This window comes from Anabrus simplex, chromosome 4, assembly GCF_040414725.1.
Source record: "Anabrus simplex isolate iqAnaSimp1 chromosome 4, ASM4041472v1, whole genome shotgun sequence".
NCBI lineage: Eukaryota > Metazoa > Arthropoda > Insecta > Orthoptera > Tettigoniidae > Anabrus > Anabrus simplex.
Genome location: NC_090268.1, coordinates 254693315 through 254937107, shown reverse-complemented (window position 1 = coordinate 254937107; position 243793 = coordinate 254693315). Strand labels below are relative to the sequence as shown.

Sequence of the window (243793 nt, the reverse complement as noted above, 5' to 3'; positions counted from 1 at the left end):
TTTGGTTCGCCGCAGACAGGGGGAGAGGCATCACATTGACTGCATTCGCACAAAGCATACAGCGCCAACTCAAGGCCTTATGGTGTAGTGTGCTAATGGGTACAACCACAAATCACAGTTGGTAGTTGGTGCGTGTCCAGGGCAATATGACAAGTTTGACCTACGTGAATGACATCCTGCGACCCGTAGCCATACCCATGCTTCACGACACCCCAGATGCCATATTTCAGCAGGACAATGCGCGACCACATATTGCTGCACAAACACGTGCCTTTATGTTGTCACAGAATGTCAGACTGTTGCCCTGGCCCACCTGATCACCAGACTTGTCGCCAATCGAAAATGTGTGGGATATGGTGAAACGACGGGTGTGGCGCTCTGACCCAATGCCAACCACCAAAGATGAACTGTGGAACGAGGTGTGCAGCATGGATGTCTCCACCCCAGGACGCCATTCGCACCTTATATGCGGCGATGCCATCATGCATGGAACAAGTTATTAATGCCCGTGGAGTACCCAGTTCCTACTAGGCAACAGGACACATGCAGAACCTAGGTGACTGAACTGCTAATCGTTTCTGCGGAATATACTAATGAATATGTCCTGTGAATATGAACTTCCTATCTCTAGTCTTTCAAGGTGTTCTGTTTTTTGTGAACATGAGTGTATAACTAAATATAAAAGGCATGCATTTAAATGACGAATTTACGTTGGATTGAAAAGGAATACATTTGTATATGCACTACTGGCTAATTGATATTATGCCACAGATAATGCTGGAAAGAATTATACCTCACCACAGAATGCGTTTAAAATATTTAAAAAAAGAAACGTTTCTCTTAAAGTCTTTTGTCTTTGTTTAACACAAAATTATGGAACAACCTCTGATACAGTGTTTTTAATATACCTTATACCTTATCATAAATAAATTTCAGTGCATGCTTTCATTTGTGCGCAAAGTAATAATTGACATAGTATGACAATTAAATTTCGTGCGTGGAAATGCGGTGAAAATCTACATCTTTACATTAAGACAAATACCGAGAGAAACAATCATGGCTGCAACATTGAACTTCAGGAAATAATTGTTCGTTTATTTTAATGAACGTGTCACTTTTCGGATAGTCTCTTTGAAACGTTACATGTCAACCAGAATTAGTTTACTAATCGATAACTATTTATCTCATTTATCGCTCATATACAGTCTATATATATATATATATATATTAAAATATCAATTTGATACTGTATTTACGATAAACCAATAAAAACGTTGATTGTGTTTTTTTTTTGCAATGAGTGAAGATTGTTAATTATTGTATTTTCTTTCGAGACTAGTATTTCTTTGCTCACTGTTTTGTGTAATAGATTGCACACTGCTTCCGGATATTAACGATCATTTCAGTACTTTATTATCCATATTTCAGACGTATATTTTATCTTTCCTTCAGAATACCAACAGTCAGTTTTGTGAACTTATATTTTCCTTCGTACATTTCAAACAAACACATCACATATTTCATTATTATAAGATTTCAGAAATGACTAAGCATGCAATCACATACGGATCAGATCAATGTACACGATTCTGCTGCTCCTTATAGTGAAAGACACAAGTGATGGACACATTGGAACACAAGATATGTTTCAGAAAATAGCATGCACCAATTTACTCGAAGGTTAAAGGAATTTGAATGGAATAAAACCATAATTCATTTCTAAATATAGTCTCCTTGTTCTGAACACTACTAAACTAGCAAGCTAATAGATTTTATCGGCTCGAGACTGATAAATTTGCCGCTGTAACCTCAGATTTCCAGTGGTCTTCAGCAACACTCAAGAAAATATGAATCAAGAATGGACGTGAAAATATTATATCAGCTTGATTTCAAACTTTATGATGATTTGAAGCAAATAGTTTTTCTCGTAATTCATTCAGAAGAAAAACATGTTTTGAAAATATGTTGTTAAGTGTATCCTAAGACTAAACGACACTTAAAATGATTTTGTGTTGGCACAATATATTGTATTTAGATTGTACGATACCATACTATCAAGTTTATATCGATCTACTCTGGAAAATCAATTGACGAAGTTTCTCACATGTTAAAGCCATGATTCTAAAGTTTTAAAACGAAGAAGAGTGCACACAAAAGTTCAAGGAGAGTAAATGCTGTTCTAGTTATTTACATAAAATGAAGATATCGTAATGAATTCTTCGGCAGTAACAATTGCGATTTATCACTAAGTACATCGCCCCAAAATTGCTGTCAATGTTTACCATTCAAATAAAAAAAATGCTTCAGGTACAGTTTTCTCGTTTCATAGTTATGTAAACCTGCATTTAGAGGCACAAAATAACTAAAATACCAGTTCCAGATTGGAAAAACTAATATTTTCATTACTATGTACACTCGACGCCGGCCCCGTGGTGTAGGGGTAGCGTGCCTACCTTTTACCCGGAGGCCCCGGGTTCGATTTCCGGTCATGTCAGGGATTTTTACCTGGACCTGAGGGCTGGTTCGAGCTCTTCTCAGCTTACGTGATTAGAATTGAGGAGCTATCTGACGGTGAGATAGCGGCCCCGGTGAAGAAAGCCAAGAAATACGGCTGAGAGGATTCGTCAAGCTGACCACAGGACACCTCGTAATCTGCAGGCCTTAGGGCTGAGCAGCGGTCGCTTGGTAGGCCAAGGCCCTTTAATGGCTGTAGTGCCTTGGGGTTTGGTTTTGGTTTTTATGTACACTCGACCACATTGTAAATTACTGGACAAGTAAACCTAACAACGCTGCAGTTCATTACTTGCTGGCAAGGTGGGTAACTAGGGCCATTTTTGTGTATTGCATTCCCTTGATAAATCTTGTTCTACGTACGATCTCTTTCTGAATCACTGACATGAGTAAAATTATATATATTTTTAGAATAGTATTCAGTAAGCAATGAGGTGCGTATCAATGAAATAATAGTGCTTATAAAATAAGTAAACGAGAAAAATGTACCTTGGTAAAACTGTAGTAATAAGTATGCATGTATGTATGTATGTATATTCCAGTGCCCACGGAGAGTGAGTAATAACTGGCCATGATTTAAATGAGGAACTTTTTCACATTTATTTACATTATTTCCAATTGTCATTTACCCTGTTTTAGTACATTAGACATACACTATTCTGAACTAATCCTTTCAGATCTGATTTTTCAATTAGAAACATCTATATAATCAAAGAGTTCACTAAAAATATATTTGTCCAGTCCGTCTGTCCGTTCTACTGGACCGACTTGTTTCATTTATGTTTTATTCTCTCTGGAATTATCTCCCAGTGAATCATCAGGCATTGATAGGTCTCTAAGTTCAGTCAAAGTTGAGTAACCTTAAAATCAAGTCATTAACTGATCACTCCGGTAATTCCAGGTGAAGGCTTACCCTAGCCCGCAATACACTCTGTACTTGGCGGGTTGCAGACAGTTAACGAGCAATATATTTAGTATACTTAAATATATGGGCGAAGCTAAACAATTAAAGATGACGGCGACTATAGGCAAACCTACAATTTCAACCAAACTTGTTACACATATGACTTTAATAGGGAGTAAGACACACCAAGCACCCCTAGCAATGGGGTGAGGAGGGAGTGACATGTAAAAATAATCGAAAATCGACCTATATTAGTCTTGAATCTATAGTTTTCGGGGTCTCTATGATGAGTAGTGACACTCCGGATGACAATTAAATCCAAGTTTAGCCACTATCGGCATAGTGGTGAGAAGCGGTGAAAACGAAAATCTCCAAAATTACTGAGATTTTATATATATACGTGTTTATGATCCAGCATAGCTCTCAACCAAACTTGGTACACATATGACTTACTACCTGAAACAAAATACTGTGGGGTAAGACACCTCTAGTATCCCTACGGTTGGGAGGAAGTGACATGCAAAAATGTCCGTCTCCATGGCTAAATGGTTAACGTGCTGGTCTTTGGTCACAGGGGTCCCGGGTTCGATTCCAGACAGGGTCAGGTATTTTAACCATAATTGGTTAATTCCCCTGGCACGGGGACTGGGTGTATGTGCCGTCTTCATGATCATTTCATCCTCATCACGACGCGCAGGTCGCCTACGGTCGTCAAATCAAAAGACCTGCACCTGACGAGCTGAAGTCCTCGGACACATCCCGGCACTAAAAGCCATACGCCATTTCATTTTCACATGTAAAAATCATCTGAAATGACCAGCATTAGTGCCGAATCCATATTCTTCGGGGTCACTGAGATGATTGCGACACTCTGGATGCTGTTTACGTCCAAGTTCAGCTTCCATCGGCATGGGGGTGGGAAGGAATGAGAATGAAAACGAACAAAATGATTGAGATTAGTAGTGAGTTCACAGTTTTCGGGTTGGCTAGGCTGATTAGTGACAGTGCGCATCATATCTATAACGGGACGTGTAAATACGTAACGTTATCACTTATTTGAAACGATCAGCTACTTCCCAGACAATCTGGGCTGCCACAAAAACAAAGTTCCACGCGAAACAAAATAATGTAAAACTAAAAATTTAAATTAAGCACACTTAAACACGCAACAATAACTCTAAAGCTACAAAATAGTTCGTAAAAACCGAGCCAGTTTGAGTCACGTAACTGTCAGCTTGCATTTGGGAGATAGTGGTTTCGAACCACACTGTCGGCAGCTTTGAAGGTGGTTTTCAGTGGATTTCTATGTTCACACCAGGAAAATGTCCGGCTCCATGACTAAATGGTTAGCGTGCTGGCTTGGCCACAGGGATCTTGGGTTCGATTCCCGGCAGGGTCGGGAGTTTTAATCATAATTGGTTAATTCCGCTGGCACGGGGGCTGGGTGTATGTGTCGTCTTCATCATTATTTCATTCTCATCACGACGCGCAGGTCGTCTAAGGGAGTCAAAACGAAAGACCTGCATCTAGCGAGCCAAACTTGTCCTCGGACACTCTCGGCACTAAAAGCCATACGCCATTTCATTTTCCAGGTAAATGCTGACGCTGTACCTTAATCAAGGCCACGGTCGCTTTTTTTCCCACTCCTAGCCCATTCCTATCCCATGGTCGCCATAAGACATATCTGTGTTTCGGTGCGATAAAAAAAATTGTAAAAATAAAGTTCATAAAATATAAATCAATGTCACAATAAAGGAATATACACAAATTCGCTTTAAACATCATTAACAGGTAATACAAATCCTAGACTGTTGATTGTGAGGAAAGGAACGTAGGTCTACACTTCCTCCATTCCAGACCATTTTCCGTGATGTTCAGACAGACAGACAGACAGACAGACAGACAGACAGACAGACAGACAGACAGACAGACAGACAGACAGACAGACAGACAGACAGACAGACAGACAGACAGACAGACAAACAGACAGACAGACAGACAGACAGACACTGAGATGAACATATTTTCTATTTTTGTTTACCTAATCCGAGACAAAATACGAAGTATGAGGCCAAAATATGGAGTGTCATACAAAATAATAATTTTATTTCTATAGAATGATGATCCTTCACTTGAACACAAGTTTTTAGGTATTTCTGATATTTACATTATTAGGCAATCCTTAATTTGAAAATTCCTTTGAAAATTACTCTGTTATTGCCCGTTCTGTTTAAGAAGGAGCTGAATTACACAGAAGATTTTCTTTTCTTCACATTCATTAGTATTCCATTTGGTACTTCAGTTTTTCCATTGAACTTAGTCTCTGAGAACAATTTATTTATCCCTTCATCTGGTAGATAAGTTAACCTCACTAAAAATATTTGTTACTGCCGAAGATTCTACTCGAGGAGCGATGAAAATGAAGAGCCTACGTGATGTTTCTGTTGGTCCCAAAGTACGGAGAAAGATTAGCGATAGTCTATAAGACAGAGAGAAAAATATATAATATGTATGTGATCATTGACTTTTCTGTTAATAGCAGTCAGTGTACAGAAATATTCTATGTACAAGTATTTATGTATTATATAAATAGCTCAGCTAGCAAAAAGCAGTTAAAAGTTCTCAACAGTGCGAGACAGCAGTGGTGCTTTGCCCTTTGTGAAACAATCACATTGTCAGTTAATGTGATGTTTAGTTTGAATATCTCTATGACTAAAATACTAGAGCTAGCGCCACTAGTGGGCACAAATCCTAGTCAGCTAAAGCAGACACTACTTTCTAGAGTTTCATGTACCTTCAGAAGAAGATATGTCGGAACTCCTTCTTGCTTTTCAATTACGTTGAAAGAAAATATGAAATTCAGGTGACGATAATCTATCTTCCTCTGTTCTATTGATGAACTATTCAATCACTAGCATCTCACATACAAGTACGTAAAGTATGTGTTTCACTCAAAACTTGTGATCGCTGTTGTCAAAGATCATATAAACGAGAGGATATAGATTTTTAGAATATAATTATCGTACTTTACAAAGCCAACCTGCTACAACTAATATTTTGTGTTTAGTAGGAAACTGACTGTCGATTTTATATTTAGATTTATCCTCATTTATAACAAAGTAGATCAAAACACTTTGGAACGGTGTATCACCTAACACATAAGCATAAAGACGTCAATGTTATAACGTACAACAAGACTACATCCAATTTTGAAATTAGAATACTCAATTACAAATTACTACAATCGTTGTCCAATTGATCATGAAATGAACGACACAGTGTAAACGAAGAGGTGAGTTATTAAATCACGTTGATTGTTATGGTACAGTAGCTTTGAAAGACACGACCTGAGACTCGATTTTTGATCAGAGTTTTGAAATTGTGACGGACGTGTTCTTAAAGATGTTGCTTACGTCTCTTCCCTTCTCTCTCTCTCTTGCCTTAGACATCTTCACCAACAAATACGGCATCGTACTCCTTTGGTGATTTTAATGGTGCATACAATCGTATAATCGTGTATGTATGTGATGAGTAGAAATTGGCTCCGTATTATCGTATGATTATCGTCAGAGGCAATTACCTATCTATCCAGCAAGTGGCCTTGCGGTTTGAATCACGTAGCTATCAGCTTGCATCCGGGAGGTAGTGGGTTCGAGCACCAGTGTTGGCAGCCGTGAAGAAGGTATTCTTTGGTTTCCCATTCTCACACCAGGTAAATGTTGGGGCTATACCTTAATTAATGCCATGGTCGCTTTCTTCCGACTCCTAGCCCTTTCCTATCAAATAGTGGCCTTGCGACCTATCTGTGTGGGTGCGACATTAAACCAGTTGTAAAAAATAAATGAAATGAAATTCCTAACTGAACTACAAACGAATTGCTCCTCAGCAACTAGTTGAATGCAGCTTTTAACATCTGTTCGGATATTTCCAATAGGTAATCCGGCTCTTTGGCTGGATGAACGGCCTTGTAACATTCGATTCAGAGAGCCTTAGGTTCGATTCCTGGCCGGGTGGAGATTAATTCATCTTACTCAGGAACTGGGTGCTCGTGTTTATCTCAATAATACACACAACTCAATGCAAGAGAATATCAATCACCACGGAAAGATCGAACGCGGCTGTTTCGGATGACGGCAACAAGTTTTCACGTAGAATACGTGCCGCGTGACAGATATTACCGCAATAATATATCTAGTAAGTATGGGTTTGAAATGTTTTTGTTGAAGTTTTATTACTTAATTCTAAAAAGAAATATTCACACCTTCAGGACAAAGTCCATCAGACCAGGGTGATCCATACGTTACAAATCATTTTCCACCGCTGGAGCAGTGGATGTGCACGGCAGGGTCTCTAGCAGCACGATGCTCGGGCGTTCTCTCCCCATAAGACTGCTGACGCTCGGTATTGGTGATTATTCGACTATTTGGAATTCTTTTATGCCCCTCTATTCTTTCGAATGAATTTTCATGGAGCGAGTGGCTGAGCGCTTTGAGGCACGTAGCTGTCAGCTTGCATTCGGGAGATAGTGGATTCGAACTCTATTGTTGATAGCCCTGAAGATGGCTTTCAGTGGTTTCCTATTTTCACACCAGACAAATGCAGCAGCTGTACCTTAAAGAAGCCCACGGTCGCTTCCTTCCTACACCTAGTCCTTTCCCATACCATCGTCGCCATAAGACCTATCAGTGTCTGTGCGACGTAAAGCAAATTGTAAAAAAAATTATATATATATATGTGTATTTTTTCGATAATTTTCAAGGCACATATTGTCCATATGTCGTGGCATTTTTCGAAAGAAAGACATTTTGTGCAATTCTTTTTTTTTTTTGCTAGTTGTTTTACGTCGCACCGACACAGATAGGTCTTATGGCGACGATGGGACAGGAAAGGGCTAGGAGTGGGAAGGAAGCGGCCGTGGCCTTAATTAAGGTACAGCCCCAGCATTTGCCTGGTGTGAAAATGGGAAACCACGGAAAACCATTTTCAGGGCTGCCGACAGTGGGATTCGAACCTACTATCTCCCGAATACTGGATACTGGCCGCACTTAAGCGACTGTAGCTATCGAGCTCGGTGCAATTCTTCTCACCACATTATTTTGAAATCTCCACTATTTATACTATTAGCAGTGCGGCGCGGCAATTTTAGTATCTCAGTATCGCTAGAACGAATTTGTTACTTTCATTCACTTGCCTCAATCTCATTCGTGGCTTTGACAACATGAAAGTGACCGAGGTATGAGCGATGCTAGTGATGCCATTCCTGATGCAGCCAGTCCCTGTTATGAATGGCGTGTAGATATTGCTCATAGGGTCGGTTGGTGTGGGCATTTCAGTGGGCTTGGCAGATTGATATGCAATAGCAACTTCTGGCCCAGCGAGGAAAGCAACGGGAAACTAGCTCCCTCCTCATTTCTCCAGTACGCCTCTTTAGATGGGCCAACTATGACGGGTTATGGCGGAGCTGTTGAGGTCCAAACCACCCTCCGGGCTGAGCACTCAACATACATACACCGCATCAGCTGATGACATTCTACAGAGGTCACTTTCTTGTTGCTATATCCAATGATCCTTCCAGTGAGGTACTGAACAATGTTCTCGTACGTGTTGTCGAGAAATTATTTCAACTTAATGTTTTCATGTCTTTGTAACTCTCACGGGCCCAAGTACAGTTCGAAACTCAGAAAGGCAATAGTATGTACACACTTCCACACAAGATTGGCATCAGGAAGGGCAACCGACCCTAAAATTATGCCATATCCACATGGGTGAGAGCGTTCGAGACCCCAACAGTGTGTGAGAAAAGGAGAATATATTATAAAATCCTTTATTTAGGAGTCAACGGCCGTAGCCGTGTTGAAACACCGGATCCCGTGAGATCTCCGAAGTTAAGCAACATTGGGCGTGGTCAGGAGTTGGATGGGTTGCCACGCGCTGTTGGTGGGGGGTAAGGACATGGAGGAGCGGAAAGGAACTGGCCACCCTACCGCACGTAAACTCCGGCTCAGGGACACCTCTGCTGAGGTTCGGACCTGCCTTCGGGCAGAATAACCCTTACCTTACCTTACCCTTTATTTAGGAAACTGATCCTCAACGGGTTTACCATAAAACATTGTACGATTTTTATGTTTTATAATATAAATGGTTCCTTAAAAGAAGTACGGACCCACGCGAGCCTCTGTAATCGTGGCTCGGTAGCTTTCCTTGAGGGCAAACCTCTTCCACAACTCGGACATCATCTACCTCTTGCACCCACTAACAATCCGTAAAGGGTGACGGAGATTACATGATATTTCTCCATGACGTAATTGTTGAGGCTTTTTTTGTTAGTACTCGCCTGCCGCATTTTCATTTTTTACAGTTGGCACCGTGCTGTTGCGCTTTGTTTTATACAGACACTGAACATGGCGAACGGCAGCAGTACACGGATTTTGGTGTGCCTCTTAATCTTGGTGTACATAATGTGTAAATATGCAGTGTTTATTCATGTGTAATAAATATTTAAATCACCTTCTGAATGATGTGTTTGTGTCTGCTCGTCTGGGGCAGTCTGGTCCTCCATCTGACTTGTTTTAAAATTGTATTTGTGCGCCTATGGAACTGAACTTTGTTATGTGCGGCCGATATGTTGTTTCGTCGTTCGCAACAGTAATTGTATGTATGTATGTATGTATGTATGTATGTATGTATGTATGTATGTATGTATGTATGTATGTATGTATGTATGTATATGTTGGGTATTCAGCCCGCAGGCTGGTTTGATCCTCTACAGCTCCACCAACATCTGTCATAGATAGACTAGGTGTCACTGAAGAGGCATACTGGGGAAGTGAGGAGTGAGGTAGTTTCCCGTTGCTTTCCTCACTGAGCCAGAAGTTGCTATTGCATATCAGTCTGCCAAGCCCACTGAAATGCATGCACCAACCGACCCTATGAGCGATATTTACACACCATTCATAACAGGGACTGGCTGCATAAGGAATGGCATTACTGGCTTCGCTCATACCTCGGTCACTTTCATATTGTCAAAGCCAAGGATGAGACTGAGACAGATCAATGAAAGTAACAAATTTGTTCTAGCCAATACCAGAAGACAGAGTGCACTGTAAACACTACATCCTGCCAGCAAAGGCAGGAACGTAAATTTCGTCCTTCTCAGAGTGTACATCGTGCGGCTGTTGTTCGCCTGATTCTATGCGCACTAAGCAGAATAATAATAAGAAGAGATAGTTCCAATGTAAATATGACTTGTTCTCCACAGAAGTCATCCTATGATATCCGTCGATATTATCTATTCCTCGCAGAAAGTTATCGTGTAAGTGTTTTCTAGTGTAGATATCAGACGCAAGAACAGGGTCTTCTAGTTTCATGAAAATACATATCAACGAGGTATGGTCACACATGTGTGTTGATACATTGTTTTCTTCTTTCTTTGCTGCTTGTTTAACGCCGCACTCACACATCGACAGATTTCAGCAATGGAGGATGGGAAAGCGCTAAGATTGCGAAGGTGGCGGCCGTAGCCTTAATTATTAAAGTACAATCCCAAAATTTGTCTGGTGTAAAAATAGCAAACCACGTAAAATCATCTTCAAGGCTGCCGGTGGTGGGATTCGAATCCCCCAAAATCTCCTGAATGCAAGCTCACAGCTGCGTGACCCTAACCGCACGGCTAACTAACGGTTGTTGATACTGTAAATCAGGGCCTCTCAAACGCCCACAATCTCACGCGTGCCAACTGAGGCGCAGAATTCGTGTGCACAGTGCATCGGTCCTACTCGGTTCCGCTCGGACCAACTCTTCGTCTCTAGGCGACTCGGCTAAGCTCGGCTCAACTCGGCTCGGATTTGGAACGCTACGGAGCAAGTGAGGAAGAGGGAGATAGGCGGAGCGAGCGAGATAGGCGTCGGGAAAGAGAGAGAGACAGTGCTATTGCTCCAAATCGAGGAGTGGGGTTCTGCACTCTGGTCAACCAAGCGAAGTCGTCTTTTGCACCGTGCACGGTGCAATGCACTGGTGCATGCACTCTGAGAGGCCCTGCTGTAAATTGTCGGAAAACCATATTGTTCTGGAATATAAAATTAGATAACAAGGCTATAATCACTGAAGAATTATCGGATTGGCTTGTAAGTGCAGTTGTTCTGCTAGAATGCGACGGTTCCAATTAATTTCCTGATTTCCAGCGCGAAGGAAAATAGCAGGGCGTAACCGAAGCACTCATGAGTCATATATTTATGAGCCTACGATGTGACGATGCTGGGATAATGAATTTCTGATTACGTACTTGCATTACGGTGTAAGATATCCGGCGATTCAGTGTGAAGAGGCAATGTGCAAGGCAACAGAATTTCTAAGAGTCCTGTATAGAGTTTAAGAGCGGTAAAGTCGGTTTATCTTTGTATGGTCCGGTCTGTACTGACGTACGGTCTACCTGCTTAACATCCCACAATAACAGAGAACAGAACAAGCTGCATAGAGTGCAACGTCGCGCGGAAAAGCTAGTTAATCGTCACTCCCCTTCACATCCAATACGGTTACCTTCCATTGAGAAGATATCCAAACAAACTGACGTTATCTTTCTCCGGAGGATTTCTCTCTGCCTCTATAGATACTCGTCCCTTCTACGGGTTGTCACTTGTTTACCGCTCAGCTGAAAGAGGCCTTTCACCGAGCTCGATAGCTGCAGTCGCTTAAGTGCGGCCAGTATCCTGTATTCGGGAGATAGTAGGTTCGAACCCCACTGTCGGCAGCCCTGAAAATGGTTTTCCGTGGTTTCCCATTTTCACACCAGGCAAATGCTGGGGCTGTACCTTAATTAAGGCCACGGCCGCTTCCTTCCCACTCCCAGCCCTTCCCTGTCCCATCGTCGCCATAAGACCTATCTGTGTCGGCGCGACGTAAAGCAACTAGCAAAAAAAAAAAAAAAAAAAAAAAAAGGCCTTTCCGTCTTTCGCTAATACCTTTGCCTTCCAGAAGGGTTTTTATTGCTCAGCTATGGAACTCGCTGTCAGGGTATGTCAAGGGATGTCAAGAACTTGCCACTTCCAAAATATCACTTTTACATAAAGAAACATGTTATATACAAACTGTTGAAAGTGTCTGTGATTATTTGGGTAAATGAGTGTATAAGAGATTGGCACTATGAAAGGGAGTATGTAAGTACATGAATGGTTGATTAGCTAATTGTCGAATGAATGAGCAGTGAGAAGTTATATATAGCATATTTTACACAGTATTATTTGAGTATTATGTAAACCGTGTATACACTGTAAATCACATCTGATTTTAAATATAGATCTAGGAAACATTTTATATGTACTGTACATGGAGCTCGCCGTTTTTCACTAGACCTCCCATTTTCTACTCATAATTGTGGCAAATAAATAATACTAATACTGATCATTAGTCTATTACAGGGCCTCTCAGGGTGCATGCGCCTGGTGCATGCACTGTGCACGGTGCAAAAGACGACTTCGCTTAGTTGACCAGAGTGCAAACCCCCACTCCTCTCTTTCCTCACGCCTGTCTCGCTCGCTCCCCCTGTCCCCCTCTCCCACACTTGCTCTGTAGCGTTCCAAATCCGAGCTGAGTTGAGCCGAGCTTAGCCGAGCTTAGCCGAGTAGCCTACAGACGAAGCGTTGGTCCGAGCAAAGCCGAGCGGGACCGATGCACAGTGCACGGAGCTCTTGCGCCTCGATTTGCACGCGTGAGATTTGGGCGTTTGAGATGCCCTGGTCTATTACATTATTACTTACTCGCCCACATCTCTTAAAACGCGCACGCATGCACGCACACACTTTCAAGCTAGCAGCTATCAAGTTTGTGGAACCTAGCTCTTTCCAGGTGGCTGTATAGTCAAGGCGGTACAAAGCTTTGCTCGGTTGGTTTCGATTCCTTCTCAGGACGTCACAAAATTTAGAAACCAGACTTACATTTCCCAGTATATATTGAATTTTTTCGCTAACGTACTCTAACCTTCGATACCTTAGAAACTAAAAAGTGCAGTAATGTGTGCTTTTCACGCCAATATACTCGATAACGTGCCACTGTTCGATACAGCCTTCATAGCTGCATGCCATATGGGAATTTGCGTAAGTTTTGTGTTTCTTTGTTCACTGCGGATTAAACATAATATAAAAGATCTAACTAAACATCTCATGGCTATTATTTTACAGAATTCAGTGTAATAATTTCATTGGAATATAGTTATCGTCACCTTAACGAAGCCAGAAGGGGTTCATGACAGTAGAAATACTACTTACAGAATTCTAGGTGTGAGTACGAATTTAGTGAAGAGATTATTGTTCGAATACTTGGACTGTTGTTTTCACCAAACAAGGTTAAGTTAAGTAAGGCACAAGGTAGGTCGCTGACTGTGTCCGGAGAAACATTCGCAGGATTTCAGAGCTATTAGCTCTGACGTGAGAGTTAATATGACGATTAATTATACAGTTTTAGAGAATGTTTCGGAATATTCAACCGAAACGTATGTCTTATGCTATACTATATATACATAAAATAGGCTATACTATCCATTTCTTTGCACCTTCAATAAGCCAGACATCACATACCTTCGACATTAAAGGATTTTTTTTCCCATTTTAAGTCACTGCTTCCTTCATCTTGAAGGTATCGCAGAAATGGAATAATATGGATATTAACTAAGAGAGTCTCTTGTCTACTTGTTCACTCCATTATCTACTCATTCGAACATGGCCAAAATTTCAAAGATAACGAAAAATTCTACCAAAAATCATTCAAAATGGAATCATCCTTATGTCCAGTGACATTATATCTCAGTATTTCTGAATAATATTACTTCAGACACTGTTAATGAAGACGGACCAAGAAAGTCTTAGCACGAAGAAACAGAATCCATTCTGTACTTCTTATTGTACATGAAAAACCTAAGTTATTGCTCTAAAAGGAACGTTTTTACAACGGTTCTCACGATGAGGAGTCGATATTATGAAAACAAATTCATATTGTATGTTGATGGAGGTCACTGGATTATTTTCAAAAGACTATCCTTAACATCTATAAAATAAATAAGCAAAGATGAAGCCCCCTCCCCACTAGTCGATATCTCACGAAAAATTGTGTTATACAAGAACAATTTTCTTAAGCGAACATATATTCTACAGAACAGAAGTAGTCTGTACGGCTTCTGTGCAAAGATTGCGTTAGCTCTGAAATTTTGGCAAGGCTTTCCACAATCCTTTTGTATTTATCTGTTTTACTTGAATTGGTGTTGAATATTGTGCATAAATGATTCTGACTTGTCAGCTCTTCAGTTCTTGGAAGTACATCATAAACTTTCTTGTGGATAAACATACGAAATGATTGAATGAAATGTGAAATAATTATCGTTGAAATACTAAATGACAGGAATAATCTATAGATGAAAAAAACTATCAAATGACTGATAATATCCTCCGAAAATCTTTGAGAAATGTCTGAGCAAGATCTTCCTCGATAAATATGAATACATTTGTCATGTTCTTGTAAAATGAAGTTTTGGTCGCCTTCAAACTAGTGTACATATTTGGACAGTTACCATGGCCTACCTTGCGCCCACTCATAAAGGAAGCCTACTACCAGCCACGAAGTTCTATGTATAGTAGTACTTGCTTCGGAAACTTCCAGGCTTTCCTGCACCAGTGGCAAAAATACCTAGGGAACACACAAGATCGGCTAACGTATCCCAAATGGATGCCGATCTGGACCGCCGCTCTGCGCCCCCTGGTGTTGGTACCGGCGACTGTAGCACCACCACATGTTGTTTCATAGGGGACGGTGGACGAGGCGTCACTTTACTAACCGGTGGCATTCGTCTCCGCGGTCTTCTAGCAGGCTTCTGAAATCCTCAGGCATATTCTGTGTCTGTGGAGAGGCTACGATCTCCCAAAGAGTAGGCCCGATCCTCGAAGTAGGGCTCGTCTTCGTCATCCCCACGACCATCGGGAGTCGCCAAGTAATCAGAGTATGTGCCTCGAGAATGGGCGTAGGCGATGCTCTTCTGATAGCTGAAGAGCTGGCGCTCGAGACTGTAGTTCTCTGCCTGAAGAGCGCCGATCTCACGTCTGAAACAAAAAGAAATTTCAGAAGAAACATAACGCGACAGTTCAGTATTACTGTACAAGGTTATAAATAAGTTACAGGATTGTGAACAACTGCAAAAAGACCTCAACAAAGTTGTGAAATGGACAGTAGACAATTGCATTCTGATTGACAAGGTGAAAAGTCTAGTTGTAAGTTTTACCAAGAGGAAAAGCCCCTTAGTTTTAATTACTTTGTTTATGGAGTGAATGCACCTCATGGTGACCGCTGTATGTACCTAGGTGTTCCTGTAAGGAAAGGTCTTCATTAGAGTAATCTAATTAACGGGGTTGTAAATAAAAATTACAGATCTCCTCATGTGGTTATGAGGGTATTTAGGGGTTGTAGTGTAACTTTCCAAAAACACTTATACTTTCGGGTGTCAAATATAACACCAGAAATAATAATAATAATAATAATAATAATAATAATAATAATAATAATAATAATAATAATAATAATAATAATTTCACAGGTATCTTTTTAAATACCTTGGAGAAATAATTCTTCCTTCGGGATGAGACAGTTTGGCTCATAGAGAAAGGGCTTCAAAACTTCAGACGGCATTTAGACTGACATGGGATCACTACAATACAGTAAACGAGTAATAGTTGGCAGAATGATCAGCGTACTGGCCTTCGGTTCAAAGGGTCCCGAGTTCGATTCCCGGCCGGGTTGGGGATTTTAACCTTCATTGGTTAATTCCAATGGCCCGGGGGCTGGGTGTTTGTGCTGTCCCCAACATCCCTGCAACTCACACACCACACATAACACTATCCTCTACCACAATAACACGCAGTTACCTACGCATGACAGATGCCGCCCACCCTCATCGGAGGGTCTGCCTTACTAGGGCTGCACTCGGCTAGAAATAGCCAAACGAAATTAATTAAAAAACGAGTAATGTCACGTAATGCTAAATTGAAACATTACAAAACAGATATTCTACCGGAAGCTCTATATGCATCAGAAACCTTAACTTTAGGAGGTCATTCAAAAATTGCAGATATTGAAAAACAAGAACGTTCCTTCACTATTGTTATTTCGTTTCGGTGTTTTCCAAATTCGTACGTTTCTCATCGCCAGATGTTTCATTCCAGGCTTGCATCTATGTCATATACCTGTCAATGTCATATGTTACGTACACATGTTATGCAACCTCTTAGACTGATTCTGATGGTTCGGTCAACTTCCGCTTCGAACGCTAGGGCTGTGCCAAGTCAGCCTTTCCCGTGGACAGTCGAGATTTTCTTCTGATGACACAGAGCACAGTTTGCGAAACGTAAAGAATTTCACCTTATTTTCTTGACACGGCATAAACCCAAAAGCCTATACAGTATCATGTCTATAAGAACGTAAAATTCTTAGAAAAATTTTCGGCCCCATACGAGAAAATGGAATTTGGATCAAAAGGTGAACTGCAGACCTATATAATTACACAGATAGTTTCATCAATACTGTAAGGAGGAGACGTTAGAAATTTCTGAGCACATTTTTAGGATGGATAATAATAGACTCACAAATAGTTCATTAATTGTAATATATTCTCAAACCGGGGGAATAAATTGTGTGGAGGAAACAAGAGGGGATCTGAATGAATGGAACATCAAGGAAGACATCATGAAAAAATTGCAAAGTCTTCAAGACCTCAGTAAATAAACACACATTTGTAGTCAAAACTAGCAGCAGGATTGGTAGACAGTAGTGGTGGTAGTGATTATTGTTTTAAGAGGAAGTACAACTAGGCAACCATCCTCTATATAACACTAATCAGAGGGAAAAATGGAAGGGATCCGACACTTCGAAAAATGAAGATATCGGTCAAAGAAAGACAAGGGCCACGAAGGGGGTGAAAATGAAAGACTCCCTAGCCCTCGCAAACCTAATAGCGTCGGGGTCGGAAAAGAACAAGAGTTGACCAAGGTAGGTCGGATAGGATAGATGAAAGTGAGGAGACTGGCACAAGTAAGTGGAAGCAATGCCAGCACTCAGCTGAGGGCCCCGTGGTCGCCAACCCACGCTCCAAGGTTCAGAGCCCCTGGGGCCCCTTTTAGTCGCCTCTTACGACAGGCAGGGGATACCGTGGGTGTTATTCTACCGCCCCCACCCACAGGGGGAGGTAGACAGTGGTCAGAAGAACGGAAGAGGCAGTACAGTGAGTTCATGAAGAAATTTTGGAAGAATAGGAAGGCGAAAGTCATCAAGTCAATGAACAAATTCCAACGCGTTCTATGATTGGGCATAGTGAAATAATAATAATAATAATAATAATAATAATAATAATAATAATAATAATAATAATAATAATAATAATAATAATAATAATAATAATAATAATAATAATAATAATAATAATTGTTACGGACTTTTCGGTGGTTCGCAGAGGTGGGTGGGAGAAGGAAGGAAATGTGAGGGATTAATGGATTGACAAAGCAGAAATTTAAGTTTAAGAAACCCTATTAAAATTTGAGAAATTCATATTTTCTTTCTCTTCAAGAGAATAAATATTTAATACTGTATCACAATACAATAGCATATTTAAAAGTTGAGCGGGACGCTCAGGCAACAATCATTTTTGGCACAAATCCTCGATATATTTCACAAACAAGTACAGAAAAGTGAACTCATCTGCTCTGAATACAATTTACCTTAAGAAGCTCGGAAGGTAGAGATAAATTTAGATATGTAGAGTACAGAGTGTCAGATACATGTAATTTATTCTGAGCTTCGCCCCTATCTTCTATAATAGTGTTTTATATTGTTATTGTGATATTAAATATTTATTCTGTTGAAGAGAAAAATATTTACGATGTTTTAATAGGTTTTCTTTAACTTCAATTTCTGTTTTGCCTATCTATTCATCCCTCACGCTTCCTTCCCTCTGCGAACCACAGAAAAGTCTGTAACAACAATAGTAATAAAATTAATAGTACGAGACAGCGTTAGAAAGAACAAAAACGATGTCATAGTTTCTGTGAACTTCAAAAAAGCGTACGATTCAGTAGACAGAATTTAGCTACTGAACATTTTAGAGGACTTTGGAGTTGACATAAAATCAATCAATATAATTGGCCAACTTCTGACTGAAACAAAGTTCAGAATTTTTTTTTGGGAGAGATCTCAGATGAATTTGAAATTAAAACGGGTGTCAGGCAGAGAGATGGGCTTTCCCCGATTCTTATCGATATCGTCCTGGAAAAGGTAATAAGAATATGGGAAGAAGGACTTAAAGAAAGGGGAATCCATCATGGGATAAGATTAGGTTCAAAGCATAAAGTGGTTGGTGTAAACTGTTTGACCTTTGCTGGTGACAAAGCAATCCTCTCTGGAAGTATAGAGACTGTCTTAGAGCAAATCAGCCTTCTGAAAGAAATAGTAGGACTTCAGATATCTTATGAGAAGACTAAATTCCTGTCAAATATTAGGGATTCACCCACAGCGCTAAAAGCAGAGTACGGGAAAATCAACAAGGTTTATAAATTTAAATACCTACCGGTACGTGAAATAATTCAGGTTAATGGACTCGATAACGAAGCAAACTGGAACGAGCATACCAACTCACTAAAGATACCTACAATAAGATGAATCTCTCAAGGAAAACTAAAATTAAACACTACAACACAGAAATCAAACCAGGCTACATGTTCTCTATGAAAACTGGTGAAATAAAATGAAAGGCTGTTGGACACGATCAGAAAGAGGAGAATTACATTGTTTGGTCACATAATGAGGATGGATAACAGTAGATTGACAAAACAAGTGTTTAACCAAGTTTACAAGAGCTAGAATGGCAACCAGTGGATCCAAGGAGATTGGAATAACAGACGATATAATACAAGACAGAACAACTTTCAGAAGATTGATACAAAATTTCAAGGTTTTCCAGGAGAAGGAAAAGAGGACACAAGAGAGGTGGAAACAGCAAAGTGAAAGGATGAAGAACTATTGGAAGTCAAGAAAAGAAGGATTGATGTGAATGTATAGGGTCCTTAGATGGCCCAAATTTAATAATAATAATAATAATAATAATAATAATAATAATAATAATAATAATAATAATAATAACAATAATAATAATAAACAAAGCATATGCCTTGATAAATGCCCATGCCCCCACTAACATAGACAATAAGAAAAATCCTCAGAAAGTAGAAGACTTTTGGGAACTGCTCGAAGAAACTACTAGCATGATCCCTAAACATCACGTTAAAATCTTATTAGGGGACTTCAATGCACAGGTTGGCAGAGAGAAGAAATACAGATCAATCGTAGGACTTCATCCTGCACATCGGCGGACTAATAAGAATGGAGAACGTCTAATAAGCTTTTGTACATCATTCATGCTGAGACTCATGTCCACGCACTTTGTGAGGCCTTTACATAAAAAGAAAACTTGGAGATCACCTAACCCATTGCTAGGGGAATTCCAGATTGATCATGTTGCTATTTCCGTAAAGAATATGCTTGAGATTCAGAATGTTAAAGTACGGAAGGGAGTTGTCGATTCAGATCACTACCTTACGCAAATCAAGGTTAGATTCCAACCAAACAGATCCAGACCTAAAGGCAGCCGATTTCCAAGAGCGGATCCGGACTGTCTGAGGAAGAACGCTGACGTTTTCGTACGTGACATGCACGATCAAGATCCTACGGTATGGTCCGATATTCGCAACACATTACAGTCATTAGCTATGAAATTCGGACAGCCACCCAGAAAACGTAAACACAGATGGTGGAACACAACCTGTGATGAAGCTATCAATGACAGAATCAAAGCATGGAATCAATGGAATGGACATAGAACAGTCGACAGATGGCAGAATTTCCTTAAGACTCAAAAACTGACCTCAAAAACAATCCGCCGCGAAAAACGTGCATACGAGAAAAACAGACTCGCAGAGATAGAACAAGTTTCAAAAAAAAAAAAAAAAAAAAAACACTCGGAGTTTCTACAAGACATTTCATGAGGACTTATCAGGGTACAAACCACCAACACTACGTTTTCATCGACCTAACGGATCACTAGAGACAAACAGTAAAGAGAACATTAAGGTACTGGCTGACTATTTCCAAAATCTACTGAACTGCGATCCACCAATTGAAAGACTACAGTTTAAAAAACCTCCACCAAACCTAGACTCACAGCCCCCAACAACTCAAGAAATAAAAGAGATAATCAAACCGCTCAAAATTAATAAAGCCCCTGGGAACGATGGCATAACTGCAGAAATGTTGAAAATAGGAGGAGATGACCTCATCAGAAGAATTCATATATTCTTAACAGAAATATGGGGGACCATGATGATTCCGAAGGACTGGAAGAATGCCATTATCCATCCGTTACATAAGAAAGGTGATCGAGCGGACCCCAACAACTACAGAGGCATATCCCCTTTACCAGTTATATACAAGGTTCTATCTAAAGCACTATTTAACAGAGTAGAACAACAAACAGATCATTTGATTGGTGAATACCAAGCAGGCTTCAGAAAAGGTAGATCGTGTTCTGAAGAAATTTGGAGTCTGAAGACGATATTAAGGATACGCCGCAGTACCACCACATTTGTCACCTTTGTAGACTTTAAGAAGGCGTATGACTCTATCGACAGACAAACTGTTGTAGACATCCTAGGAGAGCTCAGTGTAGACAAGAAGACCACAGAATTATTTCGCCAGACTCTCACAGACACGACATCTCAAGTGAAGTCTCTAGGTGAACTATCAGAGCCTTTTGAAGTGCATACAGGAGTTCGACAAGGATATGGCCTCTCCCCAATCCTTTTTAACTTAGTGTTAGACAAAGTCATCAGGGAATGGGGAAAAGAAATCGAAGGTATAAACATTGGTACTCGGAGACAAAGAATTAACGTGAAGTGCCAAGCTTTTGCTGATGATCTAGCTATCTTTACCAAGACTAGTGAAGAAACCAGGTATAGAGAAGTTGCATGAGATAGCATCAAAGACAGGCCTCCAAATATCGTATGAGAAGACTCATATCGTGGCTAATGGACACGAGAATATCCAAAGATCCCCACTACAGGCAAATTATGGAATAATCACACAGGTCCCTTCCTTCAAATATCTAGGAGAAATCATTGTACCATCCGCATTGGACAGGAAAGCTAATTTAGAAAGAGCCACCAAACTCCTGAAAGCATACCGAATAACATGGAGCCACTACAATAAAAGAGTGATGTCACGAAATGCAAAAATTCGGCGTTACAAGACTGTTGTTCTTCCGGAAGCCTTGTATGTCTCAGAAACCACATCTCTAGGAGACCACTCTAAAATTGATGAAATTGAAAAACAAGAAGGAAAAATTCTGAGCAAAATATGTGGCCCCGTTCATATAAATAAATGAAACATGTCATGTATATGGATCAAAAGTAAAACTGTAGATTTGTACAAAGCAATCGACAAGTTCACCGTTACCGTACGCAAGAGACGATTGAAATTCTATGGCCACATCTGTAGAATGGACGACAGTAGATATGCAAAAAGATTGCTTGGCATAATTAATTCAAAGAAAGTCAAAATAAGCTGGTTTGAGGAAATAAAGCAGGACTTAAAAGAAATGAACATCACAGAAGATGTCATCAGGGATCGCAAGGCTTTTGGGAATCTGGTTGCAAAGCACACGTTTACGGAAAAGGCTAAAAGAACCACAGGGAAACAATGGACGGAAGAACGCAAGAAACAGCATAGCGAGTTCATGAAGAGATTTTGGGAAGAGAAGAATAAAGGAAAACCATCATCAAGCTAACAAGTTCCAACGCGCTCTGTAAACGGGCATAACGAAGAAATAATAATAATAATAATAATAATAATAATAATAATAATAATAATAATATAATAGGTACTTATCATTTACGGAAAAGCATAAAGGATTTTATTTCGGGTAGTGTGCATAATAACTGGAAAATTGGTATATTGTTGTATACTGAGCCATACCTAATGACCGATGCAAACGACAGAAAATGGTAGGAGCATGCAATCAAAGCTAACATAAATGACTTTAAATATATGTTCAGTGCTATTCTCTATTATTTAAAAAATACTGCAAATAATAATTTACAAGGTTTCTGGCTTGAATCAGATCAGCCTTAAATACGCTTTTCCATTTTCTTCCCACCTTGAAATGGGTGGATGCTCACTCCAGTAGATCGCTGTCACGTTCTTAAACTCTGGAGGTGTCCTCGGTCCGATCTCTCACGTCCCAGACTAGCGCACATATCACCATTCTCAGCTCTGTGATTGCCGGTGTCAGCTTTCCATGCCTGATAGGCATATTGCAGTAACTACTGAAGTGAAGTGCCGTGGAACCTGGCACGCTTCATGATACTTGTAAAGCTATTACCACACAGCCCAATAAAAGCGCAGTCCCAATGAACTGAGACTAATTTCTTAAGAAGGAAGCCGTACTTTCCAGTAAAATATAACTTAAGAAACGCTATTCAGTCTATCGAACACACAATATAAATATAAATATTTCACTATAAAATGCCTATAAAAATCCACGCTATTAAACAAGGAATAAAAATACACACTATTAAACAAGGAATAAAAATACTAACTATTAAATAAGGAATAAAAAAACACGCTATTAAACAAGGAATAAATATACATATTAAACAAGGAATAAAAATACACACTTTTAAACAAGGAATAAAAATCCACGCTATTAAACAAGGAATAAAAATACACACTGTTAAACAAGGAATAACAATCTACGCTATTAAATAAGGAATAAAAATACACACTATCAAACAAGGAATAAAAATATACACTATCAAACAAGGAATAAAACTACACACTGTTAAACAAGGAATAACAATCCACGCTATTAAACAAGGAATAAAAATACACACTATTAAACAAGGAATAAAAATATACACTATCAAACAAGGAATAAAAGACCACGCTATTAAACAAGGAATTAAAAGACCACGCTATTAAACAAGGAATAAAAATACACACTATTAAACAAGGAATAAAAATACACACTATTAAACTATGTCCCTGTTCTTAAAAGAACATCATCATATTCTATCAAGTGACACTCGATATTTGGAACTATTTATGTGTATTTCTGTCTAAAAACCTAGCAAATTTGTAATGTATGCTGGAGTGGAGACAAAGCCGGAATTCATTAAGTTCATTCCTAGATGGTTAGACATAAATATACATAAATATTTCCAAATATTAAGCGTGACTTGATAGAATCCGATGTTGTTCTTTTACGAATGAAACATGTCATTCTTTGTTTAATAGTTGTATTTGTATTCCTTGTTTAATAGTGCGGTTTGTTTTTACGGGAATGTAACAGCACTGGTAACATGATTGTTTTACAACAATCCATAGCCACTGAAATAATGAAATGTTCTTACGCTTCTTCACAAACTTCACAAATCTGACCAACAGCACGACGCATTGACAACTTGGCCTTAAACAAAATGAGTAATGAGTCCTCTGAATAACACTTCTTAGGCTTACTGTATATATCGAAGCACAATTTTATTTCTTGGTCTTTTCGACATAACTTCAACGTTATTCCGTTCCATATCAAACGTCGTTTTCCTAACTCGATGCTTGGACAAACTCAGACTCACAGTATGACTGCCCACTTCCCGTTGCGTTGTCTTCACCTTTTCCTAACTGGTTTTCATCCAAGTGCACACTTACTTGAGTGTACTTCCCAGGGTTTTACCCAGAGTCACTGTCTCTCTTTGGTACAGAAGTGAGTTGAGTAGAAGTGCCCCAGAAAATGACTATCTGATTCTTACCACGTAATAATTGATATATAAATACGTGAAATATCTTACTTCATTATTACAACCCATAAATGTACATCATTGTACCAGAAATTTAATTATGGCACACTAATGTTATTGCCTCAATATTTTTCTCACATAATGCACTATTACACATTAATAATATGAAATATACATAAACTGCCGTATGTGTAACATGGTACATGTTACAGTAGTAAGGATGTAAAGGAGGGGGTGTATAAACCACTGGTGAGAGAATGGTTCCAGTGTAGCGGATCCTCACCAAGATTTCTTTAGTTGAGAACTGAAAACGATGCAAAGGAAAGGAGTTCGGTGTGATTTCCGACAAACGAGTAGTGTTATCGACGTGTTACAATCTTTGGGCTGGGAAGACTCGGGAGTAAGGAGACGAGTTGATCGACTAAGGGGTATGTTCCTGGCTGTCAGTGGAGAGATAGCGTTTTGAAAGTAATTCAATATCACAATAATGAAGATAAAGTTGTATTTCAAGAGGACAAACTGAGGGAAATATTCCCTTATAGGAAGATGAAGTAGGAATTGAATTAGTTTGCCAAGAGAGGTCTTCAGTCAATTTTCATCTTTTCTGAAATCAGTTTAAAAAAGAATAGGTAAACAATTGATAGGGATTCTGCCATCCAGGCGACAGTCCTGGTTCGTATTAGTGGTACGTACAATGAAATCTGTAGTTTTGGATTGACTTTTAACCAAATTAAGCATAACGTATACTGTGCATGGCAGTCCAACGGTGAACCAGAAAAAATCATCCAAACATTTAAGAAATCAACGAAAAAAGGCGCTTTATACGGGCCGGAGTAAGGAGCTGGCCTTGCTGCAATTTTTGGGATAATACAGGACACTACCAAGGAAGGATGCACTCAACTTCCTGCAGAAACTTCACGACCGTCAACACCCTACTCTGCTTTGTTTGCTACAGACTTCCACCGGGAACTCGACAGTTACCAGGAGAGAATTCCACCCAGGAGAATTTCGAGCTCATCCTGCCTGGATTCCTGGAGTCATCAGCCGCACATTGGCAGCCCAGCTATGTGCAATTCGCAGCGCCGACAGGAGGATCCACCGACATCAGAACCAGCTACGACGACGCTACAATCCAGCACATGATAAAGCTGCAAAATGGAGCTGGCAGAGCATTAGACCAGTTTAAAAGTAAGGGTTCTTTTCAGGAACCTGCAGTGTCCCATCCAGACCATCCCGCAGCCACCACAACAGAGATGGCCAGCTTTCCAGTCCACCATCGCTGATGCAGCCTGCGACGTCGCTGATTTACGCCGTACCGGCGTACTTAGGAGGCGAGTGTGTTGTGATGACTGTTTGAAGGCCGCAGTCGCGTGAAATCCGTCCAAAACACACCAGCCTGGTCCAGCCGACGACAGATCAGCTCGTTTTTAATTTCGTGTGGCTATTTCTAGCCGAGTGCAACCCTTATAAGGCAGACCCTCCGACGAGGGTGGGCGGCATCTGCCATGTGTAGGTAACTGCGTGTTATTGTGGTGCCCTTTCTGACGCCAACCTCTTGTGGAAGGATGTATTCAAATTGTGATAATTGGCTGTGTTATATATAGTGTGTAAATTAAGAGGTATATATTTCTGAGGGGCTGCCTGGCCGAGGCGGTAAAGGCGTACTCGGTTCGCCCGAAAGGACGTGGGTTTGAATCCCCGTCAGGAAGTAGTAAAATTTAAGAAACGAGATTTCCACTTCCGGAAGTGCACATGGCCCTGAGGTTCACTCAGCCTACACAAAAATGAGTACCAGGTTAATTTCTGGGGGCAAAAGCGGCCGGGCGTCGTGCTAACCACGCTACCCCATCAAGTGCCGAGGTTACGGATAGTGGAAGCCTTTACCTTCCAGCCCTACAAGGGCCTTCATGGCCTGTACGGAGATGACTTTGCTTTGCTTTGCTTATATATTTTTGAGTCATATTTCGTCAAAGAAAAATCATTCGTAGAAGGCTACAATTGAAAGTCATTGTCACTGAATGAAATCTCGTAAAGACTAACAGTGTTCCTATACTTCCGAGTCTTCGTGAATTAAAATTGGACGTTCACTTTCCTATTGAGTTTTGACTTAGAAAATATTATCAAGGAGTGGAGTTCGAGAATTAAAGAATGAGACCCAGAATGAATTAAAGATTGATTGTGGTAAAATTGCAAACATTTTTGATTATATAGCCATCGCGGATGGTGTACTTCTGACAGTCAACTCCCGATCACTCGGGCAAAATGAATCGCAGGAATAGATTTGGAAATGAATTTGGGGAACCCATCATGTTCTAAAGTTTAAATATCTGAGAAAAATTCTCAGCCTCAATGGGAATGAGACATTAAAGGAAAGGGCGAGGAGGATGAGATGGCTTTCAGACAATGGCATGGACTTTACAAATTCAGGTCCACCTCACTGAAGTCTCAATTTAAAGCTTTTTTGTACGGTGGTCAAAACGAAGTATTTCTATGCTGCGGAAACATTGTCAAGGGTGATGGATCAAGTCATTGATAAATGAGAAAGAAGGTTCCTTAGAAAAATGTTTGGTTCAAAGAAGTTGCTAAACGAGCTACACACCTTTCACTTGAGAACAAATCACGATTTTTACGAAACAGTCAAGAAAATAAAAATTACTGGGAGGAAAAGGCGACTAGATTTCTATGGATAAATCAAGATGATGAAACCGGAGAACTGGCCTACAAGATACTGACTTTGCAAGAAATGTAAAACATAACCTCAGTAGCTAATGGGAGTACACAAAGATTTATAATATGTGAGTATCGAGGAAGAAGAGATACAGTAAAGATTATTCTTTAGGAAGAATGTCGTAATTCCCGAGCAAACCACTGAAGTCATTCACCCGAATGGATATTTCTCACAATTTGATTTTCCAAATTACCTTCCCCAAACATCTTTTTCCCCAAGTGACAAATTCCAGAAATCTAATAACACAGAAAAATGTTCAAAAAGTTTGGGGTAGGAAGAAACCTACGTAAGTAATACTGTATTGTACATAATAAACACTCATATATGAATGTGCGGACAATTTAATCAACTTTCCATATTTAAATTAGGTGGTATCAATGTATTGTTGAATATTCAAGACAGTTTTGAAAGTTGTAGCCTATGCGTCGAATGTTGTCCACTGTACTGCTGCTTTCTTTGTAGTGGTCATGTTCCAGTTCTAGTCATCTTATCCTTTCTTGCAGTGGCAACACGTTTTTGGATGTCACACGTACGTTCCTCCTTAACATCACTTCTTCAGCCATTCACTCGGTATTGCCCTGTTCTTTGTGCAGTTCCATCAGCACGACATAAACTTTCTCATTCAGCGAAACTCTACTTTTAACATACTGTATATGCACCCCTTTACTCCTCTGACGTCTGAACTAATAATTCGAGCTACCATTTTCCAGATGTGTGGGTGTGTGGCAACAGAATCAGTATTGTTAGATCGGGCCTTCGTATCTTTCGGGCGTCCTACCCTTCGGGAGTTTTGATTTTGGAAATAATCTTCGGGTATTTCGAAATGGGCGATTTGATTAGGAGGATTGTTCGTTCGGGGAAGTTCGGATATTTTATTTAGGGGAATGAGTAGACAATTGCATAAATGGGGGATGTATCCGAAAAACAACTTGCCAAACCATGAACCATCTCGGTGGAAGAGTGAGAAAAGAGGAGACCGAGACTTACGGACTCCTTGCTGGAGTGTAGAGAGAAAGGCGTAAATATGAGGTATAGAAGTTGATGAAGAAATGGATAAAGAAATTACAAAGAATGAAATTGAAATGGCAGTAAGAAAGATGAAGAATGGAAAAACTGCTGGAATAGGTGAAATTTCAGTGGAGATGATAAAGGCAGCTGGAGCTGTAGGCCTGCAGTGGACATATCGGGTTCTCAGGAATGTCTGGGAGAATAAGGAGGTCCCTGAGGATTGGCAAAAAGGAATAATCATCCCAATTTTCAAGAAAGGTGATAAGAAAGTTTTGAAGAACTACAGAGGAATTACTCTAATATCCCATGTTGCTAAGATAATGGAAAGGATACTGGAAAGTAGAATAAGGTTGAGGGTTGAGAATCAGATACAGGAAAATCAGTTTGGTTTCAGAAGTGGAAGGTCAACAATAGAGCCCATTTTCATTATGAGACAACTAATGGAAAAGCATTGGGAGTACGGGAATGATATGGTGATGACATTCATTGATATTGAAAAGGCATATGACAGTGTCCCTAGGACGAAAGTTTGGGACAGTCTGGTGCAAAAAGGAATTGGACAGGGATTAATAAAAATGATCATGGCATTGTATAAGGAATATTGTAGTTGCGTGCAAACACAAGCTGGCAGGACAAGTTGGTTCAAAATAACTAGTGGGCTGAGACAGGGAAGTGTTCTATCACCAATCCTGTTTACAATAGTAATGGATGACATCATGAGAACAGCAAAAGCAGCATATGGAGGAAGAGAAATGAACATGATGTTATTTGCAAATGATATTGTGATTTGGGGAGAAGACGGCAGGAAGGTTCAAGAACAGTTGAATGTGGTGAATGGGAAGATTGAAGAATGTGGATTGAAAATAAGTGTAGAAAAGAGTAAAAGTCTTGTTATGACTAGAGGGGAGAAAGAAGGGAAAAGTCAGATTACACTTGCAGACAAGCCCCTGGAAGTAGTGGAAACGTTTAAATACCTGGGGAGTGAATTAATGGAGAATGCTCGACTGGATGCTGAGATTAGTAAAAGGATTCAAGCTGGAAGTTGTTTCAATCATAGTGTAAGAAACATGTTATGGGACAAAGATGTGCCAATGGAAGCAAAGGATACTATGTACAAGATGTATTACGTACCCATAACAACTTACGGAGCAGAAACTTGGACAATGACAAAGAAGGATGAGAGTCGAATACAGGCAGCCGAAATGAAATTCTTGAGGAGTATGATACAGAAGAGTAGAAGAGATAAAATAAGGAATGAGAAAATCCGTGAAGAAATTGGAGTGGAAAAAATGAATGATAGAATAGAGAAGAGCCGACTAAGATGGTTTGGGCACATAAAGCGAATGAGCGACGAAAGAATGCCAAAAAAGGTGATGGAAATGCAAATCCAAGGAAGGAGAGGCCGTGGACGACCACGATTGAGATGGAAGGATACCATCCAACGCAGCATTATAGAAAGGAACCTGGACTGGGACACAGTGTTGGAGGAGGAGTGGTGGAAAGACCGAAGAAAGTGGAGAGGAACCATATTTGCCCCTACCCGGCTACAGCTGGATAAAGGGAAATGATGATGATGATGATGATGAGGACATACAGATTGTATAAATGTGGCATATAAATGGCTGTAACGACGAATGAATGAATATCATCTATTCACCTCATTTGATAGTTGTGTATCCGGCAGACATCATCATACTTGTGGTACGTGGCCTGGAACAGCAAGTAACACTCTCCCCATTCCACTTGAACGCGGAGCTGGCCCTTGTCTGTGAGGAAAGGACATCCAGCTTCTCGAATCTGAAACATAAGACATTAAAGTCATTATTATACAGAACTATCCACGCATTGTATGGCCGCATTCATATGTTCTTTAGATGCGCTAGTGGTTTAGTATCGCATTAACTACATGCACGTATTTCGTGACGGAAGAAAGTTAAGGACCATGCCGTCAATAAAATACAGCACTGGCATTTGTTTGGTGTGAAAATGGGAACCATGGAAAACCATTTTGATGGCTATTGACGGTAGAGTACGAAACCACTTTCACCTGAATACAAGGTCATTACTACAGGAGGTATAACTCATAGCCAACACGCTCGGTGAGATCAAGGAGTTACTCACTGTGAATAGTTTGTAAGGTAATTCAAATTTGATTTAACGACCTTCGTGGATATATGGAGGCTTATTCGGCTAGAGGACTATGTAATACTAAAATTAATCAATCATCATCAATTAAAATGAAAATATTACTGTTGGGCACATCTTTTGTATGACTAATGTCTTAAAATCAAAAGCAACACAGGTGGGGTGGTTCCAAGAATGTTTTACTATTTGCTCCACGTCGCACCAACAGAGATAGGTCTTATGGCGACGATGAGACAGGAAAGGGCTAGGAGTGGGAAGGAAGCGGCCGTGGCCTTAATTAAGCTACACACCGAGCTCGATAGCTGCAGTCGCGTAAGTGCGGCCAGTATTCAGTATTCGGGAGATAGTAGGTTCGAACCCCACTGTCGGCAGCCCTGAAAATGGTTTTCCGTGGTTTCCCATTTTCCCACCAGGAAAATGCTGGGGCTGTACCTTAATTAAGGCCACGGCCGCTTCCTTCCCACTCCTAGCCCTTTCCTGTCCCATCGTCGCCGTAAGACCTATCTGTGTCGGTGCGACGTAAAACAACTAGCAAAAAAAATAATTAAGCTACAGCCCCAGCATTTGCCTGGTGTGAAAATGGGAAACCACGGGAAACTATACTCAGGGTTGCCGACAGTGGGGGTTCGAACCCACTATCTCCAGAATGTAAGCCCATAGCTACGCGCCGCGAACCGCACGGCTAACTCGCTCAGTCTCAAGAATGTGAGCAAGACTTGAGACAGATCGATTTCCCTGAAAACAAAATTAGCGGCAGGGCTGAATAGACTAATGGTAACAAGCTATCAGTGTTTTAAAGTGGAACCAGAGTCCAGAAGACGGAGGGCATAAGACGTTCTAGGGATGACTGAAGAAACAAATGCAGATGTCAATTTAATTGTAATTTTTTACAAAATCTATTCAAAAGTGTGTGCTACTACTTCACTACACGCAAGCAGCCGTGCGACGAGCTCTTCCTCCGATTTAATTGGAGTCTCATACACTCTCTCACTCCGTTCCAAACGAACAAAAACGTCCTGCGTGCTGTCAGAGTACATACATTGCATTCTGACGTCATGGCATGTTTAATATAACATGCAATATTGCCAGTTTTGAAGAATTAATTTAAATCCTTCCTTTACGTGCCAGTAAATCTACCGACACGAGTTCCAAAAAGTGCCCAAAAAACTGTGTTTGTTCGGTATCAAACTCTAAAAATTGCTCAGAGGGTTGAGACGCTGGCCTTCTGAATACAGCTTGGCAGGTTCGATCCTGGCTCAGTCCGATGGTATTTGAAGGTGCTCAAATATGTCAGCCTCGTGTCGGTAGATTTACTGACACGTAAAGGAACTCTTGCGGGGCAAAATTCCGGTACCTAGGCGTCTCCGGGAACCGTAGAAGTAGTTAGTGGGATGGCAAGCAAATAACAATTTTATTATTATTATTATTATTATTATTATTATTATTATTATCGATAAAACACAGAACAATCTTTTCATGGTGTTAAAACTCACCCTTCAAGCTATAACATTTCGCAGCTCCATATTCATCGTGACCCTTACTTTCATGGTCCCCTTTTCCTTCTTTTCAATCATTTTCTTCAATCTGGCATCCTTACGCATTTTTCGGGCATCAATTTCAGCTTGTAATGCTTGCTGTCTGCCCAGGGTGAGTAATTTTGTCTTCATATTTGAACTATTGAATCTAGCCGCTCCATTACCATAACCCTACTGGATGCCCCATCATAGAAACAGACGACAGCATCCGTAAATACTGTTTTTAGAGCCTGATAGCCAATAAACACAGTTTCTTGATGGACGTTTCAGGAACTCTTGTTAGGATTTTGTGTCTTACCGTGTACGCACTTATAAAGAAACATATGGTCAGGCAATTCATGGTAAATTGGTTTAATAGCCTGGAGAACCTCATGGGGAATATATATATATACTACCATTTGTTTTACTTCTCCCTCACACAAACAGGTCTTATGGTGATGACAGGATAGAAAATGGCTAAGACTGGAAAAGAAGCGAACGTTGCCTTAATCAAGGCGTGAAAATGGGAAAGAGCAGAAAATCATCTTCAGGGACGCCAACAGTTGGGCTCGAACACCTATCTCCCAATTCCAACTTGATAGCTACGGGACCCAAACCGCGTAACAAACTCGCACGGTATATAAATATAGGATAGCGAAAAAAAGTGTTACTAAAGTATTTATACACCGTGTATATATTTAAACGAAATATCTGTCCGGTATTTCGAGTGACCATGAAAGTTCAGAAGGAAAATACTTTTATTGATTTGGTTTGCTTATTTATGAAGTCACCACCCTAATATGTAGGCTTAACACGAGTGCAGTCAATAGCAAGTAATGCTGCTGATTTTTATTCCTTTTACAATTTGCTGTACGTCGCATCGACTCAGATATGTCTTATGATGGCTATGGGATAGGGAAAGGCTACGGGCGTGAAGGAAGCGACCGTGGCCTTAATTAAGTCATAGCTCCAGCATTTAGATGTTGTGAAACGGAGAAACCACGGAAATCCAACTTCAGGGCTGCCGACTGTGGGGTTCGAACCCACTGTATTTCGAATGCAAGTTGACAGTTACGTGACCCAAACCACACAGCCACTCGTTCAATAAAAGGTTTAACTATATTCTTAATAGCACTTCTTGTTTCCAGTTTCCCCGGTCCAAATAAATTCAATTTCAAAAAATGATACACAATCTAAAGTTATTAGAATTCGCATGTTCATCTCCCACCTGGAAAACAATTCTATGAGTATGAGTAAACACTTCATTAATAAACTTAGCCATTTATTTAATCTCGTACTCATAAGAGCAATAAATCGGTAGATGCTCATACTTGAGACAGCTATCACCCCTACTCAAAATAGAGTGAACATATAGTTGCTCACCAATCTGAGAAGGTGGACTTTTATCAAATACGCTACAGAGAACAGGTGATACTTTGCGAGATATCGTAAGACATTGATTGCCAGCGCACCTAGCGGGACGGCCTTGTAACTGAATGTAGTAGTACACTATACACTACGAATTATGCCGAAAATGCCTGGTTCCCAGTCGTCTGTAATTAAACAGTGGTTACAGGAGTTTCCCCATTTCACATTGGATGGTAAAATTATATTCCGTGACGTTTGCAGCAAAGAGATGAGTTAAACTTGCTTTATATTTCCCTTTCAATTTAGCGTCCGACTCCATGGCAACATTTAGCGTGCTGACCTTTGGTTACAGGGGTCCCGAGTTTGATTCCAGGCAGAGTAGGGAATTTTAATCCCTAATTGGTTAATTACAATGGCACGGGGACTGGGTGTATGCGTCGTCTTCATCATCATTTCATCCTCATCACGACGCAAAGGTCGACTACGGGCGTCAAATTAAAAGACCTGCATATGGCGAGCCGAACTTGTCTTCGGACACTCCCGGCACTAAAAGCCATACGCCATTTCATTTCATCATTTAGCAAAATAAACATGGTATTTTATTGATGCCTATTCAAATACGCAAAATTGAAGCTACCTAAAAATATTTTAGAACCTATTTGAGAGCCTATCTTAGGCATCTAAAATAATATTTAAGCACCTAAAAGTCCGAGGTCTAGTAATCACTATCGCATGTTTTTGTAGTGATTGGAAGTGTAGTGTGTTGTCTGAATATGAAGAGGAACGTGTTGGAACAAACACAAACCTCCAGTCCCCGAGCCAGAAGAATTAATTAGACAAGATTAAAATCCCCAATCCGACCAGGAATCGAATCCGGGACCTTCTTAACGCTGACCATTCAGCCAAAGATTCGGACAAAACGAAATCATTACTGAGTTTCGTATTTCTATCAGTAATAACATTCAATTTTCGTAATAGAATAAAGCAAAAATAATTATTTAGTTTCATTATTGCTATCAATTTGAACATGCAACTTTTTGTGGTTTCAAACTTACCGCCGGATGTTTAAGGTCAGGCCGCCATGTGCGCCACTGTCAACATGTCTCACAGTTTAGTATGGGAGAATACGGAAGTGTGCAGTATTGTCTATGTTGTATTTGCTTTTATCCATACCACAAATGAGAATCGTTCCTCAGGCTGTTAAAAATGTGAGTTTATACTACACCACCTTCATAATATGAGTATATTCAGGTAGTGAGTACATTCTCGACAACTGAATTTTTATGAAGTGGAGTACATGCTCAGAAAAGTTGATTATACACTAAATATTCAAATTTATTTATACCAGTTCTAATTTTTGATCCATCTGCACGAAAATGAAGCGATGTTAATATTTTCGTACACTTTCGTGCTATTTACTCATCACCATTACATGAGTACAATGTAGAGCACATACAGCTGGAGGGAAATTATACTTTTCCGTCTACTCTTGATTTGTAACGTCAACATTTTGAAGAAATTTAATCCACACTCCTGCAGCTTTAGCGACGATGAAGTCTATAATGTTAAAAAGACTTCTAGACACGATTTTTTGGTAGATGGCAAGTCCCGTTTACTATATTGAAATCCAGGTTTACCTACTGGTCTTTATTTTTATTTAATTCTTAGTGACACACCCACTTAAAAATTTCTCTCCTTTACTGCTTATTGAAGAGAGAAGAAAATATTCAATGAAAGAACGAAAAGCCTTCAAGTACATTCTGGAACTTTTGAAAATCACACTACAAAGATTTATTAATAAACAAAATCGTCCTAGATGTATCCATCTCTTAAGGAATACGGTTACAATAATCTTTATATCAAAATAAAAGGAGAAATGTATAAAATTAAATTGAATGAGAGTGCGCTTGTATTTCTTTCCCTAATTCCTCATTGAAATTAAATTTGATTTATTTGACCTTAACATTCATGATTTACTTGGATAAGCGAACCTCTATTATTGACGCTTACATTGAGGTTAGTTTGTTGTAGTTGTGTTTGGTGATTTTAATATGTAACTAGTCGGGCGGGCAGCAGTGATGTGCCTAAATAAAGAGCAAATAGGGTAGGCATATTTGCTTTTAGTGACTACCTTGTGATTCTGAGTTATACCTTCCACTCCTGTCTTCATGGGCAATTTAGCTTTATTCGTATCATACAGTACTGTATTATACCTAACGACGAGTTGCAAGGAAGGGAGTAATAATGTCAAGGAACCTTCAGTTTTACGAGCCTTCTGATCAACAGAGAGAGCTTAAATTTGATGTATTGTTCAGAGTCGTTGACGAAACATGTGATCCTAATAGCTTTGAAAGGTTCATTATCAATACTGAGAAATAATTTATATAGTCATAAATATATAGTATACTTTGTCCTTATGGGCGATCCATGTTTAAGTTTGCAATAATAATAATAATAATAATAATAATAATAATAATAATAATAATAATAATAATAATAATGGTATTACGTCGCACTACGTACTATTACGGACGGAGCGAGTTTGATGCGCAGGAGAGTCATGTCGCTGTAAGCTTGCGTTTGAAATATATTGGATTCGAACCCCACCATCAGCAGCCCTAGAAAGGGATTTTTGTTTTCCATTTTGCACCAGAAAATGCTAAGGTGCCGGAGTTTTATCCCGCAGGAGGTATTTTATGTTCCAGTAAATCTACCTACTTCAGGATGGCATGTTTTAGCACCTTCAAGTACTACCGGACTCAGCCGTCGAACCCACAAACATGGGCTCAGAAGATCTGCGCTCCACCGTCTGATCTACTGAGTCCGGCTTTTTGTACCAAGAAATGAAAAATGAAATGAAATGTCGTATGGCTTTTAGTGCCGGGATATCCCAGGACGGGTTCGGCTCGCCAGGTGCAGGTCTTTCTATTTGACTCCTGTAGGCGACCTGCGCGTCGTGATGAGGATGAAACCAAGAAATGAGGAATAGAGACTGATCCATTTCTTCACTGTGTTATACCTAACGACGAGTTTCAAGGAAGGGAGTAATAAGTCAAGGAGCCTTCAGTTTTACGAGCCTCCTAATCAACAGAGAGCTTAAATTTGATTAATGCATTAATGTAAGGTCCTTCAAACAAACCATTAGCTTACAATACGCACTGTTTGATATAGGCATATTTCTTCAAAATGTAAGTTGGGAACGAACGAGTTTATCGTGATGTAACGTGCAGTCTATACTATAGCACTGGGTAGAATTCATTTGTTCTTCACACGACACCTGTCATGTCGGGATACGTTAGAGCGGTGACAAACATCGGGCGTGCTGTTACACACCAGTGCCCTAGGCCACGAACGCGATATAAACTGTCACTACTCCATTACTTGTCGCACCATGTCTTGAGGGATTAACCGAGCGCGTGAACAGCCTATGCTGTATCAACAATATGTCTACATAAACATTCATTTCAGGCGGTAACCAGCCCAACCACGGGTGTTCACCCTTTCAAGGGTTTTGGATTATATAATTCCCATAAATTTCTCTCGATATTGACTTAATGGGGTACGTATTTCCCACTTCAGACTTTTCCTTTTATCTGATGTGGGTACTTATCTATATATTAAAAACATTATGAAAATTAAAGTCAGTCAGTCCGGCCATTCTATCTGGTCGATTTCCTTCTTTTTTAAAACTGAAAGGTATTCATGCACAGATTTGTCATCAGGTACTATAAATCACTTAACTTCCGCCTTCCTCAAATTATTTGATTTTTCAATTTTTTGTCTCTTTGAAACAATCATATCTTTGGTTCTAATTGAGGAACGGAGTTCGTTTTGGCCTAAGAACACTCAGCGGATCAAACTCTTTCATTTCAGCTCTTAACTATTAAAATTGGCCGATTCTGAGGAAAGTTACGAGTGCACATTGTGATAGTACATATATCACATCCCCGAATTATATGTAGAAGGTAGAAATATTATTGTCAGTATTCGATTTATTATTATTATTATTATTATTATCGGTATTTCATTTGTATGTTTTGTCATTTATATTTATAAGCTGGAAGATATCCACATATGTAGGTATCAGTAATTTGTTTTGCATGAGTGGGAAAACATTGCTTTAATAACTCTGGTAATTTGAATGAGTCATATGGCTGCCCCAGTGTTTGTTGTGATGTACTTGTGTTGGGAAATTCATGAGTCATGTATATATCCCAGCCTGATGAGATGAGCTTGTTGTTGTATTAGGAAAGTTTGGTGAATCATGGAATATACCCCAGAGTTTGTTTATCTCTTGGGAGCTAGGTCTTGACAAGAGGTTCACTCATGATTGGCTGACAAGCACCAATCCAGACGTATCAACTGAGAGGAGGGGGATGTTGATGTCTATAAAGGTTGTTGATACGGCGGCAACCAAAACATTGTAAAACATTGTAAGGGTGATTGTAAAGGTGATTGTAAAGGAACGAGAAGGAAGATAACTACAACTACAAGCAGTAACACTGTATGAAGGAACGACAACTGACACACTGTAGGGGAAGGAAGTAGTGCTGATAAACGGTAATGGAGTGACACGGCAGCAATGGACTGGATTTCAAACGTTCGTGGAGCGTAGTCTTGTTATGTTCGTGGAAAGTGGCTGATTGTGGAGAGTGCTTGCGCATTAAGTATTGTAGCACTTGTGGCGGCCTAGCATTATATGTTGGTGAAAGCTATCTCAGACTTTCCGTAAATTTATGTTGAGGATCGACAGACGTGTGTATATCTCTTTACAACAAGTGTTAAAATATGTGAACACAGTAGTACAAGGTACAGTATCTGTGTGATGTGATAACTGCCGATTATGAGAATCGGTAAGTCGAATTGATATAGAGACAGTGAAGGGTATTTATCTTCATACATGTACATTGTTCATCGGACCATCTACAAATGGTAGCTTAGTTCTCGCTTTCGTTTTCCCACGATTTTCAATATTGTTGTTGTTGTAAATATGGAGTCTTCTAGCAATATTTTGTGTGTGTATTATATGTATAATGTTGTATGTTGATGAGGTGCTCATGCACGGAATTTGTTCAGAATATAGTTAGCTATTTTAGAATCAGTGTTATTGATGAACCTAGGTGCAGTTCCTACCTAATTAGTCGTTTTCAGGAGGTTAGGTAAGGCCTGCAGCAGATGTACCAGTACGCAGCATTATGTACACGCCCTGGGATATACAGTTTATCATGCTCTTATCTAAATTCGAGGGATCCATTCTGGTGAACTCTGGCGCCCATACTACGGACATTTTGGTTAATTATGCTTATTAATTTTATTAAGTTTTGAGTAATTTTTAAAATATATTTTTATTTATTTATTATTATTATTATTATTACAACATTCAATTTGACATCTCATTTCTTCAACATTTTTCTCATTGAAGCAATCATATCGTTCGTTCTAATTGAGATATGCAGTTCGTTTTGGTCTAAAACACTCAGCGGATCAAGCACTTTCTTTTGAGGTAATAAATACTTAAATTGGTAGATTGTGAGAAAAGTTATGAGTACATTTGAATCCAATCACGAAGATCTTTGAAGGACTTTTTAACAGTTCGTTGTGTAGTGTTGTTCCAAGGAACGTTTAATTCAATTTCTTTGTGTGATGTATTTTCAGGTGTTTTGTTGACATAATATTACATTCTATTACCACAGCAGATCATGTGCTTTACTTCATTAACTCGAAACCTTGCAAATACATCCGTGAGGATAGTAACGAATAACACCATACTTTGTACATTGCGGGCGGAGCCAGCGGGAAACTGCTAGTTAATCTGAATATAAAATACAGGAACGATATAATATGAAGTCTGAGATTGGTTTGCATAATTGCAGAGGTGCCAACCTTTGAAATGGGTTATCAGTAATCAGCCCCTTCTCTTAAAAAAAATTTCGAGTCAAATTCAAAGCATGCTCCTCCCTTCTCGATAATGACGCCCCTCTTTGGCTTTCCCGACAGCAATCGATTCTAAAGTACGTATATCATGTAACACAATATAATTTAGTGACAAAACATTTTTTAGTTTGTGTTGCATATATCTGCTGCTTTTCAGCGTAACTTTTTTTTAGGCATCCTTTCCCTGCGATTACATTATCTTCTTCTGAACCATAAGCGATTCCAGTGTAGATGTTCATAACGTAGGTCTGAATTCTGTCTTATTTTTCCTATCAACACTGAAAACTCTTTCTGAGGGGGAATTACCGTCAGGTAAACTAAATACTTCTGTAAAATACAACATTACGTAAGGTTTTATAATGGAGAAGAGCAGAGGAAAGCTCCTTCATTCATAATGAATTCCTAGCGCGTATGGGTAACGAAACGAAGTGATGATCCGAATAAGTATAATTTCCACTTCACAAGCATTAAAACGAGAAGGGTTGTGGTGTAATGCTCGAAATCTATCTTTATTTATTTATTTTTCCGTTATGATGTCGCTTTTGCGTAATATGCCCTCCCCTGCGAACCATGTGGCCTTGCCGCGGTGGGGATGCTTGCGTGTCCCAATGAAGCAGATAGCCAAGCTGCAGGTGCAACCATATCGGATGGGTATCTGTTGAGATACCAGACTAACGAATGGTTCATAGAAAGGGGGGTAGCAGCATTTCGGAAGTTGCAAGGGGGGCAGTCTAGATGATTGACTGATATGGCCTTGTAATAATACTCAACATGGTTTAGCTGTGTTGATACTGCTACACGGCTGAAAGCAACGGGAAACTACAGCAGTAACTAACTCACTAGGACATGCAGCTCTCTCTGTATGAATGATTTACTGATGATGGCTTTCTCCCGGGTAAAATATTCCGGAGGTAAACTAGTCCCCCATTCGGATCTCTGGGTGGGGACTGCACGAGAGGGGGCGATCATCAGGAAGATGGATACTGACATTCTGCGAGTCAGAGCGTGGAATGTTTGAAGTGTGAATCGTTGTGGTAGCCTAGAGAATCTGAAAAGGGAGATGGATAGACTGAAGTTAAATGTAGTTGGTATAAGTGAAGTACTTTGGCAGGAAGAACAGGATTTTTGGTGAGGCGACTATAGAATTATCAACACAAAATCAAACAGGGGAAATGCAGGAGTTGGTTTAATAATGAATAAGAAAACAGGGCAGCGGGTAAGCTACTACGACCAGCATAGTGAAAGAATTATTTTCGTCAAGATAGGCACCAAACCAATGCCCACCATAATAATGCAGGTCTATGTGCTTACTAGTTCAGCGGATGATGAGGAAATCGAAAGAATATATGAAGAGATAAAAGATTTAATACAATATGTAAAAGGTGACGAGAATCTAATTGTGATGGGAGAGTGGAATGCAGTGGTAGGCCAAGGAAGAGAAGGCAATACAGCAGTGGCGGTTTCTGGTATAGCGCAATGGAGCAATGCACCTCCAGTTTATATCAAATTGTACTCAGCTACTTAATTTTCACGATTCCCTTGTCATTCTCAAAGCTCGTGCTAAGCCCATCTGTCCGTAATATACTCGTACTGGCTCTTAATTCATGTGAGCTGCGCATAGTCTGTGGCTGGAGACTCGTCTGGAATGAACCCCCATACAAGGCTGCATCTCCGTCCGTACTTAGGCGAAGGGACCAGTGAGGTGCGGGGGGAAGTCTGTCAGCATTAAAGCAAGACCTGGATATCGCAGAAAAGAATATCCGTGGTGTAGGCATGCGCAGTATGCCACTCTCTCTCAAGTCTGTCGCAAGTCGTGTTGTTGGGGTAAGAAAACTGTAATAGTATGTGCCTGCCATCTGTTGCCCTTACAGGAATTTAACCAGGCAGCAGAGAATAGTGCACATAATTAGCGCTAGTGTTGAACAGCATCATTACTACCAAAAGTCATATTAAATTGCCAAATTCCAATTGATACCTTGTCCCAAATATATCAATACTTACTAAACATCTATTCATTTGCCTTCTTTGGAATAATTACTTTTTCGGAGAGAAACATAGCTTAAAAATCATTGAGGCAAAGAGTAGCGGGAAGGTAATACCAATGAAAACGCTAATTGACCAGCTCACACTAGTTCTTAAAATTAAGTTACCAACATTTTGAAAAGTGCAAACATTCATTCCTATAGTTTCCTCGTGTTTTTCAAGTGTGAAACTAGTGTTTGTAAACGTTTGTACTTAGCAATTATCATAATTCGTAACATTATTGTACGCTGTGCAAGCGTGTGAGTGTTTTTTTGCACCGTTGTGCCGTTCTGAAACTTAATTTTTAGGATATAAAGAAGTTACAATCTTTTGTCCGTGTGCGTGTGTGTGTTTTTGTGCGTTGTAATTACGTCCACAATCTTTGTGCCCCGGAAAGGTAAGGAGCTACATAATGAGTTTGAACAGTGTCCAGATACTTAAGAAGACAAACTTTTCTTGTCTCTCTCTTGAGCGAAAACTTGAGATTAAGAATGCCGGGCGCCCAATGCCTGATCTTGTTATAACGAAGCAGACTAAAAGTAAAAGTAAAGAAATCGTGCGTAAATTCAGAATGGATATATACAAAAGAACCGAGTGGATCTGTGGGTGCGAAGTTACTAACAGGTTGTTTTGTTTTCCGTGTTTATGCTTCGTGAGTGATGAAAGCGAAGGGACTTGGACCAAAGTCGGAGTAGTAGATTTAGGACATTTGTCCCAAAAAATAAAGAAACACGAAAGTTCTAAATCTCATATGCTTGCCCAGTTAGAATTCGATCTTCTGGGAAAACACGATATCCGGCAGCAACTTGATTGTGCTTACAGGCAGTCTGTCGAAAGACACAACGATCAAGTACGGAAAAATCGTTATGTGCTGTCAAAAATTATCGACTGTGTAAAGTTCTGTGGCGCGTTTGAGTTGGCATTGCGCGGGCATGACGAAACAAGTGAATCCTCGAATCCTGGCATATTCCGAGGCCTCGTTAATTTTAGTTCTGAAATTGACGTTGCATTAAAGGACCATCTGTCCAAAGCTACTGTTTTCAAAGGCACCTCGAAAGACATTCAGAATGAACTGCTTTCGTGCATGTTTGAAATCTGTCGCGAGAAAATAAAGAAAGAAATCACAACTGCGCCCTTCATTTCGGTAATCGCAGACGAGACCACCGATATATCAACTACAGCACAATTAGTTATTGTACTGCGCTACGTTCTTCCCAACGGTAAGCCAGTTGAAAGATTTTGGGGTTTCCTCTCACCCGCTAGTCATGATGCTAAGACAATAGCAGAGTGTTTAAAATCTTCTTTGAGCGATGTTGTTGATAGCCCAGATAAGTTAGTTTCACAAAGTTACGATGGGGCGAATGTAATGAGTGGTCGCCATTCAGGAGTGCAAGCTCTCATCAGGGAAGATTTTAAGCATGCACATTATGTTCACTGTTACGCCCATTCTTTGAACTTAGTCATGGCACAAGCGACAAGCCAGAATACGGATGTCCGTATATTTTTTGCAGATTTAAGTGAAATCCCCAGCTTCTTTAATAACTCCCCGCAGCGATCAGGTGTATTGACCGAAATAGTTGGTAGAAGAGTACCTCATGCTTCAAACACAAGGTGGAATTTTAAATCAAGGACCGTTGAAGTAGTTTACGAGAACAGAGATGCCCTCATCGAATGCCTTGATCAACTGGAAACTACCTCTCGACAGCCTAACACCATATCGCAAGCAAGAGGTTTGCGTTTAAAATTGGAGCACCCGTTATTTCAGTTCTGGTTGGCTGTTTTCCATCAGATAATGCCTCATGTGGACATTTTATACAGTCAGCTACAAAAGCGAAATTCAGATCCGTTGGAAGTCAAAGGCGCACTTTCAGGTTTCGAGGCTGCTATAAAAATGGTTCGGGAAAATAAAATTGACCACATCGCTGACGAACATGATATACTGCCCCCGCCAGTGAAGGTATCACGAGGGCCGCTGCGTACCTCGAAACGAGTTGCGGCAAAAGAAGTTTGTGACACAGTCATTCTTCAAGCAAAGGAACGGTTTCAATTCACAAACCACCTTCTTGCAGCAAACTTGTTTCAAGCTGAAAATTTCGGCAGCTTTGAGAAGCAGTTTCCCCACTCACTTCTGTACAAAGCGTGTGAGGCCTACCCATTTCTCGACAAACCGAAACTGAGAACCGAACTTGAAATATTATACATGAGAAATGATTTTCGAACTGTTTCTGGGGCTACGACTTTGTTGCAGTTTCTTTTAGAAAATAAGTTGCAGAGTGTCTTTGGTGAAAGCATAAAACTTTTAAATATAGTTATTACTATTCCCATGACGACATCTGAAGCAGAAAGGTGCTTCTCAACCCTGAAAAGAATAAAGACTTTCTTGCGCAGCACAATGACCGAGGATAGACTTAATGCTCTTGCTATGCTGTCAATTGAAAAGGACTTGGTTCGAGACTCTGTGGACTTCAACGAAGCAGTTATAGATAAATTTGCATCCCTCAAGGAGCGCAAGATGGATTTTTTGTATAAGCTGTCTACATAGGGTAAGTCGATTGTGAAACATTTCTAATTTTGCATGTGGTAAATATCGGCATGTATTGTCTGCTTCTCTCGTATTCGATCACATTTTCAAAACTTCTATCATCTTATTTTGGGAGGTTACGGCCCACGACGGGAGAGGTGGAGGGGGGGGGGTGCAATTTTTTTTCTTCTGTTGAACCCCCAGTGACGAAAGTCACGCGCCGCCACTGCAATACAGTAAGAGAATTCGGATTGGCACAAAGGAACGAAAGAGGAAGTCGGCTGGTTGAATTCTGCACTGATCATAATTTAGTCCTTGCCAGTACTTGGTTTAAACACCACAAACGACGGCTGTATACGTGGACGAGACCTGGAGACCTGGAAGGTATCAAATAGACTTCATTATGATTAGGCAGAGATTCAGAAACCAGGTGTTGGATTGCAAAACTTTCCCAGAAGTAGACGTGGACTCTGACCACAACTTGTTGGTCATGAAATGCCATCTGAAGTTAAAGAAATTGAAGGAAGGAAGGAATGCAAGGAGATGGGACCTAGACAAGTAGAAAGAAAGGAGTGTGAGGGATTATTTCAAGGAACATGTTGCACAAGGACTAAATGAAAAGGCTGAAGGAAACACAATAGAGGAAGAAAGGATAATAATGAAAAAATGAAGTCAGTAGGGCTGCTGAAGAGAGGTTGGGGAGGAAGAAAAGATCAAGTAAGAATCGGTGGATAACTTAGGAGATACCAGACCTGATTGATGAACGACAAAAATACAAGAATTCTGGAAATGAAGAGAGCAGAAAAGAATACAGGCGATTAAAGAATGAAGTGGATAGAAAGTGCAAGGTAGCTGAGGAAGAACGGCTGAAGGAGAACTGCAAGGATGTCGAAGGTTGTATGGTCCTAGGAAAGGTAGTTTCTGCATACAGGAAAATCAAGGAAATCTTTGGAGAAAGGAAATCTAGGTGTATGAATATTAAGAGATCAGATGGAAAGCCACTTCTAGAGAAAGAAGACAAAGCATAAAGATGGCAGGAACATATCCAACAGTTGTATCAAGGTGAAGATGTAGATAACTTGGTTCTGGAACAAGAGGAGGCTGTTGATGCTGATGAAATGGGAGACCCAGTTTTGAGGTCAGAGTTTGATAGAGCTGTGAGAGACCTAAATAGGAACAAGGCACCTGGAATCGATGACATTCCCTCTGAATTACTGACTGCCTTAAGATAAACCAGCATGGCAAGGTTATTCCATTTAGTGTGTAAGATGTATGAGACAGGATAAGTGCCATCCGATTTTTGGCAGAATGTTGTTATACCTATTCCCAAGAAATCCGGAGCTGACATGTGTGAAAACTACCGCACCATTAGTTTAGTATCTCATGCCTGCAAAATTTTAACACGTATTATTTACAGAAGAATAGAAAGACAAACTGAAGCTGAGTTGGGAGAAGATCAATTTGGCTTCAGAAGAAATGTAGGAACACGTGAAGCAATCCTGACCTTACGTCTGATCTTAGAGGATCGAATCAAGAAGGACAAGCCCACGTACATGGCATTCGTAGATCTAGAAAAGGCATTCGATAATGTTGATTGGACCAGGCTATTTACGATTCTGAAGGTGATTGGGATCAAATACCGAGAACGAAGAATTATCTACAATCTGTATAAAAATCAGTCTGCAGTTATAAGAATCGAGGGCTTTGGAAAAGAAGCAGCAATCCAGAAAGGAGTGAGGCAAGGCTGCAGTTTGTACCCCGTCCTTTTCAATGTTTACATGGAACAGGCAGTAAAGGAAATCAAACAGGACATTGGAAAGGGAATCACAATCGAAGGAGAGGAAATCAAATCCTTGAGATTTGCCGATGATATTATTTTATCTGAGACTGCAGAAAATCTCGAGAAGTTGCTGAATGGTATGGACGAAGTCTAGTGTAAGGAGTACATATGAAAACAAATAAGTCCAAAACAAAAGTAATGGAGTGCAGTCGAACGAAGGCTGGCGATGCAGGAAATGTTAGATTCGGAAATGAAGTATTAAATGAAGTAGATTAATATTGTTACTTGTTAGTAAAATTACTAACGATGGCAGAAGTAAGAAGGACATAAAATGCAGACTAGCACAAGCAAGGAAGAGCTTTCTTAGATAAGAAATGTGCTCACTTCAAACACTGATATATGAATTAGAAAGATGTTTCTGAAGACTTTTTATCCGGAGCGTGGCATTGTATGGAAGTGAGACATGGACGATAACTCAGACAGAAAGAGGATAGAAGCTTTTGAAATATGGTGTTACAGAAGAATGCTGAAGGTGAGATGGATAGATCGAATCCGGATCATTTTTGACCGCGAGATCTTTGGCGCCACTTCCTTCGGTGTCTTCCTCTGAAGCATTATTTATGAAGTCTATGATCCTAAGATCAGACATTGGCATACCATTCCGAAATTTAGAAGCCAAAATAATGTCTCATATGAACAAAAAGTACCAAACACACATGCAAAATGAAATTATAAAACTTATCAAAACTTTTCGGTCAAAACCAACTTTGTAACATGCATGTAGGATCTTAAACGGAACCGTGCAGTGTTTAAATTGTGTCACCGATATAATTACTGGTTACTGAGCATAATCACTCCGGCTGTGAGTTGGCCTTAAATTGCAGGAAAGGTATAGAGAACAGCGAGGGTGAGAAAGTAATTTGGAGGGAGTTCGAGGGGTGTAGAGTTTTACCGGTCTCCTCAAAGACCCCACAACACCGTTTGAGGGTGTAGATTCTTTAGATTCTTGTAGTCTAAATTAATAATTAGTCTTAATATTTTACTTTCTTACTTATTATATAATGCATGTTTTAATTCTGCTGGATTTGGTATCTGTATTTTTTAAAGTTTAATGTTTAATTTAATATTTTAATATTAACAACATGTAGTTAGTGAGTTCATAAACCTGTATTTGAATTATATGAATTATGTCAATAAATTGAATCTAATTCTCTCTCTGTCTTCTGCTGCCACTCATCTTCGCTAGATGGCATTGCCGTTGCAATTGAATAGAAACTGACCCACCAACGACGGGTCCAACAGCAATTTATTTTTGTTGAAGTTAGTTTACATGAGAAGCCTTCTAGGATTAAATAAATCCTTTCTTCAACCCGAATATACCAGGCATAAAATAAGTACCGGTATGCGAAATATTTCGGGTTCTGAAACACTCCCAGCACAACTTACCTCCTTGACAGTGACGTCTGTCTCCATGATGATACCCTCATCTGACACTTCTTGCGTATAGTAGTGGCTGAATGGGGCACCAGGTAGCGCCACTGGTTCCACGTGGCCAGACTTGCCATGGTAGCGAAGCAGGTATGCCGTCCAGCACACGTACCTGCAACAGAATGGTAGAATCTTAGACAACAATATCTGGACGAACAGTTCGTACTTCAGATAGAATAATAGATAGAATGAGAGCATGGTATTCTATGTTTCTCGCTTTCAGACGCGGCGTGATCTCTATGTAACGTCAATGGCTCAGTGAACCCCTTCGAAAGAGATAACTCTTATCAAAACGAATATAATAATATAGTGAGCTGACTCGTGCTAGTTCACATGTTCCGATGCTGCAGAGTGCTAGTTTCGTCAGCAGGCGATTGCTGAATGTAAACACGTGGCCGTCATATGGCATAAGGTTATCTATATATTTTAAAAAAATGCGAATATCAGCTTTGTCCAGTCCATCAGGCCGGTCTACTGGACCGATTTCCTTAATTTTTGTTTTAATCTCCCCGGAATTATCTGCCGTTGAATTATGAGGCATTCATAGGTCTCTAAATTCAGTCAACTTTGAGTAATCCTAAAATCAAGTCACTAAATGACCACTCCAGTAATAGCAGGCAATGGCTTACCCTAGCCGTCAAGACATTCTGTACTTAGTGGGTTACATACAGTTAAGGAGCAATGTGTTTATGTAAGGATATCAGCGAAGCTTTTTGTTTTTGTTATTTACTTTACGTCGCACCGACACAGATAGGTTTTACGACGACGATGAGGCAGGAAGGGGCTAGGAGTGGGAAGGAAGTGACCGTGGCCTTAATTAAGGTACAGCCCCAGCATTTTCCCGGTGTGAAAATGGGAAACCACGGAAAACCATCTTCAGGGCTGCCGACAATGGGGTTCGAACTCACTCTCTCCCGAATACTGGATACTGGCCGCACTTAAGCGACTGCAGCTATCGAGCTCGGTAATCGGCGAAGCTAAACGATTAAAAATGATATAGGCAAACCTGCAGTTTCAACCAACCTTGGTACACCTATGACTTAATACTATCTGGAGAGAAATATCGTGGGGAATAAGACACACCTAGCACTCCTTGTAGTGGAGTAGGGAGGGAGTGACATGTAAAAATAACAGAAAACGCCCTGTATTAATGTTGAATCCATAATTTTCGGGTGATACTCTGGATGACATTTAAGTTCAAGTTCAGCCATAGGCGATGAGTAGGGGTGAAAAAGATAATATCCAAAATGATGGAGAAGCCCCAGTTTTTGGGTTCGATTGGCTGATTGGCGACTCAGTGAAAGTTAGAATGATGCATATCATATCTATAGAGCGACGCGTAAATACATAAATATATACAATTATCACTTACTTGTTTTTATTTATTTGAAGGGATCAGTTACTTCCGAGACAATACGGGTTGCAACAAGGACAGAGCTATACGAACAAAATAATATAAACCTAAAACTTTTAATTAAACATGCAACAATAACTCTAAAAGTACAAAATAGTTCGTAATTATATCAAACAACGTCACAATAAAGAAATCTACAGAAATTCGTTTGACACGTTATTAAGAGGTAATACAAATCCTAAGAGTAGACACTAGAAAATTACCCGGGCAGCTCATGGAGCAATTGAATATCAAGACACGTTATCTCACCTATTTATAATGAATGTTGCGGGGCACCACGGGTCCTTTAGTATGAATTAGTTATTACCGAGCGAGTTGGCCGTGGGGTTAGGGGCGCGCAGCTGTGAGCTTGCATTCGGGAGATAAGGCTAATTTTGCGTGTTTATCTCGTATGAAGATAATAATAATAATAATAATAATAATAATAATAATAATAATAATAATAATAATAATAATGTCCGCCTCTATGGTGTAGTGGTTAGTGTGATTAGCTGCCACTCCGGAAGGCCCGGATTCGATTCCCGGCTCTACCTCGAAATTTGAAAAGTGGGAAAAGAGGTGGGTTAGATTTCCTCCTCAGCCATCCTGGAAGTGGTTTTCCGTGGTTTCCCACTTCTCCTCAAGGCAAATGCAGGGATGGTACCTAACTTAAGGCCACGGCCACTTCCTTCCCTCTTCCTTGTCTATCCCTTCCAATCTTCCCATCCCCCCGCAAGGCCCCTGTTCAGCATAGCAGGTGAGGCCGCCTAGGCGAGGTACTGGTCATCCTCCTCAGTTGTATCCCCGACTCAATGTCTCACGCTCCAGGACACTGCCCTTGAGGCGGTTGAGGTGGGATCCCTCGCTGAGTCCGAGGGAAAAGCCAACCCTGGAGGGTAAACTGATTAAGAAATAATAATAATAATAATAATAATAATAATAATAATAATAATAATAATAATAAGGAACGTAAAATCATCAGAAAAATTCTCGGCCCAAAACTGACTGACGAAGGATATAGACTGCAATCTCGTACAAAAACCGAGGAGCTCTCAAACCTTGCGGCCGACATCAGAAAAAGACGCCTGAAATTTTACGGACACATCAAACGCCTTCCAGAAAACAGACTGACAAGAATCTTACTTGAGGCAACAGAAAACATCAAAACAAATAGGTGGACAACGGAAATCCGCCAAGACCTGGAAAAATCAGGAATCAAAGTGGCCGACATCGCTAACCGAACCTGCTACAGAACGAAAATCAACAAGTGGGAAGTAGAGTCAGAGAGAAACCACAAGAAGAAGACAGGAGCTAAGTGGACAGAAGAACGAAGAACCACGATGAGAGAAAAACTGAAGGCTGCCTGGCAAAGAAGGAAATGCACAACTTCTAAGTGAGCTTTGCGTGATCAGTTTTCTGGTCTTTTTCGCATCTAATAATAATAATAATAATAATAATAATAATAATAATAATAATAATAATAATAATAATAATAATAATAATAATAATATATGTCTACCCCTTAGTTGTTTCCTGATACGGGGTTGGGGAAGAAGTGAGATGAAATTATATGGCATGTCTCACGGTCGGTTGCCCTTCTTGACGCCAACCTCAGTTGCAGAGCTAATGAAGATGGAATGAATTATGGTGAATGAAACTGGGTAAGGAGGTGGGAGGAATCGGCTGTGACCTATGGATAGGAACTCTCTCGGGATTTGCCTGGAAGTGAAATGGGAAACCACAGGAAACAATTTTCAGGATAACCGACGGTGGGGCTCAAACCCACTCGTCTTCCGAATATGCAGAGCTTGGTTCTACAGCTGTCGCGCGATAACACGTGGAGCCACTCTGTTCAATAATAATAATAATAATAATAATAATAATAATAATAATAATAATAATAATAATAATAATAATAATAATAATAATAATAATTGTACCGGTTGGTACACCTCTATGCCGCCCTTTTGAATTTTCCGCTTTATAAGTGCTCCCTTACAGCAGAAACTCTGAACTTTAAAAACTGAATTATCTCAACAGGTTCTCAGAAGATGTCACGGGGTTAATTTCGAACTGCTTTTGTTTACTAATTATTAAGAAGTGTGGACATTCTCTCACAGATGTCTCTACCAAAAACTATGATCATGCACCCTGGTGCGAAGTGAAGGAACTTTTCTTGAAGATATTTTATACTCATGAGTTTTCCTATAACTAAATTTCGTTCTTTCATTTGTGGGTTGGCAATATTACGATTTTGTTTCCGCCAGTTTTGAACTTAGCCAATCAGTAATTTCTGCAATTAATTTCCGACCTATCATGTCTTTCTTCTTCGATGTTGATGTGTAACTCTAAGCTACCCAATAAAGTTGAGCGGGTGTGTCTTAATTATTCATGAAAGGTCTCGAACTTTCCCCGAGGGCTTAAAAACTGCTGATTTTCACGGCTCGTGGCCACTTCAACAACATCTAGCTTAGTGTATGGAAGTATAGCAGGGGGCGGGTAGCTCCTCTTCCTTCAGGCAGCAGCTCTTCAACAAAGGTAATGGCCGTTTAACATCTTTATTTCTTGCTAGCTCAGCAGTTTAACCCTCGGGGAAGGTCCGAAACCTTTTCAATGTAACCTACCTGTCTAAAAATGTAACTTAGTGCCGGCTTATGTAAAATTTTCTTATTACTTTAACTGTAAATCGGGGATAGAGAGTGCTTTGCCCTCTCGAGCTCCCCTTCATTTTTGATTTGAGGTGACTACGTTTTCATAACCGATTTTCTACTCTTAATGTATTAAAATATTTTATACGAGCCAGGTGAAAGAACTTATAAGTTTCATATTCCTAGGTTTTCCATAACTGATTTATGTTCATTTATTTTTGGAATGGCAACACTTCCTTTTCTTTCCGCCAGTTTTTAATCTAGCCAATCACGAATTTTTGGTAATTAATTTCCAACCAATCCCGCATTTCTTGTTCACTTTGAATCTGCCAATAAAAATTAAGAGGATGTGTCCTGATTAGTCTTGGATGATCTCGAACCTTCCCTGAGGGTTTATAAACTGCTGCTTTTTATGTTTCCTTGTCAATTGATCATCATCTTGATAAGTGTGTGTATTAAGGCAGGAGGCGGGGCCGCCTCTTTCTTCGGTCAGCAGAACATCTATAAGGTAATGGCCACATACCTTCATTCTTTCTTGCTACCTCCGCAGCTTTATTCGAAGGGAAGGTCCGAATCTTTAATTATGTACTTTTCTAAAATGTAATTTTTCTTTTTGCTAATGTAATAACTTCGTAAAATCTTTAACTGTAAATCGGGGATAGACAGTGAGTTACCCTCTCGAGCTCCCCTTCATCTTGGTTTGTGGTGACTACGTTTTGTAACGGTGTTCTCCTGTGATGTGTTAAGGTAATTTCCATGCGAGCCACCTCAGTAGTTTGGGATTAGCCCCTGCTTCATAGGCCGGGAGCCCTATAGGTTTTAATATTTCATTATCTCGGAGCGCAGTTTTCGCCTCCATTCAGTTTGTGTTCGGGCCGTTTATTTAACCTGTTCTTCTTCGCGAAGGCCCTGTAGGGTGGGTACTAGATACCCCTGTATAAAATTATTTTAAATTTCTAAGTGGTGCCTTGATAGGCCAGAGATTGTAAGTTTTGATGTTGCCTTGAGTAGGATGGTAGAAACTGAGAGCCTGTAAGCACTTTTCAAAGTTTTGTAATGGTAACGAGTGCCTCTGGAAGGCTAGATATTGTATTTTGTGAGCAAGTGCTTTTGAATTAGGGGATTTCTGCCCTTGTCTAAAGGATTCCTCATCTTTAATTAATGTTTTGTAAAATGGATCCGGTATCTTTGGAATTGTGAAACTAGGGGCTTGAAGCCCAGAATCTGTAAAAATCACTAATTTTGGATTTTCCTAGTCTTGTTTCAAGATTGTCATTGTACCTGATGTTTCATTGTTATGAAAAATTGAAAACTTTTGAAGTTCTATAAGAAATATAACCTTTTACAATTTTAATTCAATTCTTGGTATCATAGTTAGACCCATTCAAGCCCGCACCTTCTTTCACCATCTCTGCGTTCCACACAAACTCCGGAATAATAATAATAATAATAATAATAATAATAATAATAATGGTAGTAGTAGTAGTAGTAGTAGTAGTAGTAGTAGTAGTAGTAGTAGTAGTAGTAGTAGAATTCGACCAACCTATCAGGTCGTGTTACGCACATATATTACGAGTTGAAAAGATGTACAGAACAAAAATGGCCAACCGGATACCAGTAGCATCCGAACACGCAATAACCCAATTTCATGCCGGTTGCTCTGCCATTGGTCTAGGTCATATTTTTCCTGTTGGAAAGGAACTACGCTGCAGGTCTGGCACTACTGCCATCACACTGTAGAGTACGTGCAAGTCACCCGTTGTGGGACAAGCCAATGAATACTGCATTTTCACGACCGTATTGTATTCGGGAGGTTGTGGGTTCGGATCCCACTGGTGACCGGTTGGCCAATTTTGTTCTGTACTTAACATCTCACCAACTCGTACTATATGTACGTAACACGATCTGATAGGTTGAAAGTCGATTTCGATTACAACGCGGTCGTGAAAGTTCAATATTCAATAATGATGATCGTTATTCTCTCTGAGCTATCAGGCTAAACGCATGGAAACAGATTTTCATTTCTTCAAACCCACTTACCAATCCAGACTAATCTCTTGGCAGGCCAAATGCCAACATTATCCAGCATCCTTACATGCTGCTTGGCCATCGCTTGCCACGGTGAGATAGAGAGGATGCGAATAAAAGTGAGGAAATTGCTACGAAATATCCTCTACCCACGTAAACAGTCTGAAGGCGAATATTGCATGAGTTCTAATGCGGAGCTGTACTCTAAATCTGGAAAGTTCTCACTTCTTATGAGAAAGTGCCGTGTTATGTAGAATTTCTTCTCTTGACTTGGAAATACACCAATCCATGGGAGACCGCAGTGAAGGAGGATCTGACAGCTGTCTCTGAGACACTCGTTCAAGAGAAAAGTAAGTTCAAGGGCTAAAGGATTTTCCGGAAAATGTAAGAAGGCGACCTGGTGTACAGTGGTCCGAAGAGTGAAGAACTGCATTCTCCATCAAGATGGAGTACTGCAAATGCAGAAGTGTTAACAAGGTCCTAAGAGGCTGAAACGAAAATAAATAAATAAATAAATAAATAAATAAATAAATAAATAAATAAATAAATAAATAAATAAATAAATAAATAAATAAATAAATAAATCATCATTATAGACCGTTATGCCTTTCAGCGTTCAGTCTTCAATCCTCTGTAAATTTACTAAATGTCGCCACAATCCTCTTTTTGCAACTATAGCGATGTGGCCTCATTTAGTTCTATACCTCTTATCTTTAAATCGCTAGAAACTGAGTCTAACCACCGTCGTCTTGGTCTCCCTCTACTTCTCTTACCCTCCATAACGGAGTCCATTATTCTCTTAGGTAACCTATCCTCCTCCATTCGCCTCACATGACCCCACCACCGAAGACGGTTTATGCGTACAGCCTCATTCATCGAGTTCATTCCTAACTTAGCCTTTATCTCCTAATTTCCGAGTGCCCTCCTACCATTGTTCCCACCTGTTTGTACCAGCAATCATTCTTGCTACTTTCATATCTGTTACTTCTAAATAAGAAATCTTGAGTCCACCTAGCTTTCGCTCCCGTAAAGCGAAGTTAGTCTGAAAACAGACCGATGTAAATATAGTTTCTTCCGGGAGCTGACTTCCTTCTTAGAGAATACTGTTGATCGCAACTGCGAGCTCTCTGCATTAGCTTTACTGCACCTTGATTCAGTCTCACTTACTATATTACCATCCTGGGAGAACACACATCCTAAACACTTGGCATTATCTACCTGTTCCAGCTCTGTATCACCAATCTGACACTCAATTCTGCTGAATTTCTTACCTACTGACATCAATTTAGTCTTCGAAAGGCTAATTTTCATATCATAGTCATTGCACCTATTTTCAAGTTGCAAAACATTAGACTGCAGGCTTTCGGCACAATCTACCATTAGGACCAAGCCGTCAGCATAAGCCAGGCTGCTTATAACCTTTTTCACCTGAATGTATCCCTCCCTGCCATTTTATACCTTTCAGCAGATCATCCGTGTAAACTACGAACAGCAAAGGTGAAAGTTACAGCATTGTCTAACCCCTGTAAGTACCCTGAACGAAGAACTCATTCTCCCATCAATTCTCACTGCAGCCCAATTGTCAACATAAATGCCTTGGATTGATTTTAATAATCTACCCTTGATCCCGTAGCCCCCCAATATGGTGAACATCTTTTCCCTCGGTACCCTGTCATATGCTTTCTCTAGATCTACGAAATATAAACACAACTGTCTATTCCTCTCGTAGCATTTTTCAATTACCTGGCGCATACTGAAAATCTGATCCTGACAGCTCCACACTGGTTTTCATCCAACTTCCTCTCAACCACTGATCGCACCCTCCCTTTCAAGATGCCATTGAATACCTTGCTTGGTATACTAATCAATGAGATACCTCGATAGTTGTTGCAATCCTTCCTGTTCCCTTGCTTATAGATAGGTGCAATTACTGCTTTTGTCCAATCTGAAGGTACCTTACCAACACTCCATGCTAATCTCATTATTCTCTGCCTTCCGACTACACTTCACCATTTCAGGTCTAATTTAATCTATTCCTGCTGCTTTATGACAATGGAGTTTATTTACCATCCTTTCCACTTTCTAAAGCGTAATTTCACCAACATCATTTTCCTCCTCGCCACGAGCTCCGTTGTACACGACACCACCATGAAGATTTCCTGTTAGGTTGAGATTTTCAAAATATTCCCTCCACCTGTCCAGTGATTCTCTGGGATCTATTATCAGTTCACCTGAATTAAACATTCATTTTCTTTTTCCCTCCCTTCCTAATGTTTTTTGTTACTGTCCAGAAATATTTCCCTGCTGCTTGACCTAGCATTTCCAGGTTAGTACCAAAATCTTTCCATGACTTCTTTTCGGATTCAACAACTATTTGTTTCGCTCTGTTTCTTTCATCTCTGCACAATTCCCTGTCTGCATCAACCTTGTTTGGAGCCATTTCTGATAAGCCTTCTTTTTACGATTACAAGCTGCTCTCACTTCATCATTCCACCAAGATGTTCGCTTTTTTCCATCTTTACACACAGTTGTTCCTAGGCATTCCCTTGCTGTTGCTACTACAGTATCCATGTATGCCACCCATTCTCTTTCTGTATCCTGAACCTGCTTACTGTCCACTGTTCGGAACTTCTCAGTAATTATACCCATGTATGTCTGTCTAATTTCCTCGTTGTGGAGATTTTCTACCCTGATTCGTTCGCAGACAGATTTCACTTTTTCTAACCTAGGCCTAGAGATAGATGAGATAGTGGTGTGTTTCATCGAAAAATCTCCGAAAAACCAGTACATTCCTAACAGATTTCTTGAATTCGAAGTCGGTTAAGATATAGCCTATTATGGATCTAGTACGCCTAGCCTCCCATGTGTAGCGGTGAATAGCCTCATGCTTGAAGAATGTATTCGTAACTGCTAAACCCATACTAGCACAGATCCAGCAAACGCTTCCCATTCCCATTAGCTTTCATATTATCTTCCCCATATTTACCAATCACTCTTTCGTACCCTTCAGTTCTATTTCCAACTCTCGCATTGAAATCGCCCATTAGCACTATCCTATCCTTGCTGTTGACCCTGACTACGATGTCACTCAATGCTTCATAAAACTTGTCAACTTCATCCTCATCTGAACCCTCACATGGTGAATACATTGAAACAATTCTCGTCCTCATTCCTCCAACTGACAAATCTACCCTCAACATTCGCTCTTTTACGTGCCTAACAGAAATTATGTTTCGTACAATGATATTCCTGATAAACAGCCATTCCCCATATTCTGCCCTTCCCTTTCTAACACCCGTCATGTAATCCTATCTCTTCCTAGTTATCTCCCCTTACCCGAATATCACTTACTCCTAGCACATCCAGAAACATCCTCTTTGCTGACTCAGCCAGTTGTACTTTCCTTCTTTCATAAGCCCCATTAATATTGAAAGCTCCGCACCGAATTCCATTTCGTTCGCCAAATTGTTTCCAAGGAGTCCCTCACCTGTCAAATGAGAGTAGGGCTCCTTTACTCCATAGGTCCGAGTCTTGCCTAAAATGTTTTGAGCTGGCCAAGTTCATGAAGCAGGGCGCTACCCTACTTACACATAGTCCAAGTGAGAATCTCTCCTCCAACGGGTTGGGGACCATCGGTGGATTGTATAGCCCTTGCCGCCTGAGAACAAGGAGGGCCATGACTCAGAATATGTCCAAGATGCCCACTCCCATTCCGTAGCAACTGGTATCCCGACTCCCAGGACCACTTACTAGACCACTAGCCGTTGCCCATGGTTCACGAACTAGGACGTGGCTACAGTAACCCACACAATAAATAAATAAATAAATAAATAAATAAATAAATAAATAAATAAATAAATAAATAAATAAATAAATAAATAAATAAATAAATAAATAAATAAATAAATAAATAAATAAATAAATAAATAAATAAATAAATAAATAAATAAATAAATAAATAAATAAATAAATAAATAAATAAATAAATCAATAAATAAATCAATAAATCAATCAATCAATCAATCAATCAATCAATCAATCAATCAATCAATCAATCAATCAATCAATCAATCAATCAATCAATCAATCAATCAATCAATCAATCAATCAATCAATCCGTCCGTCCGTCCATCCATATAAATTGTGTCCATTGTTTTATAGTAATCTCTGAAACTAAATGTAAAAAGTATTGTAACAATCATGACAGTAAGGAACTAAAGTAAAAACTTCTCTTGAATATGTCGAAGGGTCTTTCCTGGATTTTCAGGGCGGTTTTTATTCCATGCGGAGTAATTTACTGCTACTTGAGGAGCAGTCCCAGTGTAATCTCCATCGGACCTGTTGATGTACTTTCTCGGTTAGATTATTATCGTGAATTGTAGGGGAAGTGGGTATGGTTTAGTACGGGATGGGGTATCTAAAGAAGAATTTAATGTAATGGTCAGTAGTGAGATTGTACGAACCAGAATTTAAGGCAAGAGAAATACATAAGCGACTTATTAGCCAATTTATATGAAATACAGGTTCACCTAAAATCCACTCTTGTTGTCAAATCTAGTATCATCATGGTGAACTTTTAAGGAATACGCGTTATCATAATATCCGCTCGTTAATTGCGACAACGCTGAAAGACCATGATTTCCAGGTATTTGAAGAGGTTCATGGTTTAGCGGACAACGGAAGCCACGGAAGGATCGACGTAATTGCCTTCAAAAATAAGAAGAGAGGTTACATAATCGATCCCACTCTCCGCTTTTAAAGCCATAATTCGCAGCCGTCAGATGTCAACCTCCAGAAGAGGAATATATTCACCTACAAATAATTCCTTCCTACAGGGAGAAATGCCAGCTAGAGGAAATCGACGTAGTGGGTCTGATGATATGAGCGAGGGGAACAATTCCCGTTTCTTCTGCCAATTTTTGGAAACAGATATCTCTGCCAGTGACAACGTTAGGGGAAATAGCCATCATAGCCTTATAAGGGGTTCATTAATAATTCTAAGAAATCATTGTTACAATTACAGTAGGTTACCATCTAAATTTCTCAAGTATATCTATTTCTCCTCTCAAAATGAATATAAAATTATACTTTGTCACAAGCCAGTCTCTGCATGAGAGGAAGTATTCCATAAAATGAATACCAGAGAAAGTGTTTGTCAGTTTATGTCAAATTTCAACATAACGCACATCGTTTCTGGAAATGTAGACATATTTACATTTATTCCATCTCAGTACATACTTGAGGCTTGTAGGTTCTATTTTTGTGTTTCAGGGAGACACCTTGGCTGAATAGTCAGCGGTTTTTTATAAGTTGTTTTATGTCGGACCGGCACAAACAGGTCTTATGGCGACGATGGGACAGGAAAAGGCTAGGAGTTGGAAGGAAGCGGACGTGGCCTTAATTAAGGTATAGCCTGTTGTGAAAACAGGAAACCATAGAAATCATCTTCAGGGCTGCCGACAGTGAGATTCGAACCCACTATCTCCCACATACTTGATGCTGGCCGTAGTTACGCGACTGCAGCCATCGAGCTCGGTCAGGAACAATATTACACATGTATTACAAATAAATAAAAGTACGGCGTGATTATACTATACAATTAAAAATCGTTTAGCATTTTACTACACACTAAGAAACTAATAGACACAAAATAGTCTGCACGACTGACGAATGCACGCGGCAAGCGGGTGAATCATACCTCAAGTGTCCATGACCTATACTGCTAATAATAAGAGTTGGTGTCTGACATTTCTTATAGGGAGGTCCGTTTACTGCCTGCCTAGGCGGGATAAAGGGAGTGGCTGTGTGGTTGCCATGGAAACGAAGGTGGGGCGACTGCGGTTGCCATGGAGATAACACTTCAGGGCAGCTCGTCTTGCTGGGAGTTGCCAAACCTGTCACTGTCACTGATAAGAACCTGATTGTATAAGAGTGATCGCAAATGGGACGACACCGCCTGGCCAGGTAGTCTACAACAGATCACAGCGGCCAGAATGAAGGAGGGAACAAGTGAGCCGGAAGCGAGGGGTAAGAGTATGTAGAAAGGAATGCTGGAATATGGCAACATCGTGAAATGGCACGTGCAGTGCTCCTCCCTCCAACCTTACCTGTCAGACGCCAACTCTTATTATTAGCAGTATAGGCAAGAAATTATAACCCTGCTACCCTTCCTCACAGCACATGCAAAGTGTCCACTACTTGCTGTGACGCTAAATCGGTTAGCTGCGACGAACGATATTTTGTGCGTATTTCCGCTAATAATTTTGTTAAAATTTAAAGAAAATACAGAACATAATTAGCTGATAAGACAACAAGGCTTGTACAATTTTCTTTTAGTAATGCATATACTTCCTAGTTTCAGCCAACTAAAATTGAATAAAAATAATGTTTTCTCTACAAAATGGGGGAGCAAGTGCCCCCCGTTGCAACCCCCCTAATCGCCCCTACTGGTATTAACTATTTCTCTGTATCACCAGGTGGAAGTCCGACTCATTGGCTGAACGGTCAGCGTACTGGCCTTCGGTTCAGAGGGTCCCGGGTTCGATTCCCGGCCGCGTCGAGGATTTTACCCTTAATTGGTTAATTCCTACGGCACGGGGGCTGGGTGTATGTGTTGTCTTCATCATCATTTCATCCTCATCACGACGCGCAGGTCGCCTACGGGAGTCAATAGAAAGACCTGCACCTGGCGAGCCGAACCCGTCCTGGGATATCCCGGCACTAAAAGCCATACGACATTACATTACCAGGTGGAAGAGTCTCATTTGGTGTCAGTTGCCATTGTATTCTTGTATCTTGCACGCCACTTATCAGTTCGACCTGGTTGAGAGTGTTTTTGCTAGTGCACCTGACGTCGTAAGACAACTTTTCCTTGATTTTAGTTGTGACCGTGCCATAACAGAAACGGATCCATAATAGACTATATAATAACCAACTTTGAATTCAGGAAGTCTGTAGGAATGTGCGGGTATTCAAGGGATCTTTTGATGATAAATACTACTATCCGATCTGTAGAGAGTGTTTTTTTTCTAGTTGTTTTACGTTGTACCGACACAGATAGGTCTTACGGCTACGATGGGACAGGAAAGGGCTAGGAGTGGGAAGGAAGCGGCCGTGGCCTTAATTAAGGTACAGCCCCAACATTTGCCTGGTGTGAAAATGGGAAACCACGGAAAACCATTTTCAGGGGTTCGAACCTACTATCTCCCGAATACTGGATACTGGCCGCATTTAAGCGACTGCAGCTATCGAGCTCGGTGTATTGAGTGTATTCCTAGGCCTAGGATAGAGAATGAAATCTGTCTGCAGACGAATAAGAGGGCAGGTTTTAGATACCAACGTCTTCTACATCTGCTTTTCACCGCGATTTCTCCTCGGATGTCAGAATGTTATTAGGTATCCTACCATGAGTATAATGGCATAGATCAAACTAAAACTCACCGAGCTCGATAGCTGCAGTCGCTTAAGTGCGGCTAGTGTCCAGTATTCGGGAGATAGTGGGTTCGAATCCCACTGTCGGCAGCCCTGAAGAGGGTTTTCAGTGGTTTCCCCATTTTCACACCAGGCAAATGCTGGGACTGTACCTTAATTAAGGCCACGGCCGCTTCCTTCCAAGTCCTAGCCCTTTCCTGTCCCATCGTCGCCATAAGACATATCTGTGTCGGTGCGACGTAAAGCCAATAGCAAACTAAAACTTGTTCGCGAACAACATGGTCAGCTTCATCCCATCATCCCAATTCCTATTTTGCAGTCAGAGAAGGAAGGCTGTCCGACAGGTTTTGAATAGTCTACATATATATACAAGTGAAACTATGTGGGTGTGTATGTTTGTCTCATATTAACTCAAAAGCTACTAGACCGATTTCACTAAAAATTTCACAATTTGTTCTTATTACTTCTGAGACTGTTTAGGAAGTGGTTGGGACGAAATCCGACGGGTAGCTTTTTTATGATGAGTAATTTTATATAATTAATTGAACTGCAAATCTGCACCAAGATTGGATCGATTTTATGGACAGGTTGTCGTTAGGCGAGAGCAACTTACGCTATATCATAATAGTCCGGTAAGAAATGCTGTAGATAGGAGGGTGGGATCACGCTGCCATATGTTATATAAAGTACCTTTCTTGATAGGAGGCCATGCAACTACAGCAGGCAACTCATTGCCTGTTGTTTGGAAATACCAATCCTACATGGCGTGATCAAGATGTACTTTCATGTTGTAGAAAAGTTAGGAAAGGATCATAATTTTTACGGGGATAAGGAGAAAACAGAAAAGCAGGTTATAAGGAACAGCAGTAACAAAATTTATTTTAACAGTATTAACAATATAAAATAAACAATCCAATTAAAGGAAGCAAAAAATTTACAATTGTTAATTTTCGCTGAAAATTTCACAATTTGTTCTTATTACTTCTGAGACGGTTTAGGAAGTGGTTCAAAAGAAATCCGATGGGTAGTTTTTCTTAATGAGTAATTTTGTATACGGTAATTAATTTAACTGCAAAGCCACACCAAGACTGGATCGATTTGATGGACAGGTTATCGCTATGCGACAGCAACTTACAGTATATCATGATAGTCCGGTAAGAAATGGTGTGTATAGGAGGATGCGATCATGCCTCCATGTTTTATAAAGTACCTTTCTGCTAGGAGTTTCATGACCGTGGCTGTATATAGAAGGATGAGATCACGCCGTCATGTTTTATGAAGTACCTTTCTTGACAGGAGGCCATACAACTACAGCAGGCAACTCATTGTCTGTTATTTGGAAATACCAATCCAACATGCCGTGATCGAGATGTACTTTCATGTAACTAGGCAACTCATTGTCTGTTATTGTAAACAGCATTAATAAATGTGCCCTGCTTAGTAGGTTATGAGGTGTATGAACTTTTCTAGTAAATATCGGCATACATTTTCATCACAATTGTATTTGCTCTTTCCTTCGTCATTAGAATATTTTTCTTTCAACGATAGAATTAGAATTCATCCATCATTCTATTTTACAGGATCTCTTGTTTAGGTCTAAGTGAGTGTCTGGGGATCTAGTACGCGCACCTTTTCTTGAGCCCTGGTTTCCATTCGTTACTATGGAGATTCGGGCTCAAGAAAAGGTGCGCGTACTATACACGGAAAGGCACGATCGGGTAAATCATTTGCCGAGAGATATATTTCTTCATGTTGGGCTAATGTGATCTAATGCAGTAACGATTAAGCCGTAAGTCCCGTGTCTTCAACGCAATAGTTTGGTTTAATATCTATGGTATTGATAATGTGCTCGATGGGTTAGGTTCCAATTAGCGTAGTTTCTCTATGAATTCAAGAGCGTTTAATGAGTGATTTATACAGTAGAACATAGTATATTCATTATTTTGTGCTTGTGCTATGCGAAGCAGTATTCTGTTAGAGTGCCGCTTTCGATTCATTTGCTAATTTCCTGCCATCCCCCCTCCTCATAGGAATACGATACGTAATATTGTGAAAAAAACACGCAGGAGACGTGCTGTTTTGACAGATAAAAGGCTTGATGAAATAGGAGCTCTCTTAGAAACAACTTCAACAAAATCCATGTCGCATCTCGCCGTACAAGCTAATGTACAGAGTACAGAGTAACAAAACGGTTAATGGCCAAGCCTTATTAACCCACCGCTGCCCAATATTTAAGAGAACCAGATAGTTTCGCTAGGGTTCGGTACTGTAACTTGTTTTGTAAATGAAGTTTTAGGGTGTCCGCTGTTTGTAATGTAATTTATTTAGCCATATTTTGATATATTTATCCGTTTTGGACTAGCTCAAGATCGTATGAGTAGATTTTAGTTTCGTGTTTGTTTGTTTGTTTGTCTGTTTGTCCCACCATCACGGATAAACGGCTGAATGGATCTCGAACAAACTTCATATTTAGAGTCTACTCATCCAGGAGCAGGTTTTGATATGCATATCATTTATAAATCACTGAATGGACTGGAATGGATAGGAAGATTAGACGAGTTTTCTGTTTAATTTTCCTTTACACTATTGATTATATATCGACCAAACTTCATATTTACAGTCTACTCATCCAGAAGCAGGTTTCTATATGCATAATTAAAAATCACTAAGCAGACTGGGGTTTAGAGGAAGACCAGGAGAGTTTTTCTTCAATTTTCTCTTACACTATTGATTATATCTCGACCAAACTTCATATTTATAGCATAGGGGCCTACTCATCCAGAAACAGGGTTCTATATGCATATCACTTAAAACTCGCTCAATAGAATCGAGATTTATAGGAAGACCAGAAGTTTTTTCAATTTTGTCATACACTATTCATCTGTAGACTGTATGTGAAACGCTTCATTTTAAATATTTTTCATTTTATAATTTTGCTTACTCTTCAAATGACGGAGAAAATTATTATTTTCGACGGGTTTCATGCTCTGCAGCCAGTGACGGACACCCTTTCAGACATTAGGTATTTGAAGGGTCCATAACAGAAGAAAGTCAGAGGATGCATAAAATTTCGCTCGGCTTGAAAATTAACCCCCACCTAATGTAACTGAACACCGAAGAAACATGAGGTAGAACTTTTCCCTTTCGTGTTTGTCTCTCTATTCCTGAAAGTGGAAAACTGCAGAACTTATTTCAACCAAACTATGTACTTGGAATCGAATCACTCAGGATTGTGTTATCAGGTGCATATGATGTCATGATAATCACATGGAGTTGATATTTATAGGAAGATTATTCACAAATATTGTTAAAATCAATCAATCAATCAATCAATCAATCAATCAATCAATCAATCAATCAATCAATCAATCAATCAATCAATCAATCAATCAATCAATCAATCAATCAATCAATCAATCAATCAATCAATCAATCAATCAATCAATCAATCAATCAATCAATCAATCAATCAATCAATCAATCAATCAATCAATCAATCAATCAATCAATCAATCAATCAATCAATCAATCAATCAATCAATCAATCAATCAATCAATCAATCAATCAATCAATCAATCAATCAATCAATCAATCAATCAATCAATCAATCAATCAATCAATCAATCAATCAATCAATCAATCAATCAATCAATCAATCAATCAATCAATCAATCAATCAATCAATCAATCAATCAATCAATCAATCAATCAATCAATCAATCAATCAATCAATCAATCAATCAATCAATCAATCAATCAATCAATCAATCAATCAATCAATCAATCAATCAATCAATCAATCAATCAATCAATCAATCAATCAATCAATCAATCAATCAATCAATCAATCAATCAATCAATCAATCAATCAATCAATCAATCAATCAATCAATCAATCAATCAATCAATCAATCAATCAATCAATCAATCAATCAATCAATCAATCAATCAATCAATCAATCAATCAATCAATCAATCAATCAATCAATCAATCAATCAATCAATCAATCAATCAATCAATCAATCAGTCAGTCAGTCAGTCAGTCAGTCAGTCAGAAGACTGTATATAAGAAACGTTTAAGAATATGTTATTTCTGTTCCTTTATGCCATTCACTTATTTATCGTACGACGGATAATAACGCAGATGATTATGAAATATTGGATGTTTAGTCCAAGTCTCGTCGGATATGACATGCATGTCACTTCAAGGTGGGTAATGGGGAAAACTACAGAGCCATTTTACTCTTTTCGATAGGGCAGATATTAAGGAAGGCATCATCAACATTAGAGCGCCACGCCAGCTGTCAGGAATACAATATGCAACCTGAGAACCATGGAGAATTTCACACAACTTCGGACCAGGAACTGTACCACACAATAAATTCGGAGATCGTCCTCATTCTCTTTCTCGACTTTGTTCAGCTTCATCATATTTCACTCTAGTGCCACACGCTTTCGTGGGAAAATATAATTTTAACACGTCGCATTAAACTCGTGAATAGAGTCATGTTACTTCTCGTGAATTCCTGAAGGAAACATATAATCCTCTGCAAATTCCCGTGCAAAGAACGGGTACAAATGCTAGCAACTCTATAAATACACATGTAATGAAAACGACATTTACCACCACTACTCGTTGTTTCTTCAGCAGTGACTACGTTTATCAGAGAAGAATTAAGCTGAGCATATTACCTTGAATCAGAGATGCACAAAATATGGTTCTGAGAAGTAGAGCGTATGTTGAAGCTATTGCCTGCCGCTCCAAGCTCACGTCTCCACTCGCTCGTACCTGTCTACTGCCGCTTCACTCACATACTCGTCGTTCTTCTGTTTATTTACTACGGCAACCCTCGCACACGCCAAACAGTGTTTTCTCTCATGAATCTTACAAATCTTTCTGTTACAGGGTTTAAAGCTTCAGTTCGTGTAATGTGCTGGAAATTATTAAATATCAGTGAAAAGTGAAAACGAAGAAATGATTTCGAATATAAACGCAAGATTCCTTAGTCCTATGATTTCGTCCATTGGGACATCGGTATTGAACATACGGTTTTCATGGTGTTTTTGATTTCTTTCGCAGTAACCGTGTGCTATTTAGCATTGAGATGTTGGATAATAAAAGACAACTAACACTGCACGCAATTATATTTGCCAAATTTATCTTCTTTTCTTTTTAAATTGAATATTAAAATGAATCTAAAATTGAGTATGCAATATTGTGTAAATAAACATTAGCATATAAATGTCGTAGGTTTTGAATTATTTTTGTACACAAGCAGCACACATCTCCATTACAAACACTGTGCACTACCACGGTACTACTTGAACTTCAATGGCCTTGACAACGCTCAGCCAATAAGCCAGCTTTGAAAATAAGGCTGCTCCGTACGGTGCTCAGTACCTCACGGTTGCATCGAGCATACAGTGAGAGCTCCTATTAACTGCATCACTACTGCACATGAAGCAGATACACGGAGAGTACTGTTAGTTGCTGGGATCTTTGAACGTGTGGAAAGGAAAACAAGGGGTGCTACGGTGACAGCGTGGTACTGTTCAAAGGAAAAGTACTCATATAGCCCGACTGTCCACAAACAACACACCGTACGACTGACTACACTACACCACTAGTTCTTCCGAATTGCACGTTGTCTTGACAAAACAAATAGACTGCCCCACTATCCCCGCGCGAGATGGTATTTTCCACCGTCATTAATGGGATGGTATTTGTAAAGCCTGAGAGCAATACAATATGATTCCAGATCCGAAGTTGTAGTATACCTCATTGTGACCTACATTTAGGATCCACAGCAAAATGGTTAGCATACTGGCCTTTGGATCAAGGACTGCCAGATTCGATTTGTGGCCTGGTTGCGGTTTTTAACCTTCATTAGTTAGGTAATTCAGATCGCTTAGGGATTGTGAGTGTGTGTGTACGCCGTCTTCAGCATTAGAATTTATTATAGGTAGAGTCACATCCGCATTGACGCGTACGTCGCTTATATGCGTCCTGCGAGTACATCGAAGGTTGCCGCACAGTGCCGTCACGGGTTGACATGTGTCCCATTTGCGTTTAATGCTGCTTGCTTGCGCGGGAATGCCGCTAGAGAGAGTACATGTGCTTTTCTTGTCGCTATATGCAAGACACCGAACACGGCCTTAGTAGAGGTGTGAGCAGCGTAAGCCTCAGAGCTAAGTTGTGTGAACACGCAGCAAGACCGTATGGCACATTCAACAAGCCGTTGACCAGCTGGATGAGTTTGAGAGAGGCTGCACCATCGGACTAAGAGGCAGGTTGAATATTTCGGCGTATTGCTCGTCCCTTGAACCGCTCTGACTACACTGCATCGGTGTTGGACGCACTGGAAATGTGAAGGTAAACAAACACGTCGAGAAGGTTCGGATCGACCCAGGTGGAACATCAGCATGGAGGATCGTTTGATCATATGAAAGGCATCTACGGGCGTCGCGCGTGCACCATCCGGAGACTTGCCACGGCAAAGGAAAACTTACGGCGTGGTGGTATGTCTAGGAAATCATGCGACCGTCTGTGCTTCGCTTACTGGTGCAGTCCCGACAACCCCATTTTATAGCAAGATAATACCCGGCCTCATACAGCACGGACATCTCTGGCCTGCCTTCGTAATGTCAAAATGCTTTCTTGGCCGGAAAATTTTCCAGACCTCTCACCCATCGAGAACGTTTGGGACAGATTGGACGGCATCTTCGGCCAGCAGCAATTACAGTAGATTTGACGGGTCAGTTCCAGCAGTTGTGGCATGATCCTCCTCAGCAGAATATCCGATGTCGGTATGCCTCCTTCCCCGACCGTATCACCACCTGTCTCTGTGTTACGGGTGGTCCTGCACCGTGCTAAGTGCATCCTGTGTTTCTTACCCTGCAATTAATGCTTGGTGCAGTACAATATTTTGATGTTTTATTTATACTACTATATCCTTGTCTGTTCTCACTTACGTGCCTCTGCAGTGGCTCCTTCACGGTACGCAGTTACTTTTTTATGTTCGTAAATAAGTGCATGTGGGGCTTACTTGAAACTTACTTGGGCTAGCTAATGGGATGCCTTTAATCTGAGATATTACAACTGTGTATAGGTACGCACATTAATTTACCTTTCAAATTTTAGAATACTCACGTCCCCTACATATTATATGATATCCGTTATCCAATATCAGGTACAAAATTGAGGTCGCCATTCTTGTTCTTGTTTGTGCAATACTGAACGTGAAATGTCAGCGATTATATTATATAGGGCTTCCGTTTGTTGCAGCAGCTTGAGGCGAGACTTCAGTAAGCAGTGTATATGACAGGGCAATATGAGAAAGTTGTAGCTAACAGCAGTTAATGAACAGATAAGACATTTCCGCAACATAGAGTGCTGCGACTCTTGTAATGATATTACGAGTTCAGCAGCGCTAATGTTTGTTGCAAACTCACTCAAGAAGTTCACTCGTGACATGGAAACATAAATAGTTTTTGTTCACATTTTAAATGATGAGATTAAACATTAAGGGAAATATTGAGTCATATCTATCTTTAAAGCGGAATAACTAACGATGAAGATACATGCAGTTAATAGATCCATCTAGTGAAAATGAAGGTAGAATGTTTCTCAGCAGTGATTATTCATGCCACTGAAAATATGATATTTTAGGTTTAGGATCTGCGTAGCCAAGATAGTAAAGTGATGGCTTCAGCTGATATGAGATGCGGTCGATTCTCTCTCACGACACCTAGGGATTTAAAAAAACATGACTGCCAACTCTAGCACATGGGTTGACTCATTTAATGATAGTAATTACTACCAGGTTAATTCTTGGGGATGTAGATGACATGTTGCAGAATGAGTCACGTTATCCCTGTTAATGATGAGGTTATAGATAGTAGCAGTTTTTACCCGTCCAATTTTTGGTAGAAGTAATGTAAAAGTATATTTTTGTTCGACCATCCTGTAATACGCTAATTATATGTGACCTAACTGTTTCATAATGCCACAAATAATTGCATACATTATGAAACTGCCATTCATTAAAGTCCTGTTGTTATTAAAACCATCTATTTCCAAGTAACTAGAGATGGGCACTATCGACTGATAACTATCGAACTAGTCGATAGTTTAAACTATCGTAACAGTCGACTACTTTAAAAAACAAGTCGACTGAATTCAGTCGCATTCCCGCCACGCATCTCTCCACGTTTCACTGTCCAGTCAGCACAAAACAAGTCGACTGAATTCAGTCGCACTCAAGTCACAGCGACATGGAAGCGAATGGAACTATCGGTTTATGGTCACTTTTGATATGTAATATATAATTATGTTAACTTCATATGTACCTACGATATATGGCAATTTTCTCTTGTCGTTTATATGTTCTTTATTTCGTTGCATATTTGTTTATGTTAATTACGTTAAGGCCTATTCATACATAATTATTATTATACAATCTTCCTGCAACAGCTGCAGGTTGCCCAAAGACAAAGAGTACCTTCACAACAATAATGGATGTGGATACAATAGATAATGTGTTCGTATGATGTTAAATGTAGGCAGTCGAGTGAGGCATGTCAAACATTTATTTGAGGTCCGCAAGCATGGTTCTTGAAGATCATGATGGACTTCTTGAGTGTGGTAATGGCGATGTTATAGATAAAATCTCTATTTAGCCCAAAGGTATTGCAGAAGTTGACAAAAAATGCAGGTATTGTTCCTCGAGCACCTAACATCAAGCCGATTACAGAAATGGATGAGAGCTTATATTTTTGCTTGTAGAAGTCCGCCGTTTCTTCATAAATTCTTCTTTTTTCTGCATCGACTTCTTCCGGCTGGTTTTCGTTGGTCTCAAATCTAATTGTTGGATCAATGATGAAACCTTCAGAACAGGATGGCTTAAAAGCAATAATGTCAATGCGTCGGTTGCTTCCTCTGTTGGAGAGACCGTGTACTTCTTCATAGACATTATAACCTTGTCCTCTAAGAGCGTTAGCTATCATTGATCTGACTACATTATGGCGTGAGGTGCGCAGTAATTCACCATGTGGACAGGCTCCCAGGACGTGTGAAAGAGTTTCGAACTCTCTGTGGCAACGCCGACAGAGGCTGTTGCCCTGGGATCTGCCAGGTACAGTACGCACAGCAGAGACATTGGCGTTCATTTTTATTGCATCACGCCATTCACTGCAAGACAATCCTTTATGATCACGAATCCATGTATTCGCTGGAGTATACTGTTTAAATAGGACTACACCTTTGCCTTTATGCTCTTTTTTGCTCCAGTTGTCAAAGGCTCTTCTTCTCAGTTCGAGTCGGACTTTCTTTGTATCTACAAAGCCATGTCTTTTGTCTCGAATAGATTCTGTTTCTGCTACATTTAATACGGCAAGGCTTGTGCTGATTTCTTGACATAAGTTTCTCGTTGAATGTAGAAAATTACTATTGGAAGATTTCAAAATTTTGCATGCATTAATATGTTGCAGATATATTTCCCATGATACACAAAATAAACCCAGACCTTTAAATTTCATTTCAGCGTATATCATATCATTCGGGACATCCATGGGAAGTTGCAAAATTTCCTTTAATGCCCCTCTAACCATAATATCGGCGTCATTTGTAAATTTGACTGGAATCTTTTGTGGTGGTACTGTCTGAAATTTATATACCAAACTGGGACAGATTGAAGTGTTTATGATTACAAATTTTTGATCGGAATGCAAAAGGGGTGAAGAAATGAGGAGCTCTAGGGTGTTTTTGAGCTTATTTAGGACCTCGACGGACTGGAAGGTAATTTCATTGGAAAAATTTACACCCAAATATTTGATAGATTCTCCTTTCTTCAGACATGGTATCTGTTTTTCATCTGCCGTGAATAGTTTTTCTTCTGACAGGTGACCATGTTTGATGCATATTCCTTTACATTTTCCAGTATTGATGCTAAGTCCAATTTCTTGTAGTTGATGTATGGCCGCATGAGCAAGTACTAAAGCTGACTCAGAATCTTTTCCAACAATAACTACATCATCAGCAAAACTTAACACTGTTAGAGCTTCATGATCTGGACTCAACTGAAAGCCATATTGGGTAGATATCGACGTTTCGCTAAGGTCATCCAGAATATGATTGATGGCGAGATTGAACAGGATTGGCGACAGAGGAGAACCTTGCATAACTCCCCTGCTTATCAAGAGAGGTCTTGTTTTGCTTCCCTGCGTCTGAATTTGTGTGACATTTCCTGATTGCAGATTCATGATTAAATTCGTAAGTTTGGATGGAATTGGTAACGACTTTAGTGTCTCATTTAAATGGGCATGACCAACGTTGTCAAAGGCTTTCTGGATATCTAAGAATATAGCAGTCAGATTAGCTTGTTTATTTTTGGCTTCACGGAGAAGAGAGTCGAGTATCGCAGTGTTGACATGCGTTCCAGAGGAGTTGGTAAATCCTCGTTGATTGGGGTTTAAGACAACATGTTCACGAAGACGCCTGTCAAGGACCCGCTCAATTATTCTCCTTATTACTGAACAGATTGTGATAGGTCTCCAGTTCTTAATATTGAGTGAATCTCCACCTTTATGAATTAGAACAGTCCTGGCCTTTTTGAAGATAGAAGGTACAACCCCAGTTTTCAACATACGTGTGGCAATGTGAGATATTATGTCGATTGCAATACTTTCTTTGATAACTCTGACGAGGACGTGGTCTGGGCCGGGTGATGTGTCTACGGCTATATGATTAATAGCAAATCTGATTTCATCTGGGCTTATAGTGTCATTAAATAAAATGTCAATTTGTTCCCTATCAATATCACTTGTATGAGATGGGTATTCGGGTCGAATCATGTCATTAGGTTGCCCGAGAATTTCAGAGAAATAATGAAATATTTCATCCGAAGGAATTTTACAGTTTTCAGCATTGGAATTTAAAACAGATCTAATAGCCTTTCTGCGCTGATTGTAAAAGTGGTACTGGGTAAGCTGATATTTGTATTTTTCGCGGCGTTTTATTCGGTCCCGTTTTGTTGCCCGTTCAGGGTTGGTTGTCTGTTTATATTTCCTTTGGTTGTCTGTGATTTGTTTATTTTTCCTATACTGGTAGTATTTCCGTGACGGATGTTTGGGGCCAGGAAGTAGATCAATCGCAGAGGCCAAGAACTCACACCAAATGTTAATCTCATTGTCAAATTGCTCGTCTGTCAAATTGTTTAAAAATCTACTTCGCCACTGCATCATTTTCTGCTTAAATTCATGCGGTAGTGTGTTGACATCTTTAGTTTCCGTGTTAGCATTAGGGTCACTTTCTTGAACGATTGTTTGGACATTTTGAGAGGGATCAGCCCTCTGTCGATTTCTAGAAACTAAAATTTGACGGTGAATATCAGGATGAGCTCTGCTGATGTGTATAGCTATGGTATAACTATAATAATAATAATAATAATAATAATAATAATAATAATAATAATAATAATAATAATAATAATAATAATAATAATAATAATAATAATAATAATAATAATAATCTAAATAACTATAATAATAATCTAGAAAATACGGTAGTATTGTGTTTGGCTGTTCTCATCTACAGTATATCTTGATCGTGTACTACAGCAACGCGTTTTACATATTATTATTGTTAACATTGTTCGGGAATAGAGCCTCATTGGCGTCTTTCTACGTTTCACTGTCCATTTAGCACCAAGAAAGGCCATTCGTATGATGTTGGTTCGTATTAAGGGCATCTCTCTATCTATTAGCCCCGTGTACGAACGAGTGCGTAAATCGGATTTTAATGCGTGTCTATACAAGTGATTTCTAATTACTGGTAAACTGCGTTAAAATGAGGCGAATTCGTAAAAGTACGACTCTCCACTTTTGATACGGAGAGTTTCGACAGGAAACATTCGAATTTTTTTCATGGACTGACTAGTTGCTTTATATGAATACTTTCATTCGACTGAAATCATTCGACTGTTCAGTCTTCTCGACAGGAAGTAATGAATACTTTTGTTCGACTGAAAACATTCGACTATTTAGTCGATAGTTCGAAGGGACTACGCCCGACTAGTCGATAGCGGTTTTCAGTCGATAGTGCCCATCTCTACAAGTAACCATAATCAAAATCGATTAATATCGTACGCGGAACAATCCTGAATTGACAAACAAGACACCGGAATACACATTAATCCAACTTCAGACATTCCATTCCCGAGATAATTTCACAAACTGCATGTGGCGAAACCACGTCATTCCTCCGCCACAGGAACCTAGAGGGCAGAAGCTGAACCTCGCCACACCAGGCAACGCCGGTGAAAGCGTGTAGACTGCCCGTCTTCTTTATGATTTCCAGGGCAGCATAGTTATAACAAGATGGCTGACACTTAGGATATAGCAACGACATGAAAGATATAGACTGCTATCTGCCGACCATCTTTGAATCACTTTGAACTTTTGGCAGCCATGACACTTGTAGGCAAAACAAACAAGTGTCATGGCAGAGTGACGGTACTTGTATAGACGTATACGTTAAATTCGTTATTCTTTGTGTTTCATGCAATAAAACCGGCCTTAGTTATTTTAAAAATCTTTTTAAAATACATATATTAAATGTACAGTAGAAGTTGTGTGATGACAGTGTTTAACGAATGTGAATAATTCATTTGTGGTTATGTGACAATAGACTGTTGGTTGTAAGGTAGCTCCAGATTCCTGTAATTAACAATATTTAATGAAATAATGTTGAATGCTCAAAGTAAGTAGGGGGTTACGGTACACAAGCCAACCATCGCCAGTTCACTCGTAAGTGCCGTGAAATGCTATTAGATATGTTCATTAGGGAACAGTTTGCTAGGATATAAAAATGTAAACTAACAAAACCTCAAACTAATACAATAGGATGAAATATCTGATCATCTTGTAGGTACTGAACGCAAATATACAAAATTAATACACCATAAACCATATTATAAACACAACTTCTGTTAAAAATATCACTTCATAATTGACATAATTCTGTACTCTGTTGTACTACCTATAACCTCTAAGTACAGATAGAAGAGTTTATGCTCATTATAAAAAACCTAACTAAAATAATTGTACAAATATACACCATATTTTACACTGTGGTCTCTATATATACATAAGCAGGCCTATTCAAAAGTAGATTATAAATGCCATCTCCATAATACTTCAGAAACAATTTGCTATGATACCTTGTCGGCTGTAGCCTATATAAACATGTAAACAAGCAAACAAACTACTTCTAGTATAGTACAATGAAATGTTTAATCCTCTTGTAGATTTTGAACACAAATATACAAAAGTAATATACCTTAAACAATATTATAAGCACAATTTATGTTGAAAATATCACTTTATAACTGACATAATGATATACTGTTTTGTAAGTGCCTACCTACTGCAGAACTTCCAAGTACAGTTGAGACAGTTGCTGATCATAATAAAAAAATTAAAACTAAAATAATTGTACAAATATACACCATATTTTATACTTTGGTATCTACATACACACACAAATAGGCCTATATAAATGTAAGGGGTTGAACTTAACATCAGATTATTAACGGCTAGTTCAGTTAAGTACAAATCAGATAATTAAAACTAATACAATATCTCAAATGAATCATCATTTCGATTTCCCCCTGTGGTTGGGGGTCGCAGATTTAGAATACATGGTATCCCCTGCCTGTCATAAGAGCCCACTAAAGGGGGCAACCAAGGGATGATATTAAACCCATGTGATTACTTGTGATTAGTACCATTATGTGCAGAACACCATGGGTCGACGTTACTTGCGACTAGTACCACCTTGCGAGGTCTACATTACAAAGAAGCAGTACCATTATCCAAGAAACACTACAGGTCTGGGCGTTGTTTCTGATAAGTGTCATCGCGTGCATTCCACCAGTCGGTCCCACTGTGTTCAGCATGGGACTGTGTTACCTATAAGTAGTATCACGTTATAAGGAACAGCATGGGTCTGCGTTGCCCATTATGTGAGGAACACGATGGATTTGTGTTGCCTGTGGGCATTACCATAATGTGATACACCATGGATCTAAATTGTCTATGATTAGTATCACTATATGAGCAATACCATGGTTCTGCATTGCTTGTGAGTAGAATCCTTATGTGCAAAACACCATAGGTTTGTGTTACCTGTGAGTGGAACCATTATGTGTGACATACTATGAGTCTACATTCCTTGTGATTAGTACCCACCAATATAATAATATGAAATTTAGTGCCCATGATAGTACCATGAGCCTACGTTACCTGTGATTAGTACCACTATAGGAGGAACAACATAGTCCTGCTTTACCATTGATTAGTTTCCTTAGATGTGAAGGGAAGTCAAACTTTGGTATCCTTTAGGTATTTTCTGTCATTAGCATACCTGAGAAACATAAATAGATTTGAATTATTATTGTTTATATGCTGTATTTTACTAATCTTTGATGCCAGTTAGAGCAGTAATGAAAGAAAAATGTCATGGCACTTCTGTTCTATCCCTGTTGGAATCTCAGTTTACTGGTTTCTCTGATCATAACTGAAGTGGCCACTGTGGTGGCTCAGTTGCTAAAATGCCTGCTTAGGTTACAGCTGCTGTCAAACCTAGTTACCAGGTTCAGGATTTTATCAGAGATTTTCCCCTGCCCCTTTTTGATAAGTGTCTGGTAAGTAATAGGTAAACTGTTTCACCATTAAGGCATTCACCTCATTATCACTGACTTTAATCCTGTGAAAGACCTAGCAGTTACAACAGGAGCTTAAAGTTAAATTCATTAATTCATAAATGAAGAGTTTAACTTCTAGATTTAATTTCTCTATTTTACATGTTAGGCTCCACATATTGGAGGAGCTAAGCATCTTTCCCCTAATAAGAGTTTATATTGCTGTAGGCTAATAATAATTTTTACCTGAAATCTGAAGGTATAAAGTGATCTGAATATAATCTGCTTGCATTGGTTGGCTCCCAATGGTCTCTCCTTACTGCAATCAACCATTTCTTTAACAAAGGTGTATTGTTCAAAGGAAACCTTGAAGGAAAAAATGTGTCATGATTAGAATGGGCTATGGGATATGGAATTGTGTTTAGGCCTATACTGAAATAATTCGCAAATACCTAATTGTTCATATATACTTGTGAAATGTAACGTTAATCCCTTTCTGATGGCTATTGGTGCAGTTAAATGCTGCGCACGACGTGGGCATCTTGAAAAATAAAAACTCGTATTTTTACAACATACTACTGTTCAACTTCTTCCAACCAAACGGCCGCCAGATTTTGTGGGCTTATTTCATTAAAAGTCTTTTAATTATTAATCTCAACAGAGTCTTCAAAACGTCTGGATTCGCTATTTTTAAATAGGACTTGATTTTTGCAACAAAAATAACCACATCTACTCATGAACTGATAATACGACTGAGGCTAAAGTGACACGCGGCTTGGCCAGTCTCAAAGTGTCAAGTTCTCTTGCCTACAACTGTCATGGCGGCCGTAGTTCACTGAGCTTCAGACAGGGGCGCTGTAACGAGTATGTTTAGCCAAGGTCTGTCTAGGGAGGTCTGGTCACGCTACCACAATCCTTTGCGGTGACGGCCATATTGGGTCTTAAATATCGTTATGTGGGCGTGCCCGATGTAATGATGTGAGTTATTACTTGTATTTTGAAGGAAAATGGGATACTGTGCCGCACCAAATTGTCAAAATAAGACAACTGACGGAATTAGAGTGTTTCGCTTCCCGAGCGATAAGCAAAGGAGAGCACAGTGGGTACAAAACTGTAGGCGTGACAAATGGCCATCTACAGATAATTCCGTCTTGTGCGCAGTTAGTATTATTCCTGAATAATAATATGTTTATATGAACGATGTTTCATATTTATAGGTCTTCTTATGTATTTTCTTCTAGCATAATTTTGAAGAATCGCAATTTGAACTAAAGAGGGCAGATGGACGGAGACTACTCAAGTGGAATTCCATCCCAACAATTTTCAACGTCCCTAATCCACCCAAGTCTTTGACATATGATAGGAAATCTCTCTAAAGGAAGGGAATTGTCTTTCAAAACAAGCAAGAAAAGTAACAGGAAATGTGTAATAGTAGTATTGATGTTAATGAAAATTTCCGTTTCATGAGTCCGGCTCCATGGCTAAATGGTTACCGTGCTGGCCTTTAGTCATAGGGGTCCCGGGTTCGATTTCCGGCAAGGTCGGGAGTTTTTGCTTTACGTCGCACCGACACAGATATGTCTTACGGCGACGATGGGATAGGGAAGGCCTAGGAATTGGAAGGAAGCGGCCGTGGCCTTAATTAAGGTACAGCCCCGGCATTTGCCTGGTGTGAAAATGGGAAACCGCGGAAAACCATCTTCAGGGTTGCCGACAGTGGGGCTCGAACCCACTATCTCCCGATTACTGAATACTGGTCGCACTTAAGCGACTGCAGCTATCGAGCTCGGTGGTCTGGAATTTTAGCCGTAATTGGTTAATTTCGCTGGCCTATCTCTTCAAACCAACAATTTGTGTCCAGCTTGCCATCATTACAACAATAATTGTTAGTAGCAGACTTATACGGTACTGTAGTTATTATTTACAGCTATATTTCATTAATCTTAAATGCCCTATAGAATACATTTTATGGCTGGACAAATACTTAAAGATCACAACACTCGCTCTAACGAAGTACTGTAATTTAACGTACAGTAGCCTAACATAATATCCTAATGTAATCCCTAAAATAGCCTAACCTAGGTTAACTCAACTGAATGACTGAATTTCTATTTTTAAAGGAATCGTGTCTACCAATGGCTGTTATTTTCTTAACCATTATTATTATTATTATTATTATTATTATTATTATTATTATATGCATGAATGTTAGGACTCAGTTAAGAGCCCCGTGGTCGCCAACCTACGCTCCCTAGTTAGGAGCTCCTGACGCCCCTTTCAGTCACTTCTTATGACAGGCAGGGGATACCGTGGGTGTTGTTCTGTTGCCCCCACCCACAGGGAGAAATCAATTTGCGTTGTGACTACGAGGCCCTTAGGTGAGTCTTTATATTGTTTTCACTTACTTGTGTTAGGCTCTCACCTATTCTAGCCCATCCGACCTCCCCTGGTCAACACTTGTTCTTTTCCGACCGCGACGGCATTAGCGCATTCGAGGCCTAGGAAGTTTTTCATTTCCAGCCACTTTGTGGCCTTCATCTTTCTTTTGCCGATAACTTCATTTTTCGAAGTGTTGGACCCCTTCCATTTGTTTTCTTCTGATTAGTGTTTATAGAGGATGGTTGCCCAGTTGTACTTCCTCTTAAAACAATAATCACCACCAACACTTGGTACTATATTGCTGCATGGGTTATCAAACTAGTTAAGAGTAGCTAAGAACATCACTCTTGTTGCACATGTGCAGACTATTTTTGCCTTTGAACCCAAAGAAATACCACATGAATGGATAACAACAGTTACCATACACAATTTAATGACTCAACTCAAGAGGCATTCAGTGTTTGTCAACTTACTGGGGTAACCTTTTAGAAACCCAGTATCGGTAATTACTTTCTTAATAAAGAAAACTTTGAAGGTAGTTTATTACAATTGTCTTTTAGTACTTTAAATACAGTACTTCAAGTTCAGTATTTCATGTATCGGTAATCATAATATGACACAGGTACTGTACAGATTTCTATGTTTCTGTCAATAAGATTACGTATTTGACAGATGATATTAATAAGAAACACAGTGAGACAAAGGTGTAAGGAAGTAAAAGAGCAGGACATGAGCTTTTCTGTTGATTCTTGTTTCTCAAAAAAAAAAAAATTAAAAAAAAAATCAGGCTCTGTTAATTATCTTCCTATTCAAATAGCTGTGAATGTATTAATATCATTTAAGTGTTATACAGTTATATATACATGAACAGTAGATGACTAATTAAATTCTTTATGAAAAATAGTTGGTATTTGGTTTTTATTTCAATGTACAGCACCGAAATCCTCTAAATTCGAATGCACTTGCCTTTAGTTACGCTCGCGTAAAGACCCAATATGGCGGCTCCATAAGCAGCATTCGTGACTTGACCTCCCTAGACAGACCTTGTGTTTAGCAGTCTATATATCTTTAATGTCGTTGGGATATAGTAAACAAATACATCGAGTGCCTGACTACGTAATGTTATCTATGGACGGTATATTGTAGGAAAAACAATGTAAAGTTCCGGCAGAATAAAATGCAGTTCTCTTTAATGTTGTGTTTACTGTAGATGGCAAGTCAGTAAGTGTAATTATCCCCACATTTGGTGACCGCGATGTGATTTGAACACGCAACCTGTATTTAAAACAAAGTAACTTCTGTTTCTTAATTTTAATATTATGATAAAATGAGTTCATTTCCAGTATTCGGTGTGTCTTGACCGTTGTCTACACTGTCTTGACCTTAAGGTTTAAGTTCCATGCAGGCCATGAGCTGAATGCCTATCATCTTTCGCAATAGTTGAGAACTGACGGGTGTGGGTCTGTATACAGTATTTCATTATGGTTGATCATAATCATAATTTCTGATAAAACAATTAAAGACGTTTCATGAATGGGTTCACCCCATCATTGGACGCTGTTTTCAGCATTATAATTTATTATAGGTAGAGCCAGATGTGCCAAACTCAACGTAACAAAATAACATTAACTGTCTCAAAACCGTTTTAACAAGAAGTGCATTTCGAAGAACGCAAAAATATGCCATTACAGGACTGTTGTCAGACCCTTGTTCTTATATGCTGCGGAGACCGTACTGATGAACAGGAAGGGCACCATGGATAACCTGAAAGAAGTCGTGGGTCAAGAGAGCTCCCGGATGGAATCCACCGACCGTAAACGAACTCTGAACTGTACCAACAGTTGGAAACGGCTATCACATGCGACATAGGCGGCTGAAGTTTTACAGGCACCTTCTGAGAATGAACAATGGCAGGCTTACGAAGATCTTCTGTCATCAAAAGTTACAAGACTGGAGGCATGTGGCTCAATGAAGTAAAGAAGAAACAAAGAACTCAGCTTCCGCTGGTATTTCCGATACTGATGTCCAAGACCACTCCGATCTATTTTTCTCAACTTTTTTTTTTTACCTCACTAGGAATAATAACGGGGATATTCGTGATCATTACATTTCTCACGAACTTGAAAATTTTTCCGGAATTATTGGTTCATCTGACATCTGATGTATATAACAAATGTTATAGTAAACAACATTCCAACGAACTTGCAAATACCCACGGAAAAGTTTTTTGCAATATAAAAATGCAGGAGTAGACCAGGTATAGGATCGCTCTCTCAGACCAATGCACATCAAGACTTGTGCAATAGGTAAACTGCAATGCCGGAACGTACGGCCCAGCAACACGCATTCGAACGTTGGTTGCAGTTGGTTGGTAGTGTGATGCGATGTATTGTGTGTAAGTGAAGATTTCGAACACCCTGTCCCCAAGGTAAGAATTAACCAAACGCGGTTAAAATTCTCATCCCATGCAAAAATTGAACCCCGGACCCTCTGATCCAACTGCCACTGCATTGGCCATTCAGCTAAAGAGTCGGATTTATTCTTCTTATTATTATTGACGGACCTTCCACTTAACGGTATCCCCTGCCTGTCGTAAGAGGCGACTAAAAGGGGACCCAGGGGCTCTGAACTTTTGAGCGTGGATTGGCGACCACGGGGCCCTGAGCTGAGTCCTGACATTGCTTCCACTTACTTGTGCCAGGCTCCTCACTTTCATCTATCCTATCTGACCTCTCTGGGTCAACTCTTGTTCTTTTCCGACCCCGACGCTATTAGGTTTGCGAGGGCTAGGGAGTCTTTCATTTTCACGCCCTTCGTGGGCCTTGTCTTTCTTTGACCGATATCTTCATTTTTCGAAGTGTCGGATCCCTTCCATTTTTCCCTCTGATTAGCGTTATATAGAGGATGGTTGCCTAGTTGTACTTCCTCTTAAAACAATAATCACCACCAGCACCACCTTCCACTTAACCCGCTTATTTCTAAGGAGAATAGAGCCACCTAGGTTTATTTTGCTTTTAGCTTGGTGTTTAAGGTCGGATACCCTTCGTGAAGCTACGTTCTTTTGAGATCAAAATCTAAACCCAGGATCGACCGAGATTTTTTTTTTTTTTTTTTTTTTTTGCTAGTTGCTTTACGTCGCACTGACACAGATAGGTCTTATGGCGACGACGGGACAGGGCAGGGCTAGGAGTGGTAAGGAAGCGGCCGTGGCCTTACTTAAGGTACAGCCCCAGCATTTGCCTGGTATGAAAATGGGAAACCACGGAAAACCATTTTCAGGGCTGCCGACAGTGGGATTCGAACCTACTATCTCTCGAATACTGGATACTGGCCGCACTTAAGCGACTGCAGCTATCGAGCTCGGTCGACCGAGATCAGAACATCAGCCTTCCAGATAAGAAGTCGCTGGGCTAATCACACCCCAGTTACTCAGCTCGATTATTATTATTATTATTATTATTATTATTATTACTACATCACTAGTTGTGAACTGTGTATGTATATGAACCGGCCCCGCGGTGTAGGGGTAGCGTGCCTGTTTCTTACCCGGAGGCTCCGGGTTCGATTCCCGGCCAGGTCATGGATTTTTACCTGCATCTGAGGGCTGGTTCGAGGTCCACTCAGCCTACGTGATTACAAATGAGGAGCTGTCTGATGGTCAGATGGCGGCCGAGAGGGTCCATCATGCTGACCACACCATACCTCGAAATCTGCAGGCCTTCGGGCTGAGCAGTGGTCTCTTGGTAAGCCATAGCCCTTCGGGGCTGTTGCGCCATGGGGTTTTGTTTTGGTTTTGGTAAGTATATGATGGAGAGTGGTGGTGGAGATTATTGTTTTAAGAGGAAGTACAACTAGGCAACCATCCTCTATATAACACTAATCAGAGGGAAAAATGGAAGGGATCCGACACTTCGAAAAATGAAGATATCGGTCAAAGAAAGACAAGGGCCACGAAGGGTGTGAAAAAGAAAGACTCCCTAGCCCTCGCAAACCTAATAGCTTCGGGGTCGGAAAAGAACAAGAGTTGACCAAGGGAGGCCGGATAGGATAGATGAAAGTGAGGAGCCTGGTGCAAGTAAGTGGAAGCAATGCCAGGACTCAGCTGAGGGCCCCGTGGTCGCCAACACACGCTCCACAGTTCAGAGCCCCTGGGGCCCCTTTTAGTCGCCTCTTACGACAGGCAGGGGATACCGTGGGTGTTATTCTACTGCCCCCACCCACAGGGGTTGTAAGTATATGAATGTTACGACACTCTTTGGTAATACCACCGAACGAGATGGCTCCGTAATGAAATTGCATGTGAAACAAAAGAAACAAAAATAAACTGTAAAACAAGAAGAATTGATGAACTTGCGAAACTAACAGAAGATTTGATATTTATGAATAGAACTTTATGAAGAATGAATTGGCTCTAGCAGAAACATTCCCATTGACATAAATGTGTAAACGTTCTAGCTCTCAAAATGAAGTTCCTATGGATGATGTCAATAGGAGCCAGTTCACTCATAGTAGCTTAAAAAATCAATTATTCCCTCTTTATGTTTGGCATTCTGCACTGTATTCATAATGAAGTTTCTTTGGAGAAGCGTACTCCTATATTCTTTCAGCCCTGGGACGCGAGCTACGGTAATACACTTTCATAAAAGGAATAATAAACTTCAAGAATACCTCCCAATTGCATTATCATTTCCATTTGCTACGAACAACACCAATATATTCAGCACTGGAGAGGTTCATAAAATTCACAGAGTTCTGAGGGTATTGTGTGAACTATTTTTTTCGTTTAGTTACTTAACGGTAGCCGTCAATTTTCTCGGGGCAGTCAGCGAGTAACATTAAACATGTTTATTTCTCTTTGGCTTCTACTGTAGGCTGTATGAGGTACATAATGTCTGTCTGTTAGGTCATCAGCCCATAGGCTGGTTGGATCCTCAAATAGCACCACCAAAGGTTATGCGGTTATAAGGAAACCTCAAAAACCAATGGAAGCACCAACATGAGGCGTACTAGGCAAGATGAGGAGTGAGGTAGTTTGCCATTGCTTTCCTCACTGGGTCAGAAAGTACTATTGCAGCACAGCTGACCCTATGAGCAGCACCTTTCATAACACTCAGATGCACTATAGTCATGCTTCGAATGTCATTAATCAACACTACCCATACCCCAGCAACTTCCATATTGTCACAGCCATGGATGTTGACTGGGACTTTGGTGGAAGCTACACTTTACTCTGGCCTGTGCCAAGAGATGGATGCAGAAGTACTGTATCCATCAAGAAATGACAGTAGGCAAGAGGTACATAATATAAGTGCTTAAAACAGTGACGACTATCTATATATATAAAATAAGAGTTTTGTCTGTACATTGCTCAGAATTTGAAAATAATGGTATTTCTGTATCGGTCATGTCCATAGTAACAAGAAAATGCACTTTTTACTTTTCCGTAATTTCTGTCTGTCTGTCTGTCTATCTGTCTGTCTGTCTGTCTGTCTGTCTGTCTGTCTGTCTGTATGTATGTACACGCATCACGAGAAAACGGTTGAAGAGAATTTAATGAAAATCGGTATGTGAAGTCGGGGGATGAGCCTCTACAATCTAGGCTATAAATCATTTTACTCACGCTGAGTGAAATGGTAGTTTAGGGGAAGGCCTAAAATTGAATTCTCAACTATTTATGTTATTAGTGGTCGTATTTTAAAGAAAATGGGTATACAAAGTTGGGGAATAAATTGCTACAATCTAGGCTGTCAATAATTGTATTCACGTTGAGAAAAATGGTAGTTTAGGGGAAGGCCTAAAATTTAATTCTCAAATATTGTTGTTATTAGTAGTCCTATCTTCATGAAAATCGGTATGCAAAGTCAGGAAATAAGTCGCTATAGTCTAGACTGTAAATTATTTTATTCACGCTGAGTGAAATGGTAATTTAGGGGAAGGCCTAAAATGCAATTCTCAAATATTTCTTATTAGAGGTGTAGTCGATGAATGCTACATAACTAAGGTTATATAGTATTAAATTTCCTATTATTCATGTCTCATACATTGTTACCTACTGGCTATGATCACAAATATATTCATGAATTTGGATTTTTGTTACTAAGGCCATATCAGCGCCGAGTTACAAGAAAATGGGTAAACAGTATTATTTTAATGAAAATCGGTATGTCAAGTCGGAGAATAAGAAACTACAGTTTACGGCATAAAATATTTTACAAATCACAGAGTCGAAAGAAAACTAAATGTGAAGGCCTACAATATAGAAAGCTCATAACATTGATCAACAATAACATTACATTGACCATTGTTTGTCGTGATGTGCTTTGTGTCTTCTGTTGCCCCTCATCTCCGGTAGATAGGATTACTGCTGCGTACAGAGTTTTATTTATTTGATTTACGTCGCACCGACATAGATAGGTTTTATGGCGACGATGGGATAGGAAAGGGCTAGGGGTGTCTTAGGCCTTAATTAAGGTACAGGTCCAGCATTTGACTGGTGTGAAAGTGGGAAACCACGGAATACTATCTTCAGCGCTGGCGACAATGGGGTTCGAATCCACTATCTCTCGGATGCAAGCTCACAGCTGCGCACCGCTAACCACACGGTCAACTCGCCCAGTCGTACAGAGTGTAACAGCCTGCCTGAATATTGATGGGAAGTAGCTGGGGAGTTAGATAACTTTCTTCTTTAGCATGCCATTCCCCTGGTTTATAAATTTTCTGATACTACTGGTATGTAACACACTGGATCACCATAGCATTCGGGCTATTCAATCCCTACTCTGAGGCACTGATTGGAATGAACAGTGTGCATATTTAGCGGAATAATGGCAGATGAATGTTCATGGCAATCTGCGGCCTGGTCATCTCAGCTCTGGAACTTTGGACTATTAGATTGGCACCGCAATCTAACCGCAACACTGTTCGTTAAAAGTGATAAAACGTGCGGTTTTCCATTTGACCGAGTATTTTATATGATAGCATTGCTTTTAATCGCTACATTCATACTTACGTTTTTGTAATGACCCATGTTGATTTCAGTTAGGAAAAGCACAAAGTCAGTCTTTCTGAGAATCCCGTAGCGAAGCACGGGTACATCAGCTAGTACACTAATAAAATCACGCCGTGCACACACTCAAGTGTTGCCACGCGTCCTGCCGTTCTGCTGCGTGAAAACCACGCAGAAATCCAGCGTGACAAAACGCAAGTGTAGCCACCCACTTCGCAGGGCGTCCAGCTGCGCGAAAAAAAAAAACAACACGCAATAACGCAGCATAAAATAACGCAATTGTGGCCGTAGACTTATGCGACTGTGAAGAGGAAGACTCAATAACCTATAATTGGGATACAAATCATATCGCAACCCGGAGTGTCACTCCATGCGGGGATGACAAACTATCATCCAGCATTCTCAGGTTTTCATTGGCTCATAGCTCTCACAGGCGCGGGTTGAGTCAAATAATATTTCCACCTAGTCTACTGGAGTTGTAATTGACGCGGCACAAGGCAACGAACATCAAAGCCACACCGCATGGTGCACAGTAATACCTTCACGGCGCTTTACATTTTTACAGGCCAGAATATATCACGCTACGAAGACACGGGTGCTGGGTGAACAGATCTTGAGCGCAGTGACCACAGCCATATTGATCGCGAGTCTTAGTTACCATGGCAACAGGCGCTCTATCATTGTGAACACATTCATTCTCATCTTCTCACTCAAGAATAACAATACCTGCAGGTCAGCTGTTGTTGGCTTGGCTTCACTTAGCTGGCTAACCGGGACTTCAGCAAAATCCAGAGAAGAACGCAGATACAGCAGTAAAACAGTTCATTCTACTCAGTGAGTGTCGGAGGAAAACAGAAAGACAACTATCACTATAAGGGAAGATCACTGCAAAGAATATGGGTTTTATAATGTGAAATAAAACATCAGTAAAAGTTGAGAATGCAAAATATTATATTTGTGAATAGTGTGAAATACTGTATATGGATATCGTAATAAATAATTGAGGCCATCTGCGCAAAAGTGAGGAAACCCTCATTTCAGCTGAATTGAGGAAAGAGAGTATTTCTGGTGGTCACCCTCCATTACTTGAAAAATGAAAGCAATGATATTAAATAATAAGGTATCATGGAGGGGGGAGGTAGCTGAGAGGAGGGGGGGGGGGGGTTAGAATCCATCCATTGAAATTTTACAAGAAGAAAATAAACAGAAACTAACAGTAAACTAAATAAACATTCAGAGACATAATTGTAGAACCAACAGATCTGCTGAATGCATTTTCTAAGAAGCCTCGCAAGTTGGATGTTAGATCGTAAACTGAACATACCATTCGCTGTAGAACTGTTCTCCGTGATCATACTGTTCTTGTTCTGTATCTTAATGTGAGATTTTGTAGTGTACTGCAATCTGAATATCAACATAATTCACTTGTATCAGTGTCCTTACAAGGGGCTGCCTGGCCGAGGCGGTAAAGGCGTGCTCGGTTCGCCTAGAAGGACGTGGGTTCGAATCCCCGTCAGGAGGTCGTAAAATTTAAGAAACGAGATTTCCACTTCCGGAGGTGTATATGGCCCTGAGGTTCACTCACCCTACACCAAAAATGAGTACCAGGTTAATTCCTGGGGGCAAAGGCGGCCGGGTGTAAAGCTAACCACTCTACCATCACGTGCCGAGGTTAACAATGGTGGAAGCCTTTACCTTCCACTCCTCCAAGGGTCTTCATGGCCCGTACGGAGGTGACTTTGCTTTGCAGTGTCCTTACATGCCCACACAACACAAGCACCTTTATTGTGTTGTATCCTGTCTATGCTACTGTAAGATTGATTTACTGCATTATTCATGTCTTCTGTCACTTAAATTCGATAACCAAAAATGAAAAGTTCTTGAAAATACGAATATCATTTCCATTCATGCAATGTGTAAAAACACGTGCCTTATTTTGAGCTGTCCTAAGGCTCATACGTGTAACGCGTAAGACGTATGCTGCAAGCTCTTACTGCCCAAATACCGAAGTATCCTAAATAATAGTTATCTATACTCATCTTTTAAGTTACGTAAACTCTTTCTTGATATACAATATTCACCGATTTGCTTTTCAGATTTCAAGAGAGTTAGTCTAGTTTGATAAGTTTCAGCTCTATTCTGTAACTTTTTTAATGCACATTTCGATTGTAGCTTCCAGCTACACCAGTAAAACACGATTTTCTTCAATCACTTCTTCACAAACACCCTTAACCCTGAACGGTGGATCACTCGGCTCGTGGGTCGATGAAGAACGCAGACCATATCGTACTGGTGCTCGTATACGAGCTGTAAGAGCGCCCTACCACAAAGCGGATGGGCTCTTTCTGGTGGCGATGCTCAGCGTGGAAACAAAGATTCCCATAAAAAGAACGAAAAAATATGCATGGGTTGACGAAAATCTACGTATATGTAGTTTAAAATTTGAACAACAAATGGTGTCGGGAGGTAATTTGCGACCAAAGAGAAGGTTGACCCGATTTTTGCGCGCATAGCTTCAATTGAAGTGAACAAAGTTTTTAGAAAATTATGCACCAGATGTGGCTTCCTTGCAATATATTATAATGCATGATTCATATGTATAAAGGGTGTCTCAAACCTTTTGGGTCAAATTAAATAGGTGATAGTGGATGCTCAACCGATTATGTTGATATAGGGAATCAATGGTCGAAAATGCATATTATTATTGTGTTATGGACATACACAGCATACACCTCATTACAACAACGTAGTTCATAGTAATTGTTCAAAGTCACGACCGCCAGTCTTAGTGCATGCATGGCTACGGTACCACACGCTCTCAAAGATCCCTGGTGTCTGTTGTACCAGGGGACAGACAGCTTGAACCCTAGCAAGCAGGACTTCATTACTTTCTACGGGGGTTTCACACACCGACGACTTGACGTAACCCCAGAGGAAAAAGTCCAGAGGTGTGAGATCCGGCGATCGCGCTGGCCACGGGACAGGATACATGACACACGTGCTGTGAGCTGTTTGGTGGTCAGAGATGTACGCTTTTTATCACCCGCTGCCTGTTCCAGTGTACAACCGACACCCGGGTTCTTTGCGAGAGTGCGGGAGAACTACTTGAGCCATTGCAATACATGCATTGAGACTGGCAGTCATCACTTTGAACATTTTTTCCCAGTAGCTATACGTCGCACCTACACAGATAGGTCTTATGGCGACGATGGGATAGGAAAGACCTAGGAGTTGGAAGGAATCGGCCGTGGCCTTAATTAAGGTACAGCCCCAGCATTTGCCTGGTGTGAAAATGGGAAACCGCGGAAAGCCATCTTCAGGGCTGCCATCAGTGGGATTCGAACCCACTCTCTTCCGGATGCAAGCTCACAGCCGCGCGCCCCTAACCGCACGGCCAACTCAATTACTATGAGCTACGTTGTTGTTGTGTGGTGTACACTGTGTATGTCCATAACACAATGAATAAGCATTTTCGGCCATTGGTTCCCTATCTCAATATAATCGGTTGTGGACCCACTATCGCCTCTTTAAATTTGACCCAAAAGGTTTGAGACACCCTGTATATTTACAGAGTAATAATTAAACATAGATTGAGATACCATTTACTCTTGTATGGGTCTGCCTAGCTTGTTCTATATATTGTAGAGACTCTTGAACAGGTAACTAATAATAACAAAAAATTCTTGTCACCATTGCTAGCCTGGTGCAACTCCTGTAATGTAGATTCTCCGATAAGGGTGGAAAGTGTCTGCTATGTATAGGAAACTGCGTGCTTTTGTGGTGGAGGATAGTGTTGAGTGTGGTGTGTGAGTTGCAGGAATGCCGGGGACGGGTCAAACACCCAGTTCCCGAACAAAGGGAATTTGCCTTTTAAGATTAAAATCCGACAACACGGCCGGGAATTGAACACGGAGCACATAGGACCGAAGGCCAACACACTGACTACCCAGTTATGGAGTTGGACAACAGGTAATTTATTTATGTTCAGGTTTCTAAATTTTAATATTATACCATGTGACTTAAAGACAAGAATGACTGTTCAGATAACTTTCACATTCTACCAGTGACATTGTGTCTGAATCATGCCGCAAGATTTGGAAATGTTAACATTTCTATTAACTATTTTCGTTCAGAACACAATTGATTCTCAACGTTCTGCTCCTTGGGTAGTTGCTTTAGGTTAACAGGGTTCCGAGTTCGATTCCTGGCTGGGCCGGGGATTTTAAACACGTTTGATTAATTTCTCTAGCTTGGTAACTGGGTCTTTGTGTTCGTCTTAATACACATTTCTACACTAAACACCACAGAAGCACGCAATATCTCAAAAAGAAAAACCTCCATATAGGGTTGGCGTTAGGTAGGGCATCCGGTCGTAAAACAGGGCTTAATCCACATTACTACCGAACTCAGATAGTCGGTAAAAGGTCAGGAAAGAAGATTACAATTGATACTTAATATGGCTGTTGTCTGGCACTGGGAAACTTTAATTATTTTTCTAATATCTCCTATAGGAAAAAATGTTAAATGTTCAAATACTTTCTGCTTTTAATTATATTTTTTAAATGAATGAAGTAAGGTACTATCATTATTTGTACTTTTATGTTCATTGTATTTTCACATTGTACTTTTTAGTATATTTTGGTTCGTATTAATATGCCAAGGAGGTACGAAATCGGAATAAAGATTATGCACCTTTATATCACAAAATAAGTAAGTTCAACGTAAGTCAACTTAAATTTTGCCCCAGCTGTGTGGCTCAGACGGTCGTGGCGCTGGCCTTCTGACCCCTTCTCCCCAACTTGGCAGGTTCGATCCTGGCTCAGTCTGGTGGTATTTGAAAGTTGTTGTCGGTAGATTTAATGGCACTAAAATAATTCCTGGAGGACTAAATTTCGACACTTTGGCGTCTCCAAAAACCGTAGTTAGTTACACGTAAAAACCAATAACATTATTATTAGCTTGAATGTTATTTTTTTTTACATTATGTTACATTTTACTAAAATTCTCAATTAAAACTCGTAAATATTTGTAGGATTTTCATGTCCGGCTCCATGGTTAAATGGTTAGCGTGCTGGCCTTTGAACACAGGGGTCCCGGGTTCGATTCCCGGCAGGGTCGGGAATTTTCACCATCATTGGTTAATTTCTCTGGCACGTGGGCTGGGTGTATATGTTGTCTTCATCATCATTTCATCCTCATCACGACGCGCAGGTCGCCTACGGACGTCAAATCAAAAGACCTGCACCTAGCGAGACGAACCGGTCCTGGGATCTCCCGGCACTAAAAGCCATACGCCATTTCATTTCATCAGCTAACCGTGTAGCAAGATGCACGGATTAGGATATACATATTATGGATAACAGCTCTGAAAGACCCATTTTGCTGCGCCGAGTGTGACACGTGACAGACAATGCAGTTTCAATATTATGGCTACTTATTGTTGAGTAAGAGGAAATATGGATTTTTACGTCATACTAGCTGTTAAACCCATCATTCTTCTCCGTTTAGAAATATGGTTTGTGTGTTCTTGTACAACAGATCTCAGAGTGTTCGTTGAAGTATATGATACAAGTGGGATGCTCCCTTGAAATTCTGTAGGGTGTCTTCTGATACAGAGCTTCATTATTTTCAGGTAGGAGAGTTTATCGATAATCGACTCAATATTCAACATAAGTTATTCTCAAGAGCACTGCGTCATATGCCGACAGGCGCTTGTTTGCAATAGGAAATTGTGTAAATTTGGAAAATAATGATACCAAGCACATACCTGTAAGATTTAAAATAAATTTAAATTTTTTAATTAAATTAAATTTAAAGCGTTACACGAAGCATTACCGATTTTGGCCTATCTTTCCGCATACACAAGTTTAATGTACAACAAAGCAAAGCAAAGTCATCTCCGTATAGGCCATGAAGGCCTTTGGAGGGATGGAAGGTTAAGGCTTCCACTATCCGTAACCTCGGTACTTGATGGGGTAGAGTGGTTAGCTCTACGCCCGGCTGCCTTTGCCCCCAGGAATTAACCTGGTATTCATTTTTGGTGTTGGCTGAGTGAACCTCAGGGCCATGTGTACCTCCGGAAGGGGAAATCTCGTTTCTTAAATTTTACGACTTCCTGACGGGGATTGGAACCTACGTCCTTCCGGGCGAACCGAGCACACTTTTACCGCCTCGGCCAGGCAGCCCCCTTTATTGTACAACAACTACTACTAATTACGTTTTAAAATGCTTAACTACAAATAAAACCCAAGTCGAAAAATGTATTCTAATTTCTTCCTGATTTTTGAGTAGCTTTGGGGCTTTCAACGCTGCTGAAGTTGCCTTTTTTAGAAATATAAGTTCAATTAGGGAAGACCAAGGCAATCTCTCGTGTAGGAAACTTGTATACAAGCCGATGTACTTTCACTAGCTCTTGGCAGAATGCAGACCATCATTATATCGGCTATCGGCTTCATATTAATAAACTGTAGGCACCCTAGTAGATGAGACGTGTTCGAGCGGCGGCCATACAGTTGGACCTCTCTTAATTAATAATGAAAAGTCGCACAATGTACGTACATAAAACTAATTTGTTTTGCTATTTGCTTTACGTCGCACCGACACAGATAGGTCTTATGGCGACGAACATAAAACTAAAGTACACAGATGAACTAAATACACTGGTCTTTCGGCACACAATTCAACCTGGTGAAAATAAATGAAAATCCTCAGCCTGTTTCCGGCCATTCGACTGGGTCAGGAATGGAATGAATGAAGACCCCATCTAGCGGCCAGGATAGGAATTGTGCCGGCTGCCGAATCCTGTCGCACTCCTCTGGGGCAATGATTAATGGCTGACAGATGAAATGAAATGATATTGAAGAGTGTCTCTGGAATAAAAGATGACAGGGAAAACCGGAGTACCAGGAGAAAAACCTGTCCCGTTTCAGCTGTGTCCAGAACAAATCTCACATAGAGTGAACGGGATTTGAACCACGGAACCCAGCGGTGTGAGGCCGGCGTGCTACCGCCTGAGACACAATTTTGCGCGATACCGTTGGCAAATTTTCCCGCACAGTTCGCAAGCACAATTTGCATCTGGTTCGTGGAAGTTCTATCTGTGGCACAGCTTGTAATGAAACCCGTGGACCACAAAGCGGGTTATAGTATGCCGCTGTTCTAAGACAGAGTTAATCCATTCTGACATCATAATTTTTTTTTTTTTGCTACGGGCTTTACGTCGCACCGACTCAGATAGGTCTTATGGCGACGATGGGATAGGAAAGGACTAGGAATGGGAAGGAAGCCGCCGTGGCCTTAATTAAGGTACAGCCCCAGCATTCGCCTGGTGTGAAAATGGGAAACCACGGAAAACCATCTTCAGGGCTGCCGACAGTGGGATTCGAACCCACGATCTCCCGGAAGCAAGCTCACAGCCGCGCGCCTCTACGCGCACGGCCAACTCGCCCTGTCATCATAATGTGTTAGTTTGATAGAAATCCATCCACATATTCACTTTATTTTCCTTTAATTCCTGAAGAAAAGCTTGGCAATGTGTCGTGGAGGGTATTCCAAATCGCATTTCCTCTATGTAGAACCACTGCCGTGTGAGCTCGTAGGTTAATCTCAAAGGGGCGTTTTTTGCCAGAGAACTTATTTGAGGTACTTGGCCTTCACTATTTTTAGTATAACTAGGTTATCCTTCGACAGGTGCTCCCAGGTGATGTCTAAGGCGTTATGTCATGATGGGAGAAACCTATTTGTGAAATAGGGCTATTGTTGTCTCTATACATAGTTGGCGAAAGACCTTCATGTCGTTCATTGCCACTACTGCTGTAGCTGCTCTATCTTGGTGAAAAACTCTTCCGTTTGTCTGAAAAGTCACGCCTAGGTACTTGTAGAAATTAACCCTGTCAAGTTCAATACTCTTGTACTAAAACACCTATCTTTAGAATGTGACAATTTCATAGAGATTGCCGAACCTGGTGATAGATATAAGTAGTCTTTTGTTTATTTTGTTGTGAACATCTTGTTGTCTTTTTGGAGCGAAACGAAGAGATTAATTTGAAGTATGAACTTATAAGTTAATTAGTGTCAATCTCATCTTTCCTGCGACATAATCATATGTCACTGCTATTTTTACATAACGATGGTATCTGGTCTGGGAGTGAACTATTACATATTTTGCAGGCAATTCCGCAAATAATATATTTTCAGCTCCATATTTTTTAACAATACAGACTCATGTGACAGAACTCTCTGACAATGTTTGTGGAAACTGTCATGAAATTCTATCAAGCAGTTTAGACGTGATGCCGTTTCGAAAGACACTAGACAGACGTCATTTTATTCTTATACTAGCTGCTACCCACGGCTTCGCTTGCGAGAATTTCGTAAGTAGATAAAAATTAATTGTTCCTCGGTACTGCACTAAGACATTATCTAAAAATCCCTAAAGTATAAAAACTCGCCGAAAAATTGCATTTCATTTACGCCAGAACCTCTTTGTAAACCACGTTTGTGACAATGCCTTTTGGCGCTAAGATGATCAAGCTATTGGCAGAGCTAAATCTGTAACATGCGACATGGAACTCTACATGTGTGAAACAGTAAACAGAAAGGGGTTTCTTTACTTCTAAAGGAGATAACAAATACCAGTTTTAACGCCTGTAACATATTAAGTTTATGAGATATACTGTAGATATACTAATTTTAAAAACTGCCTCACTGCTTGGCTGAGAGTTCATCGTTGAGGCCTTCGGTTCACAGAGTTCCGGTTTCGATTCCGGGCTGGGTCGGATATTTTAATCGCGTGTGATTAATTCTTCTGGCTCGAGGACAGGTTGTTTGTGTTTGTCCCAACACTCTCCTCTTCATATTCACGCAACACACCACATTATCAAACACAACAGGAATAAGCAATAGTAATTACATCCCTACACATAGGGTTGGCGTCAGGAAGTGCATCCAGTCGTAAAACAGCGTCAAATCCACATGTGCGACACAGTTTGCACCCACAGGTGTGGAAAACCGGTAGAAGAGGAGAAGATACTCATTTTAAAATATCACCCGCTTTAAAAAAATGTCACCCCCTTAAGTGGATTTTCCAGGAAAAGTGCGTTCGTTCATTTATTTTTAAAAGAGATTCGAAGTACGGCCTACCAATTTTAACGTCTGTAACATCCGTTTTTGAGATATATGTATCCTCATACAAATAATTCAACTTCTTCCTCACTTCTTTTGAACCCTCCCCCCTTACGTGGATTTTCTGAAAACAAAAAATTGTGTTCTTTTATTTTAAGGGGTATTCCAAAATACCAAATTTTATGTCTGTAACATGATAGGTTTTCGTGATATATTGTAGATAATCTCGCTGCTGTAAGCGTACTGGAGCTGATGTTGCCATGGTTACGGCAGCTCATTTCTTTATCCGATTAATAGAGCAGGGGTAGTGTGGTGCCAATATCTCAATAAAGGTTGGTTTTAGGGCCTTAAAACATGGTTTTCAGGCCCATAGGGCTTACCGAGTTTTGTTTTTTGCGTCAAGGGGCTTAAAATGAGCTTTGTCTCGTCTTTGTACGACAAATTCGATATTTCGCCTACATTAGCCTAGTATTTTTATATCTCCCCACGTCGCCACCCCCCTCGAATTGTTTTGAAAATAAAATATAGCGTATAGCACTCAGGGATAATGGATATTTCTATCAGTGAAATAATTTTTAGAATCGGTCCAGAAGTAGGTTCGAATCCCACTATCGGCAGCCCTGAAAATGGTTTTCCGTGGTTTCCCATTTTCACACCAGGCAAATGTTGGGGCTGTACCTTAATTAAGGCCACGGCCGCTTCCTTCCTACTCCTAAGCCTTTCCTCTCCCATCGTCGCCATAAGACCTATCTGTGTCGGTGCGACGTAAAGCCCCTAAAAAAAAAAAAAATCGGTCCAGTAGTTCCTAAGATTACCCATTACATACAAACAAACTTTACCTCTTTATATATTAGTGTAGATTAGTATACTGTAGATATAGATAAAGAGATTATTGTGCATCATTATTCTCAAATATATACATTTATTATATTACAACTACGGGAGCTGCAAGCAGGGTGCACGTGTTCGACCAGTCTGAATTTCAGCTGTTAACAAGGTGAGACAGTTATCATTGTAATACCGTATTTTCGAATGTAAAGGTTCTGGTTTCACCTTAATGGTCATGTGAACAGTCATAACTCTCACTATTGGTGTGCGGAAAATACTAATGGTGTTTATGAAGTCCCTCATTATGGTAGTAAGATTAGTGTTTGGTGTGCTGTTAATGCCTAGTTTTTTCGAGACAACAGTAAATGCAGAGAGGTACCAAGATGACCTTTTGACGCCCTTCTTCCATCAGTTAAAGAAAGAAGAAAAATCGCATGGTTGGTTTCAACAAGATTCAGCCCCTGCTCATACAGCGAAAGATTCACTTCTTACAATCTCGGAAGATTTTGGAGACACAGTACTGGTCTATTTCCTCCTCGTTCTCCAGATCTAACAATGTGTGACTTTTACTTGTGGGGTAATCTGAAAGAAAAATGTATCGAACAAATTCTCACACATTAGAAGAACTGAAATAAAACATTACGAATGAAATCGGAAACATTACAGTGGCAGAACTCAATCGCGTCAGCCACAATGCCTGTATAACCCAGGAAGGACACTTCCAGCATCTTTTATAAGGTAAGATTTCATATAAGATTGTATACGCGCTTAAAGCAGGGCGGCTGCGAGCGACCTAAGTTCGGCTGAGGCAGCTGCCATAGCGCAGAGTACAAACACCGTGCGTTCGGTCTGGATTTATAGGAGAGAGATTGTATTTGTGAGTTTGAAGGCCATAATTCAACCTACACTTCACACCTGTCGAACTGACCGATCAAATTCCAATCGCAGAAGCTAAGCAATAGGATTGATAACCTTGTCAAGGTGATCACGTGACATGCAAAATCTGCAGGCTTTCTAGCTGATCATTAGATGTCTTGGCAGGTCAAGAACCTTAATGGTCTGTATAAACCATAGGATTTTTTGTCCATATAGTTCAGTATTTAATACTAGTCATCTTAGATTTGGTTATTAGGCTGCGTACACTACACACATGTACCCTATACGTTGTCAGCTATATTTTTTTAATGCTAGACGACAATCATTATTAGAAACTTAAGTAATAGATGGTATTAGTGATCATGAAGCTGTTTTTGTGGTAGTTAAAAATAAATGCGATAGAAAGGAAGGTCTTAAAAGTAGGACTGTTAGGCAGTACCATATGGCTGATAAAGCAGGTATGAGGCAGTTTCTAAAAAGTAACTATGATCGGTGGAAAACGGTAAGTAAAAATGTAAACAGACTCTGGGATGGGTTTAAAGAAATTGTTGAGGAATGCGAAAACAGGTTTGTACCTTTAAGGGTGGTAAGGAATGGTAAAGACCCACCTTATTATAATAGAGAAATAAAGAGACTAAGAAGGAGGTGCAGACTGGAAAGAAATAGAGTTATAAATGGCTGTGGAAGTAAGGAGAAATTGAAGGAACTTACTAGAAAATTGAATCTAGCAAAGAAGGCAGCTAAGGATAACATGATGGCAAGCATAATTGGCAGTCATACAAGTTTTAGTGAAAAATGGAAGGGTATGTATAGGTATTTTAAGGCAGAAACAGGTTCCAAGAAGGACGTTCCAGGAATAATTAATGAACAAGGGAAGTGTGTATGTGAGGTTTTTAAAAAGGCAGAAGTATTCAGTCAGCAGTATGTAAAGATTGTTGGTTACAAGGATAATGTCGAGATAGAGGAAGAGACTAAGGCCAAAGAAGTAATAAAATTTACATATGATAACAATGACATTTACAATAAGATACAAAAGTTGAAAACTAGAAAAGCGGCTGGAATTGATCAGATTTCTGGGGATATACTAAAGACAATGGGTTGGAATGTAGTACCATATCTGAAGTACTTATTTGATTATTGTTTGGTCGAAGGAGCTATACCAGATGAATGGAGAGTTGCTATAGTAGCCCCTGTGTATAAAGGAAAGGGTGATAGACATAAAGCTGAAAATTACAGGCCAGTAAGTTTGACATGCATTGTATGTAAGCTTTGGGAAGGCATTCTTTCTGATTATATTAGACATGTTTGTGAAATTAATAACTGGTTCGATAGAAGGCAATTCGGTTTTAGGAAAGGTTATTCCACTGAAGCTCAACTTGTAGGATTCCAGCAAGATATAGCAGATATCTTGCATTCTGGAGGTCAAATGGACTGTATCGCGATTGACATGTCTAAAGCATTTGATAGGGTGGATCATGGGAGACTACTGGAAAAAATGAGTGCAATTGGACTAGACAAATAGTGACTGAATGGGTTGCTATATTTCTAGAAAATAGATCTCAGAGAGTTAGAGTAGGTGAAGCTTTGTCTGACCCTGTAATAGTTGAGAGGGGAGTTCCTCAGGGCAGTGTTATCGGACCTTTATGTTTTCTTATATATATAAATGATATGAGTAAAGGAGTGGAATTGGAGGTAAGGCTTTTTGCGGATGATGTTATTCTGTATAGAGTGATAAATAAGTTACAAGATTGTGAGCAACTGCAACGTGACCTCGAAAATATTGTGAGATGGACAGCAGGCAATGGTATGTTGATAAACGGGGCTAAAAGTCAGGTTGTGAGTTTCACAAATAGGAAAAGTCCTCTCAGTTTTAATTACTGCGTTGATGGGGTGAAAGTTCCTTTTGTGGATCATTGTAAGTATCTAGGTGTTAATATAAGGAAAGATCTTCACTGGGGTAATCACATAAATGGGATTGTAAATAAAGGGTACTGCTCTCTACACATGGTTATGAGGGTGTTTAGGGGTTGTAGTAAGGATGTAAAGGAGAGTGCATATAAGTCTCTGGTAAGACCCCAACTAGAGTATGGTTCCAGTGTATGGGACCCTCACCAGGATTACCTGATTCAAGAAGTGGAAAAAATCCAAAGAAAAGCAGCTCGATTTGTTCTGGGTGATTTTCGACAAAAGAGTATCGTTACAAAAATGTTGCAATGTTTGGGTTGGGAAGAATTGAGAGAAAGAAGAAGAGCTGCTCGACTAAGTGGTATGTTCCGAGCTGTCAGCGGAGAGATGGCGTGGAATGACATTAGTAGACGAATAGGTTTGAATGGCGTTTATAAAAGTAGGAAAGATCACGATATGAAGATAAAGTTGGAATTCAAGAAGACAAACTGGGGCAAATATTCATTTATAGGAAGGGGAGTTAGGGATTGGAATAACTTACCAAGGGAGATGTTCAATAAATTTCCAATTTCTTTGAAATCATTTCGGAAAAGGCTAGGAAAGCAACAGATAGGGAATCTGCCACCTGGGCGACTGCCCTGAATGCAGATCAGTATTGATTGATTGATCCTAAAACATAATTAGAGAGAATGAAACTGCAATACCTTAATCTTCTTCCTCGCAGATTTTCTTTCTTGTTCGCTGTTTGGAAACATGGTTTACAAGTCCTTGGGTAGGCTTGACAACAGATCTCAGATTGTTCGTTGAAGTGTGTGTTACAAATGAGAGCTCTCTTGAAATTCTTTACGGTATCTTCAGATACAGAGCTTCATTATTTTCAGCTAGGAGAGTACATTGATGATCTGCTCAATATTCAACATATCACAAGTTATTGTAAAGAGCGTTGCCTCATGCATACGATTCTTTTCATTTCATTTCGTCGTAGATATTTACGATCGCACCACACGTTGATCGTAAATCAACTTTTCATCCCACTATACGTATATGTGGCGTGAATGGCTTTCTCCCAACGCAGTAAAACTGAGAAATAGCAGAAACCTTCGCCAAATTCCATCTTAAGAGTTTATAATCCATTTCATGCAGTAAAACTCGAATATTTTAAAGTAAGTTGCTTGGAAATGTGACTGATCGCCCGTCTTTTAAACTCGGAAGAATAATGGCTTCTAAATATCACATCAGTCGATAAAAGGCAACTATCATTTTCTGACACAGCAATACTAGATGCGAATAGAGGCTTTCGGTGAAATGAAGAATACATCTTCTATAGAAAATCGACATAAATAGGCAATACATACACTTTTATGAACCATTTAGTTTTGCCACTCATATTATGTTCAATGTGAAATTTTAATGGTAAATAAACCAGGCAATTTTATCGAGTTCTTGTTGAGTTTACGTAGAAATTTATTCGTCGGACAGCGGGATTTAGAGGTCAGACTGTTTCATGAGGATAGAAGTAAGCTGTACTTTGGAGAAAAGAAGTGTGGTGAAGAGTGAGAATGATATGCCTTGTTAACTTTGGCAGTAATATCTGTTTAAAACAAAATGGGAAGCCTTCCTTCAGAAAATTAACTCTTGCCAGAAGCTAAAGAATATTAACAATATTTATGTTAGCAATGAAAGGATTTATGAACACCAGTTACAAAAATATCTGCAGAAGCTCTTCTTCCATAATAACAGGGACATAGGTACAGAAAATGGTGATATCAATGTCCGTAAAGTTAAGAAATAACTCTGTGAACATGTGTTTGAGATTCGTACTCACTGTCTCAAAAAGGCAAAGGAGTTTTCCTATACAAGGAATGTTCCGTAGCCAAATGGTTCGTAAATTAACGTCCAGCCATGCCATAGGTATGTCATCGTAACCGGTATAAAACCTTCAATTATTGTGTTTAAAATGTTTTAATTATAGTTTATTAAATGCTAAATTATCTTTTATTAAATGTTAAACATGACTAATACATGGTTTCCCTGTAAATATGTATTATAAAATGTGTATAACCTCAAATAAATATTGTGTATAAGTTAGCCTCAAAATCTATATAGTCGAAAGCGGTAGAAAACTCTAAAATGTTCGTATATTAGCTTATTGTACTGTAATTTTGTATATATGAAGGGTTCTGGAAACTTACTGTAAGGTTTATTATCCAGATACATATGAGACATTAGGAATGTTGCAGAGAGTTCCATGTGTATTGATAAACTGCAACGAAAGTTCGAGTACTCCATTCGACAAGCTGGTCGATCGATGTTTCGAGTGTGTTCCATTAGAGTGTTGTAAGAACCCTTCCAGAAATCGATAAGTCTAGATGGTTGATCGAACAGTATATATATCGAGCTGTCAGTCAGTGAGACAGTCAGGAGGTTGGACTCGGAGTCAGTGCTGGACTCGGAGTCAGGTTGGACTCGAAGGGAAGTGATGGACTGCGAGTAACTGTCGGGGTCCGCGGTGGAGTCGGTGAGTTCAAGAGAGAGTATGTTATAGTGCGCGAGTCATTGTTGTTGATATCTGTACTTGTCAGAATCGACTTCAGAGATTCCGCTACTAAGTGTTGTAGTGTCACTTGCTAGTGTGTATAACTGTGTGTTGTGAATTACAGTGACAATAAAGTAATTTATATAAGGAAGAGAACGTGTTCTCGTGTGATATTTATTTCCGTCAAATAAAATCGCATTTGAGAACGATGGCATTAACAAGTGGTAAACGGAAAGAAGCAGTCAGTATGTCAAGGAATATGAGCACCGTACGAGCCGCTTCGGGAAGATCTCAAGATAGTGCCGATTGCAGACACTTTCTCACTGAGAAAGAAACTCTTGATTACGTCATAAGAGTTCGTTCGCACGGCGAAACACTGAGCAACGCCAGACATCATCGAGAGCGATCGCTAATTGCAGAAGCCCTATCCCATGTATGAAGAGGTCCACGGTATCTCGGAAAACGGCAGCACTAGGAGAATATATTGAACCCATGAACTTGGTGCCCTAAGAACATTATGCATAAATTAACAATTAAATTAAAAGTTGGATTCTTGATAGCATGGATTTGACACGTGACGAGGGGGTGATTACCTTCGGTCCCACGCTCTGGGGTACGTGACGTCAGCCACACGTGTCGACGGCGGAAGAATCTCAAGTCATTTTTGTGAACTATTTCAAAGCGCGTGTACATGGCGTGACCCAAGCCAAGTCAAAAAATATTAGTGCCTATCAAAGGGGGTCAATCATCTCACAAATCGTCCGACTCGTTGGCTGAACGGTCAGCGTACTGGCCTTCGGTTCAGAGGGTCCCGGGTTCGATTCCCGGCCGGGTCGGGGATTTTAACCTTAATTGGTTAATTCCAATGGCACGGGGGCTGGGTGTATGTGCTGTCTTCATCATCATTTCATCCTCATCACGACGCGCAGGTCACCTACGGGTGTCAAATAGAAAGACCTGCACCTGGCGAGCCGAACCCGTCCTGGGATTTCCCGGCACTAAAAGCCATACGACATTTCATTTCATCTCACAAATCGAACCCGTATAAATTTTAAATGTCCATAAACACCACCGCCAGAAATGTAGCAAGCATGTAGTCACTTTCAAAACTCTTGAAATTACAGTTTAGTTAAGTCAGAAAATTTATAGAAATTTTCTTGGCGGCAAAGGGAGATATCCGAAGAGAGGGGGTAACTGCTAAAAATATGAAGGGACGCCATGACGAAGTCTCCTTCTCCGGCATTTGTGATACAAAGTGGACGAAAAATTGTTGAGCTGCTCTGCGAAATCAAACAACAAAAGTAGACTGAGTTCAACGGCAGATTTTAGCCATTGTGGATAGGTCTTGACTCCATGAGGAGATAGTTTTCTTGAGTGAAATAATTGTACCAGATAGGACGGTCAAAGTACTGAATAAATTCTAATGTGATTAAGTAATTCGTGTGCGGAAATAATTATAGTCCATCGTGTGCGCTCAGCAAACAAGTGAAGGGTATTTTCTTCTTTTTATGCTTTATTCCAGGAAACCTGAAGAAATATAATAATGATATGGAAAGCCATGAATGTAAAAATGGCTAAATAAAATGCCAGGGTCGCAGGTGAGCCCTATGACGAACAATGGTGTGACTACATAAGGTAATGTGACTTTCCATCTTACTACCTTTTATATCTTGTTTCATGATCTCTAAAAGTGTATTTGAATGGGGACATACGACGCAGTGGTCACCCCTACTAAGTTTTGTAAATGTGAGAATACGACTAAAAGAGTCATTTGTTTTATTTTCCACTTGGATAAATTTTTGAAGTCTTGCGAGTGCCGTATAATGTTGTAAAAAGTTATTGAATAGGGTTTCGAAGTGATATCACGTCCAATGTAGATCGTCATCCGTGCGAGTGTACTGCCTATATTTTGTGATGTCAAATTAAGATGTTCATTCGACGTAAATTGTTCCTGTCTGCAATTTGACGTTAATAATGTAGGAATCCATGGTTACTCATTTTCAATCGAGTGGAAGCGCGTTGTCGGGTGAGAATCTAGGGTGATGAATTTGCTCACGGAGAGAAACGTTTTCTAGGCCCATTTTAAACTGTGTCCGACTGACAATAAAAAGATCTAGTAGAATGTTTCAATCATTTTTTTGTAAAAATCAAGTTATTAAATACGATATCATTTATGCGAAGTTATTCATGATTAATGCATTGTGCGATATTAGACGTCGAGATTTCTAGTAAGGATTTTATTCCAGTTCTTTGTCGATGATAATTGTGGAGATGGGAAACAGAGGTTAGTTTTGTTGATATGAGATTTGTGAATCAGGTTGGACCTGTCATTGAAGCCGGGACACGGAAGCCCGAGGAATGTTTTATATGAGTTGAGATGAGATGTGCCAATCAGGTTAGAGTCCTGTCATTGAAGCCGGGACACGATAGCCCGAGGTATATTTTATAATGTTGGGAATGGAAAGAAATCCATAGAAATCCATAGCAGTATTAATTTGCGACGCGTATAATTAGTGTGGGCATATTGAAGTATAATCTGTGCATTTTGGTGGTTAGAATATCGTATTTGTTTAATTATGTCGGCAGAGTTTAAAAGAGAGCATTTTGAGAAGCCAGTCAACTGGAACAAACCAGGTGTTCCATGTTACTGCCAAGCGAACTTGGGGACGAGAGGCCTCAGCTGTAAGGGTTACACCATATGATAATGGGACAGGCGTGGAATTGATGATTGTATTCTCGGCCGGGAGAACGTTAAAATGCTGGATTTAGTTGAAATTCATAGCCGGTAATAATCTGAGTATTGTGAAATACTGTAAAATTTGTTTAATTGGGGACGTAATGAACATTTGAAATCACGAACTTTGAGTATAAGGAACAGAGTGACCAAATGCAGGGTTGTCCAAAATATAGAGCGATGGTTGTGATGATTGGTTTGTCTGTGAGGGGTGTGCAAAATTCATAAATGGTATGACGAGATATGACATCGTAATTATATGGCGAGTTGTTTGGTTTGTACGTAGATTATTAGGATATCCAAGTGTTAATAACGGTTAGGACTAGATTAGATTTTAAAGTGTGAGATCATGAGACAAGATATATAACTGGACATGAATTATGTAACAATTCTTTTCCAGCCAGATAAATATCACAAGATTGAATTCACATCACAGCTGCGTAGGAATTTGTGAAGAAACCAGAGTCCGCGGAGATAAAATTTACTGTTCTTTAACATTTCGTTAAATCATTTAAATTTATTTAATTATTAAATTCAGTGAAACCGCATTTTGAAATAACTTTAATCAAGCGAACAACTTGGAGACGCATTTTGGAAATTTTAGTTTGTTTTCTGGGGAATATTTAAATGTAAAGCAACGATTAAGGGGACATATCCGAAGGAAATGGATTTTACTGCCACAAAGTTTGTGAGCATTGCTATTGTTGTAATTATTGAACTTTGATTGATTGAGCAGTGAATGTGCTGGGGATAGTAAAGTGGAAACTTTGGTCATCAACCGATGTAACTTAATTGTGTTTAGCCTTCAACCTAGAAACTTGGATGGTCAGGGGGTCATCAACCTCAGTGACTTAGATTAGGGCCATATGCCATTGTAGCATCATTTCCTTGCGGTCATCATCCACAATGATTTTAAAGTAACTTAGAAGAGTAGATGTCGGTCCATGACATAGACGCAGGTCACATCGATTCAATTAAGGGTCCATGCCGTAGAACCACTGTGTGGCACACACCGATTGGACGGCCTTAATTATACCCAGAGTCCAGAGTTCGTGTTACGAGGGCTGGACCATAACGAATCACTATGATGGTACATGTGGTCTCACATGGAAGCCGAATTTAAGGATTTCCAGACTTTCCTTTCTTAAATGATTAATAATTGAGACAATGGTTTCTAGTAAGAATGCCCATGAGGCAGTTACGTTAAAGTCTCACACCAGTGTTCTGACCTTTATGTAAAATGATTGTGGTGTCCAATGGACACAATTGACTTCTATGATACCGTTGACATATCAGATTGCTTCAGAATTTTCCTGAATAAATAGGAATCTTTTAAACAGACCTTTCATTCCAGTAGATAGATTAGAATTACTGAACCCTACCTTTACCTCAGCAAGTGACGAAGAACCCGATACGATCCAAGAGACAGATCTCATGAACTTTGCTGATAGGTAAGAAAGGTAGGTATCCCTCATTATGGACCAAAGGGTTCAATATATGAGAGCCTTCCGAGACAACACCGTGGAATGGATAAATCAATCCTACAGTAAGAATCGCGACTCAAGCAGAACAATCAACTTAAGTCCACAATAATACAACTTCCCACTACAATAAAAATTACCAGCTGTAAAATATATCGGTAATTGGCATCATGGTAGGGTCCAGACTAGAAAAAGCATCACCCATAATATTAGCCAGTTCCACCGACAGTTTGAGCTAAATAAGAGTCTAATAAAGAACATTGTAATCAGCATCCTGAAACATCCTCGGGGACCACTTGAATGGATTGGGAAAACTGTTCATGTTTACAAATAATTCAGTTATCGTATAACCATTTATATGTACAGGGTAGTCGGAAACAACGTGAATGGGGTAAATGAGTGTCAGAGCGCTGGTCTTACTAATACGTAATTTGAACGAAATATGTCTATCTCGCACCGTTGTTATTTTATCAGCTGCTGAAGTTAGCCAGTCAGATCCCTTCGTGGGCGATTTCAGAGGTGCTTTGCGAGACGGTGTTGCTAAATCTTCACGTGGCTTATGACCGATTTGAGAGTGCCAATAGAAGAAATAAATTTCTCCAGGGGAGAGACTTGAACAAGAACAAGGGCTAATCTTGGATAATCCTGATGAGTCAATAAAAGATATGAGAGATACGATGAAGAACAGAGAAGGACAGAAAGAGAAAGTGACACCTAGCAAAGGAGGGGGGAGGGGGTGCCTTGAGGATAGGAAGAAGTATGAGTTTAAAAGATCTGTGGGGCAAGAAAGACAATACAGATGAGGGTGTAGTAACGAGAAGCAGGAAGTTAAATAAAGAGAGTCGGTGGGTGATGATGATATCGATAAGTGAAGATGTATTGTTATTATGGCAAGAGATTAATTGTAATGAGGTATTATGTCTGAATGATAAGAGAGCTAGTATTGACGTGGTTGGCTGTTGACAGATGTGAGTGGATCATGGTAAGAGAGTAATTGTAATGAGGTATTATGTCTGAATGATAAGAGAGCTGGTATTGACGTGGTTGGCTGTTGACAGATGTGAGTGGATCATGGTAAGAGAGGAATTATAATGAGGTATTATGTCGAACTGGTACCAGAGGTAGTGTTGATGTGGTTGGCTGTTGATGAATTGTTATATGTAAGAGGTAGAGCTGGTGGTGTAGTGGAGACAAGAATGATTGATTTATAGAGGTGGTATGATATTAACTGAAGGAGAAAGAAGTGGTGGATGATTGAATGGTAAGAGAGATAATGATGTCTAGTTGATTATTATGGATGGTGGAAAAGGTTTAGTCGGTGGAGTAGTGGAGATGTTTGATTGATAAGAGAGGTGTGAGTGGATCATGACAAGAGAGTAATTGTAATGAGGTATTATGTATGATTGATAAGAGAGGTAGTGTTGATATGGTTGGCTGTTGATGTTATGCTATAAGACGTAAAGTTGGTGGAGTAGTGGAGATAGGAGTCACTGATTTATAGATCTGGTAGAGTAATAATTGCAGGAGTAAGAAGTGGTGGTGTAATGTAATTTGGAGGTCGGTTTAGAGTGGGCGTATCCGTAAGGGGTTGATCTGGTGACATGTGTGAGTGTGTATTGTTGGCCGTGCGGAGGTGCTTATTATATGGTGAGGGGATCATGGCATGAGAGTAATGGTAATGATGTATTATGTTTGATTGATAAGAGAGGTAGTGTTGATGTGTATATTGTTGGCCGTGTGGTGGTGCTTATTATATGGTGAGAGGTTCATGGCAAGAGAGTAATGGTAATGAGGTATTGTTTGATTGATAAGAGAGGTAGTGTTGATGTGGATGGCTGTTGATGTATTGTTATGTGTAAGATGTAGAGTTGGTGGTTTAGTGGAGATAACAATGATGGCTTTATAGATATGATTGAAGGAGAACGAAGTGGTGGATGATTGACTAGTAAGAGAGGTAGTGATGTCTAGTTGGTAATTATGGGTGGTGGAAGAGGATGAGTTGATGGAGTAGTGGAGGTGTCTGGTAGTGAGGTACTATGTCTGACTGATAAGAGAGGTAGTGTTGATATGGTTGGCTGTTGATGTTTTATTATGCTGTAAGAGGTACAGTTGGTGGAGTAGTGGAGATAAGAGTGATCAATGAGTTGGTGTATCCGTAAGGGGTTGATTTGGTGATGTGTGAGAGTGTGTATAGTTGGCTGTGCGGAAGTGCTTATTATATGGTGAGGGGATCATGGCAAAGAGAGTAACTGTAACGAGGTATTTTGATTGATAAGAGAGGTAGTGTTGACGGGTTGGCTGTTGATGTATTGTTATATGTAAGAGGTAGAATTGGTGGTTTAGTGGAGATAAGAAAAATGGATTTATAGATATGATACGATAATAATTGAAGGAGAAAGAAGTGGTGGAAGGATTACTATATGTGAGAGGATATTGTTTTGAAGGGGTTGAGTGAAAGCTTGGTGAGGTATGTCTGAATGGTAAGAGAGATAGTGATGATCTGGTTGGTGACTGAAGTATTGTTAGATTTAAGAGGTAAGTTTGGGGACGTAGTGGAGATAAGGGTGATGATTTGAGACGACATTGTTTAGGAGGTGAAGCTAGGTAACGCTGTCTGGCAACAAAGGAGGTAGATCATGTGATAATTGCAAAGTGTGAAGTTTTAGTGGCACACTAGCATGGCAAGTGTTGTTACGTGGTGGCTGGCTCAGCTAATTGACTAGGTCAGGAGTTAGGTGGAATGTGCCTGGTCTGCGAGCTGAGCTAGGTGGGAGGTTGTAGCTTTGTAGTCTACCAGTGCCGTACTGCCGATGTTGCATTTTATTTTATTTATAGTTTATGTTTATGCCTTAATACCAGGGCTAACGGCTCTCCGGAAGTGAGTTGACCGTGGGCCATTTGTTTCCAAATACTATATTGTTTTGTTTAATGGAATTATTATTTTGTCATTGCCCTTAAGCGGGTGAGTTTATATATTCTGTATTTGCTTAGTCTATTATTATTATGGATTTGAACTCTGTATTGAGCGAAGGCCTGTAAGGTTCAATAAATCTTCTTCTACTACTACTACTACTACTACTACTACTACTACTACTACCTAAACATTAGTCGTAAACGACTGCAAATATGGTACATGCATGATGGGCCACCGCTCCATTTTGTCTTAGGTTCAGGTGACACCTAATATGGATCTTCCATGAACGATGGATTGGTCGTAGAGGACCAAGGCCTGCCCGTTTGCCTGACCTTTACCCTTAGATTGTGGGCTTTGGAGGCGTGTTAAGACCATGGTGTATGCGGTCCCCATAAATTATGTAGATACACTTCGAGAACGGGAGTTCCATGCCTGTTATGCAATCCAGCAACAGTCAGGTGTGTTCCAACGAATGCGTTATTCCATGCAACGTAGGGTAGGATCATTGATGGTGGTGGTAGTGGATCGTAACTCCGGAGATGTTGGGTTTGCGACCTATGTTTATAGGACGTTTTTTTCTTTTGTTGCACGCTGCCTCCTTTGTAAATATTGGAATATCTTTCAAAGACATTCTGTATACAGATTACCAGCACGTCGGATCGTGAAAGTTCAGAACGAACACTCAAGTTACGAAACAGCACCGGTAACTTCCAGCTGACTGTTGAGCGTGAGGCCCGTTTCAGATGTTTCAAGGTGACCCTCAAGGCTTGCAGTAGCCGAGGGAAGGAGGTACTATTTAAGGTGAGGCATATAGTCTCTAAATTACAAAATGGCGGTAAAGAACGTGTGAAAGTGCTGCTCTGGAAAATTGGTGATTTCTGCAGGTAAGAGGGCCAATACCTTGGCTTTCCCGTTCGCCTGACCTTTACCCTTTAGATTGTGGGCTTTGAAGGCGTGTTTGTACGTAATTACTGATGCCAAGGCTCCATGCGGTTATAAATCTTATGTATAACTGGGGGTGAGTGGAGAATGAAGTAAATAACTACTCAACCTATGCGCAGTTAGGCTGAGGTATGGTAGAATCCCATCAGTGAGGTTAGGCAAAGCCTGCAGCTTGTCGCACACTTCGACAGGGAACTGTGCAACGTAAGCGCAAAAGAAAACTGAAACTGTAGTCGTTATGTTTTTGTGTATAGGGACGTTCAGCTTTATTTGTACGCTATTCAACGTACAAGAGTAACGACGCCAAACGCGCCTAAAATCCAACTCCCTTAGAACTGGAATGTATTTACAGTAAATAATGCTAAATGTACTGACACTCCCTGATGTGAGATCAAGATAAACTGATTGCGATGTCTAAATCCCAACATGCGCTACCCAGCCTTCGACTCCAGGTAAAATTTACAGTGGTAATTATTGTTAATATCCATAAGTGATAGATTTATCAGTGGCTACTCTGCTAATGTGGGCTAATATTCGTCACCGGCAGTTACGATACGGTTAGTAGGCCTACCTACCTAAAGGCAAGGTGTCCGAGAAAAGCTGCAAAGACGTCAGATAATTCCAAAATTAATTAAAAAGGGCATTAATAAGTCAGAGAAAACACTTTGCTGCGGTAGATATGAAGTCAAGTCAAACGGAAGACAACAAAGGGAGACCAATTGCAGACCACACACTTAGACCAAAACACCACACCCGTGAAAATTTGTTACGGTACTAATAAGAACGAAGGATCTCGCCCAGGAATAGGAAAGCTTTCACGCCTAAAAGGATAACTTGTAACATATACCAAAGGCCTATGAGAAGACAACAAGGATAACAAGATAATCTCATAAAATACCGAAAACACGAACAAGACAACATGTTGCCGAAAACACGGCCCGCAACTAAAACACAAGAAGAGTACCAATAAATACCGATCTCGGAAAACTCTGGAGAAGAGGACGCCGTAGACAACATACAAGACCCAGGAAATGATTTAAAGGTATGTTTGCTGAAATACTATTAGAATTAAGAAATCTGAGAAAACAAAGTGAAGACTTCCAACAAGAAACAAGAGGAGAAATTTTACGTATAAAGAACGAAATCGGAAAAAATGAGATGAATACTATGAAAAATCAAACAATGCCTTAGAACAGAAAGTCACCAATGCAAACAACAAAATACAAGAAAATATAAACACACTAACCGAAATAATGAATACGATATCCTAGAAGAATGAGAGGAACAGAGGGCAGAAAGAGTAACGAGAAACAACATAATGATAAAAAGCAAATACTTATCTTATGAAGAAGACATAAAGGACGAACTGAAGGACAAAGTCAATAAAATACTACACAGTGTAGAAGCAGGAGTGACAGCAACACAACCTACGCCGGCAAGGACAAAAACAATAGAGGGATAGTGAATGTCAGTTTTGAACACTTCTCTGACAAATCAAAAATTGTCAGAAACAAACACAGACTAAGAGGACAAGATATCTACATAGAGATGACCTCACCAGAAATGAGAGAGCATCACTCAGATAGAAAGCTAAGGAAGAAATGGACAAGGGTAACAATGATGTAAGAGTGGGTTACCAGAATATAATGCTGAACGGCCAATGGATACACTGGAATGACATGAATAAAAATACGGGGGAAAGGAAAATGGCAAACTTCAGAGCACAAACCATCAACACGCAACCAGGACGAATTAATACTAGGTACATTGAACGTTAGAACCCTAAGAACGGAAGACAATGAACTGGTACTCCATAATGCACTCAAAAACATAAAATTCGATATACTAGGCCTCAGCGAACTCAGATAATACGGCGAAGATATAATGGAAAAAGAAAATGGTGACATTTTAGCTACACAGGGGAAACAATAGGACAAAAAGGCGTAGGATTCATAATTAAAAGCCATTTAAAACCGAATATACATGAATTAAGATGAATCTCAGAGAGAAGCATGGCATTAAACCTAAAAATAAAAAAATATCATAATCACAATAATCCAGATATATACACCCACAGAGGCAAGCACAGAAGAAGTGATCGAAGACTTCTACACGCTCCTAGAAGACATACTAACCGACTATAAAGCACACACAACATTTTTAATTGGTGACTTCAACAGCAAACTAGGGAAGAAGGAATATGAAGAGGAAGAACTCATGGGACTATATGAATATCGGACAAGAAATGAAAGGGGAGACAGACTCATACAGTTTGCACTAGGACAAAGATAAAAAATTGTAAACACTTTCTACAAGAAAAACCCGGAAAGTAAATGGACGTGGATTGCTCCGAATGGAAAAATCAAAAATTAAATAGACGAAGTTACATCCTAGCCGATAGCCTGGAAGTAGCAAAAGACATCCAAGTAAACAATGCTCTAAAATTAGATACAGACCACAGAATGGTCCGACTGAAAATGAGAATAAAGAAGGAAAAGAGGCACTATTTCAACAAGACGACCACAAACCTCGAAAGTACAGATCGAACAGAATACACAAAAGCACTACAATACAGCCTCCAACAGCTCAATCAACAAACAGATCTGAAGACACCACATTGTTATATAATAAGCTCGTAAACTGCATATCCCTCTCAGTCATGCAATCCTCGACACCGGGAAAGAGTAGAAGAAATAGAATAAAACTAAAGGACAGCACTAAAGGACTGATCGAAGAAAGAGAAAGTTTGAAACCACAAGCCAAAGAAAACGAACGCAAACACAAAATCAATAAAGAAGATTCGGAAGGAATTAACTCAGGACAAACATTGGATACTGGGAGTGAAAGAGAGCAATGGTAAAAGACAAGCCACGAGAGAACAGACAATGACACAAGCGACAGAATTCTACAGGAAATCATATACAAGTAACTCCGAAACTGGCACACAGTATCACAAGATGCCAAAAGAGGACATTTAGGAAGAAATAGCACCCATTCTGCCCAGTGAAGTAAGAGCAGCCATAAGGGAAGCAAAGAATGCAAAATATCCAAGTGAAGATGAAATTTACAATTAATTTATAAAATGGGGTGAAGAAGACATAACCCCATTCATCACTACGCTACGCTATTTAGCAAGATACTCGAATCAGAAGACATATCAGGGGAGTGGAAACAAAGCATCATCATACTTCTGCACAAAAAAGGAGCCAAAGACAATATAAATAACTGCAAACCGATCAACCTAATTGTAAATCTTTACAAACTTTTCGTGAAGATCTTAACCAAGAGAATGACGAAGACACTAGACGAGTAACAACAGTGACAAAGTAGTATTTAGTACAAATTAAGTACTTCAGACCATCTCAGCAACGGATCGAAAAAACACAAGAATTTAATCTATATAGCATTTGTGGACTACAAGAAAGCATTCGAATCCGTGGAACAGGAATACGTTTTAGAAGCACTGAGCAAACAAGGTATCCAGAACAAATACATCAGACTCCTGAATAAACTTTACGACGGCAGCGAGGCCAGAATACAAACAGAAAGAGAAGGAAAGAACATCAAGACAGAGGAGTTAAGCAAGGTGAACCTCTCTCACCAAAATTATTCACGTGCTTGCTTGAGAATCAGTTCAGAAAACTAGAGTGGGAAAACAAACATGGCATCAAAATAAATGGAGCAAGACTAACGCACTTACGGTTTGCAGGCGACATCGTATTGATGGCAGAGTCGACAACAGAGCTAGAACAAGTGATAATAGAATTAGACAACACCAGCAAAGAAGCGGGCCTGACAATGAACCCAAGAAAAGCAAAGTTGATGGCCAATGCATTGGAAACCTCAATTAGCGTAAATGTAGAAACACTGGAATACGTAGAGGAATATATATATACCTTGGCTAGAATATATCATTCTCAAATAGTTCAGAGAAACAGGTCAAACGGCAAATAGAACAAGCATAGAAGAGTTTCTGGTCTCTAAAGTTCATACTGACTGACAAGACTCAGAAACTCACCCTTAAGGCTGAAGTCCTAGAAAAATATGTGATACCGGTCCTACTATATGGATGCCAAACCTGGGCACTAACACTAAAACAAAGGCAAATGATACAGATATGCCAGCGTAAAATGGAAAGAAAAATACTCCAAGTCTCATTGAGAGACAGAATACGGAAAGAAGATATACGAAGGAGAGCTGGAATGAAAGACGCTCTGACGACAGCCGATCAGCTAAAATGGAAATGGGTAGGAGACATAGCGAGACTGGACCAAAATCTATGGACTCACAAAATAATATTGTGGGATCCCAAAGAAGGAAGATGGAACGTGGGAACGCAAAGAACTAGATGGGCAGGTTGTTTGCGAGATGGGGAGGAAAACAGTGGACAAGAACAGCAAAGATAAGAGTGGAAAGACTTAGGAAAAATTGTGTGTAGAGATCACTAACCTTACGGGATACACATTTGATTCAAGCCCTGTGATAAGCTAGGTCGATTAAGATACATATTATAGAAATTGTGCAAGACAGAAATATACAACATTACGCTTCCGCAAAGAGGGAAACATGAAAGTCACCTTTCTGACCACTCCGGGATAAAACAGCAAAAGTGCCAAGTATACAAAAAGAAATATTTATGAAGTGGTGAACATAAAAATATCATCCTCGCGTACACTGCGGTATGAAGCATCGCAGGTGTAAAGTATGTTGAAGTACGTTCTCAGGACAGGGGCGGGAGAAATATACAACATACAGTAGTAGGCCTCCACGAAGAGGAAACCGTGATTGTCATCTTTTGATCACTCGGGAAAGTACCAAGACTTGTCTAATAGACATTAAGACATTTGCATGAAGTAGTGATCTGCTAAGTCATCATGGAACACATAGTGGAAGTAGGACATGTACATGTAAAGTATGTCATGGAGAATTTCCAACGGAGGGCAAGCTCAAGAACTTAAAACAGACGTCTACAACATTTGGAGGAGAAGCTAGCGCAAGGGTACGCTTTCTCCAAGAAGGAATATCAACCCTCCCTGGGAAGAAACTGTACATTTGTCAGTAATGTAACAGTGCGTTTTCGCGAATTCCTGATCTTGAAAAACAAAATTGCATCCACTCGGAGGTAGAGACTACACACGTGTACAACATGCAGTAATACGTTTCCACGAAACAAACCAAACAAACCGTGATAACCAGTATAATAATGCTCTTCGGGACCTGCTCATCTGATGAGTTAAACTGAGCATTGCAGGAGGACATAGCCCTTAGGGGATTCACAAGGCTATTTATTTATTCATTTATGTATAGTGGCCACCTTTTTTAGTTTTAGCTGCCTGGAGAGATTGATGACTTCAAATCGAGTAGGGGTACAACGTCAGAAACGTCAGAAATCCGTACATAAGCTACATAAAACAGCTCGGTTCAACCTGGAAAAACAATTCAATGGTAATTAAATGTACCGTGGAAGCTTCACATTTAAGACAGGCACTTAAGTCTGACACCATTAGCCGGATACAAGCGTTTGAAATGCAGATATATGATTGCTTCGAATATCCTTGGTTGACAATCTAATCCAATACGTGGACTTTCAAGAAGAGCGTAATGCTGGAAAAATATTTCATCTCGGTCACTTATTGAGATGCCAGTTGTTGAAAATCGTACTCTAGGGTCGAGTGAATGGTCGCCGTGCATCTGGGCGGAGGAGAATATCATGGCTGTACATCTTCAAGAACCGGACAGGAATTCGATCAGCAGACCGGCTGTTCTTGGAACGGCTATAAACAGATGTGAACATGTCGAATTGGTAGCCAACATCAGGGAGACCTGATACGGTACATAAAAGGAGAAAAGAAGGAGAAGAAGAAATCTTACCTCAGGTGGTTTCGCGGGACGTTGTGGATGTCTTTGTAGACCATATGAAGGCGGACCGTTTCTGAGTGGCAGTCACTCTTGATGGTCCAAGCCTGCTTGTCACGGTCGTAACACTGCGCCACCACAGAAGCTGGTACCACGACGGGAGCGGGCGTGGTGGCTATAGGGAGGTGTCCAGGAGGTGGCGTGTTCTGGGTCCCACCGCCCACACTGGAGGTGAGTGCAACCTCGCTCAGGGTGTTGGCCACCATCATCTCGAGATGTACTCGCACAATACTCTGGAAAACAGCGTTTAACAACGAAGTCAAAAGTTGCCAAAATTATCAATGCATGACAAGTGGAAACTTGATTATTTTAAGGATTCCTTATTTGTATAGTTCAGATAGAACAATGCATGCCAGCTAATAATGTATTTTGTTCTACTGTATTACTAACAGATACCTGATGCTTGATGTTAATAAAAAATATGAAGTAATTACCCTTCAACTCAAATAACTCACAAACTGTTCAAGAAGATTTCGCAAATTTGCTTTTTACGTTTAATAATATAGAATAATGTAGAACTTGCAGAGCTTCCTCAAAGTGTCAACAACTGCAGAGGTAATGGTAGTAACGTTGTTTATTGTATTTAACTGAACTGTTTCCTACACCTATCATTAGAGCCATATACATTGTAAATTCAAGGGTGTGGCTATTTTCAAAATCCGACAAGTAGTTCTGGAGAAAATGGAATACCGAACGAATTGGCCATGTGGTTAGTGGCGCGCAGATGTGAACTTGCATTCGGGAGATAGTGGGTTCGAGCCTCACTGTCGGCAGCCCTGAAGATGGTTTTCCGTGGTTGCCCATTTTCACACCAGGAAAATGCTGGGGATGTACCTTAATTAAGGCCACGGCCACTTCCTTCTCACCCCTAGCCCTGTCCTATCCCACCGTCGCCATAAGACCAATCTGTGTCGGTGCGACTTGAAGCTAATTGTAAAAGAAAAGAAAGTGGAATATTTTCAAACACGCTTCATTTGCTAGCGATGTTCTGTAAGAAGCAGGTAAAGGAAACACGGACGTGCGACGGACTCTAAAGGACAACATTATTATTAACAGGCTCAAGATTCATACTATCCCGTGCCTTGGTCGCCTGGTTAGTGATTTATTCGAATAGGGCGACCCACGTTTGACGAATGGAGTATGTTTGATGATGTTCCGTTTTAGCGAGAACTGTTTGTGGGAGTTTGATAATAAATACACCTCTGAATTTATAATGTCCATTACTGTAAGGTGTATAAAAGAGTGTGGTTCTATTAAAGAAACCAACGTTAGTATCGTTATCTTGGCAAGTATTGACACTGTGGGAAAGTACTTTACTACTTTGGTAACACTACTAAACGTGAAAATTGATTTCCGATAACTTTAACGGTTCACGAGTTGCTTTAGATGAATGTCTTAGTTGACTAAGCCTATATATACGGAGCGTAAGGGAAAGTCATACCGAAAATGTGAGGGGGGTGTAAAGGAAGTCTATTTGCTATGATCAGGTACCGGTACTGCTGGTGACGTCTTATTATTGTCCAGAAGGACAAAACTCAATGTTTTCTGTTTTACTTTACGCCACACGCCTGGCGGCGGTTTGAAAACACATACCTTGTGTGTACTCACTGCACACGGGTGACCGTCAGACAACTATATCACTTGTGTCTGTGTCTATGACACACAGCAAGTGATGGCAAACATCAAGTTACATAACCAGTTCGTATGCTTGTTGTGATTCATTCTACTCCTTTGACCTTCGTCCAGGCGTGTTGTTTTTGTCACAACAGGTTGCTTGCCCTTGCGAGTGGAGTGACTCACAGCATACAGACGCAAGATGCGGGGCGTGTTCTTACCTATAATACTTAAAATTATTGTGTTATCCAACGTACCAGCACAGTACATACAGTAAGTCGGAAAAATAGAAATGGTTTTCAGATATGCCTTGCAAATAACATTCTATGCTATTTTGTATAATTGCGGTACAACATTCCCTTTCACCCTATATATGTATATCCTGGTCATGGCCCTTATACTACGTTACATGTGTTTTCATCAGTCACTGCCATTTTTTATTTTTAGGGTATTTTCTTCAATTGTATATAATTATATTGTCACTTTCAGCAATTCTTTGTATTAATTTCTTATTTTAAAATCAGTTTTCTTTGTTCTGCTTAATCTTGTATTAATTTTCATGCATACACAGTATGTACCATCTGAACTTTGAACAAATGCGAGTACTCAAACATCAGAAGTTATAATACCGAGTTCGGAGCTTTTCAGTGAACAAGAAGGTGTTGACAAACGATCGAAGGTCTTTAACATTCGAGAACCTATAGTGATTACCGTCATCTTCTATACTGTGTAATGAAGTAAATATTGAAATCTATACGTATTCACATTGTCTTTGATGTGTTCTCATCTGAAAACAAGACATACAGCGCCAATTCAAGGCCTTATGGTGTGGGGTGCTATTGGGTACAACCACAAATCACAGTAGGTGCGTGTCCAGGGCACTGTGACCAGTTTGATTTACTTGAATGACATCCTGCGACCCGTAGCCACACCCTTTTTGCACGACACCCCAGACATCATATTTCAGCAGGACAATGCGCGACCACATGTTGCTGCACGAACACGCGCCTTCTTGTTGTCACAGGATGTCAGACTGTTGCCATGGCCCGCCCGATCACCGGACTTGTCGCCAATCGAAAATGTGTCGGATATGGTGAAACGACGGGTGCGGAGCTGTGACCCATTGCCAACCACCAAAGATGAACTGAGGAATCAAGTGAATGCAACATGGATGGCTGTACGCCAGGACGCCATTCACACCTCATACGCGTCGATGCCATCACGCATGGAACAAGTTATCAGTGCCCATGGAGAGCCCAGTGCCTACTAGACGACATGACAAATGCTGAACCTAGGCGACTCAAATGCTAATCGTTTCTGCAGAACATACTAATGAACATGTCCTGTGAATATGAACTTCCTATTTCTAGTTTTTCAGGGTGTTCCTTTTTTGTATTAACATGAGTGTAGTTACTTGAGAAATTTTGCGGAATCGAGCTATCATGCGTTGTCCATCTTGGGACTTCTTTCCATGTACTGGCTTCTTTCATTATGGGATTTGAATTCTAGTTTTTGCAGCAATTTCATGGAGTATTTGAAGGAAGTGAATTTATTCCTGCCTACGCTTTGAAAAATGTTAGGTAATCTGTGAAGGCCATTTTAATATTATCATCGTAATTATTTCATTGATATTTATACATGTATTTACTTCACGATGAACCAAATTTAATATGGGCAACGTACATATTTACCATTTTAGGGCTGATGACCTAGATGTTAGGCCCCTTTAAACAACAATCATCATCATCATCATCATGTTCATCGTCATCATCATCACTTACCATTTTGAGTACAATACCTTCCTCAAGTTTTGAGTCACGTTTTGCTCATTTTAAGTCATTTGTGAGGAATTTTTAATAATAGCTTAGGCCTTTTGAAACGTAAAATCCGAGCCTTGCTTTTTACTAATACTGTGGATCAAATTCAGGTCAATATGTGTCAGAGTTTCGAAATGAGAAGTCAGGGTCTTGTGGTTCAAATTCTGTAAAATAAAATCCCTGAAATTATTTAAGAACTTTTCTATCTATGAATTTATTACGATCTAGAAACAATAATTTATAGAAAGAGAATAGTGAACGAAAACTGAGTGGACCACATCAACAGCAAGGGCCAATTGTTTAGCTCACCTTGTAGACAAGATCATTGAAGCGTACTCGAGGATGCCAGCCGTAGCCCTTCCCGTCCGAGTCCGAGACGTCATCCACGATCCCTGAATCGAGGCGTCGTTCACCGTCTCCCAGCACTACATTGTAGCGCACGCGACACTGGTGGTCGAACCCAGTTAGCCTGTTCAGATAGACGGACACTCTGGACTCTGCACTCCCTCCTGTGACATAAGGACAAACCACTGATAATAAATTCACTATCACTTCGTCATCTCACTAACAAGGGAACTGTTTGGGTTGTACAAGAAAGTTCGCAGTGAAAGTCGGTAGGATGATCAATTAAGACATCATAAATTTAATGGTAATATGCATTTTAGGCCTACATACTTAAGAAATACAGCCGAACCTCAATATCTCGAACCTCCATTACTAGAATTTTCATTATCTCGAAATAATTTAAATTTCCTCGCCGTCTGTTATATTCTCCCCGAGTATTTTTATCTATTACTCGAAATTCGATTACACGAATATCTCCATTTTTCGAAGGAAACATTTCCTCCATAGAAGCTGAAAATATTCTCAAACTCAATTTTGTAAATTACAGTAACTGTGCAATACAGCATTTAAGGTTAGTGGGTTATTTTACCTTCACGTACTATAGTACCTTTTTCCATCAGATTTCGGTATGTTTACATAACGGCTTATCTGTCCACCCGTGGTGCGTTGACCATAGGCGTTGTAGCCACATGAACCCTCTCCTAGCTCGTCAAAAGACCAGGCGTTAAGTCCAGACCATCTACAATAGTATCAGATATCAGACCTTAACCCAAAATCAACATGGCCGACGCATCGGTTGAATGTAAACAAGCCTGTGATACATAAACATAACCTTCTCATTATCGTATTGAACTGCTAAGTTGTCAACAATAACGAACAGAATACTTCACTTTCCATAATAGACCAGTTCTATCTAGAAATAGCCTAGATAAGCAATATGTGGAAAATTCAAAATATATTTTCTATGAACTAGTATGGTCCAGGAAATAGGTAATATAGGCTTGCATTCTAAAATAACAGTCCTGGGGGAATATCTGAAGCGTTTCAAAGTGTGACAGTTTAAATTCAATTCAATTCAATTCAATTCAATTCAATTCAATTCAATTCAATTCAATCCAATTCAATTCAATTCAATTCAATTCAATTCAATTCAATTCAATTCAATTCAAATCAAATCAAATCAAATCAAATCAAATCAATCATCTGAATTTAGGGCTGTCGTCTAAGTGGCAGATTACATATCAATTGCTTACCTAGTCTTTTCTTAAATGATTTCAAAGAAGTTGGAAATTTATCGAATTGGTGTAGGGGGCACCCTTGGTAAATTATTCCAGACCGTAATTCTCTTCCTATAAATCAATAATTGTTTTAGAAATACATCTATTTGAATGACCTCGTTCAAGAAATGTATTAGAAACATAACCTGGTCACGAATTTCAATTCTCTCGTAACAATGATTCTGATAATCATGCACCAAACTTCTATACTACATCTGTTTCACTTCATATAATGAATAGGAGAATCGATTTGAAGTTCTCTGGTGGCATATGCATTTTCGTATGAAGCACTTTAACACACAAGTCGTTGGCAACGTAAATACGTACTGTAAGTGACAGTATATCAGTTGATACCTTGCCCTCTAATTAAAAAAAGAGAATATAATCTTCATTCACAGATACCACCTTTTATCACCTCAATTTTAAAAGCCTCAAGAGGTATAGTAACTGAGAAATGTGTTAGGATAGGCACCAACAGAGAGTTTTGGCCATATCCGGAAAAATTAGAGGAATTAAGCATACGCAGTTAAAACCTCTGATCTGGCTGGGAATCGAATTCGGAGCTCTCTGATCCGGAGGTCACTCTGCCATCCGTTCGGCCAAGGAACTGGACTTTACGAGCAAATGGCTATGACCTTTAAATTTACGGTATGTTAATTAATCATTGACCAAGTTTCACTTAAATCTGTCTGGCCCAACCCAAACTGTTCCCTTGTAAGCGTACGATTACGATGATCATTCCTTTAATTAAAACATAGTACTAGAAAACAGGAAGGTACATAAACGTTCTTAAGTTTAACTTGAAGAATTGTGAGAACAACAGAGGTAACTGGCAGACTATAGGGTCTAAACACAGTGTGTCGTTGACTTGTCTACAAAGATCTATAACATTTGGAATAGCAGCTGCCTAGACATTATTCTTGCAGGCGAAATTATTGGGAAAGAACACATGAATGTAATCTTGATGAAGACTGTAACAAAATGGTAGTCATAATGTATACACTTATAAATGCTAGTAAAAGTCAAATATGTCAATAATATTACACTTATTATCGTGCACGTAATGATGACCATGGATTACAAGTGCCTATGTAACTGTACAAACATCTAAGTGCGTAAATGAGAGGTAAACAAACTAGTGAAGGTTTCAGAGGTGCGCTAGTAATGATAATAAATAAATAAATAAATAAATAAATAAATAAAATAAATAAATAAATAAATAAATAAATAAATAAATAAATAAACTATTATAAAATCGCCTTTATGTATCCAATTATTGAATATTAACCGGATACTTGTTTGTTATAAATAACTAACAGGACAAATAATGATCTACGTCGGGTTCAGATGATCACAGCATCACGGGAAAATGTATTGGTGAACTGTCATGACATGTCTTATTTAAGTTTCGGATAAAAGCAAGTAGTATCTTAGCTATATGTTATTAAAATATGAGCAGGGAGGAAGAGGGGGAGGGGGTTCGGGGACGGGATGCATATGTTGCGCTTCAAAGGGGGCCTCAAACATTATCTCTCTTATGGTTGGTTTTACAGGTAAGTTGCTCATGACAAAACATACTTGGAATGTTATTTTAAAATATTTTATTCTGTACGTTTTTCCGATACAGTGAAAAATAAGGGAAATATATGTGACGGCTGTGTGATGCTTACGTGAGAGAACCGATAATTAACTTTATGGACAGTTGCTATGTAGATCATCCAAGCAAAGTTTTAAAGACTGTCTGTTCTTTTTGAATACGTTATTAACCTAGCACTTAGTTTTTATTCCGAAATTTTGCGATCCATGTAAGGGCAGAGAGGAAAGTCTGAACACAAAGAGAATCAGAGGATTCCGTCAGATACTGATTAAATAGAAATCGTCAATTTTCGTAATTGCTGACTAGATTTACACTCTAACAAGGGGAGGGTCTGACATGTGCCTCTCCGACTTTGATACATTTTTGCAGGGATGTTCTATATTAACTTGTTGGGCGTTTTGCTAGACACTCCATAGTAGTTGATAAATCGAAGTCTAAGTTGTTGACGGAAAATCCATTTTCAGTGCTATACATCGAAAGATCGTCTAAAGAAACATGTTTTATTTATAAAATTCGTGATCAAAACTGACGGTTTAATGACTGCGGTTTGTCACGTGCCCTGCAAGGGAACAAAGGAGAAGGCATTGGATTATTGCTTCACTTGTCACTACCTTCAACCTCATGTAATACAGGTATAGTGTACGATACTTCTGATATATCAATGTTCATGAAACATGGGTTATATTATTTCGATAAAATTATCTTATGAGTGATTTTACAAGAGGTATATCGCAAATAGATTGAACATTACATGAAGATTTGTTAATCACACCTCGCGATACTTTACTTCGAAAAAAAGAAGGCAAAGAAAACTATTCTGATTATCAGAATATTATCAAATTCACCGAAAAAAAATATTGAATGAAAACAAAAAATCCACACCCAACACTCGAACACTGACCAGCGGTTTGAGAGTCTGACCCTGACCTCGATTTGCTACAGCATTAAAACACAAAAACGTTAATAACTCTTAATATTATTAACTCTGGATCCATATAACATAAATAAAACATGTTTTTAGACGATCTTTCGATGTATAGCATTGAAAATACGATTTTCCGTCATCAACATTGACCCTGATTTTTTCCAAAAACTAGAGATTGTTTAGAAAAATTCCGACACACGTATCTCTTTATTTTCAATATAGAACGTTCCTGGAAATTTTTATCAAACCCTCCTCTTCGAATTATCATAGCAATGCGACTTGAAATAATAGGACTGTAATTTTAGGTTGGCAGGAAGTTAGGCAAGTGTCATATTATGTCAATTTTTGGACTTTTATTTTCTCAAACTATATAAAACGCTCACATCCATACCCTGACTTCGGATTTGGAGATGGGTGCTATCCAACTTACCTAGTAAGAGATATGCAACCTAGAAATATGAAGACGTAAACCAATATATCTAAAAGTCCCATTTCTGTGTAAAATGCTCAATAATAGATCGACAAAAATGTAATCATGCACATGCAAAGTGACCGTCTCGTCAACGACGGGTACAAAGATAATAAATAAATAAATAAATAAATAAACAAACAAATAAATAAATAAATAAATAAATAAATAAATAAATAAATAAATAAATAAATAAATAAATAAATAAATAAATAAATAAATAAATAAATAAAAAATAAAATTAAATATTTTTGGTGTTTATCGGAGATGTTTGGATAATTTTACAGGGGATTGTCTATCCTAAGTTGTGCAGGTACTCTTGGTTCACCTGAAACGTCGATTTGATTCTTCGTCAGGAAACAGACAAATTTAGAAAGAGGACTTCCACTTCTGGAGATGTCCATGACACTGGGATTAGTGTCGTGACTATCAGCCTTTACATTCCACGGGTCTCCATGGCCTGTAATTGAGTCAGAAATTCTGCAAAACATTCCTATTTCTTCATAATTCACTTTAGGATGGCGATTGTTGGTTTAAGGGTAGCTTTACTATAATAAAAAAAATATCACAGTCCGGAACATATAAAAAATATTTTCAAGAAAAACAACGTGAAAAACGTGTGTAAAGAAATTGATTGGTATCCTATTTCCTACAGATAATTCAAATCTCCAAATATAAAAACAAAATAACCTTTAACTCAGTTTTCAATAATTTCAATTAATAATAATAATAATAATAATAATAATAATAATAATAATAATAATAATAATAATAATAATAATAATAATAATAATAATAATAATAATAATGCAATATAACATTAAGCATATTGCCAGGAGTCACTCACGTTTCGTGGGCTGGAGTGAAGAGCTGTAAACATTTATCCTTTATTGTAGAGTTCGATCGAATTCAAACTGAAATGCAGGGGCGAAGCCAAGAAAGGGAGGAGGTAGTTAGGGGTTAGAATCTCCCCTCCTCAAGGAAGTTTTACCGTACAAAATAAAATAAACAGAAGCTGACAATGAACAAGAGAATGTCGACTTAGTGGGCTGGCTCTTTTGAACATTTACAGATAAATAGTCATAAAAACCAACAGATCTCTTGAGTCTATTTTCTAAGAAGCCTCGGTTGATTTTAGGATGTAATCTGAACATATCATTCGCTGTACAACTGGTGATCCTGAACATATTGTTCTTGTTCCGTATTTTAATGTAAGATTTTGTAATGTACCGGTACTGCAATCTGAATATCAACATAATTAATTCACTTGTGTCTGTCTGTAAGGTCATCAGCCCAGAGGCTAGTTGGATCCTCAAATAGCACCACCATAGGCTAAGCAGTTACAGGGAAACCGCAAAAACCAATGGCAGAGCCCAAATGAGGCGTACTAGGCAAGACGAGTAGTGAGGTAGTTTGCCATTGCTTTCCTCACCGGACCAGAAGGTGCTACTACTGCACGACTGATCCTATGAGCAACACCTTTCATAATACTCAGACACTATTTGTGCTCCGAATGTCATTACTCAGCACCACCCATACCCCAGCAGCTTCCATATTGTCACAGCCATGGATGAGACTGGGACTTTGGTGAAAGCTACACTTTACTCTGGCCTGTGCCAAGAGACGGATACAAAAAATACTGCTTCCATCAAGAAATGGCAACAGGCATAAATTCACTTGTATCAGTGTCAATATGATGACACACATTATATTCTACCATCATTTTGTAACTCTAAATCCCCATCGGTAGATCCTGGCTACGCTATTGTTGAAATAACACCCGGTTCGCACGCAATGAGCCAGTCAGTTTTAAGATTTTATGGTATGACCGTTTGCACACCGGATATTGAGTTGTTATTTAGTTCTGAATGAAATGAGGAATTTTTGTTTGAAACTCAAAGACATGGTTCTCAGTGCTACTCGAAAATCACCACGAGGAGGCGACCGTGTTTCGTTTCGCAAGGGAAATTTTATCTTCGGCAGGCCCCGTTGTCTGCTATCAAGGGCATTTTATTTTTGGCAGGCCCCCGCGCCTACTGCCGGAGAAAATAATGAGTCTGCGGGTACTTGTATCTTAAGAAGAACGGGGTTGAGCGCTATTCACTTCATTTATAGTAGTTGTTGGAAATCGACGTTGGATGTTCTTCAAGAAGGCTAAAATTACGAGGTTAGTTGATATGCTAACTTACGAACGGGCCACATAAAACTGCTCATGTGAAAAGCAGTCTTCTCGTACATTCATGGTAAGGTAAGGGTTATTCTGCCCGAAGGCAGGTCCGAACCTCCGCAGAGGTGTTCCTGAGTCGGAGTTTACGTGGGGTAGTGTGGCCAGTTCATTTCCGCTCCTCCAACAGCGCGTGGCAACCCATCCAACTCCTGACCACGCCCAATGTTGCTTAACTTCGTAGATCTCACGGGATCCGGTGTTTCAACACGGCTACGGCCGTTGGTCGAACATTCATACCAGCCATTTTCAGTGGCTGTCCCAGAGATTTGTTTATTGACACTGCACAGCAACCGGTAACTGGTGACATTTAAATTCAAAAGGATAGTCAGATGGAATAATTGAAATTGTTGGCATAAACCCCATCTCACTCACTGCGGTCCCTGTTAAAATATTGTGGCCTCAATGACGTTAGGTTGCATAGACTTCACCTGAAGCTATGCTCCGTTGCAAGACCCTCCGAGGCTCAGGCGGCAGTGCGTCGGCCTCTCATCTCTGGGTTCCGTGGTTCAAATTCCGGTCACTCCATGTGAGATTTGTGCTGGACAAAGCGGAGGCGGAATAGGTTTTCCCCGGGCACTCCGGGTTTCCGTGCCATATTTCATTCCAGCAACACCCTCCAATATAATTTAATTTAATCTGTTATTCTTTAATCAGTCCGCCTCTGTGCTGTAGTGGTTAGCGTGATTAGCTGCCATCCCCGGAAGTCCGGGTTCGATTCCCGGCTCTGCCACGAAATTTGAAAAGTGGTACGAGGGCTGGAACGGGGTCCACTCAGCCTCGGGAGGTCAACTGAGTAGAGGTGGGTTCGATTCCCACCTCAGCCATCCTCGAAGTGGTTTTCCGTGGTTTCCCACTTCTCCTCCAGGCGAATGCCGGGATGGTACCTAACTTAAGGCCACGGCCGCTTCCTTCCCTCTTCCTTGCCTATCCCATCCGATCTTCCCATCCCTCCACAAGGCCCCTGTTCAGCATAGCAGGTGAGGCCGCCTGGGCGAGGTACCGGTCATTCTCCCCAGTTGTATCCCCGACCAAGAGTCTGAAGCTCCAGGACACTGCCCTTGAGGCAGTAGAGGTGGGATCCCTCGCTGAGTCCGAGGGAAAAACCGAACCTGGAGGGTCAAATTCCTATCCTCGCCGCTGGACGGGGGCTTCATTCATTCAGTTCCTGACCCGGTCGAATGACTGAAATGCAGGGGAATAGCCAGGAGGGGGGCGGTTATTGGGGTTAGAATTCCCCCTCATGGGAATTTTACAATAGAAAGTACAAAGAAGCTGACAATGAACAAGTAAATGTCTACTTAGTGGGTTGGCTCTTTTGAACATTCACATGTAAATAGTCGTAAAACCAACAGATCTCTTGAGTCTATTTTCTAATAAGCCTCTATTGATTTTAGGATGTAATCTGATCATATCAATCACTGTACAACTGGTGATCCTGGTCATATTGAACTTGTTCCGTATTGTAAGGTAACGTAATGGAAACAGGCTATGGATTTTCATTTATTCTCCGTTAGAAAGCTTTGATGGAGTTTGTTCTGAGAATCATCACAGGAGCACCGGCTTTCAGCGTGAGCTAATGGGGCGGTATTTCTGGAGGGTTGAACATATTGAGAAACTCGACAGAATAGTTTACCGGATCATTGCTATTAAGGACCGAGTCAATTGATTTTCACTTAACCTCAAAACCGTAATTCTTTGCAACTGAAGACCATTAAGTTCTGAAACAGACGCATTTGTGGGTGTCAGTAGAGCTGTTTCACAAAGCCAAAAGGATGATATTTAGTCAATGTGTTGAAACACGAGATAGATGCGATCTGTAAGACTATCCACAGTGTCTACCAAAGTGCGGAGTCCAGCCGGAATGTCCGTCACGTTGTTTCGATCATTCAATCTGCTCTGAACAATATCAAGCATCATCTTTGCGAATTCAACTGCCATACGATATCACTTAAGGTGGATTCTCATATTAGTTGTCAATGAAAAAATGTTTCAGTATATGGCCAAAAAGAAGAATGCTTTAGATATGATATCAGAGCTATATCAAGCCTTTATTTCTAACATCCACTGTGTCTTTCTTTGAGATCAAAATAGTCCCCATCGGAATAAAGTGGGAAAAGTTAAGAACAAGAGATCTACTCTGTATAGGGAAAGGCAAGCCCGCTTCCTGAAGGCTGCCCTCCGAATATCTCAGTTCGCCCACTCACGAATAGCTTAAGAACTCGCGGAAATACCATTTTTTTAATGGAGGGCATGAGATATAAGTTCATTGTGGCCTACACAGATAACTGGAGGAAATTGCTTGAAGAGAGGGAGAAGAAAAGGAAGTCAATGACGCACAGATCTTGGACTGGTACTAACCAAGTGCTTTGCCACTTGTGAACTCATTGGCGGTACACGGCTACCATCACAAGCTGTTCAAATTGAAATTTTACCAGGATTCATAAACCTTGTCATCAAACTTGTGACCGTTACGATCTATTGAGATGCGGGAAACGTGTTAAGTCAATCATAAACTTGTACTAATTGATGGATCCCCGACTACTGCTTAATTGTATACATGGCAGGTTATGCGCAATTTGTGCGCATTTCTTCCAAATAAGAAGATCACCAATGTCGAGAGTGTCTTAACGTTTCGGCGGCCGAGCGTCGCTGCTGGAGTGTCAACCGAACACATCTACTATCCCGGTAGTGGAAAATGATTTGGAACTCATTATCTTGAAGATGTGTATGTTGTCTCAGAACTCCTTGGCTGCTGAATGGTCAGCGTTGAGGCCTTTGGTTCAGAGGGTCCCGCGTTCGATTACCGGCCGGGCCGGGGACTTGAATCACGTATGATGACTTATTCTGGCGTTGGGGACTCTCCTCTTCATATTCAGACAACACACCACACCACCAACCACCACCAGCCACCACCAACCACCAAAGAAACACGCAATAGTGAATATATCCCTTCACACAGGAAGGGTATTCGGCCAAAAAACAAAGCCAAATCCACATGTGCGACCACAGAAGTGGTTGAAGAAGAAGCAGCAGAAGAGGAGTAACTAGGTACTTTATTTCGAAAATACTTATGACGTATTCTACGTCATAACTTGCCGTCGTGATCCCGAAACTCCTCCCTTCGAATTTTGCATTCAGGCAGGATTTTCGTCTTTTCTTGGAAGCAATCCATTGAATATGATCAAAAAAAGATGTGTTTTTTGTCGCAATGTCCGAGCTATGCATTCGAATATTAAGTATCACTAAACCCCAAGATACGTTCGGGACGTGGTAAAAGGGCTTACAAGAAAGAGGAAAAGCGAAAGAAAATGTTGCTCTTCTTGAACCAGTTATCCTATGAAGTGCGTTAATATCCACTAGCGGCTGTGCGATTGAGTTGTTACAGAGCTAAATTGTTGAAGTGAAAGTGACTGTTGCAGTAACTACAACTAAGTTTGCTGCTTACAACGTGATGTCTCTGTCATTCTGACAGCTACGCACAAGTGTGAAAGGGACCTTGGCATAAGAATGGAATTAATTATCTAAGTAAGTTACTTATGTAACTTCTAACGTGACTGACCTATTTATTGGCTCCAGGAGAACAACTACGAATTTACTTTCTTTCTTTCTTTCTTTCTTTCTTTCTTTCTTTCTTTCTTAATCCGTTTTCCCTCTAAGGTTAGTTTTTCCCTGGGACTAAGTGACGGGTCTCACCTCTACCGCCTCAAGGGCAGTGTCCTGGAGTGTGAGACTTTGGGTTGGGATATACCTGGGAAGAAGGACCAGTACGTCGCCCGGGTAGCCTCACCTGCTATGCTGAACAGGGGCCTTGTGGGGGATGGGAATGTTGGAAGGAGTAGACAAGGAAGAGGGAAGAAAGCGGCCGTGGCCTTACGCTAGGTACCATCCCGGCATTTGCCTGGAGGAGAAGTGGAAAACCACGGAAAACCACTTCGAGGATGGATGAGGAGGGAATCAAACCCCCTCTATTCAGTTGACATCCCGAGGCTGAGTGAACTCCGTTCCACTTCTCGTAACACTTTTCAAATTTCGTGGCAGAGCCGGAAATAGAACCTGAGCCTCCGAGGTGGCAGCTAATTACACTAACCACTACACCACAGAGGAGGACATTTATTTTGTTAACTGGAGAATAAAAGAAGAAAAAGAAGAAAATTGTTTCAGGACAATATTGTGACCTAACCAAACCATACCACTACAGCCCTGATGATAGGTATTGTGCTATCAAGTGACCGCTGCTCAGCAGATTACGAGGTGACGCGTGATCAGTGCGAAGAATCCACTCGGCCGTTATTCTTCGCTTTCAAGACCGGCGCCGTTAACTCACCGTCCGATAGCTCTTGTATTGTCCTCACGTGGGCTGAGTGGACCTCGAACCAGCCCTCAGAGCCATGCTAGGATCCGGGGCTTCCCTTTAAGAGCTAGGCTCACTACATTTACACTGCAAGGTCGGCAATATTGTAACCACAATTATAAAATATTCCGCAGCTATACTATTATTTGCATGGATTGCATGACAATCGTTACATTTTCTTATTAGTACTATTCCGAACTCTGGAATTATTTCGTAAAGCAAGTCTGTTCAGTCACTTCGGTAAACACACTTCGGGATAGATAAATGTATATTTAAATAAAATACTGTCACACTATCATATTCCGTGTCTATCACTTAAGTAATGTGCCGATATTCAACTTTCTAGATCAAGTAATCACTCAGAAAATCAATTCGTTTAAAATAGTAATAATAAATATACATATCAATTGTAGCCTCCTCTGCGAACCATGTGACCTTGCCGCGGTGGGGAGGCTTGCGTGTCCCAATGATGCAGATAGCCGAGCCGCAGGTGCAACCATATCGGATGGGTATCTGTTGAGAGACCAGACTAACGAATGGTTCATCGAAAGGGGGGTAGCAGCCTTTCGGTAGTTGCAAGGGCGGCAGTCTAGATGATTGACTGATACGGCCTTGTAATAATACTCAACATGGATTAGCTGTGTTGATACTGCTACACGGCTGAAAGCAACGGGAAACTACAGCCGTAACTACCTCCCGAGGACATGCAGCTCTCTCTGTATGAATGATGTACTGATGATGGCTTCCTCCCGGGTAAAATTTTCCGGAGGTAAACTAGTCCCCCATTCGGATATCCGGGTGGGGACTACACGAGAGGGGGCGATCATCAGGAAGAAGGATACTGACATTCTGCGAGTCGGAGCGTGGAATGTTAGAAGTTTGAATCGTTGTGGTAGGTTAGAGAATCTGAAAAGGAGATGGATAGACTAAACTTAGATGTAGTTGGTATAAGTGAAGTACGTTGGCAGGAAGAACAGGATTTTTGGTCAGGCGACTACCGAATTATCAACACGAAATCAAACAGGGGAAATGCAGGAGTTGGTTTAATAATGAATAAGAAAATAGGGCAGCGGATAAGCTACTACGACCAGCATAGTGAAAGAATTATTGTTGTCAAGATAGACACCAATGCCCACCACAATAGTGCAGGTCTATATGCCTACTAGTTCAGCGGATGATGAAGAAATCGAAAGAATATATGAGGAGATAGAAGATTTAATTCAATATGTAAAAGGTGACGAGAATCTAATTGTGATGGGAGACTGGAATGCAGTGGTAGGCCAAGGAAGAAGGTAGTACAGTAGGAGAATTCGGATTGGGACAAAGGAACGAAAGAGAAAGTCGGCTGGTTGAATTCTGCACTGATCATAATTTAGTCCTTGCCAATACTTGGTTCAAACACCACAAACGACAGTTGTATACGTGGACGAGACCTGGAGACACTGGAAGGTATCAAATAGACTTCATTATGATTTGGCAGAGATTCAGAAACCAGGTGTTGGATTGTAAAACTTTCCCAGGAGCAGACGTGGACTCCGACCACAACTTGCTGGTCATGAAATGCCATCTGAAGTTGAAGAAATTGAAGAAAGGAAAGAATGCAAAAAGATGGGATCTAGACAAGTTGAAAGAAAAGAGTGTGAGAGATTGTTTCAAGGAACATGTTGCACAAGGACTAAATGAAAAGGCTGAAGGAAACACTATAGAGGAAGAGTGGAGAGTCATGAAAAATGAAGTCCGTAGGGCGGCTGAAGAAATGTTAGGAAGGAAGAAAAGATCAACTAAGAATCAGTGGATAACTCAGGAGATACTAGACCTGATTGATGAACGACGAAAATACAAGAATGCTAGATATGAAGAGGGCAGAAAAGAATACAGGCGATTAAAGAATCAAGTGGATAGAAAGTGCAAGGTAGCTAAGGAAGAATGGCTGAAGGAGAAGTGCAAGGATGTCGAAGACTGTATGGTCTTGGGAAAGGTAGATGCTGCATACAGGAAAATCAAGGAAACCTTTGGAGACAGGAAATCTAGGTGCATGAATATTAAGAGCTCAGATGGAAAGCCACTTCTAGGGAAAGAAGACAAAGCAGAAAGATGGCAGGAGCATATCCAACAGTTGTATCAAGGTAACGATGTAGATAATTTGGTTCTGGAACATGAAGAGGCTGTTGATGCTGATGAAATGGGAGACCCAGTTTTGAGGTCAGAGTTTGACAGAGCTGTGAGTGACCTAAATAGGAACAAGGCACCTGGAATTGATGATATTCCCTCTGAACTACTGACTGCCTTAGGAGAAACCAGCATGGTAAGGTTATTTCATTTAGTGTGCAGGATGTATGAGACAGGAGAAGTCCCATCCGATTTTCGGAAGAATGTTGTTATACCTATTCCCAAGAAAACCGGTGCTGACAGGTGTGAAAACTACCGCACCATTAGTTTAGTATCTCATGCCTGCAAAATTTTAACACGTATTATTTACAGAAGAATGGAAAAACAAGTTGAAGCTGAGTTGGGAGAAGATCAATTTGGCTTCAGGAGAAATGTAGGAACACGTGAAGCAATCCTGACTTTACGTCTGATCTTAGAGGATCGAATCAAGAAGGACAAGCCCACGTACATGGCATTCGTAGATCTAGAAAAGGCATTCGATAATGTTGATTGGAAAAAGCTATTTATGATTCTGAGGATGATAGGGATCAGATACCGAGAACGAAGAATTATATACAACCTGTATAAAAATCAGTCTGCAGTGATAAGAATCGAGGGCTTTGAAAAAGAAGCAGCAATCCAGAAAGGAGTGAGGCAAGGCTGCAGTTTGTCCCCTCTCCTTTTCAATGTTTACATAGAACAGGCAGTAAAGGAAATCAAAGAGAAATTTGGAAAGGGAATCACAATCCAAGGAGAGGAAATCAAAACCTTGAGATTTGCCGATGATATTGTTATTTTATCTGAGACTGCAGAAGATCTCGAGAAGTTGCTGAATGGTATGGATGAAGTCTTGGGTAAGGAGTACAAGATGAAAATAAATAAGTCCAAAACAAAAGTAATGGAGTGCAGTCGAACGAAGGCAGGTGATGTAGGAAATATTAGATTAGGAAACGAAGTCTTAAAGGAAGTAGATGAATATTGTTACTTGGGTAGTAAAGTAACTAACGATGGCAGAAGTAAGGAGGACATAAAATGCAGACTAGCACAAGCAAGGAAGAGCTTTCTTAAGAAAAGAAATTTGCTCACTTCAAACATTGATATCGGAATTAGAAAGATGTTTTTGAAGACTTTCGTGTGGAGCGTGGCATTGTATGGAAGTGAAACATGGACGATAACTAGCTCAGAAAGAAAGAGAATAGAAGCTTTTGAAATATGGTGTTACAGAAGAATGCTGAAGGTGAGATGGATAGATCGAATCACGAATGAAGAGATACTGAATCGAATTGGTGAGAGGAGATCGATTTGGCTAAATTTGACGAGAAGAAGAGATAGAATGATAGGACACATCTTAAGACACCCAGGACTTGTTCAGTTGGTTTTTGAAGGAAGTGTAGGTGGTAAGAACGGTAGGGGTAGACCAAGGTATGAATATGACAAACAGATTAGAGCAGATGTAGGATGCAATAGTTACGTAGAAATGAAAAGGTTAGCACAGGATAGGGTGGCATGGAGGGCTGCATCAAACCAGTCTATGGACTGATGACTCAAACACACATCAATTGTAGGCTACTACCTGTCAAATACAAGTTGACCGTGCGTTTTACTCCTGACAAAAGCAATCACAACCACCACCGCCGCCCATAAACTTGTTACCCTGGCAACAAACGATACTCCATGTCGACGATTCTCGTCATAAACAGAGATGGCAACCCAAATCTAAATTCGTGAATATCTACATGATAGCTCGTGCGATAAAACATACGAGACATAAAAGATAGGAAATTGCATTTTATACACAATTTATTATGTACAGTTTGGCATTTTTACTTTTAGCGCGTGACCTCCAGAGAGGCCTGATGCAGTTCTTTGGAATTGACGCCATATAGATGACCTTTGCGTCTGTGACGACTGGGTCCTACCTAAGATAAATTATTATAAACTTAATAAAGGCAAAAAATTCAGCCCCCGAGCCATGGGAATTAAGCAGTGAAAATTAAAATCCACGGCACGCCCGGGAATCGAACCTTGGACTCCTTGAACCTAAAGCCAGCATGCTAGCTATTTTTTCTATGAAGCAAGACGTTTGTCAATACAATTAGTATTAACGAAGCTAATTGACAATTCTTGGTTTGAGCCTTGCTTTGAGTCTGCCCCTCCCAACATTGCTGCGCCCATTGCAAACTAATCAAACATACTGTATAGTCGAGTGCACAACCTGGCTAGACTTAAATCGATGTCGTCGTCCTTTAACTGCTCCCTCCTGACGGTGGCTTGATTCCAGCCTTCAGCGGTGGCGGCCCTCACGGCCTCGACGTCCACGGTGCCCGCCTTCCTCTCCACCTTCTGGCAGTGTGCACAGTAGTCGGGGTACGGCCTTCTAGACAAATCGTTGGCGTTGCAGTGTCTCCCTCCTTTACAGTGTTCGGTTGTAAAGTCGTTCTCTTGAAGGCATTGTATCCAACAAGCTGTCTGCCCTTCTAGGTTACGGAAACTCAGGAGTATTGTCAGGGCAGAGTGGTCGGTGCGCATATGGAATGGCTGCCCATACAGATATTTTTGGATGTGCTCCAAGGTCTTCATGATGGCCAACAGCTCCCGACGTGTCACGCAGTAATTGCGCTCGGCTTTTGACAGTGTTTCTCTGTAGAAGGCCATCACCTTCTTCTGTCCGTCCTGCACCTGCGACAACACCCCCACCAATTCCTATGTTGCTGGCGTCGGTGTCTACGATGAACTTCAGCCCAGGTTTGGGGTATCCAAGGATGGGGGCCATACAGCCGATTTCTCTATGAAAAATAGTACATGGTTACCACTGTGATGTGATATCGTATGGTCTCCGGAGAAGTTATGCTTGGAGCAGCCCTTTCTAGACCTTCGTGTTTGGGTGTTTGATGATGATAATGAGAAATGAGAAAGAAAGGAGACGTTAACTCAGAGCGGTCGGCAGTAGCCTCAACAAACACTGTTACTCCCAGAAACAAATGTGATACATCTCTGGACTATGATAACACGCTTCGCCAACGTCACAAGTCGTTGTGAAGCCTTCATTGCGTAGGGCTCTTCAGATATGGGAAGGATAGATTCCGATTTATCGAGCGGTATGGCTGCCCGGTTTGATTGGTATAGCTGTAAGTTTGTATTCAAAAGATGGTAGATTCGATTAACATCATCGGCAGTTCTGAAGAGAGTTTTCTGTGGTTTCCCATTTTCAAATCAGAAAAAATCTGGTAATGAACTTTAAATAAGAGCAGGACTGCTATATTCCCAGTTCTATCCACTTCTCAGCGTCACCAAAACGGTGCCTGTGTTTACGTGACGTCAAAGAGCTAGGAAATAAAGGTTCCTTTTTCGGAAATACTTCAGAACCGCAGCACGCAGTATGCTGTTTGCCACTGACACTGAAGCAACTTGCAGGATCTCTGCTGTGGTGCAGCGAATGTCGTCAAGCAGTGTGGAAGTAGCGTCATAGTGTTTTTTCAGGTAAGTTACCTTTTCTGTGGCGTGCGCCGAAGAGCATTCTGAAGCATGATAATACGCATTCCCACGTGACCATCGTACGGCACGCTAAATTAAATATTGGCACTGGTCTGGTTCATGAAGTGGCTGGACTTATCGCGATAAGGATATACTAGCCATTTAAAGTTAAAAACTTCATCACTGATCCGTATTGAACTAATAGTTACAATGCTAAAATGAGAAAAATGTTCCACCTTTTCAATACAATAACACTGTTGCACGAATCAATGTAGCAACATATTTAATTTATTAAGGGACCGGTTTCGACATCTGTCCATGTCATCATCAGCCTACACAAAAATGGCAAGAAGTCAACACAATTGTAACATCAGCAAGAGTGCTCAAGAACCTCTACAAGAACTTCTATTTTTAATTCAAGAAAAGTGTCATAAGTGTTACAATTGTGTTGACTTCTTGCCATTTGTGTGTAGGCTGATGATGACATGGACAGTTGTCGAAGCCGGTCCCTTAATAAATTAAATGTGTTGCTACATTGATTCGTGCAACAGTGTTATTGTACTGAAAAGGTGGAACATTTTTCTCTTTTTTTTACTAGCCATTTCCAGAGATCTGCCAATTACCTCCACATTTAGAGTATGAACATTCGAAGGCAAGGAATGATGCCTGTAGTTTTACATGACTGTTGATATCTTGACCATAGCCACGGAACCTGCAATTTTTTGGGCAATCCGAACCACAGCGAGGTGACAATTTATTTCACCAATCCCACACGCATTGGCTAGAATTAGGACCGCAGCCGCCTGAGAAATAAGTCAATGATGATGTTTCATGCCTATCACGCTTCTGTGGAACGATGGATACTATTCATATCCCATATGACCTCAAGCCTCTTCGGTGGCCGTCTGCATAGGCCATCGGGACGGGAATTTCATTTCTGAGTCTTGAGTTATGTGATTTGTTCTCACTCTAAATGCTTGTGGTATATCTTATGGATGTCAGTACGTGGACTCTTTTTTGAAGGATCTCTCGGCGGTTGTTTTGGTCTTCCTGTCATCACTATCTTAGAATTTACATACAATTGAATTTGAAAGCCTCACACACGTTTCTATGGACAGCTACACCATTTGTCACTTGCTGATAATTTTCAATGTGTTTCCCGTTTTATTAATAAGACAACAATTATACTCCAGAACTGGTTTAACAATAGATAATGTACCAGTTTCTCCGCACCGGCAGAGATCGAGTTTCGATTACAAGCTAATGCAAGCTTTTAGAAACGGACCTACACTTCCTAGGCGGTTCCTATTCACATAAGTAGTAGTATAGCAAAACGGAGGGATTTACTCCATCGGCAGTTTCCCTTAGGCATTAATGTTCTGGTCGAGGAATAACGTACCGGTGTCATCCCCTCCATCGAAGAGGAAAAAAACACGTGGAGCTTTAACCTCTACATTCCCCTTTTACTTGACCTTATCTTATTTCGAAGCAGTGCTCTAGTGGAAAATAGTGTTTATTTTAACCCTCTACTGCATGAATTATTTTTCGTGTTCGCTTGGTGAAGAAAATTTCAACGCTCAGTATTAGATGTACCAGCAATTCTTAACTGGGGCTAATAGCTTAACACTCATATGTGACGTGAATTGCCATTGTTGAATATATGTACGATTTTTCACGATTTTACGCTAAGCTTTTAACATTCAAAGACCGAACATTACTACCTACTGGCCATGGGTACGTACTGCAAGGCGCAAGTACAACTTGCAGAACCGTAGGTCGGTAATGTCTTTGAGGTTGAGCCAGAGGTACTCCAGAAGCCTGTGGTAATGTGATGGGGAGGGTCCACGTTAAATAAACGGTGGTTGGCTCGCGTGGATGTTGACGGGGTGGAAGGAGTACCTTTGGTTGTAGGACTAGGCATCACTGGGATATGTGTTTAATTGATTGTACAGTTGAAGGTGTGCCGTAAAACTACCTCTGTCTACAATATTCATCCATTTATACAGGTGAAAAGTTATTTGTTGCCTAAAGGCAACAGTATGCAGTAGAGGATTAATAGCTGAGGATGATTTTTTTTATTTATTTGCCCTCACCATTGTAATGTCACAGTTAGAGGAAGACAATGGAGTTAGTCGAAAATGTTAATGAAATCATCACCTCCAAGTCCAGTTTTCGAACGAAATGAAAGAAAGAAAAAATTTCTACTTAGAAAAGGATTTAAGCATTATCATAGTTTCTAATTTGAACTGTCACAAATATAGCATCAAATAATTAATGCTGTATCATATGAAAACTATATAGAAAGAACTTACCCATGTCCTTGGTCCCATGCGGGTACACCGCCAGGTTCCAGTCGAAGCCTCCAAAGGTGAAGTAGGACGACTCGAACTTGTGTGCCCCACTCTTGCCAGCGGATGACGATGCCGCAGCAGGCGCGGCCGGTGCATGGTGGTTAGCATGGTGGCCATGATGATGGTGTCTATGGTGATGATGTAACGCCCCGAATATACTTTGTGGGACACGGAATTCTGTGTCGTACATTGTCCTCACATTTCCCATAGTGAGCTCCAGCTGGAATTCTCCATTGGTGTCGGTGAAGTTCCGTGCGTACAAATCACTGACGGGAATGTAGTTGCGGTTACCTTGCGCTGGAGAGTCGTACGTAAATTTGACCTGCTTTCCAGAGAACGCCTCATTCACGCTGAAGTGTTCTCTGTTGAGTAACGTGAACGTAAAATCTACGTACACTCTCATACCCTCGGAAGGGTTGCGCCACACGAGATACACACCCAGGACTTTGTCGGTCCTCGAGAAGGTTATGGCCCATCTCTGATAGCCACATGCAAACTCTTTAGAAGTTACGTCTCTTTCTAGGTCCCGCGTCACGGATTTGGTTACCACGAACGTAAACACGTGAGTGTTGGCTCGGTCGTGGAGTTTGGCGAAGCGATATAATAGGGACATGACGACCGCTCAGTGTCACAGCATCTGCAACAGAAATGGAATAAAATAAGTGTCCTCTGAAACAACAATGACATTCGAAGACATTATACATACAACACGAGGGCAATTGGCGAGATCATTGGAGAAAACATGCAATCCGTTATCTTGGCAACTGTACGTTACAATAGTCAATTTTTTTGAAAAAAATTGCAACAGTGCTGTCAGGTTCTAAATCTAGTCCTACCAAAAATTGGATGGAATTACAGAAATAATTTATTTTAATGTAGAGCATTATCAATGCTGTCACTACGTGTTTGAATTGCGTTGATTTAACCTATATTATCATTCGGCTAACGAAGACCGCTTTAGGATTTGATGTTAATTGGCTAGAATGATTACAAAGACTCGAATATAAGGAACGATCAAAAGGTTTCCGTTCGACGGCTGTACAGTCATGAATCGGGATGCCAATAAGGCAAAATCGGCGTGTGCATTGAGGCACTCAACCCGATGCACCAGGTTGAAGATCCCCGTTTGGTGAAACACTGTGTCCTGCTGCGTGAAGAAGTCCGTAACCGCCTGCTGCACATCCGACAGGAAGCGTCGACCTTTCAAGGGGACCGAAGGCGTGATAATCGCACGTGAGTGTGCGAGTGCTCGACTGTCTCCCACTTGAGGTGTTGTTGTCTATAATGGATAAGGCTGGCCTCCCACATCGACCGACGTCCTGTGTCGGAGCTCGGCCCGCACGAAACTTGATGCAACATTCCACAACGGTGGTATTCAACAGACATGCTGCCCCATACACAGTCTTCATTCTCCAATGGATGTACACCGGTCTTGTCCTTCGGCACCCAAGAACAGAGTAACAGCACGTTGGTCCTGTTTGGACGCAGTTGGTAATAATGTTACCATAGTTCACGCTGCCGCATTTAACGCACGCACTTCGGCACTACACGACTGCCACACTAATCACTTTGCCTACATGTCCGTTCTTATATACCGGCATAGGAGTCGTGCTACGTTGCATGTCCGCTGCAGCAACGAATTCAAACAGAAAATTTTTGATCACGCCTTATATTAATTTATTGAGACCAGTATGTGCATCCTTCTTTTCACAGATCAAATTAATGACAGCAATGGTTTTGAAAATCTGTATTTGAAACAGTTTACTGACAAATGGCCCTACCGGTGTATTACCAGTTTAATCCATCGTCAACTATGAGACCTTGAAAATTTGAGTTTATAATAATAATTTATTTAACGCGCACAATGTGCAAAGAATTACTATATAAAACATTAGTCTTCGTTGCAAAATTTCACCAGTGATTCTGATCGCTGTTTACAATTTAAAACATGGTACCTAGTACAGTGTGCACCACATCTTAAACATACACAGTTCAAACCTGGTTCATGATAACGCTTTATATTACACAGTTTATAATGGAACCCATGAACGGAGAACCTTGTCAGCAAGTGTCGCAATTCATATCCACCTTGAACCCACTCGCGATTTAGCATGGCATCGGTAGAGTAGAAATCTTCCCAGATGTCAGCCTTCTTCGATCGTAGGTCTCGAAGCAGATGCATATAGGGTGTTGTTGCTGGAAGTAACAACTGTAACCTTAGCTCTTCCACATAAAATCCCTCTCTGGATAGCTCATACACGAGCCGGGAAGGAGAATATTTGGAGAGGCACAGAGCCCGTTTCAAGTAGATTGCCTTTAACTCGATTTTATCTAACTGTTTCTTACTCAAATGTTCCCAAATGTTTTCCAAGCCATATGTTGCTATAGAGCTGATTTTTAGATGAAAGAGTTTTATGGTCGTTTCTAAAGACAAGTTTCTCAGGTGCTTAATGTCAGATATTGCTTTCATAGATGCATTTAGACGGTCTATGAGATGGAGGGTGAAAACATTACCTTGGGTTTGAAAAATTACACCCAAGTATTTAAAATGCTTTATGGACTTAAGTTCTTGGTCTTCATAATAGAAGATTCCATGAGGTCCCCCTCTTCTAAACGTCATGGACACTGTTTTTTCTACATTCAGTTTGAGCTCATTTTTCTTTATCCAGCCTACTATTTGGTTGAATGATTCCTGGAGTTCCTTCACTGACGTTGATGTTAAGACCATATCATCAGCGTACATTAATAGTTTGACGCTTTCCTGGTTTACCAAATCTACTATGTCTGCTGTCGCAATGATGAATAATAATGGACTTAACGGGTCTCCCTGTAATACCCCGATATTTGAGTTTATAATAAAACGTCTTCTAAAAAGAAGTAAATACTAAACCTCTCAGTGGGGATAAAAGGGAGACATTAAAAGAAACGGTGAAGAGGATAGAGATTGCTTTCAGTTTTAGCTCCAGACTATTTCCATTCAAGGCAAATTAAAGCATTATTGTATGGTAGTTAGAACAGAGTGAAAGAGTAGGAAAAACTGCTATGGAAATATCAACAAGAGAACCCCGAGAGGCTGGCTCACAAAATACTGACCAACAGAGAGCACATTCTCTGTGGCTAAGAAGGGTTCACAAAAACTTAAGGGTAGTCGGGGGACGGGAGAAACAGAGACAGAGAGAGAGAGAGAGAGAGAGAGAGAGCAAAGATCACTCTTCAGGAAGAATATTGCGGAAATGTGGGATCGAGAAATATGTCAGTGGAAGAGCAAGAAAGCAGTAGTCACAGACCACGGGACCTTCAATCAATCAATCAATCAATCAATCAATCAATCAATCAATCAATCAATCAATCAATCAATCAATCAATCAATCAATCAATCAATCAATCAATCAATCAATCAATCAATCAATCAATCAATCAATCAATCAATCAATCAATCAATCAATCAATCAATCAATCAATCAATCAATCAATCAATCAATCAATCAATCAATCAATCAATCAATCAATCAAAACTGATCTGCATTTAGGACTGTCGCCCAGACAGCAGACTCCATATGAGTTGTTTACCTAGTATATTCTTAAATTGGAAATTATTCCAAGCCCTAATTCCCCTTCCTATATACGAACAGTAGCCTCGATTTGTCCTCTTGAATTTCAACTTTATCTTCATATTACGATCTTTCCTACTTTTAAAACTTCCACTCAAGTTTATTCGTCTACTAATGTTATTCCACGCCATCTTTCCGCTGACAGCTTGAAATATACCACTTGGTCTAGCAGCTCATCTCCTTACTCCAATGTCTTCTCAGCCCAAATTTTGCAACATTCGTAACACTACTCTATTGTCGGCGAGAGTATAAATAAAGAGTCATAAGTCTAGGGATAGAAATACAGATAGACAGTGTGAACGTGGCCCATAGAAAGCCATAACGATGAATGAATGAAAAGGTTAATGAACTGTAGGACTGAGTAACGAGGATAATTGGCTACTAACATCTTTGTGGCCGTCTGAAGAAATTAATACAATCCAGTTATTTATCTGACCGTAGATGTTTTCCAGCACAGTTCCTGTACCAGGTCATGGTAGCCTTGATCATACGTAACACGCAAAATGCTTTCCAACACAGTCAAAATAACTGTACTAATGTATTCGACCGTATACTATATTCTGGCTTTCCAACTAACTCTTGGCATCGATCGCTGATGATCGGAAGTAGTTCACGGTTTAAAGCATTTTCTGAGTCGTACATTTCTGTGACATGGGCAGAAAAACTGAATTACTGCCCCCTAGCGGTTGCTAGCTTCTTCCGTGCAATGTGCAGTGCCTTCAACTATTCTCTCCGCAGCGTGCAATCGGTACATACGGCTCACAATAGCATGTCAAAGCGGTCGCATGCCACCTGGCTTAAAGCGAAGAGCCTCGCGGGTTAAGTATAAGCTAGATCAAATACAGTTCTAGTTTCTCGAAATTCTGTTATCAAATTGCGTACCATATCTCGATGTGCCAAACGGGGATTTGGAAATTTGTTCCGAAACTTTTCTTCAACATTTTAATTGTATTTGCCCCATTCTCGAAAAACGTATGCCAATAAGAACTACGCTCTTCAATAGTCAACATGTCCCCACAAGACGACAAACAATACTGATTTAGAAATACACTGGAGATCCATTCCAGATCCTAGCAGGTACCACGGGGGACTGACGGCAGAGAATAAGCGTGCGGGAAGAAGACAAAGTTGTCAAGCTGGCCGCAGGGACCTTAAAAATAAAAATCATGCAGTGCTTTACGGTAACAATAGTTGAAGGCACTGTATTTTACTAAGTTAGGCTATTGAGGTTATATTAAGGAAAGTAATAGTGACTTATACTATCTTCGTCCATTGAAACTAAAGGATACTTTTTTTGCAATATAAAATGAATTAATATATTGTGTTACTCCAGTTCCATTGCGTAAGAAGGCATTTGTCCATGCCAGTTCACAAAGTGATACGAGAAAGCATTCCAACGGAGCATAAACATCTATCAAACCCACAAGCGATACCAAGTCAGCGCATGTAGTTAGAGTGATACTTGAACGCGTTCATATACCGACAATGAACTGCGCGGTGACTTTTTTCTTTTTAGAATTGCGTTTATGTCGCACCGACACAGATAGGTCTTACGGCAAAGATGGGATGAGAAAGGGCTAGGAGTGAGAAGCAAGCGGCCGTGGACTTCTGCGTGTTGGACATTACTTCTTGTGGGCTTTGTGACAGAGGACGTTATGTGAGCCTTACATCAGATGGCCATGGATTTATGCAATGGAATACGAATATGGTATCCATAGAAATGAAATGAGCTGGTTTTAGGAGTTATGTGGTGGAATCAAAATTATCATGTGTAAAATAACTTTTTGGCTTCAGTGGAAATCATGAGTATATAAATGCTTTTAAAATCTTAAGACCTTGTAAATTTTAAATATAGCATGTCTTAAAGTGCCCTGCACGACTTGAAACAGAATATATTTTTGAAAATCTGAAAGTTAGATAACTCTGAAACGGTGTATACAATTTCCTCAAGTTTCAAAATAGTCAGATAACTCTTAAACGTTATGTACATTCGTAAAAAAGCAAAATGGCGACGAAAGTCAAGATTACGCCTGCAGGCCGCCAGGCCGATAAAAAGAAGATACCAAAAACGGCCCTCACAGTATTTAGAGAAAGCGCCGTCAAATATTCCCGCCTTAACCGCTGCAAAGCAGCTCTGGAGGATTTTGATTACATTCTCGAGGTAAGATATCATGTTTACCTTAATACGAAATGAAGCGATCAAGCTTCTGAGCCAAAATGTAAAAATCAAAATCAATTCCGAAAATTCTCGATCTTTATCTCTTTACATAGAATGTTCTTTTTACAAGGGAGCTATCGTTACGGTAATATAGAAACAGACAATACAATTTCGCTAAGGGGATGAGAAGACAATAAAATAGCGATGTACCAAAATTTAGCTGTAATTTAGGTGCCGAAATCTTGATTCAAAGTCCGTGCGACCACGCAGCTACTGGACAGCCCTTGCACCTTGCTGGCTGGCGAGGTGCATAGAGGAGTAGAGTTTGCAGTTGTGCTGGAGAGGAAGGGAGAACGAACTGGCTGGCTTCCGCGTGCCAAAGGAACGAAGGTGAAACATAAATGAGGTGCACGATAAAAACATACACTTTTTGGAACCATGCACAACGAATATGTGCTTAGTTCTTCACGGATTTCCTTACTTGTTTGAATGCAATATTTCGCAGGCATTTCGAACTTGGGAAGTCTCTCCGTTGTACAATTGGTTGCGAACCACGATTATTTAATCATGCCCTTGAACCGTGGAGAAGAAACTTTAAAATGAATGAAAAACATCAAACTGAAAGCCTTCACAAGCCGGCAAAATGTCTGTTAAACGGCGAAACGAAGCCTTCAATTGCCAGAAGAAAAACTTACCCAAGGGCCATATTTTCTCTGTAATGCCGGGATTAATCTGAATAACTTATATAGATACTGTTGCCCGGAGGAATGTCTTCAAGACAGCTTTTGTGACTATAGCTAGTCGAGGAATCTAACAATAGCGAATGGGAGGGAGACTTCTTTAAACCAATAGTTTAATTCCTTTTTTGCTCATTTTCTCTGATTGCGTGTCTGTTACAATTGTATTTTAGGCATGAAACACTTCTTTGCAAACTCTTGGACCGGAAGTTTGAGTTGCCTCCTGTAGTACAATGAATAGTTTCGGGAAAAGAGTACTGGCCCTACTAACTGTAGGCATAATTATGTGCGAATAGGTGAGCACAATAACTGATTGAGCAATTGTTTCTGTATGTCTATCACCAACAAAACATAGAGTTCTTTCTTCTTTCATTTGGCGACGAAAGTGATCTGTATTGTAGCATATTTGAAGAAGGGGTGCAGTCTAAAAATCGCTCTGTAGCTGTTCCCACAAATTTCTTCTTTCCTTTTTCCTTGCAGATACTTACAGGATACACATTTCATGATTTTTCTACTCTTGATCCTGTACTTTTTTCTTGAAGCGGCTCAACCAACCAGTAGATGCGCTAAAATTACTTTGTCCCATTGAAATTTCTCTTGAAAGTTCCAAGGCCAACAGTCGCAGATCTTCATCGGAAATATTCCACTTCAACCTTCTTGATTCTGCAAAACGAGAAAATATTTTTATACAACAGTTTTCTGTGTTCAACGGGGCTTACTGACGTAGATTCTAGTTGGTGCCTCCCAATGCCGTACCCAGGAGGGAGGTTAGGAGTGTTCCAACCCTCTCCGAAATAAAAATGAACTTGACAAATTTAAACAACATATTCGGGTTTTGAAATAGCCTACAATAAGTTAGAAACATTATAAAAACAAGCATTTGCAAAAACCTATAAAATCGGTGTCATCTTTAAATGGTTCTCTATGAATATAGTAAACAAATTTACTGAAAATATAAATCTGAGCGAGTTGGTCGTCTGCCCACCAGATTGCTATGAATTTACATTTTTACTTCACCCGTTGAGTTGTAAAAGGTACTGCTCTGAAACTCAAACTTTTCTTTCTGTAAAATCTGTATGAAAGTAAAAGAATTATTTGTTACTATAGCTTTTGTTTTCGGAGGCCCCGCCTTCCCCCCTCCCCCAAATCCTCACCCCTTCCACAAACAAATCATGGGTACGGTCTTGGTTATTCCACATGTACAGTTGTCGTAGTGACGTCATCATACGACAATTTTGGCGGAAGTCGCTCTTACCCCATTCCCCACCCTTATTTAGCCATAAATGTTCAGTTTTCCTCTTGTACGCACGAACTACAGCATGTTTCACTTCCTTCTGTGGACTGGAAGCATAGCGTGAACTGGTGGATTTGTCAGTTGACTGCTGTGTCACTTCACTGGATTGCTGGGAATCATCTCGGGGCTCAAACTTGGATACGTAACATCTCTCGTACCTGGCAATGGTATGCTACATTCTCTTTCACCGGACGAGTTGGCCGTGTGGTTAGGGGCGTTCAGCTGTGCGTTTGCATCCAGGAGAGTGGGTTCGAACCCCAAGGTCGGCAGCCCTGAAGATGGTTTTAGTGGTTTCCCATTTTCACACCAGATAAATGCTGGGGCTGTACCTCAGTTAAGGCCACGGCCGCTTCCTTCCCCTTTCTAGTCCTTTCCTAATCCACCGTCGCCATAAGACTTATCTGTGTCGGTGCGACGTAAAACAAATTGTAATTAAAAGAAAATCTGTCAGGTAACGCAGATGAGATGTTGCTGCTTTCACTATCACTTTCGCTACCACTAATTCTCTCCAGACACGACTCCGAGACAATGCTGGCACCCATGGGATAATTTTCAATTAGTTCCTTCCCTTTCCTCAGAAGTTATTTCACGGGAAGAAGAGATGCATTTAAAAAAATGGAAATAATGTAATTAATACTCTAGAACATAGCCGGATTCATGCCCTCTCTTACCGGGCGAGCTGGCCGTGCGGGTAGAGGCGCGCAGTTGTGAGCTTGCATCCGGGAGATAGTGGGTTCGAATCCCACTGTCGGCAGCGCTGAAGATGGTTTTCCGTGGTTTCCCATTTTCACACCAGGCAAATGCTGGGGCTGTACCTTTATTAAGGCCACGGCCGCTTCCTTCAAACTCCTAGGCCTTTTCTATCCCATCGTCACCATAAGACCTCTCTGTGCCGGTGAGACGTAAAGACGCTAGCAAAAAAACAAAAACAACCTCTCTTAAAAGAAACATTTGTTAACTGTCTAGCACAGAAAGCTCAAGGTAACGCGCTTGCTTCAGCTGGTCACCAGGGTTAACGCGTGCAATCTTATTCTATATTTTCGTATCGATTTCAGGATCTAAAAGCTTGAAATGTCTGCTAAAGTTTTGCAGATTGTGTTCTTATGTTCCCCTCATTCTCTCTGCGAAATTTCATTTTTGATTTCGATATGACCGAATCGATATTTCCCTTATTAGTTCTCGTATGTAAATTCTAATCTCAGAATGCTCTTGAACCTTCTTTGTCTGTTATATAACGTGAATAATTACTTCGTTATGTTCTCATGTTTCCCTCATTCTCTCTACGAAATTTCATTGTCGATTTCGATATGGCCGAATCGATATTTCCCTTATTAGTTCTCGTATGTAAATTCTAATCTCAGAATGCTCTTGAACCTTCTTTGTCTGTTATATAACGTGAATAATTACTTCGTTGTGTTCTTATGTTCCTCTCATTCTCTCTGCGAAATTTCATTGTCGATTTCGATATGACCGAATCGATATTTCCCTTATTAGTTCTCGTATGTAAATTCTAATCTCAAAATGCTCTTGAACCTTCTTTGTCTGTTATAGAACGTGAGTAATTACTTCGTTGTGTTCTTATGTTCCCCTCATTCTCTCTGCGAAATTTCATTGTCGATTTCGATATGACCGAATCGATATTTCCCTTATTAGTTCTCGTATGCAAATTCTAATCTCAGAATGCTCTTGAACCTTCTTTGTCTGTTATATAACGTGAATAATTACTTCGTTAACTAAACTATAAATCCTATGTGGATTACTTTTTCAGCGTTAATTAGTAAACTACCACATTTGATACCGTGGAGGATTATCGTGGTGCTTACAACATCACACCAGGAAAATGCTGGGGTTGTATCGTAATTAAGGCCGCAGCCGCTTCCTTCCCCTTCTATCCCATCATCGCCATGTACCTATCTGTATCGGTGCAACGTAAAGCAACTTGTAAAAAAAGTACCTTTGAGGTTCCACTTTTTCTTCAAGACTGATACCTCAGAAATACCCTTGAATTCCAACTTCATCTTCATATTGTGATCTTTCCTACTTTTAAGGACACCATCAAACTTATTCGTCTACTGATGTCCTCCGACGCCATCTCTCCACTGACAGCTCGGAACATACCACTTAGTCGAGCAGCTCGTCTCCTTTTTCCCAAGTGTTTCCAGCCCAAACTTTGCAACATTTTTGTAACACTACTCTTTTGTCGGAAATCGCTCAGAACAAATCGAGCTGCTTTTCTTTGGATTTTTTCCAGTTCCTGAATCAAGTAATTCTGGTAAGGGTCCCATACATTGGAACCATACTCTAGTTGGGGTCTCACCAGAGACAAATACGCTCTCTCCTTTACATCCTTACTACAACCCCTAAATACTCTCATAACCATGTGCAGAGATCTGTACGCTTTATTTACAATCATATTTACGTGATTACCCCAATGAAGATTTTTCCTTACCGTATATTAATACCTAGGTATTTACAATGATCCTCGAAGGGAACTTTCACCCATCAACGCAGTAATTAAAACTGAGATAACTTTTCCTATTTGTGAAACTCACAATCTGACTTTTATCCCCGTTCATTATCGTACCATTGTCTACTGTCCATCTCACAACATTATCGAGGTCATTCTGCAGTTGCTCACAATCTTCTAACTTCTTGTAATGTGCAGAAAGCTGTACTTTCCTATTGTAAACAAATAAAATAACCACTACAGCTTTAACAACGGTACGAAGGCATGCTAGCAGGGTGAGCTGAAGCTGTGCGTCTTACCTTTGAACTTGGTCAGTTGTCTTCTCAGATGAACATGTCACCGGGCGAGTTGGCCGTGCAGTCAAGGGCGCACGGCCGTGAGCTTGCATCCGGGAGACAGTAGGTTCGAATCTCGCTGTCGGCAGCCCTGAAAATGCTTTTCCGTGGTTTCCCATTTTCACGCCAGGAAAATGCTGGGGCTGTACCTTAATTAAGGCCACGGCCGCATCGTTCCAATTCCTAGGTCTTTCCTATCCCATCCATCGTCGCCATAAGACCTATCTGTGTCGGTGCGACATAAAGCCACTAGCAAAAAAAAAAAAAAAAAAAAAAAAAAAATATATATATAAAATGAACATGTCACTAACAGTCTGCCTGCTCGTTGTTGGGAGATTTGTTGACTGTTTTTGGAGGCGATATCTCAAAAATTCGAAATACTTCCCGTAAGAATTATTTTCATGATCACATTTACTCCCCTAGGGGGTAGATCGTTTTTGTGAAGTGTCCCAGGTTTTCATAATAATCATACAACCATTATTACAGGTGTTTAAATGATAAAAAAATAAGTAAAACCAAGAAAAGCTGTCTATAGACGTATGCTTCCGGTTAAAATTTTTTCCAAATTACTTCATTACTCAGAACTTTTAATGGTCAATGTCAATCGTTCCTTTTGTCAACTTGCTCTGCATTTTTTGCTACATGCCCGTCATTTGAGCACCTTTATAGCCTGCAGCCTAGTGTTTAAGTGAGAAACGTACACCTAAACATACAGCACATTTCATTGAAATATCCCCAGATGTTCCCGAGTATGTTGGAACAAACACGCGTACAAATATCGCTTTCGCTAAGAATTTGTGTATGCATTCACTGTTGTTACCAATATAACTGCCCAGATGGAGGTATGTCCAGCAGGTATCACTGATTGATACTGCTCTGTTTACATTATCCTTCCACCGTGTAGGAAATATTACGCCACAATACCTCATCCAGCCAGATGATGACCATTAAAGATTTCTTTAATGGAATATTACACTGAATTTATCTTCTCTTGTAGGAGTTCCCTGAAGATCTTCGGGCTGTGAAGGAGCGATGCAAAGCAAACTTACGTTGCTATCACCTCAAGGCAGCCGAGGCAGACGCCGGGCATGCTCTGCAGATCGACCCTGATGATATCACTGCCCTGTACTTGAAGGGGAGGACATACTTCCTGAGGAATGAGTTTGAAAAGGCGCTGGTATCATACCATCGCGGTGCGCGCCGAAGACGTAAACCACCCTACTTTCAAGAAGGAATATGTGCGGTATGTTTCTCAGATACCTAATTTTGTTTATGTGTTTTGTTTTAGCCTAAATTTCTAATCGTAGTGATATTTCGTGCCAATAATTTCTCTGAATATTCTTTTCACATTGTTCAAAACAGGAAAAGAAAATTAGTATTTTAAAGATAAAATGTTGTTTGCTGGGAAGGAATATAAGACAATTGGATGCCAAGTAATACAAAACTGAAACAGAGGGACAATTGAAGACATGGATGGAAGAAGGGCTCAAGTCAGGTTGTGGCGTTATTCGGTAAATTGCATGTATGCGTTCCATGGAGGCTGTTCTAGATTCTACCTAAATGGCTTCTCAGTAGTGTCAATAGATGGCGTGTAATGTGCTATATTGAGTTGTGCCGTTCTTCCAAATATTGCTCGTGCCCGACTTAAAATACACTCCAATGCTGACTTTCGGCGAGCCAGCAATCATCACTCATCAGAAGCGAAACGGCTGACGCAGGAGTAATGTCGGGAGAAGAAACATCTGATATTTCAGCAGATGACAGTGAATATACACCAAGTGAAACCTCAGATGATTCGGATACTAAATCCTTACTATCTGAATGTTCTGTCGTTCTCATCCCAGTGTCATTTGCAACACCACAAACAAAAGGACTTAAGTTTTCTATTCCAAACTATGTCATATTATGTCACTCTCCTGAAGGAACTGTATGAGGAAGCCAGACTTATAATATTACGTTTCATGACAAGTTTCAGTTATTGAAGGATATAAGGTCTGTAGATCCTTTGCGTAGCTTCACAGTCCCTCGTGTAGGTATTGAATCCGGGAAATTAAAATATGTTAAGGATTTAGTAAGCTTTCTATGCGCAGGTGCACGTGCATGGTTTGAAAATATTTTTCGCGGAGCTGAATCTGTGGGAGTAGGAGATTCTCGATATAGTGACTCCTCTAATAATATGTTGTGACCTGTCAAATGTTCTAATCTGTAAAACTTGTCTACATGCTTCCAACAATGTAAATAACATTAATTTTCAATGAAAATGTTTCTAGAAAATGGAATAAGGGTATACCTCCAAAATACATAATTGACAACAAACCACAAAATTTATAAGTATTGTTGATGCACATATTATGAAATAATCAAGTAGTTAAGTATAATATTCCAAAATTCTGTATTTATGAGAAAAGTGTTTGATGTTGTACTTCTTTAAACTCATTTATCTCAAAATAATGTTTTTTGAGTTACGCCCTTCTTCCATCCATGTCTTCAATTTCAAATACTTATGATATACATACTCGTAAAACATTCGGATAGTACGTGAAATCGAAACAATGCGTAGTAACACTACAGGCGTTTCCTTCAATCATACTTTATTAAAATGAAGTGAGCTCGCAGACGAAACACTCTTCACATCGCTGTGTTTAGAGCCCACCCAACTTTCCTGCACAGGAGTGTAACTGGCGATATCCTGTTCATAAGTTGGAAATAAAGGACGCGGCACGGACGGGTGCGTTTATCCATATTAACATTTACTGAACAGGAAGGGAAGGAATTAAGCCAGAAATGAAAACATAAAGATGTTTTGGCTCCATTGAACGACGAAATTTAGGATCTTCTTCCTCGCTTTTTCATCGATGTATCTTCATTGTTGACGTCCTGGTTGTTGAGCTGCTGCTGCAGAGGTGTCCTGTCAATCGCTCCCAGCTTAAAATGTGTGACAGTCGCTCCCAATCCATTAGTCCAGGCCACCTGTTCACCAAGGACAATCGCCCACAGAAGGGGCTATTCTTAATTAAGGGTGTTCCTGAGGGTTTTCCACACCACTTTTCTTTACTACTTAAATCCAGCAGTCTTCGGCAGGCCAGATACGTGCGGGGTAAGTGTTACACTAACTCTGCGATTCCATCAGATGTTTTCAGGTAAAGTTAGATTAGGTTAGGTTAGGTTAGGTTAGCGCTTCCTGTGAGTGTTCGTTGAAACTTCCATATCAAGCACCATTAAATGCACTAAATAATTATGACCATGAGACTATGGCACTTGGAGCGAAAATGAAAGGAATTACAATTTTTGGAGCGAAAGGGGTAGTCCTGTACATTTCCCGTGGTTATTCCAGCGGTCATTGTCTCAGGGGAGGAAGCCGGGCAGTGGAAGCTGGGAGCGATTGTCACCGATGTCGAATGACATACACGGTGTCTCAAACCTTTCGGGTCAAATTGAAACAGGTGATAGTGGGTCAACAACCGATTATATTGAAATAGGGAAACAATGGTCGAAAATGCATATTTATTGTGTTATGGACATACATATCGTACACCGCATACCAACAACTTAGCTCATAATAATTGTTCAAAGTGACGACCGCCAGTCTGAATGCATGCTTGGCAACGGCGCATGAAGTTCTGCCGCACTCTCTCAAAGATCCCTAGCGTCTGTTGTACCAGGATACAGGCAGTTTGGACTCTAGCAAGCAGGTATTCCTGCGTTTCTACGGGGGTTTCATATACCGACGACTTGACGTAATCCCAGAGTAAAAAGTACAGAGGTGTGGGATCCGGCGATCGCGCTGGCCATGGAACACCTCCCCTTCCAATCCAACGATGAGGGTACGCGTTATTTAGGTGCTCACGAACATTAACATCGAAGTGGGCTGGTGCACCGTCGTGTTGAAACCAAATCCTTTCGCGGACAACAAGGGGTACAGTCCCCGGAAACTATGGCAGTACATCTCGCAGGAACACAAGGTAACGTGGAGCAGTCAAACGGGGAGGCATAAAATAAGGTCATATTAGGTGATTTTGGACAAGCCCGCCCATACGTTGTCACCGACATGGGTGGCGTGGAGATTGTCCTCACTCCAGACAAGGCTGTTCGGCTGTTGAAAACACCATCACAGATTAATGAGGCCTCATCCCTGAACAATACAAACTGTACAAAGTTTTGCACTACAGCATTGCGGTGGATAATCCATTGACAGAAGTGAACGCGGGTCTCAATATCCGTTAGTCCCAGTGCTTGCACACGTTCTTTATGATAGGGGTGTAATACCTGTTCCATCAGGCAAGTTGACGGGTGTTTATTGCTGGGTGGTCGGTCACACAATCCAACACCATCTCCTCAAGTCGGACATGTCTTTGGTGGGAACCTTGGCCGGCTGTCTGTGGCGTGAGCGACTCCTCTCTCGTAAGTTGATATCCACGGAGAAAAACTTCTTCCAATTAGGATGACGTCTGTTGGGAAAGCTTTCTCTGTACATTCGTGCTGCTTTGTGGGCACTGCATCCTTCCGCACCGTACATTAAATGCATGTCTGCCAACTCTCGTGACAAGTAACGTTCCATCTTTGACTACGCTTCATGCACTGTACACAGTAACGCACCTCACCACGGGCACATCACACGATGTCTGATGCAAATGACACCTGAAACCAGGGATAGTGGTGTGCGTGAGGCACAGATTAATGCGCCGGTCCGATGCAGTCTGTCGTCGCATGACATACAATCATGGGAACAAGTTAAACGTTAAGAAATATTGTCATTTGTAGTTGACGCATTGTCCATAGGCCGCTAGAAATATAACTATTTTTCTATATTTCGGTATTTCGCGAAACATGCATATGAATACGTACCAGAAATAACTATAATACTTTGGAAATATTTGTTTCAACAAGCTTATCATCCAATAAGTTCGATATATAGATACATAAAAAGTATTCGTACAGGTGGTATATCTTCACATCAAAGTCCTTGATGGCATCCCTTACAATGCAGGTGAGCAGTAAAGGTCACGTCTTTTACCAAGTCAGTTGTGCTTCCGTTGCTATAAATAACAAGTGATACAGTCAATCAGTAAGATGGGCCGCAAAATGGAAGAAACAATAGAAGAAGAGAGAATAATTATAATCCGGGCTCATAATTCCTGTAAATCGCTCTCGGAAATATCGAAACTCGTGAAGGGACCAAGATCTACAATTCAGGGAATTATTGACAGGTATGGCGAGAGAAAATCTTTCAAAAATGCACGTAGATGTGGACATCCATGCAAACTAGACGATCGAACTAAAAGACTAATCATCAGGAAAGTTAAGACAAATCTTACAATTAGAATCAGGGCTGCAAAACTGAGGTCTGTACTAGGAAATCATTTAAAACTTAATATATGTGCTTCCACAATTCAAAAGATTTTATATACGAATGAGTATCATTGTAGGAATGCCAGGCGAAAACCTTTAATTACCCCAGCAAATAAGAAAAAACTACAACATGCTACATACTATAAACATGCTCCTCTAGAATTCTGGTATCGAGTTATATTTACGGATGAAAGAAAAATTCACTATTTTTCAAGAACATGGCAAAACATGTGGAGGAAAAAGAACACAGAACTCGAAGAAAAATATCTGCTTCCTTCAGTGAAGCATGGTGGAGATTATTTGATGGTTCGGGGGTGCATGAGCTCAGTTGGAGTAGGTTCCTTAGAATTCATAGATGGAAAGATGGACCGTAAATACCGTATTGAAATTTAGACGAAACATCTAGCATCTAGTGCCGAAAAAATGGGGCTCCTGGGTAAATATGTATTCATGCAGGATAGTGATCTAAAGCATACGTCGCTTGATACACGATTGTAGATTTTATACAATACACCCAAATATATGGTAACCTTCCCCCCACCCCCCATCCCCTGATCTGAATCCGATTGAAGATGTGTGGGCTTATCTTAAAGAGAGACTGAACACGAGAAAATTTCATCAAAGCCAGCTTTGAAAATGGCTCTTTTGAAAGAATGAGGTAAAATTGAGCCCACCTTCACCCCAAATCTGGTTCATTCAATGCCTATGCGGCTTGAGACCATTGTAAAATCGAAAGAATTGCCAACAAAATACTAAATGTGCCCTAAAATCAGTGGGAAATTAAAGTAAAACCGGACTGTACGAATACTTTTTATGAGTTTTATGGTTTTTCATTTATTTATATATTAATAACAGAGACGTCTGTCAGTTTTATGTTTTATGATGTATACTTCGTATATCTTTACATAGTGTACAGAAAGCAAACCTACTTATATTATACAACGCACATGACAATAAGTGTACTAAATTAAGTTTTTTGTTTCAATATTAAGTGTACGAATACTTTTTACTATGACTGTACGTGCTATGAGCCAAGTTGTGTACAGCACGTCTGTTTGGTGGTCAGGGGTGTACGCTGTTTATCACCCGCTGCTTGTTCCAGTGTACAATAGACACTCGGGATCTTTGAGAGAGTGCAGTAGAAATGCTTGGGCCGTTGCAATTCATGCATTGAGACTGGCGGTCGTCACTTTGAACAATTACTATGAGCTACGTTGTTGTTATGCTGTGAACACTGTGTATGTCCATAACACAATACATATGCATTTCCAACCATTGGTTCCCTATCTCAACATAATCGGTTGTGGAACCAATGTTACCTGTTTCTATTTGACCCAAAAAGTTTGAGATACTGTATAGTCGCTGCAGATACTCCAGGTTGGCGGAACGCAGTTACACCTCGTTGTTGACAGCTGGTTGTGATTCAATGTCAGTGCAGCTTGTCGTTGCTTAATCTGCTCTCAGGCCTTCCTCTCTTTGATACCTCGGGTAGATGCAAGTCTTCTCGAACCATGCTATTCGCTTACGCTGAACCTTCTCAATGTGTAACGGGCTACTGACCACGGGCGGTTTTTGGGCGGAGGCACGGGAGACCGGGCCTCCTTTCCTTGTACACAGTTCAAACAAATTAGGGAAACATGTATTTGAACGTATGTCATACTCCACAAAACAATACCTCAAACCCAGATATATTACCAATTAAACCTTTATTCATTACCGTTGAATTATACAACAGGACATCGATGGATGAGCGTTCATTTTCAGAACACAAACGGAAATGTCCAAATAGAGGCGAAACAAAGTGATAACAGTCCTCCAGGGTGGGTTTTTATCACAATTTGAGTGCTTTAGTATGATATATGTCCTCCACGAGCATTTATCACAGCTTGGCACCTACGTGGCATGTTCCCTATAAGTCGACGGAGGTCACGTTGCGGTATCAGGTCCCATTCTTCAATGTGAGGCCGGTTCGAGGTCTTGGAGTGTGTGTGGTGGAACAGGACGCCCACGAAACTTCCGTCAGGCCTATCCCACACATGCTCGATGGAATGAAGGTCGGGACTCAGTGCTTGCCAATCCATCTCTTGAATGTCTGGTTCTCGCGAGACAGCTCTGGTGATGCGTGCTATATGAGCCCTGACACCGTCGTGCATAATTACGAATTCAGGGCCGACACCGTATGCAGCAACCAATACATGCTGTAGCAGTATCTGGTCGATGTACCCCACAGCGGTAAGATTACCACGGATGACGATATGATCCCTATAGTCATCAATACGGATGCCACCCCACACCATCACAAAACCTTGTCCGAATCGGTCGCCTTCCTGGACAACATTTGGCATGTGCTGCTCCTTACGGCGTCTCCCTACACGTTGACGTCCATCACGCTGTGTCAGGGGAAATCTGGACTCGTCTGTGAACAACGCAGGTCTCCATTGGCGAAGTTGCCAGTTGACGTGGGTACGAGCAAACAGAAAGCGAGCTGCGCGATGTTGCTGCGTTAAACGGGGCACTCGAACACTACGTCTGGGTCATAAGGACACTTCTCTTAACCTGTTCCTTACAGTCTGGCCAGACAACTGACTCCAGTGCCCCGCCTGAGGTCTTGTTGCAGTCCTCTGCCAGTTGCTGAACGACGCCGCAACGCACAGATGGCGGGGTTGTCATGCGTCCACGACCTTGTCCAACCCTCCTTGTGAACTGGCCTGTCTCATTGTAGCGATTCCACAAGCGTTGAATAACTGATGGAGAGACATTGAGATCCACAGCAACACGACGAAAATTCCATCCTTCCTGGATCAAAGTGACGGCCCTTGCGACTTGAACCTCGTTAAGATGTCTCGTGGGGTGTGCTGGTTTACGTACAGCGTGCTCAAATGACCACAGTAGTCTGTGTACCTCACAACGTCACACAGACGCACCGCTATTCACTTTGTTTTGACCTGACAGTTTAATGCATGGCTACGCCTACAGATGGAGTATAACTTCGATTTGACATGGCCTGAGTACCAAATTAACGTTCACATACCAGACGTTACGAAACATGTTCCCCTAATTTTTTTGAACTGTGTATTTCAGAAGCATTCATCTTTTCTTTTGAACCAACTGAGGACCTAATTTTTTCTTATGAGAAGTTCACGGCCAAATTTCATAACATTTTTTTTGGATTTCTCCCGCGTAGCCAACAATAAAGTAATATTTTTATACGTACAATGCGAGATGTACGGCAATTATTCGTACAGTAATGATTATTTGATGTAATTTAACGTGGTGTGTAGGCTGGTACATACGCCGATTGACGATGTAACGCATGTAAACGTAAGAGCAATATTGACGGTGTCAACATGCGATCAGGCATGGCCAGGCTGTTCGAGACGATGCGCGTGATGTCATCGTTGCCGTGGTAACCAGTAAACCTCCTATGCTAGCAGTCAGATTCGGAAGAAGCCACTCTAATTTTGGCCTCACAGATCGTGTGATGCACGTGTTCCCAGAGCTACTTGTATGGTTCCTTTAAAGCGTAAACGCGGAAGTTTGTGTGGTAAACAGTGGTTTTATTATTAGCATGCACTTAAACTAATACGTGTGTGTATTTAATTTTATTATTTCTGGCCTTTCCATATCAAGAATCCATTAGCCGCCACCGCTACTGATGCGCCGATTTTGAATATGATCACTCTTCAGAACTGCATTCTCAGCAAATTCATCTCCGTGGCATCTCAGGAAATTAGGATGAGATTTAGATTATATTGCTGCCAGGCTGAGTAGCTCAGACAGGAGAGCTCAAGTTTGTGGGTTATATCCCGGTTCATACACGTGGTATTTGGAGGTGGTCAGATACGCTAGCCTCCTGATGGGAGATTTATTGGTACGTAAAAGCAATCCCGTGCGACAAATTTCCGACACCTTGGACTTCTCGAAAGGCGTAAATGTATTTGTAGTTCCCATGGACGTAAATCCAACAACATCGTGATTTCATTACATTTCGAACTGATAGGGATAAAGGAGTTCTCACTAAAATACAAAATGAAGTTTGTGAAAATATAAAGAAAATCCTTTCCGTCGCAGTGTGGCAAGGGCTCGTTAGTTGGACTGCCACACTTTACCTAAACATTAACGGCTAGTGCGACCTTAAGACGCCACTGCAAGCCTCCTTTTTAGGACAATGCAGTGACGGTGCAGTAGGTGAGATTTGTGTAACTGTACTTGTTAAAATGTCTGTCTTTGAAATTTATATACAAAACTAGCTAAAGCCAGCCACGCTTTGCCGTGGCTCAGTCTGATATGAAATGAATGGATAAGTAAATAAATGTATTCTAGCGAACATAGATTCACCGAAGAAACACATCATTTCATTACCCTGTCTTGCGTTGCTGTGGCTATGCCGTGGAATGAAAGGAAATAAATAAATAAAATGTGTTTTTCGCAGAAGATAATTTTTATTGTAAAGGTAGTGGATTGTCCAATTTTTGTTAGTCAGTTTTTTGCATAAACATAAAGATCAGACGTTTTACCGACTCTGGAGCATGCGACATAGAGAAGCAATCGCTTTCTAAATTCAAACGGCACACTTACAAAGATTGCCCTTGCACTTTGTTGATAGCCATAGCGAACGCAAGGCATATTGGAAATTAAACTCGTCTGAACTCAAACGCCATGTCAATCGGAAGGAGTGGTATTCTTGGAAGTAGTACGTCTTTATCTTTATGAGGTCCAATCAGAATTGTTGCTTCAATTATACTACTAAACTACTAAACGTGTGCCTTGGCGTAACTTTGGCTGATTGACGTTTCGGAGTATTATAATTGGCACTCCAATTTTTAAATCCAGAATGTGTGACGGTAACATCGCGAGAATTAAGAAATTCCGTTGGAAAATTCACTACTTCATTTTGCTTCATCACGGAGTCAATGGATTTGTACGTCACTGTTTCACCTGTAATTTTGTTTAGAATATAATGATATTCGTATCGTGTACGTCGATATTTTTAGCCGCTAGAATAGCTTTCCGCTCAACCATGCTTGTTTTCGATAATTTGTTTCGATGTTTTTGGAAAACCTTGTCTACTATTTCTTCATTTGATTTTACGACGTAGAAATTAGACGGGAAGGTGATTTTCCTGTTTCTGGGTTTGTAGGTACAGTACCGTTACTGACCTCGAGTAATTGTTTTGAAAATATGAGCTGTTGGATCGGTTTGAAGCTGAACTCTCATATTTGTTGTTAAATGCATTTTGCCTCTACTGTGTTCCAAAAAGTTGAATATTTCATGCCGGCATGCAATTCATCAGCTGGTGTTGAGCGAGATATAACTGGAAGCGTTTGCCTGCAGTCACCGGATAGTAACACCAATGCTCCACCAAATGAAACCTGATTATTTCGCAAGTCTTTCCGTGTATGATCTGATACTTCCAATGACTTCTTGTGAGCCATTGTACATTCAGCCCATACAATGATTTTGCACGCCTGAAGAACCTTTCCTGTTTCTGATGTCTCTGAAATGTTACAGGCTGGATTTTCTGAGAATTGCATGTTTAGTGACAGTTTACGAACCGAATGAGCTGTTCTCCCTCCTTCCACCAAAGTGGCATAAATGTATGAAGAAGCAAGAGCTAACGCAATATGGCCGTTTGAACGGAACCGATCAAGGAAATTAAGAAAGTTTTTTCAGTTCCATCTGAAGCGTCCAAAAAGTACAATCCACCGTATTGGTTGGCCACAGCATGTATGATGTTATCAAATGGTATCTTTTGTTCTGGAAGGAGTTTCGGTGTATTTTCTTGGACGAACAGCTGTAAGTCATTTCTGTAGTATGATTGTGTTCTGAGCAGTTCTCTGTCGAATGTTGCATTGATGGACCAATTTGGTGCTGTCATTCTCAAGTGTAGCAACAACTTGCCGCACATTGCAAGGCAAACGATCCTCAGTGAAGATTAGCGCTTCATTGTATATTTCTTCTGTGAAATCCAAGCCATAATTTTGCGTTTCTTGACACATCCCGTGCAGAATATCTTCGGCCATATAGTCTGTATTTCTCCCACAATTGTACTGGTTGTGACGGGGTGCTCTACTTCTTATTATTCTTATTGTCGATTCAGCTCATAAAACTCGTACTATGGCTGTCAAAAACACAGATGAGAGACGAATTTTATAGTTTTGCGAGCACAGGACACATTTATTAATGTTTTTTCACATTTATTCGCATTTAAAATAACGCGCAATAAGTTTTCTAGTTACATGAAAGTACGGTACATCTCGATCATGGCGTGTTGGATTCCGATTTCTAAATAATGAGTTGCCTAATTACACGAACCTCCTAGCAAGAAAGGTCATTCATAAAACATGGCGGCGGCTTCCCACCCTCCTGCATACAGCCACGGTCGTGAACCTCCTCGCAAGAAATATACCTCATAAAACATGGAGACGTGTTCACATCCTCCAATGCACAGTAATTCTTACGGGACTATAATAATAATAATAATAATAATAATAATAATAATAATAATAATAATAATAATAATAATAATACAGAATAAGTCTTTGTCGCCTAACGACAGTCTGTCCATCAAGGTTGATCCGATCCTGGTGCGGCTTTGTAATTAAATGAATTCCATAACATTATTTATTATAAAAATCTCCCTACCGATTTCCTTCAAACTACTCCCTAAACATGCGCGCATTTAAATGCAACGTTGAGTAAAATTTCAAGTCAATCGACCGACTACTTTTAGAGTTTTGTGATCACAAACATACGCAGACAGGACTTTTATATATAGAGATGTCCGACTCGTTGGCTGAACGGTCAGCGTACTGGTCTTTGGTTTAGAGGGTCCCGGGTTCGATTCCCGGCCGGGTCGGGGATTTTAACCTTCATTGGTTAATTCCAATGGCCCGGGGGCTGGGTGTTTGTGCTGTCCCCAACATCCCTGCAACTCACACACCACACACAACACTATCCTCCACCACAATAACTCGCAGTTCCATACACATGGCAGATGCCGTCCACCCTCATCGGAGGGTCTGCCTTACAAGGGCTGCTCTCGGCTAGAAATAGCCACACGAAGTTATTATTATTATTATATATAGAGATTAAGCTATTTGAAAGTTCGCTGGTAATTTCACTATTGGAGAGGCCTAAAGAATCTGAATACTTTAATATTCGAAATCGGTAAAAGTAAATTATGGCTTCCTTCTGGGAAAACATTTGATATAACATGAAGATGAAGAAGGAAGAATAGCGTTAAAAGAGAGAACGGAGAATATTTATAAATCGCAGACATCTTTGTATCTACGCGTAGATATCACGCTGCAGACTTCGGATGCCTACCTATACAAGGCACATCAAGAATAAGATGGCAGCGACGAACAACATCCCAGCGCTAAGTAGACTCTCAGTTGACATAGTAGTGAAATTGTTCCTTGATAAAATCTAATCGATAATCGTGGATCTGGTATAAGAGTGCCCCATCAAAAGGGATCTACAAGATATCGAAAATGTGAAAAGTAGTCTACATGAAAAAACTGCTATGGCTCTCTCAATTTTACTCCATCAAGACTGTGTGACGGGCTCAAAGAGAACTTTTGTTCTCAGAAAAACTAGTTCTGCCATCTACAACTGCATTTAACCAGCTACAAATAGAACTGCATGGACAGAAGAGGGAAATATTGGTTACCTCCTACGCCACAAACGCCGTGAGAACTACGGAGTTGTGCGACTCCTTGACTGAATGGTCAAAGTAGTGGCCTTTGGTTTGGAGGGGTTCGATTCCCGGCCGGGTCGGGTATATTAACTTCGTCCGATTCATTTCTCTGGTTCGGAGCTGGATGTTTGTGTTCGTCTTAAAAAGTATTTCAATTAATCAAGTCAATCCATAATTAATAATAATAAAAATACAAATATGTAGGTGGCTGCATGGTGGGTAAGACAGAAAGATTTAAAAAAAGAACAAAAACCTACGTAAGCTAGGAACTACGACATCTATAAGTTAGCAGCTCGTGGTTTTCAACGAAGTCACGTCCTATGACAGATACCAAGTAGTGAAATGTGCCAAGACGCAGATTTCATAAACGAAATTGTGTTTATCAACATACCCACTAAGAAACTAATTATATTTTACGTCCATTGGTTACAATAAAAATTCCATTATAAATAATTAACTTACTATGGAAGTGCATGAAAGTGCTACACATTACTTCGACTGTGACCGATTCCACTGTACAAGTGGATGTTATATCAATGAAAAAAAAATGAAATGGCGTATGGCTTTTAGTGTTGGGAGTGTCCGAGGACATGTTCGGCTCGCCAGGTGCAGGTCTTTTGATTTGACACCTGTAGGCGACCTACGCGTCGTGATGAAGATGAAATGATGATGAAGACAACACATACACTCAGCCCTGGTGCCAGCGAAATTAACCAGTGATGGTTAAAATTCCCGACCGTACCGGAAATCGAACCCGAGACCCCTGTGACCAATGGCCAGAACGCTAACCATTTAGCCATGGAGCCGGACATATCAATGAAAAGAGTGTATATAATAGCGTTAATGGATATAGCAATATACCTATATCTCCAAAACGTCCTTTAAGCAATTAATCTGGATGGAATTGGAAAACATCGCCTGTATTCTACCAGAAAGGTATCGTTGGCATTTACCTCTTGTTAGAATGTTATGTCATTAGTTGGGAGTTTGAAAAGAAGTGGACGAGTTCACTGAAAAAAGTACCATTGAAAACTTATTTTGGCATTTTTCTTTTAGAAAATTAAGTCTAATTGAGACTGGGAAATGGATAAGAAGCGACCATGTTCTACAGGACATGTACCATGGCAGTATTAACTTGAATTTATCCACGGACACAGAGTGGATGGCAGAATTTTCAGAATAACTTGCGTTTTTCAATCGCGTATCACTTTTAATTAAGAAGATCGGATAAGTATACTCATGAGAAATAAAAAATGAAATTAGCATTAAAGGAAACGAAAGGGGAATTAAGCAAATAAGGAATAAAGTAATATATTCACTGACATACATTAAAATATACACTACTTTTTAACACTACGAAAAGCATGGGTTGGTTGTAACTTAAAGAACCAACCATTAGAAACTGCTAAACTGCTAAAAGCAGACTGTACAATATCTTCAGCGATTACAACTTAGACAACAAAATATAAAGCCACACTGAAACGTATGATATTAGATTTACCTGTGGGCGTGAGGATGTTCACTTGTGGGGCGAAAGATACAAATCTTCCTCGAACCCCACTTAAGTTAAATATGCATTTGTATCCATTTAATTGCCCGCCCGATCACTTAAAAGCCAGAACGGGCAGTTTCACTTCGGCTATGCAATACCGGAAGTATGATCAAGCAACCTGTTTGGAAGAAGGTTGTGCATTCAAAAGAAGTGAATACGGGTCGTTAAAGGAGGATCGTTTCTTCTTTTTATGAGCGAACAACTCAGCGGACTTAAAATGTTCATGCTGGGATCTGAGAGAGGTGGAGCGGTCGGCTGGAGATGTAGAGAACCACACTGGTATTGAAGAGAACGATGAGGTATCCATTAGTATGAAAAGAAGAAAGTAAAGAAGTACTAGCGAATTGTTTGTGTAGCACGAGCCATGTAGCTCTTCGGGAGATAGTCGGTTCGTGAAGATGGCTTTCCGAAATTTTAAATTTTCACACCAGGCTGTACCTTAATTAAGGTCGCGACTTTTCTTTATCCCAGTCCAAGCCATAGACAACTTAACTGAGTTAGTGTGACGTTAAAAATGTAATAGGCTCCCTGACTGAATGGTCAGCGTAGTGGTTCATGAGGCCCAGGGTTCGATTCTCGACTAGGATGGGGACTTCAACTGCGTATGGTTAATTTCTCTTCTCGAGTATTGGGTGTTTGTATTATTCTTAATAAATATATTCATCTCCCACAACACACGACACTACAAACCACCACAGAAACATACAATAGGTGATTACATTCCTTCACATATGACTGACTCAGGAATGGCATCCGGTTGTAAATCTGAGTCAAATCCACACGAAGCGTCGACCCGAAGAAATTGAGAAGAAGGCTAGGAAGAAGACTAAGCGCTGAATTATAAGATGTGCGCTGATGATTTTTGTGCTACCTGTACTCTTGCTATGTAAAGAGGCGCTTACTCCGAGAAAAAGTAAAAGATTATTCAGTGCTCGGTGACGTATTAATAAACATGAGAAAGCTGAGACAAAGTCATTTTGGAGTACATCCGTATACTTATAATTTCATAATGTGTTGTAAATCTGGACTTAACCTAGCCATATACGTGCAGGAAATCCTCAAGGAAAAAGCCTCCGGGATTTCCTTGGGTATTTCCTCAACCGAACGCTCGCCCACAAAAGGAAATCCTCAAGGGAAAGGCCTCGGGGATTTTCTCAAGGTTCAACTCCAGATCAGCACAACAGTTCTGTTGACTTGTGGTGGTTGGTTGTTCACGTGGTGTTACAAATAGTTTTCATAATGGTAATTTTTTGAACTCACTTCCCACAAGCAAGGTTCATTCTGGTATATTTGTATAAATTCTGTTAAAAGTTCTCGAGACATGACGATATAGGACACTCCCGACAATCACTTCACTTCACAAATCCTCAAGGCTTACTGCCGTCTACAAAAACACGCAGCAAGATACTGGGAATATCCGGCCTGCTTGGCCTCAAGGCGGAAAAGAACTGCATTTTGTTCGGGATTTTTAGATCTCTCGCACCCAACGCGGCCTCAAGGACGCCGCCACACACGTAGGGAAATTCCTAAAGGATTGGACTGTTCAGGCCGAACCTTGAGGAAATCCCGCTCGTGTATGGCCGCCTTTAGTAACATAGTAGTACAATTGAAAATAAAGCCAATGTATTAATGCAAATAGTAGTAAAATCTTTACACACTTTGCATCAGGATCAAATTACGGTGAATCAATATATTCTACATGCCATATCACTTCACTATTTTCTAATCAGCTACATTGAACAGGTTCTCTAACAAAATGCAATACATATCATTCCTCCGGGAATTCAGCTATACGAAGAGAAGAGTCTACATTTAATTTGTTTCTCTAAAATGTTCGAGGGGTCTTCTATAAAGGTTGAAACAACTAGGAACAATCTGTAATGCCCAGACTAATTATTCACCGAGCTCGATAGCTGCAGTCGCTTAAGTGTGGCCAGTATCCAGTATTCGGGAGACAGTAGGTTCGAACTCCACTGTCGGCAGCCCTGAAGCTGGTTTTCCGTGGTTTCCCATTTTCACACCAGGCAAATGCTGGGGCTGTACCTTAATTAAGGCCACGGCCGCTTCCTTCCCACTCCCAGCCCTTCCCTGTCCCATCGTCGCCATAAGACCTATCTGTGTCGCTGCGACTTAAAGCAACTAAAAAAAAAAGACTAATTACTCTGTGGCACAGAAATGGTTTACGCAAAATCTACGCCCAACAGTACAGGTCAAAAGTTTAGGATCAGATAAAGCAGGGCCTCTCAAACGTCCAAAATCTCACGCGTGCAAACAGCGGCGCAGAGTTCCTGTGCATAGTGTATCGGTCCCGCTCGGCTCGGCTCGGACCAACGTTTCGTCTCTCGGCTACTCGGCTAAGCTCGGCTCAACTCGGCTCAACTCTGCTCGAATTTGCAGCGCTACGGAGCAAGTGAGAAAGAGGGAGACAGGGGGACCGAGCGAGAGAGGCGTGGGGAAAGAGAGAGACAGCGCTATTGCTCCAAATCCAGGAGTGGGGGTCTGCACTCTGGTCAAACAAGTGAATTCGTCTTTTGCACCGTGCACAGTGCATGCACCAGGCGCATGCATCCTGAGAGGCCCTGACATAAAGGAATTATGAAATGGCATCTAGGACCGAAAATTGTGTCCTTAGAACTCTGTGTGATATTTTGAATGCCTACATCTAATAGGATATATGTCGCCCGATTTCCCTGAGTTGGAAAGTCACAAAATAAATCGAAAATTTTGGAAATATAATGTACAGTATACTGTAATTGGTTGCAAGTATTACCACCAAGATGTTTTTGGAGACTTAGCAATAGGTGGGGTCCATTTTAGTACATACATAAAAATTCCGAAAAAGTGCAGCACCGTTTTCTTGCATGTTTATTTTTTTCAAATCGGCGCCAAGATGGTCGATATTTACTTGTCCTTGTGTTAGGTCTCATTGCGAGCTATCGGTGCCAGAAATGTGTTCTTGGATGATATCTATAGAGTGAAAGCGAAACTATCAGGGCAGGTAAGTCTGAGGCCGATAGCTCGCCCTGAGACCTTGGGCCATACACGAAAAGAACAAGGAAAAATCCACCATCTTGGCATTGTTCTGAAAAAATAAACACGCAAAAAATACGGTGCCGCATTTTTTCTGAATTTTTATATTTACATTAAAATGTCCCCCCCCCCCCCCACCTATTGCTAAGTGTGATGTGACCTTCCAGCAGTTAAAAATGCATAACATCTACAATATTGAGCCTAACTCAACGAAATTTGGCGACATATATCCCATGAGATGTAAGAGCTCAGAATGATTTTTTACAGAAATCTAGAGCACAACTTTAGGTTCTAGATGAATTTTCATGATTCCTTTAGGTGGTCCTAAACTTCTGACCGATACTGTACGAGCTCAGCGCACACTGTAATTTTTATTTATAATTTTTCAGTTGTTTAAACATTCTCACTTTTGATGTGACCAAAATGGTGGATCCCGCGATTCCCCTAATTATCATGCGCTCCTTTCTCTCAGTCCGAGACAATGTTTTTACGTAATTTCTATCCTACATTTTACCAAAAGGCGCTTTCATGTTGTCAAACTACTGGGAGAAGTTCAAAGATTTCCTTCCGAAGACTTGAGACAGAAGGAGCTCCGAAACAAACTACTTCTAAGATGTTATTTTTAACTCAATGCATACGTTCACAGAATCAGACGGGGGAAAGTCGCAGGTTTTCTTTGAAAGTCTTATTTATACGGACCTTATGAAGACACTGTAATTGGTATGTATTTTGTATGATGACAACTTAAGAAAAAAAGGAAAAGTATAAACGGTTGTTTAATGACTTTACAGGCGAACGAGGTAATAGAGGACTGTGTGGGGAGGAATGTTGGGCCAGTGATGATGGATGCCCCGGCGTACGTCAGGGAGATGGAGAAGCAGTCAAGTAAAAAGTTCCGCCGAGAGAAGCCACCGGAACCAACGTTGCAGGAACGACAGCGGCGCAAGAAATACGACTATTTTCTAGCGGAGAAATACTTGGGTCGGATGCATTTAGACAAACGCTTTATTGAGTTTATGCAGAAGCACCCGGATCTGACTTCTCCCAACAAGGCGGGATCCTTACAACTGAAAACGCTCGTGGAAGGTGCTCTGGACGTGCTTCATGGCCAACAGGTGAGTCCCCATTGTTGTACGGAGATCCTTCCTCGTAACCACATGTGTCGCTAGTGGGAATGAGGAGAAAACGAGTTATGTCTTTCGTTTAGCATTAGGCAAATTCCTTGAACATACTACTACAATTACTGTCACTCGTAAGGCATTTGTGAGTGAATTTCTCATCTCATAGATATAATACATGATTTCTTAACGGAGTTACCTTCTTATTGTTGCAGAGAGCTTTATATAGACGGCGACCACTGTACCACGACAGATACCGAGAAGCTACCTTCTCCCAGGGTCTAAAACGTAGGAAGAGGATGGAGCGGGAGAAGAAGCTGCAGCAGATAAAATGTATTGCTAACGGTTTATTGGAGCGCATGCGCAATGCTCGAATTGAGAGGAATATGAAAGAATTCGTCTCGGCTATGGCCCGCGCCAAGGTATTCCTCGACTCGCAGACTATCACCCAATTACCTAAGAAAGACCTTTACTTGGAGGCCGTCTACAACATTTCAGCGCTTGCTTATTTGGATCTCAAGATTCCGAATCCTGAAGACGGCGAGCGCCAGAATAAAGCAGAGATCATGGTGTACTTCGGCATGAGTCCTAGTGATATAGCGTCCCATGAAGAGTTCGTTGGAGTTACCAAGCCACCTTTTATCGATTACAGGTAGGAGATTCATATTGTCCCTTTTCCTTTGTTGCGTATAGAAACATTTGTTCTCAGCTACCCCGAACTATCCTAGCTTCCTTGGAGTCAGAGTGGCTGGCTATCAGAACTATCAAAAATCTGAGGGCAATTAAGAAGACAACCGTGGCGGTCGTCCTTTTGGCCTTTACGGAGAGAGGCCACAGTTTTATGCATGCTTGCATTTGCTGTACTTTTGCCATCTAGAAATAAGAACGCACCTGCTAGAGATATTTGTTCTCAGCTTCGCCGAACAATCTTGGCGTCCTGAGAATTGGTCTGGCCTAACTCTCAACAAGCTGAGAGCAATTAAAAAGACAACTGCCGTGTGGTGGTCCTCTGACAGAGGTCATAGTTTTGTGTGCGCTGAGGATGTCATGAATGATCTACGCACTCTTACCTCCCAAAGAGGGAATTCACCGTGGCCCAAATCCTAATAGAGTACGCGGATATCTCTGGCCTCATAATGAACCTCGGTTCTGCAGGAGACACTCGAATTCATACTAGCTGATGACTAGAATACAGCTGATTTCGCCGTTCGCTTTATGTGCTAGAGGGCTCGTAAATTGCGAGTGTTCTGTTTCTCAGGGAATTCACGTTCCCTTTTGATTCGTTTGGGTTCTTTTCGGCTTAATAAAATAGTGCTTTAAGACGCAAACTTTCACGACCACTAAATGGCATTACTGTATAATATTTAATTATGGAGATATTAGGTCGTGTAATGCTTATAATATGCTGACGCGTTTCGAACCTACGCCCAGGATCGTATTCAGAGCAATAACAAATATTTTATTGGCAATTGCCACTCCATAGCAACCAGACTCAAGACAGAGAGACCCTGTTAGAAATGTAGTTCATTCCAGGGACTCCAGAGTCAAGGAGGAAGATGTTGACAAATTAACTATGGAGGGTAGCCATGATCTATTCAGTATATAGTTATCACATCTGTTGAAATTATTCGGGTATTTACCAAGTTATATCGCCTCACGAATGATTCTGGGTATAACATGTTTCTTTTTATAAATGACGGAAATTGCATCAAAAATGATTTGATGATCATTATTACGGCAGACTTCTCTGGCTGGCAAGGACGTAAGTGCCTGCGATGTTCCTTAACGCTCGTTGCTACCTTCTTGCTTCGCCAACATAAACCGATCCACAGGAGCAAGGAATCATATAGGCCTATATTTCATAAACACGGAGTTCCCCTTAAACGTATTGTCAGTAGTATAGGTTCCCCTACATACAACCTGGCCAGATACCTTGGGGAACTTTTCAAGCCATACATGAGTAATGGGGCATCCATCAGAAATTCGTCGCATTTTATTGGCATTTTATCCAATCAGCATGTCTCCCCTGGTGATATTCCAGTCAGTTTTGATGATCTTGTCTCTACTGGATAAAACCTTTCCTGGTGACATGTTAATTTGTTTCACATTGTCCTGACCGCCACATATTTCCAGTTTTTATGGTACAATATATGAATAAATGGATGGTGTTGCAATGGGATCGGCACTGGCACCAGTCATCGCTAATTTCTCTATGCAATATATTGAAGAGCGTTGTCTTCAGTCTTCAGATATGTCGATGACACATTTGTTATCTGGTCCCATGGTGAACACGAATTATCCACATTTTTGGATTACTTGAACATCATTCATCCAAATATTGAAATTTACAATGGAGACTAAACGTGGAAGATATTTGCCGTTCTTGGATGTTTTGGTTTCTAGGAAATCAGGTGGAACTTTACGTCATTCGGTTTACCGTAAACTCATCCATACCAATACATACCTCCGTCGGTCCTCTCATGACCATCCTTGCCAAAAGCGTGCTGTGCTTAACACCCTTATTAGCCGTGCAAGGGAGGTTTGTGAGGAGAATAAATTAAATGGTGAACTTGAGTTCCTAACCAGAATAATACCTGACCAATGGCTACTCAAGGAAACAGATCGACGAAGTGCTACATCCTAAGCCAAAAGTAAGATTATCACGTGATTCTCGTCCTTTGAGTCTTGCCTTTTCGCCATACGTACAATGTGTTACGAATGGGATTGGTAATTTTGTCAGAAGGTGCAATATTAAGACCATTTTAAGCCTATATCATCATAGGCATATTAAGCGATAGATATAAATTGATTATACCGCTTGGTCCGAATGTTCGAATAGGGCGCTCAACTGTTTGGCTAGGGTGTATCATGCCACCCTGTGCGTGTCAAATATGGGTCTTCATGGTGAGGGGTGAGAATAAGTTTTCCCCCTCGTCACTTATTGTTTCCTTTTGGCTGGGTGTTTCTTTTTTAAAGTATGAGATGTTCTGTTCCCGCAAGAAATATCTCCGCCCCCATCTAAATCGCACAGAACCTACAACGTGACTTACTTTTATAATTTCCGTCAAGGAGCAGATAGATGATGATGCATTTTTCTTATCTGGGACAGTGTAATGAGCCGTAGGTAGGGATTGCCGGCATAACTCAAGTCAGAAGTGCAGTGCTTCGACACTAGTCCGGTGTCGGGTTCCGGGTTTGACACACGAGGCCTTGTCGGGACAAATGACTTCATGGAGCGTGTAGGGTATTATTTATCTTTCTTCACAGGATGACACTCCATCATACAGTGTATTATTATTTTTGTTGTGTGTGTCAGGGTCATATTTATAAATGTTTGTAGGCTCAAACTGGAGTCACCATTCTTCACCGTTGTTCGTCCACTGTTGTATATATTAATTATAAGTTCATCCTAAGAGACCGTATACCTCGAAATCGTGTGTTTAATTATGATTAAGTGTTCATTTGTTATCGAACACATTATAGCGACTACAGATTTCATGGCAATGTAATAACGTACCTTCGTAAAGAGAGAGAGAGAGAGAGAGAGAGAGAGAGAGAGAGAGTATTCGATGTTGTGAGTGACGAAAGTGTGATAAATATCGGAAAAGCCAACTATTTGATAAGGTGTCAGGGAGTGATTTATTATGATGATATTCTTGTGTTTAATTAAGGTATTATTATAATTAATAAGTAAATATTATGATCAAGCAATGAATTTGTGTTTATCCGTAACGGATTATTCTTAGCCGATATAAACGAGAAGCTATAAACATTTATGTGATATAATAAAGGTATAATAAATCGATGAGATTCGAACTTGGATCTGCAGGCGTTATAATTATACGGAATCATAAACTGAAAGGTCAGAAGTCATCCGTAAGAGATTATAACCATACCACGTGGAATGCAAAGATAACGAATCTCAGACAAGGTAGTGCGCATAGACGTTTGTGTAGGGTCAAATTGAAGTGTCTTAAATTGTTTCCAACCAATTAGAAACCCATCCTTATCTTTTTGTTAGATTACTGTATTTCTCTCACTATAGTGTTCTAGTTTCAATATATTTTACATTCTACGTTATTTTCGTTGGAGAGTACTACGACCCATATGCTCTTGGGCGAAGCTCTTGCTCGGAATGAAAGTAGGGGGGATGGGACCTCGATACCGGCGTTTGATTCTCCGAGGTTCTTTCATCCATGAGATATTCATCCATGATATATTCATGAGGCATGATTTTTATACTCGGTACTCTGTCGATGCCCGGGACAGGCACAATACATACATACATACATACATACATACATACATACATACATACATACATACATACATACATACATACATACATACATACATACATACATACATTCATTCCAGTACTACATGGTTCAATAAGTAATTCACGTAAAAATCATTGGTGGTTTATTTATTTGCCACAGATAATATACCACAGTATTCTCCAATGCATCAGCAACAAGTACAGTTTATTCCACATAGTCTTCGTTCGAATCTATGACTTTCGTTCACCGAGGTTTCAGAGCCTGTATACTGCTGCGATACCATTTAGCTGGTTACCTCCTCAGCCACGTCCGGACTTCGCCTATGACCTCCTCATAGGTGTCATATCGCCTTCCTCAGAGTGCATCTTTAAGGAGACTAAAAAATAAAAATAAGAAGATGCAAGGTCTGGGGGAGGGGGGGGGGAGGGGAGGATGATGATGAACAGTCCACCCGAGTTTTGGAATTACTTCACAGGTGCGCAGGCTTGTGTGTAGTCTTGCGTTGTCATATTGAAGGAGGATGCTGTTGGCATCTTTATTAGGGACGAACACGCAGAAATAATCTCTTCAGTTTTTCATACTTCTGAGGTTATTGTGTGACCAGCAGATATGTATCAAACACAATCACTCCTTGAGACTCCTTGACAAAGTCCTTAAACTTGCCAGCTCTCCTGACTTGAAATGCTTTGTTAAACGAGAAATCGTGTGACGCCAGTCCATGCACGGTCATTAGGTCTCAGGCTGAAAATGATGGGTCCATGTTTCATCCCCTCTAACAATACTGGATAACAAATCATCATTATGTAGTCTCGTGATGTTCAAGAAACTCTACACAAATCATCTTCTTTGATTCCATATTGTCGTCAGTTAGGAACCTAGGGACCCACTTGGAACATGCCTATGAACAGCCTGAGCAGTGGATAATTGGTCTGCAACTTCCCACAAAGATGTAAAGTTCAGTGGACATTTCCTTGGTTGTTGTACATGCAAGCACAGAAATGGTGTCCCGACGTAAACAATCAACACTGCCCCACTCCAGTACTGAAAACAAGGGGAGAGAGTGAAGGGGCAGTGTTGACGGCCAACCCAGTACAAAACAAGGGGGAAGGGAGTGAAGGGGTAGTGTCGAAGGCCAACCCAGTACAAAACAAGGGGGAAGGGAGTGAAGGGGTAGTGTCGAAGGCACAATGACTCACCTTCTCGCTTAACGCATTGCTGCATGGACTGCATGTAGACAGCCCGCTACAAGACATGGTTGTGATCAAAATGGATACAGTGGCGGATGTATTGAAGTACAGCATTAGGTTACGGACTCATCCGGCCCCGCGGTGTAGGGGGCAACGCGTCCGGCCGCCCCGGGTTCGATTCCCGGCCGGGTCAGGGCGTTTTAATTGTAAATGATTAATATCCCTGGCCTGGGGACTGCGTGCTTGTGTCGTCCTTAACGTTCCTCACATTCAACACTCAACACTTCCGCAATTCCAATTACATGCAGGTTCTTATATTGTGCAAGTAGGGGCAAAAGAACTCTATATGTCGACGCCCCGAACAAATAGCATTTTAACGTAAAACATTAAAAAAGTAACCTACTCTGATAATTACAGTATTAAGAGGTAAAGGAGGTTTTCAACCGAAAAGTATTTTATACTAGTTAGGAAGATTTTGTAGCTGCGTAATATCGGGTAGTAATTTGAAAATATATTTTATTGGTTCGTAACTTTGTTCTGGACTTTACTGAAGTTATATCATCATAATTTATCACCTCGGATATAGAATTACGATAAATTCTATAAACAGAAAATTAATATGCTAAAATAAGGTATTGATGTATAACTGTAAGCATTTCTTTATAAAAATAACTAAAGATACATTTTACTTCTTGAGCAATAAGGAAATACATCTGAAAATTATTTAATATAATTCAAATTCAATTTGCATAAAATAGAAAGTCCTGTCTTTACAACAAAAATGCTATTATAGCAACATCTCAACATAACTAATTATTATAAAACTAACACACTTTTACAGAAATATCTTATCAAAAATATGAACGTATCGCATCTTCCTCGAAAATATATAAATAAAATGTACGGTAAAATAATAAACATAATACACTGTCTATACATACATCATTTCAAGAAAAGAAAAAATGGAAATTAACTCAGAACTAATTGTGAAATGGGTATTAAATAACTAAAGAGTTGTCATATACTGACTTTACAACAATTGTAAGTGACGGGTCCCTCCTCCCTCCCAGAATTAATAATCAGTCCAAGCCCCATTCCTGTTTATCACTTGCTCTAGCCGCTTGGGAATGGAATCTATCAGATGTTGGAAAAAATCTGGTTCATTTCGTAGATTCGCCCAAACTCGATGGCAGTGCATTAACAGAGCCGCTCTTGTCCTCTCCTGACCTGGAACCCACATGTTTACCATTCGTGCCCAAACGTGTTCTATTATATTTAAGTCAGCCGACTTGGGAGGCCAGTCAAGCACGTGAACGTCAGAATGACGTTTGAAGAAAGCTTCGGTTACATGTGCAGTGTGAACAGACCATTTATCTTGCACAAACCTGATAACAGGAACTTCTTCAATGGGGTAAATAGCTCGAAAACTAGGAAGAACGGCACCCTCTAATATGTCCACATATTCACACGCAGTCATATGTGGAGTGATCTCTATCAACTCTCCTGGACCAGCACCACTTATCCACCCCATTACGCCACACGTGACGCGACCCGACTGATTAGTTACCTGGACAAAGGGCTCTTCATAACGCTTTCCAACTGGACGCCAGCACTTCAGCTGTTTACCTGAATCGGAGCAAAATACCTTTTCATCCAACCAAATTGTAATTTCCCATTCCTGTCGTGGAGTAACACTTTCTTGTAGTGCAAAGCCTACGCGAAGTTCTCTGTGGATAGGAAGAAGTCGCCCCTTTTTCGCAGCTCGGCGATTGTAAATACCTGCCGCGTGGAGTCGGCGACTCACGGTAGTCCGGCTTACTGGTAATTCCAATGCGGCAATCGCATTATCGATAGTTGCAAACGGAGAATTGTCCATAGTTTGAATGATTCCAGCATCCTGTTCCGGAGTAGTTCTTCTAGGAGCCTTGTTATGTGTCCTATGATCTATCAATCCTTCTTCACCTCGTTCTTGCCATATTTCTATCCATCTCCAAACTGTCTTAAGACTGCATGGTATTGCTTGTGCTATTGCTTGGGGGCCCATGTGAGCCTCCCACATGCCAATAATACGGCCTCGATTCACCTGTGATAGAATAGGAGCCATCTTATTACAATGTTACAGTATAACGCCGGAATACACAGGGAGTGAACAGCACTACCTGTTCACTCCCTTCCCCTCCTTTTCAGTACTGGAGAGTGGCCTTCAACACTACCCCCTTACTCTCTCCCTCTTTTTCAGTACTGGAGTGGGGCAGTGTTGATTGTTTATGTCGGGACACCATTAATGTGCGTGCATATACGCATATCGCCCCGAATAAGCCCATCTGCGCATTGAACATTCGCCGGTTTTATGGGGTCGTCCTGAAAGTTGAGAACTTGATAGTCTCGTTTTACCTCGTTCTGACACTGATACTCTGCTTAACCAACAACTATCTGTACTTCTTTCCACTTCCTGATATCCATAGGTATTTTAAGCGCCTGTGAATATATTCAACGGTCGTCTGCTTCAGAACAAGAAATTCAGTTACAACTATTTTTTTTTTACGAACTTTATGTGCAGTATACATTTTACAACAAAACTAACCTCATTCGATTATATGACTTCGTGGTATTGCCATAAAAGGTTTGTAGTTGCTGTGTATAAAATTTGGACCTTCTACAACATCAGTTTCACACACACACACACACACACACACACACACACACACACACACACACACACACACACACACACACACACACACACACACACACACACACACACACACACACACACACACACACACACACACACACACACACACACACACACACACACACACACACACACACACACACACACACACACACACACACACACACACACACACACACACACACACACACACACACACACACACACACACACACACACACACACACACACACACACACACACACACACACACACACACACACACACACAAGGAAATAACTTAAATTATTGAACTGCCTTTTGTGTCTGTAACGGACTTCAACATTCATATAATTTGTTAAAATTCTTTATAGTGCATACATACATACTGCACCCATAATGCGAACACATACCTGACGGAAATTTAAAAGTTATGTTTTCTTCTTATTCCAAAAATGACCAACATATAAATAATGACTAACAAATAAAAGCCAAATTCTACAATTCATCACTGAAGTTCAGACAAAACTCATTTAATTTATATTGATTGTTAGAAGTTACTTAAACTATATCACAGCAATCAGTTTTTAATTAATATTTTTTATTTTCTTCATGTACAAGCTACCATAATTAGGTATTTCTACACTTAAAATAATTCGCTTTTAATAAACTACGTGGTTCAGAATATATTGCGTATTGTATACTTAAAATAAGAAAGTTCTCATATAGGTTAATGCTACCTTTATTCACCATTCTCATTTGATTCTGTTCTCTTTCTCTACCGGTACACTAGCCTAGTATCCGATTTTCGCCTATGCTATTATCTTCGAACACTAAATTTGACTTCTAAATTGCAATGTTTTCAAGTCTGGTATCCTTCCACACACTAATTGTGATTTTGCGATGTTACTTTTTTTCAGAGGAGTTGTCAAGTTTGTGGAGGAACGTTTACGTAGTGCCGAGTCATCCCTTGAGAAGGCATGGCTGTACCATGAGGCTGCAGTCGCTAATTGTGAGATGGGCAAGATAGACGCCAGTCGAATTGCTGCTAAGCGTTGTCTGACAGAGGGGAAGGCACTCTCCAACTATGCGTGGTGTGTCAATGCTTGTTTATTACTCACCAAAATTGAGATGATGCAGCGCAACAAGATAGATGCTAAAATGGAGATCCAGGAAGCCATAGCTTACTGTGAGAAATTGAAGAACGAACATGTCATGAGCTATTTACAAATGGTAAGTATCCTTCATGAAGGTATAATGGATGCCATACTCTGCAGAGTACAGTAGCTTCGGCTAACAGTGGCCACGGCTTTATCGTGGCTTTACAACTCTGCATTCGAGACACGATGGGCTGGTCCTACCGTCGGCGGCCCTCAGAATGTTTTTCCGTGGTTTACCATTGTAAGATGAATGCTGGGATAGTTCCTTTTATAGGCAACAGCTACTCGCCTCTCAGCTTCTCTGCATTTAAAATCACCGCAACACATCTCCTGACCGGAGAGAGGGCGTTACCCTTTAGGAGGCCCGCCGTATCCCATCAGAGCACGGACTGAAAATATTTTATTAGTAATTGTTGTCTCTGATAGAGCTGAACTGTATTTATTTCTTGGTTGTCTTTGTTGAAAGTTAGTGAACATTCCGAAAGCAGAAACAGCATCCAAAGTTTTGAGCAGTAATACTCGTATAACTTTCGATTTACTGTAGTTATTTGTTACATATATCCGCATTGAGGAACCCATTCCCATATTTCATACAGTATTTAAACCATGTTTTTATTCAGTCCTTACCCCGAAGGATTGTTGAATCCTTAACAGTTCCGTGATATGCTGTCATAGCGAGCCTAGGCAGCTCTGAAGGTGTATACAAGGGTACGAAGATTATTTGTTAACAATTTGCTTTACGTCGCACCGATTCAGATAGGTCTTACGACTTGATAGGATAGGAAAGGCCTATGAGTAGGAAGGAAGCGGCCGTGGCCTTAATTGAGGTACAGCCCCTGTATTTGCTTGTAGTGAAAATGGAAAACCACGGAAAAACATTTTGAGGGCCGCCGACAGTGGAGTTCAAACCCACTATCTCCCGGATGCAAGGTCACAGCTGCGCGACCCTAACCGCACGACCAATTCGCCTGGTACGGAGTTGTAAGACAATTTCCCGTTACTTTCCTTTCGAGTCAGGTTTTGTTATTACATGCTTGCCAAGCCCATTGATTGCATATACAGTACCAACCGACCGTATCAGCGACCCCTTCACACCATTCATCACAGAAACTGGCTGCGTAAGGCTTCATAATTTACATTTGGTTCTTTGCCATTCGGTTTCACGTCGCACCGGTTCAGACAGGTCTCATGACGTTGACGGGATAGCAGAGGGATTATAGGATTAGGGAGGAAGAGACCGTGACCTTAAATAAGGTACAACTCAGCACTTGTCTGGTTTGAAAATGGGAATCCACAAATAACCATCTTCGGGACTGCTGACAGTGGAGTTATAACCGATCATCTGCCAATGTAAGCTAACAGCTAAGAGTAGCCAATTCGTACGTAATTTACACTAATTCTAATTTACATTTGTACTCAATTCCCCACAATTCACACATTTCTATTAGGAATTATTATTATTATTATTATTATTATTATTATTATTATTATTATTATTATTATTATTATTATTGTACCGGGCGGTACACCTCTACACCGTTTATTTAAAAGTTGCGCCAGTTGAAACTCCTCTTCTGGAGGAAGGTTGAACTTTATCTATTCTATTAATTCTCTACTTTCTCAGAAGATGTCACCACGTGGAAAATTTTGAGTTTTTGAACTGTGTCACTTTTGATGTGTTTTTGTTTCGCTTGAAGTAAGAAGTGTGAACTTTCTCTTCTAGAGGACACTACTGAAGAATTACAATAGTGCAACCTAGTGCGAAATCAAAGAACTATTTTGTTGGAGAAATTTTTATTTCAAGAGTTTGTTCTTTGTTAAATTTCTTTCTGTCATGGTTTAAGTTGGCTGTGTACCCCTCTTTTTCCCCTTATTTTGGATCTAGCCAATCCCGAATTTCTTTAATTAATTTTCCACCAATAATGTGTTTCTTCTTCCTCTATGTAGGGGTTTCTTTTCCCTAGCCAATAAAAACTTTGAGGGAGGGTGTTTTATTTCCCCTAACGCCTAGAATCTTCCGCGAGAGGATATAAACTGCTGATTTTGGGGTCTCCGCGCCACTTCTGTTCCATCTTTCAGTGTATTAAGTACAGAGCAGGAGGCGGGAAGCGCCTCTTTCTTCTTCAGCCGATCAACACCAGGTAATGGCCTATTAATAACTTCTTTTCTTGCTAGGTCGGCAGTTTAACACTCGCGGCGGGTTCGAAACATTTCCATCATATAACCTTTTCCTAAAATGTAATTACTCTTTTCATCTTTTTCTTGTAAAGCTACATATTGGGATAGAGAGTGCTAACCCTCTCGAGCTCCCACTCACATTTGTTTTGAGGTGAACTTATTTTCTCAAACTATTCTTCGTTTATGTAATGTAAAGTGTTCTTCTCTAAGTCACCTCTGTAGTATGGGATTAGCCCTTGCATTAGCGGCCCAGAGCCAGATTAGGTTTTAAAAACAAAGTGTATTAGGAGTGCAAGATTGCCTCCTCTCAAATTGTTATTTTAGAGGTCATGTAATCAACCTTCTTTTCATGTAACAGACCTCTGTAGGTTGGGTATTTTACCCCTGTGAATACGTCCTTAGAGGACAGCTTGAAGGTAGAGTGTGGTGTGGCCTTTGAGAGGCTTAAATTTTAAGAGCGGATCGCTCTTTTGGAAATGGAGGGTCATATGCCTCGTGGAGGCTTTTTTGTGTAATTCGGAGCCAGGGGCTCCTAGGGATGAACGGGGTTTTCTGCCCCTCTGTTAAAACTTGTGTTTGTGGTAAAACTGAGCTGATCGCAGAAGTCAGGGCGTGAAGCCCAAAACCTGTAAATATTGTATCTCCCCTTGTTTTGCTACATTGTACCTGCCATGTCTGTTATTGCTTTGTTTTTGAAAAGAAAATATAACCTAGTTAAATTTTAAATTACTTTTACATTAACTTTGATTCCGTAGTTTGAAACCCATTCACGCCCGCACCTTCTTACGCCTATACCTACCGCTAAAACACGGTAACAAGTGGTAGCAGAGCGTGGTTGAATGGGTCTCAATTTAGCCCCTTTTGACGGCTAAATATTGCTTTGATTCGAACTCTAACAATTGTCTCAGTTGCTGGAATTTTTTGAGTTTTTCAAAATTGTTCTGTCATCATGCCCGGCCCTCGCGATGTTCTCCTTCTTAACTATTTGCGCAAGGAGGAGTTGATATATGAATTGACTATTAGAAATGTGCAATCTGGAGGCACGGTTGCAATAGACACTAACAAGCTTAGAGAGTCCCTTGATTTACCCATTTCCATCCCCAATTTGGGAGAGAAAGAAATTGATGATTCTCTTTCCACGATCGTCGAAAATATTACTGGGCTAGCATCTGTAGTTAGTTTATTTGATGAAAACGATCCGTCTCCTAATCAAATTAAGCGTGTGCAAGGCAGGCTGTATCACTTTGCAAATAGAGTTAATGATCTGTTGTCTCTAAAGGTGAATGACGTTCAGAGGAAGGACGCTAATACACTCCTTGAAACTATTTCTGAATTGTCTAATAAGGTCACTCAATTGCTAACCGGCGAAGTTCCTCCCAAAACTGATCAACCCGCCACAGTGAATGTAGGTAGTGATGAAGTGCCTCCTCAGGGAGAAGTCAATAGGATAACCGTGGCTGCTCAAACTATCTCTGCCCCATCGAACAACGAATCTGAACACCGTGCATCGTTGAGTAACATCCGTTCGGAGTTGACTTCCTTACCCTTGAAACCTTTGCCTACTATGTCGCCCGGGTTCAGCAGCTTGCCTCATCCGTTGGCAATGTTGCTCAGAGGTATATCCAAGTTTTCCGTTAATACCACCAGTGATGTAATTTCATTTTTAAGATTTCTAGTGGAATTTCAGGATCATGCTCTGGTTTTTTCTCTTTCGCCATGTCAAATTTTGCAAATTATCTATCCGTATGCTATTGGTATTCTTTCTGATAAAATCGTAAGAGCCATTGCCGAGCAATCATCTATTGAGGATTTCCATGCCCATTTGCTAGCTAACTTCATCCCGGCTAGGGCCAGGTCCTCCCTGATTCAGAAGTACTATTACCGTGTACAGCGCTTGGATGAAAACTTGGCTGATTTCATACAAGATATCAAATTCTACACTAGGGTGTTTGCTCTGCACTTTCCTGAAGATCAGATTGTGCAGGCTATTGTAGAGGGAATTTCACCTCCCTATAGGTCATATTTGTGTTTCGCGGCGTGCCCGCAAACTTTCTCGGAACTTGAAGCATTGGCCGTTTCAGCGGAAGGAGTTAGATACGCCGATTCTTTGCGTGTCGCGAAAGAACCCCCGCCTTCCTTTAGTAACACTCGGCCTCCACCTCGCCGACCAGTCAATCCTCGTAAATGTTATGCTTGCGGGTCGCCTGACCATCTACGCGACAAATGTCCACTGATCAAGTCAAGTGGGACAAGGAATGGAGCCGGGTCATCACAAGGCTGTTTTAAGTGCGGGGCCTTCTCACATATCGCCAAGAATTGCCCAAACTCAAATAGCACCCCCTCCTGCTCAACTTCTGGTGCAAATTCCACCTATGCCAATAATAAAAAGTGACTAGCGGCTTCGGCTGAGTCGACTAATTCTGCTTTCCAAGGCTCAGCCCCGGGCAAAAAGGTCGAGAATTCAGGGAATGAGCAATCTTCAAATTCTTTTTTTGAATGCCCCAGAGAGTGTCTTAGGATTGCGGCGGATACCCCCGCACCTGTTCCTTTTCTTAAGATTGAGTTAAATAACGAGCCTATAACAGCTCTATTAGATTCAGGCAGTGTTTGTTCCATTATTTCGGCTGTATGGTACTCGAAATTGAAATCTGTTTGTAAACTACCTGTCTATGACTCTTCTCGTATTCAATATGTTTCGGCTAATTCATCTCCATTAGAAATTCTTGGTTCCGTACTGGTCAAAATTCGTATTTTTAAATTTACCTGGAAAATCAAATTGTTTGTGGCCAAGCGTTTGTCTTGCCCCATCATATTGGGAGCGGACTTCATTTCTCACACTGGTCTTGTGCTCGATCTCCAGAGTAGGTCGTGCACATTCAAATTTGCCTCTAATTGTAAAATACCACTATTAAAGTGTAATTCTGTGTCGTGTTCTTCTATTTCGCCTACCCAGGATGAGATGTTGTTAGACCTTAGACATCTACCTGAGGAGCAGGCTGATAGTATTCGCAAACTGTGTCAGTCGTTTCCCGAGGTGTTCTCTGATTCTCTTGGTGTTACTGACCTTATTGAATACAAAATTGAGGTCACGGATTCAATTCCTGTTCGCTTTCCACCTTATAGGCTGTCTCCTCCTAAAATGAAGGCTCTGAAGGAAATCATCGATCAGATGTTGAAGGATGGTATTATTAGGCCCTCTAAATCGGCGTATTCATCGCCTATTTTTCTAGTCCCGAAACCCCAAGGAGGCTTCAGGCCTGTCATTGATTACAGGGCTCTCAATCGGAAGGTGGTGTTGCAATCTGTGCCCCTTCCCGACCTTCATTCTTGCTTTTCATGGTTTCGTAAGGCCAAGTTCTTCACTATCTTGGACTTGAATCAGGCCTATAATCAAATTCCCCTTGCCGAAGAGTCTAAACACCTTACAGCGTTTGCCACGGACTGGAATTTATATGAATACAACCGCGTGCCTTTCGGGCTCCCCACGGGAGCAGCTGTACTCACTAGGCTACTAGATAGGGTCTTCTCCGACATCAAATTTGAGTACTTATATCACTACTTGGATGATGTCGTCGTATTTTCAGAGACTTTTGAAGAGCATCTAGATCATCTGCGAGAAGTTCTCGATCGCCTTCGTAAGGCGGGGTTAACTGTTAAGTTGTCCAAGGTTGCCTTCGCTAAGCCCTCTATGTCTTTCCTTGGGCATATTGTGTCACCTGATGGTGTAGCTGTCGATCATTCTAGAACACAGGCCATCCGTGATTTTAAACCTCCCAAGGACATTAAAGGTATCGCCAGATTCATTGGTATGGTGAATTTCTTCAGAAAGTTCATTCCTAACTTTGCTAATAGAGCGGCGCCCTTAAACCTTCTTCGTAGGAAAGGCATCAAATTCGAGTGGGGACCTTCTCAACAAGCCGCTTTTGAAGACCTTAAATTAGCTCTTTGTAATGCCCCTGTTCTTGCTATGCCTGATTTCTCGAAGAAATTCATCGTCCAAACCGACGCGTCGTCGTCAGCGGTAGCTGCAGTCCTTCTTCAAGAGACTGAACTAGGGAGGCGCCCCATCGCCTATGCATCTAGGACTTTGTCGGCTCAAGAAGCCAAGTATTCCATCTATGAGCTCGAAGGTTTGGCAGTTTTATTTGCCTTAGAAAAGTTCCGTCTCTATCTGGAACATGTCAAATTCGACCTGGAGACAGATAACCAAGCCTTAAGCTGGGTCTTAGGTAGGCCGCGTCGTACTGGTCGTATAGCCCGTTGGGCTATCCGTATTTCTGCCTTCCAATTCGATGTCAGGCATATCAGAGGTACTGAAAATGTGGTTGCTGATGGACTCAGCCGTATGTTTTCAAACGACGTTGAGAACCATGAACCGGTCGACCGTTCATCACCTCCCGAGTCCACACTATTTGATGTTAATGCCATTTTAACTGATACCCCCATGCTCTTTAGGGATATCGAGAAATACCAACGTGAAGATCCGACGCTGGCTCCGATAATGGAAACCCTTTCTTCTGGGGAGCATGTCGTCCCTTATGTTCTGAGGAATGGTGTTTTATGTTGCCCTTCGAGGCATGACAAGATGATGAAAGTTGTCGTTCCAGCTGTTCTCGTGCCTATGATCTTCAAATACTATCATGAGACCCCATTGGGGGGGCATCTTGGAATCTTTAAAACCCGTGAAAAGATTCGTGAAAGGTTCATCTGGAAAGGTATGGACGGTGAAATTCGTGAACTTGTAAAAGCCTGTAAATCTTGTTTGCTTAGTAAACCAACCATGTCCACTAAGGTGGGCCTTTTGTCTTCTCATCAAGCATCGCGCCCCATGGAACGCCTGTATATTGATTATGTAGGACCCTTCCCCCAGTCGAAGGGAAATGCCAACAAATTTATCCTTGTATGTGTAGATGGTTTTACTAGATTTTCCTGGTTATTTCCGACTAAGCTGGCTACCGCTCAGTCCACCATTACCTGCTTAAATTCTATTTTTGCTTCTTTTGGTCCGTGTCAATATATTGTATCTGATAATGCTAAGGCTTTTACATCTAATTTATTTCGTAAATTCTGTTTTGACTTATCAATATCTCATGTAACTACTTCTGCTTATTACCCGCAACCATCTCTGGCTGAACGAGTTAACCGTAATCTCAGGTCCGCTCTCATTGCTTATCATCATGAAGATCCTTCCAGGTGGGACACGTCCCTGCATTGGTTAGCTTTTGCTTTGAATTCGGCGGTTCATGAATCTCACAAGTTTACTCCAGCTTCTTTGATGTTCAAGTTTGTTCCCAACTCGCCGCTCTCTAACCTCTGGTCTCTGAGTGACATTCTGCCCGAGACAATAGATCCGGACAACATCAAAGATCTTTGGAAGAAGGCTAAAGCCAATCTTAAAGTGTCTCATGAAAAGGTTAGGGAAAGGTATGATCGTGGACGGAGACCCACCCCTTTGAAGGTAGGTGACCAGGTTATGGTCAAAAATTTTGTTCCCGCGGGCAAGCTTGCCCCCAGATTTCATGGGCCTTGTATCATTCTCGATTTTCTTACGCCGGTTACCTTATTGCTAAGTAATCCAGCCACCGAGAGGATATTTAGAGTTCACCTGTCCCAGGTGAAACCGGTGTAATTTCTGTGTTAACTTGCTTCATATTATTTTGAAAGGATATGAAGGTTATATTTTTTTTGAGTTTCACTTTTAAGGCATTCTGCCCCTTCTATAGGATTTTGTTGCTTATGTAAGCATGTTTGTGAAACCTGCCCCGACCCATTAAACTGCCATCCTGTCTTTGCCACGGCCATTACCACGCTCCCGTCTCCTGCTCCACTCTACACAGTGGCTTAATGAATACCATGAATATCTGCACGCCGCTGGCCCCTCACTCTCTCTACAAGCCTGTACCCTCAAAGAAAATGATTGTCCGACACAATTCTGCCGCCTAGCTTTAATGTTTCAGCGCCCCCGCAGCCGCGCAGCGCCGTGCAGCGACTGGGGAGGGGGATGGGCCCCCTCCTCTCCAGCGAGGACGACATGTGCACGGCGAGCCGGAGCTCACCTCCCGGCCAAGGCTGATGTGCGGCGCACGACCTGCTACATGCCCGCAGCCTGTATCTGTTCACCGCGGGCGCGGCGTACTTCAACACCTCTGCTCCCCTCATAGTGCGGGCGAGCGGTATCTCAGGGTACTTGAGGGGTCCGAGCGGCCTCCGTTGGACGCAAGCTGCAACGGCCGGTCCGGCCATTCGACTCAATCTACATCAACTACATGGACAGTCACCATAAGCAATAACTACAATTGGGAATTCAACTACAATATTTGGTGGACATTGCAAAATTTTTCTTCACCTTTAAGTATTAAAAGTTTATCTTCAGAAATTCAAATTCTACAAACATAAAGACTTTCATTCACCTGCAACAACAACATTCTGAAACTGAATTAAGAAATCTTGTAAATGCTTCTGCTATCTATCTTCGTATCAACATCATTACTTGGACTTTGTTTCAAACTGATTTCATGTGTCACCCCTGGAGGAACTTTTGGGGGGGGGAGGTCTGTACCGGGCGGTACACCTCTACACCGTTTATTTAAAAGTTGCGCCAGTTGAAACTCCTCTTCTGGAGGAAGGTTGAACTTTATCTATTCTATTAATTCTCTACTTTCTCAGAAGATGTCACCACGTGGAAAATTTTGAGTTTTTGAACTGTGTCACTTTTGATGTGTTTTTGTTTCGCTTGAAGTAAGAAGTGTGAACTTTCTCTTCTAGAGGACACTACTGAAGAATTACAATAGTGCAACCTAGTGCGAAATCAAAGAACTATTTTGTTGGAGAAATTTTTATTTCAAGAGTTTGTTCTTTGTTAAATTTCTTTCTGTCATGGTTTAAGTTGGCTGTGTACCCCTCTTTTTCCCCTTATTTTGGATCTAGCCAATCCCGAATTTCTTTAATTAATTTTCCACCAATAATGTGTTTCTTCTTCCTCTATGTAGGGGTTTCTTTTCCCTAGCCAATAAAAACTTTGAGGGAGGGTGTTTTATTTCCCCTAACGCCTAGAATCTTCCGCGAGAGGATATAAACTGCTGATTTTGGGGTCTCCGCGCCACTTCTGTTCCATCTTTCAGTGTATTAAGTACAGAGCAGGAGGCGGGAAGCGCCTCTTTCTTCTTCAGCCGATCAACACCAGGTAATGGCCTATTAATAACTTCTTTTCTTGCTAGGTCGGCAGTTTAACACTCGCGGCGGGTTCGAAACATTTCCATCATGTAACCTTTTCCTAAAATGTAATTACTCTTTTCATCTTTTTCTTGTAAAGCTACATATTGGGATAGAGAGTGCTAACCCTCTCGAGCTCCCACTCACATTTGTTTTGAGGTGAACTTATTTTCTCAAACTATTCTTCGTTTATGTAATGTAAAGTGTTCTTCTCTAAGTCACCTCTGTAGTATGGGATTAGCCCTTGCATTAGCGGCCCAGAGCCAGATTAGGTTTTAAAAACAAAGTGTATTAGGAGTGCAAGATTGCCTCCTCTCAAATTGTTATTTTAGAGGTCATGTAATCAACCTTCTTTTCATGTAACAGACCTCTGTAGGTTGGGTATTTTACCCCTGTGAATACGTCCTTAGAGGACAGTTTGAAGGTAGAGTGTGGTGTGGCCTTTGAGAGGCTTAAATTTTAAGAGCGGATCGCTCTTTTGGAAATGGAGGGTCATATGCCTCGTGGAGGCTTTTTTGTGTAATTCGGAGCCAGGGGCTCCTAGGGATGAACGGGGTTTTCTGCCCCTCTGTTAAAACTTGTGTTTGTGGTAAAACTGAGCTGATCGCAGAAGTCAGGGCGTGAAGCCCAAAACCTGTAAATATTGTATCTCCCCTTGTTTTGCTACATTGTACCTGCCATGTCTGTTATTGCTTTGTTTTTGAAAAGAAAATATAACCTAGTTAAATTTTAAATTACTTTTACATTAACTTTGATTCCGTAGTTTGAAACCCATTCACGCCCGCACCTTCTTACGCCTATACCTACCGCTAAAACACGGTAACAATTATTATTATTATTATTATTTCCTGGGGCCATTGAGGACTTGATACATTTGACACTGAAATTTATTTTCATTTGAACGCATCATTCCCTCATTCTTTTTAAGTGGGCTTAATTGCGTCCCTCTGTCCAAGGGACACCGTGTCTTCTTTTCGGTTGTTCGTCTCCGTTTAGCTCGTTCGTCACTATCTTTTTTTTTGGGAGCGATCTTTGTGAAAGGCATCTTCGCGTTCGATTTCTAGCATTTTGAGGTCTTCTTTGGTGTGTCTAAACCAAGGCATCGTGGTTTTGGGTTTTGTATTTACAAGTGTAAGATTATTTTAGTCATCCTGTCCATTCGTTTGAGTAAAATAGCGCCCATCTTTTGCGGATTGTGTCTGTAATTTCCTTGCTACAGACTTCCTTGTTGAATTTTTTTGTCATACTTGTAATTCGATCCCATGATTCCTGTAATGATTCTGAGCTCCATTTTTAAATCCAGTTCTTCCAAGAGTCCTTTATTACCATTTAGAGATAGGGTTTCGCCTGCATACATAACTATCCGTTTTCCGCCTGTGGGTGGGTGAGTGGGGGTAGAATAACACCCACAGTATCCCCTGCCTGTCGTAAGAGGCGACTAGAAGGGGCCCCAGAGGCTCTTAACCTGGTAGCGTTCGTTGGCGACCATGGTCCCTTAGCTGAGTCCTGGCATTGCTTCTAATTACTTGTGCCAGGCTCCTCACTTTCATCTATCCTATCCGACCTCACTTGGTCAACTCTTGTTCTTTTCCGATCCTGACGGTATTAGAACACTCGAGGCCTAGGGCGTTTTTCATTTTCACGCCCTTCGAGGCCCTTGTCTTCTTCGGCCGATGCCTTTATTTTCCGAAGTGCCGGATCCCTTCCATTTTTCTCTCTGATTAGTGTTATATACAGGATGGTTGCCTCGTTGTACTTCTTCTTACTGCGCCCTGGTGCGGGTGTGATAAGCGTCATGCAATTGTAATTATGATGAATTATTGAGGAATATATATTTCATTTTCAGAATAAATAGTATCTTACTGTACATACAGTAAGAACAGGCCAGGCCGAGATGGCAGGTTTCACCATACCACAGACTGTTGTCTCCATAGAGATTAACAAACACAATGAGTGACAGGATTAGATTTCTCAGAAATTGTGACAACGAGGAAAGAGAGAGGATAACTTGTTGCCAAAGTTTTCACAGCCCCGGGCAGTCTTGGTAGTAGCAACAGCGCAGAGAGCCGAGTGCAAATTTCTGAGAAATGACGTAGGGGTATCTCCATGTAACTAGCGGGAGTTGAACGCGGGGTTGGCACTGGAAGAAAAAAATATGAGCCTTCCCGGTCACGTGGTTAAGGTGGACCAATGGAAAAAAACACTTGACCAAAGCAAGGCGACAACTTCGTATTGTAAGAAGTACTAGCGAGGCTAACTCCGTGGATTAAACTGATAGAAGGAAGTGAAGTATCGATTCAGAATAAAGTGGAATTTAGGAGCCTTACTATACCATAAAACTTATAAAATGTTAATAATTGCGGGAGATTGCATGGTGTAATTCTGAGAATTCATGGACGCTATTCGTTGATTGGCTGAAGGCAAAGGAAGCCACAAAAGAGCACGAAACCCCGAGCCGGGATACGGCAGCTAAATTCGCGAATATATCCATTACCAGCGAACGATAATAGTTGAGAATTGGTATAGAGCATTTGAGAACATAATTACATCATTGGATCATATATTAAAGCCACGGGCCAAACCGCAAATTGTCGTATGAAGATATCGGGACTACGCGTCCTAAGATGAACTCCGTTGAACTCGGAAGAGAGGGGATACAAGTATAAATATGAGGTCGTAGACAAGGACTGGCAAGTACTTCTGACAAAGTGTTCGGGCGGATAGCACGCCCGGGGTGCGTGACAACTGCTGATATTTTGTTCGAGCCGTGATTACGCCAGGGGTGCGAGTGTGTACGTACTCGTGGAGTAGGGTTCGAAGTATTATACTGTTATATAGTACAGTGATTCATGACGTGATGTAGCTCATATTACAGTTTTGAGCAGTATACTAGTCTGAAGTGTTTCAAATAGACAGGACTCAGTAAAGCATAACTTACGAAGTGTGAGATTCTACCAACAGATTAGGAAGTGCGTTACATGAGAACGGTCACGAGTGTTTATGTCACCTAGTAAACAGTCGATTCTAAACTGATACCTGGTCAGCTACACGAACGTGAGACGGGAAATTCAAGTGCGCGCACGGGTCGTAGTAAAGGGAATCCCGAGTTATCCCATGTTCCTAGAGTCCGGGAAAGGAATGAAGAATGTATATCTGCATTAAGTGGGCTAGATACAAGGCCGAGAGTGTAAATTTTGTGAATAGAATTTAGGGTGGAAATTATTCCAAAGTGCAACAGTTAATTTATTTGTTTTTATTCAAAATGTGTAAAGTTGAAAAGGGTCAAGGATTAATTCTTCAAGCTGGCATGAATACCAGTGGAATGCATTGCTAAAAAACGGAGGGGCTATGGCTTCTCGTCCGATTTTAGCAGACTACAATGGCAGAGTTGAGTAACCTTTTAACATATTTGTAGATTGCTATCGTTAGGGGGAGGAAATCATATTAATTTATCATGGTAACTTGATTGTGAAACGAGCCGTTATGGCTCGTATAAATTCAAAGATAGATAGACAAAGGGACAAATTAATATGTAGATTAGATCGAGCACTCATCATAATTTTGATTATTAAATAGAGTATAGTAGGGTTGAGTTGTTCATTCAAGTGCTTGAGTTGTTTGATATGATATGGAGCACGTTTCACGTAAAGATAATGTTAATATTCATTTAGAAGTGCTTCCAAAGTGTTTTGCCGTTATCGGAACTTTTATAGATATTAAGGCATGTTGTTAAGATAATCCAGAGGTATGATTGCCAAGTGATTTAAATTGTTGTGGGACAGAATGAAGTCCATTGATTTGTGTGTAAATATCGCGAAGTTCGCCAGTGGACAAAATAATAATAATCTGTACAAGTGTCGAAGTATTACATTAAAATTTGGTAACGTGTAAAGGCGTGTTTAATAATAATCTTTGAGAATAAAAGGCACGGGCCTAGTTGGATAAAATGATTGCAAATTAAAGTAATTTAAATGTGGAGATCACATGTGCCATGAATAATTATAATTTGTGCAGTGAATCCGGTTTTAACACTAATTGTTGATTTAACGTTTTTGGACTCCATAATAATCATAAATAAATTTGGTAGAAACGAGATAGGCACTTTTATAATATGGTCACGCTATGTTTGAGATCCAGAGGGATTTGGAGTTTTGTGGGACAGATATCCGGTCCGGAATGAAAGTGAATTGTACTGATGTTGATGAAGAAATAGATGGATCTTAAGGCCCACATAGAGGTTGTATTTATATACCGGTGTATTGAGTGGCAGAATAGAGTCCACACACCGAGGGTTAATTAGTGAAAATGTTTGAAGAGTTCCAATGGATAAATGGACTTCAAAATGGAAAAGGAAGGAATAATTTAACACTTGCAGAGATTGGAGGTATTTGCCCAACTGCGAGGTGTTATGGGATTTGAGAATTGTCTTAGGAGCATATGGTCTCCATGAATTGACGACAGTACAAAAATAAGGTGGCGGGTTCGAACACTATTATGTCCCGACCGATGTGAATTCGGATCTTGGTGATTTCTGTTTGGGAGAGAACGTATGTGACTAAATTATAAAGATGGGGAATAAAAATATTCTCGAAAGAATAATAATACTATTATTATTATTATTATTAATAATAATAATAATAATAATAATAATAATAATAATAATAATAATAATAATATTCCAAGTAAATCATATCTGGATTGATTAGTGCCAAAATAAATCGGAATTGTAAAAGGGGTTATGCGTTAAACATATTAAGAGTGGACTACCGTGTAACAGGCAAAATTAAATTTTTAAAAATTAATAATAATAATAAATATTAAAAAACTACTTTTTTTGAAGAAGAATTTACTTTTTTTATAATTTGGACATAATAATGATGTTGGGAGTTGAAATGAAAAATCTGAGATTTTTAACTAATAATAATAATAATAATAATAATAATAATAATAATAATAATAATGTGAATATTTGAAGAAGCAGAAGAAGAATAATCAAAGAGCTACTTTTATTTATTTCAGATGAAAATAAAAATCGCGAAAAGTTGAAATATTATTCCGAGGATGATTACGGGTTACGATAATCATGATCTCCACTAATAATAATAATAATAATAATAATAATAATAATAATAATAATAATAATAATAATAATAATAATAATATGTAATAAAATATGTTTTTATTTTATTTATTTTTCTTATTATTCGGATGATGATGATGGATGATACTAGGGAAGTCAGCTGGCGAATTAACGTAATAATGTCAATTGGTTGTAAATAATAAGTTAAGTTAATATGTTTACAATACATCTGGACCATTAGGTTAGAGTCCCTTTGTCGTATTCCTTCAACTAACGATTAGCATATCTTGGTTAGGAACCCGGGGAGAGTTTGTAGTTTCCCGGGTTGGTCTCAACTAAATCAAAGTGGAGGCGATAACATGGTCCATGTGATCGCGCCTACTTAGCCAACAGGTATTTGGTCCATGATCAAATATGGTCATGGTGTTAACGAAGGTAAATCTGATACCTTCAGATATCAACGGTTCCACCACCCAAATGGAAGGGTGGTCAAAAGTGATAAATATTATGTAATCATTTTTCAGGAATAATTTGTCAAATTACCGGCAAATCAAGGGTCAACAGATTTTGATTGTGTGTAAAATTTCACTTGTTTACTTAAATAAAATGCCCCTTTATCATTTGCAAGGAAACAGTTCCAGGTTCTTGTTCTTGTAGAATAGTAAACCCTTGGTGACCGTTTAAATATCCGTCCCCATTCCTAGGACGGAGCCTTCATACTGTAATTTCCCTTTGATCTGAATATATATATAATTTGTGTGTTTTATGATGAGCTTTAAAGTTAAAGATTAGAGTGTCCCCTTCAACCCTGTAGTACTGATTGGATGGCGCCCTTGCATTTAGTTTGAGATCTTATATCTCAAAATATTTTTTTATTGTTTATGAGTTGCGATAGATTCGGACCGTAACACTCCCTGAGATAAATGCTTGTTGGGACTCAGGCTTTGAGCGGGTACATTACAACAATAATCACCACCACCTGCAGACCCGTTTCATAGTGATGTATCAGTGTTTTGGAACCGGCATTTTTGTCATAGATCGTGCGTGACGTTTGACAGACTATTTCAAGTTCGCGTATTCGTTACCTCAATGCTTCTTTATCCAGTCCATTTTTCATGATAATCTCCCCCAGGTCCCGTTGTAATAATCGTGGTCGCCACGACATTTACATAATTTGATTGCCCACCCGAATTAATTGTATATATGTATCATGTATTATATATAATTTTATTCATTATTAACGTCCATCATCATAATTTATGTAATTGTACGTAAGAATGAGAAATAATTTTTAATTGTAATATATTAGAATATTCCTTGGTAATGTCAAGACAGGTCTTGCGCTAACAGGCTACTTGGTGTCTCGCAATAGTCCAGGAAGGTTAATTTTGGATGGTTCTTGGAAACGTACGCAACAGCAAGAGGAAGATACATAATTTTGTTGTTGGGACGCTAAATTACCCCATATCAAGTGCTCCTACCAGGAGGGCTTTTTCTGTCAAGGACAGACACTTCATCTATATATCGACAGGGTGATGACGTATATCGGCTCTCATTGGAACGAGATATCATGTGACAAGGGAGGAAGTGGGAATATGAAGAGGATTTATATAGATCTACACGGCGTGGTGAAGATCATTCTGCATTCTGATTCTGATTCTGCATTCTGCATCTAGCTTTCTTGAGTCTCCATTCTCAGATAGTCCACGGGCTTTTAGAGAGTTACTCTGCTATCTAAGTGCATCGCTTACGATGTGCTTATACTCAACATTTCTTATCGGCTCAGATTATTTAGAAAGACAAGTTCATATAATATAGAAGGACTGGATGTTTCCGTTCTCTCTATTCAATTAATTCCGATGTGGAATTTCACATTGTAAGGCTGATACTATGTTTTTGGTACTCAGCAAAATAGGGAGTGATAGATTCAGGGTGGAATCCATTCCATGAAACAGATGACGAGGATGATGCTGTTGGAAGAGGGACGACAATGATCAACCACGGAAGCAGACGACGAAAAGCTCAACCTACGGTGAGCATTAGTAATCCCTGTTATCGCAAGTCTGCGAGTGTAGTATTGAATTGTAATCTCAGTCAGTAATTTTTAATTTTGGTAAAAACTCGTTTTTACGTAATTTCATCTTTTTTTGGAATGAAACTTTTTTACATCGTTAAATAATTGACCTTTTAGTAGGTTCCCTATGTTTTTCCACATGGTATTTAATGGTCAGTATTCTTATACCTCACGACCGGGATAGTCTCATTAAATTAAGTTTAGTACTTTTTAGATCTAAATTCGGTTTCAAATTACATTTAATTTCGAAGCCTGGCGTCCAGCGTGCAATTGTTTTTAATTATCTATATAGGGTGTTTGATCCGTTACACCGTACTTAAACTTTTCTACTCGGCTGATATCCTCGTACTTCGTTTGGAGTTTTGGTGCGGCGTCTTTGGTCAGATTTTTTCAAATTATATCTGCAGGCCAACTTGTTCTGCGATTTCCTTTAACTGTTCGATTTGATTCCTAGCGATATCGTTTGACAGAATGGCAATGTCACCAGCAAAAACTAGACAGTCTACCATAAACCCCTTGGAATTGGTTTCCATTCTCAGTGGGCTATAGTCGGTTTCCATTAATCTCGTTTCCAGGTCTTGATAATCTTCTCAAGAACGCAATTGAAAAACGTCACCTTGTCTGACTCCTGTTTTGACCTCAGAGGATTCCGAGATACACCCTTGGAACTTTACTGAGACATATCAAAAAGTGACAACATTGCTCTAGCCAATATCAGACGACATAGTGCACTGTAAACACTAAGTCTCGCCAGCAAAGGCGAACCATGTGACTTTGCCGGGTTCTCCGCGGAGGCATTGCGCCGTCACGAGAGGTTTAACCCCTCCGTGCACATAGTTTTATTAAATCCAGATACAAGGAAAGTACAAACTGGTGAGAATGCAGAACAGCTCCGCGGCCCGAGATGTCTGGGTATAGAACAAGATTATTACAGTGAACGAATGAGAAGTCGTGGAGGAAGTGGTGGGGTCCCACGAAGACCGCGGCTGTCTCTGCCACATTGATCCTTGCTGGCTGCTCGAAGGCTCGGAGTATGAAAGTGACTGAGATATGAATGGTGTGAAAATGTTGCTCACAGGGTCGGCTGGTACATGGATTTCAGTAGACTTGAAAGACTGATATGTAATAGCAATTCCTGGCTCAGTGAAGAAAGCAACAGGGAACTACCTCACTCTTCATTTACCTAGTATGGCCCTTCAGTGATGCCAAGACCATGTATGGCAGCCAATGGTGGAGCTGTTGAGGATCCAACCGGGCTTCGGGATGAGGACTGAATATACACAAAGGGAGAGTCATGACTCAAATTCGCAGACCTCTACGTCTAACGTAAGAATGATATCATGATGCAGAGGAACGGTCTTTCAGCAGTAGATCAGCAACTTATACTGAACAAATCACCTTTCGCTTGAAAAGTGATCTTGTTTGGTGCAGACTTTTGACATTGCCTGGCTGTAATTCCTCTCTCTCACAGAGCAGCTGTTATCTATTCAAGTTCAAAATATTCTTCTCTAATTAACTTCAGTGAATGGCTTCTAAAACTCGGCAACGGAGAACTTATCAAATGCCATTTTCGAGATTAAACAAAACCAGATTTCATAATACGATGTAAGATATTCACTTGGTTCTTCTTTTCATCCAAGTGAGAGTTAAATTTTTCCAAAGCAGCAATTTTGTGCCCAAAAAGCGAACACGTTAACGTCATCACCAACAGGTTCTAAATAATTTAATAGCTGACGAATAACGTACTCTAGCAATGACTGCGTGGAGTGCGATTATGTTAATGAAGTTAATAAAGCTGATTTGAACAGTGGAACGAGATTAACTGTAGTGACGCTCATGCAGAAATTCTGACGGGCTCAGCTTTGGGAAGGAAATGTTTTACTTCAAGCTTATATTTTGCACCTGTTAATCCCGATACACAATTCGTTCTTAAATAGAGTCAATTTCCGCTAAATTTAGCCTTCTCCATGGTAAAATAATAAAGACTATAGTCCCATTGTTGGGTGACATTATTGTAATCTGCTCAAATGCCTCACACTAGAGCGTTAATTGTAACTTACGCGCTCCATCATTAAGCATTAATTTAAACACTAATAAATGATGTTCATAATATTAATTTTCGTACCATACCCGAATGGAATTGCTACTTCCAATAAATACATTTAAGTTTATTGAATAGATAGACAATAATAATAATAATAATACTAATAATAATAATAATAATAATAAATGTTAACGGGGTTTGGTGGATCTCAGAGAGGTGAAAGAAGGTGCTGGGGTGAATGGGTCTATCTACAATATCGAAATTAATTTAAAACTTGAACTGAAGGTTGTATTTCTTCAAAACAACAAACTTAACAAATTTTCACTAGGTGACAATACCAGTGATATCTCAGGTACAATGCCAAACAAGGGTGGAACACTCCAGAATAGGGAATTTAACAATTTTGGGCTTCAAGCCCTCGATTTACAATTTCTGGGCTACGAGCTCAAGTTTACGAAATTTACAAATGAGGAATAATTTAGGCAAGGGCAGAAATCCCCAAATTCAAGAGTACTTGCTCCCAAAATTACAATATGTAGCCTTTCAGAGGCACCCTTCACTATTACAAACCGTGGAAAAGAGCTTACATGCTCTCGATTTCTTACAGCCTACTCAAGGCAACATCACATCACAATCTTACACACTCTGGCCTCATAAGGCACGAATTACAAATGGAAATAGTTCTACACAGGGTATCTAGTACCCAACCTAATGGGCCTTTGCGGAAAAAGAACAGGTTAAATAAATGGCCTGAACACAACCTGCATGGAGGCGTACAATGCGCTCCCAGATAATGAAATATTTAAAACCTACAGGGCTCTCGGCCGATGAAACTGGGGCTAGTCCCAAACTACTGAGGTGGCTCGCATGGAAATAAGTTTAATATAATTTACATTAAAACGGTTACATAGTTGGAAATTCGGACCTTCCCCTCGGATAAGTATGCGGAAACAGCAAGAAAGATTGAATTTACATGGCCATTACACACACTCAGAAAGACGACGATCAATAGGCAAGGAAACTCGAAAAGCCGCAACTTATATACCCTCAGGGAAGGTTCGAGAGGATTCTGGGTTAATCCGTACACACCCTCTCATTTTTATTGGTTGAACCCAAAAGTTACACTCAAAACCGAACAAGAAGCCTGTGATAGACTGAAAATTAATTACAGAAAATTTTCATTGGGCAGATTCAAAACTGGCGGAATGAGGCAGAAGTGTTGCAAACCTATAATTACATTAAAAAACAAATGAAAGTTGAGAAAACCTATAAACACAAAATTTCTTTCAATAACACTTGCTTTACCTTGCACCAGAGTGCATGACTATTGACGTCCGAAACGGGGGAGGAGCTTACGGTCAGCTGTTTCCAATATGGCGGCGAGATAGTGACGGGAAGTACACATGACAGTGATCGGGTGTGCGTCTGTAGGATTTATTAAGTGTTCAAAATGTCTTGGGTGTCGAATGCGCGACTGTTGAGAGTTGTCGGAGATTTCACGCGTCCGTTAGTGGAAGGGGAAGAAATATTCAAGCGTAATTACTCGATATGTGTAGGTAAAAAGTTTGAAAGAGAAGATGAAACTGGTGTTGTAGCGTTGTCTTTACAATCATCCCACATCGATTCAAAACCGCACAAAGTTAATGTTGTCTTGAACAAGGAGGTGAAAATGTGAAGTGCAACTGTATATATAAAGCGGGTTTGTCAGAGAAATGTTACCGTTGACACGCTGATTCACCTTAACAGTTAAGCTACTGTAATTTTCCACTATTAGAGGTTATGGAGTAATTTCTTGTTGATTTGGTCCATGCCAAAGCCTTAGCCACGTGACGGGGGAGTTACCTGTTTTGTAAACTGTAATCTTGGGGAAGAAAGAAAATAATAATTCTACTAAGTAAATGTTGTAAAGCAAATAAATCCTAGGCTTTATACAGGCTTGTGTTGGAACAGCCCACATTAACTTAATGTTCTTCCATTTTTACCATCAGCACAAAATTTAGAACTTAGAACCGACAATAATAAGTATAAAAATTATAACTACCTACAGAATATGCAGACCAAAGTTGGAAAATTATAATTTAAGAGTACTATAACCTCTACAGTCACAGCTGTTTGGGGTTGAAGAATACTTGGTTTGTCCAATTCTACCAAATAATTAGGTTATGGCTTCTAATTTAAGATGACCGGGCGAGTTGGCCGTGCGGTTAGGATCGTAGGAAGCTGTGAGCTCGCATCCGGGAGATAGTGGGTTCGAACCCAACTGTCGGCAGCCCTGAAGGTGGTTTTCCGTGGTTTCCCATTTTCACACCAGGCAAATGCTGGGGCTGTACCTTAATTAAGGCCACGGCCGTTTCCTTCCCATTCCTAGACCTTTCCTTTCCCATCGTCGCCATAAGACCTATCTGTGTCGGTGTGACGTAAAACAAATAGCAAAAAAAAGTTAATTTATGATGGAAAAATACTACATATTTTCTTTCATTGTTAGAAGTATTTTATAGGCAATTTAAATGCAGCGCTTAATTACTACCAGTTAAAGATATTACTCACATGTAGATAGTTAATTTACTGTCTGCTGTTACACATATGAAGAAGTTTACAAAGAGCGTATTACATTCTATGTGCGGCACAGAAGTATTAGGCTACAAGTTTATCAGTATTTTTGATGTAGCTAAATCTTTGTGAATACAAATTAGAGACAATAAGTATCAATGAGTACAATAAACAGTACCGATACCTACGCTGTGGAAAGAAGTCGTCTTCACAAGAATGCAGACTGCACACTGTCATATATCGCGTAACGCGTTTTCCAATTGACAGCGCGGAAACCCATCTTTCTCTCTGAACTTTTTGTACAGGAAAGTAGTGAACAGATTTCGCATCCGTTTTATACGATTTGCAACCGTATACAGAGCAGTACCTCCTCAAATTTGACAATTTTCTTTCTGTTTCCATCACGACGTCAATGTTTCGCCATGTAAATAAATCTCACCAGTCACTATGTTGCAGCTTCAAAATTCTACCGCGTGGCTGCGCCATCCAACTTTTCTGACGTCAATAATTTTTTGGTAGTGACATCTGTGGAAAAACGTCCAAATTTCTTGATGTAAACAAACACACAGCAAATAAGACCAGCCAGTTTAGGCAACTTCAGAATGGCACAATTACTTAATGCTTCGGTAGTGACATCTTCTGATTAAAGTCTCACCTTTATGTACCGGTAGTAGCAATTTCACATTTTGGTCGATAGAGGAGTTCATTAAGTTGAGGTATACCTCCCGGTACAATAATAATAATAATAATAATAATAATAATAATAATAATAATAATAATAATAATAATAATAATAATAATAATAATAATAATAATAATAATAATAATAATTTATATTTTGCCGAAAATGCATCCAATTGGGCATCGGAGGTTACCATAGGATCCCTCAAATAAATAAATAAATAAATAAATAAATAAATAAATAAATAAATAAATAAATAAATAAATAAATAAATAAATAAATAAATAAATAAATAAATAAATAAATAATAATAATAATAATACATGGCAGAGCATAAAATATTCTACTCAGGTCGTGTTCGTACAGCTGCAAAACTGATACTCTGCTGATTGTGCCTTACTTACTACCCACAGAAAACGTTAAAAGCATGCTTACAAGGCTACCGTGAATAAACTTAAATAAACTGCTTGAATCTAATATATCTGTATATTGAAAAAAAGAAACAAGATCTAAAATTTTACATATTAATATTTGCAGTTTTTTGTAAGAATCAGAGTAACCCTAATCCAACACATTGTTCTTCATTTTATTGTCACCTTTAGAATAGATTATTATTCACTCACACAGATTTCTGCTTTTGTACCTGGGTTTGAAGCCTCATGTTCTGGAACTCCTGAGTCGTCCTCAGTTTGACCTTCCTGAGACGATGTGTCTCCAAACTCGCGCCCTGTTATGGCGAGTATATCTTTCCATCCTCTCTCGTGCAAAATAAACCTAGTTACCGCCGACATAAAAGTGCCATCCAACTTGATGCACTTGGTAATATTTATTTCCACATAGCCCGATAGACTGACGATAGTTTGCGTGCGATATTGAGGCAGCGGACAGTCTATCCCTCACTTTACAACATTGGTACAAAAATATAATCACTCAAAATTCATAAATGTAGAATTGGCAGCACAACACACTGACACCAGTCATGGTACGTGCGGACTGAGAGTCACGATAGAATAAGTATCCACCGAACAAAATGAGTAACGTCATGAGTCCTCTGAATCATAATCGTAAGCCCCTCAATCCTCTGAATCTCCAGACTAACAGTTCCTGCGTATTTATGCCCACGTTATTAACCTTTTCTACGCCAATCAAAACGAAATATGTTCTGTACCACCACTCCATCATTTCATAATCAGGTGCTTGGCCAAACCCAGCCTGCCCAATTTTCCATTCCGTATTCGTCACATGCACTTGACATATTTTACATGGATATTCGTGTCCACGGATTTACCCAAGCTTAAACAAGTAAGCTGTGTTGAAATGTCCAAGAAAAGGCTGTCCGATTCTTACCACTAATATATATATATATATATTATATACTATTAACATATAAATACTCGAAATACCTAACTTAATTATTATAAACCAGATATGTACATTACAATATTATATATTAATTTTGGCATATTAAAAACACGATTGCCCCCATATTTACTTACATAATAAGCTGTTACGCATTAACATAGAGAACGACCTAGACAACCGTGCGTATGACAGGGTACCTATTACACTGTCAAAATTAATAAGTCACCAGGATAAACTTTGAAGTTTGGATAAATCTCTCCACTCCGGTATTTTGGACAGCTGTATGTAGCTTTCTTAAGAGTTCGCAGATCCACAGACGTCCAAGTACAACTCCATTCTAAAACTATATTCAATATGATTTGTAAGAAAACAATATAATTCTTCTTTTGATTCAATTCAAATACAGCATAAAACCTGGAGAGAGTAACTTTTATTCAAAACCTCAAACTCCCCATGGCACTACAATCCTTGAAGGGCCTTGGCCTACCAAGCGACTGCTGCTCATCCCGAAGGCCTGCAGATTACGAGGTGTCGTGTGGTCAGCACAACGAATCCTTTCGGCCGTTATTCTTGGCTTTCTAGACCGGGGCCGCTATCTCACCGTCAGATAGCTCCTCAATTCTAATCACGTAGGCTGAGTGCACCTCGAACCAGCCCTCAGGTCCAGATAAAAATCCCTGACCTGGCCGGGAATCGAACCTGGGGCCTCCGGGTAAGAGGCAGGCACGCTACCCCTACACCACGAGGCTGGATTTTATTCATAAGGTACCGGTATAATGAAATTTCGACTGTCGAAGATAGGCTTACATACTAGTATTATATAAATTACTGTGTCGAAGTTTCACAATGTAGGGATGTTGTCAGTTGCCTCAACAAGGGCCTTAAGATATTTCTAAGTGAGAGGTATTTGAAAGGGTAACACGTGCAGGTAAAGGCGGCTGTGAAATAGGTTTTTCCAAATGTTCGAATTACGTGCAGAAAACACTGTTACTTTAATACTAAGCACTAAGTGCCGGTCTTTAGATATTTCATTCCTATGAGAGATGATAGCTTTTAAACTAACCACTTGTATATTGAAATGTCCAGAAATATTTTTCTAAACACACTTCTGTGACCTCTTCTTACTTAGGAATTTAAACATCTGTTTTTTAAGCTTTATTCTCTTGAAATGTCTGAACTAGATTTCCGTTTCTTTTAAACAGTTGAAGAATGTTGGTAGTTCATGAACAGCAGTTTTCTCTAGAGTCAATATGTCACCAGTTGCTTCCTCGGTAGATTCAAATTTAAAACTATGGATTGCAGTTGACGAATCCTTTATAGCACATAGTGAAGTAATGATTTGTCAAGCATGCAACAAATATACCTCATGTTCCATGAAATTACAGCTTGAAAAACATTACGAAGTGCTATGCATAGAAGAAACCCACAATTAGATCTACAGAAGAAACAAACACTTTTAACACAGATGCAGCCTTCACCTTCAAGTAACCCCTTTTTACAAAGACTTACGCAGGGTGATGATTGCAGTCAATATCCCATGGTATAAACTTGAAGTGCCTTTATGGAAACATACTACACTCAACATGTTCCTTACTATTCAACACTACGCAAGAATTGTCTTCAAGTCCCCTATGATAAAGCACTGTACAACATAAGAAATGCTTCCATATGAGTTGCTGCTGATGAAATAACTGATGCTAAGGGTAGATTTGTTTCAATCTCGCGGTGGGGAACTAGAACCTGATAGTGCCTCAAAGCCGTGTTTGATCTGCTGTTAAAAGCTGGACTACACAAATAACACAACTATTGCGAGATTTGAGAATGATGGATTGAAAGCTCTGCGACCGACTGCGATGCAAGAGAAAAGAAGGTACATATTAGTGATGTATTATGATGCTGCAGCATATTTATGCTTAAAGGTGCAACTGCTCCTAATATTATCAATTTTATATGCTTGGCTCATGGAGTGCAACGCGTTGCTTAAGATATAGAGCTAAGTTTTCAGTAGTGAACAGATTAATTTCAGAAACAAAAAATGTTTTTCTTAACACCCCAGAACGAGTGCTATCCTATAAACAGCAATTGCCAGAGATACCGCTGAGCATCTAGATGTTATAAAGACTGCTGTGGATACTTTTGATCCTGAAAGTGATGTTATCTATTTGTAAATCATAAACGGCCTTCAGTGACTCCAAAGCGGTCTCGTTAGTTGCCTACATCAGCGGCAACTTCAACTGGCTTCCAGAAAGCATCAAACATTTGGAAACATCAGGACTGCCACTGTAAAATTATATTAATCCCACAGAGGATGCTATTGAAAAAATAACTGCTCTGCATGGGGAAACTGATGCAAGTGTATTGAGCAAATTTCAATCAGTGTTGAGGAGAAATCCTAGTTATTGTTATTCAATATTTCACAATGTATGCCGAATTCTAAACAGAGATGATGTTGATCCAACCGAGGTCATCCTGCCAACAAAAATTCTTCTTCTAAAATTTGCCCCAGTTTCATTAAGTGATGTTGAAAGATCTTCTTTTGCATATAAGAACATTTTGACTGACAAGCATCTTTCAATGACCTCAGAGAACATTAAAAAATACAGACATATTTACTGACCTAAAAAATAATATATGTGTGTATATGTATGTATAATTTGTGTGTTGTAACTGACAGAATGGTAAGTTTACATGCATTAAATATGTGATATCGCATATTTTACCAATTCTACGTATTTTGCTACATATTTTCGTGATTTTTTTACGTATTTATGTGCGTTTCTTGCTACTTAATACTATAAAAATACTGGGTGATTTGGCCGTGCGGTTAGAGGCGCGCGGCTGTGAGCTAGCATCCGTGAGATAGTGGGTTCGAATCCCACTGTCAGCAGCCCTGAAGATGGTTTTCCATTGTTTCCCATTTTCACACGAGGAAAATGCTGGGGCTGTACCTTAATTAAGGCCACGACCGCTTCCTTCCAACTCCTAGGTTTTTCCTATCTCATCGTCGCCATAAGACCTATCTGTGTCGGTGCGACGTAAAGCCACTAGCAAAAATATACTATATAAATGTGATGCTTGTTGTTTAAAGGGGCCTAACATAGAGGTCATCGGCCCAATACTGCATAAAAATCCCAGCTCTAATTATTATTAATCGAATGGGTTTCACCTAGGATTCAGAAATGCATCTCCAAATTCAGCGAGGCAGTTTCGGTTTAAGATGTATTAGCTGTGGCATTAACATTCTTGATTTTATAAGTTTAAAGTATCACTTGTTGAATGTGGTTACGGTAACTTTGCGTTACGAGTACAAACAACAGCTCGCTGGTATGTACGCGCCTTTACATCATTTTGGTTTCTCTTGAGCCGGCTGTCCGCTAGCGAACTGAATAGCGAAGCGGCAATTTTTGACTGTGTGTAAAAGGAACCTGTTTCCACCCAGGTCTACCTTGCCCAAGTAGAAACCTAGAAAATATTACTTGCTCGCATTTATAGTGCATTTTGCTAACAGCAAAGAATGTGCTGTAAGACTGGGACAGGTTAGCTACATGTACACGAGGTGTAAATCGGTTTAGAAAAGCACTTTTGGGATCTATACTGCAATGGAAAATTGACCATTGTGGATAGTTACAAAGACTATTACATGAATTGGCTCGCTCTGTGAATCACTGGTGAAGTGTCGGCCTTCGGGTCTCAAGATCACGGGTTCAGGCAATCGAATTTTTGAACAGTGGAAGAAAATTCCATTCTGCACTCCATGTTGTACGATGCCGGCGTGTAAAAGTTCTCTGGTGACTCATTTGGTGCTCACCCGACAAAAAGACTTACCGTTACCTCTAAATTGCCCAACAAATAACCACTTCTCTGCCACCAGGTAGAATAGAACGGAACGTAGAAATTGACACGCGATCAGCCTAAATGGGCCAATTGAAATGATTGCGCACTAAAGCCATAGATTCTTATTATTCTTCCTCGCCATATCCCAGTTACTTGGAGTCAGCACTATAATGTGGATCAAGCCTAGTTTCACGGTTAGATGCCTTCCAGTGCCAACCGTATATAGAGGGATGTATGCACTATTGAGTGTTTCTTTGATGGTTGATTGATATAGTGTGCGTAATTGCAGATGTGTGTTAAAACATTCACAAACACCCCAATTCCGTGCTAGAGTAATTAACCAGATGTGGTTGAAGCTCACTGCTTGGTCGAGAATTAAACCCACTGCTCTCTGAATCGAAGACCATTCAGCCAAGGAGCCGGACAAGCCATAATATTTTATTTAATTCTTCTTCTTCTTCTCGTCACTTGGGCCTTCCGTTTTCTCCTCTTCCAATATTCCTTCATTTTCTGGCTGTGAGCCAGCTTTATTTCCTCCGTCCACATAGGTCTGTTGGTTCCCGTGTTCTTCCTACTCGTAAGTGATGTTGGAAAAATTTCCCGCTGGATGGCTTCCCAAAACTGTGGGAAGTCATGTATGGACTCATGCGGGATTCCCAATTGTTCCAGATCCGACTTGATCAAAGAGATCCAGTTGTTCCCAGATGCTTTCCCTCTATCTGCCAGAGCGAAGATCCTGTTGGTAAGTCTGTAAGTGCCCATAGAAGACCAGGTGCCATTTTCTTCTACAAGTAACGATAAGCTTATCGTTGTGCCGAATTCTGTAGGTGCCTCCCTCTTCTCTTATGGGTACCAGTATTCTCAACAGGATCTTCCTTTCTTTGAGTTTCTTGATAGGACCTCTCCTGGTCATCACGAGACACTCAGAGGCGTAGAGAACAGATGGTTTTACTACCGCATTGTTGTGCCTGAGTAGGAGGTTCTTGGAGAGGTACTTTGATGAATAGATGCTTCTGCAAGAGTGATAATCACTCTCAGATTTGGTGCACCTGGTGTGTACGGCTAGGTTCTCATTCTGGTTTGTAGAGATCCACTCTCCTAGGTACTTGAGCGCCAGCACATTTCTGATGGTGTTGTCTTCTAGTGGTATTGTGAAAGGGGCTTCCTTGATGTCGGTCATGAATATTTAATATTATTATTTCATATCGTGTTTCTAATTCATGAGTAGTAACTGAGGCCATGCATTATCATCTTTTATGTGTTATATGTTTACAGTGCTTGGAAATCATAGACGAAGTGAATTTCGACGACATGCGTTTGTCTGGCATGGAAGGTCGTGAGAAGACCATCATCACCCTCATATCATCTGCTAATGTTCGTAATGAGGTGGCGATGCTATTCCAGCGCATGAGTATTATGCCTGCTGAACGTCGCATGTCTCTGGTGCCTGGTATTAGACCAGTAAACGTAAAGCCTACTTCAAAATTTCCAGTCGGTCAGTGGCCTTCGGCTGTCGTTCCTGCCACCAAACGTTTCTCCTTCCGGTAAGTGTTCTATTATTATTATTATTATTATTATTATTATTATTATTATTATTATTATTATTATTATTATTATTATTATTATTATTATTATTAAAATTAACTGGCTGAGTCAGCAAAGAGGTTGTGTGTGGATGCTCAGCGATTAAATAATATTTGGGCAAGCGGAGATTAACGAGGACAACACGACAATTATAAGCTGTTCTTAACAGTTATTAGAACGGGAATGGCAGTGTGTGGGGGTGGGACTGTTCATCAGCAACACTATAGGACACACTATAGAAGAAATGCTAGATCATAGGAAACATAACAATGCTCCTACAAAAACTGCTTCGGAGCAGAATGCTGGAAACGTACAAACTATGAAGAATCATCCATTTGCGACTATAGGTAATGCGATTGCCACATTGGAACGGCCATTAAGCCGTACTACCGCGAGTTGCCGACACCATGCTGCAGGTATTCACAATCGCCAAGCTGGGAAAAAAGGATGACATTTTCATATCAAAGGAGATCTTTGTGAAGGCTTTGCACTACAAAAAAGTGTTAATCCACCAAAGGAGTGAGAAATTCTAATCTGGCTGGAGGAAAAGGTATTCCGCTCCGACCCAAGTAAACAACTGAAGTGCTGGCGCCCAGTTGGTAAGCGTTACGAATAACTCTTTGTTTAGGTAACTAATCAATCGGGTCGCGTCACATGTGGATTGTTTGTGTGGATTTGTGGAGCTGGTCCAAGAGAATTGATAGAGGTCACTCCTCACATGACTGCTTGGGAATATGTGGACATTTTAGGTGTTTTTCTCTGTAGTGTTCTATCCCATGGAAGAAGTTCCTGTTATGAGGTTTGTGCAAGATAACAGCTGTGTTCACACTGCACATGTAACCAAAACTTTCTTCGAGCAGCATTCTGACGTTCACGTGCTTGACCGGCCTCCCAAGTCGGCTGACTTAAACATAATAAAGCATGTTTGGGCAAGAATGGTAAAAATGTGGGTTCCAGGTCACAAGAGGACAAGAGCATTGTCATCAAGTTTGAGCGAATATGAGGCATGAACTAGACTTTTTCCAACATTTCACATATTTCATCCCCAAGCGGTTAGAGCACATGATTAACAGGTTTGGGACATGGACTGATTATTAATGTTCCGGATGGGGGTGGGGGTGGGGGTGGGGAGGGACTCGTCAATTACGCTTGTTGTAAAGTCAGTATTGCAGACAAGCGTTCACTTATTTAACACCCATTTCACAATTAGTTTCGTGTTAATTTCAATTTTTCTTTTGTTAAAGCATTCTGATTCTATGTAACTATGGACAGTACATTATGTTTATTATTTTTACGGTAAGTTTATTTTATTTATATATTTTCAAGAAGGATATAATGGAAAACACGAACTTATTGTACGATATTTCTGGAAAAATTTGTTTAATTGTATAGTAATTATTTCTATTGAGATTTTGCCATGATAGCATTTTTGTTGTGTATTTTGGGATAAAATAACAATACATTTCAGATTTATTTCCTTATTATTCAAGTAGTAACATGCACTTTCAGTTATTTTTATAAAGGAATAATTAAACAGTTATCGTAATTTATAGATGAATATCTTATTTTAGCATATTAAATTTCTATTTGTAGGATTTATTGCAATCTATATCCGAGTTGGTATATTATAAAGACATAGTGACAGAACCAAGTTACGAGCTCTAGGCCGAAGAATTGCAGCCCTAAGTCCACAACCACCGAGCATTGTTGACTTCCAAAGGGGCGCTTTCCCACCAATGTGATGTGTTACCGCAAGCCATGCTGGACGGCCTAATCCACAGTATGGGGAACCATTGCGCATCCTGTATTACCACGCAAGGAGTTCATACGCCGTTTTGACGTTCTATATGCCACCGGCGGAGGGACACCACACACGGTCAGTGTCACCCCCGTCCATGTTCGGTTTTCCTGTCTACATTGTATCATGGACATTGTGCCACGGGTCATATTGTTGCCAGGGCACATTTCAGTGCACACATTATCGGCGTGCCCCTTGCTCTTCCGTGGATCTGCCGCACGCTTGGAGAAGTCTCAATCTGTTCACTTTGTAAATTCCAAACAGTTGTTTTGCTTTCGACAGGTCGTATAGAGTAAGAAGTTGTTGAACGGCTAAAAGCCACTTGTGGAACAAGTACAAAGAGTAACAGACTCCGTAGCATCCCATGCATGTTCAGTCGGATTTAAGTCGTGGGAGGGAGCTGGCCACTCCATACGCGTTATATCCTAATGTTTCAGGTACTCGTCCAGCAGGTCTCACCTGTATTGGCCGTAATTTTCATCCATCAGGCGGTACCCAGTCCATATGCATCACGAAAAAGTCGCACATACTGTTGCAGGATGTCACCCTTATAGACACCTGGCTCCTTGGCTAAATGGTCAGCGTGCTGGCCTTTAATCACAGGGTACCGGGTTCGATTCGCGGCAGGGTCGGTAATTTTAACCACCAGTGGTTAATTTCGCTGGCACGGGGGCTGGGTGTATGTGTCGTCTTCATAATTTAATCCTCATCACGACGCGTAGGTCGCCTACGGGAGTCAAATCAAAAGACCTGCACCTGGCAAGCATGTCCTTGGACACTCCTGGCACTAAAAGCCATACGCCATTTCATTTCATCCTTATAGACAGCACCCATCACAGTGCTCCTAGGAAACGCCTGCAATGGCGTACGTGCTCTTAATGTAATGCCTCCCTAGATCAGAACACTGGCGCCACCATATCGGTCCCTTTCCACCATACTGACAAGATTGTAAGGTGTTCCAGGCGTGTGCTAGTTAAACAGACGGCGAGAAGCACTCTACATGCTAAACCGCAACTCATCCGTGAACAGGACACTACCACACTGTTCCTGGATCCAATCACGGTGGGCAAGACACCACATTTGACGAGTCATACGGTACCTTTTTGTGAGGAAATGCATCTGGCGGGTCAGCGAACATATAGAGCTACCTCTTGAAGCCCAGTACTTCTTTGACATTGAAGACATCAGGATTTACGTTCAGCAGATATTTCAGTGTGCATGATGTGGGACGTAAACTGCATTGATATAGGCTGAACCTCTTCCTCTACTCTGCAGTCACATACGGTTGACTCGACCAAGTTCCACTTCTTTATATTGTTCCTGGATCTTGTCACATCTCTCTGATCCTTTTCAGAACCTTCCGAATGTGCTAGTTCTCTTCATGTCCAGCGGCCAGGGTCTAATATGTTTCCATCCAGTGATTTTTAACTCTTTCCCTGCACACGGTTCACCTGGATTTCTGGTTGGTGTAGTCTGTTGCTCACATGCTCTCTCTAGTTGTTAATCTGGGACGGAGAGGTTAATGCCCATGTAGTGGTAGATATTTGATCTCTCTCTCTCTCTCTCTCCCCTTTCTGCAGCTGTTTCACGTCTGATGATGGGCTAAACATGTTTAATGCGAACTTGTTGTGAAAATACATGTCGGTCGCCTCCTAGTCTCAGTTTCTAGATACTGATCCCTACATTTCCTGAGGAAGAGGACCTCGATACACAGTATGACGGGGGTATGTGACCTAGAGGATGCTGCGAGGTCTCTAGACTGTGCAGGTGCTGTGCTGGTCGGACGTTCGGGCACTTAAAGGCAAGATAACGATCCTGACGCTGGGTTGCAATACGTGGTTGACCTTGTTAGTATTGCCATTTAATGTTTTCTCCCTCCTGGAATCTTCTCCACGAAGTCTACGGGCGACATTCAACTCCCGGCTCAGCTCGCGCTGACTATGGTTGGCCTATAATCTACCTATGATCCTGCCACGTGTAATGTAATCGAAATATGTTCGCTATGCCATTCTGCTTTCCTTCGACTCGAATAATGTATGGCAATGACACACAACACACGGTCAGAACAGCTGTACACAAGTGCGTGCCATGTATGTCACGCGTGTCCGCTTGCTTAGCCACAGTTTAGTCCGCAAATTATCGCCATGACGCAATATTTTCTCCTTGATCTCGAAGATCCCTTAGCTTACGGACATGGGTGTAGTTTGAAAATATACAGATCAATACACACTGGCCAATTTTGATTATTGCGGCAAATGTTTGGCACGATATGTATTGACCACGGTCGACTTGAGGCGTCAATCTGCCAGCTCCAGTTCAGCACAGATCTAAGTGGTCGTGTATTGGCTATGCGTGTTCTCGACCATTGCCTACGAGATACACACTGCACGGAGCTTTAATATCAAAGTATTGATTTTCAAAACACAGGAAATGAACTCAATTTATTATAATTTTAATATTAACATGAACAGAAGTGATTTTATTTTAAATACATGTTGTTGATTGTGTAGTTCGCGAAATTTATCTGAGGAATGTTTGAATTTTGGTTAATGTTTACTTGTCTTGTTCATCAATTCAGGATTGTTCCGCGTACAATAGTAATCGATATCTGATAGGATTATTTGGAAGTCGATGGCTGCAATATCAACAGTAATATGATGAAAAGTATAGTCAATAGGATGTAATTAGTTCGCCTCCGTGGTATAGTGGTTAGTGTGATTAGCTGTAACCCCCGGAGGTCCAGGTTCGATTCCCGGCTCTGCCACGTAATTTGAAAGGTGGTACGAGGGCTGGAACGGGGTCCACTCAGTCTCGGGAGGTCAACTAAGTAGAGGTGGGTTCGATTCCCACTTCAGCCATCCTGGAAGTGGTTTTCTGTGGTTTCTCACTTCTCCTCCAGGCAAATGCCGGGATGGTACCTAACTTACGGCCACGGCCGCTTCCTTCCCTTTTCCTTGCCTATCCCTTCCAATCTTCCCACGCCTCCCGCAGGGCCCCTGTTCAGCCTAGCAGGTGAGGCAGCCTGGGCGAGGTACTGGTCATCCTCCCCAGTTGTATCCCGGACCCAGTGTCTGAGGCTCCAGGACACTGCCCTTGAGACGGTGAAGATGGGATCCCTCGCTGAGTCCGAGGGAAAAACTGACCCTGGGGAGTAAATAGATAAAGAAGAACCATGAAATTAGCGTACTTTAGTATGGACGAAATGAACGTTCGTAATCATTCTCATTTTGAAGTGCTTAGTGTTGTACTCTTCGAGGGAAAGTTGTAAAACTCGTACATTCAAATTATAGAACATATTATCATTGGGGATTGAATGTCAGGTCGGGAATACAGAACTGGAACAGACGGATCATTTCCAATATTTAGGATTCGCGTTCTGCCTGAGTGGCAGTACATTAACCGACATTGAATCAAGGTTCAGCAAAGCTAATGCAGTGGGCTCGCAGTTGCGATCAGTGGTATTCTTAAGAAAGAAGTCAGTTTGCAGACTAAACTGTCTTTACATCGGTCTGTTTCCGGATCGACTATCGCAGCACGGGAGTGAAAGCTGGGTGGATACAGGATATCTTATTTATAAGTTATAAGTGACAGGCATGAAACTAGGGAGAATGATAGCTGATATAAACGGACAGGAATGAGGAGATAAAGTCTAAGTTTGGAATGAATTCGTGCGAGATAAATGGGAAGGGCAGATTATACAGAGTGATCGGAAAGAACGCGAATCAGGTATGTGAGCGTTAAAGGGTTGGTCGTGCTGATAAATAACTTGAAAATAAATAACTTCATATCTCGCGCTGCTGTCATTTTATCAGCTGCTGATGTTAGCCAATCAGATTGCATCGTGGGTGAGGCGTTGTACCAAAATCTGCACGTGATTTAAGACCGGCTTGGGAGCACCAAGCTAAGGAGGCTTACGTTGCAATGTGAGTACACATCCACTGTACACATGCCACATGGCTGCTTAACGACCATTTCTGTAAATGATCGATCGCCTAACAGCTACAGATGTCGAGAAATCAGAATCAAAGACGAACACACCGTGGTTTTGAGCCGGTTTCACCGTAGCGTTCATGCTATGGACGATCCTATCAGCTCGGAGGTCCGTGTTCAAACCCCTCTCCTGAAGATTTTTTCCTTCGATTGGTATTCTCAAGCCGGTACAAGCCACGTTCAGATTTAGCAACATCACCTCGCAAAGCCCATTTGAATTCGCCCGCGAAGCCATCTGATTGGCTAATTTCAGGAGCGTATCAAATGATAACGGCGCGGGATATCGGATAATTTGTTTTCAAATAATTTATCATTATGACCAACCCTCTAACGTTCATACACCCAGTTCACGTTGTTCCCGGACACTCTGTATAGGAGAATAATGGATCTGACACGCAAGGTAAGATAAGCTGAGAGAGACCAAGATAGACTTAGTTCTTAATTATTTAATGATTAGAGGTGTGGAACTAAAGTCGCCATGCAGGTAATTACGAATGAGGGATTGTGAAAGCGCTTTGTTAAATTACAGAGACTTACAAATTGTGTCTATAATGAAAATTAATGCATGTTATTAATAATAATTAATTTTGTTTTTCCACAGTCGTGACTGAGCTGGCTGACAAGGATCCGGGTATACCTTTCGAATACACAATGTTGGTCGTACATGTGGTAAGTCAACGACTTCAGTTGTGTTTTGAAACTAAGAGTATATTAATTATTTTCATTGATTTTCCAGAATAAACTAAATTGGCTCTCTTGGATGTTACCACTTAAGTCATTTCCTTCGGATCGATGTACTTCGATATAGAGTAGCGTTCGATTATATGCGACATATTTTTGGGACGTTGTGTTGCAAAAGTACAGAACAAAGATAATCTTAGGATGAGTTGCTATGAAGAAACTTGCGAGAATCTGGAAGAACTGAACAATAACAAATAACTCAGAGATCCACCTTGTTGAATATATATAGTTTTCTCCGTCTTTCTATATGGTTGTGAAACGTAGATCCTGAAGGTCAGAGACAAACGACGCATCGATGAGTTCGAAACAAGGTTCTGGTATAGAATTATGCATGTACAGTGGACTGGAAAGGGGACCAGTGTTGCCATCATTAAGCAGCGTCTTGTCTCCAGACTTGTTTCTTCTCCTGTCAATGAGAAAATCCTCCAGATTTCTGAGCACATCATAAAAAAAAGATGGAGAAAATCTTGAAATATGCATTATGGACGTGAAGATCGCAGACAGAAGATCACGGGTGAGGTCAGTGGGCAGATGGGCCATCCAAGTTAGAGGGAAATGTAACAGAGAACGCATAGCTGGCCTTAAAAGTTCTGAAAACATAACTGATTGGACTGATTTGTTAATAAGTTTAAATGTATGCCATTATCTCTAACTTTACGAAGAATTATGGAAATGCAATGATACATAATATTTATGGCGATTTGAATTTAGGTTGCTTCAAAACACAGCAAAATTGTCAATGTAAAGGCATGCAAATTTATACAGATGATCCAATAGAAGCACAATGCTACATAAATATGTGTACTATCACTCAATAAACAATCACTGAAAATTTCATTACTTTAGTACTTCGGGTTTCAGAGAAAAGTATACCTCTGTGGTAGAAATTCTGAAGTTGAGAAAGCAACACTTGGAAGTTGGTAATGGTCTGTTACTCATAATAGTAATAATTTTACTGGCTTTACATCCCAGTAACTACTTTCTTAGGTTTTCGGAGAAGCCGAGGTGCCAGAATTGAGTTCAATTTCGTGCTAGTAAATTTACCGACACGAGGCTGACTATTTGAGCACCTTCAAATGCCACCGGACTGAGCCAGGATCGAACCTGCCAAGTTGGGTTCAGAAGGCCAGTGCCTCAACCGTCTGATTCACTCAGTCCGGCTTCTGTTACATCTGGGATACTTTACCTCTCAAAATCTACCACAATGGTATAATCTTTTTCTGCTCGCCTTCTGGACCTTTTCTACGTTTTACCTGTTTTTTCAGACGAGTTTTTGATACATCAGTCTTTTCAATCATTTGCGGGTCAATTTTTTGGAGGGAGTGTGTGTGAAAACGCTAGGATCATTTTTTTTTGCTAGTTGCTTTACGTCGCACCGACACAGATAGGTCTTATGGCGACGATGGGACAGGAAATGGCTAGGAGTGGGAAGGAAGCGGCCGTGGCCTTAATTAAGGTACAGCCCCAGCATTTGCCTGGTGTGAAAATGGGAAACCACGGAAAACCATTTTCAGGGCTGCCGATAGTGGGGTTCGAACCTACTATCTTCCGAATACTGGATACTGGCCGCAAATAAGCGACTGCAGCTATCGAGCTCGGTAGGATCAATTCCAGCCCTCTTCATGACTTAGTTCTACCCCTTTTCCCTTCAATAAACAGCATCACACCATATGACAAGCGTGTTATCCACCGATATATCAAGAAAATCCCCCCGTCTCAGTGCTCCAAAGATTGCAGCTAAACTACAGAACATCGGTGTCACAGTTTCTGCGAGCACGTTGCATCGGGTTTGTAATCGTGAAGGGTAACAGTCGGAAGAAGTTCTGGGTGAATGAAATGAACAGGAAAAATCACTGGAATTCCATATGAAATTTGCTTGTAATTTTGAAGAAAGGTGATATGGACTGATGGAAGTATATTCAACGTGTTTGGTTCAGATGGAAAACTGAAGATACGGAACAAACGCTGAACTAGGGCCTCAGAACATCTTTCCAACTGTTAAACATGGAGCTAGCTTTGTATGCGTGTGGGGCTACATGAATGCACTCGGGAAGCTGCACATTACATGGATCACAGAATGTACCTGAACATCCTTAAACAAGAACTACCAGCCAGTGTGAAAAAAAACAGGGATGAGTAATAACTGGATCTTTATGCAAGATGAAAAATGAAATGTCGTATGGCTTTTAGTGCCGGGAGAGGATGGTTGCCTAGTTGTATTTCCTCTTAAAACAATAATCACCATTTTAGTGCCGGGATATCCCAGGATGGGTTCAGCTCGCCAAGTGCAGGTCTTTCTATTTAACTCCCGTAGGCGACCTGCGCGTCATGATGAGGATTACATGATGATGAAGACAATACATACACCCAGCCTCCGTGCCGTAGGAATTAACCAATTAAGGTTAAAATCCCCGACCCGGCCGGGAATCGAACCCGGGACCCTCTGAACCGAAGGCCAGTACGCTGACCGTTCAGCCAACGAGTCGGACTTTATGCAAGATGATAACCCCAAACATATCGTTCATAACTGTGGTTGTTGTATAACACTCACAAACACCTCCATACTCCACCGTAACCCGCTGTTATTAATCCCATTGAGCGCATATCGAGCCTTTTGAAATAGAATTAAGAAAGGGAGATATTAAAAGCAAAGCTGATCTCAAACATGCTTTGTTAGCTGAAAGGGAACTAATACCTCCAACAGTAACCGCACATAACGTGAACTCCACGCACGCGGAGTAAAAGCCGTAATAAAAGCTAAAGGATATCCAACAAAGTACTGTAATGAAATGACAGTGACTGGAGCATTCAGTGTCCGAATACGTTTGACGCGGGAGGAAGGAACATTTAGTCATTTACCTATTGTCTCTAATGTTGTTATTTATGTTTTTCTTACTTTTGTCAGTGCTTCATAAAGGTATAAGTGACCGATATTTTGTGTGATTGTGTATTGAAACATATGTAAATAATAATTTCTTGTGGCTATTTCTAGCCGAGTGCAGCCCTTAAGGCAGACCGTCCGATGAGGGTGGGCGGCATCTGCCATATGTAGGTGACTGCGTGTTATTGTGGTGGAGGATAGTGTGGTGTGTGAGTTGCAAGGATGTTGGGGACAACACAAATACCCAGCCCCAGGCCAGTTGGAATTAACCAATGAAGGTTAAAATCCCCGACCCGGCCAGGAATCGAACCTGCGACCCTCTGAACCGAAGACCAGTTCGCTAACCATTCAGCCAACGAGTCGGGGGAAACATATGTATAATGTCACTCTAAGAGTAAACGACCTAAGAAGCTTGAGATATCCGAATATTTTCGTCCTCTCTGTAGGCCTATATGTATTTGTATGTATGTCCAGTCCGTCATCGATGCCGCTGGTGGGATCCTCAACAGCTCTGCCATCAGCTGTCATAGATGGCCTAGGCATCAATGAAGAGGCGTACTAGGGAAATGAGGAGTGAGGTAGTTTCCAGTTGCTTTCCTCACCGAGCCGGAGTTGCTATTACATATCAGTCTACCAAGCCCACTGAAATGCATACCCTATGAGCTACATTTTCACACCATTCACAGCAGGAACTGGCTGCATAAGGATTGGCATGACTAACATCGCTCATACCTCAGTCACTTGCATATTGTCAAAGCCAAGAATCCGACAGAGACAGATCTATGAAAGAAACAAAATTGCTCTAGCCTATACCAGAAGACATAGTGCACTGTAAACACTAGGTCCTGCCAGCAAAGGCATAATATGTATTTAGCGTGGGCTTATTGCTTTTAGTGCTGGGAGTGTCAGAGGAGACGTTCGTCTCGCCGGGTGTACATGTTTCCATTCGACACCTATGGGCGACTTGCGCATTTTGGTGGGAGTTGACAATGATAAGGTAGTGAGAGGGTGAAACCTGGTGTCGGCAGATTGCCTACTCCTGTCGGATAATACCAAAGGGTTTGCTCAAGGTTTAACGTCTACATCCGATGGACGAATTATCATCAACATCGCCATCTTCCCTCACTCCACATGAACACCGCGATGCTTGTAATTGAATGCAGACTTTGGGCACGCAATCTAATTATCAGAAATTGCATACCACCACCTCTCCTATCCTGCCGGCCAACATTCCGATGGAGAACATTTTTTCCACCAATGGGACTGGAACCGGCTAACCTCGGTGTCAGAGGGTCCCAGGTTCTATTCCCGGCCGGGTCGGGGATTTTAACCTTAATTGGTTAATTCCAATGGCACGGGGGTTGGGTGTATGTATTGTCTTCATCATCATTTCATCCTCATCATGACGCGCAGGTCGCCTACGGGTGTCAAATAGAAAGACCTGCACCTGGCGAGCCGAACCCGTCCTGGGATATCCCGGCACTAAAAGCCATACGATATTTCATTTCATTTTACTTCAAAACTTAACGCTCATGGCGACCGGACAGGCAATTTTGGTAGTAAGAAATGTCGTACTGAAGGTGTTTGTGACACACCAACTAGTGATGCATCCCCAGTCCACAAAGCGATCTCCAGGATGTGCAAATGGAAGGGAATACTACCAGCACACAGAATATTACGCCATACGTATGAATACCGGTACGTATTTTGTTGAGACCGGACCCTCGTCTTACAGAAAAAGTATGTACCAAGTCATGGTCTCTACAAGGTTGAGAATCACGGCGTTTAACATCCTGCAAACCAACGACTTGGTGTTGTCCCATTTCAACTCTGCATACTGGGAACAAATCGACAGCGAGTAACCAACTATGCTATTGAGATTGCAGGATGATCACTTATGGAAAGTACTTTGTATTATGAAGGTGAAAGGGATTGTTTTAAATGTCAAAACGATAGTATTTCAGCATCTCTGAACGTTAAGGGAGAGTTAAGGTAGATAACTTACTCCATAAGTTGTCTTCATCATCACTTCATCTTCATCACAATGCGTAAGTCGCCTACGGGAGTCAAATCGAAAGACCTGCAGTTGGCGAGCCGAACATGTCCTCGGACACTCCCGGCACTAAAAGCCATACGCCATTTCATTTCATTTCATCTCCATACTGAGCCAGGATCGAACCCTCCAACTTAGAAAAGAACCGTAATAGGCAGAGAAAGTAAAATACACTCCATAGGCACTGGCTATCTAATACTATTGGGGTAAAGGAACAAAATAGATCCCGAAGAAGTGAACCTCTCGAAAGTGAGGAAAAAGCAATGCCAGACTCAATAGGTACTCCGTGAGCACTATTTGGCCCAGCTGGCTCAGGCAATGAGTGAACCTCTTGCTGGGGAGGGGTTATTTCGGGCGTACTTCATCTCCATTCATGAACTCATTCCTCACGAGGAATGGTTAAGCAGTCACTGCGTTTCTTCTTCAGGAAACAGAGACGTTTTGAACGTGATATAGTGTGTTTGGTAAGAAGAGAGACTCTTTCTGCAAATGTTTAAGGCAGTTTAGGGGTAGAATTTGCAGACAAATGACCTTCAAAACAGTTTTGCAGCTAATGGATGTGTACCAAATGACTACACGTGACTTGAGTCTGGGGCGTTTCTTTCAAAACTATGTTGTCCATGACCTAGCAGAACTCGAGCCAACGTTTACTAAATTTCGGAACTACGTGTTTCCGTTCCCTTCCCCTCAACCGTAACGTGGCAGTCGTTTAGAGCAGAAATATTCATTTTTCTCGCCAAACGCACTATAATGTAACTGGTTTACGTCCATTAAGTACTTTTAAGATATTTGGAGGTGCTGGTGAGCCTAAATTGTGTCCTGCAGGATTCATTTACGTGAGGTGAATCTATCGACACGAGGGGGACGTACTTGAGCATCTTCAGACTTTTCCTTACAAGTTGCTTTAGGTCGCAGGGGCTGCCTGGCCGAGGCGGTAAAGGCGTGCTCGGTTCTCCCGGAATGACATGGGTTCGAATCCTCGTCAGGAAGTCGTAAAATTTAAGAAGTGAGATTTCCACTTCCGGAGGTGCATATGGCCCTGAGGTTCACTCAGCCTACACCAAAAACGAGTACCAGGTTAATTCCTGGGGGCAAAGGCGGTCGGGCGTAGAGCTAACCACTCTACCCCCATCAAATGCCGAGGTTGCGGATAGTAGAAGCCTTTACCTTCCACCCCTCCAAGGGCCTTCATGGCCTGTACGGAGAATGCTTTGCTTTTAGGTCGCACCGACACAAACAGGTCTCATGGCGACGATGGGACAAGGCAGGGCTAGGAGTAGGAAGGAAGCGGCTGTGGCCTTAATTAAGGTACAACCTCAGGCTTTGCCTGGTGTGAAAATGAAAAACCATCTTCAGGAACCATCTTCGAACCCACTATATCCTGGATATTGAATACTGGCCGCGCATAAGCGGCTGCAGCTATCGAGCTTGCTCATCTCCATACTGTCCGGCTCCATGACTAGCGTGCTGGTCTTTGGTCACAGGGGTCCCGGGTTCGATTCCCGGCAGGGTCGGGAATTTTAACTATCATTGGTTAATTTCGCTGGCACGGGGGCTGGTGCATGTGTTGTCTTCATCATCACTTCATCTTCATCATGACGCGCAGGTCTCCTACGGGAGTCAAATCGAAAGACCTGCACCTGGCGAGCCGAACATGTCCTGGACACTCCCGGCACTAAAAGCCATATGCCATTTCATTTCATTTCATCTCCATACTGAGCCAGGATCGAACCTTCCAACTTAGGCTCTGAAGACCAGCGTTCTACGCTCTGAGCCAATGAGCCCGACATTTTGCACATATTGTTATTGTTGTTAATTGAAATCTTGCATTAAACAATGATTCCGTTTCTTTTTTCAGCTTTCTACAGTCCACCGTAACGTAGTAACTACCGAGATTGGTTGGTTGCTTCTATTACAAGTCTGGCAAGGAGTTAAGTAAACAACTTCTCAGGCAGCATCGAATATCTCACCAAACCTTCATATCCTGGCATAGGAGATCGCAATTTTTTTGAAATTTAAAAACCGAAGAGGAATAGATTTGTCTGAAATAGGCTAATCTACTTCCTAATAACATAATCACATAATTGAAATGAAAGTTAAGCATTGGTAAAAGTCGTACTGGAATAGCGAGTGGAAAGTGAACTTAGATTGGTTGTTCAGTCTGAAAGAATTCTACAAAATAGTAATAAGTAAGTGTCTAAAAGTCACCAAGTGTAACGCGTTATTTGTATATGTCTAATGTGTGTAAACGTTCTGTGTTGTACCGTCTCTCGATAAAATAAATTGTAGTGTCACCTCACGCTACTTCTTCTGCACTATCTCTTTTTTATCTTCATGTAGGGCTATATAATTAATTTATATGGTCTTGTTGACAAAGTCACTAGAAAATAACTACATGTCTTGACACCATTTCAATGTCTCCCCTCTCCATAAATTGTTATTGTGAATTCTAAAACATCCTAACTTGAGTAGACTAAATCTTTCCGGAAGGATTTCTTTTACATCAAGCACACACAGATAGGGCTTACGACGACGTTGAGATAAGACAGGTTAAGAACTGGGAAGGAAGCGACCAAGGCCTTAATTGAGGTATAGCCCCAGAATTTGCCTGGTGTGAAAAAGTGAAGTCAAGGTAAACCATCTTCAGGGCTTGACGACTGTGGGATTTGAACCCACCATCTCCCGAACGTCTCCATGTCTCAAAACATGTAGAAAAGTCGCTAAGTTTATAGGAGAGTTGAAGGTAAACATTACAAAACAGTTTGTAGGAATAATGTGAAATGTATTTATGCAATGAAGGACGGTAGTAACTTCTCAGCATATCTATAGAAACGTATCATTTTGCTAAAAAGTACTATAAATATATACTTAAAATATATGAAAAGTAAAGTGCACACACAAAAATCCTACTTGTTGATGTGTATTTCAAACAGTGTACAGTAGTTTCATTCCAAATGTTCATTACCTGTGATATCTGTGTTTTCTTTCAAGTTCTTTAGAAAGGAACCAGTGTCAGCTGCCAAGAGAACACTGTTTATTTTTAAAACAGCTTTTCAAGTGAGGTTGAAATATTTCCTATGCGTGAAAACTTGAGTCCTTTGTGTAGTTAGTCCTATTTGCCATTTAGAAAAATATGATTCTGAATATGACCTGCAGAGGTCTCTTTTCTATTCATCTATCGTCGCCATAAGACCTATCTGTGTCAGTGCGACGTAAAGCAAAATAGCAAATTTTTTAAAAATCTAATACCAAAAATGCATCTGATACGTAAAAAAGAGCAATGATCCTCGCTTTTAAGGGAACCGATCCTTTTAGAGCAAAAACTATTATATATAATCGATTCTGGAATAAGTTACCTCCTTTAACTGCTTGGAGTGTTTGCTTTCTTATTTACAGACATAAGGATTCTAAAGAAAAATTACACAAATTTGAGAAACTCGTACGATATGAAAAGGACAGTGCTGAAAAAGGTGATATCGGATACCTTATTAATATTTTATAAACATATTTTTAATATTGTTTACAAGTTGCTTTACGTTGCACCGACACAGGCAGGTCTTATGGCGACGATGGGGCACGGAAGGGATAGAAGTGCGAAGGGAGCAGATGTGGCCTTAATTAAGGTGGTGTTCGAACACACTATCTCTTGAATCCTGGATAACGGCCGCACTGAAGCGACTGCAGCTACCGAGCTCGGTGTGTAAACATAATTATGGTAGCCCCAATTAGCTACAATTTGTTAGGGAAGGAAGCCATACATTCCAGCGTCGACTCAGTTAACGTACCTTTAAAGCTTTTCCGTCTGTCGCAAAACCCTCCCAGTCCTATCCCATAAGACCTACCTGTGACCGTGCGACGAAAATAAAATTTTACAAATAGTAAAAGAGAAAGGTCTGTCGAGAACACTAATTAAAACACATACACAGTAAAACGTGTTTTAAACGGCCCCTTTTTTAAGCGTAAACTTGCCTTTAACGGAAAATTAAATAATTATATATTTAATCTATAACACTGTCGTCGAACAGCTATCGTACGTTACTATTCATGTACTTCGACTTATTATTGAAGACGTGTGAATTTCTTTAGTGTTGTCTGTCTGTTAGGTCATCAGCCCAGAGGCTGGTTGGATCCTCAAATAGCACCACCAAAGGTTATGCGGTTATAAGGAAACCCCAAAAACCAATGGCAGCACCAAAATGAGGCATACTAGGCAAGATGAGGAGTGAGGTAGTTTGCCATTGCTTTCCTAACTGGGTCAGAAAGTACTATTGCAGCACGACTGACCCTATGAGCAGCACCTTTCATAACACTCAGATGCACTAGTCGTGCTCTGAATGTCATTACTCAGCACTACCCATACCCCAGCAACTTCCATATTGTCACAGTCATGGATGAGACTGGGACTTCGGTGGAAGCTACACTTTACTCTGGCCTGTGTCAAGAGATAGATGCAAAAGTACTGTATCCATCAAGAAATGACAGCAGGCAGATCTTTAGTGTTAAGATATAATATTTCAACACAATACCTCAAACTCATACTGACAATATACTGCAATTCCACCATACCTATAGCGTGGTACATTTATTATATGTCAAAACATGCCGCCAAGTCCCCGACCCCGTTTGATTTTTTTTTTTGGTCACAGGTATTGTATGCTTTAAATGAAGGCTGCGAGTTTCGAGGTGCAATCACCATTACAACTGGGCGATTTCATAGATCCCTATTCTAAGAAATCCAATCTACTTAACAATTTTTGTTGAAATATTTCTTACTAGCAAATGTACCCGTGCTTCGCTACGGTATTCTACACTGTATACGGATTTCTCCGTAAATTACTGTAAGGGTAGTGAATAAGAATACATTAAATTGCATCTGCAAACGGACTTCATCTCAGACGCCTCGTTCAGTGTTCTACATGGTTTGTCGTATGATATTTTCTCGTATCTCCTGTATTTATGGGTTAGATTCAGTTAATTATTGAATGAGGTGAAGTTTGGTACAGTTTTCACATTCTACTTAATTTTTTTATACTCATGAGACGCTGGAATAATAAAATTTGGGGAATATATGGCCACTGGTCATGTCAACGTGCGTGCTCAATGTCATGATTGCATCTTTCTTATAAGTGTGCAAAACGATAACATATACGTGCAACAAGTACAACATTAACTTGAACTCGAGAAATGCAGTTCTATTTAACGTATAACGGATAGAGATACGACAAAAAGTCAAAGGCCCAAAGTTGTAGATCTCTCCAAATTCAAGGGCAATATTGTGCTTTCTTTTGTGATAGAACTTACCGTTTATCCAACAATAATTACGAAACGAAGGTCTGCACCGTCGTTAAAATTGCATCCATATTCCGATATTTTCCGGGGTCAAAAGTTATACATGTGCATACCTTAGAGTATTTCCTCAAAGAAAAGAGTGTCCGGGTTTCGGAATTAGCACTCGCATACATACGGAGTAATTAAGGAAGAAAATAATACAGTTAAGAAATTTGAAATTAATAGAAAATAGGATTATAACTGAGGACAGCCGGATGAGGACAAATATGTAAATACCAAGTGAATATATTGGAAAATAAAATGCCCCCCCAATAAATTATGCTGGTGTGAGTTATGGATATAAGAAAGCGGTAACAGAGGAGAAATTTAGGCGGAGGGATTCTTATGTAAACAGATAAGAAGATTACTAATGGTGTTATTACTTAAACTTTTCGAGGTCGGTTATAACCTCCAACGATATTCCGCCAATACCCCGTAGAATGACCGATTGACGTCTCTCTTGCTTTCTACCCAAGGAACAACCACAAATTTACAGGAATAATGACGAAAATGGCAATACGTTACTTCCCTGCTGGCAAGAAGTCAGAGACGTTGCCATGGTAACCTGTAGGTTCGTTGTCGGTCTGTCGGTCACTCAATAAAGCGCATGATACCCTCAGAAAATAGTAATTTTCTCCGTCATTTGAAAAGTAAGGTAAATTATGAACATAACAAAAGTTGTTTATAATGAGGAGGTGTTTCACATACAATCCACGGAGTTTACAGAAAATCAATAGTATAAGAGAGAATAGAGGAAAACCGTTCTGGTTTTTCTATAAACTCGCCGTCTATTCAAAGATTTTAAAATGATTTGCATGTCAAAACCTTTCCCGGGGTGGGTATCCACTAAATATGATATTTGGTCGAGATCTATCCAGCCGTTTCGACGTGATTATGGAACAGACAAACAGACAAACGGACAGACACGAAAAATAAAAACAACCGATTCGGTCTTGAGTTGACCTAAAACGGATAAACATCTGAAAACTGGCAAAACGAAATTACAGACAGCGGATCCCCTACAACTTTATTTATATAGATTTTGTAAAGGCCACGTGACTCTTTCCTCTGATCAGTTTTTGTCTCTGAAGTATACAACTACGGGAGGAAAGGAAATGGGATAACACGAAAATGTAGTTAATGGAACTGTTGTTGCAGCAAGGGCTGTGTCCTCCCTCACTGAAATCCTTTACATTAAAATATTTCTTACGACAGAAAACGCGTCGATGCTTTCGAAATGTGGTGCTGGCGTAGAATGTTATATGTTGCTTGGACCGCAAGAAAAACAATGCGTCAGGAGCTGGAGATTTTGCCTTTTTTTCTCGTATCAGTGAAAGAATAGTTCAGTTCTTTGGACGACCTGATACAAAAGTTGATCATGTAAATTAAGATCGAGGGCAGTAGACAAAGGGGAAGAACTGCAACCGGATGGATGGGACAAGTTAGTGAAGATCATCACAGGTGTCTTTTCTATGTGCCCTCTGGATAACGTAGGATCTTGCGAGATGGCGGCACTACAGCAGAGACAAACAAAGACAAAACCAATGGGGTCACGACGCTCAGAAATGTGTGAATCGATTAGTCATGATGATTTATTTTATGGCAATAACCAGTAACTGAGAAACCATACACGTTTCAACAACTTTCTTCAGCAGTAGAAATGTTTTTGTCATTGATTGGTATGAGTTTGAATATTTCATGCTCCATCGAAGAGCAGGGAGACCCGTAAATAAGTCAAGAATTGAACCACGGAGAACTGAACAGACTCATAAATGTCGTAAACGTATCTGCGTAAATTTATTCCCACAATAATCACTAAACTGAACATATTTAGGCATTTAATCCTGTTTTGAGCAGTGCAAAGAGACATTAAAAGGGTTATACTAGGCACCGAAAGTACAGGGTGACAACAAAGTTCGTTCACAATAGAAGAGCCATGGAGGTAGAGAGGTAATAATTGACACACACGATTGGCATGACACGGGGTTTTGTTGACACTACAATAAAGTAGATAAAGTTTCACTAGCAGTGCCTTTTCTGATAACATCATCATGCCACCATTACAGGTGCATCTGACTCCTCCTCTCACGACAGCTCCTTTTTTACCGTACATTGATCCTATGCGGCATTACTGACGTGTTGCTGTCCAGCGCCATCTGTTGGCCATTTTGTGTACTGTATTTTGGTGTCAATAAAACCCCATGTTATGTCAATCATGTGTGTCAACCATTACCTCTCTGCCTCCGATATTCCGTGAAGTATTGCCTCGTCAATTGTTATCAGATTTTCAGGACACTCTTTACGTAGGCCTACTATCAAACAATAAACTATGAATTAATTCCTCTTCAGCTTTTCCCACACTCTGGTAGAGTCGTGAGCGTGAACTTGGCCCTGTTTTACGACTGGGTGTCCTCCTTGACGTCATCCCTATGTAGAGGGAAGATTTCAGGCTGTGTATCTGTGGTATTAAGGGTGCTCTGCGTGTGTATAAAGGGAAGTGCGTTGAGACAAACACGAACAGCCAAGTCAGAAAAGTTAACCAGAAACAGTTAAAATCCCCGACCCAGTCGAGAATAGGGGGGCCTTTTGAACCAAAGGCTTCAGCGATAACCATTCAGCTTAGGAGACATACTTTATATTAACTACTTAAAACCATAATTTGAGCCATCTCCAGAACATTGTTAAATATGGTTACTTTAGTTGGAATTGCCATTTTTTAAATAAATCTCAATTCTGGGAAAGCAATTAAACAGCACTAGAACTACTGAAACAACCTACAAACTACGTTACAGTTGATTACTGTGCAATATTCAAGTGCAATTTTCTAGTATAAATTTAATTAATTAATGTTATTTGTTTTACGTCCCACTAACTACTCTTTTAAGGTTTTCGGAGACGCCGATGTGCCGGACTTTAGTCCCGCAGGAGTTCTTTTACGTGCCAGTAAATCTACCGACACGAGGCTGACGTATTTAAGCACCTTCAAATACCACCGGACTGAGCCAGGATCGAACTTGCCAAGTTGGGGCCAGGAGGCCAGCGCCTTAACTGTCTGAGCCACTCAGCCCGGCTAGTATAAATTTATACCTCGTTTCGGTGAGATTAGAAATCGAGGAAATGTCCTCCCAGCCTCACACGATATGATCGGGCTGTACTCTTCGATGACCAACGAAATAATTCGAAGAAAAAATGCGCTTAAATAGGCATACGAGTATATCGCAAGATATGTTCTATCGATTAAAATAGGCATTATTGGCACGAATAAATGCTTGTTATTCGTTGTGACGCATACAGTATCTCACACTATTGTATGTATTCCATTTCAGTTTCGTGTCAGTTATTTAAGCAATAGACTATATTTTTTACGACGGTAGGTTGATCAAACATGCTTGAGACTTTGAAACTGGTGTGATATACGTACTTCAACGCTCGTTAATGAGGCAAGCGGTGGTGGTGGTTCTTACTGCTATTGTTTTACGAGGAAGTGCAAATGGTAAACCATGCTCTCTTAACACTAATAAGAAGGAAAAACGGAAGAGCTCACATTGATAGAAGATTGAGGATATCGACAAAAGAAAGAGAGGCACCACGAAGGACATGAAAATCAAAGACCCCTAGGATTCACAAACTTATTACTGCCAGAGTCAGAAGAGGTCAAGTGTTGAACAAGCGAGTTCAGATAAAGAGGATGAAAGTGAGGAGACTGACAGAAGTGGAAGCGACGCCAGACTCAACTGAGAGTTTAGTGGTCGCCAACCCACGCTCTCAAGTTGAGAAGCTCTGGGGCTCCCTTCTATGATTTTCAATTTGCTCTACATTGCACTGACACATATAGATCTAACAGCGCCGATGGGATAGGAAAGGGATAGGAGTGAGAAGGAAGGGACCGTGACCGTTACTGAACAACATACAGACGTTTACAGAATAACAATTGTTACAATCGTAATGCCTAGTGTGAAAACGGGGAAACCACAGAAAACCACCTTAACGGCTGCCAACAGTGGGGTTCAAACCCACTATCTGCCGAATACAAGCGGAGATGTATTCCATCTTCCTACCCATATGGGATCAACGCGGCAATAATAACAGTTAATAGTAGTGTTTATTCGCTGGCTTTTATAGTCGCTTCTCTTATTATTATCATCACGATAGGTGTAAAAGAGGTGCACTATAGAGAGACCTTTGTTCCACTAGAGGCGAAGTTCCAATCCGCAGAGTCCTCCTTCTTCACGACAATGCAAGGCCTCACGCCTCAGCCTACTGCTGATGTTACAACGAAAGTCAAATTAGAAAAAGTGCACTGGACAGTTCTGAATCACCCCTTTATATTGCGACTTGTTTTTATCTGACTACGGCTTGTTTGTACACGTGAAAAAATGCTTTCGTGGAAGGACATTTTCCAGTGACTTTAAAAGTTGACTATGGACACGTCCAACGTTTAATTTTATGAAGAATGAATCAAGAAACACTACCAGTGCGATGGGAAAGAAATGTCTGCACATCAGTGGAAGCTATGCAAAAAAATAGTTGTGTTAAAAAAGTCTCATTCATATTTAATTAACCCCTTGTATTTTCTCTAACAACTGTTTTTACATTTTTTACTTACTTGGAAATCAGCCTTTGTCCGAAATGCACAAATTATGGTATTAAAAATGATTTTAAAATCTTTCAAACACGATTGAAATTTATAAATAATGTCAGATCCTATCTCCATTAAAACAGATAGTATCTCATGAACTGAGTGAGTGGTCGCAAGTTTTGGGTCACGTAACAGTCAGCATGCAGTCGGGAAAGAGTGGGGTTCGAACTCCACTGTCGGCAGCCCTCAAGATGGTTTTCCGTGGATACCCCACTTTCACGCCATGCGAATGCTGGGACTGTACCTTACATAAGACCAAGGTCGCTTCCCCCCACTCGTATCCCTTTCCTAACCCATCATTACCATAAGACCTATCTGTGTCGGTGCGTTGTAAAGCAAATATACTGTACTAGCAAGATAACCGTGCTTCGCTACGGTATTATACTGAAATGTATAATTGAATGCTTATTTTTATATATAATCCGCCGAAATTCGCGATCAGATTTGTTTTCTGAGAGAATCAGCCATAATTCGCGATCTGACTCGTTTTCTATTAGATTACGGCAAGTTTCCTCCCATTTTTCAATCTTTCTTTCCAGCAATCGATTTTTACTTCCCTGGCTAGGTCCAGGTATTCCACCCGGTCAGTTGTGTCCCTAAATCTTTGCCATCTTTTCCTATAAGCATTTTTAATATGGATCAAATCCTTGAGGAGATCCGGCGTGGTGTCGTCTTGGATGCGTTGGCGGTAGTGAACCCGCGGCCAGACTGCATTCGTAGTCATTACCCGTCCAGAACCCGTTTCCAGCGCGGTCCGCACATTTGACGACGTTCCAGAACATTATTATTATTATTATTATTATTATTATTATTATTATTATTATTAATTTTATTATTATATTTATTATTATTATTATTATTATTATTATTATTATTATTATTATTATTATTATTATTATTATTATTATTATTATTATTATTATTATAGATGTTCTGGACCCCGCAGCAAGATGCAAGACCGTTACTTGGCGATAAAATTACATCTCTGCCATTGTCATTGTTGACAATGTGACCAGTACCATTGTCGCGCGTAGACAAGTGCCCGGGATTTCTGACGATACGAATGACATACTTCCGTGCATTATTGACCTTATTATAGAGGTGAACAATTTGACGGTCAATCTCATTCCATTAGTTTATTTCAAATGTGTTATTTTTTTTATGCCAGGAGAATCTGCTGTAATCTAAGAACGTTCTCCGAGGGAAAAAAATGGCTGTTGAAAACGAACCCAGGAAAGATTAAAAATGTTCGGTTTATGATCAGAATAAGTACATCGAAAATCTACAGCCTCTTTCCAGTCATTGGACAGGGTTAGGAATGGAATGAATAAAGCCCCCATCTAGCGGCGACAATAGGAATGGTGCCGGCTGCCGAAGCCTGTCGCAGTACTCTGGGGCAATGATTAATGAATGACAAATGAAATGAAATTATATTGGACAGTGTTGCTGGAATGATTGATGACAGGGAAAACCGGAGTATCCGGAGAAAAACCTGTCCCGCCTCCGTTTTGTCCAGCACGAATGTCACATGGAGTGACCGGGATTTGAACCACGGAACCCAGCTGTTAGACGCCGGCGCGCTGCCGCCTGAGCAACGGAGGCTCCTTATAAGTACATTATGAACAGTAAAATCAATTGGTCTCACCTCCTTTTACACCCCACCGCCGTTAAGTTCTTTTACCCCCCCCCCCGCCCCTGTTTAAAGGAGATTCTAAACACAAATGTTCATGTCTATTACCCTCAGTTTTGAGATATATGTATCCCCATAAAAATAATTCACTTTTTTCCTTTCACACTCCCAACACCCGCCCTAAGTGAATTTTCCGGCAAAAAATACTTGTTTCTTTAATAGTAATGGATCTTCTAAATTCCAATTATCACGACTCTAACTTCTTCAGTCTTTGATTTATGTGTCCTCATGAAAGGAATTCAACTCCTTTTCACTCCCGCCCCCCCAAGATTAACCCCCGTCCCCAAACGCGTTTTTCTTTGTTTTTAAAGGGGATCTAAATACCAATTTTCACGTCTGTAACAACTTTAGTTTTTATTAGATGTAAGTATTCTCATAAAATTAAGTCAATTAATTATTCAATTCTTTCACCTTCCCCCCCCCCCCTTCAATGGATTTTCCGAGAATACGTGTTTCTTTACTTTTAAAGCAGATTCCAAATATCAAACTTCAAGTCTGTAACATCTTCATTTTTGAGATATCAGTAGCCTAATTAAAAAAATTCAACACCATTTTCAGTCACTCTCCCCCCTCCTTCCAAGTGGTATTTCCGAAAACTAAAAATACAGGTTTCTTTATTTTTAATAGAGATAAAAAATACCATTTTTCACTTCTGTAACATGTTAAGTTTTTTGAGATAAACTGTAAAAATTCTCATATTAAAATTTCACACACTTTTTAGTTCCCCTTAAGTAGAGTTTCCAAAAACAAATCACCTATGTTTCTTTACATCTACAGGAGATTCCAAATACCACTTTTTACATCTGTAACATTTTACGTTGCTCAGATATTCTGTAGATATAGTCTTTCAAAAAATTCACCGCAAATTGTCACTCCTGTTTAACCGTCATTAATTGGATTTTCCTAAAACAAAAAAACACGTGTTTCTTTATTTTTAAAGGAGATCCCATATACAAATTTCCAGTTCTGTAATATCTTCAGTTTCTGAGATATAAGTATCCTCATTAAAGGAATTCAACCCATTTTCACCCATTTTTACCCCTCTTATTGGGATTTTCCGAAAAAAAACCGTTACCTTATTTTTAAAGGAGATTTTAAATACCAATTTTTACATCTGTATACTTTTAAAGTTTTAAGATATAGATACACTCATTTAAAAATTCATCCCCCTTTTCACCACCCATTATTTGGATTTTCCGAAAACGAGAAAATACCTGTTTCTTTATTTTTAAGGTAGATCCCAAATACCAATTTTCAGGTCTGTAATATCTTCAGGTTCTGAGATATAAGTATCCTCATTAAAGGCATTCAACCCCTTTTTCACTCCTCCTAGTGGGATTTTACGAAAACAAAAAATACGTATTCCTTTATTTTTAAAGGAGATTCTAAATACCAATTTTTACATCTGTAAACTTTTAAAGGTTTTAGATATAGATACACTCATTTTAAAAATTCACCCCCCTTTTAACCCCCCATTATTTGGATTTTCCGAAAACGAAAAATACCTGTTTATTTATTTTTAAGGTAGATCCCAAATACCAATTTTCAGGTCTGTAGTATCTTCAGGTTCTGAAATATAAGTAGCCCCATTAAAGGCATTCAACCCATTCTTCACCCTTTTCTACACTTTCTATTGGGATTTTCCGAAAACAAAAAAATTAAAAAAACAAAAAAATACGTGTTTATTTTTAAAGAAGATTCTGAATACCAATTTTTACATCTATAAACTTGAAAAGTTTTGAGATATAGATACACTCATTTTAAAAGTTCACCCCCTTTTCACCCCCCTATGAATTGGATTTTCCAAAAACAAAAAATTACGTTTCTTTATTTTTAAAAGATTAAAAGTACCAATTTTCAGGTCTGTATTATCTTCAGTTTCTGAGATATAAATATCGGTATCCTGATTAAAGGCATTCAACACTTTTTTCACCCTTTTCACTCCTCCTATTGGGATTTTCCGAAAACAAAAAAAATACGTATTTCCTTATTTTTGAAGAAGATTCTAAATACCAAGTTTTACATCTGTAAACTTTTAAAGTTTTGAGATATAGATATACTCATTTTAAAATTTCACCCCCCCCCTTTTCACCCCCTTAGCGACGGAATATCCAAAAATCCTCTCTTAGCGAGCACCTACATCTTAATGTTAATGTATCCCCAAAATTTCATTTGTTTATGTCCAGTAGTTTTGGCTCGGCGATGATGAATCAGTCAGTCAGTCAGTCAGTCAGTCAGTCAGTCAGTCAGTCAGTCAGTCAGTCAGTCAGTCAGTCAGTCAGTCAGTCAGTCAGTTAGTTAGTCAGTCAGTCAGTCAGTCAGTCAGTCAGTCAGTCTGTCAGAACAAGTTATTTTATATATATAGATGTTGCGAAACATGTGGAAAGGTAATCGGGGGTGTATAGCACACCTCAAAACAGCACAAAAGTCCCTATGAGCATATGCCCTGTGGTCAATCGTAAATCGTTTGGGAGCTACATCTATTGCAGTTATTAGCTGGAATGGGGGAGATAGATGGTTTTTAGGATTAAGTTTGGAGTCAGACATGAAGTTACGGACACTGCAGTGGCGTGTGAAACAAGGTTGCCATCGAATACGTGCAATACCTGGGGAGTTTGAACGTGTTCGACTTGTTTTTTTTTTTTGCTAGTTGCTTTACATCGCATCGACACAGATAGGTCTTATGGCGGCGATGGGACAGGGAAGGGCTAGGAGTGGGAAGAAAGCGGCCGTGGCCTTAATAAGGTACAGACCCAGCATTTGCCTGGTGTGAAAATGGGAAACCACGGAAAACCATCTTCAGGGCTGCCGACAGTGGGGTTCGAACACACTGTCTCCCGAATACTGGATACTGGCCGCACTTAAGCGACTGCAGCTATCGAGCTCGGTGCGACAATCATTGAGATGGCGTCCGGCTCTAAGGCTAAATGGTTAGCGTGCTGACCTTTGTTCACAGGGGTCCTGGGTTCGATTACCGGCAGGGCCGGGAATTTTAACCATAATTGGTTAATTTCTCTGGCACGGGGGCTGGGTGTATGTGTCATCTTCATCATCACTTCATCCTCATCACGACGCGCAGGTCGCTTACGGGAGTCCAATCAAAAGACCTACATCTGGCGAGCCGAACTTATTCTAGGGCACTACCGGCACTAAAAGCCATACGCCATTGCATTTCAATGGGGTGGCGTGTTCAAGCGTGCATTCAGGCACATGGTGGACTTTTGAGACCTTCTTGTGTTAGAATGGAATATTTCTGCTGATACACAATCATGACGACAACTACTCGACATGGGATATGTCAGGTAAGGCTATTACCAACACTTCCCATTTAAAGTTGGAAAGTTTATAACTCGCAAACGATCGACCGTACGGCGTATCTCATTAGGGGCATTGCTTCCCACATGCAGAGGCCCGCCTCCCCCTTCAGGGGAGGAATGAAAACGTTTAGTAGTAGTAGTCACATGCATTGGAACACAGGGGTTACATGTTTCAAGCTGTCATCTTCAGATCTAGGGAAATAAATTTAATATCTGCTACTGAATAACATACAGCCGTTTACAGAATAACAATCGTAACGGAACATGTGGCCTTTACTGCAGAGCTAGGCTGCTGCCAAAAACAATTATACCCTGAATTTGGTCGATAGAAAATACTAATGGTTGTAAAATCCACAACTTTGAAAGCATATTAAACAAGTGGAAGGAATATTTTTACAAGATGCTTTACGTCGCACCGATACAGATAGGTCTAATGGCGACGATGGGACAGGAAATGACTAGGAGTCGGAAGGAAGCGGTTATGGCCTTAATTAAGGTACAGCCTCAGCATTAGCCTGGCGTGAAAATGGGAAACCAAAGAAAACCATTTTCAGGGCTCCTGATAGAGGGTTCGAACCCACTATCTCCTGAATACTGGATACTGCCCCACTTAAGCGACTACAGCCATCGAGCTCGGTAGTGGAAGGAATACTGTGAGGAACTCTACAAAGTAGAGCCAACATAAATAAGGATCATCCTCTGACATGGATTTGGAATGGAAACAGGCATCTTAGCCCTGTGGGGTACACGACGCATACCTGTAAGCCTGCATTCGGAAGATGGTGGGTTCGAACCCCTCCATCAGCTGCCCTGAAAATGGTGCAGCATGCTTTCCCACTTTGATACCAGGCAAGTGTCGGGCCTGTTCCACAATTAAGTCAACGGTTACTTATTTCCCTGTCCTAGCCTTGTCCTATCCTATTGCGGCCGAAAAGTTGTTTGAGTTAGCGGGACGTTAAAGCAGCCAAAAAGCAGCGTTCAAATTGTGTACTGTATTTTCCACAGGTAGCATAGCAGCTGAACTTCTGAAAGAGACAGGAGACCTAGGTGTGAAAATGATCATTCGACATTTTCAATAAAATCCGGAGAAATTGCACTTAGCGGACTGATTGGGTTGCATCAATCTTTGTCCCCTCTGCAGAAGAAAGGCTCTACAGTCAAATGTTACAAATACAGAATCTTGGCCCTCATTTCACATGAAAACAAGTTCCTGCTTTGTGTAATTAAAGAAAGGCTTCAAGCTTTTTCTTGCTTCACGGACCCCGTTGATCAAACTTCACTTATCCAAGGACACATATTAAACACCCGTCAGTTAACTCCAAAGCAGAAAATTCCAACTTCTTCTAAGCATCTGTTTTTTTAGACTACTGGGTGGCTTTTCACCATGTTCAGTGAGAGAAAATATGCCATATTTTTGTTGGAAATGGGAGTTTCTGCACATCTGGTTTGACTGATCAGAATCTGCATGAAGTCAGGAGAAATGGCAGACGGTCTGGGAAAATGAAGGTACATAAAGGTATCAATGAAGGACATCCGGCCGTCAAACTGGGATTACCGGGGGAGTTGGTCGTGCTGTTTGGGGCCGCGCAGCTCTGAGCTTTCATCCGGGAGATAGTGGGTTCAAACCTCACTGTCGGCAGTCCTGAAGATGGTTCTCCGTGGTTTCCCATTTTCACACCAGGCAAATGCTGGGGCTGTACCTTAATTAAGGCCACGGCCGCTTCTTTCCCACTCCTAGCCCTTTCTTATCCCATCGTCGCCATAAGAACTATGTGTGCAAAGCAACTTGTAAAATAAAAAATACTGGGCTTAATAAAAGTCAGTGCTTGCACCAGAAAATTAAGGACAGGCTAGGGAAGAAGCTTAACATTGTTTGTTGTATGTATATGAAGTGATGCTTATTCAGATGACCACAGACACCCAGTCTCTGAGCCAGAGGAATTAACTATACGCAGTAAACATTCTCGGCCCGCTGGGAAACGTACCCGGGGCCCTCTGAACCAAAGTCTAGTACGCTTCCCATTTGGCCATGGAGCCGGTACTGCAGTTACGTTATGTTACATGCAAGGAAATGTTTTAAGGGAGGCTGGGGCTGAGATTTTGGTGAAAATAAAAATTATCGATTTTACAATTTGTGCATATTATTGTACGCCGGACTCCTGCGGATCATTTGGCGGTGGTATTTTTCGGGTTCCGCTATTTTTAAAGTACTAACGTGACATTTAAATGTCCGGTTGAGTCCCCATCCACTAGCTTTTACTTACGAAAATGTGTTTTTTTTTCATATATACATTTTCAGGTATTTAAATTGTTCCAGCTGAACCAATTTGGTTTAAAATTTTTGAGAATTTCATGGGCTGTTAACACCTGTATTGTCTTGATTAACAGAAGGAATTTTTTATAATGTTGATACTTTAAAAGATAGTAGCCTTCAAAGGGGTATTTTTTAAGCAAAATTTGAGAAAAACATAAACACATAAAACACGTTTCCTTCCTCACATTCATGGACTACATATGCAGACTTTCTCTCTGTTAAAATTCTTTCCATACCTTGAAGTGCCTGTACACCAGTTATCAATGTGATACTGTTCAGCTGGAGCATTTTTTATGTTTATCGATTTTTTAAAATTTTAAATTTTAAGTGTTAATGTCTCAGACGTTTCTGTGCTATTTTCGTGAAAATTGGTGTATGGCCTTATTACACTTTTAGGAGACCACAAACCAAATTTGATTCAATTCTATCAATAACTACTATTTTATATAAATTCAGACCTAACTTCCCTTAAGTAATTTCCTGTAAATTTCACACGGTTTTTCTATGCTATTGCTTTTAACTCGCAACTAATCTTTAACCCGCGAGTGGTCGCACGTGAGACTTTCTCTCACATTAAAATATGACATTTTTCACAGTTTTGTGGGGCGTAAGGCTGAAATTTACTACTGAAATGAAACGCAAGTTCTACCTTGTATATTTTATATACAAATGAAATAATTAGCTTATTATTAAATACACAAATTACTACTTAAAATAACATATGCAATGTACATAAAAATAACTTCCGACCTGAAGTTGTAAAAAATAAAATCTCACACATATATTATATGTAGTAATATTTATGTACAAAGCAAGGTTTTTGTGAGCACAATAAAACATTTTCAAAAACAAGAAGTGCTTATAATACAAATACTAACGCGTACAACAGGAGTAAGTTTCCCGCTCCACTTCAACATAACACCAACGTCATTAGTCGCGCGAGGAGAGAAACTCTCACACAGCGCGCACGGACATATAGGAACCTTTGTTATGACTAGGGGAGGGGGTGATTACCCTTCAAATGTGAATCGCTCTACTCACGACAGTTATAAACTCAGCTAGAAACTCCCTTTCATCACTGTGAAGCAATATCACAATAAAAAATAATGTGAGAGAAAATCTCATATAGCGACCACTCGCGGGTTTTAATAGTGTTGCAGATTTTGTTAGTGCTTTTATGCATTTCTTTTCATTTTTATTATTTCCTTAACATAAAATTCCTCGTTTTGTCACATTTCCTTGCAATATTTTTGTTTTCGTATAATTGTTTGTTGATTTTTTGTTGTGTAATTTATATTTTGCTCTCTCCCTCCTAATACTGCAGATGATGTGCTTTTCACCCGCCAAGAAGTTGAACGAATAATACTCTCTGAAAATGACAAGAAAGCATCAGGTTGGGATGGACTATCACCAAACATTGTCAAAAATATCCACTTGTGTTTTACTTCCCTGTTTGTCACCCTTCGCTACATCTTGGAAAATTGCAATTGTTAAAATAATCCCTAAAGGCATTATTTCAAGAATGTTTACTGCCAAATCTTTCAGGCCTATTTGCCTCCTTCCAGTTCTGGGGAAGATTTTTGAGAAGTTAATAATCGATCGGGTCATGTACCACTTATATAGCAACAATCATTTAAGTCAATGCCAGTACGGATTTACTCCACAAAAATCGACAGAAGATGCTGTTCTTAGTGTAGTAGAATGGGGCTGAGACTGTTTACTCCATGCATGAAGTAGCTATCCTAATATAACTGGATATCTCCAGTGCATTCGATAATGCCTGGTGGCCAAAAGTTCTAACTCAGTTGAAAAAGAAGCTCTGTCCCAAAAATTTATATAAATTAATACAATCTTATTTCCAAAATCGGAAAGTTAAACTTCAAGTCGGATCAGCAGCTTCTTCAAAGATCCTGAAAAGGGGTTGCCCACAAGGATCTAGTTGTAGTCCTGGTTTTTGGAACATTTTATAGGATGACCTTCTAAGTTTACGTCTTCCTGTTGGTTGTAAAGTTGTGGCCTACGCTGATGACGCCCTTCTTTTAATTAAAGCAGATAATGTGCGGGATCTGAGAGTAAGAGCAAATTTGTCTCTTGACATTTTATTTACTTGGGGTTGTGATTAATAAATTACAATTGAATCCCAAGAAAACGAAGGCCATGCTTGTTACAAGGAGAAGGAAACTAAGAAAGCCTAAAATTAAAATGAATGGACAAAATATCACTATGGAAAATCATATTCTTTATCTAGGAGTTGTACTTGACAAGAAGTTAACCTTCAGAGCCCATTTCAACAAACTATAACACATACAGCGTTTGTACCTGTGATATTGTATTGTATTTCCTCTTTTCGAATGACACTTGAGAATTTTTTTTTTGCTATGGGCTTTACGTCGCACCGACACAGATAGGTCTTATGGCGACGGTGGGATAGGAAAGGCCTAGGAGTTGGAAGGAAGCGGCCGTGGCCTTAATTAAGGTACAGCCCCAGCATTTGCCTGGTGTGAAAATGGGAAACCACGGAAAACCATTTTCAGGGCTGCCGATAGTGGGATTTGAACCTACTATCTCCCGGATGCAAGCTCACAGCCGCGCGCCTCTACGCGCACGGCCAACTCGCCCGGTGAGAAGAAATGGGCTCAGCATAAATTGAAGCAAATTCATAGAGGATTTGCCCTTCGTATTTCCCGTGCTTATCGCACCACCTCTACTGATGCAGCTCTTCTTACTGCAGGCATTGAGCCACTATTTCTGACAGCGATAGCAAAAGCTGAACTCACTTTTTTGAAGAAAAACAGTGTCACCTTTCCCCGTTCTGAATACCACTCTAGAGCAACCTTGTCATTTTCTACAGTCTGATCACCCAAGTCTCTTCAAAAACTTTATTTATGAAAATTGTTCAGTTACCCATGACTGATTTATTTACACAGATGGATCTCGCATACCAAGCACAGATGAACAGGACAGAGTTGGATGTGCCTTCGTTGTTCATGAAAACGATTCTGAGGTGTTCTCATCCCAGTACAAACTCTCTTCCACATGCTCTATTTTCCAGGCGATTAAGTCTGCGATCGAATGGTGCAAATCTAACAATAAGAAATCTCGGTTATTAAGTGATTCGCAAGCTGCGCTAAATGCGATAAATAATAATATAATCTGAATCCAATAGCTGTAGCTATTAGAACCACAGCTCAACAAAGTCCGCACATCTGTTTTGACTGGATTCACGGCCATTGTGGAATATCTGGAAACGAGAAAGCTGATCTTCTGGCGAAAGCAGCGACTACATCTAATTTGGAAATTTCTTATGACAAAACGTCACCTAGCTACGCTAAAAAATCATAAAGAAGCACGTAATCCATCAATGGAACAACATTTGGACTTCTTCCACTAGAGGCCAAGTCACCAGAGAAATATTCTTCCCTGAGGTTTTCAACCGCCTGTAAAGTAACGTGTTGGTGCAAAGCTTTGAAATTACTCAATTTTTGACTGGTCATGGCAAATTTGGTTATTATTTTCATCGATTCAGAATCAATCGTCCTGATGGCTACGTGTGTGTTTGCGGATCCTCACAAACAGTGGACCACCTACTGATTGAACGTGTTGCATTTGAAAGAAGAAGGCATGACTTGAACTCTCATTTGAATTATTGCAACATTGCATTATCAAAACCCCTATATCATTTGTTTAAGAAGCCGTGCTGTTACAAATATTTCATTAACTTCATCCACTTCATTTTCCGTCGATTAGATACATGAATTCATTTTCATTGTACAAGTGAATATGTATTTTAACTACAACGCTAGTATACTACGTAAAATAGGGTTCCAAACTGCTTTGGATATTCAATAATATTAATAATATTAATTTAATTTCACTGCTGTACTTCAGCAAGCTAGCGTTGCCATCGGGGATAAATTACAACTGCAATGTATTTGTTAATATTAAAAGTAATCGAGCGAACGGGCTGCGCGGTATGCGCCACGTAACTGTTAGCTTGCATTCAGAATATGGAGGGTTAGCACCCGACCACAGGCAGCCCTGAAGATGGTTTTTCTGTTTTCCAAATTTCCAACAGGCGAATACTGGACGTGTACCTTAATTAGGCCTACGGTCACTTTGTTCTCAATCTTAGCCCTTTCCTATCCCATCGACGTAGAAACCCTGAGGTAGTGAGACGTTCAAACACTAGAAATAATAATAATAATAATAATAATAATAATAATAATAATAATAATAATAATAATAATAGTAAGCTCCGAAAACCGCGAAAGTAGTTAATGGAACGTAAAGCAAATAAAATTATTATAGTAATAATAAGAAGAGGTGAATGATTTTTTGGACATTTATACGGAATGGATGACAACAGGTTAATCAAACAGATCTTTAAATATCTTTCGAACAAGACGTTAACAACATCCTGGATTCATGAAGTCAAGACATATTTGGAAAGTAACAATATAAGAGAAGAAGCAGCAATGGAAGAGATATATTTAGAAAGAATGTGTTAAAAATGGAAGGATTCCAAAGTCAGGGGGCAAAGGAAATAGGCTCAAAATGGTCCGAGGAACGAAAGGGAGTCATAGTGAGCAGATCAAGGAGTATTAGAGGAAGAAGAAGGAACAGGAAAGGATGAAATATTGAAATTGTCACGTGGTCTCTAGAAGACCCTAACCGAGAAAGAAAAGAAATAATAATCTATATGGAAAAATATAATATAAGAAGCTATATTTTGATCCGTAAACGGGAACCCCCTCCTTAACCACCAGCGTAACTGCTATTTCTCATAGGGAAGATATTCGATTCTAGAGGCGCAGAAGTATTTTTAGCCAAGAGCAGTGTGGTTGATGGTTTCCTTCCCCCACGGTGACCTGTTGAATGGCGGACTAAGGCTCAAGACGAAATCCCTGTATGCAAGAGATAAGCTTTTAGGCCATCCCGAGTTCGTTACGTCTCTCGCGAAGCCCTTTTGTGCTGAACGCCATCATTGTTGGCAAGAGCTGATAAAAGATCAAGCCAATCTCGTGGCAGATTGCCAACACTCTCTACCGTCCCCGTAGCTCATCTGTCGCTCTGGAACATGTCCCAGGCGGTGGCTTCTCCATGTTTGCACTTACCAGACTCGATCGGTGAGGGAATAATGTATGGATTGCGAACTCTCTGCTCTGTTTTCTGACTGCAGCTGTTGCTATCGAGAACTACCAAACTCTTACAGAAGGGGATGACGGGCATTAACTAAAACAAATAGTCCTTTGTCCAACACTAGTACTTCCCTCTATAATGTGGAAGTGATGGAATTATTCATTCTGCCTGTCGTAAGACGGGAGTAAAAGGTGTAAAGGCCACCACACACAGAAAGCTAAGATAAGCTGCGCTAAGCTATGCTGTGCTAATGCCAAGTTGCTTTGTGCTATATCAAGAATAAAAAGCTAAGCTAAACTCTACTAGGCAGCCGTTTAAAGATGGAGGATTAATTGAAGAAGAGGCTTTTTTATTGGCCGCTGTCGTGGAACATGAAGGAAGAGAAAGAAACAGAAAGAGAAGAGGATTCTGTATACGAGGAATTGGAAGGAGAATAATAATTCGTGGCGAATCCCATCTTTGATTGAAATGATTATTTTTATCTAAACCAGGAACAGTTTCATGAACTTCCCTCTATTAATGAGGATGATATTAAGAAGAAATGAATATGAAGTACCCAAATTATAGAATGGAGGATAAAAATGTATGTAAAAGCAATAAATGATACGTAAAATACACTCATGTTCACAAAAAACAGAGCAGCTTGAAAGACTAGAGATAGGAAGTCCATCCTCACAGGATATGTTCAATAGTATGTTCTTCAGAAACGATTAGCATTTCAGTCACCTAGGTTCAGTATGTGTCCTGTTGCCTAGTAGGCACTGGGTTCTCTACGGGCACTGATAACTTGTTCTATACGTGATGGCATGGACGCGTATAAGGCGTATAAGGCGTGGTTGGCATTGGGTCACAGCGCCGCAGGTGTCTTTTCACCATATCCCACACATTTCCTATTGGCAACAAGTCCGGTGACCGCGCGGACCAGGGCAACAGTCTGACATCCTGTGACAACAAGAAGGCACGAGTTCGTGCAGTAACATGTGAACATGTGGTCGCGCATTGTCCTGCTGAAATATGGCGTCTGGGGTGTCATGCAGAAAGGGTATGGATACGGGTCGCAGGATGTCATTCACGTAGGTCAAACTGGTCACAGTGCCTTGGATGCGCACCAACTGTGATTTGTGGTTGTATCCAGTAGCACTCCACACCATAAGGCCTTGAGTTGGCTCTCTATGTCCTGTGCGAACGCAGTTAGTCCGCAGCGAACCAAAATGTGGCCATCATTTTCAAATAAACAGAACCTTGATTCGTCCGAAAACACTATCTGCTGCCATTCCTGTCCCCAGTGACGTCGTTCCATACACCATTGCAGTCTAGCTTGTTTATGCACAGTAGTCAAAGGTAGGTGGAGAAGTGGACGACGCACCGGTAAGCCAGACCGTAATAAACAGCGACAAACTGTCACTTCTAATAGTGTACGTTATGTTGCACTGTTCGGCCAAAGCCGAGTAGGGCGCAGTTCTGTCCTGCAATGCCATTTGGATGAGGTGTCGATCTTCTCGGGGGTAGTCAGTGTGGTTCACCAGACCCATCTCGTCATGTTCTACGGCCTTGTGTGAACCATTCTGTACACACCCGCTGCACTGCCGACACACTTCGTCCCACACGAGCAGCGATTTCCCGGATGGATGCACCACGTTCTCTCATGCCAATAATGCGCCCTCTTTCAAACTCACTCATTTGACGGTACGATTCTCGCAGATGTCTGCGAGGCATCCTGCTCTTCTGCTCAAGTCACACTGATCCATTACCTTCGGTTTATAGCGACAACGAGAGCCAAAGGCACATTTTACCAGTCGGTGGTGGTGCGCCGAGGTATCGATGTGGACCTTGAAACTGAGGGCGAGATGGTTCAAATGCTAATCATTTCTTCAAAACAAACTAATGCTAATGTTCCGTAAATATGAACTTCCTATCTCTAGTCTTTCAAGGTGTTCTGGCTTTTATGGACATGAGTGTATATTTCCAGAGTTTCAATTATTTCTTGCCAACGGTTGTCTTTCATAACAAATAATTTGACAGACAAGTGTAGTTTTGTACCTCTTCAGTCAGTCTCTCTTCCTTTCGTCTACCTTCCTTGATAATTAACAAACACAAGAACAATTAAACACTATAATAGGTACTGTAATGATGTAATTCACGAAAGCCACACACATAAAACGACTGTTTGATTATGCCGGGCAAAACGAAGTGATCGTACGCATGCCAGCTACAGCTATGAAAATCGCCATTTGCTGTATGTCTCGACAATATCCGGTTCGAGAAACCTAGATAATATTTCGTTTTCACGCCTGCAATGGCCTTATCTGTTCTTTTCCCAATCTTTTTAGTTTTCGAAGTGTTCGATCTAATTCGTTTTCTCCTGTGTTTATGAAGGTTTGATTACCTCACTGACCAAACACATTCATGAATGAACCATAGCAACTGTTAAAGCAATCTTTGATCAGTAATGTGGATACATTTTAAATCGGCATAGCGCTACAGCTATTTTTCCTGAAAATATTACCAGTAGCAGCTTACGTAATAAGGAACTTGATAAACTTGGAGATACTGAAATCTACTCTCTTCAAAAGCGATTTGTATCAAAATTCACATCATCTCCCCAAGTGTACCTTTCGGCGAAAATCAACTACTGTTCCTCATCAGAGACCTATTGACCATGTTCAACATCAGAAGAACGCTGGCCGTTGCCATGTTGCACGGAAGAGGTCGGAATGCAGTGGAAATAGAATCGAACTTCTTTGAAACTCAGGCAATAAAGTCAAAAGAACAAAGTCAATGAAATTACGCACTGGTACACAACTACACAAGGTTCCATAAGCTCATATCCAACTTGATAAGGGAACTCTCTGGGTTGAGCTAAATGTGTTGATGACCTATTGACATATCCTGAATGTATTGGTGATAGTTATTTTTGTCCTAAAATCATCGATAGTGTTATAGTTAAATTTTTAACATATCTGGGAGGGTCGGGGAAGACGTAAAATGATATGCACCGTAGAAATATAACGATAGTTTTATTTTAAAGTTACATAAAGCTTTATACAGTAGCGGTAAATGAGATTTTGACAACAAGAATAGAATTTAACCTTCTACAAACCTATTTTACTAAAACGCAGATATGTGAATATATCAAAATATAGGGATTATAATGAAAGATAAAATATTCTACAGTATGGTCATCTATAAATAAACATAATCTCATTATTATATAAAAAAAATAAAAAATGACAAAAACGCCGGATTCGTGTCAAGAATCAGTATTTTTTGTCATGCTGGGAGCAGCCTGTGTAACTATGGCAGGTGCAGCGATATTCTGGTATCTAATCTGATCATCCTACCAAGCTTCAATGCAATATACGCCTTCGATACACCACTTTCCATTTGAAACTATAACAAAAAGATAAAAGTAAGTGCGAAATATTATTTTGCGACAAAATTCCTCTTACTCTTAAGTCTTTGGTGTATTAGTTAATTATCCTACCACCTTTAATTGCAAACAATGCCGTCAATATACCACATTTTATTTAAACCTATAGCAACAAATTATTAATTATTAAGTGCGTAAAAGTTTTCTGTCAGAATTTCTGTTACTATTAAATTTTTGCTGTCTTGATCAATCATCCTACCAAGTTTCATTGGAAAATAATGTGAATACATTGTATAAAAAATAATGTGGATACGTTATCATATGTATCATATGTATCAAAATTCACACCATCTCCCCAAGTGTACTTTTCGGCGAAAACCAACTGCTGTACCTCAACAGAGACCTATTACTATTAAGTAATAAAAATATAAACAATGACCTACATTTGCAATTGTAACACATATCATGTTTAATATTCCATTACCGCATCTCTTTGTACTTCCCACTGAGCTAGAATATAAAGCCACCTCCACACTTTTATCAGATCAGTGCATCTGCATCAAAAATTGATACGCGATCATGATACAGCCGTCTTTCGACTAAACTGCTTGAACTGTATCATGTATCTGTACCATCTATGCGTGTCTGTTAACTTTCCCACCCATCGGTCTTGAATCATCAGTTAAGTGTTGGCTCCGATATAGTGACAATGCCTCTTCAGCTACAGTTGGCTGCTGCTAGCATTTCTAAGAGCCACGAGCAGATGTATACTCCATTTTCTTTTGGCACGTTTCGATAGGGCTCCCAACGTCATTCGAGATTTTCTCCCATACGTCATTCTTTTTCAACCGAGTACAATCGTGTGGATTCTTTGAGTCCCACAAAACGGTCTTTTGTTGATATTAACTAAAAACAATTTGACATTTTTTTGGCATTTTTCACGGCATTTTTCATGGCAAAATGCCATGATAAACTCAAGGTATGTAAAGCTCCTGGAAAATATTTATGATCAAGCAACAATGGTAGTCAGAGTGGACGAAGACCTCATCACCAATAAAATCCCAGTTGGCAAAGGAGTTCGACAAGGTGACACAATCTCTCCAAAGCTGTTTACCCTTGCCTTGGAAGATGTATTCAAAACCCTTCATTGGGATAATAAAGAATTAAAAAACAACGGGTTATATTTAAACCACCTGCATTTTGCCGTTGTCGTTGTGCTCATAAGTGAAAATTTAGACGAGCTAGAAAGCATGGTCGAAGAATTAATAATGCCTCTGCTATGATTGGTTTGGAAATGAACATTAGTAAAATGAAAATACTAAGCCCAGACAGTCAACCACTTAAAATGGGAAAACAATATATAGAAGCTGTCGATGAGTACATCTATCATAAGATCATAAGATCATCTATCATCTATCATAAAACTTGGAATATACAATCAACGTGCAGAAATTCCTCGCAGAGTAGGTATGAGTTGGATAGTATTCCGAAAACTAAGATTCATCCTGACCAACAAGGATATTCCAAATAACCTGAAGACCAAGGTTTGTAATACGTGCGTGCTGCCAGTTACTACTTATGGTCTGTAAACGATGACTCTGACGAAGGAAAGTGCTCGTAAACTTCAGCGAACACAAAGAGCCATGGAGCGACAGATGCTAAAGATCAGCCTTAGGGATAAGATCCGTTCAGAGGACATCAGGAGAAGAACGAATGTAACAGACATCCTAGAGAGAGTAGCAAGACTAAAATGACAATGGGTAGGACACGTAGCTCGACAAGACTACAACAGGTGGACCTCTAGGATTGTTCACTGGAGATCATGGGAACACAAGAGAGGCATTGGACGACCCCCCCCAGAAGAGATGGCTCGATGACATAAAGTTGTTGGCTGGAACACGCTGGTTCCAAGTGGCTCAAGACCAAAGACGATTGAAGCATATGGAAGAGACCTATATCTAGCAGTGGATTGAAATCGGCTAGAAAAGAAGAACTAAAAACTGTTGAATTGTTGTTTTGCAAATAATTTCTTCTCACTCTGTTAACAACTATGACCAATCTTTGTCCCATTCCTTTTACGGGGTCGGGTATTAAGTTGCCCAAGTCATTACCATCAATTTAGAATTGCTCTTCTCATCCAAGCGTAACAGGGGGGGGGGGAAGAAACATAAATACTGTAGTCGCAATGAAAAGCAAATTACATCAGCATACAGGGAGTGTTTACTGGGACAGAATGACTCATTGCAAACCATCACGAAGTGATGTGCTTCTCTTATCTATGTACTACGGTTTGTCCTGAAGACAGCACCTCTACTGGGCATTATCACTCTGCTAAAAATTACGAGCCACTCTACCAAGTAGGCCTACTCTGAAAATATTGAGCACATAGCATGATATGTTATCCGTGAGGTGGGAGAGAAAATTGAATGCCCCGACTGTTTGAAGGTTACGTTTGCTCAGCATTCCGGAGAGAGGAAAGGGCTTATTGCCTAGAAGGACGAAAAAATATGTTCGCTTTGTCCAGATCATTATGTTGTGAAATTGGCACGTGGCTGAAAAAGTATTCAGAAAAAAAAGTCACTGTTGCGGATATAACAAACTGTATGTTGAAGTTACAGACTGAAGTTCTTTCGTCAGTTGCAGGGCAGTTATTTTACAGTAAGGATCATTTATTTACTGCTGCTGAGGTCAGTGAGGAATCCCATTACGTCAGCATGACAAAACTTCTCTTAAGGCAGTATTTTAAATGACTGCACCACAGATACACAGCCATTACACAAGAACTGAAAAGAGAAACCATGAGGTAGATGGACTCAAAATTAATACTTTTCATGGAATAATAAAACAGAGCTAGAAAGTAGGTATCCTTTCATGTGAATGAGAGAGCTACTTCGAAATGTGACTAACAGATCAGTGAAAATCCACAGCCTGTTTCCAGTCATTCGACCAGGTCAGAAACGGAATGAACGAAGCCGTCATCTAGTGGTGAGGTTAGGAATTGTGCCGGCTGCACTCCTCTGGAGCAATGATTGATGACTGACAGATTAAATGAA

The 243793-nt window shown here is 40.5% G+C and overlaps 1 protein-coding gene across 1 annotated transcript; it reads right to left on the bottom strand.

Moving 5' to 3' along the window:
- Positions 1–15076: 15076 nt before the first annotated feature.
- Positions 15077–136839, bottom strand: LOC136872631 (uncharacterized). The gene is made up of 6 exons (XM_067146435.2): positions 136188–136839; positions 117372–117568; positions 113587–113864; positions 46749–46902; positions 29676–29815; positions 15077–15495 (listed from the first exon to the last, which is right to left on the bottom strand). The coding sequence occupies exons 1-6, from the start codon at positions 136837–136839 to the stop codon at positions 15279–15281; spliced, it is 1638 nt and encodes a 545-aa protein (XP_067002536.2). The 3' UTR covers positions 15077–15278.
- Positions 136840–243793: the final 106954 nt, after the last annotated feature.

Bases quoted from the DNA above. Each gene is read 5' to 3' on its own strand.
- LOC136872631 (XM_067146435.2), bottom strand. From the start codon at position 136,839: ATGTCCCTATTATATCGCTTCGCCAAACTCCACGACCGAGCCAACACT. The intron at 117,569-136,187 runs GTAAGTTCTTTC...ATGTCACAGGAG, and splicing joins GCATGGGACCAAGGACATGG to GGAGTGCAGAGTCCAGAGTG. The intron at 29,816-46,748 runs GTAAGTTGTGCT...CTTATGTTTCAG, and splicing joins CAGACGTCACTGTCAAGGAG to ATTCGAGAAGCTGGATGTCC.